The sequence below is a fragment of the Bos taurus genome, chromosome 16 (genome assembly GCF_002263795.3).
Source record: "Bos taurus isolate L1 Dominette 01449 registration number 42190680 breed Hereford chromosome 16, ARS-UCD2.0, whole genome shotgun sequence".
Classification (NCBI taxonomy): Eukaryota; Metazoa; Chordata; class Mammalia; order Artiodactyla; family Bovidae; genus Bos; species Bos taurus.
Window position 1 is genome coordinate 73,159,313 of NC_037343.1, and position 288,358 is coordinate 73,447,670.

The window sequence follows — 288,358 nt, forward strand, 5'->3', positions numbered from 1 at the left end:
TGTGTCTATTTTCTGGTGGAATTTCACTTTTTTAGATTAATTTTAATTCTATGAAGGACATGTCATGACCCAGATGACTTTTTTTCAGAGTAAACTCATAAGCAAGACTGTTATTTTTCCTTCTTCAACTTTAAGGTCTTAACAATGAAGGCCCAGGATATTAAGAGGATGGGGGATGCAGCAACAAGTACTGGGAAAGGACAGAAATTCTGTAAACTTATTTGGAGATTAAATTATGAGCCCATTTATTTTAAGCAGAAGTGTTTCATGTTTTTCTTGTGTTTAAGTACTGATGACTAATAACAAGGAAAAAAACTTAACCAGATTAATTGGACACTGATATTCTACTGTTTAAAAAAATTAATTAATTTAAAAAAGGCTTCTGGTTTATTTATGGAACTAACGATTGAAAGACAGAGATCAGAGAAGGTAGCAACTTAAATTTCTATAAATTTTAGAACACCAAAAGTTTAGATTCTTTTGAATATGGAAAATAGTACTTGTTAAGTCTGTTCTTATTAATAGACCTTTGTTGCTGGAAATGAAATGGACAAGCGAATGAAATATGAAAAATATCTAAATTAAGGTCTTTGAGAAACATATAGTAACAACCTAATAAAAAAGAATTAAAAATCGACAAACTCTTCCTCTCAAATGGAAAATTGTTTTGTTAAACAGAATGACAATACTGATAGGAATTATGACAAGTCTGCAATAAATGAAAGAGCAAGCTAGATAACAGTGTATATGTATGCCTATTCTAGCTAAACATATTATGATCCTTTTAAAGCAACTTAGTTTCATTTCTGATTTGAACACTTTAAAGGAGATTATTTTAAAATGTTTAAATTTGTTTGTAGTCTATTTTCTTTGCATGTCAGATTTGACTTAGAATTAAAAGAAAATAATATAACCCACACGTCTTGATAGCAATGTTTTATAGCACATTTAAATAAGATTCCTTTTAAACTCAAGATCTTAATAACATCTATATATATCCACTTGATATCTGCTTATGAAGGCGACATTATTTTATTTTGTGTAACAGTCACAGTAACACTTATTTGTCAGTGAGAAGAATTCAGGCTGATTTTTGGGTATCATCAACAGAGAACTCACATGTTAACCTATTCCAAATGAGTACTAAAATGTAAAGAGATTTGTTACAGAAAAGTGAAGAAAAGTTAACTTGTAACCCACACAAAAATTTATTCTCTGGAAAATTAAACTGACATTAAAATCTCCTTGGATTAATAATTTCAACAGATTTTACACTGTTTACACAGAGGTCAGCAATTTCTTTAAGTAACACAATAATACAAAAGGAAAAAGGCACCGAGACAATCGGTGAGTAGATAGTAGAAAAGTCAATATGAGGATAAAATGCAACATACAGCACATTTTCAGTTACATGAAAATGGTTAGAGATATGCTCATCCTATAAAATGGGTTGCTTCACACACGCATCTGTTTATATTTTTGATCAAAAATGCAAATTAATATGTGACAATAATACAGCACTGTTGATAACCATACAGACACTATATTAATAAGATCCATTAATGGTGTAGAGACTAGAAAATACGTCGGAGACAATTTAAGACCAAGGGAAATGTTAGTCAGCAGTGCATTTCTTCAGGTTGTTTAATAGAGTTTTGCTCACAGAGCATTTAAACTTCATCACACAGTTATATGCATTATTAGAAAAATAAGTAAGAAAGCTCTGTAGAAACTATGCTATTAAGCTTCTTGCCTCAACAAAAGAAGAAAGGAAGAGAAATGATGATGGAAAGAAGCAAAATAAGGGAATATTGAATAAAAGATTCCACTAATTGAGTTTTCCATAAAAATTACATCATATGTTGACAAATAAAATATAATACAAGAGTGTTGAGCTGTGATGACCATCATGAGTTTTAGAAAAAAACAGATGCCAACATTTATCAAGACCCTTAAACTCATATAATAACTGTTTTTCATCAAGGCTAACTGAACTGAAAAGTATATTGATACATTTTATTTCAACATTCTAGTAAAAATCTAGCCCAACTTTGGCTATCTCCTCTATGACAGCTTTAAAGATTCCTCAAAATTGTTGCCACTATATTATCTTCACCACAAAAACAAAGGCCATCTCAATAGAATCATGTAGAAACATTAAAAATTAACTTTGTAATGCAAGCCACTACTGGAAATTTTCCTTGTAAATTTAAAGTAATATTTATAATTTCAAAATACTGTCAGAAATGTCACCATTATTTCCTAGCTGTGTTTCAAATAATTGTTTAAATATATTTCAATACTAAGAGAGCCAATTTATATGTAAAAGCTACCTTGGTCTCCCCTCACAAAACAAATGTGACATTATTATAGAATGCTGTAAATACTCTCCAATAGTTATGCAAGAAGACTGCCCCAACAAGACAAGCACCCTGTCTGCCCAAAGCCTTCTTATGACTATCTACTTCAGTCTTCCTTTTTTTTTTTTAAATAAACGTGCCCAGTTAAGTCAACATTTAACAATTTAAAACCAGGACTTTAAAAAAGACTTTGTCACCAAATTTAAATTTAAGCTAGAGAGGGAAGAGAAAAGACCAAAAGGTGAGAATTTAGGACATAATGACCCAAAATCTCATTTCCAAGAAGTTGGCTTCTATCCCACTACAACTGAAATCATACTTGGTATTAATTTGAGTATTTATGGTGTCATACCAGGGCACTAAGACATTGATCCCTTACATTTAGGGGTCTTTTCTCCTATAGGTGCTTCTGTATTACTTTTATCAACATTAACAGAGGCTACGAATAGGAATCACTGGTGAGGACTGACCTTGAGGGTATAAATGGTTTGGTTGTTACTGAAAATAATACCATCTGGAGGAGGTGAGCACATTCAGAGACTGACAAATGAAGTGTTGGTAAGAGGGTCACAGCCTTCAGCCAGATGTAAAAGGCAAGAGAGACAATAAATCTCAGAGATAAGGGGAAATTCCTATTCTCTCATTAAACATAATAGCCATATTTAATATTAACTGCTTAGATTTATGGAAATAAGCATTCTAGCAATATCTGAATACACAAACAAATTTCAGATAATTATTTTTTCAGTGTCTAATAGGGTATTATATTTCCTCTGTTGGGTATTCATTTTAAACACAGTAAGTGTCAGGTGAGAGATCACATAGTTAAGGATGAAACAGAAAGGGGTTAGGTTTTTCTTTTTAAAACTGTCTTGAATATTTAAAAGACAAACTCAAATATCAAATAGTCATCAGAACAACAACAACAAAGGGTGAAGGGCCCTGAAATAAAAGGACAATTTGAGAAGTAGACTGTCAAAATGACATTGAAATAATGTCTAACATCTTGCAAAACTACTGCTCTATCAGTGACTTTGTTCTCATAATTAATTATTTAGAAATTTTCATGTACTAAGGGCTTGAAATTCTACAATAAAATTATGCCAAACTTTTGTTACATTAATAATCACATTTCTTTCTCTGCTCCCAAGCTATGCAACATGGTATGAGGGAATCACACTATTCAAGATAAGTGTACAGCAACAGCAGCCATCACAACAAATTTGATGACTAAAAGAGGGCCATACTTTGCTTTCTCTCTAGTCTCTGAGAAATCCTATCCAGTCCTCTCTACTGTCCAGTTCATGTGATTAAGTGCAAAAAGTCAGAGTATCACTTTTTGTTAGGAATTATGCAGCTGTGATGACTCTGGAATCTATTGCGAATGTACATGAATGTGTTGGTTTTGGTCGTTAAGTCATGTCTGACTCTTTTGTGACCCCGTGGGCTGTAGCCCTCCAGGCTCCTCTATCCATGGGATTTCCCAGACAAAAATACTGGTGTGGGTAGTCATTTCCTTCTCCAGAGGATCTTCCTGACCCAGGGATTGAACTCTTGCCTCCTGTATTTGCAGGCAGATCCTTTACCACTGAGTCACCAGGGAAGCTCCATACATGAATAGGAATGGGGAAAAAAGTCCTGGAGGAAGGAAGAAGGAACATTTTAAGCAAGATACATACTTGACTAAATAGGGAGAGGATAAAGCAAGATTCTTATATTCATTTTTGATAATGGATTAGTAAATCAAGTTTGTCAAACTCTTTATGTTAAGGTTGTGTTAGCCAGATTTTAAGTTATAACCAGACCAAACACTGACTCAGCAGCATTCACAAAACAGCCTAATTCCATACCACAGTATTTCAAATATTCAACGAACCTAATTTTTCAGTGGGTTAATCACAGATCTTTGTCGGGAAAATACTTTCAGAATGTAAAATACATTTATGCAATGTATTACAGCAGAGAAGTTGGTATGACAACATTTTAAATGAGGGAAAATAGGAACTCAGATGAACATAATATATATGGCATTTATTTTTAGAGAAAAAGGACTTGAGGTTGATGTGTTAACTTGCTATTTGAAATAAAAAACTCTAAGAAAGAGCTAAGCAATCAAGGAAATAGAGATCAGATCAGAAGCGATAGAAACACTGCTGTTCCTGAGTGAAGAATCCAGGAATGAGGTTCATCTGATGAGTATAACGACAATGAAGTCATTTAGGATGATGATAAAAGGCAAGAAAGCTTACTATACACAAGAATGAAAAATGCCACCACCTATGACTACCCCCTACATGTACTTAAAGGTCAGTCTTATCTCATTTAGAATACGGACAGGTGTACTAGGTAAATACCTTCTCAGACTCTCTCTTTGCCTTAACCCTATCATTGTAAAGATAGTTTGCAAAGAAATATTTGAACACTAATCCCAAACAAATTTTCAGGAATAATAAAACTAACATAATAGAATTTATTTATTATACCGTGAAATACTTTGGAAAAGTTATGTTGAGTGTGAATGCAAAGAAACTCATAATTAAATATTACTTTTAAGTTCTTCATTAAGTATCTTTCTTTTTAAGGAAGCACAAGTAAAAAACAAATCAACAGCACTAATCCTAGCTTAATCTTGCTCTTCTTTATCACTATCACACTTTAAGATCTAATCTACGGGTATTGAAACACTACTGCCAATAATTCTATCTAAAGAGCTCTACATTCTATACCAATGCATCTAAACAGAGAATTTCCTGGGAAGCTTAATAAAATTTAGATTCTTGGGCTCCACTCCAGACCAAATGAAACAAAATCTCTGGAGTTGGGGCTTTGGAATACAAATTAAGCTCTCAGAATAATTATTAAACGCAACAGTTTGGGAACCACTGTTTTAAATTTTGCCCTTGGAGAGTATGTCCTGTGATGGGAGTGTAATCTGTATTTGATCTCTAAGATTCAACTCAGGCATTCTTTTCTCCAGGAAGATTTTTCTGAACTCCATGTTATTCCAACACTAAACTTATTCTGTGGCTGTCTTTCCACTGTATCATGCAAACTCTATGAGGGCAAAGACTTTGTCTACCCAATTTATTATCTCTCCCTTTGTAGCACTTAGAAAAACACATGGTACATAGTAGGTACTCTTATATATGAAATGAAGAATAAATCCATGCACAAGTTCATAAATAAATGTTGAGATATATAACAGTATTATCGACTTCTTCTGTATAGGTAATTTAATTCAATATTTATAGTGAGCCTACTATGAGCAAGGGACATATAAAGATAACAAGACAGGACATTAAGTACTGCTGCGAGGAGAGATGCATATAATAAAATTAGCTGTCATCCAGTTAAACCTTAAAAAAGGGTAGAGAAGCAACAAATTACAGTGAGAGTGCAGAGGAAGACAAGAGTCTTTCCTCTCATCACTAGTATGGGCAAGATATATAATCATGGATACAGGCTATCCACATTGTAGGGCAGAAAAGGGAACGTGTACAATAGAAATATTTGGATTCCAGTAGTGGACAAGGAGCAGGACAAATTGATTCATACATTTTCAGAATATAAGTAAGTATAGGCTAAATTGGCAGAGTAAATTAATCCCTAAGCCTTTGAAAATATAAGCCATCTACAAAGTATAACACAAAAGTACCATTTGTGTCCCGAAAGGAAAAAAAAAAACCCTCTGATCTTTTCTTCTTTGTCTTGTAATTCTTTTTCCCAAGCTCTGTTTGTTTTGGTCTTCTTTTTTTTCTAGTTCTGCCATCCAACTAAAGTGTGTATGGGGTATTATTGATGAATATAATGTTGTTCAGTTTTTTCTTGGAATTAGTAAAGAGGGATACAATTGTAATATGTATGATATAGGTTTCAGAGTAATTTATATGTGGGTCCTAATCCCAGTTCTATTACTTACTAAGTCTGCTTAACTTCTAACCTGCAGTTTTATCATCTATAAAATGTTGATAATATTACTTACCTCATATTACTGTTGTAATATGAGAATCGAAATAACAAATTATTGTGCTACATCTTAGTAAACTATAGCAGTTACCAACATCATTATTATACATTTTGGTGAACACAGATGATGTTTTAAAGTTAATCTAAAAAAAAGTACTCTGTTTAACTTTGTGCTCAATATTGAGTTTTGTTGGTGATGATGACGACACAATGGCCACTTCCGGTGTAGGCCGTGGGTGAACTGGCCACAGCGAAAGGAAAAAGAAGAAGGGGAAAACTTTGGAATAGTAGCTCTCAATGAGAAAAGTCTCCATGAGCGGACTATCTAGTCTATGTAGGCAAACAGCAATTTCAGAAAGTGGATTTGTGTCATTGCTATTAACAGCTGGATAGAGACCTTGAGGAATTTGTTGGTGACTACTATTCTAGTTTCATTTAAATTTATACTTCAGCCTCTCCCTCAGTCCACTTGAAAAGCTATGATGTCATTTGAGCTCCATCTTCATCTTCAAGAACACCCTCAGTTGTATGAACTCTTGCACTATAACAATTTTTGTAAGCATTACGTTTCTGATTCATTTGACAAGTAAAGCAAAGATGATGAAGGAATCAAGAAAAGGATTTGACATATAGCCCTGGGCTTCCGAACTGGACTGGATGAAAAAGTCCACCAGGCCCTAAACTTAAACATGCTGCTATAACGAAGGGTAGATTAGATATTTTCTCATTGGTTTTTCTTTTTTTTAATTGTGATTCAACTTATTATTTTTGTCACTAAGTTCAACAATATCAAGAATTCACTGAATGCATGGTAAGAAAATAAGTGAAGAGATTTCACACAAAATGTGAACAGTACAGAAGACACAAAGATCACAGAAGAAAACTCCTTAAAGGTAAGAGGATATACGAAACAAATCCTCTACTGATTTGAGATACACTTTGCTTCCTGGGCAGTAATAAACAACTACATTTTGCAGCTCATTTGGGAGACAAATAAAACCTGTAATTCCAAGCTCAGGAGCTCCCATGAATGCCAGTCAATTGCTGTATTTGGACTATCTCATTTTATTACAAAACTCAGGGGATTTGAAGAGAACGATAAGAAAGTGGGTTGTCTTTCTCAAGTTTCTCAGACAACACCTGCTGCCCACCACTGGGCCCCTATTTGCTTTAATTGCTAAGATATAAGATTTTTCCTTTAAGCTTTCATGCAAATTTAAGCTCACAAAAGAGCAGCAGTAGTCTCGTACATTAGATTCAGCAGAGTGAGTGGGTCTCTGGAGCCCTATTTAATCTTTTTCTAAAAGAACAGACAAATTTGGGGTAGTAATTACTCTAAGTTGTGTCAATCCAAAGAATAAAAAGATATATATTTTGCTGTGTGTGGAGGAGAATGGCAGCAAATAGCACCCAAAACCAAATATAATTTCTAGTAGATATACAGAGGAGAAAAATAATCCATAAACTTTGTAAATGCTTTTCTATTTAGTTATCTGAAAAAGCCAGGGCCTTCATCTTTACAAATACACACATATATGTATATACACACACATACATACATATATATATTGTGTGCAGGTATGTACTGAGTATAAATACCCAGACACATACTTCATAATCTTTGAGGACCTGGCAGCTGGGGTGGAGGTAGGGTCCTTCTTAAAATTTTAAAAAGTTGTTGATTAAATTTTAGGCCATTCTGGATTTGATCCTTAGAGTAGCTAAACCCCTAAGGATATATCCAAGCACACACACACAATTCTGGGCACAGTCTGAAGAAAGACAGATTTAACAAGTAACATCTAGTTAGTTCTTTACTTGCTGAAGGAGAAAGCACCAAGCTGGTCTCATAATGTGTTTGACTAGGCTTTGTTACAGCTACAAATGAGACTGAGAACTCTTTTAATTATTAGGCCAATCCTGGTGTTAGCAGTGCACTTAGTTGTTTCAAAGCCAAAAAAGTTACAAATGCCTAAATCCAATTTCTCAGTAAAACCTACAGCCCCCCTTCTAATCTCTTTCCATATCTGTTGCTAAAAATACTTTCATGAGATATTTTGCCTTTGATTCACGTTTTAACTTTATAACCTAACTGAGCCACAAAACCCTGGACAATGCTCATTAATATAATAAGAGAATGGGTTCTTCGTTAATGCGTCTCTGTAACGTACATTCTTAAACCCCATGTCACCTGATACACCATATGTTTTGTATCATATAACTCATGTATATGAATGCAGAGAGCTGCCATTTTTTTAAACTAAAAAATATTAGGAGTTCACTGTCTTTTGGATTTCTTTTAAGGCCTTTCAGTACAGCCAAGCTGAAGTAATAATATCTATGCATTGTTTATTATGGTAATAACAAGTTCTAGCTTACAATAACACATAGTACTTAGTTGGGACTAGGAACAACAATATACTGCTTTTGAATAACTGATAAATAGTCTGTTTTGTCTAATTTAACTAGGAATTAGAGAAAAAGAAAATATTTTTCATATATACAAAACATATTCTATTTAATAAAGTATGTGCATAAAATTATATATTGGGTAAGAGGCAAAATTAAAAAGAAAACAGCTTATAATATTCCTGATAATTAGAGTTCCTAAATATAAAAACAACAAATGCCTTGCCATTTAAAAAAATTAGCACATTATATAACTTTTACATACTTCAGAGGAAATAAAGATCTTGTGACACTGTTCTGAGGAATCTAATCTTTACATTTATAAAAATTGAAGGCCTAATTTTGCAAATACAACTTTCAAGCTGTATGAGCAAATTTAACTTACATGGAAGGCACAGGATGACATCACGTTGAAGAACGTATCTGTAAATTTCATAAAATCTAGTCACAAGTTACTAGAAACATTTTAAGGAATCTCAGAACTGTTTATGCTGTTCTGATTCAAACTTAGAGCTGAAGAGTCTTCATATCACAAATACAAATTGAAGTAAGAGTGAAGAAGAGAGAACTGTTTCTTATTTGAATGCTACCTGCTTTATGCAGTGTTGGTTAATAAACACTCAGAGCAGATGATTAAAATTTCCTTTAACTTGAATTATTTTCAATTTTCAACAGCTTATTCACTATATATTTTTTTAGTTTGTAAAAAAATGTACTTTCACATTACTACAATTTTAAACAGTCAATCATTGAAAGAGATTTTTAAGTAAAGTCCTGCTCTATTAGCTTCCTACATTGGAATACAAGAATACAGGAAGTGCTTTCAACAGAAAGTTACATGGTTCTACAGTACAACCTGTCTAGAAGACTTGCAAAGGACCAGTGCAGTGACTTGGTCTCTTTGGATCAGGCAAAATCAGAGGCAATTGAAGAAATGAACTTTTCTTAAAATAATACATAAAAAAATTCCCTTATGAAAATGAATCCTTGCTTGCACTTAGATTTAGTGCTACTGAGAAGAACTGAGGCACAACAGAAAGGAAAATAATCTGAAATAAAACAATTCACAATGTGACTGAAAGCCTTCACCATTAGACTTGACTGCTGCAGGATGACTTTCTCATATTAAAGAACGTTAAACACACCAGGGACGAGCCAGTTTTGTGGATAATATGTAGGGTGACACTAAGAGAGTGCTGCAAATAAAAATTCTGATTTTCACAATCATTTATAATCGTGACTTTTCATGAAATTACTGGCTCTCTTGCTACAGTAAAATTAACTTCAAACCAAAAGGATGCTCTGAAAGCTCTGGAGGACTGTTAGTTTAACAAAGAGGATGCAAGTTTCTCATTTTCTCAAGCAAGCTCTGCTAGAGACCCATCTTTTCTTTGTTAATGTCAGTATTAGACATTCGTTCCACAGAATTTAAAGCTTTTGGGGAGAATGTTAAAGATGATTCTTCAAAGAATAGCTCTTCTAACGGTGACTAGGTAACAGTACCGCTGCACTCAGAAATGCTGCTGCCTTGAACTGCAATTGCTCCTTCCTCCTGGTCATCACGACTCCAGCAATGCATGCCATCTACAGACTTGCTGTCCTTTTGACTCTTTCATTTCAGTCCAGTGGTTGAGTTCCTCTTCTCCAGAGCTGTTCAGACCTAAAGAAACCCAGCCTATCATCTCTTTCCTTTTCATACTGCGTTTGTTATACACTGACAGTATGAGTGTCACATCAGAGAGCTGAAATAGGGCCACTTGAAAAACAAACGTTTCCTTGTACACCGGATTTGGCTGCCCTCTGCGGATGGATGTCTTGCATTTGGACATTTCTTGGCCCATGGAATTCAGTAGGGTTAATTTAACATATGTATCTACAGAAAAAAAAAAAAAAAAAACATACCACAAATATCATTTGAAACAAACTCAAAATGTCTTTCTTGTAACGCTTGATGAGGTCAAGTATTCATACTTTATAAGGATATGGTGTATACCATGTTTAGTAGAAATCTAGTAATTCCATTTTGATGTAGATGATCATAAAATGTGACAAGTACAGAGAATGCTAAGTAGGCATAAAATCTTTGGGGGGTAATAATATCTTAACCTCACTATTTCTAGAATTTAAAGGTATACCTCATAATCCTTCCCTTACCCTGACCCCCCACCCCCGACCTCCCACTACCCACCCTGCCCATCCCCACGCCCATTTAGCTTCACTAAGCAGGACATCATAGCATTAATAAACACTTAGCAAGCTCAGTTAGCCACAACACTGTAAAGCATTCCACTGTGTTTTCAGAGTGTAAGAATAAACAAACAAATAGAAATGAAGGCAAATGGTAAGGAGGAAAAGAGAAAGACAAGAATGCAAAGATGACATCGAAACAGCTTAGGATGAAATGTCAAAAAAATCTCTGCATGGATGTGGTTTTTAAATACATTTTTAAAACATTTCAGGCTCAAAATGAAGCCAAATGCACTAAAGACTCAACGTTTAGCAAATCAAGTAAAACTTTCTCCTTGGTTTCATGCAAGAGTACATTTAATGTGCTTTTTGGATGGTTAAAAATAAATACTACAGGATTCCTTCTTGGCACAATTTACTGTGAAATTTTAAGTATGATATCTTAACTATTTTCATGAATTATAAAAAAAAAAGTTGATGTGATGTTTAGTGTACCAAGTGAAACGTAACAGTTCATTGCCTGGTTACTTAGGAGATAAACCCTCATTCCAAACAACTGTGTTTTCAATTTCTTCAGAACTCATGCAAATGATCTTCAGCATGTAGATCCATCATGTGTACTTCATATCAAAATTTCAATTAATTTTATGAAAATTTCAATATTTCTTAATGAAATATGTTTCTACATGAATCAATATAATGAATAAAAATCAAAACCTTTAATTTTAAAAGTTTTGCTAATTTTATAGATACTCTGAATACCATCATCCATAATCAGAGATAGATTCTAAGTTAGTTTTATTCAAAGTACCACAGATAATAAATGTGCACTTTTTGGAAATCAACATGGTGGACAGCTTCACTGCTGGCAAGTTTTAGGGTATTTTGTTTTTGCATGAAAAGACAACATCCAATTAGCCTCTACAGGAACTCACCTCGGATTATATAAACCTGTCCACCTATCAAGTGTTTTAGACAACAGAACAGTCCATCTGACAACAGGGGATGGAAAGCAGTAAAAGAAATAATGACCAGATGTCAATTGTTGGGTGAAAGAGGGTCAAAGGTTAGAATTAAAGAGGAAACGCTGTTCACTGGAGTGGAAGAACACAAAACTTTAGCATCTTAATTCAGGTAGAGGGTTGAACAAAGGGGTATGTTGGGTAAATTTCATGGAATGAGAATTTTTAAGGTCATTGTGCAATCTTAACAACAATTACACTGTTTTAAAGTGGGACATCTTTATAATGATATCCTTGTGGTCTAAAGCACATTGAACATAGAATCATGCAAATTATCAGACTATAAAAGACTGAATACAAGTCATTAAAAGATCATTATAATTATTTTGCTAATTTTTAAAGTTTATCCATGCAATATTTAACATTTCCAACACTTTTATTACTCCCAATGTAATATAAAACTAAGTTATGAAAAATAGAACTACTAAAATGTTTGTTCCTGAATGTTACCATTGTTCTTTTGAGATAAAAACTGGATTAGTCAGTCTATAACACAGTTCAAAGCTTAGAACCCAGGTATATATGAAGGGTCACAATCTTATATACAGTAGACAAACTGATAAAACTGTCTTCTATTTTACTTTATAAATATTTTATTTCATATAATAAAGATTAATGTTAACTTGTATTTACCTCCTAGCTACCTCCCAGCTAATACCAGTACCTGTCCTAATACTGAAGCTCTAAATCTAAAATAATGGAATTGCTATAACCTATTCTTTAACCTGAAAGATCTACTCTGTGTTTTGGGGATGCAAATCTCTCTTGTTTATTATCCACTCCTGCCTCTACTCCCTATCCTTCATTTTAGTTCTGATGATTGTTTCTCTGCTTCTATCAGAGTGGCTTCAGCAAGGACAGAAAGACAAACCTATCATCTCATTCTGCTCCTTTCTAGCATTTCAAGTTAAAGATTTGTCAAAAAATTAAACTACTGGCTAAAGTAGGAATGGCAAACTGATGGCTTGTTACTAAATGTAATCCCAGATAATGTTTTATCTGTTACAGTGTTTAAAAAACACTCAAAAGTTGAGCAAATCAAATAAAACTTTCTCCTGGTTTCAAGCAAGAGTACAGTGCTCCCTTGCATTTGTCACAGGTCTTGCCATGATTTTATCTTTCATTTACAAATTCTGCTCATTTAAGTTACTTCCCAGGCCATTTGAGTTTACTTTCCTAGTGTGGATTAATGAAGATAACCAAGTCACACTTCCAAAGCTGTTTAGTAACTGCTTCTTTCCTTCCTCTGAATTTTTCCATTTGAAAGGAAAAAGGGGACAATAATAATTGCATCCTTTCTATGTGCCTTTATCTGATTTGAATATCACAATTACCCTGTGAGATACAACCTTAATTTTATTTTATTTTATTTTTTCAACCTTAATTTTAAACATAAGGAAACAGACTTAGGTGAGCTAGATCATTCATCCAAGGGTAGAAATATAAACCTAATTTTGGCCTCTGACTTTTTAATGCAGGGACAGATACACTGTGTGATGTATGTGAGAAGGAAGGTTTCCAGTACTACTGAGGGCACGTTAAATATATTTTTATGACCTTTCACTTTGATTGAAAAAATAATTGTTAGAATACTTAGAAGTAAATTTAACTCAAGGGTGGAAAAAGTTTCCCCTCCTCCAACGATCATTTGCTACCTGGAGTAAAATACTGCTTTCTGCAAGTTTGTGAGAAATTATGAAACAAATTTAAGGGTGCCATTACTGTTCAAGATTTCCTTTCAAATTCTGAGTTTAGGCCATCAACAGCTTTAATTTTACAGAAATATAAAGAAGCTGCTACTTTCCCAGTTCATTTCTACAGATAACAATAAACAGTTTTGGAGGTACACTGCGACAATTTCTCTGTGTTTGAACCACTCCCACCTCCTGAACTAGAAGAGAGACGAGAGAGAAGACAGAGAAGCTGATGGACAGGGTAGAGGGATCAATACCATCTAGCTTTCCTTTCCTAGCATCCAGTATAAACATCAAGCTATTCCTTATTCATTTTGTCCTGGTAAAAAAGCAAAGCATATTTCATTTAAGATAAGACTCTGCTGGCAGTACTGATTTATAATTTTCAAGGAGGAAAAATGTAAAGAAACATTTTTTTTTTCTTAAAATTGTTAACGCAGACAATAAGGAAAAATACAGAAGGATACACATTAGTTCATAGTACTGCATGCAGACAGAAAACACATTCATCTTCAGTTAACAATATATTCCTCATCATATTTGTGGAATATTATTACCTTAAAAAAAGACTTATAACTTTTTCTGGTATTAGAAGATAATGGCTATGATAGGGCTGATTTATTCTGAAGATGCTGAAAAATGTAAAGTCTTGTCAGCTTACAATTAATATTTTCATTTTCAAATCTTTCTACTTCCCAAATGACTGGAAATAGAAAACATGAAATAGATTAGCTGATGATTACACGAGTATTGATTGGCTAGGACTAAATGATAGGATTGAAGCCCTAACACTTAGAATCCCGTAAGTACGGAAAACATTAGAATTAAGAAAAGTTTTCACTCACTGGGTGGCCTGTTCGCTGCCAAGTTTTTGAAGTGGCTGCCTTTTATCACTTCTGCGGATAGCCTTCCAGTGGTGGCGTTGTAGAGCAGACCGATGAGAATTTCTGGGACTGAGCCGTGTTCGAGAGACTGGCAGGAGGACACGCTTCCACTGCAGGACATCTCCGACACACTCATCTGGGAGTCACAGCCCTGCCGTAAAAAACGAGAGCTTTATAGTATTTTGTAAAAACAGATATATTAATAGATACGTTGGTAATGCCCTGTCTGTTTGGAATGAGGTAGGTAAATCATGATAAAGACGAGAGTTGCAAGCAAAATTCCCAAAATACTAGACGAGAAATGTTATTAGCATATTTTGGTTTCTGGATCTCGTTTGATCATATGACAGTCAAAGGAATAACAGGAGATGAGGTTTCATAAGTTCTTGCATGTTTGTATATAAATGAGAAGAGAGAAATTTCTTAAACTCATAGCTGTTAATGAACTCTTTCCTGAATGCAAAAAATTGAAGATTTACTGACCTTAAAAGTCTGACACAGATTTAGACTCAATTACATTAAATGTAAATGTCTTAATTGTGCCTTTAAAGACACAGATTGGCAGACTTTGATTAAATAAGCAAAAAATCTGCTATTTATAAACTGATATGTAAAACACTGACATATAGAAAGTTGAAAAAAAAAGGGTGGGAAAATATTTGCCATGCAAATACTAACTAAAAGAAATTTGGTGTAGCTACATTAGTGTCAGCCAAGGTTAGCTTCAAGGCAATAATCATTTCTAGAGATAAAGAGGTACAATGAATAATGATAACGCTTCAAATTTACCAGAAAGATAAAGTAATTCCAAATTTTCATGCATGGACTCAAAAGCAAAGATTTAGAAAGCAAAAACTGCCAGAACTAGAAACAGGCAAATCTACAACCAGTGGGATAGATACTTCAGCATACTTCTTTCAGTAACTGACCAAATAAGGAGGCAAATAAATACAGTAATGGTGTAGAAGATTTGAATATCATGATAAGTAAAACTGACCTAATGGTAGAACATCATACGCTACAACTACAGAATATACATTTTCTCAAGCACGTAGTGGATATTTTTTCCTTTTTTTCACAGTAGACTTTTACAAAAATATGTATTAAAAAAGCAAACAAATTTTAAATGATGGAAATAATTCAGAATTTTTAAAATATCAGCTATAAATGCAAACTATCTTCTAGTGAAGAAAGAACTCCTATAAATTTGGAAATTAAGGATATAATTATAAATAACCCATGAGTACCTAAACGATAATGAAAATCAGAGATCAGATCAGTCACTCAGTTGTGTCCGACTCTTTGTGACCCCATGAATCGCAGCACGCCAGGCCTCCCTGTCCATCACCAACTCCCGGAGTTCACTCAGACTCACGTCCATCGAGTCAGTGATGCCATCCAGCCATCTCATCCTCTGTCATCCCCTTTTCCTCCTGCCCCCAATCCCTCCCAGCATCAGAGTCTTTTCCAATGAGTCAACTCTTCGCATGAGGTGGCCAAAGTACTGGAGTTTCAGCTTTAGCATCATTCCTTCCAAAGAAATCCCAGGGCTGATCTCCTTCAGAATGGACTGGTTGGATCTCCTTGCAGTCCAAGGGACTCTCAAGAGTCTTCTCCAACACCACACTTCAAAAGCATCAATTCTTCGGCGCTCAGCCTTCTTCACAGTCCAACACTCACATTCATACATGACCACAGGAAAAACCATAGCCTTGACTAGATGAACCTTTGTTGGCAAAGTAATGTCTCTGCTTTTGAATATACTATCTAGGTTGGTCATAACTTTCCTTCCAAGGAGTAAGTGTCTTTTAATTTCATGGCTGCAGTCACCATCTGTAGTGATTTTGGAGCCCAGAAAAATAAAGGCTGTATATTGTCACCCTGTTTATTTAACTTATATGCAGAGTACATCATGAGAAACGCTGGACTGGAAGAAACACAAGCTGGAATCAAGATTGCCGGGAGAAATATCAATAACCTCAGATATGCAGATGACACCACCCTTATGGCAGAAAGTGAAGAGGAACTCAAAAGCCTCTTGATGACAGTGAAAGTGGAGAGTGAAAAAGTTGGCTTAAAGCTCAACATTCAGAAAACGAAGATCATGGCATCCGGTCCCACCACTTCATGGGAAATAGATGGGGAAACAGTGTCAGATAATGAAAATAAGTTACTTGAAAAGATTAACAAAAATAGATAAATGTTAGACAGTCCAATTAAGAAAATAAGAGAAAAGGCACAAATAAAAAGATATCAGTAATGAAATGAGACACTACTATATATTCTATAGACCATGAAGAGATTTTTGAAAGATGAGTAAAAACAGCTTTATTTCAACAAATTTGAAATTCTGATGTAATAGACATATTCTTGGAATAGTACAACTAACCAAAATAGACAAGATGAAATACAATATCTGAACAGTCTTACTGAAGAAACTGAATTAGTAATTAAACAATTTCCAAAACAAACAGAAAATAAAAAACTTTAGTCGGATGGCTTCAACAGTGATTTCTAATTAATAATACTAGTCTTATGCAGGGTTTCCCTGATAGCTCAGTTGGTAAAGAATCTGCCTGCAGTGCAGGAGACCTCGGTCCAATTCCTGGGTTGGGAAGAGCTGCTGGAGAAGGGATACGCTACCCACTCCAGTATTCTTGGGCTTCCCTTGTGGCCCAGTTGGTAAAGAAGTCTTATGCAAACTCTTTCAGATAGTAGGAAAAGAGGAAACACTCCCCCGTTTCCCTAAGAAAGCAGAAAAACCTCGGGACTTCCCTAGCGCTCCTGTGATCAAGACCCGTGGTTAAGACCCACTGAACAGGGCACAGGTTCCATCTGTGGTTGGAGAACTAAGATCCCACATACCACGTGGTGTGGCCGAACAAAAAGAGCCAAACCTTAAGATCAGAACCTGACAGGGCATTATTAAAAAATTACAGAATTTCCTCATTCATAAACTTAGATTCAATACTAAATAAACATTGAGCAAAGCAAACTGAGCAACAGATAACATCATACTTAGTAAAAATTTTCAGTGTTTCCCCTTTGAAATTGGGGATGTGACAGTGATGCCAGCTATTACCAGTGGCAGTCAGTGCTGCACTGGAGATTCCAGCTAGAGAAGGTCCTAGCCTTATGAAAGGCAATAAAATGAAATAAAAGGTACAGTGACTTGGAATGTCCTTATGTGCATTCTAAACAGTTACACCACCATGAAATCGAAAAAGTCTGCAGTTGCAAAGGTAAAATTTAAGAATCCATATATTGCTATATACCAGCAACAAATTCGAAAATAAAACTTATTTTGAAATGGCATTTATTAGAGGATAAAATATAAAATATCTAGGAATAAATGTACAAATGATATGCAAGGACTCTATACAGAAAAACATGAATATTACTGAGAGAAATTTAAAAGTGCTGCGTATACTATGTTAATGAATTTTAAGGTTCAATTTTGCAATACTCTCCAAATTGATTAAATGTAATCATAATTAAGACCTTAAGAGGCTTTTTGTGTGGAACTTGACAAACTAATTCTAAAATGTATGCAGTATATAGGTACAATGGAATAGCATTTAGTCTTAAGAAGAAACTCTTGCCATCTGTGACAACATGGATGAGCCTGGAGGCCATTATGCTAAGTGAAATAAGTCAGTCACAGACAAATACTGTGGTTTCCCTTATGTGAGATATCTAAGATAGTCACAGAGCAGAGAGTAGAATGGGGGCTGCCAGCGGCTGGCAGAGGGGGAAATGGAGAGTTGTTGTACAGTGGGTATAAAGTTTCAGCTATGCACAATGAGTGAGTTCTAGAGATCTGTTGTACAATAATCAATCAATCTACAGTTAACAATACTGTACTGTACACTTTGGATCACAGGTTAAAGCATCTGCCCGCAATGCGGGAGACCAGGGTTCAGTCCCTGGGTGGGGAAGATCCCCTGGAGAAGGAAATGGCAACCCACTCCAGTATTCTTGCCTGGAGAATCCCATGGACGGAGGAGCCTGGTGGGCTACAGTCTACGGGGTCGCAAAGAATCGGACACAACTAAGTGACTTCACATACATACATACATAGATGTCACATTAAATGTTCTTACCACAATAAATACAATATAAGATAGGCTGCTCCGCTCTACTGAGTATCAAAGTTTATAATAAAGTTACATTATTTAAGACAATGTGATAAAACAATGCATAAAAGATCATTAAATAGAAAGCCCACTAATTAATCTACACATAACAGATGCAATTTACAACAAAGGCAGAACTATAAAACCGTGGGGAAAGGATAGTCTTTTAATAAATAGTGATAGAACAACCAGTTATTGACACAGAAGTAAAATTAACCCTACCTCAAAATATACCAAAAAGCCCCAACTGTAGATCTAAATATAAAAGGTAAAATGATATACCAATACATTAAAATAAGAGACTATATTCACCATCTCAGGGTAGGGGAAGACTTCCTTAAAGAGGACAGAAAAGCATTAATCATAAATTAAAATTTAGTGAATCTAGCAACATTAAAATTAAGAATTCCTGAGCTTCAACCAAGACTTTTAGGATAGCAGAAAGGCAAAATCATCAGGTAGGAGCAGAGGTCTGAAATATATATAGTTCACAGTTAGCTCAAATTCCAAATATACTAGCTCAAATACCTATAGCTCTGTAAGAAAAAGACAATATAAAAACACTTGACAGATATTTGAACCAGCACTTTCATAAAACAATAGTCAATAAAAATCTGAAATGATGTTCAACTTCATTAATAATCAAGGAAAAGGAAATTAAAACCATGAAGTAACACTATATAACAAACAGATGGGCTAAAACAATACTGTGGTTAGAACAAAGAGCAATGGGAGGCCTCATTTTCCAGTGGTTATAATGTAAAGCGATGCTTTCTCAAAATGTTAAAAATGCACAAACCATAATATCTGTCAATTCCATATACTTATCCCCATCAGGAATATGTGTAATGCTTGCCAAGATACATATGAAAGAATGTCCTTAGCAGCATTATTTATAAAGGCCCGAAGAGCGGGACAGATAAACAATTTGTGGTGAGTTCATAAAACACAGCAACTATACTGCACATACAGCATATATACACTGCACAGCAATGAAACTAATTATAACTACATTTACAAACATGATTTTGAGTGAAAAATGCTGAACCTAAAAGGATACTTAGCTATATGCTTCCATTTATTTAAATTTCGACAACAAAAGCCCAAAACGAAAACCAAAGCAAGACCAGGATAATACTAAACTTAAGTATTTCAGATGCATGATGCATGAATAGATGGTAAGATGATAACGACAGTAAAAAAGCGATTAACTTAAAAGTCAAAATTGTGGTTAACCCCAGGGGTGGGGAGAGAAGAAAGAGTGACTGGAAAGGACAGGGGGTTTCTGGGGGTTAAGGCAGTATCTTATTTCCTGACCTGGATGGTAGGTACATGGGTTGTACATTTCTGTCTTTCACAATTTCTACTGTGTGCTCGTGTGCGTGCATACTAAGTCGCGTCAGTCGTGTCTGACTCTGCAGCCCTATGGATTGCAGCCTGCCAGGCTCCTCTTTCCATGGAATTCTCCAGGCAAGAATACAGGAGTGGGTTGCCATTTCCTCCTCCAGGGGACCTTTTGGACCCAGGGATCAAAGCCGCATATCTTTCTGTCTCCTACATTGGCAGGTGGGTTCTTTAGCACTAGCGCCACCTGGGAAGCCCTCTATGCGTTTGGTTTCGCAAGAAAAAAGGTTTAATGGAAGAATTACATGACACAAGGATATAACATTTATAATGATAAAAATTGTATAAAAATAGGATAAAATATTTAGGATAAAATAATGATAAAAATATTTAGGGCTTTCTTTGCACATTCCTAAAGGGATTCACTCCATGAGTTAAAAGACGAACTAAAGAGCCTCTTGATGAAAGTGAAAGTGGAGAGTGAAAAAGTTGGCTTAAAGCTCAACATTCCGAAAACTAAGATCATGGCATCTGGTCCCATCACTTCATGGCAAATAGATGGGGAAACAGTGGAAACAGTGTCAGACTTTATTTTCCTGGGCTCCAAAATCACTGCAGATGGTGATTGCAGCCATGAAATTAAAAGACGCTTGCTCCTTGGAAGAAAAGTTATGATCAACCTAGACAGCATATTAAAAAGCAGCGACATTACTTTACCAACAAAGGTCCGTCTGGTCAAAGCTATGGTTTTTCCAGTAGTCATGTATGGATGTGAGAGTTGGACTATAAAGAAAGCTGAGTGCCGAAGAATTGATGCTTTTGAAGTGTGGTGTTGGAGAATACTCTTGAGAGTCCCTTGGACTGCAAGGAGATCCAACCAGTCCATCCTAAAGGAAATCAGTCCTGAATATTCATTGGAAGGACTGATGCTGAAGCTGAAACTCCAACATTTTGGCCACCTGATGCAAAGAGCTGACTTATTTGAAAAGACCCTGATGCTGTGAAAGATTGAAGGCGGGAGGAAAAGGGGACGACAGAGGATGAGATGGTTGGATGGCATCACCGATTCAATGGACTTGAGTTTGAGTAAACCCCAGGAGTTGGCGATGGACAGGGAGGCCTGGCATGTAGCAGTCCATGGGGTTGCAAAGAGTTGGACATGACTGAGCAACTGAACTGAACTGAACTGATAATACTATTATTCTACAACAAATTTTTAGATTTAAAAATTATAGATTTAGATGTTTAGATTTTAAAAATCTAAATATGTCTTACACAAGTCTTCAAGTTTGAATTTAGGTTGGCTTATACAAGTAATCAAGGAGAATTAATACTTACTTGGGGATTGTATAAACTCACTGGACTAATATTGAGAGGGATAAAAGTCTCCTATTGTCAAATCTAACTCTAAACCACAGAGGAGAAAGCCAAAAAAAAAAAAGATGCATCTTATGTTCCTAAATCATGGGTACACAAAACACATAGTTTGGTATGTTTTCATGACAGTTGGAGGAGAAAACATAATTTTAGTAAGTTTCACTTAGGATATATCATCACTTATGAAAATAGTGTCAGAAACATGCTCAAGCACATTTGGTGCGTTTGCTACATTAGGCTATTATACTCGCAGCATCTGTTAGAATATTGTGAAATGCATTTTTCATAGTATAGTATTTTTCATGTTAACCTACTGTCAAATAATAAGATACGGAGCTAATGTTTTCTTATCCACCCATTAAGGTCATTAAGTGATATCCCAGGAAAGTCTTGGGAAAGGTCTTTCTTGCTCCTAAGAAAAACAGCTAACTTATCTCCCCATGTACTGCTGCAAAAATGTCCTTGTCTCCAAACCCAACAAAAAAAGAAAGAGTGGTAAGATCCTCGGTGATCACATTTTATTTCAGTAAGCCCTGCTGAAATATAGTTAGTGTTTAACAGAAAAAAGACTATTTTCTGAGGAGTTCATTCTGAATTTATACCTTAGAAAAAGTGCAAATCTCATGGTCTTTTTCACCGCCATCGGTGTAACTGCCTTTCCAGGGTTGGCATAGGTGTGGCAGTGCATGGAGACCACCGAGAACAATGAAAGCAGCAGACAGTAACAATATAGATAGAGCAACTGGAGTGAAGACAAATTAAATACAGATACTCCACACTCAAGTGGCATCTTTCCTTCGACGATTCCTCAGGGCAAGTTGCTCCATTCAGCGTGCATTCAGGAATCTCTCCCTACTCTCGCTGCAGACTCCATCATTAATTTATCACTAGGGCTTGCCTTGGTGGCAGTAACTGCAGGTCATTAACCCAAAGTCAAACAAATCCCAATCATAATTGGGTCTACTTAAAGGAATTGTCCCACAGGCTCCCTAAAGTGAAAGTGTAACTTCTTCCCATATAACATAATGCTTCACTTCTTTTTCAGACTTCTTTTCTTTCCTCTTGAGTCCTCTGCCCTAGGGTGAAGGATGATAAGCAATTCTGTAGGAAAAAAATGGTTTAATTTCTCTGAGAAATAAACCAACTCTATATAATGTTTACCATAAGCAGAATTAGTGCTTATGATAGCCATTACATGTCCTTATGCTAATAGGTTAAAAACATGTAGGAACTTGTAAATATAGAGAGAAAAGCAAAAGATTAAAAAATATAATACAACAGAACTATTAGGTAGATGTGCTGAGTTTTTTATTAATACTAAACTGACTTCACCTTACTTGTAACCACTTCTACTCAGTATTTTTAAGGTAAAACTGCTGAACTCTATAGTGGTAATTACGATGAATTTGAATATTTCACGTTGAATTTATTTTCCCTGTGCCTCGAAGATATTTTCTGGTTTTTAAGGTAATTTGCACAGCATGAAATGCTTCCATTACACTTTCCTAAAAATGGGGCGATGGGGGCACAGAGGGTGCTGAAGTGTGACCAGAGGACAGTCTCCTGCTGGAACACTTAGGGCCCTTCCCAGCCCCAGGGCACGAGCACCAGTCAGACGAGGTAAGGAGGAGACGCGGTGGTGGTTTAGGCGCTCAATCGTGTCTGACTCTTGCAACCCTCTGGACTGTAGCCCGCCAGGCTCCTCTGCCCTTGGGATTCTCCAGGCAAGAATACAGGAGTGGGTTACCATTTCCTCCTCCAGGGGATCTTCCTGACTCAGGAATCGAACCCGCACCTCCTGCACTGCAGGTGGATTCTTCACTGACTGAGCCACCAGGGAAGCCCCCCACGGGCAATTTCAGGAAGGAGGAAGCAAGAACAGCATAACTGCTCCACATCTGACCCCTCTTCCACTTCCACTCCCTCCCCAATCCAGTGTAAAGGAGAGTCATCCTGTATGTTGGTAGGGGTAAAAATGCCCATTGACTCTAAAGGATAACCTAACTGGAGTCAGCAAGGGATGGGATTTCAGAGTGGTATCGGAATCAGGATACTTCCGGTTGCAAGTCACAGACAATGGCTACTGGCAGGGGAAGAAGTGGCCTTCCCAGACAGGGTCTGCCCCCAAAGCAACAGGTTACGGAGGCCACCAAGAGCACCCTACCAAAAACACAGGAGGGACAGAGACAGAAAGCATCCAAAAGGGAGGGCCAAGAGAGCTGGAAGGCAGCAGCAAGCCCTCCCCCTGTCTGTGTGGGGCCGTTGCACTGAACGAGGAAGGAGACTCATTTCAGCCTGCAGAACTCCAGTCTGTCTCCCTCCCTGCAGGGAAGCCTGGTGCTGAGAAGCTTCTGGCACTTACCATCAAACTACCAACTTTCACGAGCTGAACACACACAAGGGAATTTACGGCTTTTGTAATACAACAGTTAACACAAGGGCAGCTTCAGATGCTCATGGGTCCAGGCCTCAACCCATGTCACTAGGAAAAGAGTTCTCTCCCATTCCTTGGGTTTGTTTCCCAAATTTGGCTTTATCCGCAGGTAGACTCTTTGCTCCAAGCTGCCAGATAGTTTTCAGCAGCTATCCTGATTGCTCCAACCAGACTGAAGTCACTTCATCCAAAGTACAGGGGCAGGTTGGTCTCCCAAGCGAAATCTGGATACTGTGGCCACAGGAAGACATGGAAGCCAGGCAGAAAAAACAGATGTCTACTACAGAGCCTGTTCAGTTGAGCTGTTTGCCCTGCATTTTTCCCCGTGACCTGCAGTGAGGAATATCACCCCTGCTACTGAGGAGCTGGTCCCGCTGCTGCCATTGCACCAACCGAGACTACTTCCCTCTGTCTCTCTGCTCGGTTTGTTCTGAGGTCATTAGCTTTGCAAGAGCCAAAGAAAAGGAAACGATGGTTCAGTGAAAGGGAATGTTACTACACTCGTGGAGCAGAGCTCTGATATTCAGGTTAGCTAATGAAGAGTGGGGGGGGGGGGGCGGGAAAGGGGGAAATTCTCACTTTCTCTTTCATACAGAAAGTTTTTTCATATTAACACTGAAGATGTACCGATAAGGTTTAAGATACAACAAAAATTAATTGTAAAACAAATAAAAACAAGATCTTTTCTAGTACCAATACTTGAATACAGCAGCCTGTGGAAATGGTCATAAAAACTCCTGCTTTTATCTAAATTTCTATATGTATATGTAGGTATGTATAAATATATGCACATATTCTTTTTTACTACATTCAATATGAACATATTTAATTTGGCATTTCTGCATACATGCTCGTGAAAGCTTGGTTTGAGCTTGTGAGATTGGTTTATAAAGTTTACAAAATGTTTCCCATGCTCTCGAACAATTCCTATGCTACATAAACTATTTCAGAGTATACAAAAGAAAAGTACCCTTCTCTTTTGAGATGTATAACTTTGACACTAACTAGATAAGAAGAATATAAAGCTACAAACAAATCTCACTTATAAGCATATATGCAGAAACCCCAAGCTAAATGTTGTATTAAATTGAATTCAACAACAAAAACCACATATATATATTTCATCAAATAGGTATTATTCCAAGAGAGTTATGTGTTCATTGAAGATGCCTTTGAAACTCAACCATCTTTTTTCTTTCTTTTATGAGAATCTGTTTAGACTGCTGATTGAAATTTCTTAATGGTATTAAGTCATCTCAAGTTTTCTATTACTCCTGAATGACTTTTAAGAAATTCATATTTTCAAAAAAATTGCCCATTTCATCTATTTTTCAAACTTGTTTTTCTAGAATTATTCTCTTTATGATCCTGAAATTTCCACTGAATTGATGATTATGTCCCCCTTTTCACTTAGCATAATGTTTTTCTTTCCTGATCAATATCTCCAGAGGTTTATCTAACTTATTAGCAATTAAAAAAACCCAGCTTTTGTTTTTTCTAAACCTCTTTACTCTTTTTCTTTCATTAATTTCTCCTCATTTTCCTTTTCTAACTTCCTGTGTTGAAGAATATTTAACTCATCAATTTCCATTCTTACAAATATATTTAAGACTATACATTTCTCTGCAATATCGTTATATCTGTAGGGCATACATTTAATTCTGTTCTCATTTTGTCTGGTTCTAAAAATTTCTAATTTCCATTATGCTTTCTTGTCTGACCCAGAGTTAAAGAGTTTCTTGTTTATCTGCACATGGATTTGAGGGATGGCAGGCATGAGGGCTTCCTCTTTCACCTCTCTTCCTGTTACTCTACTCCTCAATCATGGACTTCTAGCTAAATGGGCCTCCTTGCTCTTCCCTGAAAACATCACACACTGGGCTCTCAGGATGGGCTGTTCTATCTGCTCACGATGTTCTTTCTCCAGATATGCAAATGACTAACTCTAGTTCTTCTAAGTCTTTGCCCACAAGTTTCGTTGTCTATCGTGACCTTTTGTTTAAATCACAACTCCTTTCCAACTAGCACTCTTGACCCTGCCCCCCCTTTTTTCACATACTGTATCCTTATTATATTTACTGTATCCCAAGTCTTCCCTCTCCACTAATGAATTAAATTCTGTGCAGGTAAAATTTATGTCTACTTTTCATTAATGTACTCAGTACACAAAACCACCAGGATGGTGTCTGGCATATAATGCATGTGTGTGTCAGAGCTATTTGTTGAAGGAAATTCTAATTTCAATCCAATGTGGTCAAAGAATGAAGTTTATATATTAATTCCTTGTTATTTGTGGAGAATTCCTTTGTGGCCTGACATATGTATGGTTGACATTTGTAACTACTCTACACATGCTTACGTTTATTAAGTAGAGGTCCCATACATATACATCAAATTAAACTTGCTACACATTAAATCAAATCAGACCTTCCATATCTTTGCTAGTATTTTTCTGCTTGCTCTATCTCTGCTTATTTAGATTTTCTACACACTTAATAATCTCTCAGCTTACAGTTACTTCTATCTTATTTCCTCCTTTTGAATTCAATGTTCTTGAATTCAAAGTACAAGTACATGCTTGAGTAATTATCCCAGCAATGAACAATGAGTGCTAAGCTCTCTTGGTCTTTGCTTGAAAACACTGGAATTTGCCCCCTTCCTTAGCAATAATTTACGTGGCTATAAGATTCTAAGTTGGTAGTTTAGTTGCTTTGGCTCCATACAGATATTGTACCAGTGCCGTTTAGGGTTTAGGGCTGTTGAGAAGCCTTCTGTTAGACAAACTGTTGTCCCCTTCCCTTTCCTCTGTGCTTATTTTTATTATTTTGACTTCGGTGTTCCTCCTATGACTGGAACCTTTGTAGATGTGGTTTCATTTATGATAATCCTGCTTATTAGCACCTGCACTTTTTCAGTTTGATGATCTATGTTTTTCAAATGTTTCCTCTTACTATTTCTAGTCTCTCATTCTGGAGTTTTTAAAAGAAAATATATTTTAATATTCTCATTCTACTTACCATGTTATTCATATTTTTCATTGATGCTATTTTTAATGACTCTATCCTTCATTCCAGAAGTTCCATATGGTCATTATTTAAATCTGCCTCTTTTCCCATATTGTCTTGTTCTTTCCTTGTGGTTTCTGTTACGTCTTTTAGTTCTTTGTTCATTTAAAGCATATTTATTTTATAATCTCTTCCATAATGTCATACTAAATTGAAAGGACTGTTGCTGAAGCTAAAACTCCAATACTGTGGCCACCTGATGCATGGAGCCAATTCCTAGGAAAAGACACTGATGCTAGGAAAGATCGAAGGCAGGAGGATAAGGGGGTGGTGTAGGGTGAGATGGTTAGATAGCATCATTGACTCAATGGACATGAATTTAAGCAGACTCCAGGAGATAGTGGAGGACAGAGGAGCCTGGTGTGCCACAGTCCATGGGGTTGCAAAGAGTCATACACGACTTAATCACTGAACAAAAACAACAATAGCAACAGCAGTGTCCTATTAATTTATGTCCTAGAGATGCCAACGTATCTATTTTTGGGGCCTGCTATCATCATGGTGGGTTATTTCTTTCTGCCTATACTCCTTTCTCATATAAGTTCATCTTTAAGAGGGATTGTTTTTCTTTGTTGGGAATTCTGTATTACTTAGGTTTGGCTACCTGAACAAAATAAGATGTGATTTAAGGAAAGAACCAAGAAGTAGTAGGGAACAAGATACTGGTAGGAAACCAACAGTAGCCGTTACACCCCCGTATCCAATATTTATATTCTCAGCTTATTTAATAATTTTTGGAAATACTCATATTCATTTTACAATCTTGACTTAATTTATCTGTGACCAGACTTCAGGCTACTTGCAAAAAAGTAATTAACAGAGCAAATATTGCTTTCTTTATCTTACTGAAGGAAACTAAATAGAATAGAAACAAAACATTTTGGCAGTCAGCAGTATAAGAATGTATTGGATGTTTGTTCTGCACATAGCGCTGTTCTGGGGGAGAGATGAACTAATCCTAAACCAGACTATGATAAAATATCTTGAGAGGCTTATGGGAGAATACAGGTAGATCTGATCAACTCTGGAATATCAGAAACTATATTCCCAAGAATGGATTTTGAAGTAGGCCCTAACAGGATTTCAACAGGCACAGGGAAGGGCATTTCAGACAGCAAACTGGGCTAAGGCCCAAATGTGGATAGTACATTTGGTTAAAAAAAAAAAAAATGATCTGGTGTAGCTGGTGTTTATGGGGAGGGATAGAAAATGTAGAAAGTAAGACTGAAGTCAAATCTTACTCACCTAACTAGGTGAACATTTCCATCATAAACTATAACCATTGCTTTGTCTATCTTGCTAGATTCTAAGTCTGTCGAAGGTAGAACCTTTGTTTTATTCATCTTTTATGTCCCCAAATTAGTATAGTACTTCTCACTCAGCAAGCACTTAACAAATATTGTTTAACAAAAAGAATAAATTGGGAAAAACATGAAATGTGGGAGTAAGAAATACTGGACCTGCTCTCTAAGCAGTGGAGAGCAAGAGAGAGAGAGGCACCGTGAACTGGAAGCAGCATCTCAGGTTGACGCCTTAGAAGAAACAGCAGATGGCCAAACACGGGCATGACTGAGAGCGTGGGCAGAAGTTACGTTTTGCTCTGTTGGGCTAGTGACAGATAGGTCTCTCCTTGAGAAGTACTTGTAGCTTGTCTTTGGGTACATTTTACATCTTAAGCAAAAAAATTGTAACTTTTTACCTTGTAGGAAACATAGACTTTATATGATTTACTATAATTTATTTTGATTATTATTGGAGATCTAGAAACATGTTGTATAGTGAAAGTAATCATATTAGATTTTTGTAACCTGAAAAACAGCTTTAGCACATAAAAACCAGGACTTTTGTTTCAAAATAAATGTAGCTGACTTCTCTCTTCTTAATAATCTATCATATTTCTGAAAACCGGAAAAGCTTTTTTTCTCTGAGGTATCTGAGTCACTGGGAGTATGTATTGCTGAGGTAGTATAGATGCTGCAGCCCAGAAATGCATCCAACTCCTCACATAAACACTTGTGGAGGTGTAAGCTTTTTAGAATCGGTCACTAAGCTCACGGAGTGCTAGAAGCACAGTTACTCCTAAGCAGTGCAATTCCTCGTGTATTCCAAACATGTTAAACTTTTCCTTTAAACAGTTTGTTTTAAATGAGATGATCTGAATCTGTGTTCTTACTAGAAATGTAATTTTTTTTTTACTACTGGAAACTGAAATAGAATGATAACAACAGCCCAAAATTCTGTAAACTCTTATGAAAAACTCCAAGGAACTTTTTGGCCAACACAGTATTACAAAATGCTTCCTAAATTTTTGTTCTATTCTATTACCCAACGGCAATGGCACCCCACTCCAGTACTCTTGCCCGGAAAATCCCATGGATGGAGGAGCCTGGAGGGCTGCAGTCCACAGGGTCGCTGAGGGTCGGACACGACTGAGCGACTTCACTTTCACTTTTCACTTTCATGCATTGGAGAAGGAAATGGCAACCCACTCCAGTGTTCTTGCCTGGAGAATCCCAGGGACGGGGGAGCCTGTTGGGCTGCTGTCTATGGGGTCGCACAGAGTCAGACACGACTGAAGTGACTTAGCATATATATTACCCAACGGCTACTGGTTTTCTAGCTGTGGTTAATGGAACCTATTGAATTTCATTTTGAAAAAAAAAATTTAAACTATTTAAAATCTAAAATAATAACTATAAATGCACATAAATGAGAATTTAAATAGAGAGGTGATACAGCGTACTGGTAAGGAAAGCAAACCCTGGGGTCAGACAACCAGGGTTTGTCACTTATGAAATGTGACTATGCAAAGTACTTAGCATCTCCATGCTTTATCTAAAAAACTTGTAATAACCTCTGAGCCACCAGGGAAGCCCTAACTACTTAGGGCTTCCCTGGTGGCTCAGAGGTTAAAGCGTCTGCCTGGAATGAGGGAGATCTGGGTTCGATCCCTGGGTCGGGAAGATCCCCTGGAGAAGGAAATGGCAACCCACTCCAGTACTCTAGCCTGGAGAATCCCATGGAGGGAGGAGCCTGGTAGGCTACAGTCCATGGGGTCGCAAAGAGTCGGACATGACTGAGCGACTTTCACTTCACTTCACTTCTTAGTAGTTAAACTGAATGCTAACAAACTAGAGAACACTACTGCATTTATTTTTATTGAAGGCTTAATTTTGTATTTTGGACTAAAGATTTATTTACCTGCTTGCCATTTCTGTTTATTTAGAAGTAGTACTTGGAGACTGCACAGCAAGCTGTTTAAAAAGAGGTACCATTTGTAACTCTCTATCTGTGTGAATCAGACTTAGCTTTTGTTGTGTAATATTAAAAAAAAAATCTGGATTGAAGTTAAGATTAAAACATATTATCAGCAACTGTATAATTGTAAGTATCTGTGCTATTTCTTGCCTCAAAAATTTCAAAGTCAGAGGAACCTGGTGGGCTACAGTCCATGGGGCCACAAAGAGTCGGACACAACTGAGCAGCTAAGCATGTACCCACGCACATGCTTTGAAGTAAGACAATGGATTTATATGCAAGCTCTGACATTTTGCCATCTGTATGACCTTTGACATATTTTTAAATTTCCTTGAGACTCAATTTCTTTATTTGTAAAAGAAAGACAGAAATAGTATTAATACTATCTCAAAATTTTTATTCTACATTTTCTTGTTCAAGAAACAGCTCCATTATTTTCAGTGTTTGATGTTATAAATAAATATTACAAGGTCAGAGCTCTGTTAGTAAAATTACTTTATATATTTGGGTTACCAATAATATTTCTTTGAAATAAAGGATGTGACTGCTAGAGAAACTTGAAAAATCATGTCCCACACTGTCTTTATACTCTTCTGTTTCTGAATGGTCCATTCGACCACCAAATTTTAAACACTATAAGGCTGTGCTGCCCCCTGCTGCCCCAGTTTCTCTAATCTATTTTGAATTTTCTGAGAAGTCAAAACTTACACTTCAGTATTGTAGTTAAGTAACTCTGCAGTAGGCTGGAAGACTATAAAAATCCGGATGGTAAAATATGGAATGCAGTGCTATATAATATATGAAATTTGTCAACTACTTAGGACTTCCCTGGTAGCTCAGATGGTAAAGAATCTGCCGGCAATGTGGGAGACCTGGGTTCAATCCCTAGGTTGGGAAGAGCCCCTGGAGGAGGGCATGGCAATCCACTCCAGTGTTCTCACCTGGAGAATCCCATGGACAGAGGAGCCTGGCGGGCTATAGACCATGGGGTCGCAGAGTCAGACACGACTGAGTGACTCACACTTATTAAGAACACAATCTGATAGTGGGAACAGATAAATATAATAAGCTCCCGATTTGCATATTTTAAAAACATTTATTTATTTGGCTGCGCTGGCCTTAGTTGCTGCATGTGGAATCTAGTTCCCTGACCAGGGATCAAACCTGGGCCCCCCGAATTGGGAGCATGGAGTTCTCAGCCACTGGATTACCAGGGAAACCACCAATTTGCATAACATTTAACAAATGTAGATGTCCCGGGCTAAATAACTGCTATAATTGCTATTACTTAAAGTATTACTGACACCTTGTGGAAAATATGGCTCATCCACAAGAGAAAAAGCAGTCAGCAGAAATTGTCCCCAGGAATCCCTGATACTTGACTTGACAAGTAAGATTTTAAATCAGCTCTTTAAATAAACAGCTGAGAAAAGAAGAGAAGCTAAAGGCAAAGGAGAAAAAGAAAGATATAAGCATCTGAATGCAGAGTTCCAAAGAATACAAGGAGAGATAAGAAAGCCTTCCTCAGCGATCAATGCAAAGAAAGAGGAAAATAATAGAATGGGAGACTAGAGATCTCTTCAAGAAAATTAGAGATACCAAGGGAACATTTCATGCAAAGATGGGCACAATAAAGGACAGAAATGGTATGGACCTAACAGAAGCAGAAGATACTAAGAAGAGGTGGCAAGAATACACAGAAGAATTGTACAAAAAAGATCTTCATGACCCAGATAACTACAATGGTGTGATCACTCACCTAGAGCCAGATATCCTGGAATGCAAAGTCAAGTGGGCCTTAGGAAGCATCACTATGAACAAAGCCTAGTAGAGGTGATGGAATTCAGCTAAGCTATTTCAAGTCCTAAAAGATGATGCTGTGAAAGTGCTGCACTCAATATGCCAGCAAATTTGGAAAATGCAGCAGTGGCCACAGGACTGGAAAAGGTCAGTTTTCATTCCAATCCCAAAGAAAGGCAATGCCAAAGAATGTTCAAACTACCGCACAGTTGCACTCATCTCACACGCTAGTAAAGTAATTCTCAAAATTCTCCAAGCCAGGCTTCAATAATATGTGAACCGTGAACTTCCAGATGTTCCAGCTGGATTTAGAAAAGGCAGAGGAACCAGAGATCAATTGCCAGCATCCACTGGATCACTGAAAAAGCAAGAAGTTCTAGAAAAACATCTACTTCTGCTTTATTGACTATGCCAAAGCGTTTGTGTGGACCACAACAAACTGTGGAAAATTCTTCAAGAAATGGGAATACCAGACCACCTGACCTGCCTCCTGAGAAATCTGTATGCAGGTCAAGAAGCAACAGTTAGAACTGGACATGGTAAAACAGACTGGTTCCAAATCGGGAAAGGAGTACGTTAAGGCTGTATGTTGTCACCCTGCTTATTTAACTTATACGCAGAGTACATAATGAGAACGCTTGGCTGGATAAAGCACAAGCTGGAATCAAGATTGCTGGGAGAAATATCAATAGCCTCAGATATGCAGATGACACCACCCTTATGGCAGAAAGCAAAGAACTAAAGGGCCTCTTGATGAAAGTGAAAGAGGAGAGTGAAAAAGTTGACTTACAACTCAACATTCAGAAAACTAAGATCATGGCATCTGGTCCCATCACTTCATGGCAAATAGATGGGGAAACAATGGAAACAGTGACAGACTTTATTTTCTTAGGCTCCAAAATCACTGCAGATGGTGACTGCAGCCATGAAATTAAAAGATGCTTGCTTCTTGGAAGAAAAGTTGTGACCAACCTAGACAGCATATTAAAAAGCAGAGACATTACTTTGTTGACAAAGGTCTGTCTAGTCTAAGCTACCTTTTTCCAGTAGTCATGTATGGATGTGAGAGTTGGACTATCAAGAAAGCTGAGAGCCGAAGAATTAACGCTTTTGACCTATGGTGTTGGAGAAGACACTTGAGAGTCTCTTGGACTGCAAGGAGATCCAACCAGTCCATCCTAAAGGAAATCAGTTCTGAATATTCATTGGAAGGACTGATGCTGAAGCTGAAACTCCAATACTTTGGCCACCTGATGTGAAGAACTAACTCACTGGAAAAGACCCTGATGCTGGGAAAGATTGAAGGCGGGAGGAGAAGGGGATGACAGAGGATGAGATGGTTGGATGACATCACTGACACGATGGACATGAGTCTAAGTAAACTCCGGGAGTTGGTGATGGACAGGGAAGCCTGGCGTGCTGCAGTCCATGGGGTCAGAAAGAGTCGGACATGACTGAGCAACTGAACTGAAATATACTCAAAAGAACTTAAAGAAAACTGTGTCTAAAGAATTAAAGAATGAGAACAATGTGTCACCAAATAAAGAATATCCACTCTAAAACATAAAGCAAAAAGTGGCAGAATTAGAAACAGACAATTCAACAATAGTTGGAGTTTTCAACACTTCATTTTCAATACTGGATAGAACTAGATAGAACAACAATAAGGAGATAGAAGTCTTGAAAATTATCAACCAACTACATCTAAATGATATCTATAGGACATTCTGCCCAACAATAGCAGAACATACTCTTTTCAAGTACACATGAAACATTTCTCTATGGATAGACAAGGACGGACCATCTATTACGCCAAAAGCAAGTCTCAATATATTTAAGAAGACTGATAATCATACAAGTTATGTTCTCTAATGACAATGGAATTAAATTAGAAATCACTGACAGAAGGAATTTTTGGAAGTTCACTATGTGTAAATATAACAACATTTTCATAAATAACCAATGGGCCAAAGATAAAATTATGAAGAGAATTAGATAAAAAGCTTGAAAGGGATAAAAATAGAAACACATCATATCAAATCAGAAAGGAGATAGTGAAAACTAGCTTGGAGGGAAATTATAGCAGACAATGCCTATAGAAAAAAAGAAGAAAATATTTCAAATCAATAACCTAATTTCCTACCTGAAGAAACTAAAAAAGAAGAGGAAACTAAACCTGAAAAATTATAAAGATTGAGAAACAGAAGAAAAGTTACAAAAACTGGAGTAGAAAGACTCTGAAAAATACCAGTAAATAAATAAAACAGAAATAAATAAGTAAATAAAACTGAAAATGTTTCTTTAAGAAGATCAATGAAACTCACCAACTTTTGGCTAGAATGACCAAAAAAAAAAAAAAAAAAGAGCACTCAAACTCTAAAGAAAGTATGAAAGAGAGGTCATCATTACTGAACTTTCAGAAGTAAAAGAGGTTATAAGAAAACATCATGCACAATTCAGTAAGGTAGATAAACTAAATGAAATGGAAAAACTCCTAGGAAGACACAATAGTGAAAGTGACTCAAGAAGAAACTGAAAATCTGAACACCTATAACAAGCAAAGACTGAATCAGTAATAAAAAAATAGGAACAACTTTCCACGATGGGAAGCCCAGACCTTCACTGGTAAATTCTTCCTGTTGTGGACTGAATGAGCCTCCAAAAGATATGTTCAAGTCCTAACACCTGTTCCCCTATGAGTGTAAAGGTATTTGGAAACACGGTCTTTGCAGATTCATTAAGACATACGTTAGGATGAGATCATACTGGAGTAAAAGAGAAGCAAGGAACAAATTCTATTTGAGAGCCAGCAGAAGGAATCAATCCTGCTAACATCCGGATTTCAAACTTCTGAGCCCCCAAGATCTGTGAAAGAATCCGTTTCTGTTGTTTTAAGCCACACAGTTTGTTGTGGCAGCCCAAGGAAACAAAGACACCGCCAAATGTTTAAAAACTGTCCCACATAAGAAGAGGAGGAAGCACTTCCCAGTTCATTCCTTAAGGTCAGTAATACTATAAAGCCAGGCATAGATATCACCAGAAGAGAAAACTACAGATCTACGTCTCTTTAGAACATCATAAACATTCTCAGTTCACTAAAATACTAGCAAACCAAATCTGTAATATATAAAAAGGATTATATATTCATGGCTAAGTGGGATTTATCCTAGGAATGTAATATCGATTTAATGTATGAAAATCAGTCAAAGTAATATATTATAATAACAGAATAAAGGACAAAACCCACAGTCATCTTAATAGAGGCAGAAAAAAGCACCTGACAGAATCCAACACCTTTTCATGATAAAAACACTAAACAAACTAGGAACAGAAGGGAATTTTCTCAACTTGATAAAGGGCATATATGAAAAACCTATAGTTAATATTATACCTAGTTGTCGAAAAGGCAAGATCTGGTGGCTCAGACACTAAAGATTTGCCTGCAGTGTAGGTGACCCGAGTTCGATCCCTAGGTTGGGAAGATCGCCTGGAGAAGGGAATGGCAATCCACTCCAGTATTCTTGCCTGGGAAATCCCATGGACAGAGGAGCCTGACTGGTTACAGCCCATATGTTTGCAAAGAGTTGGACACAACTGAGCAAGTAACACTTTCACTCTTCACCACTAGCTGTCAAAGATTGAATGCTTTCCCCGAGAACAGGAAAACGACAAGGACGTCTGCTTTCAACATTTCTATTCAACACTGTACTAGAGGATCTAGTCAGGGCAATTAGTAAGAAAGATAAATAAAAGGCTGTTAAGATGATCACAATTAGGGAGAGATCAGGTTTAACTCCAAATTCAGCAAAGACAACTGCAGATTCATAGCCAGTGAGCAGAGTGAGGGCATCAGTCGATGGAAAATTTCCAAGAAGAAACATCAAGGGGAGGGAAATTCTTCTTAAACTGGCTTAACAGCATTTCTGTCTAAGGCAGGTCAAAGGCTTACATATCAAAAGTGGGGCATGAGGAACTTGATCAGATATCAAAGGTAAGGGGAATTCTCCCTAAACTGACTAAGCAGGATTCTCGGCTAAGACTGGGCTGGGCTGAGCTGATTAAAGACAAGATCCCGATCAAGGTAGAGGCTTAGTTGAAAAGATGGCTCAGAGCGGGAAACTGATGAACATGTGGTCAATGGGGCAGCCTTTGTTAAATCATTCTGATTGGGGAACAGAAATTATCTTTACCACAGATGACACAGTCTTCAATACAGTAAATCCTAAATTACATGTTGGGGAAAAAACATGAGAACTAATGAGTGTGTCCAAGCAAGGCTTCATAATGTGGTGGTCTAGTTGCTCAGTTGTGTCCGACTCCTTGTGACCCACGTACTGTAGTCTGCCAGGCTCCTCTGTCCATGGGATTTTCCAGGCAAGAATACTGGAGTGGGCTGCCATTTTGTTCTCCCATGTGACAACATATAAAAATCAAGTGTATTTTCATGTAGGGAACAGACTGTGGTTACCAAGGGGGCGGGTAAGCAGAAGGGGGATGGCTTGAGGGTTAGGGTTAGCAGATGCAAACCATTATATATAGGATGGATAAACAACAAGGTCCTACTGTATAGCACAGAGAACTGTTAATATATTCAATACTCTGTGATAAACATAATGGAAAAGAATATAAAAAGGGCATATATATGTATAACTGAATCACTTTCCTGTATAGAAGAAATTAACAGAACACTATGAATCAATTATACTTTAGTAAAAAGTCAGCCGTATTTTTATACACTAGCAATAAACAATTGAAAACAAAATTAAGAAACTATTTCATTCACAAAACCATCAATAAGAATAGAATACTTAGGGATAAATTTAACAAAAGAAGTGTAAGACTTCTATACCAAAACTAACAAAATGTTTTTTGAAAGAAACTTAAAGAAGACCTAAATACATATAAAGACATCTCATATTAATGGATTGGAAGACTTAAAACAGTGTTACCATGGTAATACCTCGCAGGGCAATCAACAGATTCAGTGCGATCCTTATCAAAATTCCAAAGGTATTTTTTTTCAGAAATGCAGAAGCTAATTCTAAAATTCATGTGTGGGCTTCCCTGGTGGCTCAGTGGTAAAGAATCTGCCTGCCAATGCAGGAGACACAGGTTTGATCCCCAATCCGGGAAGATCCTACATGCCACGCAGCAGCTGAGCCTGTGCAAAACTATGGATCCTGTGCTCCGGAGCCCGGGAGCTGTGGCTACTGAGCCTGTGCACCCTAGAGCCAGTGCTCCACAACGAGAGAAGCCACCAAAACGGGACGCCCGCGTGCTGAAACCAGAGAGGAGCTCTTCACAACTAGAGAAAAGCCCACGGAGCAACGGAGAGAGGCAAGGGGGGCAGGACACAAATTAGGGGTATGACATTAACTACTAGTTATGTATAAAATAGATAAGCAAGAAGGATATACTGTACAGCACAGGGAACTATAATTATCTTGTAATATCCTACAATGAGTTAGACAAGGCTGTGGTCCGTGTGATTAGATTGACTAGTTTTCTGTGAGTATGGTTTCAGTGTGTTTGCCCTCTGATGCCCTCTTGCAACACCTACCGCCTTACTTGGGTTTCTCTTACCTTGGGCGTGGAGTATCTTCATGGCTGCTCCAGCACAGCCTTGTCTAACTCAATGAAACTAAGCCATGCCCGTGGGGCCACCCAAGACGGGCGGGTCATGGTGGAGAGATTTGACAGAAAGTGGTCCACTGGAGAAGGGAATGACAAACCACTTCAGTATTCTTGCCTTGAGAACCCCATGAACAGTATGAAAAGGCAAAATGATAGGATACTGAAAGAGGAACTCCCCAGGTCAGTAGGTGCCCAATATGCTACTGGAGATCAGTGGAGAAATAACTCCAGAATGAAGGGATGGAGCCAAAGCAAAAAGAATACCCAGCTGTGGATGTGACTGGTGATAGAAGCAAGGTCTGATGCTGTAAAGAGCAATATTGCATAGGAACCTGGAATGTCAGGTCCATGAATCAAGGCAAATTGGAAGTGGTCAAACAAGAGATGGCAAGAGTGAATGTCGACATTCTAGGAATCAGCGAACTGAAATGGACTGGAATGGGTGAATTTAACTCAGATGACCATTATATCTACTACTGTGGGCAGGAATCCCTCAGAAGAAATGGAGTGGCCATCATGGTCAACAAAAGACTCCGAAATGCAGTACTTGGATGCAATCTCAAAAATGACAGAATGATCTCTGTTCGTTTCCAAGGCAAACCATTCAATACCACAGTAATCCAAGTCTATGCCCCAACCAGTAACGCTGAAGAAGCTGAAGTTGAACGGTTCTATGAAGACCTACAAGACCTTTTAAAACTAACACCCAAAAAAGATGTCCTTTTCATTATAGGGGACTGGAATGCAAAAGTAGGAAGTCAAGAAACACCTGGAGTAACAGGAAAATTTGGCCTTGGAATACGGAATAAAGCAGGGCAAAGACTAATAGAGTTTTGCCAAGAAAATGCACTGGTCATAACAAACACCCTCTTCCAACAACACAAGAGAAGACTCTACACATGGACTCTACACAGGGACTAGATCTGATAGAGTGCCTGATGAGCTATGGAATGAGGTTTGTGACACTGTACAGGAGACAGGGATCAAGACCATTCCCATAGAAAAGAAATGCAAAAAAGCAAAATGGCTATCTGGGGAGGCCTTACAAATAGCTGTGAAAAGAAGAGAAGTGAAAAGCAAAGGAGAAAAGGAAAGATATAAACATCTGAATGCAGAGTTCCAAAGAACAGCAAGAAGAGATAAAACCTTCTTCAGTGATCAATGCAAAGAAATAGAGGGAAACAACAGAATGGGAAAGACTAGGGATCTCTTCAAGAAAATCAGAGATACCAAAGGAACATTTCATGCAAAGATGAGCTCGATAAAGGACAGAAATGGTATGGACCTAACAGAAACAGAAGATATTAAGAAGAGATGGCAAGAATACACAGAAGAACTGTACAAAAAAGATCTTCACAACCCAGATAATCACGATGGTGTGATCACTGACCTAGAGCCAGACATCCTGGAATGTGAAGTCAAGTGGGCCTTAGGAAGCATCACTACAAACAAAGCTAGTGGAGGTGATGGAATTCCAGTTGAGCTATTTCAAATCCTGAAAGATGATGCTGTGAAAGTGCTGCACTCAATATGCCAGCAAATTTGGAAAATGCAGCAGTGGCCACAGGACTGGAAAAGGTCAGTTTTCATTCCAATCCCAAAGAAAGGCAATGCCAAAGAATGCTCAAACTACCACACAATTGCACTCATCTCACACGCTAGTAAAGTAATTCTCAAAATTCTCCAAGCCAGGCTTCAGCAATATGTGAACCGTGAACTTCCTGATGTTCAAGCTGGTTTTAGAAAAGGCAGAGGAACCGGAGATCAAATTGCCAACATCTGCTGGATCATGGAAAAAGCAAGAGAGTTCCAGAAAAACATCTATTTCTGCTTTATTGACTATGCCAAAGCCTTTGACTGTGTGGATCACAATCAACTGTGGAAAATTCTTCAAGAGATGGGAATACTGGATCACCTGATCTGCCTCTTGAGAAATTTGTATGCAGGTCAGGAAGCAACAGTTAGAACTGGACATGGAACAACAGACTGGTTCCAAATAGGAAAAGGAGTTCGTCAAGGCTGTATATTGTCACCCTGTTTATTTAACTTATATGCAGAGTACATCACGAGAAACGCTGGACTGGAAGAAACACAAGCTGGAATCAAGATTGCTGGAAGAAATATCAATAACCTCAGATATGCAGATGACACCACCCATATGGCAGAAAGTGAAGAGGAACTCAAAAGCCTCTTGATGAAAGTGAACAAGGAGAGTGAAAAAGTTGGCTTAAAGCTCAACATTCAGAAAACGAAGATCACGGCATCCAGTCCCACCACTTCATGGGAAATAGATGGGGAAACAGTGGAAACAGTGTCAGACTTTATTTTTCTGGGCTCCAAAATCACTACAGATGATGACTGCAGCCATGAAATTAAAAGACACTTACTGCTTGCAAGGAAAGTTATGACCAATCTAGATAGCATATTCAAAAGCAGAGACATTACTTTGCCAACAAAGGTCCGTCTAGTCAAGGCTATGGTTTCTCCTGTGGTCATGTATGGATGTGAGAGTTGGACTGTGAAGAAGGCTGAGTGCCGAAGAATTGATGCTTTTGAACTGTGGTGTTGGAGAAGACTCTTGAGAGTCCCTTGGACTGCAAGGAGATCCAACCAGTCCATTCTGAAGGAGATCAGCCCTGGGATTTCTTTGGAGGGAATGATGCTAAAGCTGAAACTCCAGTACTTTGGCCACCTCATGCGAAGAGTTGACTCATTGGAAAAGACTCTGATGCTGGGAGGGATTGGGGGCAGGAGGAGCAGGGGACGACAGAGGATGAGATGGCTGGATGGCATCACTGACTCAATGGACATGAGTCTCAGTGAACTCTGGGAGTTGGTGATAGACAGGGAGGCCTGGCGTGCTTCGATTCATGGGGTCACAAAGAGTCGGACACGACTGAGCCACTGATCTGATCTGATCCTACAATGTAGTATATCCGCAAAAATACTGAATTATTATGCTCCACACCTGAAACTAATATTTAAATCAACTATAGTTCAATAATGGAGAAGGGAAAGGCTACCCACTCCAGTATTCTGGCCTAGAGAATTCCATGGACTGTACAGTCCATGGGGTGCCAAAGAGTTAGACACAACTGAGCGACTTCCAAATCAAATAGTTCAGTAGAAAAAAGAAAATGGACTAGGACTCAGGATTCTGAACTCACACTACTTAGTCTCAGAGTCATTTATTACTAATAAGTTTAAATCCCCATTCTGTTTTTCAAGAATCTCTATAATTTGGCTTCATCCTAATATTCAGTGCTGTGTTTCTTTCCCTGCACAATTTGTGAGTGCAGTAAGGTCCCAAAATTGCTGCTGAGGAAAAATGGGGAGAGCAATTGTTGGAATGATGGGATGGTGATGGGATATTGGTGGGTGAGTATCCCACAGGTTATCAAGAAGGTGAACACAGGCGCTGGAGGTTGTCTTATGCAATTCCCTCTCAAACGTGGAGCTCACACCCTCTTCCTTGAGAGTTTCCTTTATTATTTGAGGCAGCTTTCAGTGGGGGCCGATATAAAATTATGGAGTCAGATACAGTTCCCTCAAACCTGCCCAAAACACTGACACAAATGTATTTTTATAAAATTTTGCAGCATATGTTTCTAAAGTCCCTGGATTATTTCTGTATAACACAGTTCTGTCTGAAGTGCCTGTGAGATCTGACCGTACTGTCCTCTTCCCCCTCAGCAATGTTTTCAACTGCAAATCATCCAGTAAGGCCTGCTCATTTATGGAAGATTCCCACTTGGCTCCAGGACTTCTCCTTTCCCCCAACCTGTTCTGACTTCAGGTGAATCAAATTCCCACACATCGTGCCCTTCTAATACCCATGGGCACTAAAGTATTTGATTTTCTCACCTCTAAAGATTTCTTCCTCCCAATCTCATTATTTTTTGGATCCTGGCATCATCAGAGACTCTGGTTAGGTCTTTACCAAAATGACCAACGAAAAATTCCAGGTGTCAAGCACAACCTCTTAGTTATCTAATTTGCTGATTCAACTGCTGCTCTCGCAACACCACTGCTTTGACTAGACGCCCATTCCACTGATGCTGGACTTTTGTTCATCAGCCTCTCCTTGGTCTAACTTCCTCCTCCATCAAGGTTCATCATTTCAGTCTTCTCTTCGCTTAAACTTCCCTGCTTTTCTGTCTATTCAACACACTTAATAGGCTGGCAAAATGCTAACCTTGGATGAATTTACTGTACTGGGGAAGTTATCACACAGCTCAGGGGATTGGAACTTTGCCTGAGTCATTGTCTGGTCATACTTACAGTCTTCTTATACTTCCCTAGTATTTTTCCCTTTTCTCAATGATTGTATCATTCGTTCTTCCCAAAGAACCTGACACTGTTTTCTCCCTTACTTATCTTTGCTTTTCACTGTACACACACACACACGTGCACACACACACCATATGGAATCTTCCTCAATTTCCTGCCAAAGTATCTACAAACTCTTACATCTGGATCCTTCCCTCCCTTTTTATCTTTGTCCTAAGAGAAGGAATTCCTTCTATTTCAGACCAATTTCTCCCCATGTTGTCTAGATTGTTTCCTCAAACCTTTTTTAAAATAGTGCATGTCTTTTTCTCTCATATCCTATATATGTCTTTGCACTGGATTTTTCTCATCTATATTTAAACATGCTCACGTTTCACTCCTATTTTAAAAAAAACTCTTTGGATCCCAAAGTCTCCTCCAGGTTTCCTATTCTCTCTTTCCCCTTTTTTCTTCTATGTTTTCCTCATTCAGTGTCAAATCTGGTTAAAGAGTTGGTCTACATTAGCCCATATCCTCAGCTCTCACTTACTCCTGAACTCATCATGCTTCTACCATCCCTCCAAAAGTTCTTTCATTAAGATCACTAGAGAGATCTCCATATTAAATCTAATAGGTAACATTCAGTACAGCCAACTAGCCTTTTCTGTCTGAAACTCAGTCCTGCATTTTGTGATACTATCCTCTGGTTTTGCTTTCTTTTTTATCTTTCTTTCTTGTTGTGACACAGACTGCTAACTGTTCACAAGAATTTTCTCTTCACCTCTGGATGGGCACATGACTGTCCCATTTTTCAGCCTCTTTTGGAGTTAAGGTATGGACATGTGGCAGATCTCTTGAAAATGGAATATAAGCAGAAGAGGTGGACGCTACTCCTAGGCCCAGGCCTTAAGACAATGGCCATGCCTCTTCTCTATCATCTTTGCCCCTCTCTCATCACTTGGAATCTGGGTGCACTGCAGACCAATCACATTTAAACAATCACACTGATGACACTGTCCTAGAGTAGGAACTGGTAAATAACGATGTGTAGCCACATCTGGCCCCAAATCTGTTTTTCTATAGTCTGCAAGTGAAGAATGAACTTTATGTTTTTTAAGGGTTACAAAAAAAAAAAAGAAGAAGAGAGAGAAGAAGGGTGTGTGACAGAGACTACATGTGGTTGGCAAAGTCTAAAATACCTACTGTGTGGCCCTTCATAGGAAAAGTCTGCTGACCTCTGTCCTAGGGGGATGTGTGAGAGCAACCACAATGAAAGAAAAATGGATCCCCGACAGACTGTGTGGGGCAGAGCTTTTTCCGTCATCTCATCTGACTGGCAAGCATCCATCTGGAACTCGAGGACAGGGGAACTGATGCAAACAAGTTGATGACAATGCTGCTTATAATGGCAAGAATCATCAAGTTCCTTACTGCCAGTATCCACTAAACTGTGGTAGCCTAACTTGTCCACTAGAAGTAGGTTAAATTCTCATCCTCTTCATGGTTAGCAGGACCCTTGTGTTAACTATTTTTCTTTTAAACATACAGTTTTTAAAAAATCCACGACAGTCTTCATCTTTCAGCAGGCAACGACATGTCATGTTATTACTGACACATCTGTCCTGTGCCTTTGTGCTTTCTGTTTTTACTATCTGTTCTGTTCTTTCCTTTTATATATATTTTTAAAAATTAATCTCATATGTGAAATGATCATTCAGTAGAGTTAATGTGGCAATTTACGTGTACGGTTTAAAAAACTTGACAAATGTCTACATTTACGTGCGATCACTCCCAACCAATATGCAGAACACTTTACCAGAAAGTGTTCTATTGCGCCTCTTCTCAATCAATTCTCTCATGTCAGATGACTGCTGATCTGATTTACACTAGTTTTAGACTGACAGACTAATTTTCCCTTTTAAAAACTTTATACAAATGTAATCATATGATACATATCTGTCTTCTAAAGGAAATCAGTCCTGAATATTCATTGGAAGGACTGATGCTGAAGCTGAAACTCCAATACTTTGGCCACCTGATGTGAAGAAATGACTCACTGGAAAAGACCCCGATGCTGGGAAAGATTGAAGGCGGGAGGAGAAGGGGACAACAGAGGATGAGATGGTTGGATGGCATCACCAACTCAATGGACATGAGTTTGAGTAAACCTCAGGAGTTGGTGATGGATAAGGAGGCCTGGTGTGCTGCAGTCCATGGGGTCGCAAAGAGCTGGACACGAATGAGTGCCTGAACTGAACTGAACTGAATCTGTTCTTATACTAATATCATACCATCCTAATTACTGTGCCTCTGTAGCAAATCTTGAGATCAGGAATATAAATATTCCATCTTTTTTTTTTTCACAAAATTGTTTTGCCCATTTTATGTCCTGTACATTTTAAAATAAAATTGTCACTTCAATTTCCAGCCATGATGGAGTAGCAGGAACTGGATTTATTCTTGGTCTAAACAAGTAAGACAACAGATACTAATGCACATAAAAATGGTTTTCATATAATGGGCAACAGGTAGTGCAGGATAGTGTAGTTTACTGCTTGGAGTTTCTAGACTACAGTGTAGACAGGGAGAAATCAAACAGAGCCTTAGGTTTCCCTGAGCTAAGGAGATGGCACGGAAAATATGAGAAGGTAAAGCCTATGACTGTGTGGATCACAACAAACTGTGGAAAATTCTTAAAGAGATGGGAATACCAGATCACCTTACCTGCCTCCTGAGAATCCGGCATGCAGCTCTAGAAGCAGCAGTTAGAACTGGACATGGAACAACAAACTGGTTACAAATTGGGAAAGGAGTACGTCAAGACTGTATATTGTCACCCTGGTTATTTAACTTATGTGCAGAGTATATCACATGAAATGCTGGGCTGGATGAAGCATAAGCTGGAATTAAGAATACCAGGAGAAATATCAATAACTTCAGATATGAGGAAGACACCATCCTTATGGCAGAAAGCAAAGAGGAACTAAAGAACCTCTTGATGAAAGTGAAAGAAGAGAGTAAAAAAGTTGGCTTAAAACTCAACATTCAAAAAACTACAATATGGCATCTGGTCCCATCACTTCATGGCAAATAGTTGGGGAAACAATGGAAACAGTGGCAGATTTTATTTTCTTGGGATCCAAAATCATTGTGGACAGTGATCGCAGTCATGAAATTAAAAGACATTTGCTCTTTGGAAGAAAAGCTATGACCAATCTAGACAGCATATTAAAAAGCAGAGATATTACTCTGCCAAGAAAGGTCCATATAGTCAAAACTATGGTTTTTCCAGTAGTCATGTATGGATTTGAGAGTTGGACCCTAGAGAATGCTGAGCACCAAAGAATTGATGCTTTTGAACTGTGGTGTTGGAAGAAGTCTCTCAAGAGTCCCTTGGACTGCAAGGAGATCCAACCAGTCCATCCTAAAGGAAATCAGTCCTGAGTATTCATTGGAAGGACTAATGCTGAAGCTGAAACTCCAATACTTTGGCCACCTGATGTGAAGAACTGACTCATTAGAAAAGACCCTGATGCTGGGAAAGATTGAAGGCAAGAGGAGAAGGGGATGACAGAGGATAAGATGGTTGGATGGCATCACTGACTCGATGGATATGAGTTTGAGCAAGCTCCAGGAGATGGTGAAGGACAGGGAAGCCTGGCGTGCAGCAGTCCATGGGGCCACAAAGAGTTGGACATGACTGAGTGACTGAACAACAAGGTAACTAAGATTTAACAGGGCAAATTTTAGAAAGCAGAGAGCAGCACGGAGATCTTCAAATATTCAGAGGTCTTCAAAGATACACTTTGAATCTTCAGCTGAGTTTTGATTAGGGCATGCATGTGAGGAAACTATTTACAGCCAAGGAGAATAGCAATGAAAAGAATCAGACAGAACAATTCTCAGAACTCACATAAGCCTGGGAATAATTCATACTTTGAACAGCCAAATGGAAAAAACTCATATGGGGTATCAAGTTGAATAATCAGAAGGATAATCCATGAGCTGTGGGGCTAAATAAGCCCTAGACTAAAGAATCTGTGGCTTGGTAAAACAAAACTTAATAGGATTAAACTGTTTTCAAGTAACCTGACTGCATGCAAGAACAAAGTCCAAATATATTAAAGACAAAAGAATCCAGCACACAGCAACATAAAACCCATAATGTCTGGCATTTAATTTAAAAAATGTCAAGCATACAAGAAAGAAGGACAATACAATTCAGAATAAGGGGAAAAAACCAAGTGACAGACCAAGAAATTATACAGATGATAGTATTTCTAGAAAAGGACATTAAAATGGCTATTATAAAAATAGTCTAGATTTCAAGATAATAAAAGAATGCATGAACATGTTAAGGAAAGACAAAGTGGATATAAAAGAGACCCAAATTTAACTTCTAGAGATGGAAAAATATATCTGAGATGAAAAATACACTACACTTAATTACCAACACAGATGACATTGCAGAAAAAAAGATTAATGAACCTGAAGACCAAGCAACAGAAGTTATCCAAAAGCAAACCAGAGAGTAAAACTGAAAAAGAACAGAGCAACAGCAAGCCGTGGGATAACTCCAAATGTTTTAATACATAAGCCAAAATTAATATTTGAAGAAATAATGGCAAAAATCCAAATTAAATTAAAACTATAAACCTATAGTTCCAAAATACCAAGTGAAAGAATTATGAATAAAATTATACCAAGTAATATAACAATTGCTTAAATAAAAAGAGACAATCTTTAAAGTAGCCAGAGGGAAAAGGGAACATTATATACTAGAGGAACAAAGGCAAGAATTAAGGAGACTCTTCGTTACAAGCCAGAAAAAGTGGAGCAACATTTTCTAAACACTGAAAGAAAAATAAACAACTGTCAACTTAAACATCCACACCCAGCGAAATACCTTCCAAAACAAAGGCAAAACGGATTTTTTTGAGACCCACAAAAAGTGAAAGAATTTGTCACCACCAAATCAGCACTATAAGACGTTTCAAAGGCATCCTCAGGCATAAAGAAAATAATATGTAAAGCTGCTGCTGCTGCTAAGTCGCTTCGGTCGTGTCCAACTCTGTGTGACCCCATAGACGGCAGCCCACCAGGCTCCGCCGTCCCTGGGATTCTCCAGGCAAGAACACTGGAGTGGGTTGCCATTTCCTTCTCCAGTGCGTGAAAGCGAAAGTGAAGTTGTTCAGTCGTGTTTGACTCTTCGCGAGCCCATGGAGTGCAGCCTACCAGGCTCCTCCATCCATGGGATTTTCCAGGCAAGAATACTGGAGTGGGGTGCTATTGCCTTCTCCTGTGTAAAACTAGATCTACACAAAGGCATAAAGAACACCAGAAATGGTAAATATGTAGGTAAATATAAAAGACCTTTTTCTTATGTTTTAAATGTCTTTAAAATGTAATTGACTTTTTAAAACAAAATATAATAACAATGTTATTATGGGATTCATAACACAGAAGTATAATACATGACAATAATAACACACACTGAAAGAAGGTAAATAAAATTATTATACAGCTCTCAGCCTATATATGAAATGAAAAATATTACTGCTGGTACAGTATAAGTTGAAGATGTAAACCATAAAGCCTAAATCAGCCACTAAAACAACACAATAACAACATCAGCAACAACAAAAAAAGAGATATAGATAATTAAGCCAATAAAGGAGATAGAATAAAATAACAAAATATTCAATTATTCCAAAAGAAGACAAAAAACAAAGAGGAAAGGGGAACACAGAATAAATAGGAAACAAACAGCAATATAATAGACTTAAATAGAGCCAAGTAGGTGATCACGTATAATTTATTATCTGGTTTGACAAATGACTTCAAGGCAGAAGTGACTTTAGGGCTATGCTTATCCTTTTGGGTTCCAGTCTGTTCTCTAGATCTGAACTCAGTAATTCCTCAAAATTTTATTACCTCTTAAGTGCTTAAGGTATTTTTTCATGTTTCCTCCAGCTTTATTCACAGGTACCTTTAGTGAAAGGGTTACTCCAGTTACCCTAACTCACCATTAGTGGTCACAATCACCCTTCTAATTTACAACCGGACAATACTTTTAAATATCCCATGAAATATAAATATAAATATGAATATGTAGCTGACATTTAAAATTTCAGGATTTCTAAATTCAAAAGATATTAAAGCCTATAATAGAAATTAGTCTTACTTGCCACGTACCCATAGCAGAACTGCAAGGTTTTCAAGCATCCTAAAGGAACTTTTAAAAAGTGTTTGATAAGTTTTCAAGACAAGATATGTTTAAAAGTTAGACAATTTTATTTATAAACAATCATGATATTAATAATGAGATGATCCTAGAACTGGATGTAATAGTTACAGACTTCAAAAACTGAATGATGAAAAGAGACTAAGAAGATCATTATATAATGAATAAGGAGTCAGTCCATCAAAAAGCTATAACAGTTGTAAATATGCACCCCCAAATCAGAGCACCTAAATATATAAAGCAAAAACTAACAGAGCTAAAAGGAGAAATAAATAGCAATACAATAAAAGCTGTGGACTTTACTGTCCTACTCTCAACAATGGATATGTCATCCAGACAGGGAATCTGTAAGGAAATAGCGGATATGGACAACACTGTAGACTAAAGGAACCTAACAGACATATAGAGACCATTCTATCTAACAACTGCAGAATACACAATCTTCTCAAGTGCACACAGAACATTTTCTAGGAAAGACTGTAGGTTAGGCCCCAAAACAAGTCTTAGCAAATAAAGAAGACTGAAATCATACCAAGTGTCTTCTCTGACCACAATGGTATCTAAACAGAAATCAATAACAAGAGGAAAACTAAATTAATAACTACATGGAAATTAAACAACATTCTCTTGAGCAACAAATGGATCAAAGAAGCATTTAAAGATGACATTAAGAAGTTTCTTCAGACAAATGAAAATGGAAATACAGCATACTATAACTTAAGGGATATAAAAATCAGTTCTAAGACCACAGTTCATAGCAATGAATAGCTACATAAAGAAGCAAGAAAATTCCATATAAACAACCTAATTCTATGTCTTAAGGAGTAGCATAGAGCCCAAAGTCAGCATAAGGGAGAAAATAATAAAGATTAACATAGAAATAAATGAAATGGAGAACAGAAAAATAATAGAAAAGATTAACCAAACTGAGAGTTGCTCTTTGAAAAGATAAAACAAAAAATGGACAAACCTTGAGTAAGACTAACTGAGTGAAAAAGGAAGAGGGCACTCTGGACACCTAGAATAAATGGAAAATATACTACCTACCAAGACTGAACCATGAAGAAATAGAAAATCTGAATACATCAATTACTAGACAGGTGATTGAATCAGTAATCACAATTTTCCCATGGAGAAAACCCAGAACCAGAGAGTTTCACTGGTGAATATTACTAAACATTTAAAGAAGAATTAACACTAATCCTTCTCAAACTCTTGCAAAAAAATGAAAGGGAAAGACTATTTCCAAACCCACTGTATGAGGTCAGCGTTGATGAGGACACCACTAGAAAGTAACCTACAGGGCAATATCCCTGATGAATACAGACGCAAAAGTTCCCAACAACAAATGAGCAAACCAAAGCCAGCAGCACAGTAAAAGAATCATTCACTGTAATCTAGTGGAATTTACCCTGGGATCCAAGGATGGTCTAACAAATGCAAATCAATCAATGTGCTGCTGCTGCTGCTGCTAAGTCGCTTCAGTCGTGTCCGACTCTGTGCAACCCCATAGACGGCAGCCCACCAGGCTCCCCTGTCCCTGGGATTCTCAAGGCAAGAACACTGGAGTGGGTTGCCATTTCCTTCTCCAATGAATGAAAGTGAAAAGTGAAAGTGAAGTCACTCAGTCATCACATTAATAGAATGAAAGAAAATAATCATATGATCATCTCAGTACACACAGGAAAAAGCATTTGACAAAATCAAAAATCAATTCATGATAAAAACTCTCAACAAATTTGGCAAAGAAGGAACATGTCTCAACATAACAAAGGTCATATATGACAAACCTGTGGATATCACATGCAACCATGAGGGTTTTTCCTTTAAGATTAGGAAAAAGACAAGGTCGCCACTCTCACCAGGCTTCCCAAGTGGTGCTGCTAGTGGCAAAGGACCTGTCTGTCAATGCAGGAAATGTAAGAGACCTGGGTTCAATACCTGGGTTGGGAAAGTCCCCTGGAGGAGGGCATGGCTATCCACTCCAGTATTCCTGTCTGGAGAATCCCAGAGACAGAGGAGCCTGCTGGGCTACAGTCCATAGGGCTGTGAAGGGTCAGACACAAGTGAAGCAGCTTAGCAGACACACAACCACTTTTACCACTCTTATTCAACATAGAACTGAAGTCCTAGTTAGAGCAATCAGGGTAAAAAACAGAAATTTAAGGCATCAGAATTGGAATGGAAGAGGTAAAACTGTGTCTATTTACAGATTATGTAATTTTATTTAGAGAAAATCCTAAAGACTCAATCAAAAAACTGCTAGAGCTAATCAAGGCATTTGGTAAACCTGCAGGATACAAAATTAACATACAAAAATCAGTAGTGTTTCTATACACTAAAAACAAATACTCTGAAAAAGATATTTTAAAAATGGATCGCACTTACATAGCATCAGAAAGTAATTTAATCAATGAGTTGAAAGAGCTCTACCCTGAAAACTATATACAGATAAATAAAAAGGCATCCCATATTCATGGGATGAAAGAATTAATATTGTTAAAATATCAATACTACCAAAAACCATCTATAGATTCAATGTAATCCTTATCAAGAATCCAAAGGCATTTTTTTTTTTACAGAAATAGAAAAAACACTTCTAAAATTTCTATGGAACTACAAAAGACCCTGAATATAGAAAGAAATCCTGAAAAAGAATAAAACAGGAGGCATCACACTTCTTGATTTCAAGCCATACTGTAGAGATATAATAATTAAAACAGTATGGTACTGATATAAAAACAGACAAACATATCAATGGGACAGAACTGAGAGCCCAGAAATAAACCCAAGTATATACGAATACTTGAAAAGGGGACTATGAATATTCATTGATGAAAAGATAGTCTCTTCAGTATATGGTTTTGTGAAAACTGAATGATTCTGAATGAATGATACTGAACCCCTATCTTATACTTCTCAGAAAAATCAATTCAGAATAAACTACATACTTAAATGTATGATCTGAAACTGTCAAACTCCTTGATGAAAGCACAGGGGAAAAGTTCCTTCACATCAGTCTTGGCAAATTTTTCAGGTGGCCTGATACCAAAACAGGCAACAAAAGCAAAAATCAACAAGCAGGACTATATCAAATTAAATAGCTTCTGTGGAGCAACAAAATGAAAAAACAACCAGTAAAACATGACAAAATATTTGCAAGCCACCTATCTGATAATGGGTTAATATCCAAAACATATAAAGAACTCATATGATTCAACAGCAAAAAAAAAAAAAAAAAAAAACAACCCCAAAACAATCCAATTTAACAATGGGCAGGGGACCAGAACAGACCATTTCTCAAAGCAGACACACAAACGGCCAAAAAGTACATGAAAAGGTGCTCAACAACACTACTCATCAAGGGAATGCAAATCAAAACTATGGTGATCTCACACCTCCCAACTTTTAAAATATATATTATAAAAAAGACAAGAGATAACACTGGTGAGGATGAGGAGAAAAGGGAAACCTGGTGCACTGCTGGCGGGAATGGACATTGGTGCCACTATGGACAATGGCGTGGAGTTTTCCCAAAAAATTAAAAGCAGAACCATTAACACCATGTGGAAAAGCGAAAGTTTAGTCACTCAGTCGTGTTCGACTCTGCAACCGCATGGACTGTAGCCTGTCAGGCTCCTCTGTCCATGGAATTCTCCAGGCTAGAATACTGGACTGGGTAGCCACTCTCTTCTCGAGGGGATCTTCCTGACCAAGGGGTCAAACCCAGGTCTCCTGCACTGCGGGCAGATTCTTTACCACCTGAGACACCATATATGATCTACCAATTTTATTTCTGAAGTCACTATCTTGAAGATATCATGCAGCATTATTCACAATAGGCAAGACATGGAAGCAATCTAAGTGTTCATCAACAGATAAATGGATAAAGAAAATGTGATATACACACACCACTTTAAAAATGAAGAAAATCCTAAAATGGATTCACTGATTTGAGTAGAAGGTGTGTGGGGTGAACTAGGTGAGGGGGATTAAGAGATACAAACATCCACTATAAAATAAATAAGCCACAGGGATGTAATATACAGCACAAGGAATATGGGTAATAGTATTATAATAACTTTTCATGGGGACAGATGGTTATTAGATATTATGACCATTTCATAATGTATGTAGCAGTGAAAGTGTTAGTTGCTCATTATGCAAATGTCAAATCACCTGAAACTAACAATATTTTTATGTTAACTATATTTCAATTTTTTAAAAAGGGAAAAAATGAAGAAAATTTGCCATTTGCCAAAACATGAACAGACCTTGAGAGCATTATGGTAAGTGAAATTAAGTCAGATAAACAAACACTAGAATCTCACTTTTATGTGGAACCTAAAAACATAAAATTTGTAGAAACTAGAGAGTAGGATTGTGGCTGCCAGGGGCTGAGAGTTGGGGAAATGGGGTGATGTTGGCCAAAGGGTAAAAGTTTCAGTTATAAAATGAGTAACTTCCAGGAATCTAGTGTATAGCATGGTGACTACAGTTAATACTGCATTACATATTTGAGAATTGCTATGGGAGTAGAGCTTTAACATTTTCACCATGCAGCAGTGGTGGTTAATCTCTCAGTTTGACTCTGTGACCCTATAGACTGTAGCCCACTAGGCTCCTCTGTCCATGAGATTTCCCAGGCAAGAATACTGGAGTGGGTTGCCATTTGCTTCTCCGGGGGGATCTTCCCGACCAAGAGATCAAACTCGGAACAACAACAAAATGATAAGTAAGTGAGGTAAAGGATGTACTAACCTTACTGTGGCAAGCATTTCATAGTATATATGTGTATTGCTGCTGCTGCTGCTAAGTCGCTTCAGTCGTGTCCGACTCTGTGCGACCCCAGAGACGGCAGCCACCAGGCTTCCCCGTCCCTGGGATTCTCCAGGCAAGAACACTGGAGTGGGTTGCCATTTCCTTCTCCAATGCATGAAAGTGAAAAGTGAAAAGTGAAAGTGAAGTCGCTCAGTCGTGTCCGACTCTAGCGACCCCATGGACTGCAGCCCACCAGGCTCCTCCGTCCATGGGATTTTCCAGGCAAAAGTACTGGAGTGGGATGCCACTGCCTTCTCCATATATGTGTATTAAGTCATCACAAAGTTACACAATGCTATGTGGAAATTATATGTAAATAAAGCTGGGGGAAAATCTCAGAAGTGGTTAAGAAGTATAGTTAGGTATAACAGTAAGGAAGATTCGAGGCAGCTACAAGGTCCATGAGACTACAAAGACTTGTCAGTACCACGGACAGCTCCATGTGGGCCCAGTTTCCTCTGTCTTTAATCCCAAGAGGCCAAAACTTATACCAAGATGCAATATTCTTAAGATTATACCTGGTGACCACTTTAAAGACACACAGAAAAGAAATACCTCAATTATTTATGATGCAGAGTATAGGCATATGTTCTTCGTGGCCAAAATACAGTTGCTACCACCAGAAACACATCATCATCACCATTATTCCTAACCTCACACCGAGCGATTGGCAAGGGGTCCCTAACTTAAAAAATCTATTAAGCCCAAGCAGGCTGAGGAGGGCATCCTCAAGAGGAACTGGATACCAGCCCAAGCAGGATGAGGAACATGTCCATGCTGGGGTGGGGCAGAAGATATGAAGTGGTCACTTAGTGTGGGGAGAAAGAATCCAGATGGGAAGTTTGATGGGGGCCATCAGGTCCTGCCTGAGCAGAATGAGGAAGTGTGGCCTAGCCTGGGGTACAGAGCCTCTGGGCAGGGTCAGGAAGATGTCCTGCTGAGGGTGCTGAGAGGAAAATAGAATGGGTTATCAGAGATTTAGTAGGGTGAGGGCACCTATTCATAGGATGGGTCAGTAGGGGCTGTCAGATCCCAAACAGGGTAAGGAGGCTGTTTCCACCGATGAGTGATGTACTGTGGGGGTGCCACAGCCAAGCCTTGGCATGCTGAGAGATCACCCATGCACTGGTGGGGGTGAGGGTGCAGATTGCTAGGGGTGACCGAGGTTGAGCACAGTAAGAGCTTCTCTGCAGGAGGAGCAGACACAGGGATTTGGAGCCCGAGTTTGGGGAGGAGGGTGTGAATATGGAGAATGTGATGGCTGCAATGGATACTGGTTACACACAAAGGGATTGATCAAATTAGTGCATCAAGGATGGTAGAAGGCGTCTGAGTGTCAAAGAAGGTAGTTACAAATGAGAATGAACCCTGCTGTGTTGAACTGGAATTGGTTCTCTCAGTGTGAATGCACAACTTTTAATATATAGACATAGAAACACATATAAATGTAAATATGTACATATACGTATATATTAATAGAATAACAGAATAAATATTTTATGTCGTATATTTATGAAAAAGCCATGAAAAGATATTTAAGACAGTTTATATGGTACGAGTCAGTTTCATTGAGTTAGACAAGCCAAGTTAGATCCTGATGGTGTGATCACTGACCTAGAGCCAGACATCCTGGAATGTGAAGTCAAGTGGGCCTTAGGAAGCATCACTACAAACAAAGCTAGTGGAGGTGATGGAATTCCAGTTGAGCTATTCCAAATCCTGAAAGATGATGCTGTGAAAGTGCTGCGCTCATTATGCCAGCAAATTTGGAAAATGCAGCAGTGGCCACAGGACTGGAAAAGGTCAGTTTTCATTCCAATCCCAAAGAAAGGCAATGCCAAAGAATGCTCAAACTACCACACAATTGCACTCATCTCACACGCTAGTAAAGTAATTCTCAAAATTCTCCAAGCCAGGCTTCAGCAATATGTGAACCATGAACTTCCAGATGTTCAAGATGGTTTTAGAAAAGGCAGAGGAACCGGAGATCAAATTGCCAACATCCGCTGGATCATGGAAAAAGCAAGAGAGTTCCAGAAAAACATCTATTTCTGCTTTATTGACTATGCCAAAGCCTTTGACTGTGTGGATCACAACAAACTGTGGAAAATTCTGAGAGAGATGGGAATACCTGACCACCTGACCTGCCTCTTGAGAAACCTATATGCAGGTCAGGAAGCAACAGTTAGAATTGGACATGGAACAACAGACTGGTTCCAAATAGGAAAAGGAGTACATCAAGGCTGTATAATATCACCCTGCTTATTTAACTTATATGCAGAGTACATCATGAGAAACACTGGGCTGGAAGCAGCACAAGCTGGAGTCAAGATTGCCGGGAGAAATATCAATAACCTCAGATATGCAGATGACACCACCCTTATGGCAGAAAGTGAAGAAGAACTAAAGAGCCTCTTGATGAAAGTGAACAAGGAGAGTGAAAAGGTTGGCTTAAAGCTCAACATTTAGAAAACTAAGATCATGGCATCTGGTCCCATCACTTCATGGCAAATAGATGGAAAAACAGTGGAAACAGTGGCTGACTTTATTTTTTTGGCGGGGGGGGGGGGGGGCTCCAAAATCACTGCAGATGGTGATTGCAGCCATGAAATTAAAAGATGCTTACTCCTTGGAAGAAAAGTTATGACCAACCTAGACAGCATATTAAAAAGTAGAGATATTATTTTGTCAACAAAGGTCCATCTAGTCAAGGTTATGGTTTTTCCAGTAGTCATGTATGGATGTGACAGTTGGACTATAAAGAAAGCTGAGTACCGAAGAATTGATGCTTTTGAACTGTGGTGTTGGAGAAGACTCTTGAGAGTCCCTTGGACTGCAAGGAGATCCAACCAGTTCATCCTAAGGGAGATCAGTCCTGGATGTTCATTGGAAGGACTGATGTTGAAGCTGAAACTCCAATACTTTGGCCACCTGATGCGAAGAGCTGATTCATCTGAAAAGACCCTGATGCTGGGAAAGATTGAGGGGAGGAGGAGAAGGGGATGACAGAGGATGAGATGATTGGATGGCATCACTGACTCAATGGACATGAGTTTGGGTAAACTCTGGGAGTTGGTGATGGACAGGGAGGTTGGGCATGCTGCGGTTCATGGGGTCGCAAAGAGTCGGACACCACTGAGCAACTGAACTGAACTGATATGGTATGAGTGTAAAATTAAAGCTTCAAAATTTACTTTTTCTTTCATATTTTATAACAAGTTCCACCTGTAATTGTAATGTGGGAGACCTGGGTTCGATCTCTGGGTCGGGAAGATCCCCTGGAGAAGGAAATGGCAACCCACTCCAGTATTCTTGCCTGGAGAATCCCGTGGACGGAAGAGCCTGGTGGGCTACAGTCCACGGGGTTGCAAAGAGTCGGACACGACTGAGCGACTTCACTTTCATTTTTTCTTTTCACTTTCCTGCTTGTAAATTCCCTTCACGGCCCACTGCCTCATCGTGGCGAAGGGGCTTGTATAACTCAATGAAGCTATGAGCTATGCCAGGTAGGGCCACCAAAGATGGATGGGTCACAGTGGAGAGTTCTGACTAAAATGTAATCCACAAGAGGAGGGAACGAAAACCACCCCAGTATACTTGCCATGAGAATCTCATAGACTGAATAAAAAGACAAAAAGATATGACACGGAAAGAAGGGCTACTGGAAGGACGGATGCTGAAGCTGAAGCTCCAGTATATTGGTCACCTGATGTGAACAGCTGACTCATTGTAAAGTCCCTGACGTTGGGAAAGATTGAGGGCAGATGAGGCCATGAGAGGATGAGATGGCTGGATGCCATCACTAATGCAATGGACATGAACTTGGGCAAGTTCCAGGAGATGGTGAGGGACAGGGAGGCCTGGTGTGCTGCCAGGGCATGGGGTCACAAAGACTCAGAGGTGGCTGGGCAATTAACAATGTTTCTATATCAGTGAGACTATCCATATCAAAAGGCAGAACATTTAAAAAAATTATCCACGTAGAAAGTTAAGAGGAACCAAATGAATTGTGAATATAGTGAACTCTGGGCTGCTGCCAAAAGAAAACCAAATTAAACTATTCTTATGCAAAAAATAGGTAAAAGGTGAAAATAGTAGTGGCTGATATAGTAGTAATGCAGTGATGATGATGAAGTTATTGGCGTAGCTGGTATTTACTGAGGGCTTACTGAGTCCCAGGTAATGTGTAACTACTGTACACAAATTAAAATCTTAAAGACATTCATCACTAAGGCATTAGAACAATGATGATTTCAGTTTAAATGTATAAACACCTTGAACTTCAAATTTCCTTTTTTAAATTTTAAAATGGTAATAACAATTCTCTTGTGCCACAAAACAGACTATTTGAAGATTAGTTCTGATTCAAAGTTGAATGTTATGAATAATTTAGTGACAAATGAAATAGCAAAATAAGATTTATGTGTTCATTAAAATATGAATATAGAAGGGTATTTCTGAGAGTCTTAATGGAACTTCATAATGAATTCCCAAGCTATCAAGAGTTATTTCACATGATGTTATTACTGTTGTTTTTGTACATATCCTCACAGAGCATTCAAAGTAGTTCCCAGGAAATGAAATGTTACTAGAAATAGCAATGCCTTTTATTTTACTTCATCACAATGTGTCCTGTTATGGAACAAAAAAAATTTTAATGCTATTTTCATTCTCTACCTATGTAACTTTACAGTCTGAATTTCAGGATTGTCCAGGTGGGACTACAGTATAAAGATGGCCTTGAAGACAGTTATGAAGTCCTTGGCATATTTTACAAAACTTATGTTCCTAAGAGACCACTGAAACCCAGGAAATGCTGAATTTGTCAATTTCTGAAAATTTAGTTGTAGTATCTTCAGTGCCACAATAAACTTTAAGTAAACTGAACCCAAAGAAAACGGAATCTATAATATTCTAGGTTTTATACATGGTAAATACTTTTGGCAAAACAGTTTTTCTTACAGCCATAAGGTCTTTAATTCCCTTTAAAATGTTTCTCATCTTTTTCTGTTCTCAAACTATGGCAAGCTTCTAATGAGTCAAGGAGATAGATAATTTTAATATTTTATAATATACCTGAAATACAAAGTTTTAAAAGAAATCAGCCAGTGGAACTTAATACTTACTCCAGTATGCATAACTATTTCCTACCTATTCTGGTAGTATTCTGGCCTACCTCAAAATAATTTATAAAAATCGAATTCTCTTTACAAGTATTTAAAACTTTTTGTGTCGATGATTTTGAACTAATGGATTCAGAATTGAGAATCACGATTTTCAGAAGTTAGTTCATCGCCAATTAAGCATGTCAGAAAGACATCAACTGTGTGAAGCACGGAACGCAAGACTCCTGAAGCAACACACAGAAAAGTATGCCAAATTCTGAGGTAGTATCAAAGCTTCTGAAACAGGATTCCACCAATGTTATGTTCAATCACTAAAGTTTTAGTGAATTTCATTTTCAAGGAATTTAAATAAACATTATGTTGGACACGAGCTGGTTATCTCCCCAGCATCCATCCAACACTTCCTTCCAGTAGTGAATGCACTCTCTTTCATTTCTTGGTTTGGGACGTGACCCACTGCTCAGCTCTAGGGTTAAAACTAATCCATGCAGCCCATCACTGTAGCCATAGTGATTGGTTCTGAATGGGCATGTAGCCTAGGGAGACACATGAAGAGAGCTGCTATAGAAAACTGATTATGAAGTTGACATATGGAGCACACACTGGGTAGGGAAGTAGAAAGGGAAAGAAACTAGGCCCTTAGTGATCCTGGTGAAACTGAGTCACTGGATGAAGCCATGCCCGAAGACACACCCGCCATCTGAATGTTCCCTTACTGCTCAAGCCATTTTGAGTTTGTTGCATTCTCTTGCAACTGACAGAATCTTAACTGATGCAAACATTTACTCAATGTAATCACTGGCTCCTCATGGGTAATTTCAGTTAATGAAATCAAAGTGTGGGATTTTCCAAAAAGGCATCTTCTCTTCATATTTTTACTATCACTTCACTGATATTTTGTTATAATTCTACTCCTCCAAATTATTTTTTGAATGCCCAAAGAACATACATTGGTAAATATTTGAAAAGGAAACCAAAGACAATAAAAGATAAAGAGATCTGATGAAATACAACAACAAAAAAATGTATCCTTTGAACTGACCCTAAAGTAAACACCTTATGTATTTTATTATTAACATTTTCTATATAAGTGGTCTTTAAATTTTAATGTAGTTAATGACCACTTGGGGAATTTGATTAAAGATTACTAGGCTGCTTCCCAGTGATTCTGGTTTGGTGGACCTGGTGTTGAGCCCCCAACTTGATGTGAATGACTATTAGAGCTCACTCTGAGAAATTTTGCTTTTAATCTACAGGACTAATTGAGAAGAGGGTTAGGTATTTGATTTGCTTCATAATAAATATTTTAGATTTTAATTTTGCATTTTAAACATTCATTTTTTTGGAGTGGCATTTATAATATGTATATAAAAATATGAAACAAACCCAAAGGTTAAAAAGTCTAAGTTCTTATTAAGAGAAGATGAAAACAATTAGGGTGAAGGGAAGAAGAAATGCTTCATATGAGGGATAAACTTTTTCTTGCTTTAAGAGTATAAGACAGCTGCTTACTGTACAGACTACATTTATACATCCACTTTGAAAATAATTAGTGGCTATATACATGATCTGATCATCAGATTTTAAATATGCAATACTGCATACTTGGAAAGAGAGGGAAAATTTAAAGGAGAAAAGTTTCATTTTACACATATTCTTCCAAAATGAACTCATGAACATACAAACTTGAAGTCAGCTACCAAAACTCCTGGTAGTAAACCACAGTGAATACTGTCAACTGTCCATTCAACAGTCACTCCCCATCTTTTTATTTCTTGCTTGGAGAGCTCACCTCTCACTATGAAGACTAAAATGCCAGACACTTGCACTTCTAGTCTCTCTTGCTGAGGCTAACACAATTTAGTAAACTGTTAAACTGCTCTGAGTTGTGAAATTTTAGGATCAATAATGAAATAACATTTTATAATTCATTCTAGGATACAGGATTGTGAAAGATTCAGAAGTAAATGATGAGAAATATCCAAGAAATGGAGCAGTTCCAAAGAACAAAGTTTGAAAAGAAATGGTACAGAGTAAAACAATGAGAGAATCCTCCTTTACTTTTCATGAAATCATTTTGGTTATGATATATTCTCAGCAGGAGACCAGTGTTAATTATTAAAAAGCATTTTTAGTTTTCATTTCTGGATCTATTTTACATTTTTTTCCCTAAAAATTACAATCTTGACATTTAGGGATTCTTAGAGATTATTACATCTAATAAAAACAAATTTCATGGGAGTAAAGACATTAAAATTTTAAAGTAGGTCTATCAACACTCATAGACAAAGCCAACCATCTTCTAGGTAAAATTTAGTCTTATATAATGATAAGGTTCCAAAGAGGCAGAGGAACCAGAGATCAAATTGCCAACATTCACTGAATCATGGAGAAAGCAAACGAGTTCCAGAAAAACATCTACTTCTGCTTCATTGACTACTCTAAAGACTTTGACTGGATCACAACAAACTGTGGAATATTCTTCAAGAAATGGGAGTACCAGACTACTTTACCTTTTTCCAGAGAAACCTGTATGTGGGTCAAGAAGCAATAGTTAGAACTGGACATGGAAGAACTAACTGATTCAAAATTGGGAAAGGAATATTAAAAGGCTGTATACTGTCATCTTGTTTAACTTCTATGCAGAGTACATCATGCAAAATGCCAGGCTGGACAAATCACAAGCTGGAATCAAGATTGTCAAGAATAACACCAGCAACCTCAGATATGCAGATGATACCACTCTGATGATAGAAAGTAAGAAGAACTAAAGAGCCTCTTGATGAAAGTGAAAGAGGAGACTGAAAAAGCTGGCTTGAAATTTAACATTCAAAAAACTAAGATCATGGCATCTGGTCCCATCACTTCACGGCAAATAGAAGGGGAAAAAGTGCAAGCAATGAAAGATTTTATTTTGGGGGGCTCTAAAATCACTACGAATGGTTACTATAGCCATGAAATTAAAAGATGCTTTCTCCTTGGAAAGGAAAGGAAAAGTGAAGTCGCTCAGTTGTGTCCAACTCTTTGCGACCCCATGGACTATAACCTACCAGGCTCCTCCGTCCATGGGATTTTCCAGGCAAGGGTACTGGAGTGGGTTGCCATTTCCATCTCCAGGGGATCTTCCTGACCCAAGCCCAGGTCTCCCACATTGCAGGCTTTACCGTCTGAGCCACCAGGGAAGCCTTTCTCCTTGGAAAGAGAGCTATAACAAGCCTAGATAGCATATTAAAAACTAGAGACATCACTTCACTGACAAAGGTCCAAATAGTCAAAGGTCCAGTAGTCATGTACAGATGTGAGAGTTGGACCATAAAGAAGGCTGAGCACTGAAGAACTGATGCTTTCAAATTGTGGTGCTGAAGAAGACTCTTGAGAGTTCCGTGGACTACAAGAACAACACACCAGTCAATCCTAAAGGAAATCAACCCTGAATATTCATGGGAAGGACTGATGCTAAAGCTGAAGCTCCAATACTTTGGCCACCTGACGTGAAGAGCTGACTCACTGGAAAAGACCCTGATGCTGGGAAAGATTAAAGGCAAAAGAAAAAGAGGGCGCCAGATGATGAGATGGTTAGATAGTATCACTGACTCAATGGACATGAATTTGAGCAAACTCCGGGAGGCAGTGAAGTACAGAGGAGCCTGGTATGTTGCAGTCCACGGGGACACAAAGAGTCGGAGAGAACTTAGTGACTGAACAACAAGAACAAATTGATAAAGTAGAGAGTAACTAAAAACACAGACTGTGGAGCGATGGACTGAAATTCCGACTCTGCAATTTACTGTGCGACCCTAGGAAGTTCAGTTAACCTATTATGCCTGTTTGCTATAAACTGGGGCTAATAGTACCTATTATCTGTCTTCAAGGGTAATTGGGAGGATTAAATGACAGCAAGTACTTAAAACTGTACCTAGCACATGGACACACCACTCAAGTTGAAAGTAAATGAATGTTATTTGTTTTAACTTCTTTTACTAATGTAACTATTTTCAGAGATTATAAATTAAAATTATTTTAACTAGAATTAAACCCTAGTTATAACTGACGTGTAAAGCATGGACTACTTAGATAAAATTTTTAGAACCTGAAAATTTTAAATCTGAGATCTCCTTTCCTAACAGAACACTAAGCCTTTGCTGTGACCTGTGTCAGTCAGGGCTCAGTGAAGGAAAAAGAAATGACTTCAGGTATTTTAAGAGAGAGATTTAATTCAGTTAAGTTAGGTGCTTACAGAACAGTAGGGAGAGCTGGAGGAGCAGAGTCCAGGCCGGTCCTGCAGGAATGACTCCTTAGAACACAGAAAAACTGACTCACCAAAGGATCTATTACATTTACCAAAAAGGTGGGGGAGATATAGTATGAGTTGAAAAACATAACTATTTTAGCTTCATTAAGGGATCAGGAAGTCATCACTGCCATTACAATTACTCCTTAGCATCCACGAAGCTGAAAACTAGCTATTAGAATGTTGCTAGAGGGGAAAAAAAAACATCTTCCCTTGAACTTGCCGGCCCGCAGCAGCAGGAAGATGGCTTCTGTCTCACTTCCACCTTGCAAATCGTGCATGAATGCATCTAATTGGGAGAATCTGATTAGCATCAGAACTCTAGGGAATCTGAGAGGCACATCCTCTGAAGCACAGGAAAGTAGAAAAGATTGGGATACTTGCAGATTGACTCTGGGGTAGTCAAAGTCCCTGAAGTACCTTTTTCTCATTGGTAAAATGGGGATAAATAATGATACTCATAGTGGGCTTATGATGAGGATTTAAGAAAGCAATAAAAATGATTCTTTTGCAATTTTGAAACCTTAAGCTTCCAGCATCTAGCATTGCAGCTGAGAAGTCTGACGTCATTCTGATCATCATTCATTTTTCTATGTTACCTGGGCCCTTTTAGGATCTTCCCTTGATGTTCTGAAATTTCACTATGATGTGTCTAAGTCTGGATGTTTTCATTGCTTGTTCAGGCTCTTTATTTGGACACTCAAGTCCTTCAGTTCTGGCAAATTTTCTTGTATTTTAATACAGCTTCCTCTCCTCTGTTTTGTTTTTTTTTTAAATGATCCACCTTTTAGTCATATGTTAAATCCTCTTACATATTGTCTCTCATTTTTTTTCTTTTTTTGGTATTTATGTCTATTTTTTCTATGCTTTTTTTTCTTCTCTATTTCTGGAAATTTCTTATTTCTATCTTCTGACCAATGGATCAACAACATTTTTCTGTAAAGAGCCAGACAGTAAATAACTTTTTCTTCACAAGCCATATGACCTCAGTCGCAACCAGGCAATCCACCGTTGCAGTCCCAAAGTGGCCATGGGCAGTATGTAAACAACAGGAGTAGCTAAGAATTCTCATCACAAGGAAAAAATAAATTTTCTATTTCTTTCATTTTGTATATATACAAGATGATATGCACTACACCTATTGAGATAATCATTTTATGATGTGTTTATGGGAGTCAACTCAAAACGCTGTACATCTTAAACTGATAAAGTACTGTATGTCAACTGTATCTCAGTAGAACTGGAAGAAAATTAAGTAAGGTTAAAGAATAAAAAGAATATGTGACTGAGACCGTATGTTGTGGCCTGTGCAGCCCAAAGTTAACTTTCTGGTGCTTTACAGAAAAAGTTTGCCCACCTTCACTGTAGACACCTGAAATGTCAGTGGAAGTAGCATATCAATTTTGAGCAGAAGCTTTAAGAGGTAAGGATTAGTTTGCTACGTCCTCTGACAGCCAGCAAAGTTTCAGAAAGCACCTCCCCTCTCAGTTTGGGCCCCAGAATGAAGACAGAGTGGAATAGAGCCAAAACTGACCCAAAATGGACATGCAGCACAAGTGAGAAAGAAACCTCTGCAGGGTATAAGGCACTGAAGGTTTCAGGGTTTGTTATCTCAAAATAAACTTGCCTAAGACCGCCTTGCAAGTTTTGCTGAAGTAATAAATTACTCTATGTGCCTGCACTTCTTTACATAATATTTATAATTCAGACTTCTTAATAATTACTCAAAATATATTTCTAAAAATTTGGATCTTAAAAACATTCAAGGCTTGAATTATATTTGGTTCCTAAAAGAATTATTTTCCTAGTTACTTGCATGGTTGGACTAAGTACTCTTTGTATTGTTGGATCAAAGCACTTCTACTTTCCTCTTCCTGATTGCAATGTTCCTGCTGATTCTGAAACTTGAAAAACACAATGTAATAAATTTTTAAACGGCATTAGCTAAACTTTGTCTAATGTTCTTTAATTTTTTAACATTTAAAAGTTCCTACTCTGTGTCAGATGATATTCTTTACATGGATAACTTTTTTTTTTTTAATCATCCCTGTTTACAAATGAAAAAACTGAGGCACACAGAGGTTGCGTATTCATCTGAGAACAGACAGCTGGGAAGAAGTGGGGAGCTAAGACGTGTTCTAAGGATGTCATAATCTCTATGTTCTTAATCCCTATGCTGTATCAACCCTCTTAAATGCAAATATAAACTTGATCTTGAAAATCTAACAATTTCAGCATTAAAACTGTAAGTTTCCACTATCCAGTAATTCTTTTTCTATAATTTAATTTTTAATTGAAGGATAATTAAACTTTACAGAGTTTTGTTGTTTTCTGCCAAATATCAACATGATATCCAATAATTCTTAAACCTTTTATAAGAAACCACAAATGAGCTAGTATAAAGAATAATTTTAGAACTTGAATATAGCTTAAGGAACAATGACAGCTTTCAATTCTAAGAAAAATATATCCCCTCCAATAATCTAATATAAAAAATGTACTTATAATACATGCTATTTTCCATCAACTAAATGGTATCATATTCCTTTAAAAATGAACCAAATTAAATTTTAATCAGTTTACTTTTTTACTGTAGAATGTGGATATATTGAGCCATATAACTTTGAGAATACAAATTACATACTTTGATTATATAACATGAGATAATTAAAACTCTGTGTGTGCCAGACTTAAGTCTTCAGTTCCAGTTAGCTCTACTAGCTTTTCTCTGCTACAAAAGAATATAATTAGTATGAATCATCAATTGCCCCAAAGTGACAGACTATAAAATGAACACTGTTAACAGGTAAGACACAGCCTATGTTAACAACTCTAGGTCTAAGATACAAAAATCATTATTTTTGTAAGACCAGAGGCTATCTTTAAACTATAAAACAATAAATAATAGGAGAATGATTAAAATAAATTAAGAATATGTATTTTATTTCAGAGTAAGGTGGTGCTAGTGGTAAAGAATTTGCCTGCCAATGCAGGAGATGCAAGAGACGTGGGTTTCAATCCCTGGGTTGGGAAGACCACCTGGAGTAGGAAATAGCAACCCAGTCCAGTATTCTTGACTGGAAAATCCCATGGTTAGAGGAGCCTGGTCACAAAGAGTCAGACACGACTAAGTGACTTAGCATCAGTACGAGCCTGTCCTAAACCTGAACGCAGTATTTCTTAAGTTCATATTTCACTGTAAGAATATAAATGCATCAAATGTAAACTGCTTTTTTAAACTTAAATTTCAGAAAAATGCTTTTGTAATTAGTATTTATCAGTTCTCTTTAGATTCCCACTGTACGCCTAAATAGCTATTACCTTGGAAAAGCGTCATTAAACCCTGTCAGTGAAAGCTGCTCCCAGTCATGTCTGACTGTTTGCAACCCTGTGAGCTATACAGTCCATGGAATTCTCCAGGCCAGAATACCAGAGTGAGTAGCCTTTCCCTTCTCCAGGGGATCTCCCCAACCCAGGGATCGAACCCCAGTCTCCCACATTGCAGGCAGATTCTTTACCAGCTGAGCCACAGGGAAGCCCAAGAACACTGGAGTGGGTAGCTTATCCCTTTTTCAGGGGATCTTTCCGACCCAGGAATCAAACCAGGGTCTCCTGCATTGCAGGCAGATTCTTTACCAATTGAGTTATCAGGGAAGCCCAAACCCTGTCAACCTCAAAATAAATATCACAGCAGATAAAAACCACAACTCTTTTGGAAGGAGCATTAGGAATACTATTAATCCAGATGAAAATACTTTAAACAATATCATTAGTACTGGTTTTTTAATAAAATATATTTGTGTGTCTATAATTATTCAAAATTAGTATCTAGCACTTAAATATTTTTTCCCAGTGAAGAACCTACTAAAATATCTGTCACAACCTTAAATGCAGAAATCCTAGAATTAAGGATTTTGGTTTTGATTCACATTTGCCCATTAGATACTGCCCTGCTGTATAACATTAACACAGTGAGGAGAATGAGTAGGAAAAAATAAAATGTTGCCTCTGTTTGGTATTTCTTTTGTTTGTAAAGGAAAGGCCTCAAGGACAAACTTTACTTTTCTAGCTTACATTTGAAAAAAATAATACAAAAACAGGAATGAAGTATGAGTTGGTTCTCGGTAGTTTATAGTTTATTTAGCAGTTGGATGGTTCAACTAAATGAATCCCAGCTAAGATGCTTCATGCTTTTCATTCCCCACAGTAGATATTAAAAAAACAAATGATTTTAGTCACTGCAATTTCAGTTTCTCTCAATTTTTCTGCATGTTCAAAATTTCTTGAGACTTAACATTTAAACTTGACTTCTTTATAAACTAAGTTTAAACTTAACATTTAAAATAAGACTCTGATTTAAACAAAAAGCTTCTGTTTATGCTATACTTTAGCTTCTCCTTTGCACTGAAAGATTTATCTGATTAACAATTCTTCATGCGAAACTAGGGTTATTGCTCTCTACTAATAACATATGCTCACTTACTTTCTCTTGGAATGTGAAAGTGAAAGTCACTCACTCATGTCCAACTCTTGCAACCCCATGGACTATACAGTCCAGGGAATTCTCCAGGCCAGAATACTGGAGTGGGTAGCCTTTTCCTTCTCTAGGGATCTTTCCAACCCAGGGTTCACCCAGGTCTCCCGCATTGCAGGCAGATTCTTTACCAGCTGAGCCACATGGGAAGCCCAAGAATACCGGAGTGGGTAGCCTATCCCTTCTCCAGTGGATCTTCCCAACCTAGGAAATCGAACTGGGGTCTCCTGCATTGCAGGTGGATTCTTCACCAACTGAGCTATCCGGGAAACCCTTTCTCTTTGAATAACTGTCTCTAAATAGGCCTATAGCTATTTAGTTTTATACTAAAGTGAGCCATGACTCACATTACTGTTACTATCTAGGGAACTGAATTGCATACATGCAACTTTCTCCTTGATGCAGAAATTTTTAACTGGGATCATTAGTTTATTATGAAGTATTTATTTTAAATTACTTTATGGTAATCTATGTTGAGAAAATGAAGGTTTTTATTGACAATGGTAGTGTGTTAATTGTAGTGAATATGAAAATTGGTGAATGATGCTGGGAAAGATTGAAGGCAGGAGGAGAAGGGGATGACAGAGGATAAGATGGTTGGATGGCATCACCGACTCAATGGACATGGGTTTGGGTGGACTCCGGGAGCTGGTGATGGACAGGGAGGGCTGGCGTGCTGCAGTCCATGGGGTTGCAAAGAGTCAGACATGACTGAGCAACTGAACTGAACTGAAAATTTTTTCTTTTAATTTTATATTGGAGTATATAGTTGAGTAACAGTGTTGTGTTAATTTCAGGCATAAGTTTTAAAAGTTATTTGCTAATAGAGACTCAAGTATGATTCTTAGAGGAACACACATTTCAATGATAAAGTCTGAGCAGTAATTCATCTCTCTTAAAAATAATAGTACAAATATCAAACTAAATTAATTCAATCCATTAGTATAAAGAGAGGCTGTTCTTGAGACACAGGGATTACAGAAATTAAAGGCTGAAAATACAAGGGTCTAAAATAAGTCAGTCATGAGGAAAGTTGATCACTCTTAAGACACTGTGGCATAACACTCCTAAATGAGAAATTATATAAGCATTTATGTCTCTAGCCAATCATGATTTAAACATGAAATAATTCCTGCTATGTTTCTATTAATTACCCTGAGGTGCATATTTATTGAATTCCAGGTCACAAAATATTCCTAATAGAGCTGTTTAAAGCATGCTGCTGGGCTTCCCTGGTGGCTCAGTGGTAATGAGTCCACCTGCCACTGCAGGAGACACAGGTTCAATCCCTTGGTCAGAGAGATCCTCTGCAGAAGGAAATGGCAACCCACTCCAGGATTCTTGAAATCCCATGGACAGAGGAGCCTTGAGGGCTACAGTCCATGGGGTTGCAAGTGTTGGATACAACTGAGTGACTAAACAACAAGAAGTGAGCTGATACTTATCAGGGAATAGCGTTACACTGAACTCGGTAAGACTTTTAAAATGATTCAGTTTAGCCAAACATGTCAATGAATCAATTTCACCTATGTTCTAGGATGTATGAAAAATATCAAATAAGGATAACAAGAGTATCTATTCTCCAAGTGTTTAAATTCTAGAAGGAAGATAAAAAACGTTAGAGAACAAGAAAACACGTGACTAGCTGTAAAAATCAGCATTAGGGGTAATAATTGAGAAATATTATATACCATATGCACCTACTCACCCATCCATCCATTCAACATTTATACAGCAATAATTAGTACGGGTGGGCTTACTTGCTGGGTCAGTTGTAAAGAATCTGTGTGCCAATATGGGAGACCCAGGTTTGATCCCTGGATTGGGAAGATCCCCTGTAGAAGGAAATGCCTAGCATTTCCTATGCTAGGAATGCACTCTAGCATTCCTGCCTGGGAAATCCCATGGACAGAGGGGCCTCGCAAGCTATAGGCCATGGGGTCGCAGAGTCGGACATGGCTTAATGACTAAACAACAACAACCAGTACTAGAATATTTGATTCTAGATAGAAAAGATCAACTAATTTAAATTATATTGGACATAAGTGAATAAATTTTCAAAAAGATTATATTTAAATTAGACTTTAAAGGAAATTTGAGATTTAAATAGACTCAAATTGCAATTAAGTGAAGTTGCTCAGTTGTGTCTGACTCTTTACAACCCCATGGACTGTAGCCTGCCAGGCTCCTCCATCCATGGGATTTTCCAGGCAAGAGTATTGGAGTGGGTTGCCATTTCCTTCTCCAGGGGATCTTCCTGATCTAGGGATCAAACCTGGGTCTCCTGCATTGCAGCAGACTCTTGAACATCTGAGCCCCAACAAAGCTAGCTTGTCAAGTCATGATCAGGAATGACGTTTTGGTATAGTGTCAGTTCAGTTCAGTCGCTCAGTCGTGTCCGACTCTTTGCAACTCTATGTGCAGCCCGCCAGGCTTTCCTGTCCATCACCAACTCCCAGATGTAAATGAAGCAAAACCCTGATGATACTGCCATCTCTTTTACTTTAACATTCATTCTATTGGGTTGGTCAAAAAGTTGGTTTGTGGTTGTCCACAAACCCGAATGAACTTTATGGCCAACACAATATACTCACGTACTCTTGGCACTTCCTCTCCAACACGAACTTCCATCATGCTCCTCCTCTTCAGAATCTCCTTGCTGTGCCTTCGGACGCTCCTGATTTATGATAAACTCCTCCAGAACTTGAGTTTCTTCTCTGAACCCTCAACACCTTTAACTGAATTCCAATTCTTCCCTGAGAGAGTATCATTCTCCACAGTCTTTTCACCCTGGTTATTCTCTCACACCTAAAGTGCCTCAGAGTCAGGCAGCAAAGTTCTCTGCTGCTTTCGCAGACACTGTTCCTCTAAAATCATGGAAAAGAATAACAATTTTCCTTTAAGGCGCACGTCATTTTGTCTTCATAGTTATTCTGTCTGAGACATTTCCTCTTCATTCCCTGACCATTTTCTCTTTGTTTCTTGAGAATCACAATCCTTGATTAAATCCTATTTCATACTTCAATTTCAGCCACCATCTTTTATGACTCTCATGGGGATAACCCATCCAAGAACCTGGCCTCCTTTAACCAACTGGTCCGTCTCCAGTGTCTTTACCTTTTATTCCATCTCAGCTGCCTACTGTTATGCTTAGTCGCTCAGTCATGTCCAACTCTTTGTGACCCCATGGACTGTAGCCCACCTGGCTCCTCTGTCTATGGGGATTCTCCAGGCAAGAATACTGGAGTGGGTTGCCATGCCCTCCTCCAGGGGGTCTTCCCAACCCGGGGATCGAACCCAGGTCTCCTGCTGTGCATAGATTATACAAATTAAGTACTGTCTGTACAGGAAGGGTTGTATGTTTATGAAAGAAAGAATAAAGTCTAATTATTAATAAATCACAATGAATATGTATATTATTATTAATAGATTTAATAAGTTGAATAAGAAATAAAACTTGAGAGGGGAAAAGGGAAGAGGCTATTTCAGACAACTGTAATAGAGAGATTACTATATGGTACCAAAAATGCATGTGAAGAAAGTAACTGGGGTTATATTAATATACAGGAAAATGAAAGTGAAAGTTGCTCAGTCGTGTCTGACTCTTTGAAACCCCATGGACTGGGAATTCTCCAGGCCAGAATACTGGAGTGGGTAGCCTTTCCTTTCTCCAGAGGATCTTCCCAACCCAGGGATCAAACCCAGATCTCCCGCATTGCAGTCAGATTCTTTACCAACTGAGCCACAAGGAAAGAATGTCATATAAACAAGTTGAGAGTAAGGGAAAAGTTCAAATTATGAGAGGGATACACCATGGTGGGCTTCCCTGGTGGCTCAAATGGTGAAGAATTTGCCTGCAATGCAGGAGACCTGGCTTCAATCCCTGGGTTGGGAAGATACCCTGGAAAAGGGAATGGCAACCCACTCCAGTATTCTTGCCTGGACAATTCCATGGACAGAGGAGCTTGGCAGACTACAGTCAGTGGGGCTGCAAAGAATCAGACACGACTGAGCAACTAACACTTTCACTTTCACACCGTAGTAGGAAGGGTAACTAACAACACTCTAACTATTGAGTATAGCTTAAGAAATGAGTATAGCAAGTAAATACTATACCATATGGCTACTTCAAGGTTTCCAGTCAGGGTTCTTATTTGAAATCACTGGAAGCTAACTCTAAGTGATACAGCAATTTATTAAAGGGACTGGGGTGACGAGAGAACCAGACTTGTGGTTAAGCTTCTCAAGAGCAAAATCTAAAATCATACTGCGGAACTGAGCTGGGGAGGAAATTTGCTACTGCTCTTACTGCGCACTTGAATGCCAAGGTCTTTTCTTTTCTGCAATTATTACTTAACATTGTTCAGCACCAATACAATTTCTGCAAGAGCAAAACTATTTCAGAATTACTACTGACTCGTTATCAGATTCCTCCACCATCAGCCTCATGAGAACATGAATTGAGTGCAGCATCTGCTTCTCTGTTCAGTCTGTGCCGAGGTTTCCTGGAGGTGAGATGAGTGGAGTGTCTAGTTAACATGACTCCCACCCTAGCTACCAGTGAGACTGGGAAAGTGAATTAAACAGCTTAACTGAGGGAGGTGGGAGTATTAGTTGGGACTTGCTCAGACATAAGAAGGTTGCTGAAAAATTATGAAAAAGTGAGAAAACATAATAAATGTCCACAATTAACGCTTAGTCACATACTAAGCATACAAAACTCACCTAAAAATCATCAACTTCCCCCCTAATATATATTAGTAGAATCAGAGAACAAAGTGATAGGTAGAACCTTAGAGATAATTTCTTTTAAATCTCTCGTTTTACTAACAAGAAACCTGATGCCAAAAATTATTAGATAATTTATCCAAATGCACCCAATTAGTTAGTAGGAAGAACACGTGCTTTTTAACCCTTTGTATATTTTCTACTGTTCACTGATCAAATTATACGCTTATCTTAATGTTAAACTTAAATCTTACCCTCAAGGAAACTCAGGGCTTACTTCTCAGAAAGTTAGTTTGGTGATACTGGTCATTTTTCTCTCAATGTATTGTTTGGATCAGTTTCTGAAAAATTAGCTATAAAACTAAATTATTTATGCAGAATTCTAATTTTCTATCATTACTCATGGAAATGAACCATAATTAAGCTTCAAATATGCTTTAACCAAAGTTTGTAAATTTTTTGACTAGATTAGAAATTTCCCTTGCCAAAAGGCTAATAATATTCTTTCAACAAGAAGAAATTATTCAAAAGCTCTAAGAATAAATGTTTAATTATGAAAGTACCTCTCACTCATATATTATTACATCTTACAAAAGTGGAGCTAAAATCACCTAGGTGATCTACAATCACATGATTTCTTTACACAGTTAATATCCAAACTTCAGCAAAGAGAACATTAACTAGAGAACAGCCAGAATATATGCATTCTTTTAGTCTTTTATTTTTATGACAAGAAAACTGATCGAATTTGGAGTCTTAACCTCGCAATTGTCAAACGCTAGCTGTTTTTGGCACAGAAGCCAAAAACAAGCAATGAGATTTCGAGCAGGCGGAGAAAAAAGAAGACAGAGAGCGTAACAATTCAACACAGGCACAGACTTAAAGAAGCAGCAGAGACTTTGAGAAGCATGGCAATGCAGAGAAAAAATTCTCTATGAGCAGAAGATAAGTTTTGTTCAGATTAAAACGTTACGTCTTAGATGCTATCTACTTAGCACTTTTTTCTTTTTGTGAACACTCCACAGAAATTAATTGTACTGGTTGTCAGAAATATAGAAATACAGAATTAAGTTTAGGCCAATACATGTAATGGAGGTGTGTACAGAAATCATTTAGTTTGGTCAGAGGAAAAAAAAACATGTTAAAAACATATTATTTTGTATGGCTTCATTTTCTTTGTGAAAAGTATATAATTAATACAGAATTGGGAACAGAAAAGTCAAAGCAAATAAAGGAACACAAAATACATACCTCTTGATGGTACAGGCATTCTCTTCTAATATAAATCAGGTATTTCTATATATAAGAATGCATTTTCCACAGATTAACTAGTAACCGCTCAGACCAGATAATGAGAAAGTTTAAAAAATCACAGTAAGAATTACAGAATATTTAGTTTTATTAAAAAGTTATCTTTTCCCCTGTGAAATAGCACTTGCATTATTTTTTTTCCTGCTCCCTTCTGATAAACTGCTGGCATCTACAGTAATTCTAAAATTTAAAGTGAAAAAAAGCTATCAATTTATCCAATAAAGGATAAATATTATCTTAAGAACCCAGAGAGATACACTAAATTATGACCTTTTGGTTTTTAAAGATGCTGAAATCATCTAGTTGAAAAGGTATGGTTCTACTGGGGATGAAGGTCCCATGAGATCAAATGCTGCCGGTAGAAGTCCAATTAAACTAATCTTGGACTTAACGCTTGACATTTAAAAGCTTAGAAACAACTCTAAAATAGTATAGTTTCATTTTAATACACAGATTTATTCCAAACCTGTGTATTTATGGGTAAAAATACTTCTTATTCAATTGTAAGAGGACTAAATATAATTCAAAATTTCTATTTATAGCATATCATGGATTTTCTCATAATCTAAATAGCTATGTGGCATAGTATATCTTCTTGGTTTAAATAAGTTGTACAGCTCTCCTGTGACTTTCAATGTCTTGTGGCAATTTAGTTTAAAATACAAAGAGAGACAGACAGACAGACAGGGTATGTGATCAGAACCTGGAGGAAAAAAGAGAAAACGGAGAAGAGCTTATAGTACTAAACACAAATATTCTCCCAGAAACACCGTAAAATCTTTGTTTTAAAAAAAAAGTAGAAAGTATAACAAGGGCAAGGTTTTTTGAACCCTTAAAGATAATTTCACAGCCGTTCTGGAAAGACCGAGGCAGCAGCATATACTCTGTAAGAATAAATAATTTCTATAGTATATCAAATAAGATATGGGGCTAGATAGTTGTTAACATATCAACCTAGATTTAACATGGGAAGAAAACAATAAATGCTCTAAAGAGTTCAGATGATGTCATAATCAATCATCTAATACATGTTTAATGAAGGAATAAATATGTAAGACATCAGGCCAGGCTCTGTGAACATAAAACACATAAATCATATATAATCTTCAAGGGCAACTTTTATAGATGAGAAAAAGTTATACCTACCTATCTAGGACTTAGAAATTTTGTAGGTATGATTACCATGGAAAAAAATAGGCTGAGAAAGTTGTTGGGTTGATCATAGATTTTAAAAATTGTGTATATTATATACCATGACATAAACTGTATTTGGGCTATTTGAGCAGATACTCACAGAATGATTGTAAGAAGGTTCCAATATCACAGGTAATGACATTTTCCCTTGAAGATTCAATTTTGTTAAATAAAAAATCTTTTCCCCCACAATCTTTTCTTTTTTCATGCGGTGTATACCATACAGTCTAAACCGAACTGCATAATTTCCAATCATCTCAGATTCAACATGATTAAATTTGAATGTTTCTGTGAAGACAGGGCATGGTCCTCTCTGGATGCTGGTTTTTGCTCTCTGTTTCTTTATAGGTAGAAGAACAAGGTGTACTTGCCATGAGTTGCCACCTGTCCTGTTATATGTTGGGATATCTGTGACAGCTGTCACTGTTACCAGAAGCTTCTGTTCTTGTGAGTCATAGTCAAAAGTCACATCCAGGGTACCATATTTAGCTTCTGGCTCAGGATCAAAAGGTTTAGGAAGCTGTGAAGACGATCCTTGAGCTGACACATCCTAAGAAAAGCAAATTTAAATGTTTTCAGTTTTTAACTCCATTATTTAATTCAGAATGTAAATAAGTACCTGGTATTTCTTTAGAAGGATGATATGAAAACTGTTTTGATTTGCTATCGTAAAGAAAGTAATAATAATCAACAGCCAACTACAATCAAAAGTTACTCTTTTGAGGCAGAATAACGTAAGTTAAACTCAAAAACTTAGTAAGTAAATACATGGAATAGTCACCATTACAATTTTGAGAACGTTGGCTGTATGTTTTTAACGTGAGAAATTGAAAATATACATTTCAAGGTGTATCTCTGTTCTTTTTGTGAAAAAAAAAAAAAGCTAAATTTTTAATGTTATAAACAATACAATTGACAGCTCAATATCAGGTTGGAGAGAAAGAGAACATGAATAGAAGGATAATGCTATTGAAACATTTGGTTCCAATTTCAGATGTGCCCCCCAATGCCCCCACCTGTATTAGAATGTTAACATATTTAGGCTTAAAAGTCAATGGAAAGTTGAAATATGAAAGTATAAACACAAAAGCCTCAAAATATTTAAAGCCAAATATTTATTTTCCATAACACACACACTATTTCAATTTTTAACTAGAATTTCAAAGTATATATTATTTTTAATACTAATACTGTTGAAAATGGCAGGATACATACTTCAAAAGTTAAAAAAGTGTTAAACTGTATATTTTACTTGTAAGAGTAAAAGAAACTGTACCCACTTTGATCATCTCAAATTCCTGCTAATCTAACTATCTGGGATGTAATAGTTTCAGCTAGTTACTGAATAGTACCAAATTCAGCTCTCAGACTTTTCAGCTATACCACTTCACCCCTTCAAGTATTTTAACAAATCAAAGGTCCGTCTAGTCAAGGCTATGGCTTTTCCAGTGGTCATGTATGGATGTGAGAGTTGGACTATAAAGAAAGCTGAGCGCCGAAGAATTGATGCTTTTGAACTGTGGTGTTGGAGAAGACTCTTGAGAGTCCCTTGGACTGCAAGGAGATCCAACCAGTCCATCCTAAAGGAGATCAGTCCTGGGTGTTCATTGGAAGGACTGATGTTGAAGCTGAAACTCCAATACTTTGGCCACCTGATGTGGAGAGCTAACTCATTGGAAAAGACCCTGATACTGGGAAAGATTGAAGGCAGAAGGAGAAGGGGACGACAGAGGATGAGATGGTTGGATGGCATCACTGACTCAATGGACATGGGTTTGGGTGGACTCTGGGAGTTGGTGATGGACAGGGAGTCCTGGCGTGCTGCGGTTCATGGGGTTACAAAGAGTCAGACACGACTGAGCGACTGAACTGAACTGATAGCTGATATGGCTATGTAACTCTGCTCCAGCCAATGGGAAAGAGAGAGAGTTCTGTATAAACCATCCAGATCAGGTCTGCAGAAGAAAGTACCTGCTCTGCACTCTCTTCTCTGTCACTCTTCCCACAAGCAGATACACACGGAGGATGTGTGGGTCAGCTTGGACCAAGTAGATTAGATCAGCACCCTAGGGGATGACAGTGACTAAAAAGCATGAACTGGGCTGATGGATGATGATGTTGTCAAATGGTCTGTCAAACGAAAGGCAATCTTCCATGGCTTTGTATTTGATGGTATATTTGTCTCTTTGTTTTAGGACCTTTGTTGTTTAATCACTCGGTTGAGTCTGACGTTTTGCAACCCCCTGGACTGTAGCCTGCCTGGTTCCTCTGTCTATTGGATTTTGCAAGGAAGAACACTGGAGTGGGTTGCCGTTTCCTTCTCCAGGGGATCTTCCTGACCCAGAGATTGAACCCGCACCTCCTGCATTGGCAGGTGGATTCTTTCCTACTGAGCCGACTGGGAAGCCCAATAGGACCTTAACATGTACCTGACTATTGCACCTACTGTGTGCCTGGCTGTATTTTCGGTGGCAGGATGACCAGAGAATCAAAAAGACATGAGTCTTTGACCTTGTAAATCTACATGTCTACCTATGAGGATTCAACTGCTATCATGAATGGAAGAAAAGATGACAAGTGAAGAATTCTTTAGGAGCAGGAACAAACTCTCACGGGGGAACTCATTTTTTTATGCAATATGATTAGATCGGTATAAAAATATTCATACTCTGTTACACTGATAGTTTAGAGCAAGATGTTTTAATACATGCCACTTCATAATTATAGATGATTAATTATATTAATTTATTTTTCAATTAAATATTTTATAAAATAGTGTCATGACAGCTAAGATTGTCAAGGTAATAAATATTTTTATAAGGTCCCAGAAGGCTATTTCTGAATTTTGTTTCTCTTGGTGCCTTCCTATTTTTTTTTTCCTGGGCATTCTGAGAGCTCTCATGAAACTGGGGGTTAAAAGGGTAGGCCCTTTAGAGATAAAAGCTACTATTTGTATTCTACAAATAGGTAATTAGAAAACAACTCCTCTTTTCAAGGTTCTGAGCCAAAGTTGTAAATAATCTTTAGCAACAGGTTATCAACACAGTTAATGAACTCCTTGCCTGGCAAGCCTGTGATTCCTCCTTGGTCCTCTCCCAGTTCAACTGTGTATGGAGATAGATAGGCTCTAAGAGAGCTGGAGCCTGGACTAAACCAACAGGAAGGTAAGAATTTTCTAGTTGGTAAATAATATTTATTAAAGGAATGGTGGTAGGCAAAATAAACTCCAAAAGACACAAGAATCAGTTTCATACTAACATAGGCTATCAGCATTGAAGTATTCAGGTGACATGCATTTGCTGTAGTTTGAATATATTCAGTTTTGCTGTAGAAGACACAAATACAAGCAGGACAGGGGAGACTCCTTATAAGAAGTATTAACACAGAGAGCAAGCTTCTGAAATACGGGCAAAACTCACAGGCTCTGTTAACTATAGATAATAGGTAAGGAAGTAACTTGAGAGACACAAGCAGAATTCAGAAGATGTGGTAAATGTAGATAATAAATAAGTTAATCATTTGCAAGATATGCTCAAGACAGAATAAACAGAAAATAGGACAGAACAAATGACTATTAGCTATGGAAAGGGACAGAAAGCCTAAGCTATGATCAAGTCACCTCTGGGCTGACAGCTCTGCCACCCATGTGTTCTATGTAAGAAATGCAGATAAAATCTGTATCTAGTAGACTAACTGCAAGTTTCTATGGTGGCCAGGAGGATGCCTTCCCCTGCATGTCCCCCATAAAACCAGTATGGCCCTGGGAACCCTTGTTCAAATCTCAGCTTCTGTCCCTGTTACCAGGCCATAATTAGGGAACGCTACTAGAGCAGAAATAGTGTAAGACTGGACATAAGGACAGTATGTCCACTGGGATCCACACAGCGTGGTCCTGCCTCCTGTACTTACTGGTATCCTATCCTAAGGGTGTTCTCCTACCTTATCTTGCTCCTCTTACTTCTTGCTTTATATCTGAAATAGCTTCACACACACACACACACACACACACACACACACATGCACTCACACATACACACACCAGGGTAATCTGAGCATCTTAATTCAGTCTGTTTTGAGTCCTCTGAGATTGCTTGCCTGGTGGTGTACTTGGAGGGAACCAATGCTTCAAAGTAATTTCCCACACTATGATCCAGGTGAAGAGGGGCAATGTAGCAAAGCTTTTTAGAGCACTGTTTTTACAGTCAGGTAGACCTGGGTTTGAATTACATTCAAGATCTGCTTATACTTGGGCAAACTGCTTAATTCTCTGAGTTTTAATGTTTTCTTTTCTAAAATGGAAATAACAACTTCCTGAAGGTGATGTTGTTAGAATTAAATGAGCTGACTGTGTAAAAATTACAGCAAAATTCCTAGGACAATTGGTGATAGCTATTACTGTTGTTAGTTCCACAATCCAGGTTTCATTGTTAACTTCTTGGCTAGCTATATAGTTTCCAAGTCTATAAAACAGTTATCTCAAATTTGCTCAGGTATAGAACATGGAGAAATATTCTTTGTGGAAAATCATGAAATACTGCTATATTAAACTTATAATACCAATATAGAATTTTAGATACTATATAATAATATTAGAAATAGTAGAAAAGTAATAACAGATAAAAAGTGTCCTTAGAAATTTTTATGTAAGAAAAAATTTAAGGAAATTGTATTCAGAGCTCTACTTTCATTATCTTATTTTGGCAATAGATAAAAATTCACCTAGTAAGAACACTGACAGCCTGCAGTATCATGAAATGTTGTATGAGGCAAAACTTGTAAAGACTTGCAATCTAGAAGAACGTAAATACTGCCTTATGAAAACCTCTAGATTACCTTTACAGTTTCCATCATAGGAAGATCAAAACAAATCCTTTTTAGAACATGGGAAGACTTCAAAAGTATAACACACCTATTTTTATTGCCGTTTTCACATTTTCTGCTCCACAAAGAGGAACTCTTAAAGCACAACCAGCCAATCACTCTGAATGCATGATGCCATGAATTCAAACTTCATGGTAAAGCTGAGCATCACTTATCCCTTCCACATTCCAGAGAGTGAAACTGCAAACAATATTCTGTAAGGTTTGTAAAACATTAAAGGGAAACCTCCCAATAGTAAAAATATCTAAATTCAGTAATTTAAAAAATAAACACAAACATAAATAGGAACCTTAACATAAAAGAAATGGGTAATTCCAGAATATTTTATGTAAAATGCTAAACAAAAATTTTTTTAAACCCCAACAGAAGTTGAAATGTTGGGGAAGATACTTTTCAGCATCTTGTATATTGCTCTCAGTTTTATCAACCCATCCTTTTTTTGAGGGGGAGTTGAAGGATGGTTGGGACAGCCCTGAAAGGTCTGCTGGATAAAAATAGAAACCATAAGCCACAAAGGACACCATAGTGATAACACCTTCTGACCAGGAGGAGAAGCACAGGATTATTATCTTCCAAATAACATTAATTTTAAATATTCTATGTGCTTTTACTTACTTCAGGGCTCAGGACTGCAGTGCTGTCACTTGGAACATCTTCTTCATATCCTTTATTATGAAAACTTTCTATTTCATGACCTGTGCTTCCTTCACTCGGACACTTGTTATATGAGCATCTTGGACTGTTGCTGCAGTGGGAAAATTCACATTTACTGTCCCCAATTTCTGAGGGTGTACATGAGAGGTGGGGAGAACCACTGTCATCCTGATATGGTGGTGGCTGCAATTCATCCAGTGGGGGTGTTCTTCTCATTCTCTGAATGCAGTTTCCTGATAATGATTAAGAATCTGGTCACTGTTTCCAATTAGCCTCAACATGCAGTATAGTCCACAATAATTGTAAATAACTTAAAAAAAAACTGGATTAAAATGTTGTGGCAAGGTAATTACTAGATTTACTAATGAGTTTTCTTCTTCCCTGGTTCAGATGCAGAAATCAAATAATCTGGTTTCTCAATCCTCTCCTGCATAGTAAGATGAGGAAAAATAAGTTATGTACCAAGACACCCTGTTTCATATTATGAAAATGGGACAGCGATAAATACTAGTGAAATCGATAATTTATATAGGTCCATCTTTCAAAACAATCCTAAAGCATACAAACTTCAACTATTCCCTCTAGTCACAATAGGTAGGTAAAACAAATATAAACCTCATTTATTTTCTTCAATTACTGAGATGAACTTAAACTAGCATTCACCTCAGCAGCATTGGAAACTAGGTTTTCCTGTCTAGCCGAGACCCAGAATCCTGAAATGAAGTGCACTGTGAATGAGGCCTAATTCCCTGTGTGCTGTACTTAAGTGCTCATTTATGTCTGACTTCGCAACCCCATGGACTGTAGCCCGCCACCCACCAGCGAAGTCTGAAGTCCGCATTCCACCCTGTCTCCCTTATGAAGAGGTCACTCCCTGCTCCACCACATCCTGCATCAGGACTCCTAAAGTCCACTCTACCTTGTCTATAGTAGGCATCTCAAACTCTACATTTTCTCTCTCTCCTAAATTTTTAACTTTTACTTCAATGATTTACCTAAATAACAGAATAAGCAGGTCTGTGAACAGGACAGAGGCGGGGACAGGCGGGTATGTTAGGAAATAAGAGTTCACCATACAACTCAGGGATAGCTAAATCTGTGCAAATAATTCCTGGACATAATATCAGATATAAAACTTAAATATGGCTCAGTTTTTCCTTTGATGGACTGTCACTCTGCTTTCTTGAAAGGAACTCTGGAAAATAGGTCATTTGTATTTCTTATAACGGAGAAATGTTCAACAGGTCTTCTGTAATTGCTAAGATAGAAAAGCTTCTTGCTAAGACAGAAAAACTTTACGTAAGAACTATAAAACTCATTTAAAAATTACCATGATGTCTGGTTCAATTGAAAAATACTGATCTGCATGAACTTAGCACAGATTTACATATTTGATCAGAAGTCCTAATTTTGGAAAAAGAAATTAAATGTGTCACCTAGTGAGTCTAACATACCAGGGTTAGGAAATAAATACAACATAGAAAAATTAATGACTTAAGTTGAAACTAAATTTGAGGAGATAGATTGGAAGTAGTAGCCAAGAAGACACAATAAATCAGATTTCAGCATGGGGCTTCCAGGAAAGCTACTGTTTTCCTGACAAAGCAGCAGACTTAACTTGCATGTCCCTTTGGCCCAGTGGCTTTTCCCCTTTCTCCTGCTTTAGAGGTGTAGCGCTCATAACCATGAAGTAACAAGCGTGAGAATGAAAACTAAGGATGATGAAGAAGTATCTGAAGAATCACTAAGTAGCTACCTCCAAAACTTCTTGATGTCTGAGACAAATAAATCCCTATTTGGAAAAAACCAACCAACAAACAAAAAAAAACCCCACAAAAACAACGACTTCCTTGGCAGTCCAGTGGTTAAGACTCCAAGCTTCCGTTGCAGGGGGCATGGGATCAATCCCTGGTAAAGGAACTAAGATCCCACATGCTGCATGGCACGGCCAACCCCCACCCACCCCCCATCTCCAAAACAAAATCCCCCCAAACTTGATATCTGAATTTTCTTTTGTTTCTAAATATATTCTCTGGTAGTTTTTAAACTGACATCTTCTCTCCCTTTAAAAATGTCTATTTAACCAGTCACTGAATTATAAATTAAATTGTAATACCTAAATATTTACCATAACATGAAGTCAATTAAAAAATTCCCAACATAGTAATTCTAAGAATCAGCCTACCATTTTTTCCTTTATCTTAATTTTTTTAAAAAGAGAGATGATCTTTCCCAGACGTCTTTTATTAATAGCATACTATCCCATAGGTCTCACTGGACAGAACTAGGTCACATGTCTATTTCTAAACCCACCTGTGGTAGGGAGGATGTGATTACCATAACTGGCTTAACCAGAAGCCTTCAAATTGAAGCTAGGGATAGGATACATCTCACTGCTCATATCTGTATGGAAAAGAGTAGATGCCACTCAATGAATTAAAAAAAAGGACCGGGAACAAGACAAGGATTCTGACTCTCATTACTTTTATTCAGCATGGTACTTCAAGTCCTAGCCATAGAAATTAGGCAAGAAAAGAAAGACATCCAAATTGGAAAGGAAAAAGTAAAACTATCTGTATTGGCAATGACATATTATATATAAAAAACCATAAAGAGTCCACAAAAAAAACCTTTTAGAACTAATAAACATAATCAGTAAAGCTGCTGGATACAAAATCAATGTAAAAATCAGTTGTGTTTTTATCAACTCACATGAATTATCATAAAAATAAGGGAAAAATTCCAATTCCAATTGCATGTAAAGGATCCACCTGCCAATGCAGGAGACATGTGAGACACACATTTAACCCCTGGGTTGGGAAGATCCCCTGGAGAAGGAAATGGCAACCCACTCCAGTATTCTTGCCTAGGAATTTGCATGGACAGAGGCGCCCGGTGGGCTACCATCCATGAGGTCGAAAAGAGTGAGGCACGACTGAGAAACAGCATGCACAAGCATGCACCAAGGAATAAATTTAACCAAAGAGGTGAAACACCTTTACACTAAAAACTATAAGACACTGATGAAAGGAACTGAAAAACACACTAATAAATGGAAAGATATTCTGTGTTTATGGACTGGAAGAATATTGTGAAAATATTCACACTATCCAAAGCAATCTACAGATTCAACGCAATAGCTATCAATATTCCAATGGCATTTTTTTCCCACAGAAATAGAAAAAACAACCCTAAAATTTGTATGGAAACACAGAAGATTTCAAATAGCCAAAGAGATCTTGAAAAAGAAGGAAAAAGTGGGAAGTATCAAACTTCCCGATTTGAAAGTATAATACAAATCTACATTAATCAAAACAGAATGTTACTGGCACAAAAGCAGACACATTGTCCAACGTAACAGAGAGCCCACGAGTAAACCTACATATGTATGGTCAATTAATTTATGACAAAGGAGCCAAGAAAATACAATAAGGAGAAGATAGTCTCTTTAATACATGGTGATGGGAAAACTGGACAGCCATATGCAAAAGAATGATACTGAACTAGTGTCTTGCATCATATACATAAATCAACTTGGAATGGATGAAATACTTGAATATAAGAACTGAAACCATGAACTCATACAAGAAAACATAGTGTGTAAGCTCCTTGACATTGGTCTTCACAATGTTTTACATCTGACACCAAAAGTAAAGGCAATAAAAGCAAAAATAAGCAAGTAGGGTTACATAAAACTAAATAGCTTCTTCACTGCAAACAATCAACAAAATTAAAAGTCAACCTACAGAAGGGTGGAAAATATTTACAAATCACGTATCTGGTGAGGTGTTAATATCCAAAATACATGAAGAACTCACAACTCAGTAAAACACCTAACAATCTGACTGAAAAATGGGTTGAGAAACTAAAAAACATCTTTGGAAACAAGTTGTTTTCCAAAGAAGACATGCAAATGACCAACAGAAACATGAAAAAGTTTTCAAATCACTAATCATCAGAGAAATGCAAGTTATTCACCATGAAATATCAACTCACACCTGGCAGAACGGCGATTATCAAAAAGCCGAGAGATAACTAGTGCGGGGTAGGATGTGGAGAAGGGGGAATCCTTGCACACCACTGGTGGGAGTGTGAACTGCTGAAACCACTATGGAAAACAATATGGAGATTCCTCAAAAAAGTGAAAATTGAACTCATATATGATCCAGCAATTGTACTTCTCTGCACTTCTCTGGAGGACATGAAATCACTATACTGAAAAGATACCTGCATTTCCATATTCACTAAAGTATTATTTGTAATAGCCAAGACATGGAAACAACTGAAGTGTCCATCATGAATGAATGGATAGAGATAATGTGGTTTAGACAGACAATGGACTATATTCAGCCATAAAAGAAAAGTTGCCATTTATGACAACAGGGACGGACCTTGAGGCCAAAAATGTTAAGTGAAGTAAGTAAAAGAAAAAGATAAATACTTCTATGTCAAGTATACACAGAATCTTAAAAATAATGAATCCATGGATATGGAGAACAGGTTGGTGGTAGGCAAAACATGGCAGGGTTGGGGGTAGGAGAAAGGGAGGAAGGTGGTAAAAGGCACAAACTTCCAGTCACAAGATAAATAAGTCCTGGGGACGCAATTCACAGTGTTGACTATACTTAATAATACTGCATTGTATATTTAAAATTTGCTGAGAGTAGAATAAAAATAGATAAAAGTTCTTATCAGGAGACTAAATGTACAACTATGTAAAATGACTGATGTTAACTAAGCCCATTGTGATAATCACTTTGCAATACTTACATATTATCAAACCATTATGTTGTACATCTTGGAATAACACAAAGTTATATGTTAATTAAATCTCCATAAAATTAGGAAAAGTAAAAAAATGACTCAGTGTTTTCCTTCCAAAAACTTGCACACTTTGGGAGTACAAAAACATGCACACATTAAACAAAACAAAAAAGTGGATGCCTAAAGGTGCCAGGAAGGAGGAATATAAAGGATCCTTGCTTTTCTTATCCATCAGTCTAGCAACTGATTTCAGTCTCCATTTTTATTAGAAAAAAAAATCTTCTCTTTATGTGGGTCCATTTCCACTTTTAATAATCCTTTTCTGAACTTTCTTTTGATTCGACCAGCACATACAGTTTCCGTCTGGTAATTGCATTATACCTCACTTCCTTTGGCTTACTCTTTCACTTATCAAGTCCCTGTCTAGCTGCCACCAACTGTGGTACTTACACAGCTGACCTCCAGTCATCTGAATCTTATTTAGAGTTAGTGTCACTGTGGTCCAAAGACTAAGGCATAAGTTATCCCAAAGAAGTTTACTGATATATAAAGATTCTAAGTCGGAGAAGGCAATGGCACGCCACTCCAGCACTCTTGCCTGGAAAATCCCATGGACGGAGGAGCCTGGTAGGCTGCAGTCCATGGGGTCGCTAAGAGTCGGACACGACTGAGCGACTTCATTTTCACTTTTCACTTTCCTGCATTGGAGAAGGAAATGGCAACCCACTCCAGCGTTCTTGCCTGGAGAATCCCAGGGACGGGGGAGCCTGGTGGGCTGCCGTCTATGGGGTCGCACAGAGTCGGACACGACTGAAGCGACTTAGCAAATTAGCAAAGATGCTAAGTAGGCTCTATGGGTTGATTTCAATATTGTTTCTGGATTTGAGAGAAACAACTTTAAAGCTGTGAAGTGGAATATATAAAATATTTTGGAATACATATATATATATATAAACATTGGGATTTATAAATTATGTAAGTTTATATAATTATATATTATTGTATAAATCCTCAAAGCTTTGAATATAATTACCACACTTTTCTCTTTTTCATTTTACTCTTGCATTTTACTTTTCAAAGTGAAGAAGGCCAAATGTATCTGGAATTTAAATTTCATTGAAAAGATACAGCTATGAGGATTTCTTCTTTAACTCTCTGCAATAGTATCTTTCTTCCTCTAGCTGTTAACTGCTTTTCACTATCTACATAGTGTAAGAACTTGGCTTAAATTGAATTGATGTTGGAAAAATTTTAAGACAATTGTTTTATAAAATAGCACAATTTATGTCAGAGTTGTTAGATTACACTATAAACATCCAACCTTAGAAAGAAATTTTTTGTGGGGCTATCAAATACCAGAATGATAATGCCATACTCTTACTTTATTCCTCATTTTACAACCCAATTTCATACTCTGTTTTATGGAAATGATATAAAAGGGTTCATGCATGACTATATTTTAAGCATTTTAATTTTCCATTTGCATATTGCACAGCACCTAGAAAACAAGACAAAGTATCTTCCTACTTTAAGAAAAAAACAGGATGCATGCGTATCTGGAATATGACCTGTAGGTCTCAACACTATGTTTTAAGACACTGGTTTTCAAAGTTTGGCAACTGCAGCTCTAAAAAGAGGTGAATATTCAACATTTGTAGAATTCATACCTCTTTTCAGATGCCTGTGGAAATCTGCTAAAATTTACCATATACTGGGTGATAACTTAAGGCTCAACACATTTCACAAAACTGGGGGTGTAAAGGGGATGTTTTCAAACCACAGTGGAATTAAATTAAAAATCAGAAACAAAAATATAATAAAATGTATAGAAATCTAGATAAAACAGCTAGAAATTTAGATAAACTTCTAAACTGCCCATGGATTAGAGGAGAAATCACAACAGAAATTAGAAAATACATTGAGGATATAATGAGGATAAAAATAATCCATATAAATACTTGCGGAATGTGGCTAAGAAGGACAGTTACAGGCCTAAGTGCATATACTGGGGAGGGCAGGGGAGAGAGGAAGGTTGAAAATCATAATCTGAGTACCCATTTCAAGACGTTTTACAAACAAACAAATGAAATTCAAAGGAAGTAGGAAGAATGAAAGGAGCAGAAATCAAAAATAGAAAACATGCATACAAAACAATACATACAATAGAAAAGCATTAGCAAACCAAAGGAGAAGGAAATGGCAATCCACACCAGTATTCTTGCCTAGAGAATCCCATGGACAGAGGAGCCTGTTGGGCTGCTGTCCGTGGTGTCGCACAGAAGTCGGACACGACTGAAGCGACTTAGTATGCATGCATGCATTGGAGAAGGCAATGGCAACCCACTCCAGGTTCTTGCCTGGAGAATCCCAGGGACCGGGGAGCCTGGTGGGCTGCTGCCTATGGGGCCGCACGGAGTTGGACACAACTGAAGCGACTTAGCAGCAGCAGCAGCAAATTAAAATAAAATCCATTGAGAACACTAATAAAATTGATAAGATGCTAGAAGAGACTAGTCAAGAAGAAAAAGAGATGGCATAAATTATTAATCTCAAGAATAAAAAAGAGGACTTCATTTCAAATCCTTGACACATTAAAAAGACAGCGAGCTTTCCCTCTGTTCTCCCCTTTTTGGAAACTTGTCAGTCCCGAAGCTATTCAGTGGGCAGAGGGAGGCAGCGGTCTGCCCTGCTGGTGGCACCAGAAGCTGCACGGGCCAGAGCCATGTGTCAGAGCCCAAGGAGGGCAGAGAGGGCATCCGCACACGGGGCAGTGCCATGCAGCATGACGGAGTCCAGTCTGGGTGAAGCTGGGTGTGTTGGGTGAGCACAGCACAGGGAGCCAGAGCCTCAACAGGGTACGTGGGTTCCCCATGGAAAGGAAGCCTAGCCCGGGCAACAGAGCCCAGAGTGAGGAGTGTGTCCACAATGAGGGAAAGGGCCAGAGCTGGGGGAGAACCAGGGAAAAAACTGGAACAAACCCTGTGATGCTGGATTAACATGAAAAGTATCAGTGTGAGCTCAGGTGTTTAGTAGTAGGCAGAAATACAGTGTAAATATGCATATAACGTGTACACACACACACACACATTCTTGAGTATCCTGGCTCTGTCCACAGCTTAAGAAAAACCCTTTGACAGCAACAAGCATACCTAAGTGCTCCAATCCTGGCTTCTCAATCAGTTCTTCACTAAAGGAATCAGGACTCCATGAAGAAATGGCTAATTCCAGGGCTGAGGAAAGGAAAATATAAGCCAAGCCTAGATAAGCTTCTTGTGTTGAGAGTAAGAACACACTCAAAGAATGATAAGGTCATGTCAAAAGGACAAAGAAGCCAGCTTCAAGGGGGTCACACTGACCAAATCTCACTAACAATTTGAGCTTCTAAATAAATAAATAATCACAATAATGGATCATAAGACACAGAGGAAAAGAGGAAACCATGAGTCCATCTAGACATAAACAAACAAAAATAAACTGGAAGAACTTTGAGAACATAGGTCATTTTTATAGTTAGAGATGCATTCTCATGAAGGACTTAATTATCAAGAGTAATTTAGTGAAGAAGCCTAGTAGACACCTCCTTAATGATGAGATCAAAGGGAACCTTCTGAGTAATGGAATAAATCAAAATTGTGCATCAGCCGCTAAGATGCAATGAGAGGAATACGGCACCACTTCCAGCTAGAGGTGCGTAACCTGAATCTCATCATGAGGAATATCAGACAGACTCGGATATCCAACAAAAAGTGTAACAGTCAAAAGGGGAATGACTGAAGCACTATTCTAGACTAAAGGAGACGAGCAAGAAAAGGTAACTAAATGCAAGACAAGATTTTGAATTTGATCCTTTTGCTATAACATTATTTGCACAAATGTTGACCTTGAGTAGGTTCTGAGAATTAAATGGTGATAATATGTCAAAATATCAATATTAGTGCCTTAATTTTGATGGTTACATTAAGGCTATGCAAGAGAATATTCTTGCTTGTAAAAAATATACACTAACATATTTGAGGGTGAAGAAGCAACCCATTTACCCTTAAATGGTTTAAGGTGGAAAAAAGGACTATAAAGTTTTGCTACAAATGCAGGATGGATTTAACATTAGAAAATGAATCTATCAAAGTCATTGCATTGAAAGAATAAAGGTTAAAAGTAATGTGATAATTATAATAGATTTAAAAAATTGATATAATTAATTATCCAATTTTGATAAAAGATTTCTGTGCAAATGAGGAATAGAAGGCAATTTCCTTTAACTCACAAAAGGTATCTTTGAAAGTCCTCTGTGCATGCATGTGTGTGAAGTCACTTCAGTCATGTCTGACTCTTTGTGACCCTATGGACTGCAGCCTGCCAGGCTCCTCTGTCCATGGGATTCTCCAGGCAAGAATACTGGAATGGGTTGGCATGCCTTTCCCCAGGGGATCTTCCCAACCCAGGGAGCGAACCCATGGCTCCTGCACTACAGGCAGATTCTTTAAACATCAAATTTACTGGTAAAATGTTGAAAACTTTACCTCTGAGATCAAGAATGAGACAAAGATGCCTATTATCATCAGTTCTATTCAACAATGTACCAGAAAGGTGAAAAGACAACGCTCAGAATGGGAGAAAATAATAGCAAATGAAACAAGGGACAAAGGACTAACCTCCAAAATATGCAAGCAGCTCGTGTAGCTCAATATCAGAAAAACAAACAACCCAATCAAAAGATAGGCAGGCCAATTCAGGTTAATGCATATCAAAAACCATCACAGTATTATAATTATCCTCCAATTAAAATAAATTAAATAATTTTGAAAAAAGTAGGCAGATGTTCAAGCAGACAGTTCACCAAAAAAGGCATACATATGGCTAATAAACACATGAAAAGATGCTCAATATTGCTCATTATCAGAGAAATGCAAATCAAAACTTCAGTGAAATAATCACCTCACATCGGTCAGAATGGCCATCATCTTGTTGATGTTTGACAGAACACAACAAAATTCGGTAAAGCAATTATCCTTCAATTAAAAAATAAATAAAGTGACAAAAAAAAAAATCTACAAACAATAAATGCCTGAGAGGGTGTGGAGAAAAGGGAACCATCCTGCACTGCTGGTGGGAATGTAAACGGACACAGCACTATGGAGGACAGGACGGAGGCTCCCAAAAAAGCCGGGAATAAAGCTACTATATAACCCAACAATCCCACTACTGGGTGTAAACCCTGAGAAAATCATAATTGAAAAAGACAAATATACCCCAGTGTTCACTGCAGTACTATTTACAATAGAAATAGAAATACAGTGGAAGCAACCTAGACGTGTATAAACAGATGAATGGATAAAGAAGCTGTAGTACATATATATAATGGAATATTCAGTTCAGTTCAGTTGCTCAGTCGTGTCCAACTCTTTGTGACCCCATGAATTGTAGCACGCCAGGCCTCCCTGTCCATCACCAACTCCTGGAGTTCACCCAAACTCATGTCCATTTAGTCGGTGATGCCATCCAGCCATCTCATCCTCTGTCATCCCCTTCTCCTCCTGCCCCCAATCCCTCCCAGCATCAGAGTCTTTTCCAATGAGTCAACTCTTCGCATGAGGTGGCCCAAGTATTGGAGTTTTAGCTTTAGCATCAGTCCCTCCAAAGAACACCCAGGGCTGATCTCCTTCAGAATGGACTGGTTGGATCTCCTTGCAGTCCAAGGGACTCTCAAGAGTTTTCTCCAACACCACAGTTCAAAAGCATCAATTCTTCAGCGCTCAGCTTTCTTCACAGTCCAACTTTCACATCCATACATGACCACTGGAAAAACCATAGCCTTGACTAGACGGACCTTTGTTGGCAAAGTAATGTCTCTGCTTTTGAATACGCTATCTGGGTTGGTCATAACTTTCCTTCCAAGGAGCAAGCGTCTTTTAATTTCATGGCTGCAATCACCATCTGCAGTGATTTTGGAGTCCCCAAAAATAAAGTCTGACACTGTTTCCACTGTTTCCCCATCTACTTCCCATGAAGTGATAGGACCAGATGCTACTCAGCCATAAAAAGGAAGGCATCTGAGTCAGTTCTAATGAGGTAGATGAACTGAGAGCCTATTACACACAATGAAATAAGTCAGAAGGAGAAAACCAAATATTGTTTATTAACACATATATATGAATCTAAAACTATGGTACCGATGAACCTATTTGCAGGGCAAAAGTGGAGACACAGACCCAGAGAACAGACTTATGGACACGGCAGGGAAGGAGGGGCTGGGACGAACGGAGAGAGTAGCGTGGAAACATACACACTACCATATGTAAATGGACGGCCAGTGGGAACTTGCTGTGTGGCTCTGGGCGCTCCACTGGTGCTCTGTGACGACCTAGAAGGGTGGGATGGGATGGGAGGGGAAGGGAGGTTCAAGACGGAGGGGACATATGAATACCTATGGCTGATTCATGTGGATGTATGGCAGAAACCAACATAATACTGTAAAGCAATTATCATTCAATTAAAAATAAATTTTTTAAAAAAGGAAAGACAACAATGTGCCGGAGGTCCTAGCCAATGGAATAAGCTGAGAAAAAGAAAGGGGTTGGAAAGAAAGAAATAAAACTGCTGTTATGCTCAAATGATGACTATGATATAACAGCAGTAGATAAAATCAAATGCTCAAGCTGGATTTAGAAAAGGCAGAGGAACCAGAGATCAAATCGCCAACATCCACTGCATCACTGAAAAAGCGAGAGAGTTTCAGAAAAACATCTACTTCTGCTTTATTGACTATGCCAAAGCCTCTGACTGTGTGGATCACAATAAACTGTGGAAAATTCTTAGAGATGGGAATACTGCTAGGCCACCTGACCTGCCTCCTGAGAAATCTGTACACAGGTCAAGAAACAATATTTAGAACTGGACATGGAACAGCCTACTGGTTCCATATCAGGAAAGGCGTATGTCAAGGCTGTTTATTGTCACCCTGCTTATTTAACTTATATGCAGAGTACCTCATGAGAAATGCTGGACTGGATGAAGCACAAGCTGGAATCAAGATTGCCGGGAGAAATATCAATAACCTCAGATATGCAAATGACACCACCCTTATGGCAGAAAGTGAAGAAGAACTAAAGAGCCTCTTGATGAAAGTGAAAGAGGAAAGTGAAAAAGTTGGCTTAAAGCTCAACATTCAGAAAATGAAGATCATGGCATCTGGTCCCATCACTTCATGGCAAACAGATGGGGAAACAATGGAAACAGTGAGAGACTCTATTTTTGGGGGCTCCAAAATCACTGCAGATGGTGATTGCAGCCATGAAATTAAAAGATGCTTACTCCTTGGAAGAAAAGCTTTGACCAACCTAGATAGCATATTGAAAAGCAGAGACATTACTTTGACAACAAAGGTCCATCTAGTCAAAGCTATAGTTTTTCCAGTGGTCATGTATGGATATGAGCGTTAAGACTATAAAGAAAGCTGAGCACCGAAGAATTGATGCTTTTGAAGTGTGGTGTTGGAGAAGACTCTTGAGAGTCCCTTGGACTGCAAGGAGATCCAACCAGTCCATCCTAAAGGAAATCAGTCCTGAATATTCCTTACAAGGACTGATACTGAAGCTGAAACTCCAATAATTTGGCCACCTGATACGAAGAATTGACTCACTGGAAAAGACCCTGATGTTGGGAAAGATTAAAGGCGGGAGGAGAAGGGGATGACAGAGGATGAGATGGTTGGATGGCATCACTGACTCAATGGCCATGAGTTTGAGTAAGCTCTGGGAGTTGGCGATGGACAGGAAGGCCTGGTGTGCTGCAGTCCATGGGGTCGCAAAGAGTCGGACATGACTGAGCAACTGAACTGAACACCAAATATCTAAAAATAAACTTCAGAAAACACCTTGCTGCTATTTTGGGGGTTTACTATCAGAATGCACACTCTGAAAGCCATTGGCAGAGTCTACACTTCGCCTTTCCAAGCAATGTCTATGTGCTAATAGGAGGGGCCAACTGGGAACTACTGCAGACTCCTTTCCTTAGCAACATGACATCTCAAAGCAGAGATTAGTCTTAGTCAGAGGCTTGAGGTGTGATGAAGGCCTCCACTAGTTTGGCCTCTACAAAAATTAATAGAATTGAAAAGTAATGGTAGATAACCGTAAACTGAACTAGAAGACGACATCAAGTGGTGCTGCCACTCCAGATGGAGCCATCTTACAGAGCAAATTAACGCAGCCTTGGTATTTGATACCTAGCTTTAATTTAGCAAATCCCTTTCCCTTCATAGCAATCCAGAGTGAACAAAAGTAACAGGTTATTTACATCTCATCTGGTGAGAACAGCAATACTTCTACCACCCTACTTCAGGGAAACATAGTAAAATATTCTTGTTCTCTGCCATGATCTGCTTTGCAGAGACCCTGGCTGCCTTCACATTCCAAACACTATCTCCTTGAACCTGTTCTAGAAGACAGCAAGCTATTAGGACTTAGAAGAGTAGAAGACTGGACAGATGAAATTTCTTGGTAAGTATACATGTGTGACGGAAGTGAGAACTAAATCTTAAGGAAATACAGGGGACTTGCCTCGTCAATCAAGTTCTTGAGGATCCAGGGTTTAGCTGGAATATTCCTCCCAAGGTCAAAGAGAATTTGCTACCCCTTGTCTGCTTGACACTAGGGAGACAAAAATTTGGTTGGCCTCTTTAAACTTGAAAAGCAGCACATTCCACAACTGAGTGTATAGATCTGATACTTTTATAAGGTAAAATCAAAAGCTATTAGCTTTGAGCGGCACCCAGAGCAAGGTAAAGCTCTGCAGGTGATCCAGGTACAGTGGATAAACTCTACTCTTGACCTTTAAGATTCAGCAAACCAGACGGTCCTCCAACAACTGTAGTAGGTCATGATGCTTTAAAGTGTCACTGAGAAGTTCTGATGGTACGCTGGCACTGGAGGCCTTGTGATTTTTTTTTGTATCTCCAAACACATTTTATTAGAAGACACAGATTAGATTATTTTTGTACCATGCCTTAAAACCCTAATCTTTCTTGCTTTATTTCCCTGATAGCTTGAAATAATTTCTTATTTAAACCAAACTTCACATGTAGCTACTGACTTTGTAACAGTACAATCTTATTCAGTGCATCTGAGTAGAAAATTTCTGAGGAGAAAATTATTTCTGAGTAGAAAATAATTTCATTGCCTCTCATTTCTTGACTCTTAGGTTTTGATAAAAAGATTACACTCATTTTAGCAGGTGAAGTCAAAGTGGTTTGTCCAGTATGTAGCAGCTGGCATGTGATCACCTAGCTGCTGAGTTATAAATGTCAAGCTGCATTCCACCATCAAGGGAAATTGGCAGATCTTGCATGAGGACTGAGGAGGCTCTGAAAGCCAAGGAGGTATTACGATTATCTTGCTAAGCCTGCATGCATAGCCTCACAAGTATGCTGATTACAAAATTATGTCTAGGACTTCCCTGGTGGTACAGAGGATAAGAATCTGCCTGACAATGCAAGGGACGTAGGCCTGATCCTTGGTCTGGGAAGATTCCAGTGCCATGCGGCAACTAAGCCCCTGTGCCACACTACTAAGCCTGCACCCTAGAGCCCACAAGCCACACCCACTGAGGCCATGCGCCACAAGTACAGAAGACTGCACGCTCTACGCCCGTGAGCCGTAACTACACAGCCCACACGCTACAACGACTAAAGTCCGTGTGCCTAAAGCCTGTGCGCAACGAGAAGCCCCTGCACCACAATAAGGAGCAGCCCCCGCTCACTACAACCAAGGAGAGCCCATGCACAGCAACCAAGACCCAGCACGACCGGAAGTAAAATCCAAAAAAAGATTATGGCTAATGATATGCCCCAAACCAGAAGTGGAATGTTCTGGGATTATAAACATTTATAATCTTTCAGAGGCCCTGAGAGGTAAGAAAGAAGGAAACTTTTCAGTGGATAGAAGAGATTTTAAAAGTTTCATGGAAGGTTTTATCATGAACGGAAGTTGAATACAGTAAAAAAACATTTCTCCATCAAGTATATTTTGCTACTGTTGAATACAGTGCTCTATCAATGTTAACCATAAAAAGTTGGTTGCTTTCTATTGCTGAAGTCTTCTACATCGTAACTGATTTTCAATCTACTTTTCTTATTCATTACTAAGAAAGAATTAATTGAATTAATCTGAATTAATCTGAATATAATTGCGAATTTCTATTTCTCCTTTGCTTCAAGTCTACTGAAACTGCTATTCAGGACTGTTATATCTTCTTGATGAACTGCCTCAAACTGTTGTGGAAATGTCTCTCTTTATCCCTGGTAAGAATACTTATTCTAAAATATTTTTTGATATTAATATATAGCCTCCTCAGCTTTCTCTGAGTTAATGTTTGCATGGTAGGTATATCATTTTTTCCTATCCCTTAACTTATAAGTTATCTATGATTTTATATAAAAATTAGGTTTCTCATATACATGTATATTTGGATATTATTTTTATATATATAGTTTTGCTTTAAAAAACTCATATGACAATCTTTGCCTTTTAATTGGCATATTTAAATCATTTAGATTTAGTGTAATTACCAAAATCAAGAACTGACAAGCTTTCTCTAACAGACCTCAGAAAATAAACAGTTTAGACTTTGGAGGCCACACATAGTGTCTATCTCACATTCTTTGTGTGTGTTTATGAGTTTTATAATACTTTGAAACTATAACAATCTGTTATATAAATACAATAGAATATTATTCAGCCATAAAAAGGGATTAAATTCTGCTATTTTCTATGACATGAATGACATGAAAGAATCTTAAAGACATTGTGTTAAGCAAAATAAACCAGACAAAAGAGGACAAATATTGTATGCCTCCATTTATATAAGTTACTTAGAGTTGTCAACTCATGGAGACAGAAAGGATAAGGTGACAGAAAGGTGACTGGCAGGAACTTGGGGGAGTGGAGAATGGAGAATTATAGTTTAATGGGTACAGAGTTTCAGTTTGGGAGGATGAAAAAGGATGGATGGTGGTGATGGTTGTGCAACAATGTGAATTTACTTAATGTCACTGAAATGTACATTTAAAACATTTAAAAAGTAAATTTTGTCATACATATTTTTCATAATTAAGAAAAATGTAAAAATCATTTCAAACACACAGGCCATACAAAAACAGGCTGCGTGCCAAATTTGCTTCATGGGGTATAGTTTACCTGTACCTCATCTCTATGTTTGAGTCAAATCTACCCTCCTATAATCTGTTTATTTGCCCTAATTATTCTTTGCTATTGTTGAATTATTGAAAAATTGCTGAATTGTTTAAAAAAATTATTCATTTTTATTCTTTCTGACTTCTTTTGCATTGAGTACTTTTATGATTCAATTTTCTCTCCACTATTAGCTTACTGGCCATCAGTTCTGTTTTATTTTCCAGTGGTTCTTCTAGGATTTACAATATCTATCTATAACTTGAGAAAAATTATCTTCAAATAATTTCATATATACTATAAAAATCTTACAATAGAATACATCTCCTTCGACTTTTTGTGTTATTTTCATATATTTTTACTTCTACATACATACTTAGGGTCTACATAGTAATCAATATTAATCATGACTCTAAATTACCACTAAAGATACAAATAAGTTACATATGAAATACAAATCAGAACGATTTCCATTAAAAAATTAAAGAATTCTCATGCTTAAGGAATAAATTCCATTATCTTTGAGGAATATAGATAGCTTGTGACATACAGCATTCATATTACATCAGAGATGCAACAAATCTATTACAAGTATAGCTGACTTTATTTCCAAGTGCAAATTCTAGATATCTGGTACTTCTCATCTCCAACATTTTATAGGCTCCTAAAATTTACATGTTTATGTCAATCAGCATATAAAATAAGCTTATAAGTAAATGAAAGTAAAAAATTAATATAACTGAATTACAAAATCTTATCTGCTACATTTCCCATTGTATTTTTTATTCATATAAAAGAAGATAATAGAAGATTTTTTTCACATGTCTGAGTTTTAATTCAATCATTAATCTGAAATAATAAATTTTAGTTTATTTGCCTGATTTGATGTATAAACCAGAAAATACAATGTAAGTACTATATATGCAAATGTTATGCTCTGATACTACAACACATACCAAATATTTAATTTTAAAATCAGCTTAAGCCTTGTTGAGTTTATATATTACATATTTTGCCATGAATAATCTGGTGAGAAATTTTTATATTTGTTTTATGAAATGGATAAAAAACAATGTTCTTAGAAAGACAAAAGAGTAATTCAGTTCTCGCCTGAAAAATATACATAGATTTACACAGGATGATGTTAAAAGTGTAGCTGGAGGTGGGGGTGTGGGTTATATACTAATAAAGACAAGAATGAGAACAACTAATTAGCTTTTACTTATGACATAAACTGGGGATGTGATCTCAATTCTTTGAGAATAAAACAATAAGGCAGATTTCATTACCATTTTGTGTTAAAAGACTTCAGGCATTCTGAGGATTTTTATTTTTTTCATTTTTATAACATCAAGTAACCAGACACTTCAAAAATAGATGGTTGAAACAGTAGCAATTCAGGATTATGAAGCAGTTAAGTGCTTCACAATGTTGATGTAATATAGCAATTATAGACCTTTGTAATTCAGCAAAAAGGCTTTGTTTTCTTTTATTCATATTGAAACTATACAATAATAATGCCTCCTTATTTTCACAGAAAAGGGCTCATTTTTTTTAAATTTGCATTAGTGTTTTGACCATTGTTATGAACTCACCATTTGAAATTTATTATTTTGTAACTAAAAATAAAATGAAGCACTAAGGGGGAAAAGGTTGTATAATGTTAGAATTTTGATTAGCAATCACAGCTGCACCAGAATTAGTTTCTATAGCAACAGGAAGAAATAATGTGTTGAATTGCAATGCAATACAAGATTATTCTTTACAGATTGCAATTCAAAAGGAAATCTTTAAAGAATTTTGTCTTAAAAGAGTTATTAATCTTTTATCCACCATAATTCTCCAATAGAAAATACTTAATTATTCTAGTCTACCTTTCCAGAGTCCTATTTTAATTCATTCAAATGTTACATGATCCAAAAAAGATTGAAAATTTAATATACCTGAACAATAAGAATTTTGGCTACTGTCTTATATGCATTTTAAAATAAAAATTTATGGACTCATTCTCACACGTTGTATAGATAGAAAGTATGTTTGCTAGGTACATTGGAATCTATAAGAAAAGCCTGAAGGGTGCTGTTTTGAATAAACTATGTTGGAAGGATAAGAATTAAAAATAATAAACAAATTTCACATTTGTATCTGTATGAAACTAAGCCTACTTTTTATCAATGTGTACTCACAGGTTCAAATTATGATTAAGAAACTATACTACCATGAGTATTCAAAGCATACACCTCCTTACTTTTGTAAGAAAAAAAAAATCATCAAATTCCAAATGCTGCCCATACTATTTCTAACACTGAAAAATATTACTTCACTGCATCCTTTCCAGCCATAGCTATTTTTGGAAACTAATTAAAAGCATATGCCAGAACCTTTTATGTATTTTGCCCTTATAATGAGACCTATTACTGTGGCTTACTCTATCCATCTGAGTTTCAAAGTATCTTTGGAGTTACCATGGATACCAGTGACAAGCATTCTCCCACAACTGCTTTATGTGTCTCATCAAACACAAGAAAAACTGACATGGCAGGAATCAGGCCATCTAGATAGTATGAATTTCTAATTATTTGTACTATTATTCATTGTTCTTTAAAAAATGGAAAAAAATTTTAAGTAAACAAACCAGATGACCAGGAAGTTATTTTTGAAACTCTGAGTAGATATCAGGGCTTCCCTTGTGGCTCAGCTGGTAAATCAAATCACTGGACAAAAAATAAAAGGTATTATAAAAGAAAAGGTACAAATACTAAAATAAACCAATACAGTAGCCCATCAGTGATTCATAGGGCCCAAAGTGAAAGCTGGACTTAGGTTAAGAACATTTTAAATTAGACTAAAGAATGTCTCATACGGACATTTATAAATATAGCCCACAATAAAAAATTTCAGAACTCATTTACAAGAACATGTAGAATGTCTTAACTGCCACCTTGTAACCAAAACATTATTGCAAAATAGAATAGAACGTGTATTATCAGCAAAATTACCAATAAAAATTATTTGGAAAATGTAAGAAATCATCTCCTTTGTCTATACTTTTTTCTTTCTTATTGTAGCAATCAAATTTTCTTGAAAAATTAAAATCTTTCACTACGTAAAATATATTTTTTAAAAAATCAAGAATTTAAAATCAAACTCTATTTCTAGCAAGGAACAATTTCAGCATCTCCTTTTGTAAATTATATTAAAAAAATAGTGTAAGTAGGTAAGGGGTGGTGTGGTAGACTTCTTATACAGTTATATAATTTTATTTTTAAAGACAAAAGTATATATACACAGTTTCATTCTCTTCAGAGGATATAAGTTGCAAGAATTATTAAATATGGGCAGATATGTCATTTAATGAAAGTTTAATTACTCTAAATTTTATGATTAGGATACATCGACTTAGTAATACACATATTATTCCAATTATAAGGACATTTAATCTAGAAATCATATAGAAAAATAAACACAATTTTTTTTTACCTAACAAATGAATGTATGATTTACTGAAGGAAAGCTCCTGAATTTATAAGTAGCCAATATAATACAGAAATTCAGTCTGATATAATGAATTCTACACACAAGTTTCAAGTCAAATTTCATAATGCCTCAATTTCTCCATCTGTAGAGGGGGAGAGCATCTTCTGTAGTTACTGAAAGATTATGAAAGTTTCTGAATAGAAATCATAAAAACAGTTAAAGAAAATGAGATTACTTGGTTTAAATCAGAGTTCACTGAGGGAAAAATAATACACCTCTGAAATTCTTATAAGGATTCACAGTAAACATTTAATACCTGTTTCCTTTACCACTAATGACTATAGTAAAAGTCTGTGGAAAAAATTATACTGACACTATCCTTGTTGAATTTAGGTGAATAGCAGAGAAAATTTATCTACCTAAATCAGTTTCTCTCATGATTGCCACAGGAGACCCAAAGCCATGTTCTGTCGAGTGGTTTCGGGAAATAATATGTAGACCCACACTGAAAAGCACCCACCTGATTTCAACAGGTCTCCTCAACAGGCTCACATATAATGAAGTGTAAACCACTTAAAATGGACTTCCCCGGTGGCTCAGCAGTAAAGAATCTGCCTGCAATGCAGGAGACACAAGTTCAATCCCTGGGTTGGGAAGACCCCCTAGAGAGGGAAATGACAACACACTCCAGTATTCTTGCTTGGGAAATCCCATGGACAGAACAGCCTGGCAGGCTACATGAGGTCTTAAATAAGCTGGACATGACAGCTACTGAACAACAACTTAAAACAGAGCAATTCCAAGTTTACCTATCTTTCTCTATTAGGAAATGATAAATGTATTTATTTTGGTACCTATTTTGTGCTAGGCACTGAAACTCCATTGGCCCCCAGAAGAAAACCTAATTTGCTTTTATGTCAGAGATAAGGAGAAAAAGAATACTAAACAGGGAGGGAGAAAATCTGAGTTTGAAACTGTGCTCTACTACTAAGAAGCTAAGTAAGCATGTATACTCTGGGCCTGTGTGTATAAATGGAAGAAAATGAATTTATGATGTAAAAGACCTTTATAATTAAAAAAAAAAAAAGATCCTTGTGATTTTAACTACTATGAATCCAAAACATTTAACAGTTTCATTTTGGAACTGAAATAAAGTAAGGGATTAATTTTCTTAAAGTGAAAATTGCTAAAGATGTGATGAATTGTAAGAGAAAATTGGACTAGACTTCTACTTTCTTGACGTCTATTTGCTCAAAACTAGTTTTACCTTTTGATATTTGAGATGTAGACCTTCCTGGATAACTACATAGCTTTCAAGATCCTATCTGGCTTTGAGATTCCAGAACTAAATACATGTTTATTGCACAATACAAAAGGAGATGGAAAGCATGTCAAGAAAAGTTATAGGTAAAGGTTAAAAAAGGAAAAGAATAAAAAACATTTTGCCCTCCTAAGAAGATGACATTTATATCAAGAAATGTAAGTGATCATTACATATTGCAGATTGTAGATCTCAGAAATAATTTCAACTTTAATGGGACCAATGTTTTGTTGCTGTGTTTCTAAATTCCTAAACCTTGTTTATAATGTTTACAAATATCCTCTTTTCTAAGGATATTTCTAGAGACACAGATGCCATCAAATAGAGAGACCATCACAAATTTATGAACACTACATGATGTCCCTAAAAATCACATCAGGATGAAGGCAAAAAAAAAAAAAAAGAAAAAGCAGCATAGAAAAAGTGGAGTGAGTAGACAAAAGAACATGGCAGAAATAAATTCAAACATATGAATAACTGTAATAAGCTTTACAATAAACATATAGGAAATATATAATATAATATTTACTACAGTTTTTGAGTCCGTTCCCTGAATACTATAAAAATGAAGAGATACAGACAGTTAATACAACATAATGATAGATGGGATGATTTACCAAAACGTATAAATCTGTAAATATGTTAGTCCCTGAAAACATAAATTTAAAGTAATTTAAGAAAAACTGAGAGAATTCCAAGAGAAAAATCTGTTAACAGTCAAAGATATAACACATCTCTCAATGATTGAAAGGCAAAGCAGACACTCATTAGAGAAATGAAAAGTCAAAACCACAATGAGTTAAGATACAGTATTACCTCACACCTATCAGAATGACTATCATGGGAAAGACCACCGATAACAACGATTATTGAGGATGTGCAGAAAAGGAAACCCCAGTACACTGTTGATGGGAAGGCCAACTGGTGCAGTGAAAATGGGGAACAGTATGGAAATCCCTCAAAAAAACAAACAAGAGAACTACTATATGATACAGCAGTTCTACTCCTGCGTATATATCCATAGAATATGAAAACACTAATTCAAAAGACACATGCAACCCAATGTCCACAGCATTATTTACAATACCCAGGATAAAAGACATGGAACAACAGACTGTTTCCAAATGGGGAAAGGAGTATATCAAGGCTGTATATCATCATCCTGCTTATTTAACTTATATGCAGAGTTCATCATGCAAAATGCCAGACTGGATGAAGCACAAACTGGAATCAAGATTGCTGGGAGAAATATCAATAACCTCAGATATGCAGGTTGACATCACCCTTACGGCAGAAAGTGAAGAAGAACTAAAGATCTTCTTGATGAAAGTTTAAGAGGAGAGTGAAAACGTTGGCTTAAAACTCAACGGAATTTAGAAAGATGGTAACAATAACCCTGTATATGAGACAGCAAAAGAGACACTGATGTATAGAACAGTCTTTTGGACTCTGTGGGAGAGGGAGAGGGTGGGATGATTTGGGAGAATGGCATTGAAATATGTATAATATCATATATGAAACGAGTCACCAGTCCAGGTTCGATGCACGATACTGGATGCTTGGGGCTGGTGCACTGGGACAACCCAGAGGGATGGTATGGGGAGGGAGGAGGGAGGAAGGAGGAGGGTTCAGGATGGGGAACACATGTATACCTGTGGTGGATTCATTTCGATATTTGGCAAAACCAATACAATATTGTAAAGTTTAAAAATAAAATAAAATTAAAAAAAAAAAACCTCAACATTCAGAAAACTAAGATCATGGCATTCAGTCCAAACACTTCATGGCAAATAGATGGGGAAACAATGGAAACAGTGAGAGACTTTATTTTTGGGGGGCTCCAAAATCACTGCAGATGGTGACTGCAACCATGAAATTAAAAGATGCTTGCTCCTTGGAAGAAAAGTTATGACCAACCTAGAGAGCATATTAAAAAGCATAGACATAACTTAGCCAACAAAGGTCGGTCTAGTCAAAGATATGGTTTTTCCAGTAGTCATGTATGGAAGAGAGAGTTGGCCTATAAAGAAAGCTTAAGTGCCAGAGAATTGATGCTTTTGAACTGTGGTGTTGGAGAAGACTCTTGAGAGTCCCTTGGACTGCAAGCTGATCAACCAGTCCATCCTAAAGGAAATCAGTCCTGAATATTCACTGGAAGGACTGATGCTGAAGCTGCAACTCTAGTACTTTGGCCACCTGATGCAAAGAACTGACTCACTGGAAAAGACCCTGATGTTGGAAAAACTGAAGGCAGGAGGAGAAGGGGACAACAGAGGATGAGACGGTTGAACGGCATCACTGACTCAATGGACATTAAGTTTGAGCAAGCTCCAGGAGTTTTGGTGATGTTTGATGATGGACAGGGAAACCTGGCGTGCTGCAGTCCATGGGGTCGCAAAGAGTCGGACACGACTGAGCAACTAAACTGAACTGAAGATAAAAGAAGCAACCTAAGCTTCCCTAGAAGCTCAGTGGTAAAGAAACCACCTGCCAATGCAGGAGATGTGGGTTCAATCTCTGGGTCAGGAAGATCCCCTGAAGAAGGAAGTGGCAATCCATTCCAGTACTCTTGCCTGGGAAATCCCACAGACAGAGGAGCCTGGTGGGCTACCATCTATGGGGCTGCAAACGAGTCAAACACTACTTAGTGACTAAACAACAACAAAAGACATCCATCAAGATGATTGGCTTAAGATGTTTTATACTGTGTGTGTGTGTGTGTGTGTGTGTGTATAACAGAATATCACTCAGCCATTCAAAAAGAATGAAATTCTGCCATTTGCAAAAATGTGAATTGTCCTAGAGAATATTATGCTACTGCAGTAAGCCAGACAGAGAAAGACAGATACTGTATGTTATCACTTATATGTGGAATCTAAAAAAAAAAATAATAATAAACAAATGTATATAACAAAACAGAAATAGACTCACAGATATAGAGAACAAACTGCTGGTTACTAGTGGGGAGAGGGAAGCAGGTAAGGGCAAGATAAGAGTATGGGATAAGAGATGCAAATGACTATGTATAAAATATTTACATAGGCAACAAAGATATATTGTACATCACTCGGAAAAACAGTCACTGTTTTGTAATAATGGTAAATGGAATATAATTTATAAAAATACTGAATCATGTTGTACACCTGAAACTAGTATAACATTGCAAATCAACTATACTTCAATTTTTCTAAAAAAAAGTAAAGCTGAAAAATATTTAAGAAAGACACAGTCAATTTGAACACAGTAAATTTGACTAAAGGACATTCACAAAACCTTGCAACCAAGAATTAAAGGATACATATTGCTTTGATGGAGATATTAAACATTGACAACCTGCCCTCTCACTCTGCCCAAAATACATTAGCCATAAAAAGCAAGTCTTAACGAATGGCAAGAGTCATAGATTCTGTTATCTCTTCACAACGTAATTACTTAGAACTCATGAACTAGAAGAGACTTTTTAAAAATTCAGTTTATTTGGCAATTTTCTATATGTTTGAATATTTTTCTAAACTTTAAAATAACATGAATGAAAAAATAAAAAAGAAATCATGACAGAATTTAGGGAAATCATAGAAACAAATGTAAGTGAACATACTATGTACTAAAATGTGTGATACAGTTAAAATGGTAAAGAAATAGATATCCTCAGTTGCAGTATGTTAGAAAACAAAAATGACAAAGATGATAAAGTTTCTAGTTCAAGATGTTAAAGCAAGGATTAACTCCAATGAAAATAGGAAAAAAATTACACAGAATTAATAAAATTAAAAAATATACTCAACAGAAAGGATTTATAAAAACCCCAACCAAGTTCCCTGAAAAAACTAAGGGGAAAAAAAGTAACTCTTAAAAGACTGGACAAAAACCAGAATACAATTAATAACTTTATAAGCATAATTTAAAAATATATAAAACAAAGAATTTCTGGGAAAATATAATTTACCAAAACTGATTTAACCAGAAAATAAAGAACTCAATTATACTTGTAACATTCAGGTACTGAATCATTAAAAAAAAAATCTAACCACAAAAAAATGATAAGGTACAAGTGATTTTACAGATTGATTCTACCAAACACTTGAAGAACAGATAACTCTCAATTTTATATAATATTCTAAGAAAATGAGAAAGAGGAAATAATCTAAAATTCATTTCAGGATTTTTGTAAAACCTTGATTCAAAAACTCAAACTAGGGCAACATGAGAAAAGTTTACAGCAAGTTCCTTCAGGAACACAGCTATAAAAATCCTAAGGCAAGCAAAAGAGTAATAAACTAAATGTAGATATGATTTGATGCTATCTCCAGAATGCAGGTTTAACATATGAATATCTTTTAAATATAATTCATAACATAAACAGATGAAAAGTTAACAACCATGTGACCCTGTAAGATCACAAAATGCAATTGATAAAATTAAACATCAACTCATAACTAAAAAACTAGTCTTAGAAAACTAGAACAGAAGGAAATTTCTGTAACTCAATATAATTTCCAAATATCTACAGCAAACATAACAAAATGAAAAGATAGGAAATCCTTTTAAAATAGGATCAAGAAGCATTTGTTAGCATTCAACATTGTACAGAAGTTCCTAGCAAGAGCTAGAAGCAAATTGTTAGAAATTACTAAAAACAACAAACAAAGATGCTGAATAAAGTATCTTTTCTAATATTTGCCTCTACAATCTCTTTCCTCTTCTAGGCAAACAATCACATTTTCCAGAAATGCCTATTTTATTTTTTCCTTTCAAAGTTTTACAAATTTCATTTCTCTTTCTGTCTTATCTGTTCTTCCTAGGAACTCCATCACAACGCTGAATGCTATCTACTAGACTGCCAAAGTGAAGAAGTCTGGCAACCACCTGTGTTGATAAACATATAAAAGATCAGTAACAACGCTTACACACTGTGAATGGAGGGTAAATTTTAAACATACGTTAAAAAAATGCATGGGAATGATAAACACCAAATTATAAAGATACATATACATAAGTCTTCAAATCTATTTAAGGTTCCTTTTTTTTAAATTCTTGGAATATAATAGAATGTTAGAATCTAAAAACACTAGAGAATGTGTTATCATCACGAAATTATCTGTACTAATTTGTATGCTTAAAACATTTCATTTAAAAACAAATTATTATGAGACTAACTTCTGGCTGATAATAACAGGAGCGCTACTCATCTGTTCTCCACTGAAACTGGTGAAAATGAGTAAAAAATAAAAAAAATTTTAACTCTGGAAATGAACTACAAATCAAGAAATATCCATTCAAGAATATCGATGAAAAGTCACTAAAGACAATACTAGATACTAAAGACAAAGAGTCTATAGTATTTGACCCAAGACTGCTCCCCTTTCTTCCTCTTTCTCAGTTTAGCAAGGCACAGACTGCTCTGGATTAGTTCATAGAGCAATTTAAGACTCAGGGCCATTTTTATAAGTACCAGGGCAATCAGCTAGAAACTAGTGGAGTTTGAGAGCTGGGTATGTCCAGGGAACAAGAGCCTTACTGAAACCACTATCACTCAGGGTGACCGTGGGTCTACCCAAAGCTGTGGCTTAAAATCAGAACTGAACACTGCAGCAGAGAAACAAACTTCACTCAAACAACTCAGGGAGCCACTAAACAAGTAAACAAGCAAACAGTAATAACAAGCCTCCGTCCGGCCTGGGGGCATCAGCACCTAGAGTTTCTGTACTATATAAAATGCCCAGTTTTCAACAACAAAAAAGTTATGAGGCATTCAAAGAAACAAGAATGTATGAATCACAGATTAAAAAAAAAAAAGAAGAAGCAACTGGAACTGTGAGAAACACCAGATTTTTCACAAAGTAGCTATCAAAAATATCACAGAATTGAAGGAAACCATGATTAAAGAAATAAGGGAGGGCATGATCAGAAAGTTGCATCTAATAGAGAATATCATTAAAGAGGAGAAATTACTTTAAAAAATAACAAAATAGAAATGATAGAGTTGAAAATCATAAAAATTGAAATATAAATTTCACTGGAAGGGTTCAACAGTAAATATAAACTGTCAGGAAAAAGAATAAGTAAACACAAGTTATATCCACAGAGATTTTGCAAGCCAACAAACCAGGAGAAGAAAGGGCACATAAAAATGAAGAGCTTTTTAGAAAGTGGATCACCATTAAGCACACTAATGCACACGAAAAATGGGAATATCGGCAGAAGAGAGAAAAAAGCAGGAAAAATATTTAAAAATATTTTTTAGAAGAGAGAGAAAAGGCAGAGAAGCACAGAAACATCATAGTAAAAATGCTGAAAATCAAAGCCAAGGAAAAAATCCTGGAAACAGTCCAAGAAAAATGATTCTTCACATACAAAGGAATCCAACAACATTAACATCTGACTTCTTAGCAAAAACACTAGAAGACAATGGGATAAAATATTCAAAATTAAAGGAAAAAAACTGTCAACCAGAAATTCTATATCCAGCAAAGTCATCTTAAAAAGAAAATAAATAAAAATGAAGGCAAAATAAAGACTTTCCCAGATAAACAGAAACTGAGCGACGATGCCTACTGGCAGATGCACCCTAAAATAATATACCAAAGGCAGTTCTTCAGGCTGAAAGCAAGGGACCCAGATGGTAATTCAAATCTGCAAGGAAATATATACAGTGATGGTTAAGGTAATTAATTATAAAATACAACAGAAATGTATAGTTCTTCTTATTCTGAAAGTGAAAGTGAAGTCACTCAGTCATGTCCGACTCTTTGCGACCCCATGGACTGTGTAACCCACCAGGCTCCTCCGTCCATGGGATTTTCCAGGAAGAATACTGGAGTGGGTTGCCATTTCCTTCTCCAGGGGATCTTCCCAACCCAGGGATTGAACCCGGGTCTCCCATACTGCAGGCAGAAGCTTTACCATCTGAGCTACCAGGAAAGCGCTCTCCTTATTCTAACTTATTTAAAAAGCAACTTATGAAGTTATAGGTATATAATATATTGTTGGGCCTATAATATTTAGAAATATAATACATGTGTAATATATTTGCCAGTAATAGCACAATAGGGTAGAGGGGAATAAAACTATACTATGACTATAAGGGGAAAGTAATAATTTATAACAATGCATTCTTTGGGTTGTAACATTAATGGCATAATCTGTATAAAAATAATACAACAAAAAAGGGGAAAAGGTGTAGAGCTATCTAAGGGTAACATTTCTATATATCACTGGAGTTAAGCTAACAAAATTTGAAGTTGATTTGGATAAGTTAACATGTACATGTTAAACCACTAGGCAAACAAACAAAACAACTACATGTAATACAATGAAAAAGGAATTAAAGAAAAGAAAATGCTATCTTATACATATCCCCATCAAGCAAAAGAAAGAAAAGAAAATGCTATCTTATACATATCCCCATCAAGCAAAAGAAAGAAAAGAAAATGCTATCTTATACATATCCCCATCAAGCAAAAGAAAGTGCTAAAGGAGAAGAGAAACAAAAAAAGACTGGAGGTATGAATAAAAATAAAACAGCAGATATAATTCTAATCACATCAAACAATATTAAGCATGAACAGATTAAATAATTCTATCAAAATGCAAAGATTGTCAGTCTTGATTTAGAGAAGCATGACAAGTGTACAGAACACATGTTAGATTAAAAGATACAAAAGAGTGAAAGTAAACAATTAGAAAAAGGTATATTTTGCAAAAGAAACCACAAGAAAGCAGGAATGATTATCCTGATGTTAGAAAAACAGACTTTAAAACAAAACAAAAAAACGTTACTAGAGATAAAGTGGGACATTTTGTAATAATAAAAGGGTCAATCCATCAGAAATGTATAACAAATTATAAACATATAAGCACCTATTGACAGAGCACCAAAATAAATAAAGTAAAAACTGACAGAATCAAGTAATTTTACTTCTAGGTATATACCCAGAAGAACTGAAAGCAAGGACTCAAACAGTTACACTAATGTTCAGCAGCAGCATTATTCACAATAGCCAAAAAGTAGACACAACCCACGTGTCCATTGATGAGTGAACTGATAAGCAACTGTGGTATACACACACACACATGAATCTATAGTGGAATGTTATTCAGCTGTAAAAGGAAGGGATTTCTGATACAAAGTACAACATAGGGGAGTCTCAAAGACACTATGCTAAGGGAAATGAACCAGACCCCAAAATACTAGTATTCTATGGTTCCACTTAGGAGGCAAATTTTTTGCTATGTACATTTTACCATAATAACAAAATTAATTTCAAAGTATTTCACTAGAGTGAGAAACTTAAAAATCCAGCTTTTAAGTGATTAGAAATAATAGCTAGTGAAGACATGAACACACAACTATCATGGCATCTGCTCCCATCACTTCATGGGAAATAGATGGGGAAACAGTAGAAACAGTGTCAGACTTTATTTTCTTGGGCTCCAAAATCACTGCAGATGGTGACTGCAGCCATGAAATTAAAAGACGCTTACTCCTTGGAAAGAAAGTTATGACCAACCTAGATAGCATATTGAAAAGCAGAGACATTACTTTGCCAACTGCCGTCTAGTCAAGGCTATGGTTTTTCCAGTGGTCATGTATGGATGTGAAAGTTGGACTGTAAAGAAAGCTGAGCACTGAAGAATTGATGCTTTTGAACTGTGGTGTTGGAGAAGACTCTTGAGAGTCCCTTGGACTGCAAGGAGATCCAACCAGTCCATTCTGAAGGAGATCAGTCCTGGGTGTTCTTTGGAAGGAATGATGCTAAAGCTGAAACTCCAGTACTTGGGCCACCTCGTGCAAAGAGTTGACTCACTGGAAAAGACTCTGATGCTGGGAGGGATTGGGGGCAGGAGGAGAAGGGGACGACAGAGGATGAGATGGCTGGATGGTATCACTGACTCGATGGACGTGAGTTTGAGTGAACTCTGGGAGTTGATGATGGACAGGGAGGCCTGGTGTGCTGCAATTCATGGGGTTGCAAAGAGTCAGACACAACTGAGCGACTGAACTGAAAGAGAACTTACTGTATTAGGAAAGGAAAGAGGGTGTTAGTACAGAGTAACTCAAAAGATTAGCAAGAAATTATCTCAAATAAGTTGACTTTTAAAAAACACTTAAAGAAAAAAACAGAAGAAAATTAGAAGGATGGGCATTGTTTATGTAGGAAGATCCAGGAATGTTTAAGAACAGAAAGAAATGAATCATGGAAAGAATTAAGTTGTACAGTAAAAAAAAGGGACAAGTGATTGCCAATAACTGATTCTAGCTGAGGTCATAAGTAGAATGTAGCAAAGGCATAGGAAAATTATTTGACCTCTAATAAAGATGATAGGTAAAAATAAAAAGATTCTGAAATGGAAAGAAGGAGCACTGGAAAACTTCACATTGGTAATTAAAATCAATGGTAAAAATAAATCAAGAAAACACCTTTGATGTAATAAAGGCAATGTGACCCCAATCAAAGTAGCATGTGAATTGTTCTAAAGCGCATCTGGAAGAATTACTGTATAAGAATAACTAGAAAAAAAATTTGGCAAAGAATAAGGTGGTGCCAGAGGTAAGGAAACCACCTGCCAATGTAGGAGACATAAGAGACATGGGTTCGATCCTTAGGTCAAGAAGATCCCCTAGAGGAGGGCATGGCAACCCATTCCAGTATTCCAGCCTGGAGAATCCCAGGGACAGAGGAGCCTGTAGGCTACCTTCCGTAGTGTTGCAAAGCGTCCACACGGCTGAAGTAACTTAGCACACGCACAATATAATGTTACAGAGTGTCATTACACACTGGAATGGAGGGAGCAACTGAAACAGAATAAAGTTCAGAAATAGACACAAATTCAAAAAGAAATTTAATATATGATAAAAGGGATATGTCAAATTAGAAGTTAAAATATTATATTCTTCAGTAAATAACATAAAGATAAATGGCTAGTGATTTGGAAAAGAAGAAAGCTGTATCTTCAGTTCAGTCATTATATCAGAAGAATTCCACCTTTGGGATCAAAGCTTTACAGGTAAAAAATGATACCATAAAAATACTAGAAGAAAACACACAAAAAATTTTCAAATCTAAAAATATGAAAGGTCTCTCTAAACATAAGATTCAAAAGCCATAAGTGAAAAGACTAAAAAAATTTTAATCAATATAATATTAAAATTCTAGGTTAGAAAATCAGTATCAAGAATATTAAAAAAAAATCAACCACAAAAACATTTACTAACAAACAACTATGACTATTTTCCCCATTCTCCATGGAAGTGCAACATATAGGATTTTAAGAGACTATGATGCCACATTTCACTTGTAATGTAAACTTCAAAATGTTTATGTAATGTGCTATAAGTAGCAACAAAAAGCTTCCTAATTTTTTATTTAAAAAATGTAAGAGAGGAGCATGCCTAGGAATCAACTCATAATCTGTGAAAGGTAATCCTTTTTCAAGTTTACCACTATATTTTTGTTTTCTACTGTCAAAAGTTTAACAAATTAGAAAAAAAATTACTGACCTAGTACACTTAGCAGACAGCACATTTTATATTTATAAAATACAAAACAAGTTATTATATCGGCAGCCAACCATTTGTAGAGATTGTCCCTGTGTAGTTTTACACTGTAAAAATAAAATTTCCAAATATGCACTTGGTTATTAGTTCTATTTTTAACCTGCCACTCATATACTGCCATGTACTTAAAATTCAGAACATGTTTACATTATCCATCCAGCAGGCTAATGCAACTGCACACCAGACAGTCATGCATAATTCAAATCAATATCCTCAGGCTTGCAAATCTAAGTCAAAGCTGCCTTTAAAAAAGCTAGGGTGTGACTTTAACATGAATAAAGTATATCTAATTTTTCTTTTTATGTGACAAATTGATACTTTCTGCAATGGGATGCCAAAAATGCAAAGCCACTGTATAATAGATCTTTACACTACTGAATAAAGAGATAATTGAAAAAATAAATAAGGCAAGTACAGCAGTCTTAGAAAATTAATTTTAAATGGCAAAAGACATAAAGCTGAACAAGAGTCAAATAGCAAAGCTCACGACATAACAATAAATTATATGAGGTTTTGCCAACAACTGGAACATACATAAAATTACAAAATCAAGGATCTAAATTATACTGTGAATTGAGAGTTCTTTTTACACTTAAATTCAGATTATGGTTTTAATATCAGTAAAGTTGATTTTATTTAAATTTCTTAAATAAAAAACCCACTACTAAATTTCTATAACTAGTAATATGTGTCGAAATGGCTTACATCTAGAAAACCTTGATTTTATTGAACTTAAATTGAGGTTTATCAGCTAAGTATGTCAAGATATCGCCCTAAATATCTACAATATCACACTTGAGTCTCTGTCACCTCACAGTGGATATTCGTTTTTTAAAAAGTTAAAAAAAGAAAGACAACTGGGTCTTAACCTATACAGGTCTATTTTTGAGGCCACTAAAAACATAAATATATTTGCCAATAACTTGAAATGTGACACATAATTGATGAGCCTCTGGATTAAAATTCTTCTAAGAATAAATGTATATATTTTGATAATTCTTCCTCCCACAGGCTTCAGATTTGACTCATCATTTAAAGAAACCCTCCAGATACGAACGACATCCTTGCTCGGGCAACTCAGCTCAATTATAAAAATTTCCTATTAGTCCTATTCAGTATTACAGACATACCAAACATAATCTCCTCTCCAATGACAGTCCCTTAATGTCAAGGTACAGTAATATGAAGGATGAAATTAATGGGATAGTGAGAAGGATTCAATTGGTATCTGAGTTAATGAAAAAAAAGATTAAATGGCAGGCCTTTGGGAAATACTGTAAAAGCATGGAAGTCCTTTCAGTGAAGACAGCGAATCTAGTTCAGTTACACAGAATATATCTTTTCAGTTTTCTTGCAGAGATGGAAAATTTAAACAAAAGTTCAGATGACAGAGTGGATAAATCAAAAATGTCTTCATTGATTAAGACCTGAGTTTAATTAGGAGCTTACAGATAGCATTATTCGCCACACTAGTCCAAAAACTATTCTATAAGAAAGTAGCAGGAAAAAAAAACTTTTAGAGCAATTCAACCAATTAATGCTAGATAAACAAATACACAGAAATTAAAAAATTATAATAGCAATATTGAAAAGTGCCCTAAAAAAGAGAGTTCAACAATTCCTAGAGAGAACAGTGGCATGGACCATGGATCAAACTTTTCTTTCCTTTCTTTAAATTCCCTTTAAATTTCTGTATTTCTTGTGCACAGTTACAACCTTTATTTACAAATTTTTCTTTATAAATATTTACTTGTAAATATTTCTTTAGAAACATTTACAAATTATCCTTCCTTTATTTACAAACTTACCTTGGATAACACTTTAGTATACATAGCACCAAAGAAAGTATTTTCATATTAATTTGGACAGAGAGGCTAATGACAAGTTTTACAAAAGTAGCCAACAAAAAAGAACTATAAGAATGATTACTATAAACTGCATATATAATTTATTCATCATAACTCACTTTACATATTATACTAGAAACTATAAGGGCAATAAAATGACATTTTAACAGTTCTGCTTAGGAACACAGGACCTCAGAGTGTGAGAACTAGAATAAACCTTTGGTCATTTGCTCAACCCTATCATTTCCACAAAAGGAAGCAGACAGACCCTGTGAAGTGACCAAAGTAACGGTCTGTAAGAAGGGCAAGATGAGAAGCCACATCTGCCACTTAAAGGCTGCTGAGTACAGACCTGTACAACCAACTGTGGCGGCTCAAACCATTTATCTTACATGGTGGTGGTTTAGTTGTTAAGCTTTGTCTGACTCTTGAGACCCCAGGGACTGCAGCCCGCCAAACTCCTCTGTCTATGGCATTTCCCAGGCAAGGATACTCGAGTGGGTTGCCATTTCCTCTTCCAGGGGATCTTCCCAATCCAGGGACTGAGCCCACATGTTCTGCATTGTAGGTGGATTCTTTACTACTGAGCCACCAGGGAATCTTCTGTCTTAAGTAAGTCGAGGCCAAATATGAAGTTTTAACAGTAATACAGATAAAGCAGAGGCCAAAGTCAGACTAGAGCAGACTAGAGATTCAGACACAGTTCATAGAAGGAATTAGATGACACCCTCATCCCTCAACTTCCCACCTCCCACTCCACACCTCCCACCTTCCCCTACTTTCTACTGAGAACCCTTCAGGAGATACCTTAAGCTAAGACTACATGCAAGTATGTTTGGAATATTAGAGGGTGAAGTGAACAAGACAATCCAAATTTCTCAGAGGAGCAATGGGACTCTTGACACACACAGTCTACTAAAGAAAATCATGCTAAGCTTTAGGGCCCGAAGTCAGGGAAAAGAGACCCTCTCATACAAGGTGATGAATCTATCAGGCCGAACTGCTGCGGCCATGTATTCATGTTTTGGAAAGAAAACATGCTGTGCATGAACTGAAAGAAGAGTCTCCTAGACTCTGTTAACACGTTGGAGCTCTTAACTCAGCCAGGATTCCCCAAACTGAGCATAATGCAAAAAGAGAATTATCTTTCTCACTTGCAAAAGGTTGGTGAGCTGTCATGTCCCAGGCCAAGGTGGTAGAGGTCAACTATTACAGTTAAAAGCAGTGCTGACAAGGTGTTTAGGGTTGCAGAACCAAGATGAGTGCAGAGCAACAGAGGTAAAAAAGGGAGCAGCAACCTGGTCTAAATGGCACCGCTCGAGAGCTCCCTAAAATAGCTGAAGGAACGGGACATGCAAGAGATCAAAGTGTCTGCATGAGTACGAAAAGCTGGAATTACCAAGATTTGAGCATTAATGTAATGTGATCCCATTCATGCCCACATGACAGAAAAACTTGGCAATATTTGGGATGGATACACACACACACACACACATTCTCATTCAGGTTAGCAGGGGTGAAATTCTTTCCCAAATTACTAAATATCATATACTCTCTCTGACTCTAACATTGGATTTAGTTAAAGAAAAATGTAAACAGCTGGGTTTCATTACATACATTATATTTATTGCATGTATCTTAGTTTCCCTGGTGGCTCAGATGGTAAGAAGTCTGCCTGCAGTGCAGGAGACCTGGGTTCAATACCTGTATCAGGAAGATCCCCTGGAGAGGGCAATGGCAACCCACTCCAGTATTCTTGCCGGGAGAATCCCATGCACAGAGGAGCTTAGCAGGCTACAGTCCATGGGGTCACAAAGAGTCAGACATGACTGCGTGACTAACACTTCTTATTCCACATATATTTTGAATACATGAAAGCTGAGTTCAATTGATTTTAAATATGTAAGCAGTTTATTAAACATTCTTACTTCAGAAGAATATAGCATGAAGCAGCATATTTTTTATTCTGATCTCTTTTAATGGTATGATATTGAATTTCCCCATACTGTCCTTAATTTGGCCTTAAGAAAGTTCATACGTTCCCAGCTACTTTCTGCCTGTAAGGAATCTCAAGCTAGTGGAATTTAAAAACTCCATTCCCAAGTCTAACTCAAATCTCACCTCTATTTCTAAGTTTTCTAATTTGTAAAACAGTTACAACACTCTATAGTTCACAGAGCTGTTAAAAGATTAAATGAATACAGCTAAAGACCTTAAAACAGTACCTTTTTCACAGTAAGCACTAAGTATTATTAATAGCCTTTATTACTCCCTCCCACAGATGTCGGCTAAGCTTCTGCTCACAACATCAAGTGGGAGACAAGGTGTAGTCTGCACTTGCAATCCTCCTTCTACTCCAGCACTTCGGTAACTCAGTTCTGGGACGTGTTCTTCCCCTTATTCTCCAGACTCCAGTTACTATGATGTGTTGAAGAGGGAAAATGGAAGAAATCGCTAGAACTGCCTGACTGGCTGCCTGCAGGTGGTGGGGAGCCCCCAACCTCACTGGAGTCCTGACCATCGTGGCCCTCTTGCTGATGTGGTGGTTTCTTCATAGGAGATGCACATGATTGGTTAGGGTGACGTCCAGCCTCCCCAGAACAGGACAGCCACGCCTTCCCTCCACTGTGGTCAGCAGTCCACGCCCCCAGCCCTCTTACTAGGTGGACTATCTTCTAGCTTATAGGTTGCCTGATCAGCCCCATGGCTATATTCTCTTCAACCTTCCATGCTCTTTCTCATGAAACCTCAAAAACACCTCCATGCCTTCTAAGAATTCAAGTGCCCACTGAGAGATGGGATGAGAAAAAAGAGCTTTAACATACCATCTTTCTATTTCAGACTCCCAACTCTCTTTTCTTTTCCTGTCTCAGTCTTCTATTTGACACGGGGTGGGTGCGGAGATGTGGGAGCTGGAATATTTGGGTGTAACAGAGCCAGTCTGCGCTCACCTCGTAATAAACACTCAGGGAAGTTTCTGACTCAGACTGCTAGCTGGCTCCAGATTTAGGACAGAGTGTAGGGAATATAGTATCACCTTCTCAATCTATCTTTGGGCCTCGACTTAACCAATTATAGAAAAACAAATGTCTCAAGAAAAGTCCCATTAAACACCCTCATCTTGGGATAAACTATTTTCCGCAAACATCACTGTAGCTTGTATACGTGCTGATACTCAAGCTGAAAGCATTAAATGCCTATGCGAGAGCAGACAGGAAGTATACATATTCTACACATTCTGATGGATGATCCTCTTTACCCCTAAACAGTCAAAAGAAATCTATACATATGAAGGAGTATTCTGTTGCCAAGGTACAGAGATGTAGGACAATACCTGTCAAATATGAATGACTTATCATCCCATTCTGTGGGCAAATCAAGATGAATGCAAAGTGAGAAAGCGCATAAAGCACGTTAAAGAATCACACTTAAGTTCAAATATGCAAATAACTCACAAAATTAATGTTTCATAGTAATGAGGGAAACAGATTTTAATTGGGAAAATCGGGTTCATAACTTAGTTTCAGTTAAATAAAAAAAAATACTGATCTATTAAGTTTGTATCCTGTGAGCACTGTGTGAGAAACTAGAATTCACACTGCAGTGAAGTGAAATAAATTACTGTATGTCACAAAAGACAACCCAAAGTAATATAATCAAAGAGCTATAGAAATTGTGAGAATAAAAAGATCAACGTGTGGGAGTGTTAGGAAGAAAGCTTCATGGCAAGAGCTAGCCTTAACTTTTGCTTTGAAATATAGAGCTAAATAGGTAAAAAAAAAAAAATTATGATATTCCAAATTTGGGTAGAATATCAACAAAGGTACAAAGTCAGGAAAAAGCATGATGACCACAGAGAACAATAACCAACTGGAGAAGGTGTTAAGCACAGGAGAACAAGGAGAGCCTTACTTAGACATTTATACTGCCTCATGTTCAAATGTCTTCAATCTTTTTATTTCAACTATCAATACTATTAACACAACTTTCAGAGAAAAACTGTCTAGTTATAGAAACCTATGTTCAAATAAAGTATAATTTATTGAAACCAGTAAGACATGGTTTAAATAACCATTTGCATTTCCCACCCCTCCTTTGTTCTCACTCAGAGCAGACCACTACCAAGGATCCACAGGACCCACCCATGCGGCACAAGTTTAAAACTATTGGGGACTATCTGGGGGTCTCATCTAGCTTCGGGTGGTTCAATTCTCATCCAATTTCATATCCTAGAGATGCATGGCTTCACTGCAAGCTCTTAAGAGACGTGGGCTCCATTAGGCTAAATGTTGGAAATAATTTTTGTAATACCATGTCACCTGATGTTCTTTAAAGAACATAAACTTAGGAAAATAAGGCTTTGGGTCTAATTTATACCGGTATTTCAAGAGATTTTAAAATAGGCAAACTTTGCATCTGCATGTATAATAGAAGAATTTTCACTAAAATTCAGGTTGCTGCTGCTGCTGCTAAGTCGCTTCAGTTGTGTCTGACTCTGAGCGACCCCATAGATGGCAGCCCACCAGGCTCCCCCGTCCCTGGGATTCTCCAGGCAAGAACACTGGAGTGGGTTAGGTTAGTTATAGGCAAAAGAACGAAATATTTTAAAAATATGGCATCAAAAATCTTAACTACATGGTGTTTCTAAATGCTAAGAAGAAAGTCTTGTTTAGAGGTGGTTTCTAAAAGTCTTGTGAGAGTGAAGTGAAGATGGTAACTGAGAATTAATTTAAACTAACCAATAACTATTGATATAACTGGAATTAATTTTTTTGGATGGGAGATAATTCTATTTTTAAGACTACTATTCTGATAGGGACAAAATGGGATACTTTTGCCCTTTTGACTAATGAAAAGTCAGCAGTTCCAATTTCTATAGATCCAAGTTTATGAATTCCTTTTTTTCCCATAAGTTGGACTCAGAAAAGCTAATTGTGTTACACATACAATAATAATCAAAGATGGATTTTAATTGTTTGCCCAGAGCATATTAATTTCCTGACTCACGTGACTAAGTTAGAATATGATGAGAAGCACATTCACTCCAGAGAACTCCAGAAAGGCTCATGTACTATGGAAGGGAGTGGGTGAAGTGTTTGCCCAAATCAAGAAAAGACAGACAAAAACTGCATGATAAGCAATTAACACCCCTGATCCCAAACTGCATCCTTCATACTAAGCATCCATGCATCCATTAAGGAATGCCAATATAGGCACAGGAAGAAGAGGGTCATCATACTGAGAATAGAGTCAATGAAAATCTGTATGATGGTCAGCAAGACACTCAGCTGCCTATTGTTACTCAGTTCCAAGAAGGCTGGCAATCAAGCCACTACCACAAGCCTACCGAAAGAAGGGTGATGACTCCATCTTCTGAAAAACTGAATGGCCTCCGAAACTCTGCTTATAATAACGTAGTGCCCGAGGTGCATCATTACAAAATTGCACACTATAAGAGGACAGTGTCCTAAAATTTCCAGAGGAAAATATGTCACCGAAAAATGACTGAGAATCAAAATGGAATAAGACTTACAGCAACAGTGTAAAATGAAGACAACAGAGCAATGTCTTCAAATTTCTAAAGGAAAATGACTTCTAAACTAGCGTTAAATATCAAGCCAAACCATCAATCAATTAGGAAGTTAGAATAAAGATATTTTCTAAGTGCAACATTTCAAAAAGCTCACATCAAATACATTTCTCTGGAAGCCAAAAAGTTAATTCGGGTTCTCCTGTAACACCTTAGGGAAAAACGTGAGTGAATGTTTTGGCCAACTCAATATATTCTACACCAAAATGTAAAAATAAACCAGAGAAGAAAATGGTTGATTTTTTATGGACTTATCTACATGAATTAGTTTCATAAAAACTAAAAGGTGCTCTGATGACAAGACCAGGGTTAGAATAATGGCTAATGGCTTTAGGTTTTAATGAGATTGGTACCAGAAGTTGAACATTTAAGCACTCATTCTACAAACATAATCTACAGAACCGCCTAAAGAATGCTAGGAACTGTTAGCTTTGGCTACTTGGCAAGACTCCTGTTACTGTTGAGGTAAACCATAAAAATTTCTTGCCTGAACAGTTACCTTATCTTCCTACCTTTAATTTCTCACATCTCTAACCCATTCTTCATAGACTCTGCAGTGCTATCTTCCTAGAACAAATGTCAGGTCATGTAATGATCCTATTTAAAAATTTTATAATGGCTCTTCATTGCTGAAAATAAAGTCTAAATTGCTTAGCCCAACAGCTAAGACCTAAAAGACCCATACCAATAACTGTTCAGTCGCATATTTCACTGCTGCCACTCTAGCCACATATGACCACTTGTTGCTATTCAGACACAAGCGAAAGAAGTTGATTTTCTCTTTAAAAAAAAAAAAAAAGCTATTTTCTATACGTAGCATAGTGGCATAAATCAGTAATTCACTGTAGTAAAAGAGCAAAGAGCAAAAAAGCATGAAGTAGATAATGAGATTATATGTAGAGATTCCAAATGTCCATGTTGCAGTGTAATTTAGCCTTCTTTCATCTGAACTATGTCTTTATGTGCAAATAAATGGAGAAAATCTGGAGCCACAAAGCAGATATTGTACAAAATTATAATACTGGAAGGTGTAAGAAAATGTACAGAATACGTTTTCTGTACAGAAGGACCTGATCGTTTAATGACAAGCCTAAAATTTAAAGGTAACATATTATGGATTGAGATTTTTAAAAAGGTAAAGTTATAAACTTTCAACAGACAGGTGGAACATTTTGTTAATTAACATATCTCTTTATTTTCTTGTGAGCAATATGTTGAATGGATTCCTAACCATTCACAACACTTCCTGCCTGCCAATTCTTTATTATTTATTAAATTGCCTAAGAATGCCATTGTTTTTGTGCTTAGGAGCTTTTAATACCTAAAGTTGGTTCTAAACAGTTTACAATGGGGGGAAAAAACCCCAAGAGCCTGAATATACTAAAATTTTTATAATTAAGAGTTCAAATAAACTGTTTTTAAAAGAGTAACTTAACAGATAAGAGCTTGAAAAGAACTAAATAAGTCATTGTTAATACTTGAGTATTCCTGATAGATTTCAATTCAAAATACAAACCAAGAAATTTTACTATATATATATATATATATATGCGGAAGGTCCAAAAGTTAGTATACATAACAGACAAGAAAGTTCAATAATCTGCTAACTAAAATATACTTGGTACTCTTAATCATATTAAACATAAAGGAAACAAAATAACAGATACAAGGCTGATTAGTCTTTCAAAGAAACAATATTAATATTGTATACAAAGCAGTCCGACTCACAGACATAGAAAAGAAACTTATAGTTATCAAAAGGAAAGGAGGGGAGGGATAAATTAGGACCTACTGTAGCCCAGGGAACCACACTCAATGTTTTGTAGTAACCAATAAGGGAAAATAACGTGAAAAAGAATATATATATGTAGTACACACATGTATATATATGTGTGTGTATAAATACTGAATAACTTTGCTGTATTCTTGAAATGGCTAACACAACATTGTAAACCAACCATACTGCAATTAAAACATCTTTAAAAATTAAAAAGAAAATAGTCTGAATGGTATTCCCCCATATGTAGGAACTGGCTGAATATGCTATGTGCTTATTTAAATGTATCCTGCAGGTGTAAAAACAAAGGAAGATATCCTTATGACCTTACATGCAGTGATTTCCTAGATACATTAAGTAACAAAGGAAGACGCAAAAGAAAAAACTATATATACACATACATACATACACAGACAAACGTGAGCGTATGTACACATATGTATACCACCGTTCATACAACAACAAAGGAGAAAAAACATACTCTTACTTCTGAAAAACAAAAACAAAAAACATAGGAAGGATAAACTAGAAACCAATAAAGTGATTACGTACTTGGGCCCACCACTTACCAGCTGTATGATGTTAATGTAAGTTTAAGTTTCCTCATCTGTAAAATGGGGATGATGTTACTATTTAGCCTACAGAGACGTGAAGATTAAATGCATTAAACTCAAAAAGCTTAGCGTGCTTACTGGCAACCAGACGAAGACTTGCATGTGGATGTTCATAGCAGCGTTAATTGCAACAGTCAAAAACCGGAAATGCACTAAAAGCCATCAACTGATGAATGCATGTGGAACATGTGGCACATTTATACAAGGAACGAACTTCTGACACATCTACATCAGGAGATAAAACTCCAAAACATTATGCTGAGAAGAGAAGCCACACACGAAAGACTACATTACACGCTGTATGCTTCCACGTTATGAAATGTCTGGAATAGGCAAATTTATACAAAGCAGATTAGCAACTGCTTGAGACTAAGGGTAAGGACAGAGATTAACTGTAAGTGTGCATGAGAGATCTTTCTGGAGAAGAAAAATGTTCCAGAAAGGATATAAGGTGATAGTTGTAATACTTAGTAAAGTTACTTAAAAACTTAACTGAATCACACACTTGAAATGAGTCAATCTTCTATGTAAAATACCACCAATAAAGCTGATTTTAAAAAATACTTAAACAATATATTCAATAAATGAGTAATTATTAAAACAAATCAAGTAATTTTTGTACTATGTAATTGCATTGGAAGGACTGATGCTGAAGCTGAAACTCCAATACTTTGGCCACCTCATGCGAAGAGTTGACTCATTGGAAAAGATCCTGATGCTGGGAGGGATTGGAGGCAGGAGGAGTAGGGGACGACAGAGGATGAGATGGCTGGATGGCATCACAGACTCGATGGACATGAGTTTGCGTAAGCTCTGGGAGTTGTTGATGGACAGGGAGGCCTGGTGTGCTGTGATTCATGAGGTGGCAAAGAGTTGGACATGACTGAGCGACTGAACTGAACTGAACTGAATTTATATTATCAAACAAGACACGAATATACTTCCCAAGGATAAACAGATCATACAATAAAATCAGCAAAATATTTGAGAATTAATTAGAATATAATGACAACTTTCTAAAAATTTACAAGTTATAAAGTTACTTGGAAAATCTTCTGCCTATAACAGAAACAAAGAAAAAAAATTCCCATAAAGACTTACAAAATCTGGTTTCTGTTTTAACATAATGATTTTACTTACTTGATTTCAAACACACAGAGTCTACTAGTTGTTACTGATGAATGTATCTCCAAAACGCTATCTTCAAGCACCATCTACTTTTAAAAAATTTTTTTCTTTCTTTTAAACATTTTACAGAGGTATAATGATACACAAAACTGTACATATTCAACATACACAATGTGATGAGTTTGGACATGTGCATACACTCAAGAATCCATCATCATAATCAAGGTAATAAAGATATCCATCACCTCCAAAAGTTTCCTTGTGCCCTCCCTTTTAAAAAAAATGTGGGGTGTATGTATGTGTGCATGGGTGTGCACATAAAGAACACAATAAGAAATCTTAACATTTTATTACCAGGGTAGATTTCATCCAGATGCTATTCTAAACCAAAGCTCAGAAAGATGAGAAATTTTTTTCATTTTGTAAAAACACTTCTTGTTTATTCATGTAACTACAATTATATTAGAGACATGAAATGGCTAGAGGAAGCTTTTCTCACAGTCTTCATCTCATATGAAAGCATATTCCTTCAAAAATGCTGGTAGCATTATACTGTTTTTAAAGCTGATTTTATCTGAATGCCAAAAACCCCACACATACATGAACACACACAGAGGATATGTCCTTCCTTAAAGTATGCTAAACTTACAAATTTTAAATGTATTAAATGGAAATGTGATTCTGAAATAAATAAACTTCAAATTAACCACATTCAAAGCATCTCATATTTTTATAGAAATCTAATTAATTTGGGAAAAGCATTTACTTTGTATTTAGTATTATTTTGAATAAACAAATCTTCATTTGACGAGTTGGTGATGGACAGGGAGGCCTGGCATGCTGCGATCCATGGGGTCGCAAAGAGTCGGACATGACTGAGCGACTGAACTGAACTGAACTATGATACATTAGGAAAATATTTTGTAGACAAATTCACACTGATGAGATTAACTTCCACAATTTTCACTGTATTAGAAACTTTCAATGGAATGTGTGTAGTATGAATGCTTCTTTTAATTTAAAATCTAAATATATGGGAAAATAATATCTATTCAATAAAAATATGTAGTATTATTAAAAAGAATCACTTTCTAAAAATTCCAGGGAAGGGGAAAACTTTTAATATAATTTTATCCTTAGAATAAAAATGTCTCTGCAGGAAGATGTCATTAATATCAATACTAGCCAGGACATGGAAGCAACCTAGATGTCCATCAGTAGATGAACAGATAAGAAAGCTGTGGTACATATACACAATGGAGTATTACTCAGCCATTAAAAAGAATACATTTGAATCAGTTCTAATGAGGTGGATGAAACTGGAGCCTATTATACAGAGTGAAGTAAGCCAGAAAGAAAAATACCAATACAGTATACTAACGCATATATATGGAATTTAGAAAGATGGTAACAATAACCGTGTATACGAGACAGCAAAAGAGACACTGATGTATAGAACAGTCTTTTGGACTCTGTGGGAGAGGGAGAGGGTGGGATGATTTGGGAAAATGGCACTGAAACATGTATAATATCATATATGAAATGAGTCGCCAGTCCAGGTTCGATGCACGATACTGGATGCTTGGGGCTGGTGCACTGGGACGACCCAGAGCGATGGTATGGGGAGGCAGGAGGGAGGAGGGTTCAGGATGGGGAACACATGTATGCCTGTGGCGGATTCATTTTGATATATGGCAAAACCAATACAATATTGTAAAGTTAAAAAATAAAATTAAATTAAAAAAATATATCAATACAAATAGATTCAGGAAGGATGAATCTATCACAGTAGCTGGAGGAAGCACCCTGAGAAGTTCTGAAACTGAAACAAAAGATTTTTATGGTCTGGATTCACTAAAAGATTGTCTCAAGCAATAGAAAATTTCCACAAAAGGACAGATGCCAGCAATGGTTTAAATGGGGGAAAATCCAAGGTGAAATTTCTAAAGGATCTCAAAATTTAATGAAATTTCATACGTAGCTTCAGATGGTAAAACACAAGAGTCGTTAGATACATTTCTATCTAGTTAGCAATAGAAACCAACTAGAGTCACCATCAGAGAAGGCAATGGCACCCCACTCCAGTACTCTTGCCTGGAAAATCCCATGGACGGAGGAGCCTGGTAGGCTGTAGTCCATGGGGTCGCTGAGGGTCGGACACGACTGAGCGACTTCACTTTGACTTTTCACTTTCATGCACTGGAGAAGGAAATGGCAACCCACTCCAGTGTTCTTGCCTGAAGAATCCCAGGGACGGGGGAGCCTGGTGGGCTACCGTCTATGGGGTTGCACAGAGATGGACACGACTGAAGCGACTTAGCAGCAGCAGCAGAGCCACCATAAGTGAGGAATGTAAACGTATATGAAAAAGGATATTTGTCACATGATCCAAGAAATGATAGAAAAACTAAACCTTTAAAAAGGGGCATGAACCAGGATCCCTCTAGAGACCCAAGGGTGGAAGCTGATGCACCTTCTCTTTAGAATGCTGGATCAATCAACCAGAGCCACAGTGGTAAGGTCATGAAATCCACCCGTAACTGCTAGGGCTCCACCCCTAGAAATCAGAGATAGACCTCAGAGAAGGGGAAACTGTTTTAAACTAAAATGCCAATACAAAAGGAGTATAATATTTTAAACAATTAAAAAAAGCACACACTCTATTGTCTACACTATTGAAATGTACTTTGTCAATATTATCCTAATCAAAAAGCTGGACTAGGAGGCAGATTGATTATAGAGTAGTATATAATAATTAAGCCTCACCAAAACAAGAGTCCCTTGTTTTAAATACCATCTATAGTTATGATTCCCAAATTCATTACTCCTATTCTCAATCTTTCCTTGCAGTATTCAGACACAAACCGTGAACTATCAAATTGGCATTTTAAGCGGTTTATCTCAAAGCTGCCTTAATGTGTCCACAAAATCCTTATTTCTAACCTAGTCTTTTTCATACTATCCTCACCGATCAACCAAAAACCCAGGAGTCTATTCTAGATTTCTCACTTTCTGCCACCTCCATACTGAATCCAAAATTTGTTGATCTTCACTCCAAAGTATGTTTCACATCTCCCTACTTCTATTCCTGCTGCTACTACTGCAGTTCAAACAACCACGATATGCGCTTTGGATTATAGTAACAGTCTCCTACCAACCCGCCTTATGCTTAAAAAAATAAAAAAATCAAATATCCCTCTGTATGGTTAAGCTAATGAATATATGGATAAGCTCCTTTGTTTCACCATGCTTTGGCTTTTAGGGTTACATGTTTTTATTTGAATTCTGCTTTATAATTATGTAAAACAAGGCTTGCCAGAGAAGTCTATTTTCTACCCCTGTCCATTCATTCCTCCCTTCTTCTCAGGTAACTATTTGTTAAAGTTCTTGTTTTTCCTTCCATTATTTTAAAATGCAAGCAAATACAAACATATTCTCCCTTTCTTACATTAAAAGTAGTATACCACACACATTTTTCTGGACTTTTCTTTTTCCCCTCACTTAATATATGCTGCATATCTTTCAATAGCAGTGTAAATATTTAGCATTCATATATTGCAAACATATATACTTTTCCTAGGAAATAACTATTTGGTAAATGATTGTGCTTTGCCTATTTTACTAGTAATCATACCATCATCAGTGCTGACATCAGCTCAAGGCTGACATGCACCAGTATACCAGTACAGCTTTGGTTTCCTCATTTGGAAACTTCCTTGAGGCTAGTTGGAGCCAGGCAAGTAAATACCATAAGTTCCACCTTCTGGACACAACAGGGACTCTAGAGGATTGACTTAAGGCCTCTTACCTGGGTCCCTCAGGAGCCCTGGGCTGCCCTAGCCCCCACTAGCAGTGTTCCAGGCCCTATCCTGACACGTCCCCACAGACACCAGAGAAGGAGACAGTGTTGGCACTGGCCCTCCAGCAAACAATGCTCAATGTTCATCTGGTCTACTCGAGCTCCAGGTACCTGCTGTCTGTCTACCTTCCAACATGTAGCTCCTTGTGGTAATCACAGTCCCTATAGAACCAACTTTGAAAGATCTAAGGACGGCGGAGGAGGAGGTGGTAATGGAAGTCACTGCAGGCATCGTCTTGGTGTTGCAACACAAGCACTCCTGTAACGGGACAGAGACCAGGGTAGCCTGGCAATATGAGGCTGGGGAGATGCCCAGGACAGGGAAGTCCTGTCTAATATTCTGAGTTTCACAGACTCATTGAAGATCTAGCCAACACTGGCATAATAATATAAATTTCATTACTAAAAATGAAAGTTAATCCTTATTATCATTTGTCCAGTGATTGACGCTTGCTCCTTGGAAGAAATGCTATGGTCAACCTAGACAGCATATTAAAAAGCAGAGACATTACTTTGCCAACAAAGGTCCATCTAGTCAAAGCTATGGGTTTTCCAGTAGCCATGTGTGGAAGTGAGAGTTGGACTATAAAGAAAGCTGAGCGCTGAAGAATTGATGCTTTTGAACTGTGGTGTTGGAGAAGACTCTTGAGAGTCCCTTGGACTGCAAGGAGATCCAACCAGTCCATCCTAAAGGAAATCAGTCCTGAATATTCATTGGAAGGACTGATGTTGAAGCTGAAACTCCAATACTTTGGCCACCTGATGCAAAGAACTGACTCATTGGAAAAGACCCTGATGCTGGGAAAGATTGAAGGTGGGAGGAGAAGGGGACGACAGAGGATGAGATGGTTGGATAGCATCTCTGACTCAACGGACATGAGTTTGAGTAAACTCTGGGAGCTGGTGATGGACAGGGAGTCCTGGCGTGCTGCAGTCCATGGGGTCACAAAGAGTTGGACACGACTGAGTGACTGAATGAACTGAACTGAAGAGAAAGTTTCCAGTTATTAAGACTCAAGCCTACTAATGACTACAAACTTAACGGGAAAAGAACTGGAAGAGCTTCAGATAGCTTCCACTGTCAAATAATGGCTAAGAAAAGCATATCATTTAGCTAGGAAGAGCAGCAAACAGAAGATCATAGCAACAATTTCTAAAAATCATTGTTCTTAAAAACACTTAAATGAGTATAAAATTACTAGAATGACGATAGTTTTTCCTACAACTTATACTGCTTCAGTAATTAGATTTATAATAAACTTTAGGTACAGAATAAGGGACTATATTCAAATTTTACTTACTCTCGATTTATATATTAGTTAATATTATCATATCAGTTGTTAAATATTTTTAACTCACTTCTGAGTCACTACAACGCTCTCACTATAATGCAGTTCACAATGAGCCTCACCTTGAATTGTTTTTAGCACAATACAAAACATGAGCAGGCACAAATCACATCAGATGTCTTATTAAGAACATAAACATAGAATTTAAAAAAGCTCCTTTGAACAGTACAATTCAAGTCAGTATCCTGAACGAACAGAGAATGTCAAAGAACATGGTAGAAAAGAAGTCAAATTTTAGGAATTATTAAGAACAACCTATCCATAAGGAAAAATAATAAACAGACTAAATGTCAGTAACTGGAAATTACTAGATAAGTATGGTTTATATTATTACCCATGTAATAATATATGCATAACTAGCACAATTTATCTACTTGATGTAGAAGTGCATAAAGAAACGCTATATTTTTTAGTGGAACAAAAGCAGATTACTACACATCATGTAAAGCAGAAGCCATTTTGATTTAAAAAACATACGCAAAGAGAAATATCTATAAAAGTATACTTGAGAATAAAAGCAATGGTTCTCTGATAGTGAGAATATGAATGATTATTCTATTTGTTCACTGTAATTTCTGATTTTTCAATAATGAACATATTACATACACAATAAAAACAGCAATAAAGAACTTATTTATTAATAGGTATAAAAATTATGTAAAAAGACAGAGGTATTTCGGTGGAGATGGTCGCATCTGAAGACAGCTGACTGTATTTGAATTCTGGCTCCCTCACGCAGTGGGTGTACAGCTTCAGACTATCCTCATCTACTAAATATGGACAATGAAGGCATCTGTCTCTTAGGGTTATTGCAGAAATGAAGAGATAATTTATGTAGGGTGTTCAGAATAGTATTTACTACATAATCATCCAATATAGTCAAGCTAATGGAATTTATGGAACTCTAATTAACCTTTTGTCAACAAAGTAAAAGCACAGATTTTCAGATTTCAAAAATATTTTAATCTATCATATTAAAAAAGCTGTTCACTATGAAGTTTAAAAAGATTTAGTTTATAAATATTTCCTTCATAGATCACTAATGCTTAATTAAATTTATACTTAAAGAAGCATTTCCAAAGTTACCAGTGACCAAAATCCCATAGCATGTTTTTCTCTTAACTGCTATGGCAAAACATAATGACTTGGTTTAAATTGTAAAACTTTAATTTTTTAAAAAATTTAATGTGAAAGTGTAAAAATTTAATTTAAATTGTAAAAAGAAAAGAACTTTCTTCATAACTATCTAGGCTGTAAATAACTACCATACTAATTCTCAAAATCCATATAAACTACCTTAGTTTTGGTTGATGAAATTACTGAACACCTCAGAGACTTAAATATAACCAAATTTTCTAAGAAAATCTTTATCCGTATGAATAGGTATCAAGCAAAAGGAAAGGGATATGCCAAAACATCAAAACACCTCTCAGCTTCTCAATGTAATTTTTGACTCATACATTAGAGACTTCAATGTGGTTTAATATTTTCTCAAAGGCAGCAAGTTTCCAAAGGATGGAGAGATTTTTCATCATTTTAAAGTAAAACAGAATCTCATATCATTTCACCAAAAACTGATAATTAAGTTGATACTTCCCTCTTTGAAACAGCTCAGTAATTATTCACCATGAATGGAGCCGGAGGAGTAACTACCTGCCATGATGTATGATTTGTATAGTTAGAAGTCTAACTCAACTTTCACAGTCTACCCCAATGCCCAAGAAAGTTTGCATTTGCTCAGGTCTCTTTTCCCTTTCCTTCTGAAATTCAAACCATGATTATTATCTGCTCAAACGAGGGGCAGACATGTCCTTCTGACATTATCACATAAACATTTGGTTCACGCTGTTGCTGTCATAACTGCCTCATTATTTTATCTCTTAATTCATTCATATTTGTAACTGCCTAATTATTTTTCTCTCGTAATTCATTCATATTCTATCTTGTGCTACAGCAGAAGTTTCTGTTATAGTTTCTGCTTTCAAAGAAAGGATTGTGAACAAGTTTAGAAAACATGTAAATAAATTTAGTGTAAATGCCTAGTCAAGTCTGTACCACATACAATGTACAGAATGAGAAACATGGAAGAGCAAACTGGGGAAACAGTATAGGGAAGTTAATCCATTGCTAATTATCATCTTCATGAGAAAGCTTTTAAATAAGACATCAACACAACACTGATATATTCCTTGGTTCCAGTATGTATTTATAACTATTTGTGTTCTTTCTTGGTGATGGATTTTTAACTGAGCATTACAGAGTCAGAATCACCTCTAAAAAAATGAAAGGATATATGAGGAATTATCATCACAAATATCATAAATAAACAATTATGATTTCATGTTTTAAGGCTCTGATTAGGTTTTCCTTTCCACTTTTTCCCTGTTTAACTTCTTCTGTTTTAGAAAGACAAGCAGTAATTCAGAAACTTCTAACTGTAAATACTCTTCCAGTGGTCCAACGAAGTGTAAATTAATTTAGAATAATTAACTCTGGGATGTACACACACCCTAAGAAAATTACTTCATGATCTAATCAGATTATACTAGGCATGAAGGGATAGGAGGAAAGGGGTATTTAAAAATAGAAGACTCAGTAACTTGTCTAAAGAAGTTCAGAGTCTAATGAAGGAAGATTTTGATCTTATCCAGCTGTTCTATTAACTGATATTTCTTGATTTCCTTTTACTCACTGTTAACTCCTTTTCCCCCAAGGAAAAAGGTACATTATACCTTCAATGGTTCTAAGATGAAACCATTTATGTATGTTTAAAAACACACAAAAATATACTTTATATGAACAGCTTATACTTATATGTAAAATATGAAAACAAAGACTGGAAGAAAACTTATTAAGAGTGACTCTGAGAAAGGGTGAAGGGGTCAAGAAAAGGGAACATTTAGCTTTCACGTTAAATTTTTTAAAATTATAGTTGATTTACAATATTGTATTAGTTTCATGTGTACAGCAAGTGGTTCAGTTAAATAGATACATATATTTTCAGATTCTTTTCCATTATAGGTTATTACAAGATACTGAACATAGTTCCCAGTGCCATACAGTAAATTCATAATTCTATATTAAGAATAATAGATTGTATCTGTTAACCCTAAACTCCTAATCTATCCTCCCCCAGATGCTCTCTTTCCCCTTTGAAAACTATAAGTTTCCAAAGTTTGGAAAGAGACCATGAGTCTGTTTTCCATCTGTCAGTCTCTTTCTGTGCTGAATGTTGATTCATTTGTATTATTTTTTAGATTCTGCCTCTAAATAATATCATTACATCTGTCTTGTCTTACTTCACTTAGTATGATATTCTCTAGATTCAGTCATGTTGCTACAAATGGCAATATTTCATTCTTTATTATGGCTAAGTAATATACCATTATATATATCTTCTTAAGCCAACTGTCTGTTGCCAGGTACTTGGGTTGTTTTCATGTCTTGGGTTGTCTTGTAAACAGCGCTGCTACGAACACTGGAGTGCATGTATCTTTTTGAATTAGAGGTTTTGTCTTTTCCAGATATATGCCCAGGAGTGGGATTGCTGGATCATACGCTATCTCTATCTTTAGTTTTTAAAGGAATCTCCGTACTGTTTTCCATAATGGCTATATCAATTTACATTTCCACCAACAGTATAGCAGGGTTCTCTTTTCTCCATACCCTCTCCAGCATTTATCATTTGTAGACTTTTTGATGCTAGCCATTCTGACAGGTTTGAGTTGTTATCTCCCTGTGGTTTAGATTTGCATTTCTCTAATAATTAACAATTCTAAGCATCTTTTCATGTGCCTGTTGGCCATCTGTATGTCTTCTTTGGAGAGAAGTCTATTTAGGTCTTCTGTCCATTTTTTGATTAGATTGTTTTTCTGATATTAAGTTGTATGAGCTGTTTATATATTTTGGAAATTAAGACCTTGCTGGCTGTATCACTTGAAAATATTCTCTCCCATTCAGGGAGAAAATAAAAGCAAATGAAACAACTGACAAAGGTTTAATCTCCAAAATATACAAGTGGCTCACACAGCACAATACCAGAAAAAAAACAACCCAATCAAAAAAGAAGATCTAAACAGACATTTCTCCAAAGAAGACATACAGATGGCTAATAAGCACATGAAAAGATGCTCAATGTTGCTCATTAATAGAGAAATGCAAATCAAAATTACAATGAGGTGTCACTTCACACCATTCAGAATGGCCATCATCAAAAAAATCTACAAACAGTAAATGCTGGAGCAGGTGTGGAGAAAAGGGAACCCTCTCGCACAGCGGGTGGGAATGTAAATTGATACAGCCACTACAGAGAACAGTATGGAGATTCCTTAAAAAACTAGGACTAAAACTACCATATGACCCAACAATCCCACTACTGGGCATATACTTCAAGGAAATCATAATAGAAAATGACACATGTACCCCAATGTTCACTGCAGCACAATTTACAATAGCTACAATATGGAAGCAACCTCAGTTCAGTTCAGCTCAATTGCTCAGTCGTGTCCGACTCTTTGCGACCCCATGAATCGCAGCACACCAGGCCTCCCTGTCCATCACCAACTTCTGGAGTTTACTCAAACCCATGTCCATCGAGTTGGTGATGCCATCTAGCCATCTCATCCTCTGTCATTCCCTTCTCCTTCTGCCCCCAGTCCCTCCCAACATCAGAGTCTTTTCCAATGAGTCAACTCTTCGCATGAGGTGGCCAAAGTATTGGAGTTTTAGCCTCAGCATCAGTCCTTCCAATAAACACCCAGGACTGATCTCCTTTAGAATGGACTAGTTGGATCTCCTTGCAGTCCAAGGGACTCTCAAGAGTCTTCTCCAACACCACAGTTCAAAAGCATCAATTCTTTGGCGCTCAGCTTTCCTCACAGTCCAACTCTCACATCCATACATGACCACTGGAAAAACCATAGCCTTGACTAGATGGACCTTTGTTGGCAAAGTAATGAATCTGCTTTAGATGTCCATTAACAGATGAATGGATAAAAAAGTTGTGGTATATATATACAAGGGAATATTATTCAGCCATAAAAAGAATGCATTTGACTCCGTTCTAATGAGGTGGATGAACCTAGAGCCTATTATATACATTGAACTAAGTCAGAAAGGGAAAAACAAATACCACGTGTTAACACACACATAGAATCTAGATAGATGGTACTGATGATACTATTTGCAGGGCAGCAAAGAAATGCAGACGTAAAGAACAGGTCTGGACACAGTGGGGCGATGATTTTAGAGAGTAGCATAGAAACATATATATTACTGTATGTAAAACAGATAGCAAGTGGGAATTTGCTGTGTGACACAGGGAACCCAAATCTGGTGCTCTGTGACAACCTAGAGGGGTAGGAAGGGGTGGGAGGTGGGACAGAGGTTCAGGAGGAAGAGGACATATATATACCTATGGCTGATACATGTTGATGTATGGCAGAAACCATCACAATATTGTACAGTAACTATCCTCCAATTAAAAATAAAATAAAATTTAAAACAAGAAAACATTCTCTCCCATTCAATAGCTTGTCTTTTTGTTCATTTTCTTTGTTTTGCAAAAGCTTTTAAGTTTGATTGGGTCTCATTTATTTTTCTTTTTATTTCTGTTGCCTTGGGAGGCTGATGTAAAAAAATACTGCTACAATTTATGTCAGAGAATGTTTTCCCTCTGTTCTCTTCTAGTTTTATGGTATGGTGTCTTACAGTTAAATCTATAAACAATTTTGAGTTTATTTTTGTAAATGGTGAGGGAGTGGCCTAATTTCATTGATTCAGAGGTAGCTGTCCAGCTTTCCCAACACCGCTTGCTGAAGAGTCTGTCTTTTCTCCACTGTATATTCTTGTCTCCTTTGTTGTAGACTAATTGACCTCAGGTGTGTGGATTTATTTCTGGGCTGTTTTGTTCCATTGATGTATATATCTGTTTTTGTGCCAATAATCATGCTGTTTTGATTACTGTAGCTTTGTACTCTTGTCTGAAGTCTGAGAGGGTTATGCTTCTAGCTTTTTTTTTTTTCCCCTGAGGATTGTTTTGGCAATTCTGGGTATTTGTGATTCCACATGAATTTTAAGATTATTTCTTCAAGTTGTGTGAAAAATGTTATGGGTGTTTTGATAGGGATCACATTAAATCTGCAGATTGCTTTGGGTAATATGACCATTTTAACAATATTAATTCTTCCAATCTAAAAGTATGGGGTATCTTTCCATTCCTTTGAATCACCTTCAGTTTCCTTTATCAGTGTTTTATAGTTTTCAGTATACATATACATCTTTCATCTCCTTGGTTAAGTTTAGTCCTAAGTATTTTTTGTGACATAATTTTAAACAGAATTGTTTTTTTCATTTTCTTTTTTCATTACCATTTTCATTGGTAGTATAAAGAAATGTAACAGATTTCTATATACTAATCTTGTACCCTGTTACCTTGCTGAATCCATTAAGTCTAATACTTTTTTAATGATGCCTATAGCTAAGTGTAGTCACTCAGTTGTGTCTGACTCTTTGCAACCCCATGGACTGTAGCCCACTAGGCTCCTCTGTCCATGGGATTCTCCAGGCAAGAATCCTGGAGTGGGCTGCCATTTCTTTCTCCAGGGGATCTTCCGGACCGAGGATCGAACCTGGGTCTTCCACATCACAGGCAGATGCTTTACCCTCTGAGCCACTAGGGAAGCTCTAGTGTTCTCTATATGGAGTATCATATCAACTGCACACAATGATAGGTTTATCTCTTCCCTTCCATTTTGGATACCTTTTACTTCTTTTTCTTGTCTGATTTCTGTTAGGATTCCCAATATTATGTTGAATAGAAGTGGTGAGAGTGGGTATCTTGACTTGTTCCTGAATTCAGCAGGAAGGCTTGTGGCTTTTTCACCACTGAGTATTATTTTGGCTATTGGGTTTGTTGTGAATGGTTTTCAACATGTTGAGGTGTGTTCCCTCTATACTGATTTTGGTGAGAGATTTTATCATGAATAGATGTTGAATTTTATCAAATGCTTTTTGTGCATCTATGAGGATCATACAGCTTTTGTCTTTTCTTTTGCTAATGTGGTATATCATACTGATTTCTCTGCATATGTTGAATCATCCCTGCAACCCTCAAATGAATCCAACTTGATCATGGTGTATGATTCTTTTTATGTATTGTTGGATTTGGCTTGTCAATATTTTGTTGAGACTTTTTGCATCTATATTTATCAAAGATAAAGACCTATAATTTTCTTTTTTGTTCTGTCTGTCTGGTTTTGATATCAGGGTGATGGTGGCTTCACAGAATGAATTTGGGAATGTTCCCTTCTCTCCAGTCTTTAGAATAATTTGAGAAGCATAGGTATAAGTTCTTATTTGTATGTTTCATAGAATTCTACAGTGAAGTCATCTGATCCTGGACTTTTGTTTGCAGGAAATTTTTTTTTTTTTTAATACCACAGATTCTATATCACTTTTAGTGATGGGTCTGTTGAAATTATGCTTCTTCTTGATTCAGTCTTGGTAGATTGTATGTTTCTAGAAACTTGTCCTTTTCTTCTAAGTTGTCTAGTTATTAATAGGATATGGTAACCCACTCCAGTACACTTGCCTGGAAAATCCCATGGACGGAGGAGCCTGGTAGGCTGCAGTTCATGGGGTCGCTAAGAGTAGGGTACAACTGAGCGACTTCACTTTCACTTTTCACTTTCATGCATTGGAGAAGGAAATGGCAACCCACTCCAGTATTCTTGCCTGGAGAATCCCAGGGACAAAGGAGCCTAGTGGGATGCCGTCAATGGGGTCACAGAGTCGGACATGACTGAAGCGACTTAGCGGTAGCAGCAGCAGTTATTAATAGTTGGCATATAACTGCTCATATGACTTTTTCTATTTCTGTGGCATCGGCTGTTATTTTTTCTCTTTCATTTCTTATTTTTTTGGTCTTGTCTTTTTCCTTCTTGGTGAGCCTAAGTCGAGGCTCGTCATTTTTATATTTTAAAAAAGGCAGCTCTTCCTTTTATTTACGTTTTTTACTGTTTTTTTAAACCTCTATTTTATTTCTTCTCTAATCTTCTATTATTTCTTTCCTTCTGCTGACATTGGGGCTTTGTGTTCTTATTTTTCTAATTCTTTTAGGTGGTATGTTAGGGGTTTGAGATTTTTCTTCTTTTATTGAGGAAGGCCTGTACCACTATGAACTTCCCTCTGAGAACTGCTATTGCTCTATCCCAACCTGTACTGTCATTATTGCTCGTCTTGAGGTATTTTCTGATGCCCATGCCTTGCTATTTATGAACTCACACTGGGCTCCAAGGTTCAGCCAAGATCACATCCCAGGCCCTCGGGGCTGTCTTCACACAGTAGATGGAGTCCACTCCCAGGGATAACACACGCGTTTCAGTGCCGAGCCAGTGCGTGTACTAGCAGTGCCCACCCCCTACCCACCACGCAGTGCATGGTTCCAGACAGGAAGTACCGTGAGCTGGCAGTCAACAGCACTAGCGTCTGTCCACCTTAATCAAGCTGAAGTTTTAAAAGCAAGACATATTCACATGTTAGTGTATAAATTGTTTTAAAGTAGAGCCATAAAAAATTTCTGGAAAAAATAACGCTGAAGTACTAATGCTTGTTGATTCTGGGTAGTATGAACATTAATGAAGGACATTAACTGCTTTGTATTTACTGTTTTAGTTCCTACCAGTCCATCAGAAGGAAGAAGGAAAGGTGTAGCTCTTTCTTAGGTGACTAGTTTATTATTCTATCAGAGATGCCCAGTTTAATAGCAGTTGCCTTCTCACAGTTTTAAGAACTGTAAGTATCACAGTTGTAGTGATACCTTTATTACTGCTGAGACTGTTACAAAGACTTACAATATTAGATAGGGCTTCCTAAATCTCCTAGCATATACTCTAAAGCAAAGGTCTACAGTCAAGATTTCTGCCAAACATTAAAAAAAAACAATACGTAAGATGTGACACTTCACGCTACCCGCATAGACCCTTACGTTCTTGCCGTGGTATGCTTAATACAAACATGTCTGGAGGTGACAGGAGACTAGTTCTAGACTCCTGTATGCTAGATAATTGAAATATTTCACACAGGAACCAATTTCTAAAATCTTTCCCCTTATCTAAGTGAGTTTTCACAATAGTCTGTCATGACTATTGTTTCACAGTATCTCCAAAAAAAAAAAACAACCCAGCTCTGACCTTTTTGTAATAAGCCTAACAGGTAAAGTAACAAGTCACTAGTATTTCCTCAAACTTTCTGTACCAGGTTCCAAGGATACGAAGTCTGCATACAAGCAACTTGCAGAAAGGCTAAATACAGGAGGCATAATATGCTTCATTTCTGAGTTTGAGGCCAAACCCCAGGTATTTCCCACTTGTAGGGTTCTTCATTTGCCTAGGAGTCCAAAGTCTTCACGAAATGTTCTTAGAACAACAAGATAGCAATCTCAGAAGATAAACGTTCCTTCATTCTTGTATAGGTAGGAGAGTAGCTGATACAGTACATTATGGTGGTCAAGCAACTGTGCTCTGAACCAGCTGAGCCTGGATTTGGGCTCCAGCACTTACAGCTGTGGAAAACTGGGCATATTAATGTACCTCTGTAGATGCTGGGTTTTTTTTTTTTTTTTTCCAGAATTGATTAATTAAATATATAAAAAGTAACAAAACCAGAAGATTTATGTGAAGATAAATTAAATTCTATACAAAGACTTTAGCAGTGCCTGAAAGAAAATAAACATATATTCCACTGTAGCCACATTAATAAATATTCCTCAGGCTTGAGGGCTCCTTCATGACATGGCCTTCCCACCATGCTGTCCTCCAAATTTCCACTAATACTCTAAAACAAGTGAGGGTTTTTTCTCCTGGGCTCCAGAGTTGACAGCCATGTTGGGCTTAGTCTTCAGAAGTAGCTTCAAATTTTCCATTTCCTTAAAGAGATTACCTCACAAATAGACTTGCCTCCCTGATTAGGGTTGGTTTCCCAGGAGATGTACCTTGTTGGTAAGCTTAAACTCAGAGAAAATACAGATGTTCTAGTCAGTTTAAACCACCCACTACTGCTCTTAGAAGTAACATTATTGTCAGTCCATTTGTGACTGTATGTAATGCTCCCTAAATGCAGGTGAGACTGAGTTCCTATAGGCATTGCTAACGCCTGTAAACCTGTAAATTAAACTGTAAATTAAAGTGTCAGGTCCCAATTTAATCTTGCCAGATTGCCATTAGCATTATTCCTCCACTTTCCAGATATGCCTCAGCCTCTAGCAATGGACGGAGCCTGCATTCAATTTATAATTATCTCTGATTAACTCACGTGACTGAGTAATTCTTTTAAAGGACACTGACCTATTCTCTGGTTACAATAACCTAGAACCTCAGTTCTGCAGCTCACGAACTGTATGATCTTAGTAAAGTTGCACGTGTCTGGGTGTCAGTTTTGTAATCAATCAATTAAGGGTATCTTTAATGTCTATGTTTTAATTTCCATCATTCCACTACTAGACAAGTATCTCGGACAAAAAATAAAACTATGAAGGATCTATATAGATCTATATCCATTCAACACAGCAATCCTACCAACTTATTTTAAGATCGGAAGTGTATAAAAACAGGTGTTTAGGACCACTGTGTATGGCTGTGTGGTCTGTACACTGCAAAAGAGTACCTGGCCGACATGGGTTTGCTTAAGCACAACGTGACTTTGGTCTGCTGTATCTTACACCCGAAGGAAGGAATGCCTTTTTCTTCTAACACAGGTGGTATCTGCTTCACTGAACTATATTCTCTTGGTGTATTGTCTGCTCAAAGGCAGTGCTGTTTTCTAATTCATCCACCGGGCAAGCCATGCCTTTAACTAAGTTGCACAAAGACATCTCATCTCAAAGGTGAGATGCGGTTTGCAAAAGTAGCGTAATAAAAGAATTCTTCACTCCTGGTAACAATTGACCTCATCATATAAAAAAGATCTCCAAAACACAAAAATGTAGGAAAAGTCTTCAAGATCAACTTCTCCTCAAATTGGTCTTATTCAGAGTACAGATACATGCATACATACACACATATACACAATAAAGAATTCTTTAGAGGATAAATTTTCATGAATAAAAACCTGAAGTCAAGGAAAATATTTAACAAAAATTTAAATAAACCATGTAATATATATCACTTTTACCATGTTAAAACACTAAAAATGTTTGTGTCAAAAGCATGTGAAAAATACAGACAAAATTTTTTTGTACTTACCCTCTTCACACAGAAATTGTGAAAATCAGTAGAACAATCTTTATAAAGAACTTAAAATGCACTTAAAGAAAACATAAACAAAAAATTTATTACTCTTACGTACTAAATTATTTTAAAAGTAACATTTAAATAAAGGGAATAAAGAAATGTGCTGTAATGATCCTAATCTTAAGAGTGAGCCTCCCTGGTGGCTCAGCGATAAAAATCTGCCTGCAGTGCAGGAGATGCAGGTTTGATCCCTGGGTGGGGAAGATCCCGCACAGAAGGAAAATGCAGCCCACTCTAGTATTCTTGCCTGGAAATCCCATGGACAGAGGAGCCTGTTGGGCTACAGTCCATGGGGTCAGAAAAGAGTCAGACATGACTTAGCAACTAAACAACAACAGTCTTAAGAAAACATCAAAGTCAACAGCAGGGAGCTTGTGAAGCAGCCATAAGAGAGTGGCGTGTGTGTGTGTGTGTGTGTGTGTGTGTGTGTGTGTGTGTGGCTTACATGTACCCTAAGGCATAAGTGATGCTGGAAATTATTTTTTTAAATATCATTTAAAATTAACTCACACACAAAAAAATCATATGATTTTTAATACAGCTATGCCACAATATGTAAATGTAGCTTGATAATCTCTATGGTAAACTAAGAATAAAAAGCTATAAGTAACAAAAAGACATTCTAATAATTTTATACTGCTTTTTCTTTATATAAAATCTAATAAGGCTTCTCTTATATAAAAATGGAAAAGTACTAAATAGCATGAATAGTATTTCAAAGGTTGTGCTATCTTACCAACTTAAACAAGGTATCACAACCTACTATTTAACTCTTAAACCTTTTTAAATTAAGAGGATTATCAGAAAATCTTAATTTTAAGAACACAGTAAAGTAAAATTGTGAACAAAGGAAATCTGATAAATTATTTTAATGTTCATTTTTTCCAAAAAAATTTCTTAGAGCTATTATCCCCTTTTGTATTCCAAAAAATGGAAGATGAACATGGCCACCTAGAGGAGAAAATATGATCAACAAATACAGGCTGTCATATTTTCTTACTCTTTCTATAGTATCTGTATTTCAGATTTATAATATAGCAACTTCTCTAAAGGACCCGACTGACGAGATTAATTATAAACAAAAGAGACTTCGGGAGGACACTAAAGCAGCAGTGATAACCTAACAGAAGCTAAAGCATCATTCGTTTTGTCGTGAACTTGACAAATGTCGTCTTTCTAACTTACTGTGTGACCTTAGGTTAAAAGTCACTTATTTGACCTAAAATCTCCTCTCACTTCTGTAAAATGGAAATAATCTTATCTATCACAATGTGTTGCGATGAAGATTAAATATGACAAGGGCTACAGAAACCAACAGTGTCAGGCACACAGGAGGAGCTCAGTGAATGGAGGTTCTCCCTGCCTGTCAGAAAGTCCTGCCCTGTCTCTCCTAATCCCTACCAGGCCCTCCCTGGTGGGGATTTTTTTTTTTTTTTTCTTTAAACAATTGCCAAGACTGGAATCAAAGATAAATAGAAGGCACAACAGTTTTGCTCTGGTTTTGTATTACTTAGATTTGGAAATTTTTTTTGTTCTTTTTTCTTTTTTTACAAATACAAATTAAACATGAAAAAAACTCTACTTCAAAAAAAACTAACAGTTCAAGAAAAGCTTATCAGTTGCATTCTAGACATTTAAACCTATCTCACAATTTAAATTCCAATGTCAAAAACAGTAGATTTAAAAAAAAAAAAAAGTAGATTTTAGAACTGTTTTGTGATCATGTTTTAAAAGAAAACTTGAACACCTTTTATTCAGTTTTTAACCACATCAACGAGAATCAAAATTGTCAATTTTTCCAATGGCAATTTCTCCACACCAGAAGATAGTCATGACTCTCAAAGAGGAAAACAATTTGGGTTTCTCTGGTCTTCAAAATGTTTATCAAATCCTGTAATTCTCACAGGCTTTTGAAATACATAGAAAGTAAGTAAAAAATAGTCCAATGAATGAAACATACCAAATGTCAGTAAGAAGCAAGACACATTCCTTTGGGGAGACTGTTTAAAAAAAAAAAAAATTCCAGTCTGTATATGCAAATAAAGCAAAGAAATTCAGTCTTTTTTTTTTCTTCTTTAAAAATCCATTTTTCCTAAAATATTCCACAAAATTGGAAGTGAAGGACTAAAAGGTGGGGAGCAGGGGAGAGAAGGAGCACACACCATTAACACAAAAAGTAAAACTGTACAAACTTAAGCAGTTTATGATAGACTAGGATCACCACTCTACTCTTACAGTTACTTCCAGTATTGGCTATTTCATAGCTTCTCTACTGGAATTATTCAGAGTTGAGAAATGGGGTGATGGTTCTTTACCAGCCCTAATGAGGTAACAGTATGTCATGTAAAAATGCACATTAAAAAATATCTTCCCTTCTACCTTGTAATTCCCTTTAGTCACCTCAACCCACAGCAGTCAAGTCCAATCTTTATAAACATGCAGAATAGTATGCAGATAAAGGGTCAGATCAGTAACGAAAGCATAACCTATTCAGCTGATCTCTTTACTTGTATCCCAGGAAAATGAACAAATCCTACCAGAGAACGGTACTCAGTGGTCCCCTTAGGTGATTGGGTGAAGTAAGCAGTGTTTCTCCTGAGTCAGCTATGTAGAGGTACAACCACCTGGTAGAAACCCAAATGGGTATCAGAAGCACTGCCCCCCCATTATGAATACATACCAGAGGAGGTTACTGTTCTGGGGTTGCAGGCAGAAGGTGAACCCCTACAACTACCTCTTTTTCTTGATAAAGGGAGAAAAAGTAAGATGAAAATGCAGGCAGCAAATGAACACTCTTCCACTTACTATGTCCTAACCACCTTTAATCTCACTTAGGAGTCTATACTTCTCAAATGTACACTGAGAGTTACTGATCAACTTCTAATAGACAAAGGAGCTAGTCTGAACTCTCATCCCCAGTCTCTCTGCAGTGTGGCATTCAAAACTCTCCTGTGGCTGATGAAATACAATGTTCTACTGATTCTCCATTTTATTGGTTACTTACTCTTCTCTGTTTAAGTGACACCTTTAATTCTGTTAATGAAAGGAAATGACTTCCTTTTCTCTCCATACATTCTCTCTCATCAATTTAATTACTTCCCTTGGCTTCTATTTGCTAAGTATATATGATCTGGCAAACCTTCTCCCAAATGCATTCATGATTTTAAGATCCACAACCATTTCCAACTGTTTAAATATTCTGCCTTACCATATACATGAACCCACTTTTATCTCCCACCCTTCCCCCATCTTCCAAGTAAGAAACATCCCTCTCTGGATTTCTTATTTGTATTAGTGACCTCAGCATTTTCCTAGTCCCACTTGCTGGAAACTAGAATCATTTTTGACACTTCTTCCTTCATTCTAAAATTCCAATGCATTTAGTTTCTAAATCCAGTAAACGGTGCCTCTATAAGATCTCTTCCATCCTCTTATATTCCTACTGCCATTATTATAATTCAGATTTTTATCATTTCCCACATAGATGACTCCAAAGACCTCCTTAATTGGTGACTTTTTCCTATAGTCTTCCAGTTGTAAACTACTTTTTTTTTTTTTTTAACTTTACAATATTGTATTAGTTTTGCCAACTATCGAAATGAATCTGCCACAGGTATACCTGTGTTCCCCATCCTGAACCCTCCTCCCTCCTCCCTCCCCATACCCTCCCTCTGGGTCGTCCCAGTGCACCAGCCCCAAGCATCCAGTATCATGCATCGAACCTGGACATCCCTGGTCGTGGTTCCTTGGTGAAAAACTTTCAATGAGTTCTTGCTGGCTAACCACTGAAATCCAAACTTCTCAGAAAGCCACTCCAGGATTTAGACTTTATCTGTCTTTCCACTTTATTTTACACATATATAAACATATATATATAAACACATACACGCACCTATGTTAGAGTTAAGAGGAGCCTTTTCTCTGTTTCTGAAATAGTCCCTAGATTTCACTACTTTGTACTGTGGCATTTATGAACTTCCTTCTAAGATACCTCTACTTATTCTTTTCACCAACTTTCTACCCATTTTTCAAAGCTGAACCCTAACACCATTTTCACGGAAGCTCTCTCACACCTTCCCCAGTGGATAGTATTTCGCTCCCTTCCTTAAAACCTTTTAGCATTTTATGTGTATTTCTGCATCTTTAGCCTGTGGGCATGTTCAGAACTTACTATCACTTGAAATTGCTGTTCTCTAAAATCCAGAGCTCTGAAATGTCCCTCTCTAATCAAGTCTTCCTGTTCTTCCCTTTACTCCACTGAGTCTACTTTGGACTCACAGCAATCTCTGATTTTTCAATTAGCAATAATCTATGATACAAAAAACTATCTTCTTAGTCGATCGCTATCTTACATTATCACTCGGTCATCTCTCCATCCTAAACCCCAGTGCCAGCATTTTAACAATAAGGATATCCATCTCCACCTGGATATTCCACAGACCCCTGAAATACAGCATGACTGAAACCAAACTATCTCCTCCCACAAACTTACTTCTCTTATGCTTTCTAAACTAATTAAACAGTCTTTCCTTACACATAACATACAGCCATTCACCAGGATATACTGAGAAGTCCCTCAGTTTCTTCTTGAGAAGTCCCTCAAATTCTTTGTCCCTCAATTAACATTGCTAATGAGGATCTCATGGCTGTTTATCTAATCTGTCCTTCTGTCTTCAGCAGTTCCTATCTCCAATTCATCTTCTGTTACAGTATTTAAACACTAGCCTAAAAGTGCCACGCTAGCCAGTGTAAAAACTTTCTAGGGCTCTATATTTCCTGGAAGACAACATCCAAAGTCCTGAGTGTGGCATTCAGCCCCATTACTGCACCTTCTCCGAGCACAGATCCTAGGTTAAAGACTTGGAAACACAGTGTCTTCTGCTTTTCTACAATCACTGTTCTGTGCGATTGAGCAGTCCCCCTCAAGTCTAGCTCACCCACGCTGTGCAGATCCCCCAGCCCCACCTCCCAAAGTCTCAGTCACCTCCTCTTCTGTATTTCTGCACAATGCTATTCTTGTATTAACAGACCTCTTACCACACAGCATTACACAGGTACTCACAGGTCATCCTCCGCCAGTCTGGGGGCTCTTTAAAACAAGCTTGCTTTGATTAATCTTTTATATAATTTTTTATAAAATGTTTTTATTCACATCCACAGGATCTAGTATGGCACATAAAAAGCTTTCACCAAATGCTTATGAAGTAAGTAAATCTCATTTCAGAATGCCTAAAATCATGCTATCCTGGATGTTTTACCAAATGATTTAGGGTAGAAATGGTAGAAAGGTACAAGTCCTAAATACACAGGTGACGTGAAATGACAGGTGATTCCAGAGGGAAGGGCAGGAACAGAAGGGCCACTGAGGTTATGCTTCTCTCTTTACCGCTTTCCCCAAACTGCTGAGCCACGGGAGAGTAACAGGACTAGTGGGAAGAAGCAATCAAACCAGCACAGAAGTGTAGGGTAAGAAGGATGAGTAGAGGAAAAAAGCCTGCAACTGAAGCTGCAAAAAAGAAAACGTCTAGAGTCACATATTACCCACTCATAGCTTGCTTGTGGCTACTCACTCTCATCACCACCACTGTTTCACCAACCACAACTATGACCACCATTTACTGATCACTTACCAGTCAGGCATCAGACACTATGCTAAGAACACCACACATGGCATTTAAGGTCCATGACAACCCTATCAGCAAGTTATTATTCACACTGAGAGACAATGAAACAAGCCTACAAACTATCAGCTACAGTGCTCAAGGGCTCACAGCCTGGTGAGTCACAGGGTCAGAATGCGCGCGAGGATCAGGCTTTAAGACCCCTTCTCTTTCTGTTCTGCTATTCATGAGCCAGGGTTCACGTAAGTTGGGGACTGGCTTTGTCATTTTTCCATTATTTAGTTATCACTGTAAACACATATCTTATTTTCTCTAGTGTTAAGTAAGGTATTTTTGAGGGTAGAGTCCATGTCTAATATTTTTTATTTCTTCCCGAACATCTCATAATGAGCTTTCTATATTTATTTTCTTACTGTACCTATGTACTAGCAGAAATAAAAGGGAGGTATATATACCAATCTTTAGTTAGCATTAAGCCAAATACAAAAGTAAATGATTTAGCTCTTTTGACAACTGTATGTGCCAGGATAAGTCATCAATAGTAACAGGTCCTAAAACACAAGCCACAGCTATAAAATTAAGGTTAGTTTGCGTCTGATGCACTAATAAAAGTGCTATTTAAAATACATTGCTCTTTTCTTCATATCTGGACATTTATATAATAATTACTAGGAGTAGACACACACTGTATCAAGTACATGAACAACTTACTTAAATGTGGAAGGAAAAATGCTGTAAGCAATAGCAAAGCTTTTTTATTTCTCTTTTAGAAAGATATAAAAATGTGTGAGAGTGGACTTGTATCTTCTAAGTAGGTTGAGTTCAAATGTCAGTGTCCGCATGTGAGGCAAAAATCAATTAGAGACAAAATAATCCCTGAAAACTCCTTAAATTCCCCTAAAAACCTAGTACAATACAGCACAGGTACTCCATAAATGTATCTCAGTTTTCCCTCTACATGGAACAGATCATCATTTCTTCTGCTAAGTGCTGCATGAAGTGTTTGGCTCACACTAGGGGCCATACTGAATGAAAACACATTCATTTACACACTGCAGTCATAGTCAACACTGAGAGGTATCAGTTCCTATAACAGGTATTTAGGAAATGATTCCATCTGAGACAAGAGCAGATTCCCATTTCCCATTTCATGACTGCTAGGCATATGTTCATTGTGAAAAAAGCCCTAGAATTACCACTGTATTTCAATTATTGGTGTTTTGGTTTGGGGTGTTTTGGTTTTGGCTTGAGCTCAAAGATTTGAATTTGAATAAATTACAGTCCCAGAAATGTGACTATTCACGCCATCTCTTATTTAGTGTGCAACCACAGGTGCCTAGAGTTGTAGAAACAAATAACTAAGTCCTACAGCGTATCAGCTAAAAAATTGAATAATTAGCCTATCTTACCTTCATCTACTGATGCTTCACTACTGTATCCGTCATACTCTGCAGAAAGAGGACTGTATTTCTGTCTCGTTTCCCACGTATAGCTCTTTTGTCTAGACTCCGCCAGTGGTAGTCTGGAGTTGTGTGTTCTGGATAAGGCCTCGTGGTATTTACCCAGTGCTTCATCTTCACTTTCAGACGATGAACCAGGCTCATCTTTGTCCAGGTAGGAATTATCTATTTGGAATGACAAGGACGGCAGATCAAAATTCAATGCTATAAAGTAATGGCAAATTTGCTACAGTCACATATATGTCATACACTTATATATGTGTCATATATATTCATATACACACAAATATACACACACACAATCTGAATTTTCAGCTTTAGAAAAATATTTTTCATTTAAGAAGCCCAAGCTTTGGGTTTTTATGTTTTACGAGAAAAAACTGACTTGCATATTTGAATTATATAAATAATGTTAGTCACAGGGATTTTCCAACCATCATACAGATAAACAGAATAATAGGGCTTGCCATCTTACACAATTTTTTTAAAGCATTAGTAGCACACAAAGAAGTTTAAGTATTGCCAATACATATGGATCTGACTGAAATTATTCATGCTACAAGAGACATTTTTGGTCATCATCTTAGCCAAAATTTTCATAGCTGATACTGCTTAGCACTAGAAGCAGAACAAAGAGACAGACAGACATACACTATTGATTGAAATACAAATGATACAACTCTTCTAGATAGCAACCTGGCAATACATATCAAAGTTTCCAGTGTATATAGTCTTTGATTCATTTATAAGAATTAACCAATTCCATTTCTAAGAATTCAGCCTAAAAAAATAATTAACAGATGGGCAGTGATATGTATTTGAGACAATTTACTGAATTGTGTTTAACAGCCAAAGAAAACAAAAATGCAAGCTGAATGTCCAACGCTGGGCCTTGGTTAAGTAAATTATGATACATCTGTGCAATGGTACACTATGCAGTCATTAAAAATGAGGAACTTATGAGTGCTCACAGGGAAAGAATGCCTACCATATAATGTTAAGAGAAATAAAGTAGATGTTATAGTCTCGTTTAAAAAAACAGATTAACACACATACACACATCTACATGCAATGTATACACACATCCATGCAGTATAAGTTTATAGATACATACAAAAATATCTGGAAGCATATATACCAAACTTAACACATCATCTGTGAAAGGCAGACTTCCTAGGAAAACCTTACTTACATGTACCCAAATTTCAAATTACATTTCCAGAAGGTAAACTGGTAAATTAATTTTATATTCTTTTAAAAAGCACTGCTGCTGCTGCTGCTGCTGCTAAGTCGCTTCAGTCGTGTCCGACTCTGTGCAACCCCATAGACGGCAGCCACCAGGCTCCCCGTCTCTGGGATTCTCCAGGCAAGAACACTGGAGTGGGTTGCCATTTCCTTCTCCAATGCGTTAAAGTGAAAAGTGAAAGCGAACTCGCTCAGTCGTGCCTGACTCTTAGCGACCCCATGGACTGCATCCTACCAGGGTCCTCCATCCATGGGATTTTCCAGGCAAGAGTACTGGAGTGGGTATCATTTACTTAAAAGGTAAAGATTTTGAAACTGCATCATGTTGAGATTCATTTAAACAAGATGTAACCTTCTCAGAATTCTAAAACAACTCCAGAAGGATGAAGAGACCACAACAGTCAGAAGTTATTAGTTCAGTCTAGACATTTCTCTCATTACACTCAGCTAAATCATCTGCACTACAGGAATCAAAGTTTAAAATTCAAGTGGAGAGACAAAGAACGAGAACAAGATATGGGATAGAAATTCAATATTTAGAGTTAGAAACATGGTAGCTTCAATGTCACTAGTCCAAGTCCCACTTTTTAATTCAGTAAAATAAAACTATCAAAGGGTAAAGCCATAACCAATGTTATATTCTGCACTGTCATACTTAGTCACCAGCCACATGCAGTTATTTAAATTAAGTAGAAATAATAAAATTTAAAGTCTAGTTCTCCAGTGCTACTAGCCACATTCCAAGTGCTCAAGAGCTATGTGTGGACAGTGGTTACGTATGGAGCAATACAGATACGTAGAACTCTTCCATCACTGCAGAAAGTTCTATTAGACAGGACTGAGATGATGGCAGATCTAGTCTAAATCTGGGCATTCTGACTCCCAGGTTTTAGCACTGTGTGGATTCTAAGGCAGCAGGAGAGCTCTGAGGAGGGCAGCAAGAAATTTACCTACTATATTACCTAGAGTAGCCCTGCATTTGGAAATGGAGAAGGAAACCCTTCTTCCTCTTATTATATCTTATAAGCTCTGTCAGAACCTAGGACTCAGGTATTAATACTAGCAATATTACAGTTCAGCTATATGAAGGGACAATCCATATGGGTCGAATGATTTTCAAAATGATTTTTAAATCATAATATGTTTCAGTTTGGAGGTGGTAGTTCAGTTACTAAGTCGTGTCTGACACTCGCAACCCTATGGACTGTAGCCCACCAAGCTCCTCTGTCCATGGGATTTTCAGTTTAGTACTCATTAAATTCTAGAATACTTAAGAGATACGTGATTCCTTTAGGTAGTAGCATGCTTCTTAATTAAAACAAATTAAAATTTTAAATTCTGCACTACTACTTGTGAAGTATTAATAGCATCCATTCTGTTATTTTATGAATAAGATAATATGTAAACTATTTCACTTAATTTTATTTCTTTTAATTTTTATTACTTCAGGTAATAAGGCTACCATAATTAAATCAAGGCTACCAAAAAAAAAAAAAAAAAAACCTCACTGAATCTGACATTTCAAACAACTGCTAGGAGAATAAACTTCAAAACAGATATATTTCCAAAAATTTACATTCCTTTTTAATTGGCTCATCCATCTTGGATCAGCCTCTATTATATCATTTAAAAATCATTCAGACAACTGATAAATAGCAGATTCCTATTACACATAAAGTCATGTAGCAGAATTGAAACCGTCTTCTGCATTTCTAGTGCTACTCAGTTTTTTGTTATGTTATGAGAATGTAAACATACACAAAAATTCCATATGTATCTTTTATAAATAAAAGCCAGTGTACTTCTGGTGTTGTGATCAGATCAACAGTAAATGAGAATGACTAAGGCATAATCACGGCTCAGATGGTAAATAATCTGCCTGCAATGTGGGAGACCTGGGTTCGATCTCTGATTGAGAAGATCCCCTGGAGAAGGGAACGGATACCCAGTCCAGTATTCTGACCTGGAGAATCCCACGGACAGAGGAGCCTGGGGGGCTACAGTCCATGGGGTCGCAGAGGTGGACATGACTGAGCCACTTGCACTTCACTTCAAGGGATAACCAGGAGTGGTAACTGGCAACATGAAGGAAACCAAGTAACTGTCAGCTAATTGTTTTGAAAACTGTCACAAATACTGTGGATGAAAACTGTGACTGCTTAGTTGGAATCTTAATTGTACATAGAGAACTTATGAATAAAAATAGATTGTTCATGTATATGCATTAGAAACACAGAAGTCACACAAAACTCTCAAAGTATGGCTAAATGAAAAGACATTCTGAAGCATGTATTTCAATAAAATAAAAATCCATTGCTCTCAAGGAAAACATAAAACATTTGGTAGATTCTTACCAGGAAAGATGTGAAGAGCAACAATGTATAAAGGGTTAAGGGTAGGTTACAAAAACACAAAATTTTTAAATTCAACTATAGCACACCAAATAAACTCCAATTAAAGTATGCACAGTACTTAAGAAAACCATAGAGTTCTGGGTTGTACAATAAATGGGCATTAAGTAAAATGAGAAGGCAATGGCACCCTACTCCAGTACTCTTGCTTGGAAAATCCCATGGACGGAAGAGCCTGGTAGGCTGCAGTCCATGGGGTCGCTGAGGGTCGGACACGACTGAGTGACTTCACTTTCACTTTTCACTTTCATGCACTGGAGAAGGAAATGGCAGCCCACTCCAGTGTTCTTGCCTGGAGAATCCCGGGGACGGGGGAGCCTGGTGGGCTGCCATCTATGGGGTCACACAGAGTCGGACATGACTGAAGTGACTTAGCAGCAGCCAGCAGCAAGTAAAATGAAGGTCCTTAAAACTGTCCAAATAATGCAGGGACCAGGGGCAATACTTAAATCAGAGGAATACAAACAACATGCTTTTGAAAGGACTGTAAGAAAAAACTGCATGACTTTAAAAATGCCTCTCAGTAAGAGGACTCAAGAAAGCCTTAGCAAAACAGATGTACAGAGAACAATTAAAGAAGTTGGATGATATTTTTCCTAATGTGAAAAAATTAAGAGAACATTTTATCACTCAAACTCACATTAGGAGACCTCACCTTTTTCTGGTATTATCTTAAAATATTTTTCATCTTTACTCTTTGCTGTTTCTTTTTTGGCAGAAATGGCTTCATTTTTCTTTGTTTTTATATCTGCTTTCCCTTTGTAGAATTTTGTTGGATTTATTTGTTCTTTGATTTTTCCTTGACACTGCTCTTTAGAATCAGTTGATGCTGCTGGATACAAGTCTTCCTTCTTAATGGATTTCTGTATCATATGTCTACTGCTTTCCAGAATATCTTTTGGAGAACATTCATTTCCTGAATAGTTATGCCCTTTGTATCCTTTACTTTTAATATGTGTTTCAGCTTTCTTTAAGTAATTTTCTTTCATTTCTTGATATCTTACCTCCTTTAAGTCATGTTTACCATCACTGGAAATTTCTAATCCATTTTTTCTACACCTGTCGGTACTTTGAAGTTCTTGCCAGGGAGACCCAGCACTTGCATTCTGCCTGCTAACTGATACCCTACCATCACTCACATGGCCTTTCAAAGAAGAATCACCTTTCAAAGCATTATCTGTTTCTTGATATTGTGATGGCATCTGCTGCCTATTATTAATATGTTTAACTCCTCCTCCTTCACTCATTCTTTGGTCTTGCTTTTGTGAAACTGAAGTATTATAGCTATTTATTCGATCTGCTTGGTTCTCTAAATTGAATGGTGCTTTCTGACAATTAGTGTTTTGGGAGACTTCTGATATTGTGGTGCTTTCTTGTTTAGAAGTATCTGCAGCTTCTGGGGCTGCAGAGCTTTCCTCTTCTGGGCAAAAGCCATTTATCATGCTTGTTACCTGTTCAGCAACTGAGTCAGTGAACGCATAGCTGACTTCTCCTACAGCAGTGGTCAAATCTTCCACAGCATTACTGATCGTGTCCACCAGAGAGGATACTGAAGGCAGATTCTGCTGAAAACTTTTGAAAAATGCCATTTTCTAATTCCTTGTTCCTAAAAGCTACAATCATGGAATTTTCTCTTCTCAAAATATTAAGCACTCTGGAATTTCAATTTAACATTTACTTAAATGGTGCTATTCATTAGCTCAATATCAGTATTTCACATTATGCCTTTTAATCTTTCTGTAAATGCTTATGTAATGGAAGAAATATGTTGAAGTAAAAGATGCTTCAAAAAAAAAAAAAAATCAAACCACTTGGTTTAAACACAACCAGATTTTTTCCCACTCCACAGCTGGCATGACAGCAGCAAGACAGTATTTTTCCCTCAAATACTATTGGGTTTTTATTCTATACCTGCAAGAAGAAGTATAAAAAGGATTTTTATTATGTACTTTTTAGTTAACTTATTAATAGTCTATGTATGGGAACTGCCCTATATTATTAACAAAGAACAAAGTACCAATACCATTTCAAAATAAAAAATGTATTAAGGATTCCCCCAATACATATATTACCCCAAATATGTATTTGTTTATATATCTAAACAATTTTGCAGAAGTTAGAATAGGGACGAGCAGAGAGAGAACATTTGCTGAGTGGCTATTACATGTAAGGAATTGTGATTTACAAATTTTTTTCTTATTTGATCTTAAAATAACTCTAGAAGGTAAATATTATTATTCTTATTTAATAAGCGAGTAAAGAAACAGCCTCAGAAAAATTAATAAGGTCCCCCAACCTTTCCAATAGATCCTCAAGGTCAAAACTCTTTCTACAATGAGAGTAAGAGGATAGTTAACTTTTCACTTTTATTCACTCAAATGAGCTCCTGGGTTTTCCCGAGGCCACGGAACAGATTGAATGCAGGAGCAGATATGAGAATCCAGTTGTTTCTTCTGTGCCAGTCATTAGAGAGATTTGCAATGTAAAACAATGCCACTCTTCTCATCAAACGTATTTTTTGGTTTTAGAAAATATACAGTTTTAAAAATTAATACATTTTAGATTAACAAGTAATAGACTTACTGTTGGGTTTTTAAAAATAAATTGAAAAAGTATTTTAAATTTTTCTTAGGTTTTAACTTCTAATTTACATATCATTGAGCTATAACTCACATAAACAAAAACTCTTTGGGGTCCTCAATAATTTTTAAGAGTGTGAAGGGATAAGACCAAAGAAAAACTAGAAATGCCAAAACGGAGAATTACTGGAGGCTACTAAAAGAGGTTTCTTTAACCAGTTTATTCTACGCAAATGATGGAAAGAAGAAAAAAACAGGTGAAGTATGAGAAACATTAATCAAACCAAACCACATAAAATACTATAGTTTCCTTAATGTAAAATCTGCATGATGTAATTCAACAATAAGATTTTTATAAACAATGAGGCTATCACTTTTTAAGTTACCAGATACAAGACAAAAGCATCTCTTCAACATTTGTACATGGACAAGAAATGTAAGGCTTCTCTTGTATTTTTCCTTAAAATTCTAAATTAATGTCTCACTTTTACAATTTTCAACTTCTTTTTGTTATTATTTACATAAGCCAGTCTTTGGAAACAGCAAATAAAGAACTCTATAATAACTTAAAAAAAAGAGAAGTTTTTCATAAGAAAAAGAACAATATCACAGCCCTCATCTTTCCTATTATCTGGTAACACTAAGCAATATATCTGTGTTGCCAAGGAGGAAAGAGGAACACTAAGTTTCATAATCAGATTTTACATACTAAATTACTAGAGAAAACCACCTTCTCTAAACAACATAATTATCCATTGCTGAGAATTCAACAGCAGATTAAAGGGTGAATACTCTCAAAAGCTTTCTAGGGACATGGGAAAAAAGCTCTCTAGAAAACTATTTGGACAATGGATTTAAACATAGAAAGTAATAAGATATGTCCTTCTTCTTAAAGTATATAAAAATGTCATTCTATGATGATATACAATTCATTTTTATGCAATATAGTAGCAATTCATGGGCAATAAAAAGATAGCTGAACATAATTTATGTAATAGATCTTTTACTCTCACAGAATAATGTCTAAAGGTTAGTTTACTGTATGTCAGAATCAAGCTTTTTAATGTATATCGTATTTTTAAAATAAAGTAATAAACAGTAGATAGAAAGACTAAACAAGAGAAGCAGCGATATGATACTTACAAATTTTATCTTGTGAATTCTTCCTTGCACTGTATCCTGAACCAAGATCTGGAAACCCGCCAACATTTTCAAAACAGAACTTCTTATTAATATAGAGAAAAAGGAGCAGCATCAAGATAATAAACACCCCAACAGCAGACAAAAATCCAACTGCCTCTGGAGATACTGGAGGGAAAAAAAGTCACAGCTGTAAGCATTTATTCTTCTTCAAGTTACAAATAAGAAGGAAACCCCTATATATTGTGTTAAGATTGCTGCCTTATTTGAATTTTATTTGTAAATTTTCATAGTTCACAACAGTTCAGTTTGTGAGAAAAATAAACTGCAAAGTTTAATGAGTTGTTCAATTTATGCAAAAGTATATTAAAATTTATTTAAGAGTATATTAACAGTTTCCCTGTAAATTATGTGGGAACAGTCTTAAAAAGAAATGAGTCTATAAAAGAGGCAGTCACCATATTATTTAGTCCACTGACGACTATTAAAAAAATTTTAAAACAAAATTTAGAAAAACTTATTTCCCAAGCACTCAAATTTATGAGAACGTATACTATTGTTGTTATCTCTAAAAGCTTCAATGGTCTTTTTGTGTTAAACCAACTCTGGACTTTTTAACTTGGCATTGAAAACTCCAGCCTCTTTTCAACACTACTCTCCAATCAGATGATTCCATTTACCACATGCCGTGTTTTTGTCTGCCTCCTCCCCTTGCCAGGAGTGACTGAGTATCCTCTCTATACCAAATCCCACTCATTCATTCAACCAACAAACACTCTGGAGCAGCAGCCATACACCGAGCATATCACACATGCATTTCCTATCTTCCGTGAACAGGCTGGTGAAGGCAGTCACAACGCAGTGCAACCAAGGTTATGTAACCCAGTGCTGAAGGATCAAGTAAGCTTTTCTACAAGTTACGGCTCCTGTAATTGTAAGAATTAGCCAAAAAAGTGAAAGCGAACGTCGCTCAGTCGTGTCCAACTCTTCGCGACCCCATGGACTACACAGTCCATGGAGTTCTCCAGGTCAGAATACTGGAGTGGGTAGCTGTTCTCCTCTCCAGGGAGCTTCCCAACCCAAGGATCAAACCCAGGTCTCCTGCATTGCAGGCGGATTCTTTACCGTCTGAGCCACCAGGGAAGCCCAAGAATTAGCCAAGTGAACACGATTTCATACAGAAGAAACAGCATGTGAAAACAAGAGACAGGGTATCACTGTGCATTCCAGAAACTCCATGAATACATGAGAATCATGAATACATGAAACCATCCAGGGAGATTTGGTAGAGTGAGGACAAAACCTTCTCCAACTTCTCCAATCCTTAGTCATCTCTTTCTTTTCAACTTCTGCATTATCTCTCTCTGGGACTAGTCATTTGGAATTAAACAGAACTAAACTTTTGTAATCTCAGTGCCTGACTCAAGCATTAGTAGACAATGAATCAAAAGCCTCAAATACCACCCTACTCTTTCCTCCTCCACTGCTCAAGCAGCAACTAAAACGTCATCTCCTCCAAAATTCCTTTTTTAATCTGAAGAACCAGGACAATCGGCATCTAACTCATTTGTTAAAACTGAAGTCACCCACCAGTCCATGATGAGTGCTTTACTCTCCTAGCTTCTCAGCATCTGTGAAAGCTAGCATCCCAGGTGCAGGACTGATACGACATTATGGTCTGTTCAAAGCTGGGTCAACAGCACTGCAGCAGAGGACAGAGCAGAGAATGATATTGCAAGGAGGCGTGATGAGTGTGAGGCAGAAGGTGGCAGGGATGGTGGAAGTGCTCTGAATAGCAGCCTGGTGCGGAGGAACAGATCCTGCTACCAGAACCAAGACGTTACGCCTAGACATTAGCCCTTTCTGTCTCATTCTCAGGCTGGAGAATAGTCAGGAAAGAGAACATAGTTTAATAAAAGAATCTAAGGTATATGACATAAAACAGTGATAACATCAAGCCTGACGGTTAAGGTAAAAAAAAAAAAAACAAACAGGTAAAAAGACTATCGTCATCTGATCTAAAAGCTAGGAAGATCGCAGCAGGACAGACTCTGGTATGAAGACACAAAATTCTCAGTGTGACCATATTCAGTATTACATTGTAAACAGCACATATGGATAGGAGCTCCCCTTTCAGCTCAGGCCCAAAGCACACTAAAATGTGATGCCGTAAGTGAACACACAGCGTTAGCTATAATAATAAGCAGCTTAAAATCTCCCATCCCGTATGGCTGAATCCCTTCACTGTTCACCTGAAACTGTCAGTACACTGTTAATCAGCTATACCCCAATACAAAATGTTTTTGGTGTTAAAAATAAATAAGTAAGTAAAATTAAAAAAAAAAATCTCCTATCTCTTAGAAGACTAAATGAAGGAGGAAACACAACTCACCTCACTTATGAAAGCTAGTTATTGCTAATAAAAACAATATAGCATATATTACGTGCTATATTGTTTGGATGCAATCTCAAAAGTGACAGAATGATCTCTGTTCGTTTCCATGGCAACCCATTCAATATCACAGTAATCCATGTCTATGCCCCAACCAGTAACGCTGAACAAGCTGAAGTTGAATGGTTCTATGAAGACCTACAAGACCTTTTAAAACTAACACCCAAAAAAGATGTCTTTTTCATTATAGGGGACTGGAATGCAAAAGTAGGAAGTCAGGAAACACCTGGAGTAACAGGCATATTTGGCCTTGGAATATGGAATGAAGCAGGGCAAAGACTAATAGAGTTTTGCCAAGAAAATGCACTGGTCATAACAAACACCCTCTTCCAACAACACAGGAGAAGACTCTATACATGGACATCACCAGATGGTCAACACCGAAATCAGATTGATTATATTCTTTGCAGCCAAAGATGGAGAAGCTCTATACAGTCAGCAAAAACAAGACCAGGAGCTGACTATGGCTCTCACCACAGTCTGAGCTCCTTATTGCCAAATTCAGACTTAAATTGAAGAAAGTAAGGAAAACCACTAGACCATTCAGGTATGACCTAAATCAAATCCCTTAGGATTATACAGTGGAAGTGAGAAATAGATTTAAGGCACTAGATCTGATAGACAGAGTGCTTGATGAACTATGGAATGAGGTTCGTGACATTGTACAGGAGAGAGGGATCAAGACCATCCCCATGGAAAAGAAATGCAAAAAAGCAAAATGGACGTCTGGGGAGGTCTTACAAATAGCTGTGAAAAGAAGAGAAGCAAAAAGCAAAGGAGAAAAGGAAAGATATAAGCATCTGAATGCAGAGTTCCAAAGAATAGCAAGAAGAGATAAGAAAGCCTTCTTCAGCGATCAATGCAAAGAAATAGAGGAAAACAACAGAATGGGAAAGACTAGGGATCTCTTCAAGAAAATCAGAGATACCAAAGGAACATTTCATGCAAAGATGGGCTTGATAAAGGACAGAAATGGTATGGACCTAACAGAAGCAGAAGATATTAAGAAGAGATGGCAAGAATACATAGAAGAACTGTACAAAAAAGATCTTCATGACCCAGATAATCACGATGGTGTGATCACTGACTTAGAGCCAGATATCCTGGAATGTGAAGTCAAGTGGGCCTTAGAAAGCATCACTACAAACAAAGCTAGTGGAGGTGATGGAATTCCAGTTGAGCTATTCCAAATCCTGAAAGATGATGCTGTGAAAGTGCTGCACTCAGTATGCCAGCAAATTTGGAAAACTCAGCAGTGGCCACAGGACTGGAAAAGGTCAGTTTTCATTCCAATCCCAAAGAAAGGCAATGCCAAAGAATGTTCAAACTACCACACAATTGCACTCATCTCACACGCTAGTAAAGTAATGCTCAAAATTCTCCAAGCCAGGCTTCAGCAATATGTGAACCGTGAACTTCCTGATGTTCAAGCTGCTTTTAGAAAAGGCAGAGGAACCAGAGATCAAATTGCCAACATCCGCTGGATCATGGAAAAAGCAAGAGACTTCCAGAAAAACATCTATTTCTGCTTTATTGGCTATGCCAAAGCCTTTGACTGTGTGGATCACAATAAACTGTGGAAAATCCTGAAAGAGATGGGAATACCAGACCACCTGACCTGCCTCTTGAGAAATCTGTATGCAGGTCAGGAAGCAACAGTTAGAACTGGACATGGAACAACAGACTGGTTCCAAATAGGAAAAGGAGTACGTCAAGGCTGTATATTATCACCCTGCTTGTTTAACTTATATGCAGAGTACATCATGAGAAACGTTGGACTGGAAGAAACACAAGCTGGAATCAAGATTGTCGGGAGAAATATCAATAACCTCAGATATGCAGATGACACCACCCTTATGGCAGAAAGTGAAGAGGAACTAAAAAGCCTCTTGATGAAAGTGAAAGTGGAGAGTGAAAAAGTTGGCTTAAAGCTCAACATTCAGAAAACGAAGATCATGGCATCAAGTCCCATCACTTCATAGGAAATAGATGGGGAAACAGTGGAAACAGTGTCAGACTTTATTTTTCTGGGCTCCAAAATCACTACAGATGATGACTGCAGCCATGAAATTAAAAGACACTTACTGCTTGCAAGGAAAGTTATGACCAACCTAGATAGTATATTCAAAAGCAGAGACATTATTTTGCCAACAAAGGTCCGTCTAGTCAAGGCTATGGTTTTTCCTGTGGTCATGTATGGATGTGAGAGTTGGACTGTGAAGAAGGCTGAGCGCCGAAGAATTGATGCTTTTGAACTGTGGTGTTGGAGAAGACTCTTGAGAGTCCCTTGGACTGCAAGGAGATCCAACCAGTCCATTCTGAAGGAGATCAGCCCTGGGATTTCTTTGGAGGGAATGATGCTAAAGCTGAAACTCCAGTACTTTGGCCACCTCATGCGAAGAGTTGACTCATTGGAAAAGACTCTGATGCTGCGAGGGATTGAGGGCAGGAGGAGAAGGGGACGACAGAGGATGAGATGGCTGGATGGCATCACTGACTCGATGGACGTGAGTCTGAGTGAACTCCGGGAGTTGGTGATGGACAGGGAGGCCTGGCGTGCTGCGATTCATGGGGTTGCAAAGAGTCGGACACTACTGAGTGACTGATCTGATCTGATGTGCTATTCTCTTTCAAGTACTTTGTATTTATTAACTCTTTTAATCGTCACAATTTTCCTCTCATTTACCCCCACTATAAATTGAGATATGGAGCTATTATACCATGTGCCCAGCTAGAAAGCAGAAGAATCAGGATTCAAGCCCTGTCTGGCTCCAGAGTCTGTGTTTTTAACTACTGCTCATATTTCTCCTGTGTTCTTTGTCTTCCCTTCCTGCCTTTCCTACACCTTTCCTCAATCCTTATTTCTGTGTTCCTCTTTCATTTCCCTCCTCCCTTCCCACTTACAAATTTAAGCCAGGGAGAAAGGCCAAGTATAAACAAGTATAATCCAGCAAGCACGACAAGAGAAGTACTGAATATACTGCTGCTGCTGCTGCTGCTGCTGCTTCTAAGTCACTTCAGTCGTGTCCGTACTGGAACACAAAGAAGGAATACTACCCGGCAAAGTTACAAACGCTTCAGAAAGGAGATCACACTTGGGTAGGGTATGAAAGATTAATAGGAACTCTATTAAAGAGTAAAGGGCAGATGAAAGAGCGTGATCAAAGACCAGGAACAGTGCGCATGGCGTCCCCTCGGCACTAATGGGCAACAGTCATGGCTGTCTTATCTACCTTTGTCTCCTCTAAGTACTTAGCACAATGCTACCAGTTGACATTATACAAACATTTGTAAATGTATGAATGAAGGTGTGTTCAGGAAAGATCAAAAGTATGCCAGAACAGTTACTGAAAATGAAAGCAAGGTTCAAACTGTCAAAGAACCCTGAATACCATCCTACAGACTTTTACTTGTAGAACTATATTCCCTAAAACAATCAGAAAAATGGCAAACAGCAGGGAGTGAATGGTGGCAAAGTATGAGGACTAAACGGTAGCAGCGACAGCAGAGAAGAGGGGTGAGTCTGTTCAGAGAAAATTGGTAACAATCCAGTCAATTAATGGAGAGAATGAGGATAAAGAGAAGTAGAAGGTAATTCTAAAGTTTCTAGCTTGAGCGAATGAGTGAATGGTGCTGTGCTGAGCTTAATCACTCAGTTGTATCTGACTCTTTGCAACCCCACAGACTGTAGCCCGCCAGGCTCCTCTGTCTATGGGATTCTCCAGGCAGGAATACTGGAGTGAGTTGCCATGCCCTCTTCCAGGGGATCTTCGCAACCCAGGGATCAAACCCAGGTCTCCCACATTACAGGCGGATTATTTACCATCTGAGACACTAGAGAAGCCCAAGAATACTGGAGTGAGTATCCTATCCCTTCTCCAGGGGATTTTCCCAACCCAGGAACCAAACCAGGCTCTCCTGCATTGCAGGTTGATTCTTTACCATCTGAGCTACCTGGGAAGCCTAGGTGAATGGTAACACCACTTAAAAAAATGAAAAAATACGAACGTAAAGACATGTGGTTTAGAGCATGGGAGCCGAGAAATCAGTGGAAGAAGAGAGGCGGGTAGCAAGTTTAGGTTTTGACATGTTACTTTAGCATGTCTGCAGACTACTGCAGTGTGGATGTCCAGTAAAGAGAGAAATATGACAGTGCTCTGATGAAGGTCAGGTTTGTTATAAAGAGTTGGGAGTTCTCCTTTTGCTCATCTGTTGCATGCGAAAGACATCACTGACTAAATACAAACCTCACTGGCAAATGACAGGTGCTATGCTTTAATGGAAAATCTCCTACTTCACAAATTTTCAGATCAATACAAACCATTAATTTGAACAAAATGAAAACAGAATCTTTCCTCACTAACAAATGGTGAAAGGTGCCTTATACTTACAAGGCAGATTTTCCAGGCAAGAGTACTGGAGTGGGGTGCCATTGCCTTCTCCAATATACTATATAACTCCCTTTTAATCCATTGCTTGGCTATACGCCCATTCTCTACATTCATGGAAAAACATTTTGTATTTAAAATTTTAAAATAGTAATACAATTGTAGAAAAGAAATAACATTTTCTGACAGAAAATATTAAAAAGCTTCAGACTTGTACTTTTTCACCCTTATGTCAGGATTGAGATAATATTTAATTATTATTTGATAATCCCACTTGTCCATAAAACTGAGATGGAACAATACACTGAAATCACCCTGAAAATATGAATATGATACACTATCAAAAAAGTTAAATAAAATTACATGAACTGAAACCTCACTAATGCAAAATATATTTTTTACTATCTGATGGAATTTATTCCTAAATTCTTATACTATGAATCTGCTTAAAAAGCCACAGAAATATTTCTAAGATTATGATTAATTTATCTATAGATACATCTACTCTCTCCAAACATTCTAGGTCATTTGCTACAGGCAAGTAAATGCTATTTTAAATGTATATTACCTTTTAATGGAGAACCTTCAAAGTCTCTAACAGCACACAGTTAATTAAAGTTAATAAGTTAATATTATACATTTAAAGAACTAAATTTGCTGAATCAAATTTAATTAAACTATAAAACCAAGACCAAACAATAACAAAATTAATAATATCAAACATTTAAGGAGTGCTTAATATTTGCTGGGGGCTGCTTTAGAAAATGCATTAAAGCATTATCAAACTGAATTCTCACTACAACCTCATTTTTCAGGTATGGGAACTGAGGCTCAGTAAGAATAAGGAGAATTTTCAAGATCTTAAAATTATTATTCAGTGAGATGAAATCTTGATATGAATACTGGCACACTGATTCCTGCTCCCAAAATGTTAAACACTAATCCTTACTGCTTTCTATTTGCCAGGTACTATTATAAACTTTCATTTTAAATGTAATGCTCAAAACGATTTTGTGATAATAAATACTACATATTATCTTAGGCTTTAGATTAGAAAACTGAAGCTTGGAGAGTGATAAGTTTGTCTAAAGTCACAAATCTAGGAAATGATAGAACCTGGATTTGAACCCAGATACTTTGACTCCAGAGTCCACGGTCTTAAAACACCAAGTAACACTACAGCTTCCTTAAATGCCAACCTGAAATATAAAAATAAGGGAAAGCCATGTGATCAAATAACATAGCTTAATACATACATTATGAAAAAACATTTCATGGATTAGCTTTGTATATATGTTAAAATATAGGAACTGATTTCAGCTTTATCAAATATACAAATTATAAAACTGGAATCATAGCATTTTTTATTCAAGATACTTTTGAAAGCTAATAAGATAAAAATTTAAAAACAAAGTATTCTATAGAATAATAAGCCTGACAGGCATTAGATATGCTCAATAAAAATATAAGGAAGGTGTCTGTGAGCTATATGATTCGCTATATGAAGTATCTAAAGACTACACTGCAAAGTCAAAAAGGGAACAAGGTATAGCATCTCACCAGAAAATACGAAAAGTTTAGCTTGTCCAAGATTAATAATTATTTATGCTATGTATGTAGAATTGGCTTTGCAGTTATCTATACTATATATTTACAGAAGAATATATATATATATATATTTACAAAAGGTAAACTAAAAAATACCACTTTCTGCCAAAAATACAAAGATGTACTGAAATATAACTATAAGGGAGATATTTATTTATTAAACTAACACTTTCAATATAAATTTATTTCTATAATAATATTCTTTTCTAATCTATATCAAAATATATTAACTTTTAGTCACAAAATAAATATTATAAAGCTATTTTGCCCATTATATTTCAAATACATACAAAATAAACAAGTACTTATGATTCCTATATAGTAATTCTTTTAAAAATAAGAATAAAGAGAAACAACTTACAGTTTGCATCATAAGGTCTTTATTGCTGATTTGTGCTGCCGGGCAAGAAATACTAGTCCTCTAACACTGTCATGGAGTCTTAAATAATTCATTTAATAGATGCAATTCTATCTCTTGAACAAAATGTGAACTATATAAGAAGTCGACTTTCACTTTAAAAAGAATATTGCTCCCTATTTAATAATCCCTGAATGTTTTCCCAGACTTTAATCAGAAAAACCCCTCCATTGATTTTTCTCTGGTTTGGATATAAAACAGATCACCTATCAGAGATCCATGGATATAAAACAGATCACCTATCAGAGATCCAAAAACAAGGTAGAAAGATAAAAGATTAATTTGATGTTTTGCTTAAATTTCCTTCTGTAACATCTGAGTTACTCCCACATTTGTATATTATAATACAAATGATGAAAAACTGAAAGAATGACATATAAATCAAAGAAAGGAATAATATATATCTATAATTCTAGATGTTATTAAAAAATAATCACTAAAAAACATTCACTCACACGTAACACAGTTGGCTGCTGAGTAATTTAAAGGGACGACAGGGGGAAGGCACTGATGCGATAGCACGGGACACTGACAAAGATCTCAGAAACAAAACCCCCTCTGGGAGACAGTCACCTGACCAGGCTGATACGACAGAGGCCACCCAACTTGCTTCAGGTGGCAAACCATCAACACATTAAATCTGTATTTCCTCTAAGCAACACATAGTAAATTGGAATTTCGTTCAAATCCCGAAACAGCAAAAAGATACTAATTTTTTTTAAAAAACTGAAAAAAGAAAGCAAACACTTATGAAGTATAGAACACCAAATACATAATATATTTAAACTTTACACTTAATACTTAGGCTTGATAAATAATGTACTTACTACACTTAGGATAATATATTTAAAGCAAATACTTGTTAATAATAAATCAAGCTCTATGTCTGAAAGAGATTTTTCTTCAAGGGCAGTCTTGACTGAGGCTTCAAAATTATAATTCCAATGAAGTTTAGACTACGAGAAACTTTTTTCCTGGTAAATCACCCAACATCAAAGCATACACATTCTTTTAAACAACAAAGAAGAATTACCTGCTTCAAATGTTTTCTCTATTCAGTGTGTATGAATTCCTCCAAAATTATCTGAATCTCAAATGGTATGGACAACAGATAAAGTCACTTCTTCCCCTTTTACTTTTTCAATGATTATTTGCCCTTCCTTTTCAGTAAGATCTTCATTGATAAGATTCTGAAACTTCAACACAACGCCAACTGCAGGAGAATCCTTCTAGTTAAAGCCAAACTCAGGTCAAATAGTTTTAGATATGCTTATTCCAAAATCACTGCAGATGGTGACGGCAGCCATGAAATTAAAAGACGCTTACTCCTTGGAAGGAAAGTTATGACCAACCTAGATAGCATATTCAAAAGCAGAGACATTACTTTGCCAACAAAGGTCCGTCTAGTCAAGGCTATGGTTTTTCCTGTGGTCATGTATGGATGTGAGAGTTGGACTGTGAAGAAGGCTGAGCGCCGAAGAATTGATGCTTTTGAACTGTGGTGTTGGAGAAGACTCTTGAGAGTCCCTTGGACTGCAAGGAGATCCAACCAGTCCATTCTGAAGGAGATCAGCCCTGGGATTTCTTTGGAGGGAATGATGCTAAAGCTGAAACTCCAGTACTTTGGCCACCTCATGAGAAGAGTTGACTCATTGGAAAAGACTCTGATGCTGGGAGGGATTGGGGGCAGGAGGAGAAGGGGATGACAGAGGATGAGATGGCTGGATGGTATCACTGACTCGATGGACGTGAGTCTCAGTGAACTCCGGGAGTTGGTGATGGACAGGGAGGCCTGGCATGCTGTGATTCATGGGGTCGCAAAGAGTCAGACACGACTGAGCGACTGATCTGATCTGATCTGATGCTTATTTCAGACTTTAATTCTAAACCATTGAATTCTGATAAATACAAACCAGTTTCTTTCACATCTAAGAACTTCCTCCTATATTTTAATATTATGTCAACTAGTTCTCTTTAAATTTTTTCATGTTATTATATTTTTTTCCAACTTTACTGAGGCACAGTTGACAACTGAAAACTGTAAATATTTAAGGTCAACTATGAATATTCACCACAAACAAGCTAATTGATACATCCATCACCTCAGTCATCATCTTTTGTGGGTATTTGTGGTGAGAACACATTACGATCTCTTGCCAGGGACACAACCCAGTATCAATAATTTCAGTCACACTGCTATGCGTTCAATCTCCAGAATGATGCATCTTGCATAAATGAAACCTGTGTTGGAGCAGAATGAAACAGGCAGCAGGTTCAGTCTTGGTCCTTCGAGGCTGTGAATCCAACCTTCAAATCATTAAAGTAGGGACTGATTTCAGTCAAAAATGCTTTCAGAATAAGGAGTGGTTCTGGAAGTTAACCAAGTCACCCATAACAAGATTGGCATTAATTACATAGCTTAAGAAAGAATCTATCAGTCAAAAAGGGAAAAGATGAGCAATGGAATGATGAAACTAAGAGGAATAAAGCTTGGCGGTGCACCATGACACACCTTTCAGTAGTGTCCATTTCAGTGGGAGATTTAGGGAGATATTACATAATTTAACCAATAGGTAAACTTTTTTATATTTTAAATTAATAATAACAAAAAAAAAAGAAAATTTTTGCAATTAAAAAAGTAAAATTCAAAACAATGAAGCTTTAATACTTTTAGCAGATAGCTTTGTGGACCCATAGGGGATAAATGTTCTCTTTTCTGTCAGTGCACATGCATGAGAAGTACCAAATGCACCTTAATTTATTCAATAGATACTAAGCAACAGGAATGAGAGCCCGAACAAGACAGATGTGGCTCCTGACCCCAGAGACTTAACAGTGTAAGCGCTACAAGGCACCTGACCTTGACTTGGGAGATAGAGACTTCCTGGAGGAAATGACTCCTAAACTGAAATATGAAGATATAAAGATTCTAAAATAAGAAAGAAGAGAGATGAAGCAAAGAGAAAAAAAGAGTATTTATGGTTTAAAAAAGAACTCACAGAAAAGACAGAAATACATTTTAAGAGAATAAAATAAAATGTACAAAGTGTCTAGCGATAAAGCTGGATAGAGAGCAAGGCCAGAATCATGACAGACTATAAAGACCGCTGAGGACTCTGAGTTCTGTCCTGAAATCACTGGGGCCTCCGAGTGGCTTTGCAGGGGTGCAGTTAGTGAAGATCCACCTGCCAACGCAGGAGATACAACAGACGTGGGCTCAATCCCTGGGTCAGGAAGACCTTCTGGAGAAGAAAAACGGCAACTCATCCCAGGATTCTTGACTAGAAAATTCCGTGGACAGAAGAGTCCGGCAGGCTTCAGTCCATGGGGTCGCGAAGAATCAGACATTACTGAGTACCACGTGGTAAGTTCACTCCGGTATAGAAATAAGGATGCGCATGGACTAGTAAAACACATTTCGTAATTTCAGCAATCCAAGCTAAAACCAGTGATAACCCGACATACTAGATGGCCCAGCTAACAGACTAGAAGAAAGAGGTACTTGCTGGAGCCCACCTTTCAGGCTGTCTCAAATATCTAAACTAGTAAATGCAGCAGCACATATGTAAGGTCCTATATTAATTTTTTTAAATACTTTTCCTCTACCTGCTCCATTAATGCTCCTATTTCCAATGATAGGAACTTCCAATCCATGGCATGATATCACAATATTCCAGCAAAATATAAACTACTTAAGGATTTTGTGAACACATATACAAGCTAGCAAGCCACTCACACGCTTTGACAAGTGATCTTTCTTCTATGACGATCCCATTGATATTCAGGTAAATGAAATATAGTCTGTGGGTTAAAATGCCAAATGCTATTATTTTTTTAAGGAGAACCATGGCAGTGACACAAGAAAAGATTAGTACAGGTTATCAAAATACCAATTTTTAATTATCTAGAAAAACATGTGACACTAAACAATCGTCTTTATGTCTCACTGAAATATTTCAGGATGGGTTGTTGACTTCTTTCTGTTAAAGAGTGACTAGTTATGTAGACAAAAAAAACAGATACCATGTCTAGCATTCTTGGGAAAAGCTCACAGTTTCCTCTAAAATGAAAATTTTAATTTAATCTACAAACTTACAGATAGCATCTAGATTCTAGATGAAAATCTGAAAGCCCAACAAGACAGTCACCAGGCTTCAGGGCAGGTCCTAGCACTCCGGCCATCTCGCAGGCAGGTGCTAATATTAGAGCCAGCTTTGCTTTTTTGCCGTGTGCCAACCTCTCCAGTTCATCACAACTGCCTTAACTGGTGACTCAATCTATTGTCATTAGAGGACATATAAGCCACTCCCTCTCTAACTGAATATTCTTTTTCTGGCCCAGCAACCTAAGATGAGGGAAGAGCAAATAGCTGTGGACATGACTGAGTGCTGAGATATGGACATGGACAGAGGCAGAAAGAACAAATCCACACAAAAGGATGGAAGATTACATCCCAAACTCAATGACTCGGTCTCAGCTTAAGGGCTTCCCTGGTGGCTCAGACTGGAAATAGAACTGCCATATGACCCAGCAATCCCACTGCTGGGCATACACACTGAGGAAACCAGAAGTGAAAGAGACATGTGTACCCCAATGTTCATCGCAGCACTGTTTACAATAGCCAGGACATGGAAGCAACCTAGAAGCCCTTCGGCAGATGAATGGATAAGAAAGCTGTGGTACATATACACAATGGAATATTACTCAGCCATTAAAAAGAATGCATTTGAATCCGTTCTAATGAGGTGGATGAACTGGAGCCTATTATACAGAGTGAAGTAAGTCAGAAAGAAAAACACCAATACAGTATACTAACACATTTATATGGAATTTAGAAAGATGGTAACGATGACCCTATGTGCGAGACAGCAAAACAGACACAGATGTAAAGAACAGTCTTTTGGACTTTGTGGGAGAAGGCGAGCGTGGGATGATTTGAGAGGGTAGCATTGAAACGTGTATATTATCATATGTGAAGCGGATCGCCGGTCCAGGTTCGATAAATGAGACAGGGTGCTCAGGGCTAGTGCACTGGGATGACCCTGAGGGATGGGATGGGGAGGGAGGTTGGAGGGGGGTTCTGGATGGGGAACACATGTGTGCCCATGGCTGATTCATGTCAATGTATGTCAAAAACCACTACAATATTGTATAGTAATTAGCCTCCAATTAAAATAAATAAATTAATTAAAAAAAAAAAAAAAAGAATCTGCCTGCAATGCAGGAGACCTGGTTTGATCCCTGGGTTGGGAAGATACCTGGGAGAAGGGAACAGCTACCCACTCCAGTATTCAGGCCTGGAGAATTCCATGGACAAAGGAGTCTGGCAGGCTACAGTTCATGGGGTCACAAAGAGTTGGACACAACTGAGAGACTTTCACTTTAAATCAGCTTAAAGAAAATAACTCTATAAACTGTTATTTCATACCTTTGCCAATAAACTGAATGAAGGAACTGAGAATACATTCATTAATTTTGTAGATGATGTTAGGAACATTATGTTGGGCATGGTGGCTAATTCAGTAAAAGAAAGATACATGAGGAATCTCAAAATACTAAAGAAATAATACACCAAAACAAAATGAAGTTCAACATAGATAATGGCAAGTTACTATCCCACTAGGAGCCAAATGCTGATAAAGGTTAATGAAAATTTTGGCTTAATAAAATGCGCTAAGCAAAAATGTAAAATAATGTTATAATACATGTAAGATAAATATCAGCAGTGTAAAGTTTTTAACAAGTGAAAACTAAGCCTTCTATTATGCCATCGGATTCTTATTAAAGCAGTTAGGTTATCTCATATTCAAAACAATGTTCAATTTCTAGTCTCCTTGAGTTCCAGTGAAAATAGCAGTCTGATATCCCATCTCTTGTATTTTCACAAATATCTTGATATTACTTGGAGGCTAATGAAAGTGTAATTCAGTCTTAAATGCTGTGTTCTTTTATCATAAAAGGATGAAACAGTCAATTAAAGAAGTTTTAAAAATAAGGCATAAAATAGCCCTAGAAAGAAAGCAGTAGAAATAATAAAGATAAAAGCATCAATTACTTAAGATTAAAAACAATACAAGAATTCGAGAACTTTTTCTTAGATTTAGAGGGGTGGAGAACTAAAATAAAATATACACACCTTTAGCAAGTCTAATCAATACTTACAATAAAACTAATCAATAATTACAATAAAACTAACACTAATTCAGGGAATTCTGTGCTGGTCCAGTGGTTAGGACTGCACACTTCCTATGCGGGGGGCCAGGGGTCCATCCCTTATCAGGTAACTGAGATCTGGCATGCCCTGCGGCATGAAAAGGGGGGGGAAAAACCACTAATTGCAGGTTTACTATGCCATATTTTACAGGTAACATTTCCATTCACATTCTGTAACCCTACCCTTGAAGAAAAGGAAACTGAAACTTGATGGATTGAATAATTTCAAACTCACAGAGATGTTAAGTGGCAGAGTCAAGATTCAAACAAAAGTTTTTTAACTCAGATCTCATTATCTGAACCAATATACTGCTTACAAATACAGGATACAGAGCAGAGACATAACCATAGGTAGGGAGGATATTTAAAATTTCAAAGGCAAATACTTTGTATACCTCAGCACAGATATCCAAACATCTACAAAATAAGCATAAAAATTTTTTAAGTATAAAAGAATTTACCTTAACTAAAGCACTGTTTTGTTTATTTTTTTAGTACTTTTGTATGGGTTTAGTTGCTCAGTCATGTTGGACTCTTTGTGACCCTTTGGATTGTAACCTGCCAGGCTCCTCTGTCTGTGAGATTTTTCAGGCAAGAGTGGGCTGCCATTTCCTTTTCCAGGAATTATGGTGGCAACAAGCAAACACTGGGATTTTTGATGTGTTTCAAACGTTGCAGAGATTTTGAAAGGGACTGAGCCAGGGCCTTCTTTCTCCCAACTGGTGCATGATCACTTATCTCAGCTTTCCAAAGAGTTTGAGCATTACTTCCCAACCACAAAAGATCCCCAAGCTGGGAAGGAATGGATCTGAGAACATTTATTAATAAGCCAGGTGAACTGAATGACTGTGCTTGAGATTGAAAAATGGTGGTCTTAAAAGTACATTTGAGACAACTTCAAATCTCCGTTAAATTCAGGATTCAAGTCAAGGCAGAATATCTTGAGATGGCCACAAAAGCACTGAAAAATCGGCTTCCATGTCCAACATCCTCTCTTTGTGAAGCAGGGTTTTCTGCAGCGATAGCAACCAAAACGAGACTGTGACTGGACATAAGCAACACACTTGGAATGTTGCTGTCTCCTATCACCCCCAAGTGGGATTGTCTGGCTGCAGGAAAATTTTGCTCAGGGCTGCTACTGATTCTGCATTATGGTGAGTCATATAATTATTCCATTATATATCACAATGCAATAATAACAGAGGTACAGCGCACAACACGCGTAATGCACTTGAATCATCCCGAAGCCATCCCCCTGCCCCCGGTCTGTGGAAAAACTGTCTACCATGAAACGGGTCACTGGGGCCAAAAAGGCTGGGGAGCGCTAATCCGCCACTATGCCACACCCGTAACAGTCATTCCCAGACACATTCCCCATGTTTCAGTCTATATAAACTGGAAAAATCAAGCAGTTCTTCTGGATTATGGAACGACTCCTCAAGAGTCACTCTTTGTACTTCACGTCCAAGGCAGCTAAGACTCCAGTCCACTCAGGTCCAGAAGGACAGACGGATGGTGGAGGAGGGTTTTAAGGAGAATCAGGAGTGTGTCACAAAGCAGCTGTCTCAGAAGAGGCACTGCAGCTTCCTTGGGCATGTCATGCTAACTCCAAACTCATCAGGCTCTTCCCATGTGTCATCATTCCAATTTTCAGGATCCCACCCCCGCCCCGCCCCCACCGCAATCAACACCCTCATTTCAACAGCAGACATTCTACAAAGCTGGGGATCCAGTTTGCATTGTAATTTAGCCATTTTGAGGAAGAGACTTTGGATTTCATTTTCAGCCATCTCAGTTCTCTGAACTACAAGAGATAAGGCTCTCTTTAGGGGAAGACAGAGAAACTTTCAGGTGATTTATGAGCTGGGAATTCAAATCCCTTTGCTCACCTTTTTCTCCGCGGCCATGTTCATGAAACTTGTTATTCTGAAAAAATGTTACCAGGTGTCAAAAGACATGGTGTCTCACCTCTTAAAAAGCATTTGATTAGGAGTATCCGCTGATGATCTTGTGCCTAGCACTACTGCCGCACCAGGCCATGGACAACCAGTACTCTCTTTACTACTTAAAATAGAATCAGCACCTTTAAATCAAATCAGATCAAGTTGGAGAAATCCCAGAACAAATTCGGAACATGCATTCTTAAGATGCTCTTCCTTTAAAAGTACTCTCAGTAACAAAACCTGTATTAGGGTTCTCCAGAGAAACAGAACAAAGAGGAGAGAGGGAGGGAAGGAAGGAGAGGAAGGGGGAAAGATTTATTTTGAGAAACTGGGCCGTAATATTGTTGGGGCTGGCAAATATGAAACATTAAGAACAGGCCAGCAGGCTGAAGACCCAGGGAAGAGTTGATGTTACTGTAGTCTTGCAGTCTATAGACAGAAATCCTTCCTTTTGGGCTGGATCTCAAGTCTTTCCTTTCAAGGCCTTCAACTGATTCGATGAAGCTCATTTGTATTATGTACGGTAATATGCTTTGCTCAAAAAATTACTGGCTTAAAGGTCAGTCATATCTAAAAAATACATCAGAGAAACATTTAGACTGGTGTTTGACCAAACAACTGAGTACTATACCCTAGCCAAGATGACACATAAAATTAACTCTCACAATATCCAAACAAAAACCTGTACACAAAATTTTATAACAGTCTTATGTGTAATACCCCCAAAATGGAGAGCACACAACTGTCCTTCAACAAGTGAATATTTAAACAGACTGTGGTACACCGATGCCATGAAATACTCTCAGCAATAAAAAGGAGCAAATTACTGATACATGCAACAATTTGGGTGGAATTCCAGGGCATTAGGCTAAGCAAAAAATTCCAGTCTCAAAAGGTCACATATTATATAACTCTACTTTTTAGCATATTAAAATTACAAAATCATAGAGTTAAAGAATAGAGTAATTATTACTAGGCATTAAGGATATTCATTCAGGTCATTATGAAGATGTATTTATTAATATAAGAGGGATTGTTTTGGTTAAGAATTCATGGGAAGGTTTAGAGAGAAAATGTTTAAAGAGATGCATAATGATTTTCACTAAACCAGATATTAAAATAATTACCAAGATTAACAAGAGAATAGACGGAACAATGAAACCATATAAGAAGTTCAGTATATTTGTATACACAGTGAGCCAGAATATGATAAAAGAAGGTTGTCTCAAATCAGTGAAGAAAAAATAAACTCAGAGGTTATTCAATAAGCAATGCTGTCATCTTTGGGTGTAGATACAGGGATTTCACATACATATTAGCTATTTGAAAAAATGTTTAAGTTTAAATGAATTTCGATTTTAGATAAAATTTACTAAAGCAAAGCAAAAACTCATAAGTAAAAATGATTAATACTTTTTCCTGCATACAAATATAAAAATTCTATGCATCAAAAGATGCTATAATCAAAATTCAAAATTATACAATGAAGAGGACAGCAAAAACTAAGATATAGCAAAAAAAGAGAGAAAGAAAAGTTACCAGTCTTAACACGCACTTGATATTTTTAATAAACTTTAAACCTACAAGAGCAATTTCAAATAGACAGTCACCAAATAATTGTAAATTATCATTAAAGAGAAAACTATCCTAAGACTCTTTGTGTACATTCCAAAAGTCACTGGTAAATGTAATCCAGTTGATCTATGCAAGGGCAACAAAGGAAAATTAAGAGAATTAGAATTAAATTCTCCTTTGGGTCTGGTAAAGCCACTCCTGTCTTACCAAGGAATTTCTTTGTGAACAATCCCTAAAATCAAATCTTTTGTGCCTAAATTTCCCATCTACTCTGAAGACTGAGGTGCACACGACGCTGCTGAATACTTTGGTGGCTGTGTTGTTTCAAATCACACTGCTCCTACTGCAGGATTTTCTTTCATAAAGTTAAACATAATCTATCAAGTAATGCTGGTTTCTATTCTTAAATCTAATCCTATTCTATTCTTAAACTTGATTTAAGAATAGATGCCTAGATGACTGTATAGTCCATCTGGGACAAACTAATTCAGCAGTCTTGGTAGCTATAAAAATAAAGGGAAGGCTACTCAAAAACCTGCAGAGCAGGCTACGGAAGGGATCTAATACTCAAAATTCAATTTAGACACTTAGGGAGTTTTCATTAAAGACAACAGGAAGAAAAATAACATGAAAAATATCCGCACTCATGGTAAACAGAGAAAGGGAGGGTAAACAATATACCAATTTGACAAAGCTTTTTAAACAAATAAATGAGAAAATAATCTTGCATGTGATTATTATTAATGAAATCTGCTATAAACTTTTAAAAATACCTTAAAAATTAGGATATTCTTTGACACTGATAATCTATTTCCAGGAATTTTGTGTCAATGTAAAAATTACTTTTTTCTAAGGAAACAATCAAAGCTACTGAAAACAGTATAAATGTTTCTATTCAAAAATATTATTTGTAATAACATAAATTTGTACATTAAAAAAAATCCGGAAATAGGAGATTGGTTAATAAATAATAGTATTCCCATACAATAGAACACTATATTATCATTAAAAATTAGATAAACAGTAAGAAAATAAATTGAAAAATGGCTGCTAATGTAGGAAAATATTCAATGTTACATTAGGTTAGAAAAATTCTGGACATAATCCACAGAGTGATACCTGTTTTGTTTAAACTATGTGTATATTTAAATTTTAAAATTATATGATAACATTGAAATATTAATTGTTATTGTGGAGGGTATAATTATGTGCTATATATTTTCTAAACAATTCTCTGTATTTTCTAAATTACTGAAAATGAACAAATATTACTAGATGACCAGAAAAAAAGCTACTGTATTTCATTATATAAATATATATTGAAATTATATATAATGAAATTATATATATATAATATATATAACACCCACACACCCACACACACACAGGATCCTTTTATTCTTAAAAAGGCAATACAGAACAATTTCCAAAATCTGATGTAAAGAGCACAAGATAACAGGATTTTAACATGTTAATTGCGAGAAAAGAATGACAAAGTTTCTATAATAAAATACATTTAGGAAAAACTGGGCTAAATAGAGTCGAAAAGTCTTCTTCAGGCTTCCAGAGCCTTCAAACGCAAATTTTTCAACCTCAGCCACCTCCATGCCAGCCCCTAGAGAGACTCCATAGAACCTCTAAGAATTCGGAGAACCACTTAAAAATCGCCAGTCTCTTCTATTATTCTCACATGCTGGATGTATTTTATAAAATGTAATGAGACAGGGAAGGAAGAAGAATGAATTACGTTACAATAATAGTGAACTTCCACAAGGCAATAATGTCTAAGTACATATTGGGACCAGGGAAAGGGGGCAAGAACTGAAGAAGACAGCAGATGGAAAGGCGCGCAAACTTGACCTGCTTATTAAAACTGGTCTTATATGGATATATTATAAAATATGCAAATTGCATACATATGCTTTCACATGTCATGACAAATCACACTGATGTGGTAGAATTTTAAAGATACTATAAACTGAAATTATACATATACCTTAGCATTTAAATTAAAACTGCACCTTTGACTTTAAAAGCACCAGAGAGTTCAGTGCTAAAATTTATGCAGCAGAAAACAAACTTCAGCATTATTTACCAAACAGATCTTCATATTAGCCATTAGATGGCACCACATATCTACTAGTTAACATAACTGTAATCTTCCCCCATGTGTTTAAAAAGTATTATAAAACATATTTATCTTTTAAGTAAATATCATACATGTTATCTTTTGTCATGATTAAATCTTAAGTTTTCAAATGAAGAAAAATAATTAAACAATTATATCAGTATCACCCTTTCTGCAACATTACAATTTAAAAAAACTAAGTCCATTCAGAAATCAAACTGGAATGTTCTAAGACAACTATTCAAAAGTTAAATGGCAAATGGCTAGAGAACGTCTTCCCTTAAGACAAACAGAAGATAAGACTAATTTTCTACCTTAATTTTTTTCTACTTCTTTTCTTTCATAAATCTTACACTGTCCAGCTTCTAATTCTTCTCAATAATCTAATTTCTGTCTACTGTTCTTACCTAAATTTCATCATATTTTATTCTAATCTAGGACTCTCAATTTCTATCAATTTAAAGTGTAGCTTCCTAGTCTCTACCCTGATACCCTCTGTTCCACATCTTTTTATCTACTATTTAGACACACAAAAAACTGCCCTATTCTGCTCATTGCTTTTTCCAATGCAAATTAAGATAGAGTAACAAGGATAAGATTGACCCTACAACCTGAAAACACTGAAACACGAGACAAAATATACGAAAGACACTGGACACGGGCAAGAAAGGGCAGTGACCACGGAGAAAGGAAAAAAGTGATAATTATTATTTTCCAAGCTTACCGCCTGGAGAAAGTTTCCAGGCTGCAGCAAAGAGAAAGGGAGCCCAAGCAGTGCCCTGGGAATAAAAGGAGGCTAAGGAGGCCAGAGTTTGCACAGCTGAGTATCAGAGAATAGAAAGGGTTAGTCGCTCAGTGTCTGATTTCCTCACGACCCCATGGACTGAAGCCCACCAGGCTCCTCTGTCCATGGAATCTTCCAGGCAAGAATACGGGAGTGGGTTGACATTCCCTTCTCCTGGGGATCTTCCTGACCCAGGGATCGAACCTAGGTCTCCCACATCGCAGGCAGATTCTTTACCATCTGAGCCAGAATGAAAGCTGTGCAGAAAGAACTCCAGAGAGCCGTGCTGAGTCACCTATAAGTAAGAATACAGCTGAGAACTGCTCAAGACATAAAACCACCAGAGATTGGGAAAAGACTCCTCCAAAAGGATTAAAGACAAAAGTGGTCAAACATCACACAGCACAGAAATAGTGTCTATTTTCAAGATCCAAAACGAAACACCAAACCTATAGGGCACTGATTAGAATTCTAGAATATCTTGCCCAAAGGTGAGGAAAAATTAAACTCTAGAATAAATGCAGGTATGATCCCACCAAACAATATTTAAAAGAAGACAAAAAGGAACAAGCTGTTTCCAAGTAACAGCCTAATTCATAACAAAATTCAAAAAAGTAAACAAAATAGCTAACATACAACAAGGAAAACTTCACAATATCTAGCATTCAAAAAAAAATTATTAGGCACACAAAGAAGAGGAGGTGAAAATTTTTAAAAAAATCAAAACTGACTCAGAATGACAGAATTAGCAGACCATGATATATGGTTCCAGGTAATTTCACCAATAAGCATCTTTGCTACATATCAGCCATAAATATTTTCACCACATACCTAATTGGTCATAAGGTAATTTTGCTGTAAAAGATTAATAATAAAAAAGAGGGACATTTAAAAGTACATAATGAAACATTAAGAAATGAATACATTAAAGAAACTATAGCAAAATATAAAAGTGTGGAATATATTTAAAATGTGTGTAAAGTCATAACAAAGCTGTACAAATTAACTGATCTTATGAGTTGTAACAAGCACTGTCCTCAAAGTCTTTCATTCACAGAATTTTATACGTCTTTTCTTCTTGTTAATTCATCTCCTCGTTGGCATTACTCTTTTACTTTTTCAATAAAATTTCTTTCTATATTAAGAGGAGTAACAGTTTCCAAATACTAGGATGCATATCTGTAAACTGAGCTTTGAATTTCAGTGAAAGCCATCCACACTGTTGCTTGTTCTTCCTATACTGTCTCATGTCTGTTAATAGACACTGCAAACTTCTAAGGGAAATGTGAGTTCATTGCTGCAGGTTCAGATCACCAAAGGATCTGCAAACTGATACATTAGTTCCTAGTATAATATGCAATTGGGCTTTATCCTCTCTTATTTCACACTTCTAGTATGTTTTATCACCATATTTTCTATCAACTCAATATATATTATATATAGTTTGTTATCATTGCTATTTTAAGATCACCACACCTACTGGTCACTGTATAGACTATTATGAGGGCTAAGGTTTATATAATATAAAAATGGGTACACTGCATTAACAGAGAAATGAAACCAAACTGCCAACTAGTTATTTTATCTTTATGGCAAAACTGCCTTACAGCCAATTAGTTATGCAATGACAATGCTTGCAGGAAAGATGCTTAAAGAGGAATATTGGACACAAATACTAAGAGTTATTATAATGTATCCCATGGGTTCAAAAAGCTAGCAAAAAGACAAAGTATTAAGAACCACTGATGTATGTTTTTAAAAACCTAAATCAACCTTCTAAAGATGAAAACTATAATATCAGAGGTAAAAAGATTAACAACAGATTAAATATTGAAAAATAAACATTAGCTGACTTGAAGACATACCAATAAAAAGTAACTGAATAAAACAAAGAAAACAATTCTTAAAATGAACAGAAAGGCTGTAAACTGTGAGACAACTTAAGGTGCACAAATATATACGTAATTAGGGTCCATAAAAAGAGAGGCCAGAGAAGGGAGAATTAAGAAAACATTTGAAAAAATAAAGTTCAAAATTTTTACAAATTAAATGAAAATGACAAACTACAGAAGCTAACTGAACCCAAGTACAAAAAACATGGAGAAAGGTACAAAAAGGAATATCATATTCAAATTATTTAAAAACAGTTATTAAGATCTTAAAAGCAACCAGAAAAAAATTACACATTATGTAGAAAGGAAAAAAGATAAGGTTAACAACAAATTATTTGTTAGAAACAAATGCAAGCTAGAAAAAGTGGAGCACCCATCACTACAGTACTGAAAGAAGGGGAAAGGTGATTAACCTAGAATTCTTTACCAGTGAAAATATCTTTGAAAAACAAAGGTAAAATAACAGTAATAAATTGTTCTTAAACTGTGAGACATTCAAAAGCGAAAAGAATTCACCACTAGCAAACCTACTCGAGAAATGTTAAAGTCCTTTAAGCAAAAAGAAAATGATAACACATGGAAACAGATTTATCAAAAAGGAATACAAGGCACTGGAAATAGCAAATGCATGGGTAAAGACAGGTTTCATCTTATTAATTTTTTAAAAAGATAATTGAGAGTGATATCAAGGAAAACGGAGGAGAAAGCGTCAAGGGTTGGTTTCTGCACTGAAACAACTATTACACTGGAAAAAGGCGTCAGAACCAACGATTCTTCCACAAAAAAATTTTGTTTTCTATTTCTTTACTTCTGTACCTACATGAGATAACAGATACTCACTAAACTTATTGTGATAATCATCTCATGACGCAGGTAAAGTTGTACACCAGAAACTTACACAGTGCTGTACCTCAATTATATCCCAATGAGATTTAAAATTTCTTTTGAAGTCATCTATTGCTGAATTCTGCAACCTAATCAGACACTTAGAGCAACCAGAGACATACCTGATGAAGAAGAGGTTGCTGAAATTTGGTAGCAGAGCAGTGGTGTAGGAGCCAATCATAACCCTTCATTCTTGGCCCCTCCTGGGTGGGGAAAGCACCTTATGCTCCTGGAGCAGCTGGCTGGGGTTGCGGGGGCGGTGGCACTAAGCATGTTGTCTTATGAAAATTTGGGGCTGCACACTTTGGTTCTTCTAGCTATTCCCTAAAGGACCAGGGCAGATGTTTGCCTTTGTTTTGGCTCCCTCAAACTACAGTGACATCCCTGGCAGGAACTACTGAAAAATTTAGACAGGTAGATCTTTGTTTTGCTTGGTATTTTGGATCCAGACATTTAAGGAAACCTCTATGAAGTCATGTCTGACCACAGATATAATGCAAAAGGAAATACAGTGACCACACCTTAGAAAGGACAAAGACTTTTCAAATATAGTCTAACTGTGGCACCCAACAGGCAAAAGTCAGCAATCCCTGATAAGCAGGAGAATCTGATTTTCATGCCACATTATGGCATTCAAAATACCCACTTCCCAACAAAGAATCACAAAGCAAGGAAACAGGAAAGTATGTCCTGTTCACATGAAAAAATATATAAATATTTTTACATTTCAAAACCATCTCTAAGAAACCCAGACATTAAAATTGCTAGTAAAAAAAATTAGAAATCAACTGTATTAAATATGCTCGGTGAGCTAAAAGAAGAAGAACTAAAGGAAATTCAGAAAGTAATGTATTAACAAATAGAGGGTCAATATATACACACTGTTCAAAAGAAACAAGCAAGAATTCTGATGATGAAGATGGCTGAGATACAAGACAACTGGAAGTATTCAGTTTGAGAAGCAGAAAAATAATGAAGAAAAATTAACAAAGCCCAAGGGACCTAGGGAATATCATCAAGCATACAAATATATGTACCACAGGAGTCCCAGAAGGAGAAGAGAGAGGGACAGAAAAATATTTGAAGAGATAATGGCCACAAACACCCTAAATTTGTTGAAATAAATGTAAACATCCAAGGTCAAGAAATTCCAAGCCCTATAAATGCAAAGTGACCCACACGAAGACACATTAAACTCGTGAAAAACAAACTCTTGAAAACAGGAAGAAAGAAACATCTCATTACATACAAGAACTTATCAGTAACAGTTGATTTTTTTTTTTTAAATCAGAAACCATGGAGGGCAGAGGGCATTAGGGTAACATATTTAAAGTCCTGAAAGGAGAAAAAGAAAGTCTGTGAACCAAGAACTTTAAACACAGCAAAATTATCTTTTAAGAAAGAATGAAAAGGTAAGACATTTCCAGACAAATAAAAGTTGATGGAGCATGTTACTAGAAGAATCATCCTACAAGAAATACTAAGGAAGTCCTTCCGGCTGAAACGAAGAAACAGTGGACAATACTAGAAGCCACAAGACTGAACAGGACAGGGTAAATGGAACTCCACAGATGAATAACAAAGCCAGTTATTGCATTTTGGGTTTATAACTCATTTCCCTCATCGCTGTTTCAAAAGAACATACATAAAATAACCATTATAAATCTATGGACACATAATGCATGTACTCTGACAACTATCAGAAAGTGGAATTAAGAATCAAACCGCATTTACAAGTGCATTATAAAGAATAAAATATCTGGCAATAAATCAAGCCAAGAGGCACAAACTTCTACTCAGAAAACTATTAACTGTATGATACTGATGAATGAAACTGAAAATGACACAGATGGAAAGATATACTCAGGGACCAGAAGAATATTGTTAAAATGTCCATATTACCCAAGGCAATCTACACTGGTTCTAGAAAAGACAAATCAATGAAAAGAAAAGAAAAAAAAAATCTAAGTGGGTCAGTTTCTGTAGATGTTTTTTTCTTTTCTTTTCATTTAAATATATATATATATATATATATATATATACACACACACGGAACTTCCCCAGTGGCTCAGACGGTAAAGTGTCTGCCTGCAAGGTGGAAGACCTGGGTTCAATCCCTGGGTCAGGAAGATCCCCTGGAGAAGGAAATGGCAACCCACTCCAGTACTCTTGCCTGGAAAATCCCATGGACAGAGGAACCTGGTAGGCTACAGTCCATGGGGTCGCAAAGAGTCGGACACGACTGAGCAACTTCACTTTCACTTTCATATATACACATACACTAATTAGTATATAATAACAGAGGTATATCAAATTAGCAAGGATGAATTTTTCAATAATTAGTATTCAAATAACTGGTTGGTCAGAGATAAATGCAAAGCTGAGTCCTTCACAATGAAAAAGCTGCAAGTAGATTCAAGACTTAAATGTTTAAAGATGCCTACATTTTACAGTAATTAGAGACTCACTGAGTTAAACTATGAATTCTTTAGAGAAATCATCTCCAAATGTAAGCCACAGTCAACATCTGTATGACTCTCACTTTGTGGACAAATTTCTCAAAGGTTTGTTTGTGGTTATCTAACTTTGGGGGCTAAAAGGTAGAAAAGATGAATCATATTTCAGCTGATACACAGAAAACTGTCCTCTGTAGGTATTTTCTCTCTTCTTGAAAATGGTCATAAGGTAGTATAAATAACTAAGAAATTAAATTTATTGTCCAAAACAACCCAGCCATATATATCTCTTTATACAGAAACTCATATAAATAAAAAAGTACTTAAGCCAATATAGCCCATTCTTTCATCTGAGTCTTAGGATGAAATAGAGCCATAAGAACAACAACAAAAATCTCCCTTCTCCCCTATTCTGCTTCTAAAGGAAAAACATCTTAGGAGAGAGAAACCAAAATTAAGTTGATAATGCGGGTAGCATTCTGTAAAATGTTCAGACGCTTATTACTGAAAAGGGCTGTAGTGGTTGGTATATATGACATCAATTTTCAGAATGGCATCAAGAATTCATCTCTAATCATCTTCTCTGAAGGATTAAAAAGGAACCCTGGACATCTCAGCTTCAAATCAACGAGGCACGATCCTGAGCTAGAGTAGGCCGAGACCTCGTCCCTTGGACCATGGGCTGGGCAGTTAAAACATTCTGATTCTTCTGTCTTGGTGCCAATAAATGAACTTTCTTTTCCTTTTCAGGGTCAGTTATTAAACAGTGTGTAACATAGCTGAATAACGCATACGGGCTTAGGAAAAACGGAAAGAGGCTTTAACTCTATGAAGTTGGTCCCTAGAAGTCATTCTGCAAAACACCTTAGTTTTATACTCACAAAACTCCAACTAATCCAGGCTATAGAAAAAATAAATAAAAGGATAAGAGAGAAAGTGGTACTTTCAGACAGAAAGGACCGGGTGAGGTACAGGGCTGGCTCTCACAGTCTCCGTTTTTATAACAATGACTCCAGATTCTCATAATACTGTGACCTTCACAATAAATTCTTTCCCCTTAAGTCCTGAACTTCAACCTCCCCTTCAACTGTTGAGGGGCTGCCTTACTCACTAAATATTGATATTAACTTACAGCAGCCTCAATTTGGAATACAAAACTAAAAATAGCAAGCATGAGTCAACGCGGAAGGCTCTTTTCCCTCTGGGTGCACATAAAACTCTCATTAAGAAGTTCAAGGAAGCTGGGAATGAATCAAAGAAAATACAGCTCCATGATTTCCACCTTCCATTAAATTGTAAATGAAAATGTCATTTTAATTATAGTAGCAAAAGCCCTATTCTTTGTTACCATCAAGGCTCTATAAATTCACAATCTAATTAAAAATTCTTGAGTCAGGAAAAAAAAAAGAACACCTTAAAATGTACTCTAACACAATAGTTACAAAAATCTACTGGTCCCCTCAACTCAAGAGTATCTCTTATTAGCACTGCCTAGAAGTCACTGAGCTCTATGAAAGGGAAAGACAGCTAGCCAAGAGCTACAAAATATGAAAACAGTATAAACAGGAGAACTATATTACAACTCTAGATTTTTTAAAAGATAAAATTCAAACTAAATTACATGCTAGGAAAAGAAGCACATTATTTACAACACACTGTTTAGTCACAACAAAGAAATAGAAATAGTCACAAAAAATTATAATTTTTAGTATTTGAGTGTTGATTTAACAATACATAAAAATGACTTTTACTGGATTTCCATGCAAATCTCCAACATCCAAAAATTAGTGCTCAGAATTTTCCATACTAGGAGCCACTCCCTTATTCAGAGGTCAGCCAAGTGTTTCCTTTATAAATTGCCCATCATTTAAAACATTGTGGAAGATTCATGTTGAGCCAAGTCATTAGTAGCTCTCATACATTCAAAATGCTAAATGTCAAACCACTAAAACAATGAGCAACAGAAACTATCAGGACGTATCTTCCACATTCATATATACAGAACACATCTGACCCATTGTTAAGAGTCTGCAGGTTTCAAGAGCTGTCCCTACTCCTTCATTAAAATAATATTAATAACATGCATATACCAACTTACTGGCTAAGAAGCCAGACACAAAAAGCCTACACAATTCACTTAGCCTAATGTTTTCAAAGAGTTGACTCATTGGAAAACACCCTGATGCTGGGAGGGACTGGGGGCAGGAGGAGAAGGGGACGACAGAGGATGAGATGGCTGGATGGCATCACCGACCCGATGGACATGTGTTTGAGTAAACTCCGGGAGTTGGCGATGAACAGGGAGGCCTGGCGTGCTGCGATTCATGGGGTCGCAAAGAGTCGGACACGACTGAGCAACTGAACTGAACTGAATGCTTTCAAGATGTATCCATGTTGTGGCTTACATCAATTTTCATTCCTTTTTGTGTGTGAATAATATTCCATTACATGGATATACCAATTTTGCTTACTCCACTGATTGGCTGATGTATATTTGGGGGTCATTTCTATTGTTTTAGTGATTATGAAAAATGCTGCTATGAACATTTATGTACAAGTTTTATATTAACATGTATTTTCAATTCTCTTGAATATACCTGGGAGTGGAATTGCCAGGTCATCTAGTAACTTCAGTTGTTCCTCAGTATCCGCGGGGCACTGGTTTCAGGACCTGCTGTGAATACCGAATCCAAGGATGCTAACATCCACAGTGGGCCCACTATGACCATGCTTCTGCATCCACAGAGCCAAACAACCACTGATCAAGCATTAAGCTCACCATCTGAAACTGGCTGAACCCAACGCAGAACCCACAGATGAGGTGTCGACTGCATATTTATTGAAAAAAATCTGCATGTAACTGAGCCCGTACAGCTCAAATCCATGATTTTAAAAAATATTTTAAAAAACTATATATTTTTAACTTTTTGAAGAATTTTCAAACTGTTTTCTAAAGTGGTTGTACCATTTTATATTCTTACTAGCAATACATGAAGATTCCAATTTCTCCACATCCTTAACAACATTTGTTACTATTTTTAAGATCATTCTTAGTCAAGCATTAGGAAGAGAACAATTGAGAATCCTTATACAGTTTTATTTTATTTTTCCTTAGAAGCTGCCAAAGAAGTAAAAATTATGACTGAAAAGGAGTAAATAAAACTATCATGATTTGCAGGTGATACAAATGTCGATATAGAAAACCAAAAATATCTGTAGAAATATTAAAACAGTTTAGCAATAAGACTGGATATAAAATCAATATAAAAGTTAATTGCATTTACATTATCAGATTTCCTGTTCTTCACAGCAATAAAAATATGAGATTTCTAAGCACAAATCTAACAAAAATTATGCAAAATTTTTATAGAGAAATTTTTAAAACTTTATTGAAAGGCGTTAAACAAATGCAAAGATACACTATGTTCAAGAACAGAAGGTTTCAGTTACAATAAAGACATTAACTCCATATGGATGCAAAGATTCAACATAACTCATTAAAATTGCAAAAGGGCTTTTTAAGAAACTGGACAGATTGATTCCAAAATTTAAACAAAAAACAAATCAAAGGCCCAGCAATAATCATGACACCACTGAGAAAGAAAAAGAATTTGCCCCAATAGATAAGAATCACAAAGTTCTAATAATCAGTGAAGAAAAGGAACAGATAAGTGTTGATAATGGAACAGTGTGAAATATTTTAAATACTTGGTAAATTGTGTAAAGAAAAACTGAAATTAGGTTCTTACTTTTATATTTGGAAATATAAAAAATTTCCAAAAAATTAATTTCAGCCAGATTAATAATAATAACTACGACCAAAGTTTAAAAGGTTAAGACTTTAAACTTTAAAAAATATTATTTCCCCCCAAAGTCCTAAAGAGTGCTAAAGAGAAAAAAGGAGAGAGAATGAAAAAAAGAATACTTAGAAGTCTGACTAATATTAAAATTTTTGCTCAAAGACCATGGACATTTGTATCTGCAAAAAAATGAAGTTGCCTAGCTCCATGCCTCCCAAATTTTCCTCTCCAAATTGTAAAAACTAGAAGTAAAAAGTAAATCTACATAAAAACCATGTCCTCAGAATAACTTGAATACAGAGAATACTGAAATCTCAAAACAACTGTTAGTAAAAAAGACAAAACTTAACAGATCTTAGGGCATCATCTCTCACGTTCTCACCTACTCCAATCCCACTGAAAGGCTTTGTCTTAAACAAAGACAAAGAAAAACTGCTGAGAAGACAGAAGGAAGATTTAAAAAAAAAAAAAAAAAAAGGTGACCTAAAACTATTGTCAGAAAGAAAAGCTGGACATGAGTCTGAGTGAACTCCAGGAGTTGGTGATGGATAGGGAGGCCTGGCATGCTGCGATTCATGGGGTCGCAAAGAGTCGGACACGACTGAGCGACTGAACTGAACTGAATCTGAAAACACTAAAAAAAAAAAAAAGAAAAAACAATAGATTTAGATAGAGCACAGGGAAGGAATCTCAAAGTACACGTGAGCTGAAGGGACAAGCATGACTTAAATGGGTGGGTGGGTGTCTCTGTAACTTAGTTTCAGGAGAAGGAAAAGGCAAAAAGGCAGAAGGTTCTTTGGCAATTTGGTGGAGATGAGGAAAAGAAAGAAAACGGAAGAGTCTTGGGCTTCCCTGGTGGCTCAGACAGTCAAGAATCTGTCTCCAATGCGGGAGACCTGGGATCGATCCCTGGGTCAAGAAGATCCCCTGGAGAAGGGAAAGGCTACCCACTCCAGTATTCTTGCCTGGAGAATCCCCATGGACAGGGGAGCCTGATGGGCTATAGTCCCTGGGTTCCCAAAGAGTTGGACACGACTGAGACCGAGCAACTAACACTGACTTGGAAAGACAAAAGAATCACAAAATCAGACGATTCAGAACCCCTTCCCTACTAAAACAAAAGACAACAAAATACCCTCACTATATCTTTCCATTTCAATATCCTCTTCTACTCAGCCTGAAATTTGCTCACTGATGTCACATTTTTAAATTACACATCTACATCTGGAGGGAATTTATGCAGATGATCACCATTAACATAAACCGAACATGTAAGACAAGGAAAAAGTAGGCATATTACATGAGGGTGGATTTACTGATAAGTGGGAGAATGGGGCTCACTGTACTTCTTGGGCTCACTGCTTCATTAACATTTCCCAGCCTTTTCTGAGATTAGATATAGCCATGACTGAATTACTGAAAGAGGTGTGCATCCAAGGGAATGTGTACTGCTTCTAGGCCTAGCCCATAATCACCTCCTAGGCAGAATCCTGCCTTCCCCTTCCCTCTTCCACACCCGCTGCTGGATGCAGATGAACCCGCCACCTCCAAAAGCACACAGGGAAGGCGCCAGAGCCACAAGATAGGAGCCTGGATCCCTGAATCACTGCTCAAGACTGTGATGTAGCAATCACACCGATACACCTGACTCAGACAAGTGAGAAAGAAATCTGCACCCTATTCAACTCATTATCTCTCTGGGATTTGCCTGACATACCAATACCTTAAATAATACAAAAGGCTATTTCCTAAGGAAGCAAAACATTAACTAATGACATACGGTAAGAAGAGGCCTATGGCAACGCTGAGGCAAAAGAAGTGGCGGAGGCAGACTGAATGACAGGCCAGCAGGGATTCTCTCTGGCCAGTGAGGCACTGAGGTGGGCGCCCGAAAAGTGGACAGCAAAGGGGTATTTGAAGAAGACAGGTGACGCTCTGAACATAATGACTGTATAACAAGCCTCTACTGCAAACATTAGTGTCAAGTGAAAGTCACTCAGTCGTGTCGGACTCTTTGCGACCCCATGGACTATAAAGTCCATGGAATTCTCTAGCCCAGATTACTGGAGTGGGTGGCCTTTCCCTTCTCCAGGGGATCTTCCTGACCCAGGGATCAAACCCAAGTCTCCCGCATTGCAGGAGGATTCTTTACCAGCTGAGCCACAAGGGAAGCCCCAGAATACTGGAGTGGGCAGCCTATCCCTTCTCCAATGGATCTTCCTGACCCAGGAGTCAAACTGGGGTCTCCTGCATTGCAGGTGGATTCTTTACCAACTGAGCTATCAGGGAAGCCCAATAATAAGCCTTGATCTAAAAATGCAAACTCTGAAAATTGAAATACAACTATACAGGGAAAATGGGATGTGGACAAATGCATGGGGAGGATGAAATAATATTTTATTATTTTCAATAATGATTTAAATCACTGAATTATTTATGGACTGCTGCTGCTGCTAAGTCACTTCAGCTGTGTCCAGCTCTGTGCGACCCCATAGACGGTAGCCCACGAGGCTCCTCTGTCCCTGGGATTCTCCAGGCAAGAATACTGTAGTGGGCTGCCATTTCCTTCTCCATTTGTGGACTGGTTTTACTCAATAAATGTACTAACATTCATTTAACATGTATTAGCTAGTGTTGAAAGGCAGAGACATTACTCTTGCTGACAAAGGTCTGTATAGTCAAGGCCCAGTGGTCACATATGGTTAAGAGAGCTGGACAGTAAAGAAAGTGGAACACCAAAGAATTTATGCCTTCAAACTGTAGTGGTGAAGACTTCTGAAAGTCCCCCGGACAGCAAGGAGATCAAACCACTCAATTTTAAGGGAGATCAACCCTGAATAATCACTGGAAGGACTGATGCTGAAGCTGAAGCTCTGGTATTTTGGTCATTGGATGTGAACAGACGATTCATTGGCAAAGTCCCTGATGCTGGGAAAGACTGAGGGCAGAAGGAGAAGAGGGCGTCAGAGGGTGAGATGTCTGGATGGCGTCACTGATGCAATGAACATGAACCTGGGCAAACTCCAGGAGATGGTGAAGGACAGGGAAGCCTGGCATGCTGCAGGACATGGGCTCGCAGGGAGTCAGACATGACTGGGTGACTGATCAAGCTAGTTTAATCCTCACAACAACACACGAGGAACACAATACTGTTATCCCATTTCATAGATGAAGACAGTGAGATACAGGTTGTGGTTCAGTGGCTAAGTCATGTCCACCTCTTTGCAACCCCATGGACTGCAGCACACCAGGCTTCCCTGTCATTGAGATATATGAGGGCTCAGTAACCCACCTAAGGTCAAACAGTTAATAAGCGGCAGGAAGACAGTATTATTAGAAGCCAGGCATCTTGATTCTAGAACCATATACCCAACCAATACACTAACCTACCAGAACTAAACCTTTACCTACAACAGGAGGAAAACAACAGATGTTTAGGTATTTTCAAAAGCAAGAAATAGAGAAACTTAATTTAGAATATGAAGGTGAGCAGAAAACAGCTCAAAGGGTTGAGTGCCTTTGACTGTGGGAGTAGGATGGGTGTGAAGGACGGAAGGGCTAAGAGCATGATCTTATTAACAACAAAAGAAGCACTACTTTGATTTAAAATCAGAGCTTTAACTTTCACTGAAAAGAGATAATTAAGACAAATGCTACATACATCATAATTTTGCTTGAATTTAGACCTGCTGCAAATTCACTTTAAAAAGTGGATCTAACAGAAACTAACACGACAAGTTCCTTTGTAACAGAACACTTTAAGGGGAAATTCAACCTTAGTACCTAATTCACTTAGTACAGCAACTATAGCTTGTTACCTTGTCTACTCTCTAATTGTCAAAACCCCAACCTCGGAAGGAACCACTAAATTAAAACTGACTGAGAACATTTATTCCTGCATGATGCTTTCAGTTGAGAAAACCATTGGAAAAATCAAACAACTATCCCTGGCAGAACACAAGACAACCATTAAGTGTGTGTTTTGAAATTGGAATTCCAAAGATAATAAATTCATTGAGACAATAAACTATTCATGTTCAAAAACCACAACATAAACATCTCTTTAATGCTTACATGTAAATCTATGTTCAGGTTAACCTTGTATTTGGTCTTGTCTTTTCCACCTGAGCTCACTTCCTGGGTGATCTCAACTAGTCTCACTGTTTTAAACACCATATATCAAGGGAGAGCAACATCAACGTGGTAGCTGCTGATGCTTTCCCCGCGGGATAATAAGCCAGGATCTAACATATCCACAGATTAACTTTGGAAGACTATACCAAAACAGAGAAAATTGGAGAAGGTACCTATGGAGTTGTGCATAAGGGCAGACACAAAACTACCGATCAAGTGGTAGCCATGAAGAAAATCAGACTAGGAAAGGGAAGAGGAAGGGGTTCCTAGTACTGCAATTCAGGAAATATCTCTTACTAAAAGAAGCTCGTCATCCAAATATAGTCAGTCTTCAAGATGTGCTTATGCAGGATTCCAGTTATAGCTCATCTTTGCATTCCTTTCCATAGATCTCAAGAAATATTTGGATTCTATTCCTCCTGGTCAGTTCATGGATTCTTCAGTTGTTCAGAATTATTTGTACCAAATCCTACAAGGGATACTGTTTTGTCTAGAAGACTTCTATACAGAGACTCAAAACCTCAAAATCTATAGATGGATGATAACCAAACAATTAAACCAGCAGATTTTGACCTTGCCAGAGTTTTTGGAACACCTATTAGAGTATATATCCATGAGGCAGTAACACTCTGGTAAAGATCTCTGCAAGTATTGCTGGGGACAGCTTGTTACTCAACTCCAGTTGATATTTGATCAATAATTTTCAGGGCTTTGGGCACTTCCAACAATGAAGGGTGGCCAGAAGTGGAATCTTCACAGACTATGAAAACACATTTTCCAAGTGGAAACCAGGAAGTTTAGCAATCCACGTCAAAAACTTGGATGCAAATGGCTTGGATCTGCTCTCAAAAATGTCAGTCTATGATCCTGCCAAACGAGTTTCTGGCAAAATGGCACCGAATCATCTATACTTTCATGGTCTGGACAGTCAAATTAAGAAGATACAGCTTTCTGACAGCTTCCACATCTTGTGTCGAGAATAGATGATTGTATTTTTACTATCATCTCTGTTTATGTCTCATATATTTTCTTTGTTGTAAAACTTAAGCTATATTTCATCTTCTGATTTCAAAAGTGTTAACTTAAAAATGTAAATCCTGTTCTATATGAATTTAAATATAATAATTCTGTATATGTTTGTAGATCCCACTGTAACAAGTGTTTGTTACTATAATAAAACTATATAAATAAATATAGTATTGATGTCAGGAATCAGGAAAATTTTGAATTAGCTTAAACCATCTAAAATGCTATAGCAAAAAAAAAAAATGCTATAGCAGTCTACTTTTCTTGTAGTTAAAAATACTAAAATTTAGGAAAGTGTGCTAAGTTCAAAGTTCATAATGCTTTGAAGTATTTCTTATGCTCCGAATGTTTAAATTTTCTTGTCAGTTTCTTGCCATGTGGTAACTATCAGTTCAGTTCAGTTCAGTCGTTCAGTCGTGTCCGACTCTTTGCAAACCCATGAATCGCAGCACGCCAGGCCTCCCTGTCCATCACCATCTCCCAGAGTTCCCTCAAACTCACGTCCATCAAGTTGGTGATGCCATCCAGCCATCTCATCCTATGTCATCCCGTTTTCCTCCTGCCCCAATCCCTCCCAGCATCAAAGTCTTTTCTAGTGAGTCAACTCTTCGCATGAGGTGGCCAAAGTACTGGAGTTTCAGCTTCAGCATCATTCCTTCCAAAGAACACCCGGGGCTGATCTCCTTCAGAATGGACTGGTTGGACCTTCTTGCAGTCCAAGGGACTCTCAAGAGTCTTCTCCAACACCACAGTTCAAAAGCATCAATTCTTCGGTGCTCAGCTTTCTTTATAGTCTAACTCTCACATTCATACATGACTACTGGAAAAACCATAGCCTTGACTAGACAGATCTTGTTTGGCAAAGTAACATCTCTGCTTTGCAATACTACCTGCTTAAAGATGAGTATTCTTCAACTGGTATTTCAATTTGTGTGACCTACATGTTCAGGCACTCAGAATGAGAAAACTAACCAGATTTGAGAGATAATGCTTAATTTATAGAGGTTTTTGGTAACATAAAACTAACATTAGTGTACGCCAAAGTTTGCTAAGTTTTACAGTCAGAGGTCAAGGGCTGTCCACAGCAGGAAAGAACAGTTTATACAATTTATGAGCTATCCTATTTTTAGGTAGGTTATCTATCTGAGTGAATTCTTGTGCTTTGGTCAGAGGTAATAACTATACAAAGGAGTTGCTTATCTTGGCTTTCAAGTCTGACTAAAACTGCAAATTTTGACATAGTTTAGTTTATTAGCAGCCTTCTTTAAAGGTTCTCATGTATAATTATTTAACTAAAATCACTAGCCTTGGGAATTGTTTATTAATGCTGCTTCTTGTGATTTTTACCTGTAAGCAGCCTAATTTAAATTGTTTGTTACAGCCAAGAGAAATCTCTAAAAATAATTTTATCATTTTCAGTTCAGTTCAGTTCAGTCACTCAGTCGTGTCTTACTCTTTCCGACTCCACGAATCGCAGCACGCTAGGCCTCCCTGTCCATCACCAACTCCCGGAGTTCACCCAAACTCATGTGCATCGAGTCTGTGAGACCATCCAGCCATCTCATCCTCTTTCACCCCGTTCTCCTCCTGCCCCCAATCCCTCCCAGCATCAGAGTCTTTTCCAATGAGTCAACTCTTCGCATGAGGTGGCCAAAGTATTGGAGTTTCAGCTTTAGCATCAGTCCTTCCAGTGAACACCCAGGGCTGATCTCCTTTAGAATGGACTGGCTGGATCTCCTTGCAATCCAAGGGACTCAAAAGAGTCTTCTCCAACACCACAGTTCAAAAGCATCAATTCTTCAGCGCTCAGCCTTCTTCACAGTCCAACTCTCACATCCATACATGACCACAGGAAAAACCACAGCCTTGACTAGACGGACCTTTGTTGGCAAAGTAATCTCTCTGCTTTTCAATATGCTGTCTAGGTTGGTCATAACTTTCCTTCCAAGGAGTAAGCGTATTTTAATTTCATGGCTGCAATCACCATCTGCAGTGATTCTGGAGCCCAGAAAAATAAAGTCTGACACTGTTTCCCCATCTATTTCCCATGAAGTGATGGGACCAGATGCCATGATCTTAGTTCTCTGAATGTTGAGCTTTAAGCCAACTTTTTCAGTCTCCTCTTTCACTTTCATCAAGAGGCTTTTTAGTTCCTGTTCACTTTCTGCCATAAGGGTGGTGTCATCTGCATATCTGAGGTTATTGATATTTCTCCCAGCAATCTCGAGTCCAGCTTGTGCTTCTTCCAGCCCAGCGTTTCTCATGATGCACTCTGCATGCTAAGTCACTTCAGTCGTGTCCGACTCTGTGCGACCCCACAGACAGCAGCCCACCAGGCTTCCCCGTCCCTGGGATTCTCCAGGCAAGAACACTGGAATGGGTTGCCATTTCCTTCTCCAATGCATGAAAGTGAAAAGTGAAAGTGAAGTCACTCAGTCGTGTCCGACTCTGTGCAACCCCATGGACTGCTGCCTACCAGGCTCCTCCGTCCATGGGATTTTCCAGGCAAGAGTACTGGAGTGGGGTGCCATTGTCTTCTCCAGTTAAATAAGCAGGGTGACAATATACAGCCTTGACGTACTCCTTTTCCTAGTTGGAACCAGTCTGTTGTTCCATGTGTACATTTGGGAAAAACAAAAACAAAAAACCCACATACCCCCAAATTTATCCCCTATTCTGACCTTTCCCGATTTCCAAATGCAAATATCCAACTAACTTCCTTCCTGACATCTATGATAAACAAGCATCTCAAAGCTAACACATCCAAGACAGAGAACCTGATTTCTACGCACCATGACTCCTTCCGGCCTCATCAGCTCTCCCAGTCTTTCCCATTTCGCTTAATAGCACAACCACTCAGAAGTGATGCCAAAACCTCTTAGAATTTCTCTCTTTGCCTTCCAACCCCCTCCATATTAAATCTATACTCAAGTTTTGTCAATTCTACCTATAAAATATGTCCCCAATCTAATAAGCATTTCTCAACTTCTCCACAAATAACATCAAAACCCAAGCCCCATCAATTCTTACCTAGACTATTTCAATAGCTTCCTATTGGTGTCTTTATATCCACTTTTTAACCTTTACAAATGGTATATTACAAACAAATCATATCATTCACCTGCTTAAAACCCTGTTTAGCCCTCTGTGTTTCAAATTAAGCACAAACCCCTTACTATGGCCTAAGTCCACACATGATCTGGAAACCACCCATCTCTCCGATCTCAACTGTGAGACTTCCCACACTCATTCACACACTCACTACTTCTCCAGCCATAGTTCTTTCAGCATCTGGGACGTGCCAAGCCTTGTTTCCACCTCAAAGTGTTTGTATTCTGTTCTCTATGACCTTTCCTGAGCGTCACACTCCAGCTCCTTCTTGTCATGCACATATCAGCTTAAATGTTATCTCCTCAAAGAGTCCTGACCTGACAGACAGACACACATACACATGCAGGCACAGGCACACACGCACGCACATGTGCACACACACCCACGTGCACACACACGCACACACACATTCTCTCTCCCATTCACCTCTAAAACTTGCTCCTTGATACCTACCGCAACCACCTCTTTCATGGCACTACAACCAATAAACCCACACCACCTCTTCCACAGAAGAGTGAAATGTTACTGGAGGGTAGAAGACACAATAAAATAGCCATAGAACCCAGCTTAAAAAGGAAAAAGAAAGAAAATCCAGCCCTAGGGCCGTAGACTCAGAGTTTTTTGAGAAAGAGATGGGGAAGTTACAGGACCATACAACCTGTAAGCCTTTCCCTTCAGATTTTAGACTCTCTTAATTACCCCAAGTCAAAAAAGGGATAAGAAAACACAGAGGGGCTTGGGTCTCCTCTATACATGGAGAAAAAATAGGGACAACGCCAAGAACTTACAGTAAAATGATAGTATAGATGTTGGTTTTCTGTAGTGTCCTCTATTTAGACTGCCCTTGGCATCTAAGACCTATCCACAAGGGACAGTGTTCGAGACTGCCCCACTTCCGCTTCTCACTGACCTATCCAACCCCTTCTCCACAATGCCCTGGGTATCACGCCTTCAGGTCCATAATTTCTCACCTTCCACAATGAAAGTTAAATACCTGATAAAGTGCGGTAACAAGCTTGGATCCAAATGACAGAGGACCCCACCTTCTCTTTCCATGTAATACACTTGATATGAATTTCTAAAGATCAGACAGACTCTAATTATAGCAAATGTCAGGGAATGAAAAACCATGGGATGCTGATACAAAAAAAACATTTCAGAAGAGGCAGGTTTTTCTGGTGTCCTATAAACCATACCATTGCAAACAGTTGTGTACTCTACAGAGGTGAAAGAGCTATTCAACCACACTTACATGAGAAATGAAAATATGAATGATGCTGACTACTATTTTTACTTACCAGAGTACCAAAAAATCCACAAGTTTATGATACTCTGTTGGAAGAGCTGTGAATTCCTATATTTCTGGTGGGAATGCAAAATGGTACAATACATAAGGACAGGAATTTTGCAATTTCTGTAAAATGGTATAAGAATTACTCTTTTACTCAGTTTTTTTTTTTTTTTTAAAGAAATCTACTTAAAAATAGACCACTAATAAGTAGTAACAAACATACAAAAGTATTCATTGTGGCATAATGTCAACAGCAGAAATTTTAAAACAAAACAACTTCTACTCGTAGGAAATTAGTTAAATAAACTTTGGCATGTTCACATAATAGAGCACAAGGCAGCCAGGAAAAGGAATAAGAGAGATCTCTACCAACTTGAATTTAACTCTACAAATACAGTTAGGTTTCCCTTAAAAAAAAAGCAATATGGAAAAAAATATACATATATTTCACTTTTGTAGGAAGAAACATTATATATTTCTGGAATGGGTTGCCATTTTCTTCTCCAGGGGATCTTCCTGACCCAGGGATCAAACCCGCGTCTCTTATGTTTCCTGAATTTGCAGGCCGGTTCTTTTTTCCTCTGCTCACAGGATCTCTTATCGTACAAAAGTTTCAAATTTAAAAATGGTAAAATTTATCACTCTTTTCCTTCTGGGTCTGCTTTCTGTGACTCAAGGACTTGTTTCCCACACTGAAATCACACTGTATATGAAATATTCTCCTAAAAGTTTTAAAGTTAATCCAAATAATATTTATTTCAGTGTAAAGCATGAGGTACAGATCAATTTTTAATTTTTTGCATATGGATAAACATTTATCCCAGCATCACTTAATAAGTATCCAATCTTATCCACTGAATTGTGATACTCACATTTTACATAAATTTCCATGTAAATGAATATCTTTTCGTGTTCTTTCTATAGTGTCTGATTAGACTATTTGTCTGTATCTGGGCCAATTCCACACTATGTTAATTACAGCAACTTTACAACGAGCTCTGGATATCAGCAGGACCAATCCCTGAAGCCGGGACGGCTAACTGCCTCAATATCCATTCTCTCTCTTCCTTTTAGTTATAGAATCAACCTCTGGATTTTACTTGTTCTGCTCAGGCAGAACTATTCTAGGCTTCCCTCACAGTTAGACTTGAGCATGTGACTAAGTTCTGGCCACTTGCTCGTGAGCACAAACTATCTATTTGCAATCCCTGGGTTGTATCCTTAAAAAGACTGACTTTCTCCCTTTCCCTTTCTGGGGACTGGAACGTACACATGATAACTTCAAATGTGCCAAGGAAGAGATCTTAAAGGTCATCAAAGCAAGACGAATGGACTCACCAACCAGAATCACCGAATTCCATCCTGCCTATGAGCTTGGAGTTTCACATAAGAGAGAAGTGAACTTTCCTTGTTTAGCCCCTTGGTCTCTGAGCAGGCAACCAAACGGATATCTTATTAACACACACCCATGTTCCTTTACTTGAAAGCGAACTTAGTTCTTCTTGGCTGTTTGAACTGCCATACACACTTAAGAATTAACTTGTCCGCTCTCTGAAAATTCCTGATGGGATTTAGATTAGGACTGCATTGAATTCATAGATCAATTTGGGGGCACCCTGTGAATTTAAACATATTGCATATTTCTACCTATAAAATTATTTATCTCTTCATTTACATATCTTCTTTTATGTCTATATATAAATCTTTTTAACTTTCTGTATAAAAGTCATAAACAACTTTTGTTCATTTTGTTCCTGTGTATTTACAGATTTCATAATACTCTAAAAGAGATCTTATTTTATTGCATTTCCTAATTATCTGTTGCCTATTATACAGGAATGTGATAGTGTTAGTCACTCAGTCATGTCTGACTCTTTGCAACCTCACAGACTATAGCCCTTCAGGCTACTCTGTCCATGGGATTCTCCAGGCAAGAATACTGGAGTGGGTTGCCATTCCCTTTTCCAGGGGATCTTTCCAACCCAGGGATCAAACCTGGTCTCCTGCACTGTGGGCAGACTCCTTACCATCTGAGCCACCAGGGAAGCCCATATAGGAAAGTAGTGGATTTTTATAAAGTGATCTTGCAAAAGCTGGCTTAAAACTCAACATTCAAAAAACTAAGATCATAGCATCCAGTCCCATCACTTCACGGCAAATAGATGGGGGAAAAATGAAAACAGTGACAGACTTTATTTTCCTGGGCTCCAAAATCATTGTGGACAGTGATTTCAGCCATGAAATTGAAAGATGCTTGCTCCTTGGAAGAAAAGCTATGACTAACTTAGACAGTGCATTAAAAAGCAAAGACATCACTTTGCCAACAAAGGTCCATATAGTCAAAGTGATGGTTTTTCCAATAGTCATGTATGGATGTGAGAGTTGGACCATAAAGAAGGCTGAGCACTGAAGAAATGATGACTTCAAAATGTGGTGTTGGAGAAGACTCCTGAGAGTCCCTTGGACAGCAAGGAAATCAAACCAGTCAATTCTAAAGGAAATCAGCCCCAAATATTCACCAGAAGGACTGATGCTGAAGCTGAAGCTCCAATACTTTGATTACCTGATGTGAAGAGCGTACTCATTGGAAAAGATCCTGATGCTGGGTATGATTGAAGGCAGGACGAGAAGGGGGCAACAGAGGATGAGATGGTTGGATGGCATTAACAACTCAATGGATATGACTTTGAGCAAACTCCAGGAGATGGTGAAGGACAGGGAAGCCTGGTGTGCTGCAGTCCACGGGGTTGCAAAGAGTCGGACACGACTTAGCGACAGAACAGCAACAGTTACATAGAAAGTGAAACTTGTAAACAAGGAACTTGGATATTAAGCTTAGGAGATTTTCAAGCAAAGTGCTAAAGGTGGCAGCTTGGTGTCTTCATGCTACTTATGGTTAAATTTGAGAGGAATGAGATAAACTGAGGGAAGAATTGTTAAGCAAAAAGGAACCTGTACCCGATGCTTTGGAAAATCCTCCAGCCTATCCACGTTGTAAATTATGCTAAAATCAGGGGTTCGGTGTCAAGAAAGCGTGCCCTGAGACACAACCAAGGTGGGACTAGACCACCTTTGGCCGGTGCCTGAAACAGAATAAAGGGTCAGAATGCTCAGTGACTGTGAGCGCTCTCTGCAGAAATCAGACATGTGACTCACAGATCTCCTCAGCCACTCCAGCAGAAGCCAGACGCGGAGACAGAACCATCCAGGAAAGACTGTGGAGGGGCGTCCTGTCTAAAGGAAGGAGCCCCGCCCTCCAACATACAGGGAAGACTCACGAGAACCTTTCCTGAGACCACGTTGTACCAGCAGAAACACCACCGCGTTAGACTGAAAGGGACGAGAGAGGACAAACTGAAAGAGGAGCGGCAGACTCACATCCTACGGGCGGCAGAGTCCGATGAACACTCAGGTGCAGATACACACTCGGTTCAGTTCAGTCCAGTCGCTCAGTCGCGTCTGACTCTTCGCGACCCCGTGAATCGCAGCACGCCAGGCCTCCCTGTCCATCACCAACTCCCGGAGTTCACTCACACTCACGTCCATCGAGTCAGTGATGCCATCCAGCCATCTCATCCTCTGTCGTCCCCTTCTCCTCCTGCCCCCAATCCTTCCCAGCATCAAAGTCTGCGCATGAGTCAACTCTTCGCATGAGGTAGCCAAAGTACTGGAGTTTCAGCTTCAGCATCATTCCCTCCAAAGAAATCCCAGGGCTGATCTCCTTCCAAATGGACTGGTTGGATCTCCTTGCAGTCCAAGGGACTCTCAAGAATCCTCTCCAACACCACAGTTCAAAAGCATCAATTCTTCGGCGCTCAGCCTTCTTCACAGTCCAACTCTCACATCCATACCTGACCACAGGAAAAACCATAGCCTTGACTAGACGAACCTTTGTTGGCAAAGTAATGTCTCTGCTTTTGAATATGCTATCTAGGTTGGTCATAACTTTCCTTCCAAGGAGTTAGCGTCTTTTAATTTCATGGCTGCAGTCACCATCTGCAGTGATTTTGGAGCCCAGAAAATAAAGTCTGACACTGTTTCCACTGTTTCCCCATCTATTTCCCATGAAGTGATGGGACCATTCCAGAAAAAGGAAGGGTTACTCCAAGTATAGAGTCTTAAACCCGAGAGTGGAGCCTCAGACGTCAGGGCCAAGAGCCACAGAGTGTTATTTCCAGTCTTGAACCCTAAAATATTTTTCCCACTTGGGTTTCAAAATTGCTTGGCATCAGTGACTCCTCTCTTCCACTTTCCCACTTTTGGAATGGAAATGTCTGTAACTGTTATCCTGCTCCATCATTGTGTTTGAAGAGCAGGTGATATATTTGCTAGTTTCACACGTCTAACGGAGAGGAGTTCTGAACCAGGACAGATAATATCTAGAGTTTTACTCAGACCTGATATAAATGATTCAGATGACAGGACTTCTAAGTTGATAATATTTAGATGATATTTTGATGATTTATGGACTTCCCTCACGGCTCAGCTGGACAAGAATCTGCCCACAATGCAGGAGACCTGGGTTTGATCCCTGGGTTGGGAAGATCCCCTGGAGAAGGGAACAGCTACCCACTCCAGTATCCCAGCCTGGAGAATTCCATGGACTGTATAGCCCATGGGGTAGCAGAGTCAGACATGACTGAGCGACTTTCACTTTCACTTTGATGATTTACATGGGAAGACTTCTGAGTTGATGTTATAATGTAAGGCTTTGTAGATCAGGGTAAGGACTTTAATTTTATTTTAGGGATAGAGGAAATCCAGAGAAGAATTTCAACCAGCAAGTGATACGACCCAATTCACATTTAAAAGGTCACTGATGTGTACTGTAAGCACGTTAAGAGGAAACGCTGGAACCTGTTAGGAAACCATTACAGTAGTGTGGGCAAGAGAAGACAAGGATCCACACTACAGTGATAAGAGCAGGATGGAGGAACAGAGGATCAGATTAAAAATGTACTCTGAAGGTATAACTGCCAGAAGTTGCTAATAGTAATCAATTCAACACAGAAGATAAAAGAATAAGAGAAGCATGGATGATTCTTCAGCTGGGACTTGACCAACTGAGTAGACTGTTCTGTTCATTAGCTGAGATGGAGAAGGCTGAGGAAGGTATAGATTCATGTGAGAAAACCAGGATTTGCATTTTAGACACACCACGTTTTTATTCTAACAGACATGCAGATAAAAATACAAAGTACTTTGATATAAGAGGAGGGAACTCAAGGGCAGTTCAGAGCCAGATTTACAAATCTGCATGGCATTGAAAACAAAAGGACCAGGAGTTACCTGGTGATCCAGTGGTTAGGACTCCATGCTTTTACTGCCAAGGACATGGATTCAATCTCTGGTCGGGGAACTAAGATGCCACAAGGTACATGGCATGGTCAAAAAAACAAAAAACAAAACACACACCAGAGCCTATTGTATGTTTTGGTTGGTATAACCAACCATCCATTCTAAAGAAAGAATAGGTGGAAAAAGAAGCAAGCCCAAGACCGAAGTCTAATACATTCTAATATTTAGAGGTCTGACAGAGGAAAGAAGCTAGCAGACAAAGAAAGCAAAACAGGTAAAAACAAGTTGGACACAGTGTTAGAGATGTCTTCTTACCAGGACCATTGATACTAACTATAATTATTTGTCTTGACATAGCCTTCATAGGCTCTCCTCTACAAAAGCCCAGTTTAAAATGCAAAACTTTCAGATCTGATCATTCATTTTAAAAATATTCACATGCTTAGGAAAAGCCCACTAGAAGAGGACACAGTAGTGAATGCTGAGGGGATACGCAGAGACCCAGAAACTCCTCCATGATATGGCCACATGGAAATTAAAAACTTTAACTTCAATCACAGACTTTAAATTCTATAGAGAATTGGAAGAAGTGACAACGCTGGACTAATACAGAGAAACCCGGGCCCGGCACGGTCTGAGAACCGCTGGGACAGGCATGGAGGAAACAATAAGGAACAGCAAGAAGAGCCACATTAACAAGGTGAGTTCAGACCCGCATCCAACTCTACCAACACTATTTTCTCCACTGAAGCTTCCGGTTCCCCCTGCAGCTACAAGAAGCCCTTTACGCATTTTGTTTGCCTACCCTCTGGCTGTCTCTGCGGCTGTCTTCTCTTTTCATCTATCCACTGTTTTTACAGTTTTTGATTCCAATTGACTTGTACAGTGTCTTTCGCTGTTCAAATAAATTCCGTGTTTTAAAAAGTTTTTGTGGGACAAGGTAATACCCATAAAGCTATTTAAAACATTTTTAGTACATCTGGATTAACATATTATAGGTGAAGACTAAAAATGTTTACATAGGGGAAGAAAACAAGGCTAATGTGTACCCCCCGCCGCCCCATTTTAGATAAGAAGCACAAGCCAACAATGGTTATAGCACTGAAAACCACAATCCTAAATCTGAGATTTCAGGGAACTGACTTCAATTTTCTCCTTTATGGTACCGGATACACAGATATATTACACTTTAATAAAGGAAGAGGCTATTTTTAAATGAATAGCAATCAAAGCTGGTGACACACACATAAGCTAGTATGATTATGTCAAATTCACCTAAAAGAGATTTCAAACCTTTTACTCAACTTGAAAGAAGCTGAGGCTTTTCAGACCTGTGGAAGACTTCCTGACAGTACACTGACATTTCCTGGTTTGCCAGTCATACCCACGTGCCACAGATACGGACATGCCTCAAGCCTCCTCAGGGTGAAATATGAAGGCAGGAAGCACTGCTACTTGGCCAGACTCAGGAGGGCCAACTCGGTTTTCAACAAAGAAGAAAGAAAAAGACAGTGCCCCAAATTTAAAAAGAGAAAAGAGCAGTACATTTATGAAGATTTCTCCTCCCCAAGTACACCTTTTCCTTTCTGCATACCCTTGCTCAGATGTGATCGCTTATGAGAGTGGGGACTCCCAAGGTTCTGATTCTTTCCGATCTAGAGAATACCTGATTCCTTGCCTCCCACCTAATAACTGAATTACCTTTCCTGGGGCCACCTTGTTCAACCACCTGTTTGTCAGGTGGCTCCTTCTAAGGAAGCACAGACAGCTGTTGGTGCCAAAAGATGCTGTGGTCTTTGGACATGATCCCGATGGGAATCGCAACCAACTCCTCACATCTCTCTGATGGGTTACAGTAATAGAACAGAAGTCAATGGGAGGTCAGCATGCACTCAGATTCCAGATTCTGCAAGGGAACAAGAATCAGACCCTCCATTCTGCGCCTCTTCACCATGTCGGACAACCAATAGGCGAGAAACCGGCCTTTACCATCCCATGAAAATGAAATATACAGTAACGACTCTCAGTAACCACATAATAAGCAGTATGCACTTTATGAAAGGTTAAGTCTACAATACAAATAACTAATATTAATATTTATTACATTTTATACTTTGTAAGTCCCAATTATCTGCCATTGTACTAAAATGCATCCTACTTGTGAAGGGTTCACTTCGTATTTAAGTATCCATGCAGAGCACTGACTCACCTTTTCTAATACAAATAAGTTCATGCACTCCACAGGTTCTTTCTCCACCTGTTAAGAAAAATTTTTTTCAGAAATTAAAAACAGGTCATAACCTGAGTCTGACTGTTACAAAGAACTGCTATAAATTAGTTTCTAGAAATGGCCTCAGAAAAACGTGTCCTAACTCTTCTCTTCAAACTTTACTATAGAATATGCTAACCTGATACACAGTACCCTCTTGAACCCATAAGCTAGGATCTCATAAAATTCTGGAATAAGGAAGCTTCATACAAGTATGTTATTTTAAATGGCAGGCTTCTCAAGAGCAGACATCATAGCACCACTTCCTAAACACCTCTTTACATGATCCAGAAGGAAACACTGCAAGGAAGGACCCACTTTTGTATCTGAACCTTAATTTATACAGGTAAGTTATCATGGAAGGGTCAATGCTGTAAAGGCGATATTTATGTTTTACAACATATACTCATATTCTGATCCTTTCTCCATTCTCCAGCTACCCACTCTTCTAAATCTATAAGACAAATTTTATAAATAGCATGATGATAAAACTAACAAATGTAACCAAAAGAATTACTTTATCTTAATCACCATTATTAGAAAAAATCACACTCGTTATCTTAAGAGTAATATTATTTGTTAGTTACCATAAAATAGGTATTTCCTTTGCACTGAATTATAGCACCACTACCTTAAACGAATGTGCGCTGAATGACATTCTGTAGTGTTCTTATATGCATAAATAACCTTACAATTGGGCTGAAAATTATGCTTAAACTTTATATAATAAAAATGTTAAATATCATCATCTTAGCTCACTACAGAAGCTTATTATAAACAGTTAAGTTATAAGAAATAGAAATATCTTACAGCCATAACATGAGAAAGAAAAACTATGATATCCACTGAAAAAAGTAGGTCATTCAGGAAGCAAGCTAAAAAACTAGAAAACAGTATTTCTATCACTAAAGTAGGTTAGAGCTTCATTCTAACTTGTCTGTAACAATGCCACTGCCTCTTTATTATCAACAATAGAGACTAAACACTGGTTATCAGGAAGACAGACTTGGCAAGAAATGCTTAACATAAAGTTATGATAATAAATTATTACTCTGCAAACCTTAGTATAAATACAGTAAGACTTTATCAAATGGGGTATTACCAAGGCGTAATCACTGACTACTGACTAAAGGGACAGAATTAACTATACCTACAAAATATACTTTATACAAAATATACTTTATCTTTAAAAATGAGAAATTAGTCAAACGACTGCTGGAAGGGGAAGCTTTACCAAGTTATAAAAAGTAACTATTTTCAAGAGGTTTAGAAGAAGCATGTCATACAACGCAACTATAATATATATTGACACCATCACTGATATTTTCATAGGCTACTTAGAAATAGTCCTTATATAGTCATTAAGACCTATTGTCAAAGGGTAACACTTCTAACTTAAGAGATACGCACATAATTCACTAACAGTCTTTCATGCCTCTAACTGAAATCAGACTTCCCGCATATGTAACACAGATTTGTTTGGCTTTACTATACACATCTAGTCTTCAACACAACTGTATCATTTTTTACAAGGGTTAATATAACAATAACAATAAAAACTACTGTATTCTAAGACTTTTCTCAAAACTGCAAATGACAATAAAACCTAACTCTCAGAAAGGACTTTACAAATGAAAAGTTAAGTCAAATAACTACTGTATTTTAAATTTAGAGTCAACCAATAATTACATTTGCCAAATATGCACAAAAACCACATAACTAGGAAAAGCAAGTAATACTGAGCTCTACTATTCCAGATATTTGTTCTGAAAATTCTAACCAACAGGTGAGATTTCACCGATGTGTAACTCAAAAGCAATCACTATTATTACTGAAATAAAAGGAATAGTAAAGATAGGTCAATGCCAGACAAAAAAAGTAAAATTGAGGGAAAAAAACTTTCAAAAGTACAAAAGAAAAGTTAAATAAACCTTATTACATTATCAAACACAAAAATCAATATTCTTTTATCCCCAATCCTTCCTAAGGCCAGAAAGAGTATAAGGAAAAAAATATGCATTGTGCAGGTTAAATGTATATTTTTAATGTACTTGTTTGGGAATCAAAAGGCCTGAATATTTCTTCCATCTGAGATACAGCAAACTGTGTACAAATTTTATAACTTTTTAAACATTTTCTAAAAGCAAATCTGAAAAGTTTACAAGAGAAATGTCAAATTTGTAAGCAAAAAGCAAGCCACTGGAGGCACATCTTGACTTAAATATGGAGATATGGAGGTAATCCAAAAGTGGCCTACTGATTTTTTAAGAGTATAAGGCACAGGGGAAACGATTACTGACTTTTAAAATTTCCGCTTCCTGAGGTATACTTGGTATATAAAATTTTAAGATATTTAAAGTGTATACCATTATGATAACCAAGTATGTATATCCAATACACAGGAGAATAATTATTTTTTATTTGTTTTTATTGAGATAAATGACCATACAACACTGTGTAAGTTTAAGGTAGACAATGTGCTGATCTGATACTCTACACAGTAAGATTTCCACTTTAGTGTGAGCTAATACCACTAACATGTCCATGATTCTGTTTGTTTTTGTGGAAGGGACACAAGATCTAGTCTCTAAGCAACTTTGAAGTGTATATACATCACTGCCCTTACTGAGTATTTGATCCCAGGACTTATTTATCATCAGGTCGTGAGCTGTACTTAGGCAGTATCTCCCTACGTCCCCCACCCTCCTTTCCCTGGTAAGCATCCTTCGACTTTCTGTTTTTATTTTATGAGTTCGGCTTTTTCAGAATGTACAGTAAGTGTTATCATATACTTGTCTTTATCTGACTTGGCATAATGCCCTCAAGGTCCATTCAGGTTGTCGCAAATGGAAGGATTTCCTTCTTACCCAGAGCTAAATCATATTCCCCTGTATATGTATATGTATATACGTGTGTGTGTGTGTGTGTGTGTGTGTTTATCTCAAACCTTCCTTTTCCATTCACCTATTGACAGACGCAAAGGTTGTTTCCATATCTTGGTTATTATGAATAATGCTACAATAAACATGGCAGGGAACACATTTCTTTGATTCTCTGTTTTCACTTCCTTTGGATAATGATCCAAGAGTGGGACTGCTGGATCATATGGTAAGTCTATTTATAATTTTTTGAGGAACCTCCACATTTTTTTCTGTAATCGCTGAACCAATTTGAAGGAACGATTATTTAATCAATTAGTCAATCTCTTTAGAAAGAGATGAGTTTTCCACTAAAATGAATAGCCATCCCCAAAATGAATTCTTGTATAATAGAATTTTTCACATGCCAAATTTACTTCAAAGACATAATAATAATAAAGACTTTAAAATCATATTCAGTTCAGTTCACTCGCTCAGTCGTGTCCGACTCTTTGTGACCCCATGAATCGCAGCACGCCAGGCCTCCCTGTCCATCACCAACTCCCGGGGTTCCCTGAGACTCACGTCCATCGAGTCAGTGATGCCATCCAGCCATCTCATCCTCTGTCGTCTCCTTCTCCTCCTGCCCCCGATCCCTCCCAGCATATTAAAATCACTGAATATAAAAAGACTAAAACTCGAAAATAAATCTAGTTCATTTAATGTCTAGTTCATTATACATAAACAAACCAAGGCACTAAAGGTTAAATAATGTTGCTCAGGGTCACTAGTTAATTGTCAGAAAAAAGTAATTAGGATCCTAAGTTTAACAGAGTAAGAAAATAAACATTGATATTTCTTCATTTTTATGAAAAAAAAGAAAATTATGAAATTGTTTTCTAATCCTTTAAGGTAACTTAAGTAAAAATGAATTTCTCAAAACTGTTTTTGGAGATAATACTAGCATTGCTCTTGAAATGATCATCTCAGGAACATGGAAATGAGAAGTAGATAGAAAATGACAAGCTTAGTCAAAGTTACCATCTTTTCCCTCAGGCAAACCCATGTAAGAGCATGATATAAACTGGCATAATCCTCTACAATTGGGGTAAGTCAGGGTACACCAGGAAATAGACGTGCGTGGGCTCACACACGTGTGCTGTGAATGTGTGCATGTGTGTTTGGATATGAATATGCACATACCTGAAAGGGCCTGGGAGCCAGCAATCTGGGGAGGGGAGGAAGGGTTAGTTACTACAAAGTATGTAGCACTTTTCACATGTCTACAGAAGAAAATATGTAGTGATGTTATATTCCCATCAAAAGGTGCTCAGGTATACAAATTAAACCCAAAGATTTAGTTCCTTAAAAATGAATCTAGTCCTTTCTAAAACGGACTTTTATTTTTCCTACACATTTACTTTGACCATTAGCCCAAATCACTACAATTTACAGGTTCTATTAAGTCAAACACTATGCAAAAACTACTTTAGAAGTATTTTAAATTCCATTTCATCTAAAGATTTCTCTCCAAAAAACCATGCATTAAAGTAGCCGCAGCCTTTTAATTAGTGTCTAGCTCACTTTAATAAACTGTTATAGCTATTTCTTCAGTAGATATCTATATATCTACTCCATAATAGGTATGCAACTTTAAATATTTCCTACTCATGTTGCCAACTACTCCTAACCGCTATAATCCATTTAGACTACAGTCACTAATTTCTAGACACTTTTTAGTTTCTCCCTAGTTAAGTCATTCAAGGAATAATATCAATATTAGTCTCTGATTGAAAACAGTGTTGTTGAAAGATCATGGTTTGCACAGCATAGTAAACAGTTTCTGTTTTAATCCATACAAGTTTCTATGAATTTTTTCAATAATTATTCTAAGAAGTATAAGATTTACCTTATAAATTTTTTTTTACCTTATAAATTTACTGCTCACAAATGTAATCCATTTTTCCCACTTTTGACTGCTTTTCATTCAGTTTTTTGTTGTTGTTGTTGTTAATTACGGTTTTGACTCTTTGAAGCTCATTAATATCATAAAACCTTGAATAGGTATACTTCACAAGAAGGTTTCTACTTAATTTAATTTTCTATTTAATGGAGAATACCTTTTTTTCCACTACTGCACCAGATCACTTTTTTAAAGCTACAAATACTCGTTATTGCATTAGTAAGTTCAGAATATTGAAGATAATTTAATATTTCATTAAAATCCTCTATCTTTTGATGACTCATACTATTACTGTGAATATCAATTCTAAAATCAGCCCTAAAATGTGAGAATATGAAACTGAACTGAATACACATATGGATCATAGGAGTTTGTTTTTAAATAAATTCCTAATAACAGCTTGCTGTGTTGTCACTACCTCTTCTAAAAAATGGAAAATCCAGTGTTCCAATTTTTAGGTTTCTATTAAAATTTTACTATATATACAAACAAAATATGCAAATATTCATTTATTCAAAGCTTGGAATGTTTTTTATTTATAGTAGTTTGATCAGCCTTTTGCTATTCCTAAATATAAGTTCATATTAGGTATTAACAGGTGAGGATCTGGGGATGTTGGGGTAAAAACACAAAAGTCAGCTGAATGGAAATCGAATCCATGAAGACAAGCTACTATACTACTACACACATGCTATGGACAGACATTATAATCACTTTAAATAAAGCGACCGTGCAAACACTATTACTCAACAAATTGTACAAATGAACCAATATGTGATTTTGCAATACCACGGAAAATAACAAAAAGCGAAATGCATCTTAATACGAATATTTCTCTAGAGTTTTCTACTTTTTTTCTAATTTTGCTTAGTGAGTCAGAAAAGGAAACTAAAATAAATTGTAAATTATTCAAAAGTACTGTGTAGAGGTCTCTGAACCAATTTACCTAATATACAAACATGTCTTAAATCTCCATGAAATGTTAGAAATTTGATTCCTGCTGAAAGCCAAAGGATCTCTTCCAGGAACATCACTGCCTAAACTGACTGTAAATCTTCCAAAAAACAAACTGTTCAATAAATTGCCTTACTCAGTCACAGACTGACAGCTGAGACTTCCTAATTACATTACCCCTGTACACACTGTAACATCTCTCTAACAATAGCATGGAAAGCAGGAGTGTGATGTTCTCCCTCAAGACTAAGAATACAACATGCTTTCATTGTTGTTTTTTTTAATTAGTTCTTTATTTTATTTTTTTTGACTGAGCCCCGCAACATGTGGGATCCTGGTTTCCGGACCAGGGATCGAACCTGCACACCTGCATTGGAAGCACGGGGTCTTAACCGCTAGACCACCTGGGGAAGTCCTGTATTGGGTTTTTTAATTACACATTTCAAACGACTTTTGAAAGCCCAAATTGGATCTCGGAAATCTCAGAGTCACAACAAATCTTCACAGGCATCTGAGTCGTACTAATGACTTACAAAATAAATGCGAAAGTGTGTGATAAACACTTGCAAAGTCTGTGTAAAACGCATTGTGAATAAAAAGTACCAACAGATTCTCTAATTTACCCTTCTTTCACTATTTTTCTTTTTTAAAAAGCTACCCAGAGAGGTTAAGTAAAGTTACTATGTGTAGCAAGTTAACAATCAAGATGAATATTTTTACTTCAGCAAGACATTCTGCAAGGAGTCTAAAGTTATTCCAATGGAACAGACAGAAAAATGTGACTAGATGGAGAAGGGTGTCAGTCAGATCACTAAAGACTAAATTTATCTTGAGGTTTTAAATCAGACTTGCCCTTTATAAAGATAACTAGAAATAGTTTGAAAAATGGATTGCAATGAGCCTTAAGACCAGAGATAACAAGACACGGGAAAAAACTAATACAAATCTCTTAATGAGAGAAAAGAGAATGAACTAAAATGTAATTTTAGTTAATTTGAGATGCAGGCATGGTAGGACTTAGTGATCAACAGGATGTGGAGACTGAATTATAAGACAGGGTTGATTTCCAGCTTTCTAATTCAGACGTCTGGTTATTTAAAAATGCTACTCAGATGGCAAATTTGCATGGAGTGGGGAGTATGGAGGCTGGATTTGGTAGCTGTGAAGACAACTTTGGTTTAGGACATTTTGAATGTCCCAAGCTAAACATTTTTGATTGCTGTGGGACGTCCAACATATATAGCTACTATGCGGAATTATATTAGGAAAACCATGTGTACTTTTAATTTAGTAATAATGAATTTTTATTTTATTGCTCCAGGAAGCAGAACTAGGAAGGGGTAGACAGACAAGTTACTAAATGGCAGACATTTGGTCAAATATATCTGGGCAAGGGATGCAACCCTTTATGATAATCGATAGAACTCTCAACAATTCAAGAAACATCTTGAGTACATACTATATTCAGGTATTGTACAAAATCTAATGAATATAAACCAAATAAATGTTATGCTCCAGGCATTTATGGTCAGACTGGGGAGACAAATTTACAAACAAGACATTTCCACATGATTCAAGGGGTGCAATCACAGCAGTGTACAAAGTAGAGTGAGAACAAGGTTAAGAATGGAAACAAGAGAACATTAGATCAGGGAGATAAAGAGAAGTCTGAGAAGTAAGAGAGGAAGAAAAAACTTCAAAAAACAGGAGAGAGTCAGCAATGTCAGACTGATGAAGTGAAGTGAAGTGAAGTGAAGTCGCTCAGTCATGTCCGACTCTTTGGGACCCCATGGACTGTAGCCTACTACGCTCCTCCGTCCATGGGATTTTCCAGGCAAGAGTACTGGAGTGGGTTGCCATTTCCTTCTCCAGACTGATAGAGGCCAACATTAGAAGAGTTAATATGCCAGATAACAATTACACATCTTGACAGGCCGGCTAGACCAAAGATTCCCAACCTGTTATCTCCCACAAGACCTCTAGGGTAACAATAAGGGTCTATAAGCCATTCTTAATATTTTAGTATGCTTTTTAAAAATTGTACCTTAACCTAGGATAGGGCTAACTGCTTCACCTCTGACTGGAATTATATTAGCTTAGAGTGGTAACACCATCATCTTATATTTGTCTGAAGTCCTGATTAGCAGATATCTGATTGATAAGAGGAGGAAATAAATGATTAATTTGTATTATAAAATAGGGGCTTTGAAAAAAACGAATAAATAAAAGTAACCCTTCGTACTTAAAAGTCTGAATTAAAGGGTTAAAATGTTGGGCCAGGGCTAATAAAGAGTACACTTAACAGATACAAATAATCTCTTCTTTAAATCAAAACACTAGTTAGCTGGGCAAGCAACTGAAGACACATGACTTGAAAGTAGTCCAGATAAAAGAGACTGTGATTTTGGTTGATTACAACTTCATCCTGAGCCAACATGAAGCTCCAAAATGGCTATTCTAATTAGCTACACTAATAAGATTTTGCACAAGGAGTGATATAACAGTTTTAACAAAACATCTATAATGGAGTGGCACACTACCATATTTCAAACTTTAAAACATACAACTACCAACCATCCAGAGGAAGAATTAAATATCGTGTCTAATAAAGAAAATGCTCAGGAGTTGTCTCAAAATGGTAGAAGTGACGTCGGGTACACAGAGAATAGGGAACTTTCAGTTTATTGCTCCAGAAAGCAGACCGAGGGTGAGTGCATTGAAGGAAGTTACTAACAGCAGATTTTTGGTTAAAACCAGGACCTTATGAACTGTAAGGATTATAGTTCCACATCGGCATAAATGTCCATTGGCATATGGGCTCAATGAACTCATTCTCATTGAATATTTTTATACAAAGTAAGGATGATTCATCTGGTGTTCACACTATATTGTAATTGCATGGTTAAAATTATCTGTCTCCCCCACTAGAATATGTACTCCTTGAGGGAAGAAATGTGATTTTATTCATCCTTGTGGCCCCCCAGGGTCCAGCACAGGATGCCAAGCACATCGACTGCTCTGTAAGTCTACAAAATTAACAGGTGAATGAAGACACTGAATATTTTAAGAACCACTTCTTTGGGAAATGGGAAGAGATGCTCCTGTGGGCCCCTTAAAATTCTAAGATGTCCCTAGTATAAAGCCCTCATCCAGAGTTCATTCTACTTCATGACACAGCCGGGGGGGAGGGTACAAACAATCTGCTTTAGTACGTGATAGACAGCATGCCTTACTTGACATCTTTATTAGAAATGCTTTATTTCTAATAAATTATAATAAAAATAACTAGTATTAACGATAGTTGCCTTGCAAAACTAGAAAACACATAACTCCTGACAGTTATATTATGAAGCCATCAACAAATTATTAAGTATGAAAATATTAATTGAGAGTTTCTCAAGCACAAAAGAATCTCTAGAACAGGAAATTTGAAAATCTTGTTTTTTAAATATACAAGTAGTAGTAGGCAGAGCCTGGTGGCTCAGCTGGTAAAGAATCCACCTGCAGTGCAGGAGGCCCCGGTTTGATTCCTGGGTCGGCAAGATCCAGCGGACAAGGTACAGGCTACCCACTCCAGTATTCTTGGGCTTTCCTTGTGGCTCAGCTGGTAAAGAATCTGCCTGCAATGCGGGAGACCTGGGTTCAATCCCTGAGTTGGGAAGATCCCCTGGAGAAGGGAAAGGCTACCCACTCCAGTATTCTGGCCTGGAGAATTCCACGGACTGTATAGTCCATGCAGTTGTAAAGAGTTGGACACAACTGAGCAAGCTTCACTTCACAGCAGGCAGAGCAAATGCCTTCAGCTGACATAAAAAAGTAATTGATCACATTTAACAATAAGAGGGAGAAGGAAAGAGTCAATTGAGAAAAGGGGCGGAAACTGGAAAATTTTTAAAGAAATTTTAAGTTACAGGATCATACATGGATACTATCTTGCTAATTCTTCTTCACCTTCTGCATAAGCCTTTTTGTCTTTACCAAGTCACAAGAAATTCTTCCACAAAGTGGTTGGGGAAATAAAGTACAAAACATAAATCAGTATATTCTGTTTCTTGATTTTTAACCTCTAGTAAATAGTAAGATAAAGTTTGAAAGTACTGCTCTGGATAACAAGAATATCAAAGATTATCAGGAGATCTTATTCCTAGTGCTCTCCATCACTTTAGCTAAACCATGAGTGGATCCTAAGTCTCCTCAGTGGTGTCTGACTCTTTGCTACCCTATGGACTGTGGTCCCTCAGGCTCCTCTGTCCATGGAATTTACCAGGCAATACTACAGTGGGTTGCCATTTCCTTTTCCAGGGGATCCTCCCCACCCAGGGATCAAACCTGTGTCTCTTGTGCCTACTGCACTGGCAGGCAGATTCTTTACCACTGGGAAGCCATCTGGGAAGCCCCTTAGCTAAAGCAGATACTTGAAACTGTCTGAATAGGTAATCAATCTCTTAAAATAAGTAAGATAAACATAAGCACACAACTAAATCAATTCTGGATCCGGCAAAGCTGTATGCCTCAGGGTTGGCCACCAAGATGGGAAGTGCTTTCAAAAGTTGTGTTTAGGAGAAACATAAAATTTAGGCTAGGTCTGACAATGCTGTAGGTGCCTTACACATTTGTACAGATGCATACACATACACACAGGGAAATTTTACAAACCACTTTCATTGTTTGAAGTAAGGGAAGAGTGGGATAGGGGCTCAAACATGCTGCAGACTTGCACATACATCCTAGACGTATCATACTAATTTTCAAATATTGTCCTTTAAAACAAAGCAAAATATAGACACTTCATGCCAGTTACATGTTTCTGTAAGAAGAGAAAAATACACTTTAGTGCCAGCTGTCTACCTTATTGAGGAACTTTAATTAAGCTATTTTTTGAAAATATGAGTATGGATGGCACCGTAACACTTAATAGACTGACATATATGCAGGATTTTAAGAGTATGCATTTCTTGTAAAGATGTCTTTGCATCTCTTTCCTAGAGAAAAACCAGTTTTGAGTGTTAGGAGAGAAAAATACTTGAGAAGGAAATTACCCTCACTCCAAATTCCCTGGTCCCCTACAACAACAGCACACAGAAGGAGAATGGACGGACAGCGCAGTCCAGCATCTGCTCGAGTAGGGGCTGAGAAGGGTTAGGACTGGGGACAGCAAACTGGCCTCCCAGTTTGGGAGGAAGGGGAATATCGCGGGAGGGCGGCTTGCTGGGGCGAGGTCAATGGAAGGCGGGGTACACCCTGCGCTCCCGGGCTCCTCCAGCCCGTCCCGCCGGGTCTGCAGGGCCGCACCGGACGCCCCCCGCCCCTCCCCCCGACTCGGCGCCGCCGGGAGCGAGCAGCTGCCCCAGCGGCGCCGTACCTGTCGGCAGGAGCCGCTCGACTCGTCGCGCCGGGCCGCGGGCCGAGGCCGACGGAACCGCCGAGGCCAGGTATAGAGTCTGGCGGCGCCGCTCCGCCCACCAGCCTCCGGGACGCGGTCCGGGACCCTCGAGCCTGCACAGCCGCTCCGGGGCCCATCGGCGCCGCGGCCTCCCGGGCACCCCCGAGCTCTAGCTACCTGGGCGCCCCCCCACCCTCCGCCCCAACCGCGGACGGCCTCCACTTACCTTCAATCGCCATGATGCGCTCGCCCTGGACCGCACCAAGTGCGCGGCCGGGGGCGGCGAGCGGGACGCGCGGGCGGAGGACGCGCCGGGGCCGCCGGCGAGCGGGGCGGGGCGGGGCCGGGCCCGCAGGCGCGGGGCTGCGCGGTCGGGAGGGGCGAGGCGCGGGCGGGGCGGAGGAGGGGCCCGGGCGCCGCGGGCGCGCCGAGGAAATGGACGCTTCCCGGGCCGCCCGCCGCCGCCGCCGGCGGCACGTGACGCGCCCCGCCGCCGCCCCGCCGCCCCCGCAGCGTCTAGCGCCGGGGTTCGGACCAGGAGCGGGGCGCGGAGGGCCCCCGGGGGGCCCGCACCCGAGACCAGCCCCGGGGCCTCTCGGCGGCTGGAGCCGCTCACCGAGACGTCTGCTCCCCGCTGGCGGGCGGCAGCTAGAGTCGACCGAGAGGCGCGCGAAGGCTGTGGTCAGCACCATGGACAGGTCTCAGCTGTCAACCGGGCTCCGGGATCCCCACCCAGCCGGTGATGACTCCCTGAGATCTGGTCATCCGAAAGCCTGCTTGTTTGGGTTTTGCTTTGCCTGCATCAGCCAGATACTCGCCTCAGATCTCCGCTGAGGGTGAGAGACAGCCAGCTGGCAGAGAAAGGGATCCTGAGGACAGCCGCTTCTCTGTCTCCCTCCCTCTCCCTCTGTTTCTCTCTCACACTCACACACACACACACACACACACTCACACACAGTCTCACACACACTCACACACACAAACACACGCAACGTGTTAGCGTGCACTTCACCCCTTAGGTTCCTGATCAACCCGATCAGTTCTTGCCATCAACCTCAGCTTGGTTTTTCCCCTCGGAAATATGCGTTGGCATTTGTCTCCACACATTTGAGGTCATAACAAAAGTAAAGGTGAGACAGACGTTGTGACAAAGGGCCTGAAGAAGCAAGTCACGTGCAAGTTCTTTAAACCGGCAACCCAATGAGCATTATGAACACAGGTCAACGTTGACCACAGAACAGCTGGTAGATTAATTTTGACCTGAGGTACTTGAACCACTCAACATTCACCCAACTTTCAACTTCATTTGGTACTTTGAGGACCTGGACAAGGAAGAGCTTAAACAAGATTAACGCACAGAGAGTTGGTGATTCTCCTACAGAAAAGTGCTAACTCCTAGTGCGAAAGAGCTATACTGGGGACTGAGACAAAGAAAATTTTGCACTTATGTAAGTGAGATTGGACTGTAAATCTAGAGCAGAAATTTGTGTAATTACACAAATTACATTTGTGTAATCTCTCCCTCAGTCACAGTTTATGTTCAATAAGCATTCGTTTTTTTACCATTTTGATTAGTCCAGTGAATATTTATCAAACTAGCATTGTGCTAAAAGTTAACTACAAGAAAGTGTTGTTACTGAAGGATCAAACAAAATGCTCTTCTACCAGTAAATACTAAAATGTCTATATTTTAGGAAAGATTTGTGTGTGTGTGTGTTTACCATAGATATCTGTGAGATTCAGATAAAATATGTATACTGCCAAAGTTATTTTCTCCAGGCAGCTTCCCTTAAAACAGCCTTGAATTCCAAGGTGCTGGTTGGAACTTGAAACCACAGTTCTGGGTTTGTGGTTTCTGGTTGGCTCTGAGTAATCCAATTGCTCAGCTTTTTTAAGGATTTCATAGTGAAAGCCAGAAACAAACAAACAAAAATCATTATTTCATTACCAACTACACAAGTTAATAATATATATGGATCCAAGTTATGTGAGCTCCCATAACTCAGGTTAATATCACAGTTTCTCAGAAAATTAATCTGTGTGTTGTGGTGAATGTGAGCTTCAAATGTGTCAAATCTGGGAATTTAGGCCAAAGCCACTCAATATTGATGACATTTCCCCTCGGATTAGAATGCATAATTCTCCTCACCAACACTGCCTTTTTTTCTTTCCCCTTAAGTGCTCCACAAATACTAGTTGGGACATTTGTGTCATTACTGCTGGACAATATCATATGACTTAACTTTCCAGTGTTTCATATGGCTTCTTTGTTATATAATTTTACTTATTTATTTCTGGCTGCACTGGGTCTTCACTGCTGTGCAGGCTTTTCTCCAGTTGCAGTGAGCGGGGACCACTCTCTAATTGCAGTGCATGGGCTTCTCTTGTAGAGCATGGGCTCTAGGCTGTGTGAGCTTCTGTGGTTGTGCCACACGGGCTCAGTAGGTGCAGTTCTCCGGCTCTAGAGCACAGGCTTAATAGTTGTGACACACGAGCTTAGTTGCTCGGCAGCATGGGGAAGAGATCTTCCCCAGACCATGGATCAAACTCATGTCTCTTGCATTGGCAGGCAGATTCTTTACCATTGAGCCACCAGGGAAGCCCTCATATGATGTCAGAGTTTGCTTAGCAGCCACTTGGAATTGAGATTTAACTTCTTAGATACTCCTACAGTATGCCATGGGTTTGATACATTTAATTTGGGGAATGTCAATTATTTATAATTTAAATATTTCAAATTTTATCCATCACACATCCTACCCAATGACAAGACATTTTTCTAATTTTGACCATATACTTCTAAGTAATCTTTAGTGTATACACCTTTACATTGTAGAGGATGTTTTAAAAATGCTCATTTTAAATTCTTCATTTTCCTTATTAATGAATTATTTGAAGAATAGTTTCCAAACATGTAGTGCAAGCAATTGCCCAGTTTCTTCATCATGTGTTGTGGAGAGATAGTTGGGGCTAAGATGGGAAAAGAAAAACAAAAGAAGTCAAAAGTAACTCCTTTTCTTTTGACTAGTAAATGGGAATATGTTTTTGGTATTTTAAGTTTCCACTCAATCTTTCACGCACATGATTTAAGATGATAGTTTGACTTATGGGAGGCCACAGTGCTTAATTATCCAGTGTGTGGCTGAAACATCCATAGATGAAGGTATGAAGGTGAATTGTGTAGAAAGAACACCTCAAAGAGGAAATGAAAGGTAATTGTACCTATATTAGTTAAGTGGTTTTCATGTGCCAACAAAACAATCTACCACTATTAATAAAAATACTATCTTGATGAAGAGTCTGTTCCAAGTTACCAAAGTTCCCACTGTACTTCTAAGAACCAAATGATTTTTCAAGTTGGAAACTTCCTTTATTTAAGCTATCCAACTGAAAAAAATCAAAGCCATTAAAAGAATGGAAAAAAAATATATCTAGTAATATATTTTATTCTAGTATATATAATTAAATAGATGTGTAATTCTAGTATTATGTATTACCTATATAAAAATGGAGTCTTAACAAATACCTATACCAAAATTATATTTTGGAAAATTTAATGTGTTAATTATGTTGTCCAGGAATTTTGAGTGTTTGAGTAAGAGAGATACTTTTGAACTTTAAGTTTTATTAGCAGTTGCAATTATCTGAGAAGATGTAGCTGGATGTAAGGACCTAATGAAAATCTAGTTAAAACCATTAATATTGCATTTCTTTCATGAATCATAATGTTGTGGAAACAACTATAATATTAGTTATTTACCCTGATAACTTTTCCAGTGAGAGCAACTCAACTTGAAGTAGCTGAAGTAAAATAGAAAGTTAATTACAAAGATATAAGCATAGAAATAAAGCTGGGCCTCAGCTTTAGCAATCTTGGGAACCTAAATGCTAACACTATATTTTCTGCTTCTTATCTCTAACTGTTCTGCATGCTCATTTTTTGCTTGCTCACCACAGGCTAACTTTTTCCCAATGATGGAAAACATAACCCCCGAGAAATTCCAGGCTTTATGGATTCTGCCAAATTTCTAGGTCTTAACTCCATAAATCCCAAAAAAGTAGAGTGTCACTAACTGTACTTAAGATAAACTATCCCAGTTGGCTTGAAACTCAACATTAAAAAACTAAGATCATGGCATCCAGTCCCATCATTTCATGGCAAATAGAAGGGGAAAGTGGAAGCAGTGACAGATTTTCTTTTGGGGGACCCAAAATCACTGCAGATGGTGACTGTAGCCATAAAATCAAACTAGGCTTGCTCCTTGGAAGAAAAGCTAAGACCAACCTAGACAGCATATTGAAGAGCAGAGACATTACTTTGCCAACAAAGGTCCATCTAGTCAAAGCCATGGTTTTTCCAGTAGTCATGTATGGATGTGAGAATTGGACCATAAAGAAAGCTGAGCACCGAAGAATTGATGCTTTTGAACTGTGGTGTTGGAGAACAGACTCTTGAGAGTCCCTTGGACTGCAAGGAGATCCAGCCAGTCAATCCTGAAGGAAATCAGTCCTGAATATTCACTGGAAGGACTGATGCTGAAGCTGAAGCTCCAATACTTTGGCCACCTGATGCGAAGAACTGACTCACTGGAAAAGACCCTGATGCAGGGAAAGATTGAAGGCAGGAGGAGAAGGGGACGACAGAGGATGAGATGGTTGGATGGTATCACCGACTCTATAAACATGAGTTTGAACAAGCTCCAGGAGCTGGTGACGGACAGGGAGGCCTGGCGTGCTGCAGTCCATGGGGTTGCAAAAAGTCGGACACGACTGAGCAACTGAACTGAACTTGGGACCTATAAGGCTGAACAGGGGAGAGGGGAAAATGGTTCCTAGAAAGAGATTCTTGGACAGAGAAAGCTTGAGTGATGTCTGCAAGGATACTCTACTTCAGTACATTTCTCTGGGATTCTCTTAAAGCAAAGCTGTTCAAAAGAATTGTCTGAGATAATGAAAACTGTCCATTTGTGCTGTCCAATGCAATGGCCACCAGCCATATGTGGTTGGGTGTCTACTGTATCAGACAGCACAGCCTCAGAGCCACAGAAATGACATGGTGGGGTTCAGGGGGCACTTCCAGAGAAGATTGCTTAATGGATACTTGGTGGGGCAAACTGTGATGTCTCTAATGAGAAGAGAATGGTAATAACTTTCCATGTATTGATACTCTACCTGACGGACTGGTACAATGAGAAGTGTATCTGTCATGCTGTGTAGAGGTAATTAGAGATGGAAATGGAAAGAAAAAATAAAAGTAAACATAAACCAAAACAATTTTTTTTTCTCTTGGATTTCCTCCACCAATTATTTTCTTCAAGACTTGTCACTTACTCCCCTATAGGCAGCAAAGTGATAGCTAAGAGAAAAAAGGAAATGTGAAGCATTCTAAAATTGTTTTTATGCAGTTAGATCAAATGGTAGTTTTCCTTCTTGCCCTCTAAAGCTTTAGAGCTATCACAAGCTCTACCAAAGAAAAGAGAAAAGAGATCTAATAGCACTGATACTAATTTACTACTCCACACTTACGTTCCATTACATTTTCTAAGCCTTTCATGCAGACTGAAGAGCCACCTACATGCGTCTTCCCTTCTGTCTCTAAATACGATGCTCTCCTGTGTAAAATCTGTTATAATATCTTATTGATCAGTGAAGCTATTGCTGTTGGCTAAACGTATGGAGCAGTACACTGTGGTTTATTGACACCGTTACAACACAGCAGGATACTGGTCTGTCATTGTGGAGGAGTGAACACAACTTCAGAAAACTTAGAGCAGTTTTACACAAAAATGTTCAACAAGTACATGCTCAGTGGGATACAAACGAAATTTAACTCCAAGTTTTTTATTCACAACAAAGAAGTATATTACTTTATTCTACGTAGGAGTACTTAAATATATTTAAATTTTTTTCACAGCTGGATGCTCCCATGATAATGACAAGGGACAGTTATATAACAGTTTTCACTCATAGGTCAAAAGATATGCTACAGACTGTTTCGATGATGGAACTATGTCACACAGCGGTAAATGCAGCCACCTACCATGTAGAAAGCAGAAGGCAACATGTAGCAGGTCTCAAAAACACACGTATGTGGGAAGGAAATTGAATTCTACGCAGACAAAAATAATTGATAACCTGAGTTAGATGAGAAAATCTGCTGTCACAAAAGCCATTCAGGTCTCCTTAGTTTATGGAACTATAAATGTGTGGGCCTGATTCAGAGAGGGTCACTAAGAGCTTTGATTGCTTACATTTATCAAATACACAAATGACAAGCTTGAATTCTGTGTCAAACTCAGTCAAGAGTGAGGACCAAATGAAGTCATTTAAGGAATCCATGGATTCAAAAATTTATTCTCATGCACATTTGTTTATTTTTTAGATTTTAACTTGAAATAGCCCAACAAAATGAGGACAGAATCCTAATCTATGAATACAATGAGAAGAACCCATAGCATAACAGTTGAACATCAAGCCTAGAGAGCAACACATTTAAATTAGAAAAGAAAGTCTGAAGAGGATGTTCAGGGAGAAAATTCTTTCCATTCAACAACTATTAACAATATATTACAAAGCTGGAAGATATTATCATGAAAAAGGTTTATTTTTATATATTTATAGAAAAAAAGAAAGGCAATTAGGTAGTCAGTGGGGAAAGCCGTATAGTCCATGTAAAGCATTAAATCTTTCAGTTGAGTCTGACTCTGCTACCCTGGGGACTGTAGCCTGCCAGGCACCTCTGTCCATGGAATCCTCCAGGCAAGAATACTGGCGTGGTTTGCCATTCCCTTCTCCAGGGGATCCTCCCGACCCAAGGATTGAACCTGGATCTCCCATGTTGCAGGCAGACTCTTTACCATCTGAGCCACCAATCCATCTGATCCTGACACTTGGATCAGCACTCATTTAGCAATAGAAAATTACACTTTCTAATCATATAACTTGCATCACAATAAATAAATTTATTCAATCATAATATTATAAAATATCACTTATTTGTTCTAAGGGGTTGGAAAAGGTACAGAATATTTACCATAAAGAACAGAATGTAAATGTTAGCAATACTGACAACATCAAAGTAAAGATAGAGCCAATAGGAACTACCTGAAGCTAGAGTTTAGGGGCTTCCCTCACGGTCCAGTAGTTAAGGAGTCCACCTTGCAATGTAGGGCACAGTGTGGGTCTGGGGGGATCCCACGTGCTATGGAGCAACTAAGCTGGAGTGCTGCAATTACTGAAGGCCACATGCCCAAAAGCTTGTGCTCTGCAACAAGAGAGGCCACTGCAGTGAGAAGCCTGTGCACAACTAGAGTCGCTCCTGCTAGTCGCAACTAGAGAAGACCTGCACACGGCAGCGGAGACTCAGCACAGCCAAAAACGACTGAGTAACTAAATGAATTTTTTTTTAAAGAATAGTTTTCAGTTCAGTTCATTCAGTTGCTCAGTCGTGTTCTACTCTTTGCGACCCCATGGACTGCAGCACGCCAGGCCTCCCTGTCCATCACTAACTCCCGGAGCTTGCTCAAACTCATGTCCATCAAGATGGTGATGCCATCCAATCATCTCATCCTCTGCCAGCCTCTTCTCCTGACTTCAATCTTTCCCAGCATCAGGGTCTTTTCCAATGAGTCCATTCTTCACATCAGGTGGCCAAAGTATTGGAGCTTCAGCTTCAGCATCAGTCCTTCCAATGAATATTCAGGACTGATTTCCTTCAGGATGGACTGGTTGGATCTCCTTGCAGTCCAAGAGACTCTCAAGAATCTTCTCCACCACCACAGTTCCAAAGCATCAATTCTTTGGTGCTCAGCTTTCTTTATGAAGCTTTATGAAAGCTTTATGAAGCTTTCTTTATGAAGCCAACTCTCACATCCATACATGACTACTGGAAAAACCATGGCTTTGACTAGATGGACCTTTGTCGGCAAAGTAATCTCTCTGCTTTTCAATATGCTGTCTAGGTTGGTCATAGCTTTTCTTCCAAGGAGCAAGCATCTTTTAATTTCATGGCTGCAGTCGCCATCTGCAGTGATTTTGGAGCCTAAAAAAATAAAGTCTCTACTGTTTCCATTGTTTCCCCTTCTATTTGTCATGAAGTGATAGGACCAGATGCCATGATCTCCATTTTTTGAATGTTGAGTTTTAAGCCAGTTTTTTTTACTCTCCTCTTTCACTTTCATCAAGAGACTCTTTAGTTCTTCTTCGCTTTCTGCCATAAGGGTGGTGTCATCTGCATATCTGAGGTTATTGATATTTCTCCGGGCAATCTAGACTCCAGCTTGTGCTTCATCCAGCCCAGTGTTTCTCATGATGTACTCTGCATAGAAGTTGAATAAGCAGGGTGACAAAATACAGCCTTGATGTACTCCTTTCCCAATTTGGAACCAGTCCGTTGTTCCATGTCCATTTCTAACTGTTGCTTCTTAACATGAATACACATTTCTCAGAAGGCAGGTAAGGTGGTCTGATGTTCCCATCTCTTGAAGAATTTTCCATAGTTTGTGGTCATCCACATAGTCAAAGGCTTTGGCATAGTCAATAAAGCAGATTTTTTTTCTGTAATTCTCTTCCTTTTATCTATGAGCCAATGAATGTTTGCAATTTGATCTCTGAAGAATAGTTTAGGGATGGTAATTTTTCTCACCTTACATAAAGCAGAATTAGAAGTTTTCATTTTTAATTGCTGGAAGATAATTAGAATTTTATATATTTTTGATTGATGTAAAAGACAAATAGAACACGTGTATATATTCTTTTATTATTCAAATATTGTATAGTATTGAATACATATTTAAGTATTAAATATGTATTCAATATTATTCAATATGTATTCAATATTCAAGTATTAAATATGTATTCAATACATAAATAGTATTGAATACATATTTAAGAGGAGAAGGCAATGGAAGAAAAGGTGGGATATAGTACAGATAAGCCAAATTCCTCTTCTTTCATAAATGGGAGTAAGTAAATTTTCTCTGAACTTACAAATAAAAAAAAGAATTATAAATATATTCTTCCAAATTACGATGATAATCACAAGAATCGAAATCAGAAACATTTAAAAGAAGCTTACCTTTTAAGAATATGCTGGGTATATGGGAAGTCTCAATTAGAAAATATTTATTTTTATTTTGCTTTATATCATTCTATACATAAGTATGTTTTATTGAAAACAAAAGCGTAAGTTAAGTGGCTCCCACTTTCACTACTCTCAGAATAAAATCAATACTTACAAGGTTCTTGACAATCTAATTCTAAATGACCTTTTCAAGCTTGTCTCCCAGAATTCGTGGATCTGATTATCTCAGTTTTTCCTGAATGTCCCCTGCTTTCTCACCCTTTCATGCATGTCTTTTGTACACAGTTATCTTTCTGTCAAGGTGGAAGGGAGAAATCTTCTTGGACAGGGAAATTTCTGTTAATCATTTAAGAATAAGATCAGAAAGAAATCATTTTAAAAGGAGAAATCAGACTAGATAAAAATTTATGACTTCTTATAGAAGAAAGACACTATAAGTAAATGCTCAGTTGTGTCCAACTCTTTGGACTGTAGCCCACCAGGCTCCTCCGTCCATGGGATTCTCCAGGCAAGAATACTGGAGTGGGTTGCCATTTCCTTCTCCAGGGGATCTTCCCCACCCAGGGATTGAACCCAGGTCTCCCACATTGCAGGCAGACACTTTAACCTCTGAGCTACCAGGGAAGCCCTTAGAGGTAAATACAAACTGGGAAGTGGAATATTTGCAGCAGTTGGAAGGCAGAAAAGAAAGTGGTTCGAGCATGTCCTCCAGAGCTCGCATATCTACCCCTAACCACTGGGTGCACCACTTTGCTCAAGGCCTCGGGCAGGTTGTTTAACTTTCATGTGCCTCAGTTTCTTCATCTGTAAAATAGCAATAATAATAGTACTGACTTTATAGCGTGTTTTTGAGGAATAAATTAGTTCTATACCATTTAGAAATTGGCCTATACTGAGTGGCATATAAATTTTAGATACTATTATATTGTTGAGGATTTAACAGTGCACTTATTCTCCAGTAGGCAATTTATTTGCAACGCTTTGTTTAACTTCTGTCACGACTCTGTAAGGTATATCATGTTATTAGGTTAGTCTTACAAACAAGGAAACAGAAATTCAGAGCCATTTGGTGACTTATCAAGTTTACAACTCAAACCCAGGCCCTCTGATCCTGAAGCCCACATACTTAATGTCAATATAGGTTGGAGGCCAATTCATATGCTTTGAGCCATTTATTTTATATAATAAAAATATGCAGCAATTTTATGTATCAACTTGACTGAGCCACAGGAAACCCAGATATTTGGCCAAACATTATTCTGTTTGTGTCTGTGAAGGTGTTTCTGGATGAGATTAACATTTGAATTGATAGACTAAGTAAAGCAGATTGCCCTCCCTAATGTGAGTGTACCTCACCCCATCACTTGAAGACCTAAATAGAACAAAAAGGCTAAGCAAGAGGAAACTCATTTTGCCTGACAGCCTTGGAGCTGGGACATTGGATCTTTTCTTACCTTTGGACTTAAACTGAAACATCAAGTCTCCTTGGGTCTCCAGCCTGCCAGCTTCTGGATTGGAACTTACACCATCAGCTCTCCTGGGTCTCAATCCTTTGGACTTGGACTGGAACTATATCATCAGCTCTCCTGGGTCTCCGGCTTGCCAACTGCAGATCTAAGGACATTTTATAATGATGTGAGCCAGTTCCTTACTCTCTCTCCCCGTCTCACTCTCATTTGTATTATATGGATAGGTGATACAGATAAAGATACAGATATCTGGACACACATACACACCATTGGTTCTACTTCTCTGGAGAACCCTGACTAACACGTATATAATAACGCATTTTAAAGACACTGGAGTGTTGGACAGATACACATCCAACTGTTAACATTTGTCTCTTCCAGGGGCTGGAAGCACGGGACAGACTTTCACTTTATGTGTTGTCATTCTGTGGTCTTTAACGGTTTCAGAAGGAGCAAGAATAGCATTTAAAATTAAAAGTGTATCATTATATTCTGAAAGTTAAGTTAAAAATGGCTCCTCCCCCTCTCTGTGATGCCACCTGCCTCTCTTCCTCCTCAATCAGAGGTAAGAACACTCCTGAGATTTTGCATTTACATTTATTATAAAAGTTAGAGTATCTCTTCATAATTGAATGGGCCTTAGATTGAGTCCTGCATTAGGAATGCTGTTGCATTCATCTTCTTGGCCCCCTTTCACTAAAATGGGAAGTTCCTCAAATAGACTTGGTTTAAGCTGGACAAGGCAACCTAGCCTGAGGGAGGAGGTATGTATTCAGCTTTGCCTGTGCTGTCCTTCTCTTTGTTTTCCTGGAAAGGGTTTTAATGCTCTCTGTTAGGGGCCATTCCCTTTTGACTTAGCCTCCTTTTATGTCTGAGGCTTAGTTACATAATCATAGCGAAGTTCTTTATTTTCTCCAAATTTCCTATGTAGGGCTTTTCTTTTGGTGCTGGTCATTGGGGAGTTACTTAATGTTCTGAGCTGTAGCTCTGCAGGATGAGAGAATCTAGATCCAGGCAATAATTTTAAAGAAAAATTTGGACAGGGATATCAAGGATCCATAGCCCAAAGGAACCCCTGAGGATAAACACCTCCAAACCGGGAGCAAGGCTTGGATTCATATGTGTCTCTTTTCTCTCTTACTGTCATGCAAAGACCTAGGAAAGACCTCAATCGTGTATTCTGACCTCCCTCATGCTGACCATATATGACTGTCATTTTCCCCAGGGTACATTAAATAAGAGTATATGCATGTGTGTTTGTGCCCAATATAAAAGTACTAAGTCTAAAACTCTGTAGTTAAAATGACCAACACCTGAACTAACTATCCAATCTGTGTTCTCAGATTAGCCAAAGTGATCAACTGGAGAGGGGAACTGGCTAAGAACTCCACCCAGAATACTACGCTATTAGTCTCGCACTTGCACAAACCCAAAAGTGAGTGCCTCCTTAAATTTGGCACCCTAGACGTTTTGCTTATCTCCCTCTCAGTCCTAACCCTGGGTCCTGCCATCCCCAGTTTCCCTTGGTCACAGCAATGGGAGAGGATCCTGCTGCTGCTGCTAAGTCGCTTCAGTTGTGTCCGACTCTGTGTAACCCCATAGACGGCAGCCCACCAGGCTCCCCCGTCCCTGGGATTCTCCAGGCAAGAACACTGGAGTGGGTTGCCATTTCCTTCTCCAATGCATGAAAGTGAAAAGTGAAAGTGAAGTCGCTCAGTCGTGTCAGACTCTAGCGACCCCATGAACTGCAGCCTACCAGGCTCCCTAGTCCATGGGATTTTCCAGGCAAGAGTACTGGAGTGGGGTGCCATTGCCTTCTCCGGGGAGAGGATCCTAGTAGCGATAAATCTTTCCCACTCCCACTGCCAAGCCCACAGTGGTTCCTCATTAACAAAATGTATCAAATTAATTGAATGAAAACAGGAGAGATGAGACCTAGGTCAGAAGCAGCACAAGTGGAAAGGACGTGGAGTTTTCATTGAGAGTTAAGTTTATATTTCATACACAGGCTACCTACTAAAATTATTAATGTGATTTTAGGCTGCTGTTTTAGATGCTTATTATCTATCATAAAGGAAGCAGTAAACCCACTCTTCTTTGCCCTGGGAGGAAGCTACTTGGAGTGAATCCAGCAGCAAGGTATTTCTAATTATATTCTATGAGAAAAGGTTAAAAAGCTGATAATGTTTAGTCTGAAAGAGGGATGACTCAGGGACTCCATGATAATTGTTTTCAAATATCTGAATGTTTGCCAGATGTAAAGGAAGCAGGCTTATTCCGCATGATCGCAAGGGTTAGAGCCAAAACCAGTGGGTGGCAGCTGCACAGAAACAGATCTTGGCTTGTTATAAACCCTGGTGCCCAGATGATTATTGTTACAAATAATCACTCCCAGTTTAACGTGTAAAATAATTGGATTTTTTTTACCACAGTAAACCAGATCATAATCATACCCTATAGACAAGCTCATTGGAATAGAATTATGCTAACAAAAACATGCGATGGATGCAGATTTGAGAAGCTGCCTTGTCTCCTTTCCTTCCGTCCCTTTCCCCTCTTACTCAGTTGGCTTTTTTTCTTCATCTTGTGCAAAGTTTTCCCAGGTGGGCTCTTCCTGGGGAGTTCCCTGGTTGTCCAGTGGTTAGGACTCAGCCCTTTCCCTGCCATGGCCCACCCAGGTTCAATCCCTGGTCAGGGAACTAAAATCTTGCAAGCCAAAAGAAAAATGAAAAACCTCTTCCTGAAGCCCATCCCACACTCTCTCTATCCCTTCCTCTCCCAAAGTCCAATTCCCCCAGCAGTCTTCACTGTACCCCAGCCACCTGGGATAGAATGGCTTTGTCACATGGACAAAACCTTAGATTTGCATGCCTCATCCCATCCATTTCTATCTACCTCATCTCCCTTCTCTTCATTTATGCTTTTGATTTAATTCCCAAATATGCACCTCTAATCTCCCTAAGGTCAAGAAGCTAAAATGAACTAATGCCTATATAGAGACTTTCCATTTTTGAGATTCTGTGATTCTAAGAAAAGGCTGGGATATAAATGAACATGTTGTGCTTGAAGGATGGTGATATTTGCCAGATACAGGAGCTGTATTAGGGAATCGTAAGGGTCATCTTGGAAGGTTATAAATGCCAGAGAGAGAGAGAGAACCCTCCCAAACCTTGTAGTTCCTTGCAGTAAGATGTTGTACTATGTTTTCCAAGCCCAAATATAGTATGACATCCAGTGCCCCAGTGATTGGTCCAAGGAATAGGCACATGGCCCAGGCCGGACAGAAATTAATAAGAATGCCTTACTGAGACTGGCTAAATTTAAAATGGAGGCCAAACAGTTTTTCTTTCTGCACATTGAGCTGTAGGCATGTGGCATCAGGTCTCTTCCTGGTGCCCAGCCTTGTGAAAAATAGAAAACATAGCTCTCCTCTGATAGAAAGAGTGCATTCTAGTACCACTAGTTTGCTGGTTCCAATTCCAGAGGTTCCTAGACCTGTCCTAGTGCCTGTACCACTTTCGTGGATTCTGTGAACTACCACTGGATCTTTCCAGCAAATTCCCTTTTTTCCTTAAGCTAGGTGGAGCTTCAACCCCATTAGGTCTGCTGCTCAGGCGCTCAGTCGTGTCTGACTTTTCATGACCCCATGGACTGTACCTCACCAGGCTCTTCTGTTCATGGGATTCTCCTGGCAAGAATACTGGAGTGGGTGCCATTGCATTCTTCAGGCGATCTTCCCAACTCAGGGATGGAACCTGCATTTCTTACATTTCCTGCATTGGCATGTGTATTCTTTATCAGTAGCATGACCTAGGAAGCCCTCAATCCCATTAGCCCCAAGCCAATTCAAACTCCATCATTTGCAAACCCCACCCCCAAAACACATGACAGATACAGGATTAAGTACTGAAAAAAGCAAAATTAGTTCTAATTTTTTCTAATGTTAGAAGCATGAGGCCAAATTATGATATTATTCATAGAAATATGAGGATTAGAAAGATTTTATGGGAGATGATTGTGTTGCAAGATGATACTCAAATAAAAATGTATTGTAAGGTACTGAGGTTAATAAAGATTGGAGCCTTAAGGAGAGGTCTCAGGAATGAGATGCAGGTAAAATACAGACTTGCCACTTGGAATTAGGAGGTAAAATCAGTTTACTAAGATAGTACATTGGGCTTTTACTATGTAATGAGATGATCACTTCCTCGATTTTTATTTTGTATATATTTTATAGAATCAATATGAAATTGTTACTAACATACAATTTCTTTGTTACTGTAATTTGGCAATTAGTTCAAATTAACTATATTTTTATTTGTATGACAAAGGTTAAACAAAGTCAAAGCCAAAATAATATTTAACACAAACAATAGCATGTGCCCCCAGAGATGGAAGTGGCAGCCCACTCCAGTATTCTTGGCTGGGAAATCCCGTGGACAGGGAGCCTGGCAGGCTACAGCCCATGGGGTCACAAAGAGTTGGACACGACTAAGCAACAATTAAAAAAGATGTTGAAGTCAACAGAATAAAGAAAATAAATAAATCCATGGGTTTCAACAGATTATTTGGGTGTGTTTCAAGGATATATAAGAAAAATTTCCTCAGTGAGCTCTGAGCCCAAGTCGTCTGTTGCCACATCTTATTGGTCACCAAATTTTGAATATATTTCTTCTAATAACTACTAAATGTTTGGCCTTGACTCTAATACAAGTGTTTCAATTATGACTCTAGTTCTTTGTCTTTTTTGTAAGTCTTATCTTCCTTAAAGGTCTTGATTCACTTCTTCACTGTGGTAGAGGAAACATGGGGTGGGAAAGAAATAATTATAAAACCTAATAAACACATGTTTTCCAAGTTAAAAAGAACCATGGCATGTACCTTAAATACTTCTGGATGTAATTACTTCAAATAATAATTTCATATATCTAAAAAATGTGAATGAGGAGCAAGAAGAAAGTATCCTCCTGATGTGTCGTTACAGCTTTAAAAAATAGTTAGGAAGAGGAGAAATTTGATTGCTAACTCATTCTCAAGCTAAGTCAGCAGTGACTTAAGTTTTTAAAATTTTTCCTTCATGAATCCCATTTCTGAGTCACATGACAACATATATTTCACTTTTCTTAAAAATTTTAGGTTCAGAGTCATTGTTATAGCAGTGATACATTTGAAGACACAAAGAATTTTAAAGCATATGATTTCTCTTTAAGAGATAAGAAACCTCTTTCCCAGAAAATTGATTAGGCCAGTAGGTGATGAGGTGGCTGTGATAATTATTATACTGTGCCATGCCCTCAATGATCTGAATTCTCAATTTGAATTTTTCACAAAGAACTTTTGGCAGCAATCTTGTAAGTCTTGCCAAGAAGAGTTGTCCCTGGTGGCTATTCAAATAAGTGAGTTAAGCAAACTTAGGTATTAAATATTCAAGTTTCTTTAAAATACCTGCTTCAATGAATTCATGTATTTTCTTGACTCTTGAAATAGAAATCAGATTTTTCTTTTTGTGTGTAGCATAGCATGAAAAAGGCCTTCTCCACATGTGCTTCTTGAAGCATGGTTCTTAATTCTGTATCAGTACCAGCTGAGACTTGTTAGATACACAAACTCCCAGGCTCCATCTCACATCAGGCAAATTAGAACCTATGGAGGTACGGCCTGAAAATCCACGTTTCTTAAAGCCTGCCCTCAGTGATTTTCATGAGAGGCAAACCCTTACTCTATAAAGGCTGAGTTTTTAATTTTAACTCTTTTATTAGGTGTGATAGTGTCGGTCTTCCTCACGCTGGGGATCTCTGTCGCATCGTGCAGGATCTTTCACATGGCACACGGACTCTCTAGTCGCGGACTCTGGGCTCTGGTAGCTGTGGTACACAGGGTCTCCGGTTGTGAAATGCAGGCCCCAGGGAGCATGGGCTGTGGCACTCGGGCTTAGCTGCTCCATAGCATGTGGGATCCTAGTTCCCCGACCAAGGACTGAACCCACATCCCCTGCATTGCAAGTGCAAAATCTCAGCCCTTAGATCACCAGGGAAGTCCCCGAGATTGATTTTATTTATTTATTTATTTATTTTTTCCTGAGATTGATTTTAAATGCAGAATATTTCCCCCTCTCTAGATGACTTTAAGTTCAGGAATCTAACACATGTTGAAGTTTTTCAAATTTAAAAAGTACCAAAGAATGCTTTCTCTATGCCTCAGAAAGAAAGACTAGGGGAACAAATCTTTTGGGATATCTTCCTATTCCATGACATATGTTCCCTTCTCTGAGAAGTTTTCCCAGCTAACAATGATGAGACCCTGGGAGTCATGAAGGTGTAGTATCCTTAATCTTTGGTCATGACTGATTGGGTCAGGGTAATACCTAACCCAGGTGGGCCAGGAAATCTCAGTCAACCTCTTTCTCTCAGTTGAACTGAGAAAGTAAAAGAACATAATAGTTGGCAACTGTCACCTTAAAGCTTAGAATGAAATTCACTAACTCTTGACACCAACGTTCCTATTCCCATCCTTAACTTAGGCCTGAGACAAGAGAAGATATTTCAACTGTGAAACCAGAACAAAACATAACATCTACAGTACACACACAAACATTTTTTTGAACTTAAAAATAATATAAATTAGGTCTCAATATGAGTTGAAAGATACAGTTGAGGACATATCCAGAAAGTTGAGTAAATTGACAAAGATACAAAAAATAGGGAAAACAACACAAGGGGACACAGAAGTTTCAATATACAAATGAATGGAGTTTCAGAAAAACAGAGATCATCAATGAAAAAATCTAGGAAATTCCTCATATCTGAAGGACATGATTTTAAGGACTGAAAGGGTCTCTGAGTGCCCAGGACACTTGATGAAAAGAGAGCTACATGAAAACACATCTCATGAATGTATGGAATACTGAGGACAGCTAGATGATCAGAAAACAGACGTATCATAAGGGTAAATATAGGACAATCTGATTACATAATAGTTGCTCAATAAATTGAATCAGCTTGGCTTTGCACTTTGAAACAGCAATCCTATAAATTACAAGGAACTAAAACAATGCCTTTGGAATTCTGCAGAAAAAATGTTTCCTAAACCTCTATATTCAACTAAGTTATAAACAAAGCAGAAAAGTAGAATAAAGATATTTTCAGACCTCTATGATCTCAAAAAAAAAATCTTATATCCTATGCACCCTTTCTTGAATAATTATTTGAGACAGTTCTCCAACACAGTAGTGAACGAAACCAAAACAAAAAGGAAGACATGGATTATAGGAAAGAGGATGTCTAACATGTAAGAGAAAGTCTTAGATCCCCGGGGGATATGTGGACGAGCATAAAAGGCAATGAATTCTAACAGACCAAATCAGAAAACCCCAAGAGAGAGACTTGTTCATGAAGATGAATTTGACAGAACACTTTGAGTTGCCTGAATATCTTGAGAGGGTATTTAGACACTGGGACTTGAATTAGTGATAGATACATAGAAAATGAAGAAGTTTTGTTTTTTAAGTAAAAACAAGACAATGATCAACTTCAGTTTGCCGAAAAAATGTAATCATTGTTTCCTACATTGCTTATCTCTGAATAGCAATCATTTAGTCATCACAGTGTAAACACTGAATATTGATCCAGCCAAAGTATAATTTAACCCTCTTGGAGTATAAAAACTAATAATAACCCAAGTCTCCTGTGTCTCCTGCATTAGCAGGTGGATTCTTCACCACCGAGCCACCTGGGGAGCCCCTTATTATATTACAGAAGTCTTATATCATCTTTTTTAAAAAAACTCTGACTGCACTGGGTCTTCACTGGGGCAGATGGGGCTTCTCTTGCTGCAGTGCTCAGGCTTAATCGCCCCCACAGCGTGTGGGATGTTAGTTCCCCAAGCAGGGATCGAACCCACATCCCCTGCATTGGAAGGAAGATTCTTAACTACTGGACCACCAGGGAAGTCCCAGTCTTATGTTCTCTTGATATTCAGGGTCAGTTACCCCTGACAGATGGTGACACTCTTCTTTCCTGCTGATTCCTGGACACAGGAAGCCAAAGTACAAAAGTGCAGTTTTCACTTATAGTTCAAAGGCCCTTTGGTGGGCCAAGGTCTGTAAACCTGCAAAGCTCAGAATTATGGGAGTAGGAACTGCAGAATCTCTCTGTGGGTCATGAGAAATGATGATCAGTGGGGCCACTTATGCTTCCACCCCTTCATTCCCAAGCCATAAACAGAAACCTGATTCAGTGAAGTATACATATTGTATCTCACAGGATGTCACTCCCTCCTTGCAAACTGTTTCCAAGCTGGCATTTTAGTTGTAACTTCAGCGGGTCTTTCCAATGTGCTATCAGATCTGCTATTTCTGGATGATGGTGAGAGGTGATTCAAGCAGTAGGCCCGGTCGTCTTGGGCCCCCTCCTGCAAGTTCCTTGCTGTGAAGTTGATCCTCTGGTTATTGGTATACTGTGAGTGATTCCATGCTTATGAGTCAGGCACTCCATAAACAGTATCATAATGGTGCTGGCTGAGACTGCAGGCTGGAAAGGCAAAGCTGTACCTGGAATAAGTTTCTTTTCCTGAGGATGAATCACTGGCCCTTCTTGGATGGAAAGGACCCAGTGTAATAAACTTGAAACCAAGCAACCAGTTGGTCTCTCAACGAATATTGCCATACTGTGAGCTCAACATTGTTCTCTGTTGCTGATAGACCAGACATTCAGAGGAAGCGATGATTATTGTTTATATAGGCCTTGACGTATGGGACTCCATCCTGCTGGGTTCACACCTGGCCTCTACCTCTGACACTGTGATCACTGCATTTACACGCCCACTGTGCCCGTTCTGGGATTCCTGATGGTAAAGGCTGGCTAATGTCGACTGGCTAAGTTATTTTATCTACTTAGTCATTCAGTGCTGCTTCCATGCTGGATGGGCTGCATATGCCACAGCTGTAACGCAAGGGCCATGATGACCTTTCTGGTTTCTAGTTTAACTTAGTGTCTTCATCCAGCAGTTCTCAAAATATCTGGGCGTTCTCCTTTCTCCAGTGTACAGCCACCTGAGTGAAGTGGCTGAAGGTCCCTTTGGGAAGGCACTAAAAGAATCTTTACCATACATTTACCCTAGGGACCTATTCACCTTTTGAGTTAATAATAATTTGGGGGTCTGAAAATTGGCGTAGGTCCAATCGGCTTAGAAATTGAGCAAAGGATCACAACTTTTTATTGGAGCAATCGCCCCGAGGCTTCTCTCACCCATTCTTGCATTCTTTTGATTGTATTAATATAAAGCAGCTTTTGGGGGGGGGTCCCATTTATTTGTCCCTAGGGACATCATTTCACTAAATTATCTCCACAGCGCCCTTTTAGATTAAGTTCCCTTAGGGATCTCTCCAAATTTACCATTCTTACTTGTTTTCTCCTGGGTTCTAGCAGTCAGGTGCCACCAACCAGCCTCTATTGTTTCATCATCCTGTCATCCCCACTGCTATTGATGAGCCCGGTTCTGTGATTGCATTTCCTGCCATCAGCCCTGGTCTACAGAGAAGAGCCAATATTGATCTTGGTGATGCTGACACCCATCTCATGAGCAAATTACCGATAGTTTGGTATTTTTAGACCCTTCTGTGGAACGTAATCCTCTGGTAGGTCTTCTTACTTCACATATTATATATATTCCAACATGCTCATTTCCCTGATTTTTTTTTTAAATTAATTTTTATAGAGTATATGTGCTTTACAATGTTGTGTCAGTTTCTGCTGTACAGCAAAGTGAATCAACTTACATATACACATATCCCCTCTTTTTTGGATTTCCTTCCCATTTAGGTCACACATAGCACTGAATAGAGTTCCCTGAGCTATACAGTGGGTTCTCATTAGCCATCTATTTTATACATAGAATCACTACTGTATATATGACAGTTTCAGTCTCCTAATTCATTCTACCTTCCACTTTTCCCTCGGTGACCATATGTTTTTCATAACTTCTGTGTCTCTATTTGTTTCGTAAATAAAACCATCTTATTCCTCTGATGGGCTTCCCAGTGGCGCTAGTGATAAACAACCTGCCTGCCAATGCAGGAGATGTAAGAGATGTGGGTTCGATCCCCGGGTTGGGAAGATCCCCTGGAGGAGGGCATGGCAACCCGTTCCAGTATTCTGGCCTGGAGAATCCCATGGACAGAAGAGCTTGGTGGGCTGCAGTCCATGGGGTTGTAAAGAGTCAGACACAACTGAAACGACTTAGCATGCGTTCTCTTATAGTTTAAATCCCTCTGTCACTTAGGTATTTCAACTCAACCAAGTCTGAGCCATCACTTTCTCCAGGTTTCTGAGAACCAACCACTTTTCCACTTAGGAGTGTCCTCAGGTTAACGAAATCTTGCTTATTTTCTGGCTTCTGTGATAGAGCACCCCAGATCCTGCCAGAACATGCTAGCTGAATTCTTGCAGCCTCTTTGGGGTATAAGCTCTTTCCTCCCTTTGCAGGTACAGTATGTACCAGCTGGACCTGCTAGAATATAAGCCTTGTGATTAACCTAGCATCAAGAAGAGGAAGGGGGAGTGCTCCTTGGGGGGCTCCTGTTGCCTCACTGAGGCAAGGACTCTGCACTCTCTTCCCACATGCGGCACAAGCTAGCTCTGAAGAGCTGGGATGGGTCACTTTAGCAGGCCAAGCCACTTCTCAGTTCTCTTTATGAGTTTTTTTCTGATAATTTTCTCTAGAATATTGATATTTCTAAAGTTCTCTCCATGAACTCACTTGATAACAAAACTTTTATTAAAAAAATTCTTAAAAACACCATGAGGATAAGAAGAGAGGAAATAAACTGGGAGCTAAGTAATTGTCATTGCAAAATACATTATAAAGGTACGTTCCTACTGATAAAGATTTTTCTGATTACCTCAGTACTCTGCTACCTGCTGTTATCTTATACCACAGTTGCCTAATAAAGATACTCTTCTTGGATCTTTGTTTTTTTAGCAATTCATACTATGACTGCTAGAAAAACAAATAGAATGCATTAGTACCAAGTATTCCCTTTCCTCCTCATCCTGCTAACTTGAACAGCTCTCTAGCAAACATGCATATATTAAACGACCTACAAATAGGTCTTTTTTTTGCCATAGAAATAATGAACCAAAGTCAACATGACTGTGTGGTCACAGGGAATTCTGATGACCTGTCTTCCCAATGTGTGCAAGTGTATTCTGAGACAAGGGTAAAATAATATGAAAGTTTCACGTCATATTCACTGGCCCTTTATCCCTGGTCCCGAAATTCCACTTTGCTTTTCAGTTTACAGTCATCATGACGTTAGCCCCGCTATCGAGAACTAGAATAACCATAGGTCATTATCGCTCCTGTTTGTCATCGTCCTTCTTCTGGGGTAATCCCTGGGCCTTGTGGGGATGTGCTCTGAAATTTTAGTTCTCAGTGGGGTATAATAATAGCTATCATTTATTGAACACCTAATATATATTCCATCATTTAACTCTCAACACCACATAATATTATATCTATTACATCAATGAGGAAATAGAGGAATAGAAAAAAAAATAATAATTTACTTGTTCAAAGATGCTCAACTTGCAGGTAGCAATCTAACTGACCAAAAAAGCATATGCTCTTAATTTTTTCAGAATATTGGTGCATATTATAAATGCTGCCAAAATAATCCAGCCTGGTCACTTCTTTGATTGGTTTCTGCCTGATGGGATTTAACCTTCCCCAGACCTACTATGGGGCTTCCCTGGTGGCTCAGATGGTGAAGAATCTACCTGCAATGCAGAAGACCTGGGTCCGATCCCTGGGTTGGGAAGATCCCCTGGAGAAGGGAATGGCAACCCACTCTAGTATTCTTGCCTGGAAAATTCCATGGACAGAGGTGCCTGGCAGGCTACAGTCCATGGGGTCTCACAGAGTCGAACACAACTGATCAACTTCCAGACCAACTATGAATCAATTATGGTCTCTTCTTTTCCCTCTACTACCTCTTAAGTACACACAGATAAAGAATAAAGAGATGGGAAAAGAACAATGATTAATAGTTACAGCTCAGTCTCATCTGATAAATGCCCATATTGCATAAAACAACATGTATATGTTGTTGTCCATACAATATATAGAAATATACTGCATTTGCCATTAATAGCACGAAGGAAGTGAGAGCAAAGCTCTCATGACAAAATGACTCCACATGGTAATTTGAATCCACAGGAACAAGTGAAAGAGAACTAGAAATTATAAATAAGAAGACTGATATAACAAAAGTTATAAATACACACTTTCTCTCCTTTTTTATCTTAGCTTCATTTTAAAACACAAAATTATAAGTTAAAAATGATAACTATGTATTTCTGGGTTTACAACATTTATAGATGTAATATAGACTTATTATAATAATACCAAGAAAGGTATTATAACAATAAAAGGGAGGAAAGATAATAGAGCTAAATAGGATAGCATTCTATATCTCACTGAAATTGTTAGTATAAATTTGAAGCTGTTAAGATGTATATTGCAAGCCCTAGAGCAACCACTAAAAAATCCCTCGAAACAGTGTGGTGAAAATAAGTGAAATAAGCCAGACACAAGAGAGCAAATAATATATGATTTCACTTATATGAGCCAAAAATAGTCATATAGGTAGAGACAGAACAGTAGTTTCCAGAGACCAGGGGAGGGGCAGAATTATTGCTTATGGTACGATTTGCAGTTGGAGTGATGAAAATTTCTGGAAGCTGAAAGTAGTGATGGTTATACAGCAATTTCCGTGTACTTGATGCCACAAAACTGACTTCAAAATGGTTTAACTGGCCAATTGTATGTTATGTGTATGCGTGACCACAATCTTGAAAAATTAGAGGAAAGAATGAAGTATCCATGCATGCTATCATCTGGAAGAAACATGAAAACTTTATGCTAAGAGAAAGAAGCCAGTCATGAAAGACCAAATATTCTATCATTCCATTCACACACAATCCCAGAATAGGGAAATGTGTTTCTGAATGAGACAAAGAGTAGATTCAGTGGTTCTTAGGGCTGCGGAGGATGGGGAAGTAGGAGGATACAGATACAGGAGCTTCTTTTTGAGGCAATGATGTTCTAAAATGGACTTTAGTGAAGATTCCATATGTCTGTGAATATCCTAACATCTACTCAATGGCACACTTTAAATTGGTGAACTTTAAGGTATGTGGATTATGTCTCAATAAAGCTGCTATTTTAAAAGCTAGCAGTAAGGCGAACGTCCACCATCACCGCTTCTACGTGGCACTGCACTGGGGAACCTGGCGGTGGTGGCGGTTTAGACGCTCAGTCGTGTCCGACTCTTGCGACCCCATGGACCACAGCCCGCCAGGGTCCTCTGTCCTTGGGATTCTCCAGGCAAGAATACTGGAGTGGGTTGCCATTTCCTTCTTCAGGGGATCTTCCCGACCCAGGGATCGAACCCGGGTCTCCAGCACTGCAGGCAGGCTCTTTCCCAACTGAGGTTTAAGGGAAGCCAGGGAATCTGCCGTAAAGATTGAAATGGAGGGACTTCCCTGGCGGTCCGGTCCAGTGGTTAACAATCCGCCTGCCAGTACAGGGTACACGGCTTTGATCCCTGGTCCAGGAAGATTCCACATGCTGTGGGGAAACGAAGCCTGTGCACCATAGCTACTGAGCCCACGTGCTGCAATGGCTGAAGCCCGTGCCCTCGGCCCTGCTCTGCAACAAGAGAAGCCCCGCACGCCGCAGCTAGAGTGCAGCTCCGGCTTGCTGCGACTAGAGAAAGCCCGGGTGCAGCAGTGAAGACCCAGCACAGCCAAAAATAAATTAATAAATTCTTAAAAAAAAAAAAAAAAAGATTTAAAGGGAAATATACTGAACTACTCTATAAAATTGCAAACTTCTCGAGGACTCTGTTTTAATCGTCTTTGTATCCTTGGAAGTGCCTAGAATTCAACATTTTGTAAGGTAAGCCTCAAAAAGGTTTGTGTTTAACTCAACTGAAATTGAAACCAGTTTGCAGTAGATTGTCCAAGCTAGACAGTCTCTCATTTTTAACGTTATTCTGTAGCCAAAGTTGACCAGATACGAGGTGCGTCCAAGATGCAAGGGAGACCTCAGGAGCAGTGAAAGGAGTGCTGAAGGAGCACAGTGCAGAAAGCAGGGTTTTTAAATTCTTACAATTAATGTCTCAGAGAGGAAAGACACAATATTTATCTATAGGGGGAAAAAATAGATTCCTATTTAAAAAGTAGACCCGAAAAACAAGACAGAACTCTTGGAAGTTAAATATCTGATAGCTAAAACTAAAAATTCAGTATCATAACTGGAAGACAAATAGAAAAAAAAAAAATGATGAACAAAAGGAAAAAAAATTCGAAAATCAATCCAGGAGATCCAATTTGTCTCCTACAGGATTCAGAAACACAGAACAGAGAAAATGAAGAGAAAGAAATTATCAAGGAAAGATTATCATTCTTTAATTTCCCACAATTAAAAGGGTTTTTTTTTTAATTGAAAAGGATCACTAAGTGCCTGGAGGGAAGGAAGGAAGAAGGAGAAAAGGAAACGTAAAGTAAAAGGAATAAAATGATGTTAACAAAACTTCACCAGGAATAACAGATCCTAAATTTCTCAAGAAAGAGAAAAGGTCCACATACAGGGACCAAGTATCGGTGTTGTAGTTACCTACTGTTGCATTATAAACCACACGACAACTTAGTGGCTTGAAATCACAACAAAAATTTATTTAATTCATGAATTGGCTGAAGAACTCACTTCCAAGATGGTTCACTTATGCGAACGGCAAGTTGGTGCTAGCTGTCTGACTGGAACTGAGGGCCAGAGACCTGGATTCCTCTCTGGGGTTGGTTTCCTTGTGGGCTGATCGGCAGCCAAACAGAGCAGTGGATAAAACAATCTCTGTGTGATGTGATTGGAAAAGTCTTTGTACTTAATTAAAGATAATACCAACTAATTAAAAAAAAAAAAAAAATGAATGGTGCTGTGCTCCCAAAACAAGTGTCCCAAGAAATAGGGAGTAAAGATTTCCAGTTTCTACTATCATAAATGTCAATTCTACCACATTCTATTTGTTAAGAAGTCAAAGAGCTCGGATTCAAAGAGACGAAATACAGGTTCTACCTCTTAATAGGAGGGCTGTCAAAGAATTTGGGGCCCATGTTTTAAAACTGCCAAAGGGTCCTATATCCTTACCTGTGAACAAGGGAATGCCATTGATTGTTACAAGAGAGATGACATGGCCCTAACTAATTTAGAGTAATCAATTTGCATCTGGAAGTGGGGTCAATTTTTACAGTCACATGAGTGAGGAGGTAGGAAGAGGCTGGTTGCTACATGGTCAGCAAATGCCACCACACTGGGGGGGTTTTGTATTAAGTTGGCTTTCCTATTTTTAAAAAATTTTTATTTGCATTTATTTTTTGTGGCGTTTATTCCTGGGCCAGAAGTTTTGTTTCTTCGGTTTCTTATGGAATACCTTTTTCTTCTGTGCAATCTCCTCTTCTGGTTTAGGAATAATCTGTTCTTTTTCAGTAAGGGTCATCTCCATGGGGCAGGGAGAGCCCACGTATGGGTCGATTCAACCATGAGCTCTGTAAATCTTGCATGGCATCTTAGGGGCTTTGTTCACCTGGATATGTTCAACGACCAGAGAATTGACCTCTAAGCCCTAAACTCAGCATTACTCTGCATTTGTGAGCACGTGCAGGAGAAATGTGCAGGAGAAATTCAGCACTGCTTTCATGCCACGGACCCTGCGTCCAGCCCCGCTGCTTGGCTTGTGCACACGAGCCGACTCCACCATTATAATGTCACTAATTTAAAGTTACATCCTTCAGATACTTGGTGGCTTTTCGGATATGCCTACCCTTAATGGCCTGGGAAGTTTCACGAGTGTTCTTAAAGTGAACATGAAGATATGAACCTCTTGATTTGCATGATTTTATGGGGTTTTCTGGGTCAAGAGAATAGCATACCATTTTCAGAGGTCACCTGGGGAATATTTATAATCTAATTTCAAGTAGAAAACTGCAGGGAGTAATCCATTGTATAGATAGACTTATGCAAAATATATTCAAACAAAATGCAGATTTTATAAAAAATACACAGACTAGATTGTTTGATAGCACTATTTCAAGGCCTTAAGAATGACTCTAGTAATACCATATCATTATATTATAAAGCATGAGAATTTATCATCATATCCAGGATATAACTGAGACTTCTTTCCACTCACTGATTTTAAGTGACATATTAAATATTCCTCATCCTGAATTTGTTCAGATAATTAAACTTCTAATAGCCAGATATTTAGTTGCTATAAACTTTTATCTCCCCCAAAGAAAATGTAGTTATAGCTTATAATGATATTAAAAATAAAGCAAAAATAGTCAATTCTCTGGGATGAAAAATGTCTCAAGGAGGCTTTATTCATTGCTTGATGTATAATTCAGCCTATTAATTGAAGACCATTTTATCTTCTTTGTATAAATTTCCTTTCATTAAAAACTAATTGAATACTGTACAAAACTGCAGGATATAACTTTATATGACATTTATGAACATTTACATTTATTTGCAGACTAAGAAAATTAGTCCATGAATAAACCTTTGAAAAACTGAAGTAGCAACTTTTAAAAATACAGAATGTTTTGCAAGATGACTATTTTGCTCATTAGCATTTTAAGCATTTTAATAAATTAAAATGATTCCTTCTCAGAAAAAGTTAGTGTTTTTCTATGTAATGTGAATTAAAGGATAAACAGCAATTCCATACCTCATTTTTTCTTTTATTTATAGAATTCCCGGCAGTAGAAAAGAAAAATAAGGTATGCTGTTTTGTGGTGCCAGTTTGGCATATGCATTCTGGATTGGCCTCGGGGTAGTGAGGCAGTTTGGCTTGTTAAAGCTAAAAAATAGATGAAAACACAGAACAACACAAATATCCTGAGAGAGCTGCTAGAGAGCAGCTCCCCACACCATCCCTGCATTGGGCTATTTTTTAGGAATTGTAGTCCTGTATGTACGTACTCTTTTTTATTTTGCTTTGTGTTTATGGTAATGAAGACTATGAACTGTCCCTGTGGTTAGTTTTATTTTATTTGTTTGTTTGTTTGTCAGTATTTGCCTCCCACCACTCTAAGCTCAAGACTTCCCTGGCCGCTCAGCGCTTAAGAACCCGCTTGCCAAGGCGGGAGACGCGGCTTCAGTCCCTGGTTCTGGAAGATCCGCTAGAGAGGGAAATGGCAGCCCATTCCAGCATTCCTGCCTGGACAGTCCCTTGGACAGAGGAGCCTGGCAGGCTATAGTCCGCGGGGTCACAAAAGAATCAGACACAACTTAGCCACTAAACAACGACTCCAAGTTCAATCGTAGTGCCCGTCTGAATCTCTGCAGGCCCCAGACCCAGGCGACACTGACTCAGACCGGCCTATTGCTGGTGGTGGTTTAGTTGCTAAGTTGTATCTGACTCTTGTGACCCCATGGACTCTAACCTGCCAGGCTCCTCTGTCCATGGGATTTCCCAGGCAAGAATACTGGAGTGGGTTGCCATTTCCTTCTCCAGGAGATCTTTCAGACACAGGGATCAAACTCAGGTCTCCTGCATTGCAGGCGGATTCTTTACTGACTGAGCCACCAGGGAAGCCCTGGCCTCCTGGGAATACCTGGAAAGAAACCCAAGATGAGCAGTTGACTCCAGAAGGCTTATCTGAATACACATCCCTAAAGAAACTGAGGAAGGCTGGAAAGCTGAGGGAGAAGGTGACCCATGGGGTCTCAACTGATACCAGCAGGGAACCTGGATCCCAAATCAAGGCACAGGAGGTTGTCTTTTATACCCCCTCATTCAGCCAGTCACTGGTGATGTGCCACTCTAGGCAAGTGATGGACCCTTGGATGAGGTACTTGTCTGCAGCTGAGGGTACTTTCACAGTTTAGACAGTTCCGAGATAGCAGCAGCTAGTATGCTCAGAATAGAAGGCAGTGGCACCCCACTCCAGTATTCTTGCCTGGAAAATCCCATGGACGGAGGAGACTGGTAGGCTGCAGTCCATGGGGTCGCTAGGAGTTGGAAACGACTGAGCGACTTCACTTTCACTTTTCACTTTCATGCATTGGAGAAGGAAATGGCAACCCACTCCAGTGTTCTTGCCTGGAGAATCCCAGGGACAGGGGAGCCTGGTGGGCTGCCGTCTACAGGGTCATACAGAGTCGGACATGACTGAAGCAACTTAGCAGCAGTATGCTCAGAAGCTGGAAGATGAATCCCTCTGCCTTGAAGAGAGGATCCGGATGGAAAACATAGTATCCTACAACACTTCACTCCTAGCTTCACTCAGATTCCTAGAGGAGGTTCTCCCTGGCAAGAGCTTCTCTAGAATTGATGAGTTATAAAGTTGTTAACTACATACCAGAAAGGGTAAAAGAGATCTCTAAGGTACCATGAAGTGAGCAAGAGCAGGAGGCACTACCACCCTAGGGCTGAGCAAATGGAATATTTGAAATTATGAAATCTTAGAAACTTAGGAAGAGCGGCTCTGAGGATCTGAAGCTCAGACCTGGAGGAGACACTGCTTGACTAGTGCTGGGGTCTCTGACTTGGGGGGAGGGGCTCTGTGGGCCTTGGACCCAAGCTTGAGAAATCTGACTGATGCTGGTGTCTCTGAGACAGCTGTGATAAAAGTTACTCCCCAATTGTTGGAAAAACTGCAGACTGGGTATGTACACACACACACACACACACACACACATACACAGTGGAATATTACTCAGCCTTAAAAAAGAGTGAGATAATGCCATTTGCAGCAACATGGATGGATCTAGAGATTATCACACTAAATGAAGACGTCAGAGAGAGAAAAACACATAGATGATATAATGGACTTCCCTGGTGATTAGGAATCCACCTCCTAGTGCAGAGAGCACGGGTTTGATCCCTGGTCCAGGACAATCCCACATGCTATGGAGCAGCTAACCCCTTTCACCGTAACTGCTGAAGCACAGAGCCCGCACAGCAAGAGAAGCCACCACGACGAGAAGCCTGCACGCCGCAACGAAGAGCAGCCCCCGCTAGCTGCAACTAGAGGAAACTGCATGCAACCAAGCCGAAAATAAGGGAGTAAAGATTTTAAAACGCTATCACTGATAAGCAGAATCTAAAAAATAATACAAATGAGTCTATCTACAAAACAGATGCAGACTCAGAGACATAGAAAACAAACTGAAGGGCAAATGGACAGGAGGAAGGATAAGAGTATGGGATTAACAGATATAAACTACTGTATATAAGATAGATGAACAACACCTAACGCAGAGAAAATAGTCACTATCTTGCTATCTTGTAGTAATCTATAATGGAAAATAATCTGAAAAAATACATATTTATAAAATTGAATCACTTTGCTGTACACCTGAAACTAACAATATTGTAAATCAACTATACTTCAATTGACAAAAAAGAAAAACTGTGAATTGAATTTAGCTACTGTTATGGGAAGGGACCTCTGCTGTCAAGGTAAAGTGCTGTAAGGTGATACTCACAGAACTTAAGCTCTCAAAGGCGGAAAGGGTGACTTTCCTCTCCTTCCTGCAGACTTGGGTTCTCCATCTAGCGCCCCGATGGACAGAGCCCAACAAAGACCCAGCTGGCAAAGCAGAATGTGGTTTGCAGACTCCCAGTTCCAGCACCTCCGAGTGTAAACAATGGGCTTGGAGAGAAAAGCAAGAGCTTAATAATGAGTACAGAAATGCATAGGGCGGGGTGGGGGACTGATGAGAGACACGTTCCTTGTGGACACAGGTTTTGGAATCAGACAGACTCAGGTTAAAAGTTCTGTTCTTCTGCTTGGTGGTTGTGAAGTTTAGTGATTATCTAAATTTTCTATGTTTCAGTTTCCTCATCTGTAAAACGGAGCTAATAGTATCTGCCTCATGGAGTTGTTTTGAGAGATAATGTCTATAAATCACCTGGCCTTATGGCAGTTTGCCTGGCTGGTGGTAGTTTCTCAGTAAATGAGTTGTGATTATTACCCTGGAAAAGTTTGCAGGCAGAGACCCCTGTGGGATACAATTTTTGCAGCACAGGATTTAGCATTAAAAACTGAACTAAACTTGTGGTAGTGGGAATAAAAATAATGAGATCGACGGAAGAGCCCTTTGAGATAAAGAATAAAAAGAATTCAATGACTAGATGTCAACACATTTGACATTGATTCCTGTGGAGGATGAAAGATGGGAGAAATCTCAAAATAGGTGACCTATTCAAATAGTCTCCTTATTCAAATGGAAATGCCCATGTCCCCTCATGAAGCCTTGTGGTGCTTTGTGCCAGCCTAAAGAGATAACCTCAGTAATCAAAGAAATACTTATGAAGCCAATGTGGAGGTACTGTTTTAATTATACTGAACCATCAATTATTTACTTAGCAGCTTACTTTTCTTAAGGGTAGTCAAAGTTGTGGTGAATTTGGTCTATATTGATATGTGTATGCTGCTGATGGCATGGTAAAATTAATACAGCTCATTTGAAAAGCAATATAGGATAGTTATCAAAAATAGTTTAAATGTTTATTGGATTTGCACTCCAGGAGTCTTGTTTGAAAAATCTCATGGGCAGAAGAGCCTGGCAGGCTACAATCCACAGGGACGCACAGAGCCAGACACAACTGGGCAGGCACATATGCATGCATGCTGTTGACAGTACTTTAAACATTAAAATTCATCAAAAGAAGTTAGGAAGGTACAGAGTGCGTCGATAACCTTGGATGATAATCTTAAGGGCAGCTACTACTGATCCATGAAGTGTCCTTCGGCAATGAAACTGGTTTGACCCACGATGCCATGTTTAATGTGCCCTTATCCTTACTTTTGACCCCAAGTCCTGCAAAGGAACTGATGACAAGCACTCTATTAAGCAGTTAGACAGCCAGTCTCCAACAGTAGGTACCCTTCCTCCAGCTTCTTGTCTGTATGATTAATCATTGCCCTGTAATTTATAAGTGTACAGGTTCTCTTAGTTAAACTGTATGCTCTCCTAGAAATTATCATGATGGATCCACTTTTAAAAAATCCCTGGATTGATGGTTGGTTCAAGCAGATGTGGTAGGGAATTCCCTGGTGGTCCAGTGCTTAGGACGCAGTGCTTTCACTGTCGAGCACCTGGGTTTGATCCCTGGTTGGGAAACTAAGATCCTGCAAGCTGTGGAGCACAGCTCCCCCCAAACCCAGAAGATGCGGATGGTACATATGATGGACTATTACTCAGCCATAAAAAAGAACGAAATATTGCTATTTGCCACAACATGGATGGACCTAAAGACATCATACTAAGCCAAGTAAATCAGACATGGACAAATATATGATACCATATGAGCTAGAATTTAAAAAATAATACAAATGAATCTGTATACAGAACAGAATTGCTGCTGTTAAGTCGCTTCAGTCGTGTCTGACTCTGTGCGACCCCATGGACTGCAGCCTACCAGGCTTCTCCATCCCTGGGATTCTCCAGGCAAGAACACTGGAGTGGGTTGCCATTTCCTTCTCCAGAAACATATTTACAGACATGGAAAACAAACTGATGCTTACCAAAGGGAAAGGGAGGAGGGGATAAATTAGGAGTATGGGATTAACAGATACAAAGTACTATATAGAAAAACAAGGATTTACCATATAACACAGGGAAATATATTCAATAATCTTGTAATAACCTATAATAGAAAATAACCTGAAAAAAAATATATATATATAACTGAATTGCTTTGCTATACACCTGAAACTAACACAATACTGTAAATCAATTATACATCAATGAAAAATGTCCCTGAATGACTCAGGCCCAGCCCTCACAGGCCAGCAGCATTAGGTCCACTCTGGGCTACTTCCTCCTTTTGCCCTCCTGGGGTTGCTTCTGCTTCTCTCATAGCAACGTGGCTTTTCTTTCTTTCTTTTTTTTTCAGCTTACAAAACCATCAGCTTCGGTACAGCCCGGAAACCTTTAATCAAAACTTCATCCTGACACCTTATCATAACTATTCTTTCAGCTGTTGCTCACAAACCTCTGTTGACACTTATGAAAAAGTAGGTCAAAGGAGTAGAAAGGATGCAGTAATCATCCAACACGGCCCAAGTATTGCCACTGAAAAGTTTGTTCGTGGAATTTTAAAATGTTTCTCAAATTACAGTGAGGGTACGGTGGAAATCTGGAAAACCTGCTTCTCTTTTTAGACGTGCCCCAAATCCCTGCCCTCTTATCCTGGCGCCCTGTCCTCTTCAGACGGTGAGAGGCACTGTCACTTTTCCCCGAGTGTGTAAGTTTGCACAGACCTTTGTTAGAGCAGTTCTTCTTCTGAAATGATGCTGTTTCTATATTTCTGTTCCCTTCTGTGCTACGAGCATCTCAAGGTACTGTCAAGGGGTAAAATGTTACCTCTACCCTCTCAGGGCCAGATGAGTCTAAGAATTAAGTTGACATGGCAGGTTAACAGGAGTAAAGTGTACATGTTTTATTTAATATGTTTACATGTACATGGGAGTCTTCATAGGAAAATGAAGACCCACAAAGCAGTTAGGCTTAAGTGTTTATACACTAGGTTGAACAAAGAGTAGCAACTATGGGAGAGTAACCGAAATACATGGGAAGACTAAGGAAGATAAGTGTTACTTTAACAAGGGCTGTCGGTAAAGCTTTCTCTTGGCCCAAGTCCCCATCTCTGGGGATAAGGATGTTCCTTTCCTCCTGGTATAGGAAGGGCATCTTTCATATGGAGTTTCATCTACTGCTTTGAAGGAGAAAAAAAGGAAACCAGAGCACCTTTCTTGCATCTGCTCTTTTAAAAGTACCTTTAGCTCACTACAATCAATATGTTAAGGCGGCATATTTTTCTCCCCTTCAGCGGCGTCCATTAGGTACTGAATAAGTGCTTGCTGAATGTTGATTCCATTTATCTCCTTGTGCAACTCTAATACTCAGTCAGCTTCCAGTTATCCATGCTAGTGGAGGAGAGAGGAGGCTTAGGATGAAACAAAATAATTGACAGTTCTGAGATCCAAATCCTTGAATTGACAGGCTCTGTATATTCAGTGATGCAGTCACACCTCTGCACACAAACAGCTAGACAGCTAGGAAGATTTTAGAGGAATCAACTGATTCAGACTCTACAGGGTGGCTTAGCTATTCATGGGAAACAGCGAAACCAGCAAGGTGGAATTTGCTCTGCCAGAACGCCTTTGCAGCAAATCCCAGTGGTCAAATGTCTTTTCCTGTCACAGCTGCAGGTCAGCAGCTTCACTTCATTAAAATTGCAGGTGATTCGTTTTATCCTGTATGCTGCGACGGTGCCAGTTTAAGCCTAGGAGGCGTGGAAAGTAAGGTTGAAGAAGTAAGCTGGCCTTGCCTGTGGGGAGGACTTGGAGTTGGAGTGGAGCCACTGAAGAGCAGGAGAGGAATGTGCAGAGAGGTGGTTTACTGAGCATCCATCCGAGGACAGCACGAACAGGGCAGAGGGAGGCAAGGGAAAGTCATTTGGGAAGGGGCTGAGACAACAAGTGAGAAAGAAAGTCTGTGAATGGAAGTAGGGTTTCAGTTCAGTTCAGTCGCTCAGTTGTGTCTGACTCTCTGCGACCCCATGGACTGCAGCATGCCAGGCTTCCCTGTCCATCACCATCTCCTGGAGCTTGCCCAAACTCATGTCCATTGAGTTGATGATGCCATCCAACCATCTCATCCTCTGTTGTCCCCTTCTCCTCCTGCCTTCAATCATTCCCAGCATCAGGGTCTTTTCAAGTGAGTCAGTTCTTCACATCAGGTGGCCAAAGTATTGGAGTCTCAGCTTTAGCATAAGTCCTTCCAATGAATATTCAGGACTGATTTCCTTTAGGATGGACTGGTTGGATCTCCTTGCAGTCCAAGGGACTCTCAAGAGTCTTCTCCAACACCACAGTTCAAAAGCATCGATTCTAAAGCAGAAAGGGAAAAGCGATAAAGGACAGTAAATTAAAGCAAGGCTCGGAAGCAAAGAGAGCCCATTTTAGATGACCTCCAATTTCTCAGGTGTGGGGGAAATGTGAGGAGAGGAGCATAGGTTTCATCTTTGGATGGCAGTTTGGATTGACATGGGCATCATGGGGAATTTGAGGGGTCGACTGAAGTTAGTCCTCTGAGGCCTTTTTAAGCCAGTGAGACCCACCGCCTCCCAGTGCAACCCAGAGGCATCTGCTTTGGAGAGGAAGTGAAAGAAGGCAAAGAGCAAGTCTCTGGGACCAGACACGACGACTGTGCACCTCTCTGGGCCCCATGCATGTGTCTCTTTGCTTCTCTGGATGTCTTTCCCCCTTTTAAGCACACAGCAAAGACATACGGAGAGCTTTGCAGATACTCTGTTTTTGTTTTTCACAAATTGGAGATTTGTGGCAGCCCTGCAAAGAGGAAGTCTATTTTGTTTTTGTTTTTTTTGCCAGCAGCTTTGTTTTTAATTGAGGAAGGTACTTTGTATTTGAGACATAATGCTATTGTGCACTTAACAGTGTACAGTAGACTGTGAACATAATGTTGACGGGCACAGGGAAACCAGATAATTTGTGCGGCTTGCTTTACTGCGATATTCAATTTAGTGCAGTGGTCTGGAACCCAACCTGCAGCATCTCCCAGCTCTGCCTGTGTTCAACATTCATTCATTCAGTTTGTGTTTATTCATTCATTCGTTCATGCAGTTTGTGCTTATAGAGTGCCTAGTATACACTGTTCAGGGTGCTGGAGTTAAAGCAGTGAACAAATCACACGAGTGAACTAATCTTGTTGTCCAATGTTTCAGTGGGGAGACAAGTGAGAAATAAAAAAAGAGTCACAGTTCCTCATCTCTTTTTTTTTTTGACCATGCTGCACAACATGTGGGATCTTAGTTCCCTGACGGGAGATGGAACCCACGGCCCTGCACTGGAGAGTCTTAACCGCTAGACCCCCAGGGAAGTCCCTGCTCATATTGATAAAGGCTATAAAAGGAGGAAGTCAGGGTTATTAGGGGAAAGGTTCGGAGGAGGCTTTGTTTGAGCTGGAAGGTAGGGGATGGCCTCTCTGAGAGACAGTCACTGAGCCAAGATCTAAGACAGAAATCTCCAGCTGTGAAAACCCAAGGCAAAGCCCTGCTGGGTGGCGGGGAGCAAGTGCACTAGCTTCGAGGTGGGAATGAATCCAGACCCTGCAGACAGCCGCAGGGGAGCCAGTGCGGCTGGGATGCAGGCAGGGGTGGGCGTGGGGTGGGCGGGGAGGAGAGGAGGTGAGTCTGAAGCAGCAGGAAGCAGACAGGTGGGGTCACCAAGGCCCCAGCTGAGGCCTTGAAAGGTTGCTTTCTCCTGTGCGCTCTGCCACCGATTTCCTGTATGGCTAAGGACAGTCATCCTGGGTCTCAGTTTATTTGCTGCAAGATGAGAGGCTTTGCTAAGATGATGCAGCCGGCCACAGGGGAGCACTTCATGTTGTTTGTTTCAGAGGAAAAATCTTTAACGTTCTTGGCAGTGTGTTCTAGGCCCAGCGCTGCTCGGGGCTGATGACCACTCTCTTGCCAGCTGGCTCCAGGTTCCCTTTCGAACAGCATTTCCCCAAAGGTCGGCTGTTAGGACGCCTTTGCTGGGCTGCTCTCCCTGTCTCGAGAACACAGCATTCTGCCCACCTCCCTGGATCTGCTTATGCTCAACGCCCTCCTCACTGTTGTCCCTTTGTTCATCCCTCAGCTACTTTTGAATCGATGCTTTTGAACTGTGGTGTTGGAGAAGACTCTTGAGAGTCCCTTGGACTGCAAGGAGATCCAACCAGTCCATCCTAAAGAAAATCAGTCCTGAATATTCATTGGAAGGACTGATATTGAAGCTGAAACTCCAATACTTTGGCCACCTGATGCAAAGAACTGACTCATTTGAAAAGACCCTGATGCTAGGAGAGATTGAAGGCGGGAGGAGAAGGGGACAACAGAGGATGAGATGGTTGGATGGCATCACCGACTCAATGGACATGAGTTTGAGTAAACTCTGGAGGTTGGTGATGGACAGGGAAGTCTGGTGTGCTACAGTCTGTGGGGTCACGAAGAGTCGGACACGACTGAGCAACTGAACTGAACTGAATTGAACAGCTACTTTTTGGGCTTCCAAGGTGGCCCAATGCAGGAGACACAAGAGACATGGGTTCAATCCCTGGGTCAGGAAGATCCCTTAGAGGAGGGCATGGCAACCCACTCCAGTATTCTTGCCTGGAAAATCCCATGGACAGAGGAGCCTGGTAGGCTGTAGTCCATAGGGTCCCACAGAGTCAGACGCCACTGAAGCGACTTAGCACATACCACACATCTACTTTTAAGGTCTAGATTAAACCCCACCCTGTTCATAAAGCCTTCTTTGAGCATGCATCCTCCTTGGAGACCCAGGTTCAATTCCTTGCTAGGGAAGATCCCCTGGAGAAGGAAATGGCAACCCACTCCAGTATTCTTGCCTGGAGAATCCCATGGACAGAGGACCCTGCAGGCTACATGGTCTTGGGGTCACAAGAGTTGGATATGACTTAGCAACTAAAGCACCAACCACCTCCTTAAATCCAAGACAGTTGATTCCCTCCATTTATGAGCAGTCACATGTTATTGGTTGTTTTCCTTTACACACATTTTAATCTTTCCAACATTATTCTAACCTCTGGGTGATGTATTAGTCAGGGTTATCCAGAGAAATAGAACCAATAAGGTGTGTGTATATGGTGTGTGTCTGTGTGTACTGAAAGATACTTTTTTTAAGGAATTGGCCCACACAATCTGGGGGGCTGGCAAGTCTGAAATCTGCAAGGCTGTTGGCAGGCTGGAGACCCATAGAAGAGTTGATGTTGCAATCTTGAGTTTGAAGACACCCTGGAGATATTAATAGAACTGTCTTTGTTCTTAAGCCCATCAGCTAATTGAATGAGGCCCACCCATGTTAGGGAGGATAATCTGCTTGACTCAATATCTACTGATTTAAATGTTGATCACATCTAAAAAATACTTGCACAACAATGTTTAGACTAGAGCTTGACCAGACAACTAGGGCCATAGCCTAGTCAATCCTAAAGGAAATCAATCCTGAATACTCATTAGAAGGACTGGTGCTGAAGTTCCCACACTTGGGCCACCTGATGTGAAGAGCTGACTCGTTAGAAAAGACTCTGATGCTGAGAAAGATTGAAGGCAGGAGAAGGGGGCGACAGAGGACGAGATGGTTGGATGGCATCACCGACTCAATGGACGTGAGTTTGAGCAAGCTCGGGAGATGATGATGGACAGGGAAGCCTGGCATGCTGCAGTACATGGGAACTTTGAGTCGGACATGACTGAGCGACTGAACAACAGCAAATAGCCTAGCCAAACTGGCATGTGAAATTAGCCATAATAGGTGAGGGTGTAGCCTTATAAATCTATGTATTCTTCAGTAAACTCAGCATAAATGCATTGTGTGCAGTAAATACTTGATAAAGAGATAACTAAAGGGCTCTAATTAGTGTGTGTACTCCTTCATTCCACAAACACTGTGTTTAATGAGCACATACTTTGTGCCAGGGAAGATCCCTTGGAGGAGGGCATGGCAAGCCACTCCAGTGCTGTTGCCTGGAGAATCCCATGGACAGAGGAGGCTGGCAGGCTACAGTCTGTAGGGTGGCAAAAAATTGGGACTAAAGCAGCTTAGCTCCCATGCACTTTGTGCCAGGTACAGTTGTAAGGGTTAGGGAAATACCAGTGAGCAGAATTGAAAGTAATTAGATCTTGTTGTTTTCTGTTCATACGTTTTGACATCTTGTAGACCCAGTCTGAGAGGGTTTTTATTTCTCTGCTTTTAAGTTTTTGTTTTGTGTTTAGTTAGCTGATGCTGTAAAGTTATAGAAAGTGAAATCCCTTTAAAGCTCTGGTCATCAAAGCTATCAGAGTAGAATCCTAAAAAGCTTATAGAAGTCAGGTAATTTGCTTAATTGTGTTAGGTGTGACAGGAAGAATTGTAAAAATGGCCCCTCGACATTCTTATCCTCTGGCGATTCAGGCAAACACTTGTCTAGGAAATGCTGAGAAAAGATTTTGCAGATATCATTATAATCCCAAGTCAGCTGACCTTGAGATATAGATATTATCCAGGTGAGCCTGACCCAAAAGACGCATCCTTTAAAAGCAGAGCTACAGAAGAGGAAGTCAGAGGCTCAAAGCATTCAGGGGAGTCGATAAACCATTGCTGGCTTGCAGAAGAAAGGGCCTGTTTTCCACGGATGGGGGCAAGCTTAAGGACCTACGAGCTGCCTGCCAATAGTAGCAAGCGAATTGGACTGAGTCTGGTCAACAACCTAAATGAACTTGGGAGCAAATTCGCCCCTAGAGCCTCCCGAGAAGAGTCTGTTGGCCAATTCCTTGGTGTTGACCTTGTCAGACTCCACACAGAAAACCCTGGTGGGCTCACACAGACTTCTGACCTATAGAAATAATAAACAGATGTTACTTTAAGCAGCTAAGTTTGTGGTACTAGGTTAGGCAGCAATAGAAAACAAATACAGAGTGCATTGCTAAGTAGTGATTTAGCCTGTTTTAAAATCTTATTTTTTAAGTGGTGGAGAAAGTAAAAAATTTTTCTCATTTCAATAATCTTTGACATGTATTTGTATAAAAGAAGAATATTTTCTTATGTGGTCAGTAGTATTTATTTACGAAAATACCACAAATCTAAGACTTACCAGTGCTGCTTTGGGTGGGGAAAAAAAAAGTCTATGGCTAAAGTATTAAGTTATTATGCTAAAAGCAAAATAAATTAATGAGGATCCATAAGCCATATCTACTGTCATTTGTGTAAAATATTTAGTATCATCTTTATCATGTGTTATGAGAATAAGTAATAATATGGTCAAACTCCTGGTGTTAAACACCCTAAGGACTAAAGAACTTATGAAGAAAATGAATAATTTGTTAATGCTTTGGAAATGAAGGCTTTAGGCAAGCAAAGCTGAGTTTCCTGTTCTTAATAAATGTAGATGGAAGTGTTTCATGATAATTTAATATGTCTGGAATAAACTCCCACTTTGCATCTGGCAAGTTTCTCCCTTTTTATTTATTAGATTTTTTTTTTTTTTCTCTCTAGACTCACTCATCTCCCAAAACCTCTTAGAACCACCAACACATGCTGAAGGCAATCCAAGCCCGAATACTGATTTGGACTATAAATAGAATATGGGAACAGGAAGGGTGTCAGGAAAGATCTGGATCAAACATCCACAGTTCAGGTGAGGAATTGGGCCCAGAAAAGGGCCTTGTCCAAGTCAGGGACTTGGGTGGTGAAGTTGGGGCTAAAACTGTTTTTAAGATGGCAAGTAGAAATCCAAGGAAAACTGCCCAGATCAATACTTGTCAGAATTAACTTGGTTAACATGCACGAGCTACCTGGGCAGTTTTCAGTTTTGAATTCTGGGTCCCTAAACAAAAATAACCAAAAAAGTCTCCATCTTCCTTATATTTGTTAACTGTAAAAGGAATAGACTTCTGTACTAGGTCATCTTTGAGGGCTGTTAGATAGTATTTATGTATATGTACATTTAAAATTACAGAAGAGTCCCACAGTTTAGCTGATCTATGAAAATAAGGTTAGCTTTGATATGCAACAAAAGAAGCAGAAGGCAATGCAGAAAGTCCCTGACCTAATAATGGAGCCAGGAGTCCTGGCTCTGCAATGACTTCTGAACTAGGACTGTTAGATAACATGTATAAGAACCACTAGCCAAAAGGGGACAAGAATATCAGCTTTATTAATGACTTGGCAAGGGTCCGATAATCTCCCCAATGTGGGGGAAATCTATGGTGCAACTTAGACTAGAAAATCTACTTAGAACTGATGCCCTCCCTTCTGCCCTGGACTCTGAGCCTTGGGAGAAGCAAGAGGATCCCAGGGGGCCCTGGGATGGGGGCTCTGGATCTGAAGGGAACCCACTGAAGCAAGGCTGCCAGGTGGAGGCCCGGATCACACACAGGACCGCAAGCAGGGTAGACAGCGCTCTTTGCCGCACAGACAAGGGCCAGGCCCTGGGCTCCGCTTCACCTCCGAGAACAGACACGGAGCCTGCACTCTGCAGAGGACCTCTGGACCCATGCTTGTTTTGCAGGCCAATAACCCTGCCCATCATAAAGAGTCAGGAATTAACCATTTTTTTCCTATCTGGGATTGAGCCAGGTGAGAGTTGGAGATTTGAACAGTTGGTGGCAGTTTCCTCCTCTGGGAAGAGGCGAGAAGGAAGGGAGTGTACTAGGGAGTCTCCCTCCAACTGAAAATGGTGATTCCTCTTTAGACAGGGTTTGAAATCAACTTTGTTTCAATATTTTAGAGACCTCTGAAGCAGAAGAATTATTGACTGAAACTTCTGAGAAATTGACAGAGCAGATAATTGCTCCTCACCTTGGCCTGGCGTTTAAGATGCTTGCCAGCAGAGCCTAGGGCCGGTGGAAAGTGACGGTTGGAGGACTCCACTGCTTGCGGGCTATACGGCCCTTGGAAAGTTCTCTCCCCTCTGAGTCATAAAATGGGGACCAGCTAATCTGCCATAAAGGGTTGTTAGAAGATTAACAGTCCATAGTAGACACTTAATAAATGGCATTACTAACAGCTCCTAATTTTTCCACGGGTATGGATACTAAGAGAATGAAAGGAGAAAATACATTCAAGCTAACTGGAGAAGAGAACATTCTAGCTAAAGAATAAGATTAGGCTTCCCTCTGTCCAGATTTTATTTTATTTTATTTTATTTATTTTTTTGTGAGAATTTTTAAAATTCCTATACGCAGTAGTATATGAAAGCATACCTACTATAATATATAAAAATACCTGTCTTATTTTTTTATTTTTTTTCAGATTTTAAAATAAAGACTCTTAGCTGGGATCTATGGGTCTCTCTCTGTCTATATGTACATGTATGTGTGAGAGTAGCTGCTCTAATATTGCTCTGATTGCTCTAATGAGAAATACTTAATGTATAAAAATATTCACTACGTACCAGGTACATCAGTAAACACTGTGTGTATATTATTTTATTTCTACCAGGAACCTGGCACGTAGTGAAGACTCCGTAAATACATGTTGATGAAATAAATAAATGATCCTCACAAGAACATTATATGTATCTCTCTCTTGCAAATGAGAAAATAAAGTTAGGTAGGCAGAGTAACTTTTCCGAGGTCACATACCCATCAAGCATTAGAGCTAGGATTGGAAACCAGTTCTGTATGATTTCAGGACCTTGCACCACTGTATCACACTACCTCACACACACACACACACACACACACATGCATGCTTACACACGTGTTCATATGATAGAAACTCCTGACTTACACACATTTCTTTACTCACACAAAGGGACTCTCTTCATGCTGCTGTGGTATGCTATATTGGTTTTCGTTTTTAAACCACTGCCAAGTTTAGACAGACAGACACATAAGGGTTCCATAAGGGATAAATAAGTATGACAGTTAATGTCATTTTTATCACCAGGTATATATTTATTGTATTAGGCCCCATGGAAGATACAAAGATAAATCAGCCTGTACATACTGGATCTTCAAGGAACCTCCAGTTTAGTGGAGGAAATGATACCTAGATATTTATGGTACAAGGTGGAAAGACATGAACGCCACACAACAGACACAGATAAAGTGTCATAGAAGAAGAAAGAAACTGAATGCAAGTTAACCAGGAACATGAGATTAGAATTTGTGAAGGAAGTTAGGTGAAATGGGCCTTGAGGATGTGTGGATTTAGGAAGGGAATTCCAAGATGGTGAACAGCATGAGCCAAGGGCAGAGGTAGAAAAGCATGAGGTCTGTCTAAGAAACTGCACTTTCAGAAGGGGCTTCCCTGGTGGCTCAAACGGTAAAGCATCTGCCTACAAGGCGGGAGACCCAGGTTCGATCCCTGGGTTGGGAAGTTCCCCTGGAGAAGGAAATGGCAACCCACTCCAGTACTCTTACCTGGAAAATCCCATGGACAGAGGAGCCTGGTAGGCTACAGTCCACGGGGTTGCAGAGTCGGACATGACTGAGTGACCTTCACTTCAAGAAGGAAAATGGAGAATGAAAATTAGGGAGATGGGGCCATATTGTGGGGAGGAATGACGTTAAATAGTAGGCCAAGAAGTTTCAGTTTGGTGATGGGAAACTGGTGAAGGATTTTTAAAAACGAGAACTACTTGATCCTAATGCTGTTATAAGACATCAGCCTGACAGCGATGTGTAGGATGAACATCCCGGGGGGAGCCTAGAGCCAAAGGTCCAGCTAGGAGGTTCTCACAGCGCACTCAGTGGGCAGTCTGGAGGGCTGGGCATGAATGGGGCAGCATCAGGGGGACAGGATGATGGGGTCAAGTGGACAGGACTGTAATCTGGGGGAAGAGGGCCGGGTTCCAACCTGTAACTGACATGAGACAAGGTATACCCAGTGATAGGTCTGGACACAGCAGCCCCATGAGGTGCATGGTATTATCCCTGGTTTACACTCAAGGAAACCAGACTCAGAGCAATCTGTCCGAGGTCATGCCCTAGACCTCCCCAAGGTCATGGCCTAGACCTCCGGGGGCTTCAGTTTCCTCATCCATGCAATAAATGAGTGATGGGCTAGGTGGAAGATTCTTTCTGCTCTCACATCAGGTGGAAGTATGGCTCTGACCCTGAGGGTGGTGGTTTCGTTGCTCAATCCTGTCCAACTCTTGCGACTCCGTGGAATGTAGCCCACCAGACTTCTCTGTCCATGTGATTCTCCAAGCAAGAATACTGGAGTGGGTTGCCACCTCCTTCTCCAGGGGATCTTCCTGACCCAGGGATCGAACCCGGGTCTCCTGCATGGTAGGCAGATTCTTTACTGACTGAGCTACAAGGGAAGCCCCTGACCCTGAGGGAGGTAACACGTAGAATCAGCAAGCCTTAGAACTAATTAGGCGTTAGAGCATGGAGGGTTGGAAGGAAGTACCCCTTTAAGAAGACACATATTTCCAGACCTGGGTGACTCGGGGAATGGTGAGGTCAGTAACAGAAACTTCAGCAACAAAGAAGGCTCATGTCTGCGGGGGACCTGCTGCGTCTTCAGATTTGAACATGTTGAATATGGAGTGCTAGCGGGACATGCAGACGTGCGTGCACTAGTGGGAGATTGCATAAGAGCACATACCTGCAAACGGGCTCATCTGTACTGTTGGCAGGGCAGGAACAGAGGCCTAGACGTAGAGAATGGGCATGTGGACACAAGCGGGGAAGGGGAGGGCGAGACGAATTGGGAAATTAGGATTGACATTTATACAGGGCTTCCCTGGAGGCTCAGACTGTAAAGAATCTGCCTGCAATGTAGGAGACCCAGGTTCGATCCCTGGGTCAGGAAGATCCCCTAGAGAAGGGAACGACAGTCCACTCCAGTATTCTTGCGTTGAGAATCCCATAGACAGAGGAGCCTGGTGGGCTACAGTCCATAGGGTGGCAAAGAGTCAGACACAGCTGAGTGACTAACAGTTTCACTGTAGACATGGCCACGTGGAAAAGAGATGGCAGGTGGGAAGCTGCTGCACAGCGCAGGGAGCTCAGCTCAGCGCTCCGTGACTGCCTGGATGTGTGGGTGGGTGTGCGGTGGGAAGGAGATCCAAGAGGCGGGGATACGTGTTATACTTAGAGCTGACGCATTTCATTAGACAGCAGAAACTAACACAGCGTCGTGAAGCAATTACATGCCAATGAAAAGGTTCACACCTGTTCCTAACTCCTTCGTTAGTTGAACGTCTCCCTTTCTTTGTCTCTTCAGACTCTTTGCATTCACTCCTTCCCCTTTCTCCCTCCCTCCTTTCTGTTTTTTTTTTTAATTTCCCCTCTCATTTCCTCTTCTAATCTTTTTAATCCTTTCCCTCTTTTTCTCAACTGAGTTAAAACATGCAGAAGTCTTTTTAAACTGAAAAGCTACAAAAATATAAGGGACTAATACTAATATTCTTTTTCTTCTCTAACAGTGGTTCTCAACTGGGGACGTTTTCCTCTCAGGGGACTCCTGGCAATGACTGAAGACATTTTTGTGTGTCATCCACTGGAAGGGTGTGATCCTGGCACCTCATGGGCCGAGGCCAGGAACACTGCTCTCCAACAATGCACACTCGCCTCCCCTCAGGTGTCAGTAGTGGCACGGTTGAGAAATCCCACTCTGTACCCTAGGTCTGGCAGTGACCACTGCAGCCTGGCTGAGTTCCACCTTGGCTCTAGTTCAAGCCAGGGAGATTGGCTTATTCAGTCAGAAGTCCGGCCGTTGTAGATGGAGGCATAGGAGAATCTGACATTTTTGTGATGGATTGTTTTTCAAATGTGAAAATAAGAACTAACCTTTATTGAGCACTTACTATGTGCTAGGCAATGGCAACCCACTCCAGTACTCTTGCCTGGAAAATCCCATAGACGGAGGAGCCTGGTGGGGTGCCGTCTGTGGGGTCGCACAGAGTCGGACACGACTGAAGCAACTTAGCAGCAGCAGCAGCAGCAGGCATTTTTCAAAATGGTTTATACATATTTACGCAGCTATTCTTCCCAACCATCCTTTCAGGTAGGAACTAATTCACACAGGAAGTAGGTAGTTAAGCCAGGAAACAAATCCAGCCTAGTTCCTAAACCACACTCTTAAACACGTCACCCTGTTGCTCAATATAGCAAAAATGAGACTCTTAAGATGCTTGGCCTATTCTTTTAATGGTTTTCCTAATAGAGGCCTAGATTATAAAACTCCATTTATATTTTCTCACCAAGGCTTGCTTTTCTTAAGCTACTTTTAATTTTACAGTGACTAGGTGGGCTATGCTTCCATGGTCATACAAGAGAGATTTTCCTCTCTGCAAAGCTAATTACTACTAAAGGATTTAATTCAGCCTCACTAGCAAGACAATTGCTTTGTGCCTCAGTTTCCTCATCTGTAGATAAAAATATTAACTACATCATAGGATTTTTCACAAGGGTTAAATGAGCTAATAAAACCTCTTTAGCATATGTGCTCTTCAACATATGGTCCTTAGGTGGGTGCCAGTTACTGGTACATAGGAAGATAAGTATAGAAATTAAGAGTTAGAACTGAGAAACTTTGACAGCAATTTGCCAGAGTAATTTTATCTCTGTTAAATCTAACAGTTAAAAAAAGCTTTATTTTGCAATTTTTAATAAAAATTTCACTTTTCTAATAATACATTTTTATTTTACAAAACTGTCCATAACAGGTAGGAAATTAAAAAAAAAAAATACTGGTTCATCATCACAGATAGTATGCCAAGAACTGAATTAACATGTGTTGAACACTTAAAATGGCTCCTGACATTGAGGAAGCACTTAATAAATGTTAGTGAATAGTAATAATAGCACTAGATTCTAACAAAATGAGCTATCTATCCCAAAGATGTATGTTCCTGAGATTTATCTTCCACGCCATTGTAAGTTCATCCTCAGTTCTATTAAATCTCTTTTCCACAGTGTGAGCCATTAAAGAAAGTGCTACTATACTCCTCACTCATTTATCATATATTATCAGACACTAAATATTTTAACAGCTAGTGTCTGCCATTGGTCCCAAGGGGAGTATCACCAGCATCCTACACAGCTATTCTGGCTGCTATTCTGCCACAAAAGGTGACATAATCTTACACTGAACCCCAGCTGCCAAGGGATCTGTCTCCCTGACTCATCGTCAGGCTGATGTCAGGAAGACCAGAGCTGGATGGCAGTCTGTTCTTGTTGTTTAGTTGCTCAGTCATGTCAGACTCTTTTGTGACTCCCATGGACTGCAGCTCACCAGGCTCATCTGTCCCTGGGTTGCCATTTCCTTTTCCAGGGGATCTTCCCGACCCAGGGATAGAACCCATGTCTCCTGCATTGGCAGGCAGATTCTCTACTGCTGAGTCACCAGGGAAGCCCCTGTGTTGTGCTGTTCTTGGTCGCTCAGTCATGTACTACTCTTTAAGACCCCATGCCAGGCCCCTCTGTCCATGGGGATGCTCCAGGCAAGAATACTGGAGTGGGTTGCTATGCTCTCCTCCAGGGGGTCTTCCCAACCCAGGGATCGAACCCAGGTCTCCAGCATTGCAGGCAGATTACTTACCATCTGAGCCACCAGGGAAGCCCCTAGACAGTAGTCAAAATAGATTCTACTCAGGATTATTGCAAAGTGAGAAAAGAGACCTTGGTATAGAAATGGGCAGCATTTCAAATACAGCATGGACAAGAGGGGATTTATAGTTGAGGAGCATTTGGGGGTCAGTGGATGGGAAATTACTAAGAGCAAACAGCAGGGGTCAGGAGATTCTGCTAAGATGACCTAACAGGATTCTTGCTGAAGACAAGTTACGTGATCAGCTATCACCTGTGAAAGCTGAGGAACATTCCCCACCCACCCCATCAGATATCAAAGGTGATCAGATATTAAGGGCCAGGTGTTCTTGATAAAACTGGATTTTAGAAGGAAGTGCACAGACGAGCCTGGGCTTTCCAGGTGGCTCAGTAGTACAGAATCCTCCTGCCAATGCAGGGGAGGTGGGTTCAATCCCTGGGTCGGGAAGATCCCCTGGAAAAAGGAAATGGCAACCCACTCCAGTATTCTTGCCTGCGAAATCCCATGGACAGAGGATCCGGTGGGCTTACAGTCCATATGGTCACAAAAGAGTCTGACATGACTTAGGGACTAAACGACAATAAGCACAGACAAGCCTAGGGAGAAGGTCCAGGATCCTGACTAAAGTTTGGTGGAGCAAAAAGTCTTGGTCAGAGGGAGACCACTGAGTCACCCTTCCTTCACCATCCTGGCATGGTCTGGTATCCCCTTCTTGAGAAGCTACACTCTCATCAGCCCAGGCACTATTAGATCAGTGTTCCTCAGTTTCCGTCAATACGGCATCAGAGGCACATTTCAAATTCCTGAGTCATAGAAATATTACTGTGGAATAGTTATACCTCTCCCTGATGCTGTTGATTGCCTACCTATTTTCATTTAGAGGATAAATGAAAGGGGTGTGAGAAGTAAAAAGAGAAAAATCCATTGCACGCAAGTGGTCCAGGTCATCTGAGCAGAGTGCACACTGACTTCTTCGAATTAATGTTTGCTTCCTTCCCTGTGACCTACTCTGTGCAGCCTATTTTCTCTTAAACCATTACAGGCGTATCGCCTGCTCTTCTGAAAGCCCCAGAGGTTTTACAAGGTCACGGACAGGCAGGTCCTGACTCTCTCCAGCCTCATTGTTCTTCCAAATTAATGCTGCCTGATACCCTCTGCTTCAAGAATCTCTTGAGAATCTGGTGATGCCCATTAGGATAACCGAAAGTGTGAGGACTTATTGGATATCAACACAAAGGTCTAAAACAGCTTTCCTGAAGACTCTCGCGGCTCACCAGGCCAGGTGCCAAAATGAAACTTCTTACGGAAGAGTGTTATATGAGCCCTTTTCTCCAAGAGCTTTTCCTCTGGAGTGGGAGTCAGGGCCCTTGGAGAAGCAGGATGCAGGGCTCACATTTTCCTCTTTATTGAAGCTCCCAGGGAGGGCTTCTTCTCCGCTTAATCATTCACATCATAATAAAATCTCTTTGCCCCAGAGGAACGTGACTAGATTTCTTTTGTTAAAATCTCATTAAAGCCTGCCTCAGCCTGTAATAATTTGTTAATAGATGGCAGTGCTACTTGGCTGCTATCGGTTTCCTTTCATCTCTTCTCTGGTCTCATAATTGTTGCCTTATCTCCAAGGCATTTGGTTGTCACTGAAGTGTAAACGACGCTACAGCCACTGCAGACCGGGGAGCCCACGTTACCTGTGAGGAAAGGGACGTTGCTCCTCTTTTTCCCTTTTTAAGAGCCTTCCTCTCCAGTTGAAAAATGTGTCTCTTCTCATAAAGCCAGGCCAGATGCCTAGTATTTCCCCTGTTCAGTGGTGAGTTAAGCTTACCCACTGAGGGTCTCTCCCTTGGGTTGTGTCTTCACAAAACCACCACAGGCGGCAGTTTAGATTTTTTTAAAAGGTGCTTTCTTAGTGTGCCTCCAAATGGCAGCGACGAATGCATTTCCAGAGGCATGTGACAGATCCTGTCTGTGCGTGGGGAAGTTAAAACCTCAGGGGGGTCACGGTAGAAGTCACAGAGGGCTGTAGAGGTGGATACGCTTTATAAAATCTAGCCCCTGGAGATGGAGGACCATGAAATGATTTGGAGTACCTGGCCTCTGGCTCAATTGTGGGAGGCTCTGGTGCGGTAAGTTTAAATAGAGGCACAAAGTACTTGTACCCCACACCAGATCTACTGGGCTAAGAATTCCTTCGTATGTTATAAAGCAGGGTGAGTGAGGAGGGATGGGTTGGTGTTTTCATTTGTACTGCTGTATCTGTTGATCAGTTCCTGCCATGAATGAAAACATAGACATGATGGCTGAGTCACACAGCCATTCCCCTCATCTCTGCAGTAGTTATAAGGGTAAAAATCCCTCTGACGATTTGATAGGGCATATGGAATTCCACAGAGAAGGAAATGGCGACCCACTCCAGTATTCTTGCCTAGAGAATCCAGTGGACGGAGGAGCCTGGTGGGCTGCTGTCCATAGGGTCACACAGAGTCAGACAGGACTGAAGCGACTTAGCAGCAGCAGCAGCAGCATGGAATTCCACTATTACTACTACTAACAACATCAATAGCTAACATTTACTGAACACTTCCTCTCCACCAGGCACTGTTCTAAGATCAAATATCTTTACTTGTGTTTATTCCTTTACCCGGGCTTCCCAGGTAGCACTAGTGGTAAAAGAATCCGCCTGCCAATGCAGGAGACGCAGGAGATACGGGTTCAAACCCTGGTTCAGGAAGATCCCCTGGAGTAGGAAATGCAATTTGCTCCAGTTTTCTTGGCTGGAAAATTCCATGGACAGGGGAGCCTGGCAGGCTATAGTCCATGGGGTCGTAAAGAGTCAGACAGGATACACACACACACCCACACGGAGGTGGGGGGTATGGGGATGAAGCAGAAGAAACTGTCTGAGAAGGTTTCCAGGTTTGGCGTTTAAAGTGATTGGGTGGATGCTGGAGCCAATATAAATAATTCAGGTGGAAGAACAGAAGAGTCTTACTAAATTTTGATTTGCACATGCTAAGTAGGTCTTGAGTGGAGAACACTGAACTAAGACTGTTGAACCTGCCATTGGAGGTGAATATTTCTTGCTCAGAACAAGAGCTGAGACCAGAGACAAAGACTTGGAAGGTTTCAGCCTAAAGATGGCACAAGTGAGATTGTGTGATTATCCAGATCTGAGGCAAAAAGGGTACAAGGATTGAGCACTTAGGGAGGACAGTGTGTGGGACAGTGTGTGGAAGAGCTCATACAACTCTGGAACCTCTCTGCTAACGCCATGTTGGGAACGTCTTGGTACCCTGGTTGTTTCTTCCTGGCGGCAACAGGATAAAAACAAACAAAAGAGCCCTTCTGTTTGCCTTTGAGGATAGCAAGGAAGAGTGTAGTTAATGAGGAAATAACCTCCTAAGAAATCAGTCCTGAGGAGAAAAGAGGCCTGCGAAGACTAGGTATGAAGCACAGCTGGTAAAGCGTGGAGGGGCTTCTGGGAGATGAAGGAAGGGGATGTAAGGCCCCTGGAGCTGGGCTGAGAGAGTGCTTGCCTGGCAGGAGACCTCCGTGTTTTCTGACCTGGTGGTCTGAGCTGAACGGACTTATCGTCTTCCAGGCAACATGGATAATGTCGCCAGATCACGAGAAGCTGACTGCTATAAATGCCAAGTTGGTGCCAAAGGGACTTTGTTCTCTGGTAGACATGGCTTGAAAGGCCCACAGAGGAATGGGCAGTCATTCAACAAGATCACTTCGGGTCCTCTGTGCTGAGAAAGAAGAGGTGGGTTTATCTCACCTCAGAATCTTCACCTTCGTGTATGCTTTTTCTTTTTCCTTCTCAAATAGAAGAAAATCTACCATGAAGACACCCTGAAGGCTGTTAACTCGGTCTTGTGGAGACCAACTGTCTGGGCTGTGTGAGATGTACCATTCGGAGTGTGCAGGTTTGGAAGCTCCTTAATGACAAGGACTGGAACTTCTACTTACTAAATTTTCCTTTGTCAGACTATGAACTGGCAATATCGTCTTCAAACCCACTTTTTTTACTTTCTGGAACCACAGTCATCCTAACTCTACCACATCTATATTCTATTTTCACTGGGTCCCAGGGCCTCCATCCAAACTCATTTGTGAGAAAGTCTCAAATCTCTTATGCTGATAAGCGCTTAACAGAGCTGCCATATACAACCTTGCAGACTGGCACTGTGCAATTCTAAGAGGCTTAATGGGTGACACTTCCTGGTGATACCTTGCACTAGGCAAAGGCAAATCTCCAGCCAAGGAACAAATCTGAAATGTGGGATCTTAGTCATCTCTTGAGCAGAAGAGGGGCTTCTGAGAAGGACCAGGGACACCTCCCCCAGTCCCTGAAATCAAGTAAGTAGCTACTTCTTCCAATGACAGAAGACAGTTCTTGCTCCCAGAGTAACCTCAGAGGCCATTAAGTCAATCTCCTGTTGCCAATAAAAAAAAAAAACAACAATTGACATTATGTTGGAAGACAGAGTATGTCAGCCATTTGCCTTCTCTGTAGACCTCCAGCGTTTCTCCTCCACTAAGGCTAACTTTCCCACAGAGATTTTTATATAAGGCAAAGTCATTTTTGCTCATTGAGCTTGTGGGATTTTTCTACTTCTCAAGTAAATACTTTTGGTGAAATAGGTCCAGCTCTTTGGAATACAAATCCTTAGCTCGAGGTTGCTTGAGTGGAAATTTTTAACAAGCCATTCCCTCAGCTCCAGAGCCATGCAAAATGTGACTTTTCTTAATGTGTGTGTTCTTACAGAAGCTAATAAATGGACATTCCTCTGGTATGGACGCATCCTGTTACTCAGCTTGATCCTAATGTCACTGGCAAAAGCCCATTTGCTGCACTAGCAAACAGCTGAATTCATTATGTCCAGCCACATGAATAATCCCCAGACAGATTCTTGTTGACACAGACAGAACGCCCGTCGCTGAGGGATGACAAGGCTGCCAGGTGGAGCAGTCTGTGTTGCCATGGTCCCTCCTGCTGCTCCTGAGGTGTCCCACTAATAAGAAGTCACCACTTGCTGCTGATACAGTGATGGATGGCAGACTCATGACATCTCATTATTTCTGAGACAAAGGGGGTGTGGGGGAAAGGACACCAGGAAGGAATGAATAATCTCCAGGTTTGGGCTGGGGGGTGGGGATTGATGATCAGCAGAAGATGAAAGAGTTGAGTTAACCATACGTGCAATCACTCAGGGAGCTGAAAAACAGGCCTTCAGTATGCAGCCAGTTGCACAGGGTAATCCTGGATTTTCAGGTTGATTGGGCTCCCTGAAGGACATCTGGTCTCCTCTCTGCCTTGGGGCTGAATCATCCCCACACCCACACCTGCCTAGGTTGGGAAGACTTCACTGAAAGGAGACTGCATGGTCACCCCATCACTCATTCAGCACATCCCATAGAACAAATTTGAGAAGGACTGCTGGATTCAAGCATGACAACCCTTGAGACAGAAAGCACCCATCATGTCCTGGGAGAATTCCAATGGTCAGCTGAGCCTTGCCTTGTGGAGCATGAACAACCCTGCAGGCTACCAGGCAGTCTTCTCAGAAACCCTTTCGTGGCCCCAAGCTACCTCTATTTTCCAGACGATTCCCAGACTGGTCCGTGGAAGGTAAAAGCATACCACCAGTCCACACACCAGCACATCTGATTGTACTTCCCATTGTATTCAAGAAGGAGTTAATTACTGGCGTCTTCATTCTTCTAAGTGTTACTGTCCCAGATGACTGTGTCCCTTGCTGGTTCTCAGCAAAGTTATTTTCTTCTTGGGTTGTCCTTGAACGTCAGGCGTCTAGTCCCCTACCTCTTCACTGAAAAACCTTCTCCATGAAGCTCTTTCCAAAACAAGCCTTCAGCCCAATGTAGTTTCCACCACCTTGTATTCCTATAGCAGTTTGTATGCTACTGCTACTCCACTCATATCCCATGGACAGAGGAGCCTGGGGGGCTACAGTCTATGAGACTGCAAAGAGTTGGACAAGACTGAGCATGCATGCATGCACCACTGTTACTCCACTCATTCATTCATTCATCCAACTAGTACCTACTGGATACTTACTATTTGTAGACCAGGCATTGTTCTAGGCCAAGGGGACATAGTTATGAATAAGACAGATGACATCCCGATCTCATGGAGCTTACAGTCTAGTGGGGGAGATCTTCAGTAAACAAGTCCCATCGACTGTGGCTGAGAGTCAACAATTTTTACAGCCAAAGAAACAAAAATTATAAGCCCTCCAAATTCTCTGATTCAGTCCTGGTTCAAATCATAACAACAGTTCACAGCAATGTTTGACAAGCCTTGGTTGGAAACAAATGTCTATCTTAATAAACAGTGTCTTTACACTGTTTGAAGTGCTTTCCTGAAGCTGCCAATCTCCAAAATTATTTTATGATCCCAAATTCCCCACTTCTCCTTCTCCAACCAGAATCTTTATTCTTAGAGGGCAGCTGCTTAACTAAGTATGAGAAAGCAAGCAAGTTTATTGAGTTAATTCTTACTAATGTGTGAATGACTAGTTCGCACATAGCTCTCAAAGTGTTTTTGACATTTTGTGATAATCTTTACTGACCCTAAATAATATCTAGACTTTTTCAGTCCTTATTATAAATTGGAACAGGGAAGGCAATATAAGCTGTGAGTTTTCTTGAGAACAGAAGCCATCTCATTTTGGGGTGCTCAGTTATCTAGCCCAAATGATTGGGAATTAATCAACATTTATTGAATTCAAAAGAATGGAGAAACACAGAGAAAGATGATAGGAAGAGAAAGGCAGAGGGTAGGAGAGCAAGAAAAGTGAAAAGAAGGAGAAAAAGAAGAAAGGAAAGAGAGGAAGGCAAGAAACCCAGAAGGAGGGAGAAAGAGAACCAACAGAGCCCAGATTATTTCTTCTGTGGTCAAGGCCCTCAGAGAAACTGTAGCAAGGAGGAGTCTATTCCAATAGAAAAGGAAAAAAAACTGCTGCTGCTTCAGAGAGCCAACAGGAGAATGGAGCCAGGAAATGCCGAGCCCTAAGGATAGATATTGATCAAAGCCATAAATTTCTCTTTTCCAGCACGATACAAATGACTCATGACAGATGACTGGCCACTGTCAATTAGCCTCCCTGAGGGGCCCCTGGACCCAGAGGAATGGATCCATTATTACCTAACAAGCACAGGAACTCAGGAACTAACCCTGTTAGGGTTATAAAAATTGATCTCTGTAAATTCAATATAATTAAAGAGTCTGCATTCATCCATAGAAGGCCGCAGTGGAATTTTCCACTGAACCTGAACTAAAAGGGAAACTTGAGAGAGAAGTGGAAGTAAGGAGGCAGGGAGCCAGGACCACCAACTTTCTTTTGGATCTTAGGAAATAAGAGGAGAAATCATTTTAGACACTGGAGAAAGAAATGAAGCAGCAGAGTCTGGAAACAGGGCACCCAAGAGAGCACATACTCCAGCATTCAGAGAGAGATGGGCTCAGGCACTCTGCACAAGAGAATCCTGGAGAAAGATGGGCCAAAGGGAGTTGCCATTGTCTTTGCTAAGATACACCTCTCAAAGTACAATCTGTATGGTCTGTGGTGGGTCTTCTCTAGACAGGTATATAAGAATAGGTCTGCTCAGTTCACAGCCAATGAAAGTATATGCCTTTAAATGTTCACTTCGATAGGCACCAAGAACGAAACCGTGATGCCTGGATTTAGAGTCAAGTGGAATCCTGATCTGAGCACTCACTAGTTTTATGACCTTGGTCATAAAATTTCTCTGTTCCTTAATTTCTCTACTCCTCCATTTCCTCGTCTGTAAAATGGAGAAAATGCCCTCTCTGTCTACCATTTAATGAGTTTTCTACTGCCAGATACCACGCGGTCTAATAATCTTTACTCTTCACTACCACCCCAAGAGGTAGGTGTTATTATCTTCTGTTGACAGGCGAGGAAAACAAGGTTTAAAGAGATTGCAACAACTTGTCCAAGGTCACAGAGCTGCGAAGTGTTGGAACCGATACTCCGTCTAACTTCAGGGTCTGCAGCCTCACGCTGGGTGGCATTGCCCGTCCAGTTGTCCCAAGACCATGGAGATGAATGAAGAGGGAGGTTATCCACATTTCTGTTTAAACACAGCTGAAGGAGTACCCCTTTCCCCCATCCCAGCAAGATCTATAGAAAACAGGGGTCCTCTCCTGCTTCTTTCTCAGTTAACAGATGGCATGGAGGCTTTTCTTCTAGCTGGCTTTGTTTTGGCTTAGTGGCATAGATCGTTCTAAACTTAAGGGCTGGGAAACATGAATCTCAGCCCCAAGGTCTCCAGTGAACAGAATTATTACGAGGAATTGCCATTTGTCAGGCTTCCTCATTACCCTCCACAGGGCGAGGGCACTGCTAAAGCATGGACCCTGTTTCTATGGACCATAGGCAACTACAACCTTGGAATTCAACCTCTCCAGCTTATTAGGACAACAAATTACCCAGGATGAGAACTGCAGTGCATTCAGATGGAAAATGGTGTCTTCTTTTTAATGAAGTGATTTAATTAGGAGCCATTTCCCATCAGCTGGGGTGTCAGAGCACAGCTCGAGCAGCCACTGAGAAAAGCACCAGGCCTCTGCCTTGCCGGCTCCCTCCTTTCTGCTGCCGCCTCTCGGAGAAGGAGGAAATTGAAATCACTTTAGGAAAGCACAGTTCAAGCTGGGAAAGGAGGCAGATCAGGCCTGAGGGCCATGTTGTACAGTCTTCGAGAGAGTAGATTGTCTCAGGCTGTGCTTCTCCAATCTGTAGCGCCCTTCTCCAGCACAAGGATTTTTCAAGCTTTTTTGCTTCTTGTGCTTCTGCATTCTGCTCCTTGCCCCTAGTCATGACCTCCTGCAGCTCTGGTGGCTGAGAAAGCAAAACAATTCGCAAAGAGATCCTTGCTGAAAGCCTATGACTCTGAAGGATGTTCAGGGTGGAGAACTGTGGGAGGTTGAATCAAGTTTGGTCTGTGCTGTCCAGAGCCTGAAAAGTCTCTAATGGCATTGGCAATCTAATTATAAGTACATATAAAAGCCCATGATCCAGGCCTTCCCTGGCAGTCCAGTGGTCAGGGATCCATGCTTCCACTGCAGGGGTCACAGGTTTGATGCCCGGATGGGGAGCTCAGATCCTACGTGCCTTGTGATGCCCCCCACCCCCAGCCCCAAAGAAAGCCCGGATTCCATTCTAGACAAGCTTGATTTGCACATTTTTGGTGCACTGCCATTGTATTTTCAGCACTCAAATATGCAGAATTTGTATCTTTAGGCTGTGTCATTCTGCATCATCCATCAGAGCCTCCAGCCGTCTCTCACAGAGCTGGGAATAAGCAGGGTGAGAATCTCCCAAACCCCAGTAGGAATTTTGTTTTCTTTGCAAATTCCTAGAAGGAAGAGGATAAAGATGAGGTTTAGGATTAGGGACCGCAAAAATGTACAACAGTGCTGAGAGGCTCAGAGCTCCATGAGTTTAGTCAGGAAAGAACTCATGGAGAAAGAGAGCTTTGAACGTGGTTTGAAAATCTTTGACAGATCTGTGGCTCCCTTTATGCATATTTAAACTTTTTTTTTTTTTAACCTAAGAAAACCCAATAGTCCCAATTCTTTTCTGCTCACTTATGGAATGTGGCATACACATGTAATCTTTCAAAGGGAAATATTTGCTCACACTGTTGTAAGAAAGTATTCCTTTTTGTTCGATGTGCAGCTGTGATGGCTTCTGAGTAATGCTGTCACCTAGAGCAGTGTTTATCAAAAACTGAGCTGAGCTGAGACCTTTTAGTGGGTTGTAAGGTCAACTGAGTGGGTCATGACCAGCACTCTTTAAAAGGAGATAATCGAATGGAGGAGAAAAAAATAGCAAATAGTTTAGGACTGTAGGTGCGCTCTTGCACAAATACTGACTCACATTATAAAATGCACTTCTTACAGCCTAAATTTGGCATCAGAAGACCTAGGTTCTAATTTTGGTTCTTCTATTAACTGGGCTTTTCTGGTGGCTCAGCTGGTAAAGAATCTGCCTGCAATGCAGGAGATCCTGGTTCGATTCCTGGGTCAGGAAGCTCCCCTGGAAAAGGGCATGGCAACCCACTCCAGTATTCTTGCCTGGAGAATCCCACAGATAGAGGAGCCTGGTGGGGCACAGTCCAGAGGGTTGCAAAGAGTTGGACACGATTGAGTGACTAAGCACAGCATTTACTCTGCAACCAGAAGCAAGTACCTAACATCCCTTCCCTAAACTTGACTTTCAGGATCTGTAAAATGAAGGGCTCTGGTAAAATTCTATGCTTCAGTAATTCCATAAAATAGGAAGAATAGAAATTTATTCCTGCACAAATGTACTACAGCCCAAAGTCAAGTAGAAATGGGTTGAAGGTTGTTTTTTTGGAGTATAGTTGCTTTAAAATGTTGTGTTCATTTCTACCGTACGGCGAAGTGAATCAGCTATATGTATATATATCCCCTCTTTCTTGGATTTCCTTCCCATTTAAGTCACCACACAGCACTGAGTAGAGTTCCCTGTGCTATGCAGTAGGTTCTCATCAGTTATCTATTTCATACATAGCAGCAATAGTGCATATATGTCAATCTCAGTTCTCCCAGTTCATCCCACTTCCTTTCCCCTCTTGGTATCCATATGTTTGTTCTCTTTATCTGTGTCTCTATTTCTTCTTTGCAAATTGGTTCATCTGTAACATTTTTTCTAGATTTCACATATATGCGTTAATATACAGTATTTGTTTTTTCCTTTCTGACTTACTTCACTCTATATGCCAACCTCTAGGTCCATCCATGGCTGCAAATGGCACTATTTCATTTCTTTTTATAGCTGGGCAATAGTCCATTGTATATATGTACCACATCTGTTTTATCCATTCATCTTTTGATGGACATTTAGGTTGCTTCCATGTCCTGGCTATTGTAAATAGTGCTGTAATCAACATTGGGGAACATATATCTTTTTGAATTATTATTTTCTTTGGGTACATGCCACCCAGGAGTGGGATTACTGGGTCATATGGTAGTTCTGTTTTTAGTTTTTTAAGGAAGCTCCATCCTGTTCTCCATAGTAGCTGTACCAACTGACATTCCCACCAACACTGTGGGAGGGCTCCCTTTTCAGTAGCAAGTGTTTTTAATTATCTGCACGTGGCTCCTTCAATGACATCTATATGGCCACTCAAGATTGGCTAAGATAAGCCTTCAGATCCATCTAGCCACACTGTCCAAGGAATGCTAAACTTACTGCAGGTTTTATGGAAAGATATCAAATTATGATAACATTTTAAAAATAAGTATGTCAAAGACAGAAATCCTAGTACAGGATTGCTTGTGGTCTAAGCCTCTCCTCTACCAAAACTTCATCTCCCTGAAAAAAGAAGTATAACAAGAAACGCAAAGCTTTGTGGAGCTGGAGACCATGCCGTGTGAGGGCTGATACACTCCCTGTTGGTCCCCTTTCACATGCAATGTCACGGATGCATTCTGGAATGAGAGCTTCCCTTTACATGTTCTGCACCCCGGGCTCCTCCTCAGTTCTCTGCAATTGACCAAGAGGCTGACTTTCACCGTCACTGGCGACCCCCAGGCCACAGTTTGTCAACCCCAAGTCTAGGTGATCCCCAAAGTCTCTTTAAGTTTCAACAGTTCCTTTAGGTTAGAAGTGAATTACTTGGATACCAGATACACAATACATTAAATGTAAGATCCTAGATGTAAGAACGCCAGCAGTTTACTTGTTTTTTAGATCACTTTTTTCTCTGGCTGTCAGTCAGGCCTCAAGTGCAATCCGCCACGGCATTGCTCTGTGGATCAGTCCTAGCCTGAGTCAGGATTTTGCTGAGAATTCATGACCATCAGTTCTCACAGGCACACATTTCAGATGGCCCAGCCAATTTCCTGTATATCCTACACGTAGAGCATTGCAATGTCCTTGAACCTGTTCCCCTCTAACCTCTGAAAATGAAATGTAATGGAACTTGATTTAAGTCCACATAGTTGATTACAGCACAATAATTGTAATGTTTTGTAATTATGTAATTGTTTATCTCTTTCATTACACGGTGAATAACTTGAGGTGCACAATTTTGTCACTCTATGGTGAGATTCCCCTCCAGCAAGAGCAGCTCTGGGCACATTCCAGGCTCTCAATAAATGCAACTGAAACTCAGCTCATCACTGGGAAGAGAAAAAATGGGATCTGAAAGAACAAGTAGACTACTGGAGTGCCTACATCTGGGATCTTACGTTTAAATGCATTGTGTATCTGGTATCCAAGTAATTCACTTCTAACCTAAAGGAACTGTTGAAACTTAAAGAGACTTTGGAGATCACCTAGACCTGGGGTTGACTATGCCCTGGGTGTCAAATTCAGTCTCCCACTTGTTTCTATAAATCAGGTTCTGTTGGAACACAGCCATGCATTGTCCACAGCTGTTTTGTCCTACAGCTGCAGAGTTGAATCATTACAACAGAGACCGTATGACCCACCAGGCCTGAAATACTTATCTGGCCCTTTACAGAAAAGGTTTGCTGGCCCCTGATCTAGACAGAACACCACTCTAATTTTACATGCAAGGGCACTGAGGTCAGGAAGAGGAAGTGACTCATTAACAGCACGCTCTGTGTCTCCACACCCCTGTGTCATCTTCTTCATTATCTCACTCTTCCTTCACCTGAATAACAAGAACTCACTTGGGAGATTTGATTCAGAAGAGCCAGAAAACTGTTGTGAGTTCCTCTGCTTTGCCAAGGTAACATCCCTGAGCCTCTCAGAGCTGCCATGTGATGTCCTCTTTTCCCACGCGTGTCCATCTGAAGCAATGGTAGGGTTTCCACCTGAACCTGAACTCTGTCCACCCTGGATTCAGACAGTGTGAGTTTGGAGAATCACAGCCCTGGGCCTTCTAAGAGGGCTTAGAGTTTGAAGAATCATAGCATGGCCTCCCAGAAGAGAGTTCATCTTATGGGCTTCCCAGGTGGCGCTAGTGGTAAAGAACCTGCCTGCCAATGCAGGAGATGTAAGAGTCGTGGGTTCCATCCCTGGGTCGGGGAGATCCCCTGGAGGAGGGCATGGCAATCCATTCCAGTATTCTTGCCTGGAGAATCGCATGGACAGAGGAGCCTGCCAGGCTACAGACCATAGGGTCGCACAGAGCCGAACACAACTGCAGCGACTTAGCATGCATGCATAAGGAGCAAAGGGTAGAGTTGCACAAATCTGGGTCCACGTGGGAGGAATAGAAAACACAGGTGTTCTTCCCTCCAGGTACTCAGGACACCTGCCCGAGCTCCAGGGAGAAAGGCTGCAACAAGGAAAGAATTAAAACTAAGTGAGCAAGATTTCCTTGGTAGTCCAGTGCTTAAGACTCCATGCTTCTATTGCAGGGGGCACAAGTTCGATCCCTGGTCTGGGAACTAAGATCCCATATGCCACCTGGTGCAGTCAAAAGAATAACAACAACAACAACAAAACCCCTAAGTGAGTGGTTCCACAGCGCCTGGCAGGGCACCGAGGGTGTAAGACAGACGGGATTTGTGACCCCACTGCAGGAGGCTGTGGCACAACGAGTGGTGGTGTGGTTGCCTCCAGGCAGCTTCATGGGCACATGTGAGCTCTCTCACAGAACCCAGCCCAGCAGGCTGGGGCAGGACTGGAGAAAAACTATGGATGTTAGTGATCACCCAGCGGACTCTTCTATCTGCGCACATGAAACGCCCCTTGGGGACCCCTAGAACCATGGCGGGGACTCTGATGAGGCTGGAGGGTTCATAGCAGCAAATGGGACTAAAAAGGTGAAATGCTATTGTTTCTATCCCTGGCCAGAAGAGCAGGTAGCACTGAGCGTGACTACTGCCAATCCCCCAACCTGCCCCAGCTGGTGTGAGAGCGCCTTAGAGGGCGAGTCTGGACTCTTCCCAAGTCATATCCTCGGATGTGGACAGTTAAGCCTCCCGAGCTCTGCTGTTGAGTTCATTAACCCTGGTTCAATAGGGCAGGGATAAACTCCAAGTCATCTAACAAGCAATTGCCTCACTGTCAGTTGCCACTGCCTATAAATATAGTCAATGCAGTTGATGGTATTGGCACAGCCAACCTAAACTTGAGTGGGATCCAAAGGAAATGCTGTTGGCCTGTGAGGGGAAAAGCGAAAGGGAACAAACACTTGCTTAACAACCATGATTCCCATTTATAGTAGGACATATTGGCTCATAAATAGCGCTTAAAATAAGTTATTCACTCCACTTGAGTTTTTACTGCCACAAACTAAAGACCATGGAGGGAGGTGTAAAAATGGCAAGACTGAGGGCAGGGAAAGCAGGCAGCGTCTGCAGTTTGGGTTAGATATAATTTCTTTATATAACGCCTTTATATATATATACATACGGGCTTCCCTGGTGGCTCAGCTGGGAAAGACTCCACCTGCAATGCGGGAGACCTGGGTTCAATCCCTGGGTTGGGAACATCCCTTGGAGAAGGGAAAGGATACCCACCCCAGTATTCTGGCCTGGAGAATGCCATGGACTGTATACTCCATGGGGTCATATAGAGTCAGACATGACTGAGAGACTTTGATTAAGTCTTATCTAAGACTTAATGACTTGCTTTATATATAAAGAATGTATGTTCTTTAGATATTCTTTATACATATATTTTATATTAAATAAAATATTTATTTAAAATATAGACTATGTATTTGGCTGCACCTGGCCTTAGGTGCAGCACACGGGATCTTTAGTTGTGGCATGTCCAGATGATCTAGTTCCCTGGCCAAGGGTTGAATGTGGACCCCCCTCCACTGGGAGCATGGAGTCTTAGCCATTGGAACACCAGGGAACTTCGGGTTGGATAACTTCTGGGAACGATTTTCTAGGCTTACCCATGATCATATGTGGTGAGTGTATTTGTATGCAAATGATATGAAGAAAAATTACCTAAAAGTTGGAAATAAGACAAAAAATATTACACGTGCCCTTTAGTGTCATGCCATCACACTGTCTAACAAGCCGACCTAAGGGCCATCTGATGCTCGAAGAGAAGTAACCTAGTTAGACTTACGAATTATTAATGATCCAGGCCCAGATTCTCTAGGAGACATTAACTTCAGAATATTGCTAGGCTACAAATGGCTTGTATTCAGTAGAAATGCAAATGAATTCTGTCAGCTAGAAAATGTAACCTCAAAAGGTCTGATCTTATTGCCACACGTGACATTAACTAGCTTTATCTACTGTGCAAACTTACTTCCACATCCTTTCTTTTAAGGATCAGATGAAACAGCCCCTTGTATTCCCCTGTGATTGGGCTTTGTCATCCTGCTGATTCTCTAATGAATTATATAAATCTTTGACTATATGTCTGTATGAGAATCTTGGTTTTTAATCTATTTATTTTAATTGCAGGCTAATTATTTACAATATTGTAGTGGAAAATCCCATGGACGGAGGAGCCTGGTGGGCTGCAGTCTGTGGGGTCGCTGAGAGTCAGACACGACTGAGCGACTTCACTTTCACTTTTCACTTTCATGCATTGGAGAAGGAAATGGCAACCCACTCCAGCGTTGCCTGGAGAATCCCAGGGACAGGGGAGCCTGGTGGGCTGCCGTCTATGGGGTCGCGCAGAGTCGGACACGACTGAAGCGACTTAGCAGCAGCAGCAGCAGCAGCAGTGGTTTTTGCCATACATTTTATAGAACCGCACCCCCCCCCAAAAAAAAAATCACTGTGGGCTTCCCTGTTTGTAATTATCCATCTTACTCTTGGTGCATCATAAATTGGACTCATCTGGCTTTCATTTCTCAGCTGGCAGTTTAGACAAACTGTTTTTTGTTTTTTTAAAAAATGAAAGTTCCTTTTATTTCTACTATGAAGCTAATTCACTTCAGCAGGTTCCTTAGTGACCTTTTGGGCCCAGCGTTGTACTGGTTACTCCATGAATTACAGAAGAAAGGTCAGAGCCCTCTCCTTAGGTATCTCACAGATCAGTTGAATAGATGAATCTTATGCATTTTTAAATAGTCATCAGCGTTGAGACATGCCTGTGATAAGCTCAGACCAACTAGCTACCTTGAGCTCTGAGGCTAATCTAATTTTACTCAAGGATCCAGAAAAAAAGGTAGCAAGAAAGATGAGTGTGGCTGTGACAAGTTTCTGCCTCTCTTGGCTCTCGCCCAACTCATCGGCCTGGGAGATTGATTTCCCCTCCAGCCAGCATCTTGTTCAGCATTTCTGCTCATCATGCCCCTGGCACTGCTTCCTCAGAGGACTGTCCATCATCCCTAAACCATCACTGGTCCTCTTGATAGATCAGCAGACAGATGCTGGGGATACAGATGGAAATTCAGAAAATATCATCTGATTCACAGACTCATTCCTTCCTTATTGTTACTTTGCTTGGCTTCTGACATCAGAGAGAATCATCAGGCAGTCTGGCAGTGAATCAGGAGGAGTGTGTGTGTGTGTGTGTGTGTGTGTGTGTGTGTGTGTGAAAGATAGGGATGGGAGCACCTGGACCAAAAGGGAGAAGATTCCTGGTATGAATTTGAAGGAAGAAAGCTTCTAAATGGGGTGTCCTCTAACTTCTCTGAATTTTTATAAGTCCCTCTTTTAGAAAGGTTTTAGAGAATGAAGCTGACAGTACAGTCTCTTCAAGGTCAGAAACAAAGGCCAGTGTGTTCATTGTTGAATCAAACAGAGAAGGGGTGGAGAGTGGGCTTCGGCACCCACATGTCCATTGGGATGAAAGGATAAGAACTGGGTGGGGTTAAGTGGGGAGGAGGCAGAGATACCACAGACACTTTTGGCCAAACTTCCATTAAACAACTTTATCAATGAAACCTAGCTGGGGTCTCCCAGTCCCTTCAGATCCAGATAAGGTCTGTTTGAAATGTCTGCATTATTCCAAAGTGGGAGCCCCCTCCCAGATTTCTGTGAACTATTAGGGGCTGTATACGATCTCGCCCATCTCTGGCTCTCACTTTCTGCCCCTGCTGAGTTCGTGTTGTCTACCTACCTCTTATGACTGTTCCTTCATTTCACCCGGCTTTAACCCAAACATGGAAGCAGAACTTGGTCCCCTTTCCATAAAATAACCATTCACACAAGGAGATGAAAGAGATTTACAGGCAGCAATAGAAACTATTTAAAATTGAATAGTGAAAGTCCCTTGGCCACACTGCCCTATTGCCCTGCTAGCTCCTAAATCCTCTTGCTCTCTTATGCAAGGCAGTGTGGTATAGTGGTTTTAGGGACATGAAGGCTGCCTGCTGGAGTTCATATCCTAGTCTAACCCTCACCAGCTCTATACGTTAGGTAAGTCCCTTCACCTCACTGTGCCTCAGTCTTATCATCTGTAAAATGGAGATAATAATCCACTTACTTCATAAAGTAGTGAGAGCATGAAGGAAGATATATATGCGAAAGCACACTGAAGAGTGTATGGCATCACTGGGTACAAGATAAATGTAAATCAAAACCACAAGGAGCTGCTACTTCATACCTGGATGGCTAGAACTGGAAGTTCAGATAATAACAACTGTTGGTGAGGATGCAGAGAAATCTGATCACGTTACATCCGAATGTGATGTGAGATGGGTCAGCTGTTTTGGAAACCAGTCTGGCAGTTCTTCAAATGGTTAAACGTAGATTTACCACACGTCTCAGAAATTCTACTCTAAGAGAAATGAAAACACAATAGCTTGTACCTGAGTGTTTGCTGTTTAGTTGCTAACTCTTTGCAATCCCTTTGTCCATGGGATTTCCAGGCAAGAATACTCGAGTGGGTTGCCATTTCCCTCTCCAGGGGATTTACAGAAGCACTATTCATAATAGCAAAACGTGTAAACTATCTAAATGTCTATCAGCTGACGAGTGGATAAACAAAATATGGTATAACCACATAATGAGGTATTATTCAGCCACAAAAAGGAATGGAGTATTGACACATGCTGTAATGTGGAAGAATCTTGAAAACATTATGCTACACAAAAGAAGTCAATCACAAAAGCCCACATGCTGTATAATCTTTTCAAATGAAATGTCCAGAACAGGGAAATCTCCCGAGAGTAGATTAGTAGCTGCTTAGGGCTGAGAAGTGGTGGTTGCTAAAGGAGTTTAGAGCTAAAGGATATGGGTTTTTTTGTAAAGTTGATGAAATGTACTAAGATGACCACAGTGATGTTTCCATATAACCATTTATATTCTAAAAAACAACTGAATTATATACTTTAAGTGTGTGAATTGTATGGTATGTGAACTATATCTCAATAAAGTTTTTTAAAAAGAAAAGAGAGAGGATGTACATTTATATTTACAGCAGTACCTAGCACATAGGAGGGGCTTCCCTGGTGGCTCAGATGGTAAAGAATCTGCCTGCAATGTGGGAGACCTGGGTACGATCCCTGGGTTGGGAAGATCCCCTGGAGGAGGGCATGGCAACCCACTCCAGTATTCTTGCCTGGAGAATCCCATGGGCAGAGGAGCCTGGTGGGCTACAGTCTGAAAGGTTGCAAAGAGTCAGGCACGACTGAGCGACCAAGCACAGCACATAGGTGAGTCCTGAGAGGAAACCACGCAAACATTCAGATGAGTCGTGTGTGTGTGTGTGTGTGTGTGTGTGTGCTTGGAATTTTCCAGCTAAGAATACTGGAGTGGGCTGCCCTTTCCTTCTCCAGTGGATCTTTCTGACTCAGGGATCAAACCCATGCCTCTTGCTTCTTCTGCACTGGCAGGCGCATTCTTTACCACCGCACCACCTGGGAAGCCCCAGATGAGCCCTGAAGGACGGATTAATGACAGGTCAAATCCCAAAGACGTAGAAAGGGGAACTAACCAGGTGGGGTGTCCCGTGGGCAAGAGGAGGGACTCCAGAGAGTGAGCTGTAGCAGCAGAGGGTGGCCAACAGGAGCTGTGGTTTTCAGAGCCAAAGCAGCCGCTGCCTCCCAGCAGCCCACCAGGGAGAGTCTGGGAGAGGGAATGCTTTCTCATGGTCACTTCCCATCTGCTGGGACTCCCCGTCATCGGCACCCACAGGAAAGCCTGAGACACCCGCTGAGGAGACCACAGATGCTGTCCATCCAGACTCAACCATGTGGACCAATTTAGCCTTTCCCCCTTTCCTGGTGCCCTCGTAACAACCCCACCCTAGGACCCATCTTTTAGGACCCAGCTTTTCCCACTATTGGCTTAATAACGTAGTTTCTTAATGATTGTTTTCTTACTTGGCTACTTTTCTGCAGCAAAATACTTGCTGCCTTTTGCAAACACAAACTTGCTCTTAGAAGAGTTAGAGAAAGGAAGCGAGAGCGTGAGAGTGCTTCTCCCGGGCTAATCTCGAAGAGTGGGGCGGGGGTCGGCGGACGGAGACCGACAGGGCTGGCTGCTCGCCCACCTGGAGGCCCAGCGTGCTAAGTCGCCTTGGTCGTGTCCAACTCTCTGTGACCCCGTGGACTCTAGCCCGCCAGGCTCCTTTATCCATGAGATTCTCCAGGCAAGAATGCTGGAGTGGGTTGCCATGCCCTCCTCCAGGGGATCTTCCCCACCCAGGGATAGAACCTGCATCTCTGATGTCTCTAGCTCTGGCAGAGGCATTCTTTACCACTAGCGCCACCTGGGAAGCCCATGGCCCAGTGCAGAAGTAGCAAGCGTACCTGTTGAAAAGAGACAGATTCTCAACTTCCCCTTCTAGTAAGGGTACCTACAGAGACCTGTATTTATGCTTCCCAGGGGCTATTTTCTCCTGGAGGTGTGGCCCCTTCCAGGTAGTCTGGTGAATCTATATGTGGATTAAGGTCGGGGCAGAAAGTGGGTATGACTACCTGCTATTGCTACGGGCTGAATTGTGTTTCCCCTTTAATTTATATGTTGAAGTCCTAACCCCCTTGTCCTTTACAATGTAACTAACTTGGAGACAGAGACTTTAAAAAGCTGGTGAAGGTAAAATGGGTTTTATCAGGGTGGGCCCTAATCTACTACATTTACATCCTTATAGGAAGAAGAGATGAGGACATCGGCACAGATGGGCCGTATGGAGTCACAGAGAGAAAAAACAGTCACCCAGAAGCCCAACACAGAGGCCTCGGAAGAAACCAACCTGAAAACACCTTGATTTTGGATGTTCAGCTTCCAGAATTGAAAATAAATGTCTGGGTGTTTTTGCTGGGTTTGTGTTTTTGGCTTGTGATGGGTCTCCATGGCAGCGTGCGGGCTCTCTAGCTGTGGCTCACGGACTCAGTAGTTGCATCACGTAGGCTTAGCTGCCCCATGGCATGTGGAGGCTTAGTTCCCTGACCAGGGATGGAACCTGCTTCCCTGGCAGAAGGCAGATTCCGAAGCACTGTCGGTCCCTCCTGTCGGCCTTCATCCCTGCCTCTAACACACGCGCAGTGCGGACGCCTCACTGTGTCATCTGTTTGGAAGGCTGTTCCTTTGGCCCCTGTATATCTGCTCCCCTTCTCTTCCCTCTCTCCAAGCCACCTGAGGATCTGCTACCCTCAGACTGGCACGTACGGTAGTTACTCGGAGTGACAGGATCAACTTTCCTCTGCGCAACCTCCAAGGAGCTTTTCTTGGGGGTGGGGGGTGGTTTGGAAAACGCAACGAGGAGTAAGACAGTGGTTGTCCTCAGCCTCATAGAGAGGCCATGATTGAATCTGATAGTGAATTGTGATGATTTCACTGAGATGATCATTTGAAGGGGGCCTTCAAAGAGGAGTACGAGTTCAACAGTGGTGACTGGGCATTCTGTGCAAAGGAAACAGGATGGCCAAAGATCTCAGCGCTTTGACCTTGCTCCATTTTCTTCCAGCCACCACCTGAAATTGTATTTTAATCTAGCTTCTAGTTGTTTCTTTTCTGTCTCCCGCATGCACTCTAATTCCCTGAATGCAGGAAGCAGGTCTGTCCTACGCGCCCCAAAGAATTTCGGGCACATGGTGGGTGCACGGTGCCTACGTGCAGCATGGATGAATCAACAGGCAGTCCAAGCAAAAGGGAGGGAAGAGGACTTTCATGAGATCTACAAGTACTTACGTCATTTCATCTGCGTAATTCCACTCCCGAAGAAAGACGGCATTATCTCCATATTACAAATAAGGAAACGGAGGTGAGACAATGGCAAGCAACTTGCCAAAGGTCACACACCCAGTAAAAGGTAAATCTGGGACTGAAGCCTAAGCTAGCAGGTTCCAAAGTCTGGGCTATACCAGGAAGAGGCTAACAGAGGCCTGAACTAAGTAAAAATGTGGGAAGGGAGTTGCGTTCATGCTTAGGAGGTGTTGCGCTGACAGAGTGGACCAGACATGGCCACTGGCTGGAAGAGAGAACCCTCTGCAGTTTCACCTCCATCTGAGCCGCTGGCCCTGGCCTTCTCAATCGCATGGGGATGACAGGGAAAACCCGTGGCGTTGGCCACTAAGCTGGTTCACTTTGGAAGACTTAGATATCCACCTTCTCAATGAATGTTCCCCCACAATATGGGGACAGACACCAGCTTTACAGTTGTTGTGAGATGATGCGGGTAAAGCACCCAGGCCAGTTCTTGGCCCACAGGAGGTGTTCAATAAACATTAATTCCCTTCTCTTTTCCCCATGGCCTCCTGCCGTCTTTTTATCTCCTGAGAGGAGGACCAAAGAGGGAGGACGTGTAAAGAGCACATCTGCTCTGGGGCGGGTGGGGAAGCGGGCAGTCTCAAGAAGGAAGGCAGGGACAAGCCAGGCCCGGAAGACGTAGGTGGATAAGAGACCAGGAAAATACCCCGCGGTTTTCTCTCCAAGGAAAACTCTTACCCTCTAGAAGGAAGACTCCAACAAGCCACCAGAATCCTAAATCTTGTGCTCAATCCTCCAGAGCCTGCTGCAGGAGAAGCCGGGGACCGTGTGACCTGGGCCTCATATATACAGATTTGGTTGTATTTCCAAAGGAAGTTACTCGCCGAGTTATTATAATTTGGGGTTTGTGTTTAAAATGTTAATTTTTAACAGTTTTATTTGTGAGTTTAATTATGGATTGCACCTGGCAGTGATTTTCCATTTCTTAAAACAATGTGCACTGCTCTATAAAACCTAGTTCCTGACATAAATATGCTATTTGTGGGATCGTTTTTAAAAGGTGATAACTCATAATCAATTAAATTATAGCACAAGATTTTGTAAAATTGTTTTTGAATTTCCATATTTCCTCTGTGTTGGAAATGTTTTTGTTTTTTTAAAAAAAAAGAGGCCTGGGTTTTTCGTCTCACAGGACAGCAGCCTCTCAGAGGCCGAGAGGGGAGGCCAAGAGCCTGTTACTGGGCTTGTTTACAGCGCCACCTGGTGTTTATAACTCATTAAGCTCTAACGCCCCCTCGTCCTTAAGCCCTGAAATTTGCTGAGTAAAATCTCCACAACGAGTTTTTGAAGCACTCCCTCTCTCAAAATTTTTAATTTACTTAAAAAGAGTAAGGGTTGTAAACCGAAATGACAGCTGATGCACGACGACTTTTGTTTCCTTCTAGCTGGCACCCCACTCCAGTACTCTTGCCTGGAAAATCCCATGGACGGAGGAGCCTGGTGGGCTGCAGTCCATGAGGTCGCTCAGTTGGACACAACTGAGAGACTTCACTTTCACTTTTCACTTTCATGCATTAGAGAAGGAAATGGCAACCCACTCCAGTGTTCTTGCCTGGAGAATCCCAGGGACGGGGGAGCCTGGTGGGCTGCCGTCTATGGGGTCGCACAGAGTCAGACACGACTGAAGCGACTTAGCAGCAGCAGCAGCTTCGTATAAAAGTGGGAGGGAAGGTCTGTTTGTACTACAAGTTAAGACTGACTGAGCAATGACTATGTGCCAGGGAGTGTTCTAAGTGTGCTGCATGGATTAAGTAACTTCACTATTGTAACAATTCTAGAGACAGGTATTATTATTAACATGCCCATTTTACAGATGCCGCAACTGAGACACAGAGCATTTAAGGAATTTGCCAAAAATCACACAACTAGAAATCAGCAAAGATTTCAGGTCAGGCAGCCTTGTTCCACTGCTCATGATTTTAACCACTTTTCCATGCAAGTGCATGTTTCAAGAAAAGGTATCTTCTTAATTTTTATTTGGCCTGATATTAAAAATTTAATTTCTCTGGGTAAAGTTTGATGGACCAAGGATAAACAGAGAAACAAACAAGGTAAAAAATAATGCCTTCAATAATCCTCTGCTATATGAGATATTAAGCTTCTCAGAAGCATAGATTGCCCTTTAGAATGTCATGCAATCCAGAAGGATGGTATACAGAACAAGTTCATTAGTGTTTGTTCATAACACCTCCCTGCACCCCAGTCAGGAAAGTATTATATTCTCCTCAGTCTTTTTAAGAGTTCAACAATTTCAAATCTCTCCTTTAAAAGGGTAATAATAACAATAACAATAGATAGTGTATTGAGTGCTTTTTCTTGGTTTTTGCTTTAGAGAAGCAATGATCTAGTGAAAAATGATGTGGATTTGAAGGAATCGTACTATCTGGGCTCAAATCTTAGCTGTTATTGACTGCACAAGTTCCTTCACATAGCTAGGCCTTAATTTCCCCTACAGAATAGGGAAAATGATCGTGCCTGCTTCAGAAGAGTGTGTGAGGATGAACTGATTTAATTCATGTAAAGAGTTCAGAAGAGTTTCCAGCACGTAATGTGCCAGGCGCCATGCTCAACAGACGGGTGACAAGACCACCTTTTAATGCAAGGGTCTCTCTGTATAAACTGTTGGCTGTTAAAATTATTAATGCAGAAAGGAAACTGAGAGGAAACATACCAAGATGGTAATCGCTGCCACCAAGTGGGTGTACTTTCATTGGTTTTCACTGTTTGACTTGTCTGCCGAATAAGCGTGGGTTGTTTTCTAAAAAGAAGACCAAAACTAAAGATTAACGAAAGAAAAAAAAAATTCATTGAAGGAACTTAGGATAATTGACTGGGTAAAAAAAGTCTCATGGAGGACACAGTGTATGTCTTCAAATCGTCATTTCACTTCAAACTGAAACGTCTTCAAATTGCTGAGAGGTAACAAGTGGAAGAGAAAGACCTGCACTTCAGAGCGAGGACCGATGGGTGGAAGTTTCAGTCCCTAGTGAGCAAAGGGGACTGAAAAGCCACAGGGAGTAGCTCATCCTTGAAACATTCACCCGAGGCTGAGAACGCCTCTAAGAGACAAGGAACAGGCAGGCAACTCACGGTCAAGTGGCAGACTGGGTCATGAGACCTCTCTAGTCCTAACCTTTCATTTCCTAATGTTGCTCTGAAACACACCTGAAGAAACGAAACACAGGCGATCACCAGCTCGCAGAGAGCTGAAGTCTGCGTTCTTGCCAGGTATTTGTGTCCTACCATGTCTCCATAAGCCCTGTGAGAAGACACGTGTCTTCCCTCTTTCTTAAGGACCCAGTTGGATTGGAGAAGATGAAAGCGATGGCCCCAAACCAGCGACACCTTAGCGCCCATATCCCACCAAGTGCCGGACACCAGCCCTGAAGCACAGTCCCTATGCTGGTTACTGCAGAGACGAGATCAAGAAAAGAACAGGCAGGCCTTTGGCCCCCGGGACTCATGATCCCATTTCTGTCCTCTGCAGCAGTTAGGAGTTGTGGACGATAGAGCCTGGCCTCGGCGGCTGGAACAAACGAGGGTTCAGGTTTTCACAGCAGAGGCTGCAGGGAGGAGGACACGCAGAGCTGTGATGGCAGCTTTGGGATGCGGCTGGGGAGCCAGGCTCCTGCTGCCTTTCGGCGCCACCATCTGCTGGGCACAGAAGATGGGCACAGGATATCTTCCTGGGGAGCTTCGACCGTCACTTCTGTGTTCCAGGCAGGAAACAGGAAGCACAAGAGGCAAAAGAGGTGTTCTTCTCAAAGTGCTCTCCTAAGAATCTGCTCCAAAGTTGAATGCTTGCTTCTCTGGCCACACCTTACCACCACGGGGATCGGGCACTCTGGTCACCCAGTAAAACCCAGGGTCCCATTACTAGGGAAGTAGGAGGCAAGCACAGGCCAAATAGAAGCAGTGTCTGCCACCGTCTCTCGCATCCCTGTCAGGATGGCAGGGGTTGTCCCCCACTTTACAAAGACGAGACAGCTGAGAGGCAGCCAGGAGGACCTGTGCAGAGCTACAGCAGGGCGGTGGTGGTGACGGTGCTGGCACCCAGCTCAGGGCCGCTTTTGGAAAAAGACGAACACAGAAGGCAGAGACTCACGAACATCTGTGGACCAACAGCAGGTGTGAGCCCAGGGCCATCTCCCTGCGGGGAGTCCAACTGGCAGACGAGAGGGGCTGCAGAGGGCAGCGAGGACAGGGGCTGCAGGACTCCACGCTCCGTGTCATCCCCTGGTTGGCAAGAGCTAGACAGCTCTGGCCTTGGCTCAGCTGGGAGAACAGATGGGCAGGGATTCAGCACAGCTTCCAGAGCAGCCAAGCGGCAAACCTGCCTTCCCTCCGTGTCAGCCGAGGTTACGGTTCCCACTGGGTCCCAGCCAGCGGCAGAGGCTCAAGCCTGAAGACCCTGACAGCTGGGCCAGGACCGTGCCATTCTCCGCCCACCATGGAGGCCAGGACGAGGGCCAGCGAGTGCAGGGGCTCCTCCGGCAGCAAGGGGGACGCACCTGAGCGGAGAGGCTCACCAGATTCACATTTCCCTGTGCAGGGTGAGCAAGCCTGCAGCGATCCAATCTCAGCCCTAACTCCTTTGGGGCCCGGGACTCCAACCATGGAGATGGCAGCCCATTTGTGTGGCAGAGGCCTGGAGCTGTTCTTCCACGTGTTCTGGTGTCCCACAGGAAAGACGGCCATGGGGCCAGAGGTGTAAAGGGGAACCCAGGAATCAGTCTGAAAAGTCAGCAGTGCGCATCTGAAGAAAGGCGGGTCCTCACAGAAACAAGGAACACCATGAGGGGATAGGAACACATGTCCAGCTTCAGGGAAGAAAAAGACAGAAAACGCACCGCATAGAATTTTATTGCAGCTCTGGCTGGAGCGTATCGTGTAAGAGGAAGAGACACAAGTCTTTAGAAAGACATGAACTTCCTGCTGTCAGCTGGACATGGTGGATGCATGTGGAAGGAACGACTAGGGACGAAAAGAGGTGTGTGTGTGGGGGGGTTCTTTCATATTCCACAGACGACATCAATGTGGGATTATCTGTGTTACCTACTCCCAGTTCACCGGCTCTGACACTAAAAGCGGACTGAAACTTGTTTAGAATTCTGTTTAGCTGGAAAAGCTTTTTTGCATGAGACTGAAGTTTGTTTAGATTTCTATTTAGCCAGAAAAGTCAGAAAGGCTTTTTTGAATGGTATGAAGATGACGACCAGAATGCCTTTGAAGAGAGCAGCTGGGGAAGAGATGGGAAGGAGAGGGGGGGCCAGCGGCGGGCCCCACCCAAGAGGCGGCTCCCTGCAAGAAGCAGGCTGTGCATTTCCATCACACTCTTCCTCCGGGAGGTTGGGCACCCCGCAGCCACCTGCAGACTACACAGTGAGGCTCTTTGGATGGTTATAAAGAACTCCCAACCCTGTTCCCTTACCCCTGGCCTTCTGTCATCTCGAGATTCTGGACTCATCAAAGTTACGCCCTGCGGCCTGAAGGTCTGCTCGTGCGGCTGAGGGCAGGCTGGGCAGCAGGCGGCCAATCGGGCTCCCACCCCGCCCGCCTCCCCCTCTGTCCTCAGCAGCCCCGACGAGGGCACCATCAGGGCGGAGGCTCCACGAGCCCGCCTTGGCCCTCTGGGGTGAGAGGAGTCAGCAGGGACGCGTACCCACCCTGCCGGGGCCATCTGCACTCAATTACAAGCCCTTTGGAAGCCGGCAGAGGGCTGTTTAGCTGCCGCTGGTTCTCTATGATTAGCTAGTTCTTGTCTTTTGAATACTGCATATGGTGCAGCCAGCTGTAGAGGGCATTCATGATTCAAAGCTCTTTTCCCCTCAAAAAGAAAAGTGCTAAGCTAGTTTTATTACCACGGGAAGAGAAAAAAAGTTTAGAACTCTTACTTTCGGGTTAAGATCCTTTTCCTTCCTTAAAATTCTACCTCTCCCCAGGATTGGGACCATTCCATGTTCTACCAGCACGATACAGGTGCTCGTTTGCTCAAGGTGAGCCTTGTGAGGAAATATCAAGATCGTGTATAATTCCAGCTTAGGCGTTTTTATCCACAGTTCAGTAGACTCTCCCCTCTCCCTTATTTTTTATGGGAGACCTGATGTGAAGGTATCCTTGTAATGAAACCACTCCAGATTCCGCCCTCTGCAATCAACTGAGGAGCCAGGGCCACTGCACAGGCTTACTTACCTTCTTTCGCAGGTGCTGAACCAAGAACAGAAGCAATACGGCTTTGTGCACACTTGATACTCTCGGTGTTCTCTGTGGGTAAGAAGCAGTTAGCTGGCTATAAGCCAGCATTAAAGTCAGCAGGAAAGCTTAATAAAATGTGTATTCCGGGGGCTACATCACAGACTCGAAATCCGGGCTCACGTGTGAGTGGAGATCCAGAGAAGACGGAGATTTGGGAGTCTTGTGACTAGTGATAACGAAAGCCACGGATCGGCTACAATTCACAGGGAAAAGAATGTGGAAATAGAAGATGAGGGTAATCAGAGTCTCTTCTCCCTCATTTCTCTGAACCAGGCAAATAATTCTTTTCTCATAATACACAGGCTGTCCGGTAAACAGTGGCACAAATATGCCAGTGACCACAGGGCACTCTATGGATAAAACAGCTCTTTGTAGATAAACGTGCATGTGTAACTGAGTCTCTCTGCTATACACCTGAAACTAACAAAACACTGTAAATCAGTCTTGTGGCTCAGCTGGTAGAGAATCCGCCTGCAATGCGGGAGACCTGGGTTTGATCCCTGGTTTGGGAAGATCTCCTGGAGAAGGGAAAGGCTACTCACTCCAGTATTCTGGCCTGGAGAATTCTATGGACTGTATAGTCCATGGGGGTTGCAAGAAGTCGGACACAATGGAGTGACTCTCACTTTCACTTTTAAATCAACTATACACCAATAAAAATTTAAAATATATGTCTTTAAAAAAAAAGTTCTCTGTAGTATGAGTTTGGCTGGCTTAGGACTATAAATTTGCAAAACTTTAGGAGCCCATCTATATATGGAATGAATAGTTGTACTCTCCATATTGGGGAAAGAGAGACATAAAAATGCCTATATAAATATTTAGCAGTAAGAGTACCCCTTACTCTTACTAATTTTACTTTTTTTTTTTTTTACTAAGAAATTTCAAGCAGGTCCAAGAGGAACAAACTGTTCCAATTGTGGACTGTTCCACTGAGGACAATGGAGCCACAAGTCTCACTATCTGAGAAGAAAATTACAAACGTGGGAAGGGAGAAAACAAAAGGCACCCTGTGCTGTCAGTCTGAAATGGAGGTTCGGGATAAATTCGTGGTTTTCAATATGGATACAGAAATACATTTAGATGTCATGGGCACACAGGTATGTGCATACATGTACTCACACGCAAATATTCCCAAACTCTGACTGCTGAGATGACCGGGGACCAGTGGCTCCACAATAGTATTGAGCACACAGCCCTCAAATCTTAGTTTTAAAACAGTGTTCCACTAAGGAAAGTAGCGGTAAAGCATCTGCCTACAATGCGGGAGACCTGGGTTTGATCCCTGGGTGGGGAAGATCCTCTGGAGAAGGAAATGGCAACCCACTCCAGTACTCGTGCCTGGAAAATCCCATGGACGGAGCAGTCCATGGGGTCGCAAAGAGTCGGATACGACTGAGCGACTTTACTTCAAGGGAAGTAGGGCCAGAGTAATGACAAGTACGAGACAAAACTGCACTGGCCTGCAGTGCCAGAAGATAAAGAGAAAGGCCACGTATAGGGGAGACATGTTGAGAAGACAGGAGTCAGCTTGAAGGGGATCCTGATGGCCACACCTGAGATGCTTAAGCATCTAAAGGAATAACCGTGATAATCAATTATAACTCACTGGATACAGAAATGATTCCATACTCGTTATATAGTATAAACTAATAAATACATGGGGAATGAGTGACCCTATAGTGACCACGGCTGGCAAGCAGCACCTTAAGCAAGTGGCTGGTCAGTGTCACAGTGACGAGACACGCGGGAGCCACACGCCACACAGCGTGCGGGGTCTGAGTCCCCACACGGGACCGGACCCGGGCCACGCCAGTGAACGCACCGAGCCCTAACCACTGGATGGGTTCCCTAAAACTGGTTTTAAAAGTGCAACTTCTCAGTATAACAGACAAGTGACTACGGCAATGACGAAGACAAGTGGTGAAGATGAATTCATAGCATCAAGAGTGTCACAAAATTATTTCTTGAAATAGAGGAGAAATTGTTATTTTATAGAATATGATTTTTAGGTACGTATTTTAACAAAAACACTTATTATTATGAGTTAAAGAAAGATCAGTAGATGAATATACTCTTCTAGGTTGAATTAAAATAGAATATGTAAGGTTTAAAAAAGTTTGGCTGGGGAAAAATAACAGTTTTGCAAAACCTGTGCGATCCAAAAGATGACATTCAACAGCAAGAAGGATTCCAGTTTCTCACCACCAGTTCTCACAAGCATAGAAATGTATGCCTCAGCGTAAGAAGGTGTCAAACAGAAACAGGCAAATCTGACAGACTTTACCAAGCAGGATAAATCTGAGGTATAATCACAATAAAACAATTTACAGCTTACAAAAAGATTCACAAGTTGAGGATTCCTTCTATCGACTTCTCAGAGCCCCCACGAGCTCCTCCTGTTCTCTCAAAGACAGGCTGTACCAAAATCTGGTCTATGCTGAACTTTTCAGGGATACATGACCTGAAAAGGAAGAAGTGTCTGGGAAGACACTGCCTGGTGCCCCTTCCTGCTAGCAGCCCTTCTCTGTAGAAGCGATCAGAGTCGGGTCCAAGCAGTGCAGAGCATCAAGCATCACGTGTCATGCCAACACTGTTTGCTGTCCGGCCAGTTCT

At 39.0% G+C, this 288,358-nt stretch overlaps 2 protein-coding genes and 1 pseudogene across 5 annotated transcripts in view; 1 reads left to right on the top strand and 2 right to left on the bottom strand.

Annotated features, from left to right (window-relative positions):
• Window positions 1-1,184: 1,184 nt before the first annotated feature.
• SYT14 (synaptotagmin 14) lies at window positions 1,185-211,982 on the bottom strand. 3 transcript variants are annotated; one of them, XM_059875832.1, is made up of 9 exons: window positions 211,893-211,982; window positions 200,449-200,496; window positions 152,841-153,005; window positions 145,412-145,627; window positions 79,585-79,856; window positions 74,189-74,638; window positions 14,484-14,673; window positions 11,858-11,935; window positions 1,185-10,608 (listed from the first exon to the last, which is right to left on the bottom strand). In XM_059875832.1, exons 1-9 carry the CDS (start codon window positions 211,903-211,905, stop codon window positions 10,295-10,297), a joined length of 1,746 nt encoding a protein of 581 aa, XP_059731815.1. In that variant the 5' UTR covers window positions 211,906-211,982; the 3' UTR covers window positions 1,185-10,294. The 3 variants fall into 3 exon arrangements, with proteins under 3 accessions (XP_059731815.1, XP_024832659.1, XP_059731814.1); XM_024976891.2 differs by lacking the exon at window positions 11,858-11,935; XM_059875831.1 differs by lacking the exons at window positions 11,858-11,935; window positions 152,841-153,005; window positions 200,449-200,496; window positions 211,893-211,982 and adding an exon at window positions 149,774-151,023.
• On the top strand, window positions 169,142-188,383 carry LOC100138152 (cyclin-dependent kinase 1-like; annotated as a pseudogene).
• Window positions 211,983-287,995: 76,013 nt separating the features above from the next.
• UTP25 (UTP25 small subunit processome component) overlaps window positions 287,996-288,358 on the bottom strand; it is a 26,952-nt gene continuing 26,589 nt past the window's right edge. The window contains exon 13 of one of the 2 annotated variants that reach the window (XM_005217338.5): window positions 287,996-288,358. This exon is cut by the window's right edge and continues 243 nt beyond it. In XM_005217338.5, the coding sequence (XP_005217395.1) occupies window position 288,358 (1 nt within the window). In that variant the 3' untranslated portion in view covers window positions 287,996-288,357. 2 annotated transcript variants of the gene reach the window in all.

Coding starts and splice junctions, on each gene's coding strand:
- SYT14 (XM_059875831.1), bottom strand. CDS start 150,707: ATGGCATTTTTCAAAAGTTTTCAGCAGAATCTGCCTTCAGTATCCTCT. Junction 74,639..79,584: donor CTGCAGTCCTGAGCCCTGAA/GTAAGTAAAAGC, acceptor TGCTTTTCTTAG/GATGTGTCAGCTCAAGGATC. Junction 14,674..74,188: donor AACCTTCTTACAATCATTCT/GTGAGTATCTGC, acceptor TTTTTACGGCAG/GGCTGTGACTCCCAGATGAG.